We start from the raw sequence: 288,358 nt of genomic DNA, 5'->3' as shown, positions 1-288,358 counted from the left end.
AGCAGTCAGTACTTCTTGGGCAGTGCATCACCAAGCCATCATGGCTCAGATCTGCAAGGCCACAACTTGGTCTTCAGTCCATACATTCACCAAATTCTATCAGATGTTAGAAGGCATGAGGATATTGCCTTTGGGCGCAGGGCGCTGCAGGCTGCAGTATAGGTCCTCACGTCTGATGGCGCCCTTCTTTATTTGGTGTCTCCCTCCCCTCATTGGCCATTGCTTTGGAACATCTCATGTAGTTATTACTATGTTGTTCTGTGTCCCATGATGTACAAAAAATAAATTAGGATTTCTTGTTCATACATCACAGGACACAAAGACTTAATTACTTGTGGGTTAGATCAGCCCCCAAAATTTCCACTCTTTGCTCGCAAAATGCGAGTGGAATTTAGTCCTGGGCGAGTGAGGAGCGGGGGTGAACCAGGCTGACAGTGTCCTGGCTGAAGCGATCAGCCAGGAAACTGTCAGCCGAATGACACAGCGAGCGGCAGGGCTGGACAAATTAAATTGAGGCGTACTAAGTGGGGGGCAGAAGGTACAGGCCGCACCGGGGTTCCACACACTGGTGGGTGTCAGGTCGGCGCCACCCCCTATGTGACTGAAGCAGTGACAGCGCCGCCGCCACCACTCCATGACGTTAGGCAGTGGCATTGGCAACTAAGAGATGCAGGCAGATACCGCGATAGGGGGGGGTGACACAGCTGTACCATTCCCACCCTCCTCTCACGGCCGCAGCTGAGCGGTCCCGATTAGCGGTGTTCGGCACATGGCTCTTCTAACAGAACACCTGACAGCCACAGGCACAGCCGAGTGAAGCAGCCGCCTCCCCCTCCTCTCTGTTTATGTGTACAGAGGGGGAGGGGACCTTCTGTGCATGTGCCCGCTCGCTGATCTGAGGTACTGAAAGGGGGGGTTGCACTGGGCGGGGGACTGCACTGACAAGGGTTTGCACTGGGGGGGACTGCACTGATGAGGGTTTGCACTGGGGGGGGGACTGCATTGATGAGGGTTTGCACTGGGGGGGTGTTGCACTGTGGAGGGGTTTGCACTTAGGGGGGAAGGGTCTGCACTGGGGGGTTTGCACTGAGAGGGGTCTGAACTGAGGGGTGTTTGCACTGGGGGTCTGCACTGAGGGGGGTCTGCACTGGGGGGTTGCACTGAGGGGGTCCACACTGAAGGGGGTGTGAACTGAAGGGGGTTCAGAGCTGTGGGGAGCTGTGTAATGTAAAGGGGTGCAGAGCTGTGGGGGGCTGTGTAATGTAAAGGGGTCCAGAGGTCCAGGGTGCTGTGTAATGTAAAGGGGTCCAGAGGTGCAGGGGGCTATGTGATGTAAAGTGGTGCAGGGTGCTGTGTAATGTAAAGGGGTGCAGGGGGCTGTGTAATGTAAAGGGGTCCAGAGGTGCAGGGTGCTGTGTAATGTAAAGGGGTCCAGAGGTGTAGGGTGCTGTGTAATGTAAAGGGGTCCAGTGATGCAGGGTGCTGTGTAATGTAAAGGGGTCCAGTGATGCAGGGTGCTGTGTAATGTAAAGGGGGTTCAGAGGTGCAGGGTGCTGTGTAATGTAAAGGGGTCCAGAGTTGCAGGGGGCTGTGTAATGTAAAGCGGTCCAGAGGTGTAGGGTGCTGTGTAATGTAAAGGGGTGCAGGGTGCTGTGTAATGTAAAGGGGTCCAGAGGTGCAGGGTACTGTGTAATGTAAAGGGGTCCAGAGGTGCAGGGTGCTGTGTAATGTAAAGGGGTCCAGGGGTGTAGGGTGCTGTGTAATGTAAAGGGGTGCAAGGTGCTGTGTAATGTAAAGGGGTCCAGAGGTGCAGGGTGCTGTGTAATGTAAAGGGGGTCCAGAGGTGCAGGGGGCTGTGTAATGTAAAGGGGTCCAGAGGTGCAGTTGTGGAGAGGGGGTTACACAGTAGTAACAAAAATATATTGAAGGATGCAGTGGGGTGTTTTTACATTTTACCGTGGGGGGTGCCAGATATAGGATCCGCCCCGGGTGCCAAATGCTCTAGGTACGTCCCTGGCCTGGACTGCCCTGGCGCCGCTTTGAGCCGTGGCTGCAGCTCTCTCCTCCTCCTTTCGTATCACACACACACAGCGCTTCCGCTGTGTGTCATGGAGCTGGGTCTGTATTTGGCTGCAAGGTCTCGCTCCCCTAGATCGGCTAATGCGATAGTAGATTGAATCAGTGTTCTGCCTATCGCATTAACCGGTCTAGGGGGGCGGGACCTTGTCACAATGTACCGCCAAACACAGACTACGCTCCATGACACACAGCGGAAGATGCACGCTGTGTGTGTGATACAAGAGGAGGAGAAGGAGAGCGCTGCAGCCTCAGCTTAAAGCGGCGCCAGGAAGTGATGATGGGGGCACAGTAAGGCTGCAAGTGATGGGGACACAGTAATGCTGCACTGATGGGGGCACAGTAATGCTGCACTGATGGGGGCACAGTAATGCTGCACTGATGGGGCACATTAAGGCTGCATTGATGTGGCACAGTGAGGCTGCATTGATGGGGCACAGTGAGGCTGCATTGATGGGGCCTCTCTTCGGAGGTCTGGGCTCTGGGATCCAGTTTTTGGTGTACTAACCTAAGTGGCACGAAAAGCTCCTGGCAGAGTCTTCTAGAGGTCCAGGGAAGAGGTTCCTTTAACTATGACCCAGAACCATGAAGGTTGGCACAACATTGCCCGCCGTGATGGGTGAAGGCTGGATCTGTTGTTTTCAGCAGTTTTTCCTGCGGCAGGGGTTAATGTGAATGAAGATTTTTTTTTTATATTATCTTCTATGAGTAGTTGCATGTCTTACCTGGTTTCTGCCACCAGGTGTATACTTGCATGCCGTCCAGGAACACGCTCAGTGAAGTTGGTCTATTACGTTTAAACCACTCACCGCCTCCGCTGCAGGCTCTGCCACATCTCATGTAGAGAGACCCCACGCAGTCCACGGGTCCCACGAAGCCCTCCATCAGTCTTCTCTCCCCCCTCACTCCTGGCCGCCACCATGATGGTCGCGCGCGCACTCTTGTGCTTACAGGTGGCAGGGAAAGAAGGGGTGGCGTGGTTTGCGCGTGCGCCAAGCGGCAAGTTTTTTAAAAGCCCAGCATGCTAGAGCCTTCTGTAAAGCGGCAGAGACACAGAGCTGTGGGCTGTAAGCATCTCAGTGGATCGGATCCAGGCATACCAAAGACACCTACTCGGCATCAGGTTGTGCAGTGAGCTGATATATATGTATTGTAAGACAAGATCACAAGAGTTTTTGCACTTATACTAGTACCTTAAGGACTATGGGCTAGAGTCACGTAGATCGGCAGATCTTTAGAGTGGCGTAGCGCATCTCATATGCGCTACGCCGACGTAACATAGAGAGGCAAGAACAGTATTCACAAAGCACCTGCTCCCGTTGTTGCGCCGGCGTAACGTAAATTGGCCGGCGTAAGCCCGCCTAATTCTGAGTAGGGAGGTAGTGGGCGTGATCTATTAAAATGAAGCGTGACCCCATGCAAATGAAGGGCCGAACGAACGGCGCATGCGCGTGCATTTCTTAGAATCACGTCGCATATACTCCCTAAGATACGACGGCTCAATGCCTACGATGTGAACGTAACCTACGCCCAGCCCCATTCACGTACGACTTATGTAAACGACGTAAAATACGATGGCTGTTCCCTGGTCCATACCCTAACATGACTTACACCTGCTTTATGAGGCTTAACTTTACGCCGGACGTACGCCTTACGTAAACGCCGTAGATTACAGCGACGGGCGCAAGTACGTTCGTGAATCGGCGTATCTCGGTCATTTGCATATTCAACGCGTAAATCAATGGAAGCGCCCCTTGCGGCCAGCGTAAATATGCGCCCAGGCTCCGACGGCGTAGGAAACTTACGTCGGTCAGATGAAGCCACAATTCAGGCGTATCTAGCTTTAAGAATCAGACGCATAGATACGACGGCGCATCTGTGCACTTACGCGGCGTATATAAAGATACGTTGGCGTAAGTGCTTTGTGAATCCGGGCCTATGTCTCACAGTAAGAGGTGTTCAGGGGCAGGTAAAGGAAGCACTAACAGATCCTCACCTAGGGCTGGGAAATTCTTACCATAACCCCCTCACAGGCTGATGGCAGCCCCCCAGGATGAATCTGTACCCCTGTCAGGCTTTGCTACCTCTCCTAATCCTGCAGCTCCTGCATATGTCACTGAAGACGCTATGAAAGCTGCCCTGAATGGCTTAGAAGGAAGGATTGGTACATTAATCGCAACCTCCTTAAAAAATAGCAGAATATGGGGTAGATCCCCTTCCTCTGCTCTGGATTCCTTATCAGAGGAACATTCTGATGGTGAGATTTTCCTGTATGCAGATGGCATTTAGGAGCAGTCTGAGGTTTCAGAGGATGAGGAAAAGATCTCTTCTACCTCTCAAGTGTTTAAGATGCAGGTGCAACATTACACAGAGTTGGTGCATACCACATACATATTGCCATCTGCTGAAGCTGCCATATCCTGTTTCCTCCTTGGGATCCCGGAAATCCCCACAGGCTGCATACTCCTTCCCAATTTATCCTCTGTTGGAGAAGTTGATGTATGATGACTGGAGTCACCCAGATAAACTGTTTTCTCCTCCCAAGAGGTTTTCTCTTTTATACCCGGTGGAGGAAGGATTTACCAAGAAATGGGGGGCACCGGCTATAGACACTGCTATTTCTTGTGCAAATAAAAGCCTGACCTGTCCCGTGGACAATGCTCAGGGCTTCAAAGATCTGACTGATAAAAAGCTGGAATCTTTGCTTCTCCTTCTCTATCGCTGGTGCTGTGGTCCAGCCTGCTGTTGCAGCAGTTGGCATGTGCCAGTTCCTCAGGGAAAAAATTAAACAGGTAGTTAACCTCCTCCCTGCAGAGGAGGTTGAGGTTTATGCAGACCTTCCTAAAGCTCTGTGTTTTGTGGTTGATGCGATTATGGATTCTGTTCAACAAGCATCCCGCCTATATCTCCTGCTGGTACACATGCACAGGTCCCTTTGGTTAAAGCATTGGAAAGCCAAGCTTTCTTGCAAAAGATACTTGGCAGCGTTTCCATTTAATGGAGAACACCTATTTGGGGATGATTTGGACAAATATATCCAAAAGATTACCGGAGGAAAATCTACTTTGTTACCGGTTAAAAGGAAGAGTAAATGTCCCTCATTTAAACGTTCTCTTTCCCCAGCCCCTGGAACTTTGACTTCCAGGCAGTGGCGACGGCCTCCCCAGTCAAATACTAGGGGAAAGGCTCAGAGCCAAGCCCAAGGGCAGAAAATATCTTGGGGTTCGAGATCTGCTAAGCAGAACCCCAAAACTTCGCTATGAAGGGGCACCCCCGCTCGGCCGAGTGGGGGGAAGGCTGCTGCAGTTTGCAGACGCCTGACGGGAAGAAGTTCAGGACAAACGGGTCATCTCCACGGTATCTTTAGGCTACAAGCTAGAGTTTCGAGAGCTTCCGCCATCCCGTTTTCTGAGATCAAGAATCGCCAAAAATCCAGAAAAGAGGAGACCTTTAATTTAGGCCTTGGAGCACCTGTTGGCCCAAGGGGTGATCATAGAAGTTTCCCCAGAAGAGCAGGGCTCGGGTTTCTACTCAAACCTTTTTAGGGTTCCAAAACCGAACGGGGATGTCAGACCTATTCTGGATCTCAAAGACCTAAATCAGTTCCTGAAAATTCGCTCATTCGGTCTGGCTACCGCACCTTGAGTATTCACAAAGGTGCTAGCCCCGCCCCTGGCAAAGCTAAGAGCATGGGGCATAGCGATAACAGATTATCTGGACGATCTACTGCTCATAGATCAGTCCGTGGCACACCTAGACAGCAATGTGCACAGCACAGTGGAGTATTTAAAGTACATAGGCTGGGTCCTCAATTGGGAGAAATCCTCCTTAGGCCCCGTACACACGACCAAACATGTATGCTGAAACTGGTCCGCGGGCCAGTTTCAGCATACATGTTCGGTCGTGTGTAGGCGCGAGCGGGCCGAATTCCAGCAAACATTTGCTCGCCGGGCCTTTTCCCAGCGGGCAAATATTCCTGGACGTGTTTTAAAACCGTCCGCTGGAATCCTGCCCGCTCGGACATGTACGGTCGTCAGTACAGACCTACCGTACATGTCCAGGCGCCCGCCGTCCCTCGCATGCGTCGAATGACTTAGACGCATGCGTGGAAGCCTTTAAATGGCAGGCCCGCCCACGTCTCCGCGTCATCGCCGCGGCGACGACGCGGACACGCCCCGCGTATTGTTTACGCGCGGACTTCTGTACGATGGTGTGTACAACCATCGTACAGAAGCCCTCTGGCAGGCATGTACGGTGAAAACGGTCCGACGGACCGGTTTCACCGTACATGTTTGTTCGTGTGTACCCGGCCTTACAGCCCCAAAGAAGGCTGGAGTATTTGGGCATGGTCATAGACACAGTCCAAAACAGGGTATTTCTACCAGAGTCAAAGGCCAGGGCCTTAAAAGAGTTGGTCCAGGTGGTCAAGATAAAGAGGACTCCTTCCATTCGCCTTTGCATGAGATTATTGGGGAAGATGGTAGCCATATTTGAGGCTGTTCCTTACGCCCAGTTTAATTCAAGACCATTGCAGAGCAACATCCTGTCTGCCTGGAACAAAAGGATTCAAGCCTTGGACCTTCTAATGCACCTGTCACCACGGGTTCAACTGAGCCTCAATTGGTGGTTGCTCCCTCAGAATCTGTTAAAGGGAAAATCCTTTATTCCGGTTACTTGGAAGATCGTAACCACAGACGCCAGCCTTATAGGCTGGGGGCAGTTCTGAAGGCAGCTTCTACCCAAGGAAGGTGGTCCAGAGTCGAAAAGCTCCTGCCCATCAACGTTCTGGAGATACAGGCAATTTGTCTAGCCCTCAGAGCCTGGACTTACAGGTTGCAGGGTTGTCCTGTTCGGATACAGTCCGACAATGCCACGGCAGTGGCTTATATCAATCACCAAGGAGGCACCAGAAGTCTGGATGCCCAAAACGAGGTACATTTAATTTTTTCTTGGGCGGAAACGCATGTCCCCTGTCTCTCTGCAGTCTTCATTCCAGGGGTAGAAAATTGGCAGGCGTATTTTCTAAGCTGCCAGCAGCTGGGTCCAGGAGAATGGTCTCTACACCCCAGCATATTCCAGGCCATATGTTGGAAATGGGGTACCCCGGATGTAGACCTGTTGGCCTCCAGGTTCAACACAAAGCTAAACAACTTCGAGTCAAGGACAAGAGATCCGTTGGCACAAGGGTTGGATGCCCTAACAATTCCATGGGATCAGTATTCTCTGATTTATACGTTCCCTCCAGTTCCGCTTCTCCCACGATTCCTTCGGAGAGTCAAGAGAGAAGGAAAGTCGTGATTCTGGTAGCCCCGGCTTGGCCCAGGCAATCTTGGTATGCAGAGATTGTGAAGATAGCAGAGGGGACCCCTTTGGTTCTCCCGCTCCGCTCAGATCTGCTTTCGCAGGGTCCGATATTCCATCCTGCCTTACAAAGTCTAAATTTGACGGTTTGGCTGTTGAGACACACCTTCTGAAAACCGTGGGATCTCTGGTCCAGTCCTATCCATTCTGGTTAATGCTAGGAAGCCGGCCTCCAGGCTCATCTACTACAGAATCTGGAAGGCATATGTTTCCTGGTGTGAATCCGGGGGTGGCATCCTAGAAAGTATGCCATTAGCAGGATTCTTGCCTTTCTTCAATTAGGCATGGAAATGAAGTTGGCCTTGAGTTTTATCAAGGGACAGATCTCGGCCTGGTCGGTCTTTTTTAAGAGACCGCTTGCCACTCGATCTGGGCCTTTGTTCAGGGAGCGCTGCGCTTGAATCCCCCAGTTAAGCCTCCTGTGTGCCCGTGGGACTTGAATCTAGTTTTATCTGATTTACAGAAACAGCCTTTTGAACCATTGCACCATGCTTCTTTAGTTCTTTTGACAAAAAAATGTTTTTTATTGTAGCCATATCCTCAGCAAAGAGGGTATCGGAGTTGGCAGCTCTTTCCTGTAAAGAGACATATTTGATTATTGATGACAAAAGGGTGGTGTTGCGACCGCACCCTGCTTTTTTTTTTTTTTTTACCAATTCGGGATTCCATCTGAATGAAGATGTAGTCCTACCGTCCTTTTTTCCAGATCCGTGGTCCGCGGAAGAAGAGAAACTACACTCTTTAGATGTTGTAAGAGTGATAAAAATGTATCTGCAAGCTATGGCTCAGATACAAAAGACTGTTTGTCTATTTATTATGCCTGCCAGAGGGCCCAAGGAAGGGCCAGGCAGCGTCAAAGTCCACTATTTCAAGGTGGATCCGACAAGTTATTATTCAGGCCTATACTTCAGAAAATAAGTTTACTCCTTTTCAGGTTAAAGCGCACTCGACTAGAGCAGTTTAGCCCCTTTTCACATTGAGGTGTTTTTCATGCGGTACAGCGCTAAAAATAGCGCTGCTATACCGCATGAAAAAATCATGCCATGCAGGCTTCAATGTGAAAGCCTGAAGGCTTTCACACTGAAGTGGTGCGGCAGCAGGACCGCTCCAAAAGTCCTGCTAGCCACATCTTTGGAGCGGTATAGGAGCGGGGTGTTTACCGCTCCTATACCGCGCCTTCCCATTGAAATCAATGGCAAACCGTGGTAATACCGCCCACATTAACCCTTTTTCGACCGCTAGCGGGGGTTAAAACCTCACCGATAGCGCCTGAATATCGCGGTAAATACAACGGTATAGCGGCGCAAAAAATAGCGTGGCTATACCGTCACCGCGCCTCCGCTGCCCAATGTGAAAGCAGCCTCAGTGCTTCATGGGCAGTGCATCATCAGGCCTCCATGGCTGAGATCTGCAATGCTACTACTTGGTCTTTAGTCCATACATTCACTAAGTTTTACCAAGTGGATGTGAGAGTGCATGAGGATGCCGCCTTCGGGCGCAGTGTACTGCAAACAGCAGTTTAGGCCCTCTTGTCCGATGGCGTTCTGTGTATTCTGATCTGTGTCTCCCTCCCCTCAATTTGGGCATTGCTATGGGACATCCCACTAAGTAATTAAGTCTCTGTGTCCTGTGATGTATGAACAAGAAAATAGGATTTTTTAATACAGCTTATTTGTAAAATCCTTTTCTTGGGAAATACATCACAGGACACAGAGCTCCCGCCCCTCTTCGGGATTATACGTTGGGACACTTATTGCTTTGCTACAAAACTGAAGTACTCTCCATATGGGAGGGGTTATATAGGGGAGGAACTCGGATTGTAATTAGGGTTGCCAGTGTCCTATCTAACCCACTAAGTAATTAAGTCTCTGTGTCCTGTGATGTATTTCCCAAGAAAAGGTTGTCATCCCTATCCCTCATTACCGCTGCCTAATGTCATCCCAGTGTGTGTATGTGTATTCTGTGTGTATGTATACTGTGTTGCTCCATAATCTATTTCCTGGGGGCCCCATAATCTCCTATTGCCTGGGGGCCCCATGAGTTGTCAGTCCGCCCCTGCACATGCACACACACAGCGGGGAGAACAGGCGGGCAGGACCCCTCACAGTGGCAGAGCTTTAGGGCCTGGTCGCAAGTGCAACCTTTGCGACCCTGGTAGTTCCGCCACTGTATGTAGTATTTTTAATATTATCACAGAGTAGTGTTTTCTTTTATTTATTTTTTTTCTATTATCAGGTACAAGATGGCAGCAGCCAACGTGAGCAGAGCATGCAGAGGGGCCCAGCTCAGTGCCTAACATCTCTGGCACAGCCCTGCATGCTGCACTGACCGACTGACTGCCAGGAATGAGGGCCGAGGGTGAGGGGAGCTCTGAGAGAGACGGGGACTGGTATGTAAACACAAGAGCAGAGCTGAACCCTCTATTCCGGGAGGTAGGGGCTTCTACAGGCTAGGGGGGGTTTGGGGGGGGTGGAGACTACTACAGAGAGATCGGGTGATGGGGCTACTATAGAGAGGGTATGTAAGGCTAATACAGAGAGAGTATGGGGTGGCTACTACAGAGAGGAGATTGTAGGAGAAGAGACGCTTGAGAGGAGATATGTTTTCAATACAAATACCGTGCTGTTGCCCTGCAATAGGGATAAAAAAAATTCAGCAAAGGGGCATTAAAAAAGACTTCAGCTATTCACAAAGATTAGAGGAAAAGCGATTTAACCGGAAACTGCATAGAGGGTTGAATGTGGAATTCTCTTCCACAAGCAGCGGTTTTAGCAAGGAGCATAGATCATTTAAAAAACTATGAGCTAGGCACCTAAACGACCACAACATACAAGGATATACATAAAAGCGCACACATACAGGTTGGACTTGTGTCTTTTTTCAACCTTACCAACTATGTAACTATGTAGGGGCTACTACAGAGAGATTTGGGGATTGGGGCTACTACAGAAAGGGCAAGAGGGGGCTCCTACAGAGAAGAATTTGGGACTAGGGCTACTACAGGGAGGCTACTACAGGGAGGAGATAGGGGCTGCTATAGAGAGGACATGGGGAAGTCTACTACAGAGAGGAAATTTGGAGGGGGAGCTACTAGAGAGAGGAGATAGAAGAAATGAGGGGGCTACAACAGAGAGATTGGAGAGGGGGTTCTGTAGAGAGGAGATGGGGGCCACGTACAGAGAGTTGATTGGGGTTCTTCTATAGAGAGGAAATAGTGGTGGGGGCTTCTACAGAGATGGTGGAGAGGTTTATTTAGGATCTTTTACAGATTGGGGTCTACTACAGAGGAGATTGGGAAGGAGATCGTTTACAAAAAAAGAAGATGGGGGGGCTACAACAGAGAGGCGATTGAGGATGGGGTTCTACAGAGAGGCAATAGGGGACCAACTACAGAGAGGAGATCAGAGGGCACTTAGAGATAGGAGATCGGGGTGCTTCTATAGAGAGGAGATGGTGGGGGGGGTGCTTTTACAGAAAGGACATGGGGGAGGCTTCTATAGGGAGGATACTGGGAAGAGGGGGAGGTAGGTTTACAGAGAGGAGATGGGGGGGAACTTCTACAAAGAGGAAAGGACATATGGAGGGGGAGGCTATCATAGACTTTAATGGTAGCGTGGAATAACTGCAAAGAACAGTCACAGGTTAAAGTGGAGTTTTTGGACCTTCTTTTGTCCCTTTCACTGCCAGGTCTCCTCGTTTTTTCTTGGTGTTCCCAGACACAAATCGGGCAAAGGTTAAAGGTTCATACATTTTATGATTGTACCATTTTTTTTTTTCTCTTGGGATCTCTCTTGAGACAAGACAAAAGAGAACAATAGGGTGGCTAATATCAAATTCAACCATAGGATATGGTAGATAAAACGTTCTGCATAAAATCTTTGAACGTGCGTGGAATGAGGGACTCTATTAAGAAAACGACTATCCTAGATATGCTGGGGGCGAGAGGAGCAGGCCTGCTCTGTCTGCAGGAGACGCACTTAACCGCAAAAACAGCTGCACAGATGTGCGGTCCTAAATTCCAGTCCACTTACCACTCTTACCACACATCCTATTCTAGGGGTGTGAGTATACTGGTGGGAAGAGGATTGGTATTCTCCTGTAGAGAGAGCAGGATAGACGATCAGGGAAGGTTTATATTTTTATTCTGCTTAATCGAAAATAAACCATTTGTGATAGCCAGTGTTTATATCCCCCCCCCCATTTAAATTTGAAGTTCTACACAAATTGATTGAGTTCACATTGGATAAACCAGGGATTCCGATACTTATTATAGGAGATTTTAATGAAGCCTTAGATAGGACCCAGGACAGGTTCCCCCCGGGAAACAGACCTAAAATAAAAGGAGAGGATCGATTAGCTCTATTTCTGGATGAGTTGGATTATGCGATATTTGGCGCACGCGCTATCCGTTGGAACGCCAATATTCCTGTTTTTCGAAGACTCACCACACTTTATCCAGAATAGACATGGCGTTGGGTAACGACGAGGCAGCAACACTAGTAACTAACATAGAATATGGCCCAAGAGGAATCTCCGATCACTCACCGATTGAGTTGATAATAAAAGCTAGGGGCAAATGGTACCCCAATGAATGGAAAATTAGCCCTCATTGGCTCGAGCTAATGAGTGAACACAGTATGGTGATGTCTGCTCTCAAAGAATTTCTACAGATAAATGTGGGAACTGCATCAGTGGGGGTGGTATGGGACACCCTAAAAGCCCACCTCCGAGGTCTCCTGATTCAAAAGATAGCAGGGATTAAGAGGAAAAATAGGGAGGGTGAGAGCGAGATAAGGAAGCAGCTGCTACAGGCAGAGAAGAGATACATTGAAGCCCCAACCTCGCACAGTTTAAAAGAGTGGTTAGAAAAACAACAGATATATAAAATGACTACATAAAAAAAAACAGAGGGAAAACGAATATTCCAGAGACAGAACCAGTTTGGAGAGGGAGAGCGAGTGGGGCGCCTATTATCTCTGCTTATTAGAACTAATTCCCCCCCATCCACTGTTACAGCAGTCACGTCAGCAAGAGGGGAAACTTCCACCGATAAAACTGTGATATTAAATACTTTTAGAGAATTTTACGTGTCCCTTTATAGCTCCAAGAGGAGGGAGGGGACCGAAGGACCGGGAATTTTTTTCCTGGGAATGTCCGTCCCGTCACTGTCGGAGGAAGATAACATTGATATGGAGGCGCCAATCACTTTAGGTGAACTAAAACAGGCAGTGGCGGGGATGTCAACTCAAAAGTCACCTGGCCCAGACGGGTTGCCCTTAGAGATCTACAAAAGATACGGGGATATTCTGCTACCAGAACTCCTCAAGACATTAAATTGGGCACTGATTCATGGAACACTCCCCACCTCTATGTTAGAAGCCACCATTATTGTCTTACATAAGGAGGGGAAGGATCCAACTGAGGCCTCATCATATCGTCCCATCTCACTACTATGTACTGACGCCAAGATCTTGACTAAAGTATTAGCAACTCGTCTAAACCGGAATATCCAAGCGCTCATACATCCTGACCAATCTGACTTCATCCCAAATAGGTCAACCAGTATTAATATCAGGAGACTGTTCCTGAATATGCAAATTCCAACAGAGGGGGTAGGTTCCAGAGCTGTTTTAGCCCTGGATGCCGCCAAGGCTTTTGACAGTCTGGAATGGGACTACCTATGGAAGGTCTTAGAGAAATTCGGGTTTGGCCCCAGGTTTATTAGTTGGGTGAAGCTGTTATATAACCAGCCAAGAGCTAAAATTAAAATCAATAACAAATTTTCCGAAACCTTCCAGCTAGAGAGAGGAACTCGACAAGGCTGTCCCCTTTCCCCCCTTCTGTTCGCGCTGGCGATGGAACCATTGGCCATCAAAATCAGAAAATCAGAAGATATACAGGGGTTCCGCAGACTAACCATAGAGGATAAGATCGCACTGTTTGCGGACGATGTCCTGTTTTTTCTGGGAGATACCGGAACATCGTTAAAAAATGTAATCAAAACGGTGGGCGAGTTTGGGCTATGTTCTGGGCTGGTCATCAATTGGGAAAAGTCAGCACTACTGCCAATTGATTCCCTTGGTGTCCGGATACCCCACGGAATTCCTCAGTTAAAAGGAGTAGCAATGATGAAATACCTCGGGATATGGATCACGAGGGACATCAATAGCTTTGTCCCAAATAACTTAATTCCCCTCTTGGCCAAATGGGAACACAAAAGAGACATCTGGTGTAAACTACCACTATCCATAGCGGGGCGATGTAATTTAATAAAGATGCTATGGTTGCCCCAGCTACTCTATATCCTTCATAACTCCCCAGTCTGGATAGACCAAAAATGGTTTAAAAGGATAGAATCCATTTTCAGAGATTTAATTTGGAAGAAGGGACAAGCCCGGATTTGTCTCCAGACCATGCAGTTACCAGCTAAAGAGGGGGGAATGGCAGTTCCGCACCCGAAAACATACTTCCTAGCTTCGCAGTTACAACATATTGCGAATTGCGGATTGGAGGGAGACGGGAATCCCGGGATACTGATGCTAATAGGGGCACCACATAGGACAATATTGGAGGCACTCGAGGCTGGTTCGTTTATTCATAAATGTCCAACTATAAAACTTATCCTTAAAGTATGGCAAACAACAAAAACACTGTTGGGCTATAAGGGAATAACAACGTTTGCCCCTCTCTGGTGCAATCAAAACTTAAAGGAATTAAAAGACATTGAGAGATGCAAGGAATGGGAGAGACAAGGGATAAACCGCTTAAACCAATTATATGAGGGAGAGCATATGAAATCATTTGCAGACTTGCGACAGGAATTCAATATAGCAAACAAAACATTTTATAGATACCTCCAGATCCGGCACGGCATCCAAGCCCAGTTTGGGTCACAACCTATAGTATGGTCCTCGGCTCCTACCCTCCTGAAAATAACCTCTTCAAAAACAACTAAAGGCCTGATCTCCGAACTGTATTCCAGAATAGGAGCTAAAACAATAAGTAGGGCAGGCCCCATTAAGAGCAGGATAGGGTGGGAGAGAGACTTAGGGCAAATGTCCACGGAACAGTGGAGCGCGATCTTGAGGAGGGGGGGTACTGGTCTCGATCTCTCCATCTCAGAAAGTATCACACTTGTTCCTCTTGCATAGAGTATACTATACCCCCAAGAGAATGTTCAATCTTGGGTGGAGAAGTACTGATGAATGTCCAAGGTGCAGAGCGACAGGCAGTCTTATCCACATGATGTGGAAATGCCCTAAGCTATTCAGATACTGGGAGGAGGTGATAGACATAATAAATAAAACTTTTAAAACGAATTTGGAAGCTGAGTCCAAGGCATGCCTATTAGGCAGTATTGAGGAGGATAGAGTGCCTGTCGGCGCCCTTGAAGTAGTGCTGAGATGCCTCTTCCAGGCAAGGAAGTTAATTGCGTGGAGGTGGCAGGCCCAGACTCCACCCACTGTCAAAGCTTGGGTTGAAACCATTGACACAATGATCTGGAGCGAGAGAGTTACACTTACTAGACAGGGCAACTATAGAAAATTTGTGAGGATGTGGAAACCTTGGCTAGACACAAAGGGATGCTCTATATAAGAAGAGGAAGTCTTTCACATTTAATCAATACTTTAACCCGCTACTGGACATCCCTTTATGGGGAGGATTAATTTATTGAAGCAAATTAACCTAAAAAACCGGCCCAAGGTGTGATGGGAGGGCGGATGGGTGGGCGAGGGCTGGAGGGCGGTGGGGGGGATGGTGGACATAAGGGAAGACAATTTTGAATTCAAGAGGTCTTTTTTTTCACTTAAAATATAATGATACAGAGATAGGGGGGGGGGGAATGTATGCTTGTGTATGCACTATGTCAAGTCTATGTAACTTGGCGCACTATTTTTGTAATTTACACATGCAAACAACAATAAAAAAATCTTATAATGAAAGTGGAGTTCCACCCATTTTTTTATGTTTGTCTGTGCTGCATGCTCTAATCTCATAGTGTTCAGAATGGACAATTTTTATTTAATTTGTTGCTTGTAAATACCTTTATTTTGTAATCCTTCATTACTTACTCCTCCTTATTTGCCTAGGCTATTTGCAAGGGTTTCTGGGATAGGCATCATGTTTCCCAGTAGTCCTTGCAAACCTGACTGAAACCTAATACATTGCTTGTGCACTGAGCATGTGCGAGATATGCAAAGCTGAAATCCAGGAAGTCATACAGTCTGGCTTCATGATGCCCACACTTAAGATGGCCACGGTGTATTTCTAGATTATAAACTATCTAAATGCTTTAACAACCTAACAAAACGGACCTTAGTTTACAGACTAACTTTACTAGAATACATTAAGCTTGTGTATTACAGGGGTATTTATATTTAAAAAGTGAAATTGTGGGTGGAACTCCCCTTTAAATTTTAATACAAAAATACAAATATTGATACAATACAAAATGATTTTTAAAACAAACTAGGGTAATCTGACAAACATGTGTTTCATAGTCACAAAGTGTGGCATCTGGAACATTTTACCATCTGTGCATTTGCTTGCTCTACATGTTTTGTGGATGAAATTTTACCACTTCTTCAGGAGTTATATTGTACATATACACAAGGACTTTGAAAATGATTTACCATAACTATGAATAAAAAAAAAGCATACATTAGTCACAAATTATATATATAACAAGGTTAATAAATATACAGTAAACAGTTATAATGATGAGCAGCTGCTGCGAAAGAGGTGTGTGTGTGTGTATAAGAACACTGTCCCTCATAGTCACCTTCTCTGTGACACACGTTTCTGTATTACCACTCCATTTAGCAGTTTATTGGTTGGTACCCCTGGTTTAGACATTACTCACACTAGATTTTTATTAAACTTTAGCATGAAATGTTTGTAAAAAAAAAAGGTTACATAAAAGTATTAAAAACTGAAAATTGCCCTGGGCAGGAAGGGGGTGAAAGTGCCTGGTATTGAAGTAGTTAATGATCTTCCTCCCTGTCTCATGCCCTTGTTCTACATGAATTCAGTTTCTATCCTGAAATTAACTGGAACAAATCAGTCATCTTTATGCTACATCCTTCCTGCCCCAGGATCCACATGGGTACTCTTCTTCATTGTGTTGATGAACTTACCTACCTGGGGGTGAAGATTGGAGGGAAGCTCTCTATTCGGAACTCAAACTACTTATCACAAAAGTGCAACTTATAGAGATTCCTTACGCTCTCCCTGGTGGATAGTCAATCTACTTAAAATGATTTTTCCACCTAAATTTCAATATTTTTTTCAGGAATACCCCTTTGATAATCCACAATTAATTTTTTATTAAGACTGAGTCTTATCCTCTCTCTTTGGACGGGTAGAGTACCCCATCTGGCTAAATTGACACGCCAACTGCCGCTTTACCAAGGTGGACTTGCTCTGCCTAATTTTCATATTTATTAATGGGCAGCGGTGATGGCAACATTCAGATGGTGGTTCTCCAAGCCCAAAGATAATCCTGCTGTCACTCTTGATCACTTCATCAAGTCACGTGATGTGGTGTAACATGTAAGGACCGGAACCCGGAAGTCAAAATGGAGCTCGTTTGTTTTACATGGACCTGTAAGTTATTCTTTTATTTTTAATAAACAACCATTATATACTTCACCATGGGATCATTCTTCTTTCTCTGAGCAATACCTGAGCAGCAACAAGGGATACACAAGTCGCAACCCACAGTACCGGACATCAGCTGGGGAACACTCCAAAGGAAACAACAAGGAAAGAACCAGCCGGATATACACCTTCCTAAAAGGCAAAGATCTTTACACAGGAAGGTAAGCGCTCTGTGAGCTCAATATCCAGGAGAACAGTATAGAAGATTTCTGGAAGATTCACTTTTATTCATGAAGATCATCATTATTTTGCATTTATGTATTGATGTGCCATTTTTTTTGCACATTGTCACTTTAGGTTATTATAACCACATTTCCAGTGTCTTATTCACTAATGCGCTGATCATATCATATTCATTCACTTTTGGACATATTTACTTACCCAATTAGATTTAGCAGCATTACATTCTGTACATTATATTTATATATATTTTTTTTACACCTCTTTCATTTATTTGGTGGCGCGAGAGCACTTTCTAATATTTGAAGCCTTTTGGATACCCTTTTCATTGCAGGGACAAGTCCAAGCCGAGTACAGCAGTAAAATTAACGTTGCAGTGCCAGCCCCTGGAGAAGTTCACAGAAGAGAACAAGAATTTTACCAATTAAAAAAAATGTATGAGGAGGGGGGGGGGAGAAAGGGGGACCTGTGGAACCCCCCCCCTAAAAAAAAGCCAGCAAGGGAACACCTCTTAGGCCTCGTACACACGATGGGACCAGTCCGATGAAAACGGTCCGCCGGACCGTTTTCATCGGACATGTCCGCTGCCGGATTTTGGTCTGATGTGTGTACACACCATCAGACCAAAATCCCCGCAGACAGCGAACACGGTGACGTGGCCGCGACGATGACGCGGCGACCCTGGAAGGTCAATGCTTCCACGCATGCGTCGAATCACTTTGACGCATGCGAGGGCTTTCGGCTGAGCGGACATGTCCGGTGAGTCGTACAGGCGACCGTACAGACGACCGAACATGTTCGACGGACAAGCTTCCAGCGGACATGTTTCATAGCATGCTATGAAACATTTGTCCGCTGGAAACCTGTCCGCTAGGCCGGGAATCCGGTCCGGTCAGCCGCACAGACGACCGAACATGTCCGCGGACCAGTTTCAGCAGACATGTTCGGTCGTGTGTACGAGGCCTTATGTAAATGTATATACCCGACAAAGTATACTCTATCCTAGATGCAAACCTGGGACTTGTAGTTCTCCAAAGAACCTCCAAGTGTGTGTGTGTGGGGGGGGGGGGGGGACACCTGCTCATGGAATGCAGCAGAGTATTGTTGTAGGTCAGTGGATCAAAGTATTGAGAACAGAGGGATTCAGCATAGCAGTCAAGCAACCAGATTTTTTGCTTCTAGAAATATTTAATAGTCTGGAGTTTACATACAACTTTTAACCCTTGGGGCAATCAGCTAGGAGTGAAGTCTGATTTGCAACTCTTTTGTTGATATCCAACACACCAGAGAGACTTCTATTTTTTTGGGATGATTTGTGTATGGTCGCCCCACGCGCAGTTTCGTTACCTCAGCTCCCGGGACAGACAATTATCCGAGTGGCCCTTGTGCTGCACATTTATTAAACCGTAGCTCCAAATGAGTAATTAGGACTTTTTTCCTTTTGTTCATGTTATCCCCCCCCCCTTTTTTTTTTTTTAAATCTGAGTTTATTGGGGTGTTTGTATTTTTTGCAGACATGTGGATGCATCAGTTCCTGAAGAAGTGTCTTTACACTACCAAATGCGTCGAGCACTGTAGGATGAAAACCATGCTTTTTATACATTATTGTAGGCATACCATGATATTTTTTTCTGATATTGCAAAAGAATTCTCCAATACAGTTTTAACCATTGCACAGTGGATTATGTGAATGTGCTGCTACACCATTTGTGTGTGTGTGTGTGTGTGTATACATATATATATATATATATATATATATATATATATATATATATATATATATATATATATATATATAAAATGAAAAAGCTTTTATATGTATTTACTGTTTAATGCTATATGACCTTTTATAATACTGAGCTGTCTGTTCAATTGCCTCATTCAGTCCCAAAACCTCTTCTTTTAAATGACTTGATATAAGGATGGAGGCACATGTCCAAGTGTGTTTCAATTAAAGTCCCACCAACCCCCCCCCCCACCCCCTATATTATTTTATATATATATATCACACACACACACAAAATAGGGATGGAGGCAATTGACCAGTGTTTGTACAGCTTTGCACTGCCATTTAATCTTAGGTATCCGATAGACTTATGGGTCTGCACACAAAGGAGATATTTAGTTTCAACACCTAGTAACGTTCCTTACCTGTTAAATACTTACATTGTCTCTTGTTTGTTTTCTACTATGCGGCCTGTCCATATGGGGCTGCTTGGCCATCTGAAACCCAGGAGCTGCGACGCGCACCAGTTTTCATGATAGGATGTGGGGGACTGGGAGGTTGTCTCCCGTCACGTCAGGTGCTGCACTTACGATATCATGATGTGTGCGCCTTTTCCATTTATTGGCCGATTTCAATGGGGCATATTTGCAGCCAAATTTACAGATGAAGGACAATGCCCTTATGGGGATGCCTCTCCTATTCTTTCAAGCAAGCGTGATGATGGGAGGGACCTGCGGATGTGGTGTGCAGCAATAAAGCACCCCGTTGTCACACTTCTCCAGCTGCACATTGGGATATATTACATGTGGACTATGCAGACACGAGTTGACAACTTTTGGGTATATACTATTCTGCCACAGCATGAGGAATATGCTGGAAGATGAAAACACCTACAGTAAGTTACACGGCAATCCCATGCCAGGTGCAGAAATGCACTTGAACAAGTAGTACATCTAGGGTTAAATAAAAACATACTGAATAAGAAAGAAGCTAGATTTTTAATACCGGATTCTTGCCGTATACCTATCATATATTCCCTTCCGAAAATACACAAAGATAAGACTAAACCACCACCTAGACCAGGCATGTCCAAAGTCAGGCCCGGGGGCCAAATGCGGCCCCCCTGTTGATTTAATATGGCCCCCCTGGGGATTTGGATATATATATTGTTTGTGGCCACAAAAGATATATACTGTATTTATTGGCGCTGCCTTGGAAGTCTCGTCTCCTGGGATGCCATTGGATAACTGTTCTGTATATCATAAGAGGCAGGACTTTGTATTAAAGAGGCCACAGGGTAAACAAGACATTCTCCTGTTTGTAATCTGTCGGCACTCGTCCCGCCCCCCTCCCTCTGCCCTCCGAGGGTGCAAATGGGCATCGTTCAGGCTGCATTGATAGCAATGGTAAGGCTGCATTTAAGGCACATGTGAGGCTGCATTTATGGCACATGTGAGGCTGCACTGATGGCAATGGTAAGGCTACATTTATGGCACATGTGAGGCTACATTTATGGCACATGTGAGGCTGCATTGGTTGCAATGGTGAGGCTGCATTGGTTGCAATGGTAAGGCTGCATTCATGGCAATGGTAAGGCTGCATTCATGGCAATGGTGAGGCTGAATTCATGGCAATGGTAAGCCTGTGCGTGTTATACGCCGATAAATACTGTATATCCAAATAACACGCCCAAGCTCATCTCTTCACCACACACAGCCGCAAAGGCAAGAAAATTATTGTTGGGCCGTGTATTAGTTGCTTGGAGGAACACACTTAGACTGAATTTTAATGGTTCAAAGAATGTTGGGCAAAATAGTCGGCCCTCACGCATGTTCACTTAATCAAATCTGGCCCTCTTTGAAAAAAGTTTGGACACCCCTGACCTAGACCTATAGTGAATGGAATAGATTCACTTACTTCTAGAATAGGTCAATATATAGATCACTACCTGCAACCTGCTGTACAGAGCCCAAGGGCATATCTGAGGGACACAAAACAGATGTTGCAGATTATTGAGAATATCCCGAAAGAAGAAGGACCCTGGATTATGGCCACTGCAGATGTGGCATCCCTGCTAAATGGGGTCTGAGGACGCATACCAAGTTACCATGTGTACAGAGGAAGTTCTTAATAAAATGTCTTGATTTCTGTCTAAAAAAATAGGATTTTTGTACTCACCGTAAAATCAATTTCTCTGAGTTCATGGACGGACACAGCAGCCCTTGACCTTAGGGTTATATCCACTTCCTTCAGGAGAGTTAGGCAGAAAAAAAGCACTTTAAGTGTTAACAACACTTTCCTCAGTGCAGCTCCTCCCTGAGGGCGTGGTTCCCCGGGTATAACCCACACCCTGCTCTAGCAGCTCCAGTTCGTAACAAGCAGTACAAACAAAAGGAGAGGTGGGTGCTGTGTCCGTCCATGAACTCAGAGAAATGGATTTTACGGTGAGTACAAAAATCCTATTTTCTCTTCCGTTCATGGACGGACACAGCAGCCTTTGACCTTAGGGAAGTCCCCAAGCAGTGTCAAAAAATTCGAGGGGTGGGAAAACAACACAGCAAACCAGGTTACACCCCAAACAAAACTGGAGATACTCAACAGAGGAACTCCAACCTTAAACTGCTGCCTGTAACACCTTGCGGCCGAAGGAGGCATCCGAAGATGCACTCACATCCACCTTGTAAAACTTTTCAAAAGTATGGACCAACGACCAGGTCGCTGCCTTACACACCTGTAACATAGGAGCTTGATGCCGGGAAAGCCCAAGAGGCACCGATCGCCCTGGTCGAATGCGCCGTAACCCGAAAGGGAGGCGCCCGCCCCTCAGGGCATAGGCCTAAAGCACAACCTGTCGGATCCACCTAGAAATGGTGGCCGACAAGACCGCCAGGCTTTTTTTAGGACCAGCCACCGACACGAACAGTGAGTCCGACTTCCGGAACGGAGCCGTAGCAGATAAGTACACTCGTAGGGCCCGAACCACTTTGAGAGGAATGTAAAGTGACCTCCTTCTGGTTTTTCGGCTGAGGACATAAGGATGGAAGAACAATGTCCTCATTAATGTGAAAAGCCGAAATGACCTTTGGGAGAAAAGACAGCACCACCTTATCCTTATGGATGACCAAGTAGGGAGCCTTGCAAGACAAGGCCGCCAGCTCAGACACACGTCTGATCGAGGTAATTGCTACCAGAAAAACCACCTTTTGTGACAGAGTCAACAAAGGAATCTTCCGAATGTCCTCAAAAGGGGCATCCTGGAGCACGAGAGGACTAAATTCAAGTCCCATGGGGGAAGTGGATGGTGCCCCGGAGGGGCCACATGCCGGACCCCCTGTACAAACGTACGCACCAAGGAGTGCGACGCCAAGGGTCGCTGAAAGTAAACAGCCAGAGCCGAATTTTGACTCTTAACCGTACTTAAGGTGAGAGCCTGATCCACTCCCCTCTGTAAAAACAGCAGAATCCTGGACACCACGTATTCACGAGGGTGCCACTTCATCTCCTCACACATAGAGATGTAGGCCTTCCAAGTACGATGGTAAATCCTACGTGAGCTAGACTTCCGTGCACGCAGCATGGTAGAGACCACCGAGCCCGACAGGCCCCGGTCCATCAGTACCTGGCTCTCAACAGCCACGCCGTTAAAGCCAGCGACTGTAAAGCTGGGTGAAAGATCGGACCCTGCGACAGAAGACCTTCTCTCAGGGGTAGATGCCAGGGGGCGTCTGCCACCAGACACACCAGGTCCGCGTATCAGGAGCGGCGCGGCCAATCTGGGGCGATTAGGATTGTTGGAATCCCTTCGGCTTCCACTCTGCGCAGCAGGCGAGGAAGAAGCTTCAGAGGAGGGGAGGCGTAAATTAGGCGATAGCGACCCCAAGGTGCCACCAACGCGTCCGCCCACGGGTCTCTTGACCTGGCCACGAACCGTGGCACCTTCCGAATGAGACGGGACGTTAGAAGGTCCACGTCTGGAGTGCCCCACTTTTGGCACAGACTCTGAAACACCTCCGGGTGAAGTGACCACTTTCCTTGGTCTAGTGTTTGGCGACTTAGGAAGTCGGCTTGCCAATTCTGTAGTCCCGGAATGTACACGGCCGACAGAGCCGGAACAGACCTTTCGGCCCACCGAAGGATGCGCGCAACCTCCGTGTGCCCCCCTGATGATTGACGTACGCCACGGCCGTGGCATTGTCGGACTGGATCCTGACTGGTCGGCCCTGCAGATCCAGGGACCACCTGGCAAGGCACAGCTTGATTGCTCGGAGCTCCAGTATATTGATTGGTAGGCGGGACTCCTCCTGAGTCCAGCGCCCTGGGCTGACTGGGTGCCACAAACGCCCCCCCAACCGGAGAGGCTGGCATCCGTCGTGACTGACGGTCCAGTGGCATGGCAGAAACGACTTCCCGGTCCGAAGCACCGGAGATGCCAGCCACCACACCAGGGAAGACTTGACCAGTTGACTCAACTGAATCTGGTAATCCAGAGATGACGGGAGCTTGTCCCAACGTGACAGAATTTCCTTCTGTAGCACCCTGGTGTGGAATTGGGCATACGGAACCGCCTCGAAAGAGGCCACCATCAGACCCAGAACCCTCATGCAGAATCGAAGAGATGACCACTTCTGGGTCTACAACTGCTGCACTGCAGATTGGAGTGTCTGAAGTTTCTCCGTTGGGAGAAAAACTCTCGCCTTCGCGGAATCCAGGACTAGCCCCAGGAATTCCAGTCTCTGAGACGGAACCAACACTGACTTCTGGACATTCAGAAGCCAGCCGAACTCTTGGAGAGTCTGACACGTGATAGACACGTCCTCTTCTAATTCTGAGCCAGAAGAAGCTTGCAGGAGAAGGTTGTCCAGATATCCCACGATAGCGATCCCCCGCTGTCTCAGCAGGGCCAGAATCGGGGCAAGCACCTTGGTGAAAACCCGTGGTGCTGATGCCAAGCCGAACGGGAGAGCCACAAATTCAAAATGGTCCTCCCCAACCGCAAAGCGCAGAAACCTCTGGTACTTTGTGCATATGGGAACATGTAGGTACGCGTCCATGATGTCCAAGGACGCCAGAAAGTCCCCCTGAGGGAGCGCTGCTATTACTGAGCGAATCGACTCCATCCTGAATTTTTGCACCTTGACAAAACAATTGAGGGCCTTGAGGTCCAGGATTGGACGGACCCCTTCCTTCTTGGGGACCACAAACAGATTGGAGTAAAACCCCTGAAACCGTTCCAACGAGGGAACTGGTACAATCACTCCCCTGTCCAGTAGATCCTGGACAGCCCCTGACAGAGCCTGCCGGCGAGCCGGAGGAAGCTGGAGGTTGGAAGGAAAAAACTGTTCAGTGGACAAGAGAGAAACTCTGTCTTGTACCCCGAGGAAACTACTTTGCAAACCCAACGATCGAAAAGAAGAGACCTCCACCAAGGCCGCGAACTCGCGAAGCCGGCCCCCCACCCGAGACACGGGCGGGGGCAGACCGTCATGCGGAAGCAGGCTTGTCCGCAGGCTTGCGGAACCAGGGACACTCCTGCCCTGTAGCGGGGGCCTTAGCACCCTGCAAATTATTCCCCGCCGCACCGGGCGCACGAAAAAAACGCTTTGGGGTTCCCAGACTGTGGGAGCAGTGTGCTCCTACCACCTGTGGCATCCTTAATTATGTCATCCAGGGACGCCCCAAAAGTCGCTCACCCTTAAAGGCCTTCTTGGAGGATTGGTCCGCAGACCAGCATGTCAGCCACACAAGGCGGCGTAGCACCACCGCATAGGCGGAGGCTCTGGAAAGCAAGGGAAGCGTATCCAGGGCCGACTCACAGACAAATTCTAGACCCTGAACCAATTGTTCTGCCTGGCCCTTGCAGGTCTCGGAAGCATCCTGCTCCTCCAGCTTCTGCAGCAACAACTTTGCCCGTTTTTACCACTTTTTCAAAAAGTCCTCCTCAAAGGGATAACGGACCGCAAAGTTTTCTGTGCACCCTGATGTATGGGGGGACTCTATGTGCGCCCTGATGTATGGGGGGGACTCTCTGTGTGCCCTGATGTATGGGGGGGCTCTCTGTGCACCCTGATGTATGGGGGGGGCTCTCTGGGGACCCTGATGTATGGGGGGGCTCTCTGGGGACCCTGATGTATGGGGGAGCTCTCGGGGGACCCTGATGTATGGGTGGGGCTCTCTGGGCACCCTGATGTATGGGGGGCTCTCTAGGCACCCTGAAGTATGGGGGGCTCTCTGGGGACCGTGATGTAAGGGGGTGCTCTTTGGGGACCCTGATGTAAGGGGGCGCTCTCTGGGGACCCTGATGTATGAAGGGAGGCTCTCTGGGGACCCTGATGTATGGGAGGGCTCTCTGGGGACCCTGATGTATGGGAGGGCTCTCTGTGCACCCTGATGTATGGGAGGGCTCTCTGTGCACCCTGATGTATGGGGGGGCTCTCTGTGCACCCTGATGTATGGGGGGGGGCTTTCTGGGCACCCTGATGTATGGGGGGGCTCTCTGTGCACCCTGGTGTATGGGGGGGGGGCTTTCTGGGCACCCTGATGTATGGGGGGGCTCTCTGGGCACCCTGATGTATGGGGGGGGCTCTCTGGTCACCCTGATGTATGGGGGAGGCTCTCTGGGGACCCCAATGTATGGGGGAGGCTCTCTGGGGACCCTGATGTATGGGGGGAGGCTCTCTGGGGACCCCGATGTATGGGGGGAGGCACTCTCTGGGGACCCCAATGTAAGGGGGAGGCACTCTCTGGGGACCAAAAAGGAAGGGGGAGGCACTCTCTGGGGACCCTGATGTATGGGGGGAGGCTCTCTGGGGACCCTGATGTATGGGGAGAGGCTCTCTGGTGACCCTGATGTAAGGGGAGCTCTCTGGGGACCCTGATAAAGGGGGGTTCTCTGGGGACCCCGATGTATGGGGGGAGGCTCTCTGGGGACCCCGATGTATGGGGGGGGCTCTCTGGTGACCCTGATGTAAGGGGAGCTCTCTGGGGACCCTGATAAGGGGGGTTCTCTTGGGACCCCGATGTATGGGGGGAGGCTCTCTGGGGACCCCGATGTATGGGGGGAGGCTCTCTGGGGACCCCGATGTATGGGGGGCTCTCTGGGGACCCCGATGTAAGAGCTTTCTGGGGACCCTTATAAGGGGGGCTCTCTGGGGACCCTGATTTATGGGGGGAGGCTCTCTGGTGACCCTGATGTAAGAGGAGCTCTCTGGGGACCCTGATAAGGGGGGCTCTCTGGGGACCCTGATGTATGGGGGAGGCTCTCTGGGGACCCCAATGTATGGGGGGAGGCTCTCTGGGGACCCCAATGTATGGGGGGAGGCTCTCTGGGGACCCCAATGTATGGGGGGAGGCTCTCTGGGGACCCCGATGTATGGGGGGCTCTCTGAGGACCCCGATGTATGGGGGGCTCTCTGGGGACCCTGATGTAAGAGGAGCACTCTGGGGACCCTGATAAGGGGGGGCTCTCTGGGGATCCTGATGTATGGGGGGCTCTCTGGGGACCCTGATGTAAGGGGGAGGCTCTCTGGGGACCCTGATGTAAGGGAGGGCTCTCTGGGAGCATTCGTCTGTGTGTTGGGAACGATTGCGACAAAGGCAAGAGACTTCTTGTTGGGCAGTACATTTGTGCTCGAAAAAACACATTTAGACCAAATTTTAATGGTTCAAAGAATGTCAGGCAAAATGGTAGGCCCTCACGCATGTTCACTTCATCAAATCTGGCCCTCTTTGAAAAAAGTTTGGACACCCCTGATCTATAAAGTTAAAGACTTGCTGCAACACCGAAGGAGCCGTATATGCTCTGGAATGTAGTTGCAGTCTGCAATACATTGGGCGCACTAAAAGACCCTTAAAGCGGGGGTTCACCCAAAAAAAAAATGTTAACATTACATTCAGCCGAGTTGTCAGAATGACAATCGGCTGTTTTTTTTTTTTATTTTATCCCCGTACATACCGTATTTTCACCGCCGCTTCCGGGTATGTCTTCTGCGGGACTGGGCGTTCCTAATTGATTGACAGGCTTCCGACCGTCGCATACAGTGCGTCACGAGTTGCCGAAAGAAGCCGGACTGCGAGTCGGCTCTATACGGCGCCTGAGCACCGACGTTCGGCTTCTTTCGGCAACTCGTGACGCGCAATATGCGACGGTCAGAGGCCTGTCAATCAATTAGGAACGCCCAGTCCCGCAGAAGACATACCCGGAAGCGGCGGTGAAAATACGGTATGTACGGGGATAAAAAAAAAAAAAAACAGCCGATTGTCATTCTGACAACTCGGGTGAATGTAATGTTAAAAACATTTTTTTTTGGTTGAACCCCCGCTTTAAATGTGCACATTAAAGAGCACGTTCAAACATTTCTAAGCATAGTACGTCTAAACATTTCCTCATGTGCCACAATAAAGACCCCACGGACTTGAAATTCTGGGGGATAGAACCCTATACTAAACACTGGCGGGAGGGACATAGGGTGAGGAATCTAAGCCAGTTAGAACTCAAATGGATATTCACACCAGATACTTTTGCGCCCAGAGGCCTGAATATCTAATTTGCCCTCAACTGCTTCTAGCGATTTTTAGTTTACCCTCAGTTGCATTGCACTGCCCTTTTTAATAATGTTTTATATAATTTTTCTCAGTGTGCTACTATTTGCCATTATGCGTTTTTACATCTCCCATGTAAGGATATCACCCTCCCCCCATACTCCCTCTCCTCTTCCTTGTTAGGTCTTTTATACATATTTATATTCCATTTTATATTTCATAAATATCATTTATGCAGCCTTTCATCTACAAGATGTTCTTCTCTTACCAGATATTTTAGAGATAATCTTAAAGGGTCACTAAAGGAATTTTTTTTTTTTAGCTAAATAGCTTCCTTTACCTTACTGCAGTCCTGGTTTCATGTCCTCATTGTTCGTTTTTGCTTTGATGTTGCTGTAATTCCTTTCTGTTCTGGACACTTCCTGGTTGTCTGTTTCCTGATCACCACAGTACTGGGAGATTTCTCTCTGTGGTCACTAATCAAGGAGGTGTGATCACTGTGTGTCTAAAACCCCTCAGCACCAATCCAGTTTAGTTTTACAAACCATCACTGCCCTCTATTGGCTCTCTGGCTCTGTACATCAGAGAACCAGGAAACAACAGCAAAAATGAAACTAAACTGCAGGTACATTATATGGATTGATTTTTATCTATTTTTAATCATTTTTAAAAGGAATCAGTTAACTATTATGTCTCTATACCCTGTAAACAGTAATTTCAGCTAAAAAAAAAAAAAATTCCTTTAGTGACCCTTTAAGTTGTTTTATATATGTATTCTCAAGTCAATGCGGGTGTCCATCCAATCCTGACTCTATATGGATATATTAAATTTCCCCTTGTTTTCTTTTATCCTTTATGCCAGGGGTATGCAATTAATGGACCTCCAGCTGTTGCAAAACTACAAGTCCCATCATGCCTCTGGGTGTCGTCCTTGTGGCTGTCAGAGTCTTGCTTTGCCTCATGGGACTTGTAGTTCTGCAATAGTTGGAGGCCTGCTAATTGCAAATCCCTGCTTTATGCATTCACCGGCTAAGCCTGTATGATACAGTTACATCGCGGCCGTAGTCTGCCCCTTTACATTCATATTTTAATGGTGGCAGTGTCCCAGGTACTTGTTACATTACCCTAAATTAATATATATGCCCTCTATGGAGCTGTTTGCGAAGCTGGAAAGATCTGTTTGTAGTATACGGCTGCGCTATACATAGTATTCAGACCACCAAGAAAATGGCCGTGCGCTGCAGCAAACATTGTCTCTGGGAAAATGGCCGCTATGGAGTTTTCACATTGAACTTCAAGAAAACGGCTATTTAAAGACATTACTGTACCATCCCTGATGAAGTCACATGTGCGGTGACGTTACGCGTTGGGACGGAAAGGCACTCTTATTAATGACAGCTGATGAGCTCGCTGCTCGTAGGAGATAAGAATTTTACTTGTTTATGTTAGCGAGTACCTTGTTTTATGAACAAAAGTACCCACTATTTTTAAAACGTACTATACTATCTGAATTCCCCTTTCTTTTACAATCTTGCTGCTGAGGGACAGAGACTTAATACTGGATTTTAAGGGACGAACGGTTACCCCAGGCTTACATTATATGCGGTTGCCTCATTACCGCAAGGTAAGAGTCCACTTCCACTAGAGTGCATCTCTGCACAAAGAAGAGATTGACATCTCTCCAGCACTTTTTGTACACCTGCACATTGGAACATTTTACTGCACAGAGTAAAGAATGTTCATTCCACTGTTTGGTCACAATTTTATTGCATTTGCACTTGATTGGACTACATAAAATTAGTGGTCCAATTTTTGTCACGTGTTTGCACGAATATTTTGCACTGTGCACAGAAAGCATATGTAGTGTTATTTTGCACATACATTTATTTTTTGCAAGTTTTGTGTTCTTTTGCACCTTATTTTAAAGATTGCACCATTTGTACCCATTGTACATTTACGTATGCACTTTATTATTACATTGTTTTTTTTTTCGTTTCTAATATTTATCAGATCAGTATCAATGTTTGCACTTCTCTATTAGCTACGCTCTGCACTACATTGATATACTAGCTCTAGTGGCACGTTATGGATGTAGCGCCCCCTTATTTTCAGTATGGGCACTACGCTAAAGTTAGTGGGGAATGGGAGTTATTTTGCTCCCATTCATAATTTGCTAAATTCTGGGCTGCTGTCATTTCAGAACTGTTCTGTAGGTCAGTCTGCGCTCCAGCTGTGCAGATTCCACCCCTGGGCGACAGGTGGCGCTAGAGGGGTTCTGGCGGGGCATGCTGGGGGAGAGTATATCTGTGGCAGACGCCATTTTGTGTGGTTCTTCGCAGGTTCCAGGTGCTGCACCCACCTTCAGGGTGTGCGCATCCAACGGACCCCGGCGATGGCCTACCAGGCCGGGGTCACACGCTACGCGAAGCTCCATGATGATGAAAGGCGCCCCAGTGACTTACTGGGTTCCCAGCTCTACTGAGGAGATCCCAGGCTAGATGCCGTTCGATGGGAGGTCGGCTTGAGGAGAACCCGGAGGCAGGTTGTCAAACAGGGCTTGAACGAACCATCTGGGATCTGGTGACCGGGACATTGACAGGTACACTTCAACTGTCACCCAGTGACCCTTATTTAATCTACTGGGAGGATTCGCTCAATCCGTTCGGTTCATTTTAAGTACTAGGCCTGTGGCAGAAGCCTGTTCCTCCCAGCAACCTTAAGTGACACTTCGGCTGCCAGGCTTGTGGCAGGAGTCTGTGCGGGGGCACTCCACCCACTCTGGCTAGAGTGGCGACAAACTAACTACTACTACTGAGCTGTTGAGAGCAGGATTGCTCGGTTCTTATCCAGGCCTGAAACTGCAAAGCTCTCTTTTGCTTCATCAACCTTTTTGCTATACCTCATGTTGATGTTGGCCCTGGAAATAGAGCATTTGAAAACCTTTATTCATTGATTGGACATTTGCTCACTACTCTACTCATCAACTACACCCCTAGATGACACAGAGGTAACTAAATATGCCGATCCCAACAACCAGCGGCTTCTGAGGGGGTATCGCTACTCTGATAAGGAATAGCGCAGCACCAACCCCCACTTTAATTCTGCCACACCATTTCCCTTTCAGATGTTATTTAGCCCTTTGTAGATATATAAAACCACTTCACACCATAGTCTTACTTTGGTATATGGTTCATAGCTATACTTTTAGCTGATCTCTTGCTCTTCACACCTTTTTCAACTGTCTCACATTTCCAAAGAATATGGGCCTTTAACTATTTTTAGCACGCTATAATAGAGAAATGTTCATTTATTTTTCTTCACAGACTGCTTTAGCACCAACATGTCAACTTTTGTTGCCATCCAACACACCAGAGAGACTTCTATTTTCTGGGGATGATTTGTGTATGGCCACCCCACACGCAGTTTCATTACCTCAGCTACCAGGACAATTATCTGAGTGACCCATTGGTTAAACCGTAGCTCCAAGTACGTACATTTTTTCCCTTTTGTTCCCCCCATTTTTCCATTTAAAAAAAATTTACTGGGCATTTGTATTTTTTGCAGATGCTGAAGAAAAGATTTTTTACCACAAAACAGGTCATTATGGGCCAAGTTTGTTGTCTGGGGAGCACAAATTTTTCAAAGCCGGGCATCCCTTCCATAGACTCCCATGTTAAATGTCTAGGCATGGACACCCTAGGCTAATGCGAGTCAATAAGTTTTCCCTTTTTTTGTGGTAAAATTAGGTACCTCGGCTTATATTTGAGAAATGTGTGAGAAGTGTGTGTGAGAGAGAAATTAATGTGTGTGAGCGCGTTTTGAAAGACAAGCTTTTTTTTATAAATGTACTTGATCTACAAGCAAGGTCTTGATATAAGAGTAGTGTCTAGTCACAACTAAGTATTTAAAAAAAAAAAAAGTGCCTCCAACTGTAGCAATATGGTTACATTTAATGAAGGTGCAACATATTGCTACACTTAGAGGCACCTACCTCTCTCCTCTGTTGCTCCTGCTGGATTGTGATTCCAATCCCCTTGTGGAGGCTTCCATTTGTGGCTAGACATGTTAAGGTTATACAACCTATAACATTGTTATAATTGTTTATATATATATATATATATATATATATATATATATATATATAAACAACAAGACTATAAACTGAAGGACTTCTGAATAAATTGTTGCAGAAAAAAAAAAATCTGAATTCATAATTTCCTATGGAGAAATTCGCTTTGATATACAAGTGCTTTGGATTACAAGCATGTTTCTTGAACGAATCATGCTCGCAATCCAAGGCTTTAATAAAAAAAAAAAAATTGTTTTTATATATAAATATACAGATACTTGATCACTAACCTCTGTAGAATAGAGCGCATATAAAGGTCGAGAGACCCAAAACGGCCATTAGCTGGATAATTTTGAGCAGAGGGTCACATGTGTTCTTCAAAATACAGGAACAGCACCAGTCTGAAAACCAGGTTCCAAGACCAACAAATTTTTTTTTTTTTTAACACTGGGGCAAGAGTTGCCCAACTCCACCCTCTTCTGAAAGGGATAGCTGCCTACATTATGCGCAACACAAATCTTTAGAACCTTAAAAAGGCGCCGACTCAAAACGAGCATGTAGATAGAGACTTCTGACTTTTATACTATGCTTACTTATTCTGAAATCAGTGGGGGAGATTTATCAAAACCAGAGTGTGCAAAATCTGATGCAGCTGTGCATGGTAACCAATCAGCTTCCAGGTTGTCACCACCAAAACGTATGTAGGGAGATTGGGTATAGGAGAGTGTTTACATCCACAAAAAATAGAAAAAAAAAAAAAAAGTGCAATTTTTTTTTATGTAAAGCACTGCACCAGCAGAATACTGGTGCCATGCCAGTCTCCTTCAGAACTGTCTGGATTCTTCCTGTCAGATTGTGTGCCCATTCATTCTATAGGGGCAGGAAGATATAATTACAAAGTAGTGGTAGTTCAGATTGTTGAGAACTACAAGCCGACAGCCACAAAGGAGATTGTAGTTTATACATGCACAGCTGTGTGAAGGAATGCCAGGGCTGTGTGGGCGGAACCCTGTATGGCCACACCGATTTAAAAAAAAAGTGACAACTAGTAGAGGGAACTTCTCCCCATACTGCGGTCACAGGCAGTGCAGCCATCGGCTGCAGCATTGTGAACATGTTCCACCCTAAAAACAGGTGAACATGTAATTTTGCCAAAAGGTGAACTTAGCCTTTGAGTAAGCTGAAGTTAGAAGCGAATTGGCTACCATGCACAGCTGCACCAAATTGAGTGCTCCAGTTTTAGTAAATCTCACCCAGCAATTCCCAAGGGTCCGCAATAAAAAGGAAAATTGAACTTGGCAATAGTGGCATCCATTAGGAAAAAAGTTTACTTTAATAATAAAAAAAAAAAAAAAAAATACATGACTCCATTAATGCGAATCTTCCTTCACAAATTTTTACAAAAGTGAACAAAAATCCTCAAGAACCCAGATGGGATATAAGCAGATTTGCATATTCATGTAGTTAACTAAACAGGATTTAAAAAAAAAAAAAAAATCTAAACAAAACAAATTTATATAAATAAAAAAAACACAATAGGGCAGCTTAATATGCACATTTTTTAAAATCACACCCCATATCCTTTGTGGACCAGCCTTCAGGCATGAGCGGGGGGTGGGAGGGGGCGTTTCATCTTCCTGAGACCTTCGTTGTTGCTGAAAGAACTTGTCTGAAGCATTACAGGAGTGTATTCTGTATGTCTAAATACATGCACAAAAGATGTAATCATTGTTTACAGTACAAACATATTAAAGCATAGACACATCTTTGATTATAAAAAAAAAAATTTATTCAAAGTTAAATGTTTGCATTCAAACAAATGAAGATTCCTACAGTAACAATGTCCACTGTACTCTGCTCACTAAAATTGTTTTAAGATCAACTTTCTTGTACAAATTTTGTACAAGAGCTAAAACACAAAAACATAACTAAAAAAAGAACTTTCATCCACGAACGCCTCTAGACAAAATCTGTTCTAGTACATTCCACGCCATCCAGCTGTTCCCATGCTATCATGCTGCCCAAAGTAGCCCCCACTGTTTCCAGAATTTCCCCTCCCTGTAAAGAGAATATTGTTTTAATGACAATATAAAAAGGGTTCTAAAGACAAACATCTACATACAAGTGCAAACCAGCCTGCTGAAGAGAAATGTAATCTTACAACACAAGCCATAAGACCTAGAAATCACACTTCATGTCTGATAATCTCTCAAATTCCTCCCCCCCCCCCCCCCCCAACATCGAGCACCCAGGCTTCCACACTAGGGCTGCAGGGAGGCGTTTTTCAGCGCCTGAAAAACACCTTCAGTGCGAAAGGGAGCCAAGGATGCACGGCATGGTAAAAGGAGTTACCGTAAATTATAGTGGCCACAGTCCAAGATGTAGTAGGTTACTCCATTATTATTTTAATCAGAAGATTTACCCCCCCCCCTTCATGACCAGGTCACTTTGAGATACAGCACGACATGTATCCAAATAAAATTAATTTATTTTCTGTTTGCACGAAAAATATATATGTGGATTTAATCTGTAAAAAAGGTGCCAATATGTATTCTGCTACATGTTTTTGGTAGAAAAAAAAAACCCACACATATTGCGCAAAAGGTATATAGCATCTACAAACTATGGTAAATCTTCTGGAATTTTTTCTAGACTAGCAATGGCGGCGATCAGTGACTTATAGCGGGACAGATATAATGGTGGATAGTCGGACCCTTCATGGGAACCAGTGATCAGTGCTAAAGATATGCAGACACTGGCTGGGAAGGGGTTAAACATCTAGGGCAAGCAAAGAGTTTACTGTGCCTAGCCAGTGTTTGTGACATGTGCTGCTTTTTCTAAAGGAAGTGAAGCAATTGATTTTATTCCCTGCAGGGACACAATCCATTACTCCTACCTCCATTCGGTGTCTCTGCCAGAGGATCGGTGGCAGACATCCAGAGCGTGGCACCCACAGATCAGCTTCTGCTGTAAGTAATCACAGTAGAAGAGGGCTGGCGGCAGCACACACCCCTAGGCGGAAGTGCAGAATCATGTATATTCTGCACAGAAGAGCCACCCTGTAGCAGTAAATTTATGGGACAGTCCTTAAGCGGTTAATTAGAAGAAAATTCATGCAGGGGAGCAGTGGCAATTTTAAAGGACACCAGTGCAGAGTAGTAGCATCAGTGTCACATGACAGATGGCAAAAAGGGGAGGACATTTATACAGGTATGCTACAATTTAGAGGAATAAAATCTATGGGAGACAGGGGACATTTTTCAAGAAAATTTGCAACACAATTAGATGCAAACCAGGCTCTTATTAAGCAAAGTCTGTGCATTTAGAACCACTGGAATCCAGGGAAGTCAACTGACATTTGCACAGGTCTGACACATTAAGCAGGGAAGGAACTTCACTCCCAGTTAGGAAGTGGACAGAGGCAGTTTTTTCTTCTACTGTAGTACTTAAAAGCAATGTTTCTCAACTTCAGACCTCAAGCACACTCAACAGGTCATGTTTGCAGGATATTTTCGATTGCATTAAGCCAATGCTACAAGCCACCGCAGGTTAACTGCCCATGTTCTGGCAATGCCGTAGCCAGGAGGCCCCTGCCACCTAGCATAGAAGCCAGATAAAACTAAAATTCATAGGTTTCCCGTGTTAGGTGGGAGGAGCCTCTGTGAGCCATCCTGGAAGAGGACTTGGAAAACATTGCTTTAAAGGAGCAGAGGGAGGAAAGAATGAACCCGAACCCTTATAAAATAGTTTCAATATTTAGCACTGGCTGTTTAATGGAACTAATGCGTTCTTCACAAAATGATATTGTACACAGGTAATGAACTTAAAAAAGGGGTTGTAAAGGAGAAAAAAAAAAAAATCCCCCTAAATTGCTTTTTTTTTTACCTTTGTGCAGTCCTCCTTCACTTACCTCATCCTTCGATTTTGCCTTTAAATGTCGTTATTTATTCTGAGAAATCCTCACTTCCTGTTCTTCTGTCTAACTGCACACAGTAATGCAAGGCTTTCTCCCTGGTGTGGAGAAAGCCTCTTAAGGGGGAGGAAGCGAGCAGGAGTGTCGGGACACTCTACTTTGCAGATAGAGAAAAGAGCTGTGCGTTAGTGGGTGTCCTGACACTTCTGCTCGCCCCCTCAAGAGGCTTTCTCCACACCAGGAAGAAAGCCTTGCATTACTGTGTGTAGTTACAGACAGAAGAACAGGAAGTGAGGATTTCTCAGAAGAAATGAGGACATTTAAAAGCAAAAATCGAAGGATAAGGTAAGTGAAGGAGGACTGCATTAAGGTAAAGGAAGCTATGTAGGGGGATAGATATATTATACACACACACACACCCTTTACAACCCCTCTTTTTTTGGGAAGTGTGCTCGAAAGGTTCATGGTCCTTTAAATCAGACCTGGGCAAATTTGCAGCCACAGGGTGGAAATCCAGTCTTTTGGCTGCCACTTGGCCCTCAATGCCTATCTGGGCAGAATGTGGCAAGAACTGGGAGGGAGACTGAGGAGTAGAGCAGTACAACAGGGGGGCTTGGTTCTGGCGGTAGAAAGTTACCTAGGAGACATCCCAACGCTGTGCTACCCAAACAATTTCTTCCTCTGTTAAAAACCTACACACTAAACCCCAGGTCAGGATCTGCAGAAATCTCTGCTGCATCAATCTCAGACTCTTCCAACCACAGCGCATGTAACAGGTGGTGTCGAGTTACCCCCATAATGCCGCATGACAGCTCCACAATTTTGTGCATTGCACAGTTGCAGCACACCTCATTGGGCACTGTGGGCGAGATTGAAAAGCAGTGCCACGTCAAACTATTCCCAGAGTTAAAAAATGCAGCTGCGGCAAATGACACAATCTGGCTGTTATTTTACAGTCCAGGTAGCTTAGCCATCCGTTTACATACTTATGGACATCCCCAGGTCCAAAATTAATGCAAAGAATCAAGTTCATCCCTCCCAAACATTCCCAGTTTCCCACATTGCCCATTGGGAAAAGTGCCCCCCATATTATAATCTTGAAAAACTCAAGCCAAGCACGTACGTAAAGGCTGTATTTGTAGAAGCACTACATTTTCCTTAAAAGGCAACCTCTTCCTATGCACTTTTCACAGAAGCTTGAGTTGAATGTTCCATGTTTGTGATAAGACTAAGTAAACCTATGTCTAAAGAGCAAAAAAAACATTACTAAGATCTTTACTTACCATAACCACCTAGACCATCTGGATTTGGATAACATCCACTGTAGTTTCCCGTCATTCCCATTCTGCCAACGGCACCATAGCCCGTACCATCTGGATCACATGACACCAAAATTAGAAGTGGGGACAAACATTTCTCCTTCTATTCACATGTATAATATAATTTCAAACTTAAGTACCGTAATACTACATACCTAAAGCTTCTCTGCCATAACATCCCATTCCACTTCCCATTCCGGTGCCCATGCCACTTCCCATTCCGGTGCCCATGCCACTTCCCATTCCGGTGCCCATGCCACTTCCCATTCCGGCGCCACCACCAGCAGTGGAGTTCAAAAATAACTCAATGTACCGATGCTCTGGAAAAAATAAAAAATAAATTCAGGTCAACAAAAGCAGAATAAAGTTTACACATGGATGTCAAATTAAAAAGAATGCTAATCTGAACAGGCAACAATCTGAATAGCATAAAATAAGTTTACATACGCATGTTGTTTTTATCTTTGGACATGGCTGCTACTGCATCTTCATGTGTTGCAAATTCCACATCTGCTTCTCCAGTGGCTCTTCCATCTGCCCCAATATCAATATGTACTCTGATGGGCGTAAGTGGGGAAAAGAACTAAAAGTAGGAGAGAAAAAAAAAAAAAAAAAAAAAAAAACCCTTTGTAAATCTTTGTTTTAGATGCACCAGCCTTTCATATTTCAGTGAAATGTGGCAATTTCATAAAACACCCCGTCAGGGAGAGGGGTCAGCCAAAACGTTTGTGAAGCAAGGTACTTTTTACTTGGCCAGCCCAGCAAGCTGGTCATAGAATCTTATGCTGCAGAGCTAAACCCACCCTCACAAATCTCTTTACAACTTTTTATATTTTTTTCCCCAGCAAATATCAAAACATGCGTTATACAAAAAATAAAACAAAAATGAATATCAAATATTCAATTGCATACAATATATTGCAACAGTGCCTTCATTAATTTACCCTAGACCAGGGGTGTCCAAACTTTTTTCAAAGAGGGCCAGATTTGATTACGTGAACATGCGTGAGGGCCGACTATTTTACCTGACATTCTTTGAACCATTAAAATTCGGTCTAAGAGTGTTTGTCTGAGCACTAATACACTGCCCAACAATAATTCTCTTGCCTTTGTGGCTGTGTGTGGTGAAGAGATGAGCTTGGGCGTGTTATTTGGATATACTGTATATATTTTTTTTGTGGCCCCAACGAATCCCAGAGTGCTGCTTAGGACTAAGGATGAGCTTGGGCGTGTTATTTGGATATAGCGTATTTATCGGCATATACCACGCACAGGCTTACCATTGCCATGAATGCAGCCTCACCATTGCCATGAATGCAGCCCTACCATTGCAACCTCACCATTGCAACCAATGCAGCCTCACATGTGCCATAAATGCAGCCTCACATGTGCCATGAATGCAACCTTACCATTGCAACCAATGCAGCCTCACATGTGCCATGAATGCAGCCTGACATGTGCCATTAGTGCAGCCTGAACGATGCCCATCTGCAGCCTTGGAGGGCAGAGGGAGGGGGCGGGACGAGAGCTGACCGATTACAAACAGGAGAATCTCCCTGTGGCCTCCTTAATACAAAGTCCTGCCTCCTATGCTAGACAGAACAGTCGTCCAATAGCATCCCAGGAGACTCTCTTCATCTAATCTGATGGTGCTTGTCCTGCCCCCTCCAAGGCAGCGTCAATAAATACAGTATATATCTTTTGTGGCCCTGGGGGCCACAAACAATATATATATCCAAATCCCCAGGGGGGGCCATATTAAATCAACAGGGGGGCCGCAATTGGCCCCCGGGCCGGACTTTGGACATGCCTGCCCTAGACCAATCCCAAGCTAAACCACCCCCCTCCCACTCAATGTAATCATTTCCTGGCGTGATCCGGCTTTATTTACCCAAGGAGAAATGGGTATACATATCTTGTGAAAGTGTACATGCTCCAGTTAGGGTCAGGAGAGAAGAAGAAGGTTGGACAAAAAAAAAGATAAAAACCCTGAGGAAAAGAAAAAGGGGGGCCCCCCCAAACGCTGGTTAGTAGATTGTGCTGGCTATGGCGAGGCGTTCCTGTGAGGAGACCTAAGGCAAGAGAAGTATTAACCCCTTAAAGAGGGAATCTCATTGCCCCCAAATTCTCTCAAACTTTATAGTTGCCTTGTCTAATAAAGGCCACTCTCTCGCTCCAGATCATTACATTAATAGTCTCCACCCAATTTTCCACCGATGGGGGGGTGTCTGCCATTTCTGTGCAATTAACTTTCGTGCTTGGAATAGGCACCTTAACACCCCTTCCAAGGTACCTGGTGGGACTCTATGATCCTCCATACTCCCTAGGAGACGGGTTATGGCCACTGGCTACAATGAGGTCCTAAGGATTTTATTAACCCCATCTGATATCTCCACCCAATATCTAAATAGCTTGGGACATTTCCAGACCATACGTATAAAGTCGCCTGTCGCATTTGCATCTAGGGCAGTGGTTCTCAACCTGGGGGTCAAATGACGATTTGCCAGGGGTCACCGAATCCTGGGCTGTTCCTGAAGCCCGCGCTGCTCTCAACCTTTTCACGGCCACCCAGCAGGGCTGTTCCTGGAGGCCGCAACCGCCCACTCAGTCTCTTCGCAGCCGCCCATTCTGTTCACAGCATGGTTGGGGGGGCAGAGATTAGAGGTCAGCTGACTGGTGAGGAATGTGAAGTGGGAGGGGCTGGAGACCTCATCTCCTGATTTCGGCATAGGTGTCACTGCTACAAGACACAGTGAGTAACACTTATAGTTGCCATTAAAAGTCCCTACAACAGTTCTCAGATCAGCAGATGACCTTAATCAAGAGCACCTAAGTTGGCTGATCAGAACTCTCCCCAGCACTACCAATCATCCCAACTCCCCACCAAGGAGTAGGAGTAAAAATAGAGAATACATGGAAGGAAAAGAGGGGGGAGGAACAAAGAAAAGGGGAGAGAAAGAAGAGAAAGAAAGACGGCAAAAAAATAAATAAAAAATTAGGATAGAGAGAGAGATAAAATAACAAAGAAAGAGTGGTACATCCTAAAATGTACCATAAGGGGATTTAATACTGTATGAGTGGAAGGGAGCGCTAAATGTCTATGGGTTAGGGGTGCAAATTACTTGTCTTGCCTTGGGTGCCGACAACCCACGCTACAATTTTTTTTACTGTTGGGGTCCCCATAACTTGGGCAATTTTATTAAGGGGTCACGGCACTAGATGGTTGAGAACCACTGATCTAGGGCATTCATCACTCTGTCTCCACCCAAGTTTAAACATTTTTTTTTCTTGGGGAGTATTATAGACTGTAGTAGGAACAGGTGAGAATCTCTGTGTAGGAGCAATTGAAACCAGTGCTCCTCTTTCTAAGATCTTGTTCCAAAGTTACTGTCCCCAGATCTCTTTCCCATCCTTCGACTCTTAGAGATTCCTATTTTATTTATTGCTCTGGCCCCCAATTTACTGTACATCTGAGATTAGGCCTTTAGATGTATTAGTCTGAATTTTTAGAAGAGCGGGAATCTGAATACATTCAATCGTTTGTGATCTGGACCGTGCTTGGATGGCATGCCTAATCTGCAGATATTTATTGAACGTCTCATTTGATATATTAAATTTGTGTCTCAGATCTGAAAAACGTTTTCATGAGGTTGCTCTCATACGAATGGATTAACTTAAAGTTCCAGTGTGAGAAGTTTGCATCTCCCACCAAGCTGTGTCCTGTGACAACATAGTGGTCTGTGGGTAAAATCAATAACGTACACCTGAAGACAAAGGCATCAAAACACCCAATACAGCTTTAGAGTGAACATAGCTTTGCAGCAGGAAGAAAATATGAATCTGGGCTAGACCAGGTAAGTGCAAAGTCTTTTACAGGGGACATTCTGCCCTCAGCCAGACTGGGTGACTATGCAAATTACCCACCATTTATCAAACTATATGCATAATAGTCTTGCATGACTAACCCTCAACAAAATTTAAACACTTACACCGGCTATATCGCTTTCTGATGCACGGAAAGGTAAGCCCCGCATATGGACAAAATGCCCACTGTGAAAACCAGTGCCACCATCAGCTGCTCCAGGGTAACCTTGAGTCATACCTAGGAAAAAAATAAAAAATGGTTCCCATTTAAAATGTATACAAGTGTACAGGTCATAGGTGCTGTGCATTAACAAGGTCCTATAAATTGCATACCAAGACAGTTTAATCACTAAGAGTTTAATGCAAATCCAAACCAGCTAATTTACAAAGTTAAATATTAGCTTAAAGCCTGGAGAAGCCCATAGGTAGTGGGTCACAGACATTTCCATAGAGCACTGGAGGTAGCGATAAACAAAATGTGCTAAAAGTTTTAGTGCTCTATGGAGTAGTGCAACATATGTAAGCACACTGCATCCAAGTGACTACGCACCCATTTATGACATTTTATGTACCCGCAAGGATTTAGGATGCACTCTAATTTTTTAAGATGCCTTAGACAAATACCGTAGCTATGCTCTGATATATCTTACTCTGAGGACAACAGTTACAGGAGACAAACCTCTATTTTCTCTAAGTCGATCATCAAAGCCATCTCCAAAGCCATAGTTGTTATAACCACTGTACTCATCGAATCCACCATAGCCTAGAAACAAAGATCACAATGATAGCATGTTTAGTTTATAGGAGACTTGCATGCAAAATTTTGAAAATGTTATGGCAACTAGAGAAAAGTAAAAATGCTGGAACAAAGATTGTCTCTGGACAACCCCACACTGAACAAATTGTAGCCTTTTATTAAAAGGACAGCACTACAAGTCACATCAAAATAAAAAACCTGACTACCGACGCGTTTCGCACAGAACCTAGTGCTTGCTCAGTCTATGACCAAGCACTAGTTTCTGTGCGAAACGTGTCGGCAGTCGGGTTTTATTTTGCCGACTTGTAGTGCTGTTCTTTTAATAAAAGGCTACAATTTTTTCAGAGTGCGGCTGTCCAGAGACCATCTTTGTTCCTGCTTTGCCAAGTGCATTGCCTGCACCCGAGTTGTCTGCAACGGAGGATATTCATCTGGGTTCCCACCTGGAGCGGCTTTTTACAAAGTAAAAATGCCAGTGGTGCCTAGGGATACCCCTTTTTAAATTAGGTCTTGCATAATTAAAAGGGGGGAAGCCAAAGAAACCCCAATTAAAAACAAAAAGCATGTTACAAAACTCAACTGGGTGAAAAAAAAAAAATTTAAACAAAGCCCCAAAACAACCCCACACACACCTGGTGATATAGAAAAACTTTACTTACCACCTCCATAACCTCCACCACCACCTCCTCCTCCTCCTCCTCGCATACGATCATACATGTTGCCACGGCCAGCTCCGTAATAGGCACCTCCTCGTCCACCGCCGGCACCACCACCACCTCCACCCATTGGTCGATCATAAGGTCCTGGACGCTGTCCCCCCATCATTCTTCGAGGTGGATCATAGGATGATCGGATTTCACTTCTGCTACTTTTAAATATTTCAATGTATCTATGCAACCATTTAAAAGAAAAGTTAGTATGCTTGTAAAATAAAAGATATGAATAAAAATAGTGGCTTCACAGACTATACAAGAGACAAAAGCATTTCTACAATCAAGATTTAGAAGTTCAGAAAATGTGAAGCTGATTCTTAAAAGAAAGCATTTGAAGAGAAGAGATACCAATTTGCATTGTTATATTGACTGAACAAAAAATAATAAATGTATTTTTTTTCAAATCAGATTAGAACCCCCTCCCACCACCATAAAGTCCCCAATAAAACAAACAAACAAAAAACAAAAATCAAAACAAAGAACAGAAAGCCGTCCCCGTTCTGTCCATCCCCACCTGTGCCCTATTCTTTCCTTGTGTTTCCCCAGAGCTTTTTCTGCTATCTCCTTTGAAGCAAACTGTACGAAGGCCTCCCCTGTGCTTCTCCCCTGGTAGTCCACCGTCAATGTAATCCCATTTGGCACGATTCTCAACCCTTTAACCCAAGGACAAATAACCCCGTCAAGGGGAACAGTGTTAAAGGCAAACCCATCTTAACAATACTAACAACTTTAAATAAAAATCCCAAAAGCCTAACATCATTTCACATTACAACTATGGATTTATCCCACCACCCCACAATGTTATCTACATTAACAAGAACTTTAACAGTATACAACATTTATGAATCTATAGTCTACGATATCAAAAGCTCAAAACCAAAAAATACAAGTGGCATATGTAGAAAACAGCTATAAAAAAACATTTACAAAAATAAAAATACTACATGAAAATAAAAAAATAAATAAAAAAGACAAAAATCAGAAGTGAGGCATTTGAGACATGACAAGCTAAACACTACTGGCATTATAGCAAATTAAACTGAAGCCAACTACATTTAGCTGCAAGTTTAGAATTTATTTATTCATGCTCCATTGTGGCTTAGCAAATGTTAAATCTCAAATATCCCATTCAGTCAGGTTCTGTAAACAACTGCAATCATTTGTAAATGTTATCAATAGCCGATGTATGAGGCAACTTGTGTTTTAGGGTTAACGGCCTGAAGTTAAAGAATTATTTTTAATCAAAGAGATCCGACTTTAAGGCTATAGTTCTACTCCTGAATTCCCAGACCTAACATATTACAGATTTTATGAAACTACAAGTACCTGAGAAAAACTGCACAATCTCCTCTTTGCTGCAGCCGAAGGGTAGCCCACGGAGCCTCACAGTTCCATCTGTGGAGGATTCTGCATCGTCGCCAGCACTGCTGTGTTTTAAGACCCATTCCATTTCCGTGTTGTTAGACTTGAAAACTATAAAAAGTGATACTCAAGTCAAAATTTATTTTGCAAAACACATGCAGCAACAAGAATTTTCATTCTACAGCATAGCTGAAAGTGATTGTAAAGGCTCCACTCCCCCCTTTATAAAAATAAACATGTTATACTTGCCTGCTCTGTTGCAGTGAATTTGCACAGCCACCCAGCCCCTCTTCTGGGGTCCCTCCATCCTGTTCTGTGGCCCCCAAAGCAAGCAGTTTGCTATGGGGGCACCCAAGCTGAGTCACAGATCCTGTGTCCATTCAGACACGGAGCCCCAACCCTGCCCCCCCTTTCCTGATTGACTGAGATACAGCAGCTGCGCCATTGGCTCCAGCTGCTGCTGCCAGCCAATCAGGAAAGAGAATCTTTGACAGCTGAGACACTCATGGAAATCGCTGGAGAGGGACACCAGGTAAGTTTTAGGGGGCGTTGCTGCACACAGAAGGCTTATGTTAGTGCATTAAAGTGAAAGTCCACGCAAAAACTAAAATCCCTGCATCTTTAGAGACCAGGGATCTAACACCAACCTCTATCCCTGTAAAGAGAGAAAGAAAGACACAAAAAAAAGGGGGGGGGGGGGAATGAGTATACATACCCTTTTGGAAGCCAATCTGACCCGTTCCGACCAGATCCCACACTGAGCCGCCAACCACGGCTTCACTTTAGGAGGTGGGTGCAGAGGAGAAGGGCGACAACGGAACTCCCATAGTAACTATGGGCAACATCACTTCCCATTCATTTCACAGCCGTTGTCGGCCGTGTCCTCTGCGGAGCTTCCAAAAAGGCATATATACTCATTTATTCTTTACAGGAATAGAGGAGGTTGGTGTCGATAGATGCAGGGATTTTAGTTTTTGCATATACTTGCCTTTTAAAGTTAAAAAACCTTCTGCCTTTATGACCACTTGAAAGCGGAAAATTATACACGTGTTGACTGAGCCTTACCTTCAATATATCTGTGACCCATATATTTCCGGTCTTTTTCTAGTGACTTCTTAAGATCTTCTTCGGTTTCCAATACAATAAAGGCTTCTCCACTCGGACGGCCTTCCTTGGACATTGTGAAATGAATGCCACCAGCTCCATCGGCAATAGTGCAGTCAGCTGCATTGAAAAGCAATTTACATGTTACATGCCTTGTTCAAGCACAATTCCAAAAAAAAAAAATTATATATATATATATATATATATATATATATATATATATATATATATATATATATATATATATATATATATATATATATATATAAAATATACATATTCATTGGGGCTGCACCCACACTACAAAAAGGTCCAATGTCAATTTAGCTCTAGGGCAGGGCTCGACAAATCCCAGTCGCCAGGCCGCCATGACTAGAAATAGCCTCCTGGCGACTTGGAAGGTGGGCAAAAACATTTTTTTTTGTGTGAAGTCCCCAGCGTGAGCTGGCGCCATCTGGTGGTGGCCGTTGGCATTACAAACTAAGCATTACAAGTTAAACAGAAATTCTAATGTAATTTTTCACAATTTTCACTGCCATTTTCTTCCCTCTAATTTGAACCCCCAGACATATTTTTTTTCCCCCTAACACCCTAGAGAATAAAATGGCGATCGTTGCAATACTTTCTGTCACGCCGTATTTGGGCAGCGGTCTTACAAGCGCACTTTTTTGGGAAAAAATTACATCTTTTTTAATTAAAAAATAAAACAGTAAAGTTATCCCCATTTTTTTTATTATGAAAGATAATGTTACACCGAGTAAATTCATACCCAACATGTCATGCTTCAAGATTGCATCTGCTCGGAATGCCGACAAACTTTTACTACACTTTAAAATCTTCATAGGCAACGTTTTAAAAAAAATCTACAGGTTGTATGTTTTGAGTTAAAGAGAAGGTCTAGAATTATTGCTCTCTACCAATCGCGGCGATACCTCACATGTGTGGTTTGAACACCATGTACATATGCGGGCGCTGCTCACATATGTGTTCGCTTCTGTGCGCAAGCTCGTCGGGGCGGGGTGAGTTTTCTGGCTCCTAACTTTTTTAGCTGGCTCCTAGATTCCAAGCAAATTTGTCAAACCCTGCTCTAGGGGATAGGAAAAGCCGCTTTACTCCCATAGTATACCAATTTTTGGCATCCTCCATTGCAGAGCTAAGAGCGCAGCATTGGATTTGTTGACATGCAATTGCCATAAGGCAGAAAGGAGGCAGGAGGAGAAGTGGCTGAAGGGACTGGTTTTACAGAAGGGCTTGACAAATTTGCTTGGAATCCAGTCTTTTGGCTACATGCTCCTCTATCCCCCCCCCCCTGCTCAGGTCCCCATGCTCCTCTATCCCCCCGCAGCGATCACCTCTTCTCCCTGGCTGGGGTTAACTTCAGCGTGACTGAATGCAGACATGCTCCTCGAGAGTCGCTCATCATACGATCCGGAAGGACGGTGGCCACACACAGCTGTGACATAAGCTTCCTCTGCACTCGTTCTTGCCTTTCCTTCCCCGCTCTCCATCTATATTCTCTGCATACAGGATGGAGAGGGGGGGGGGGGGAGACCAGGAGAACGGGTGCCGAGGAAGCCCATGTCACAGATGTGTGGCCGGCTTTCCGAATCGCATGAGGAGCTTCTCGGTGCGATTCACGAGGAGCATGTCTGTATTCAGTCACACTGCAGTGCATAACTAGCCAGGGAGAGGAGGTGAACGTCACGGCGAGGTGGAAACAGGAGTGGAGGGTCCGCTGTCACTGAAGTCCTGATGTACGCTGTAAATGCCTGGATCTGCAAACATAATAGGGACATGCAGTCACTTTGACTTTTCCGTTCTTTACAATCCAAAAAGGAAGTGATCAGAACCGCCATCATTTAAATGTGACTCCTGCCGATTTAGGAGCTGACCCTTATGTGGTTAAGCAGACAATTTCAAGACCACAAAATCTATTCTTTACATGAAAAAGTCAACACAGGAAGCATAACTGGGCAGTCACACTGCAACACCCAAGTAAAGGTGGTCAACAAGTGACTCCATCAGGGTATACCACAGGAGTTGTAGTTCAAACTACAGCATTAAAAAAAAAAGGGGGGGGGGGGGGGGGGGAAGGTTAACCAGTTGCCGACCATGTCACGCAGATATACTGCGGCACAATGGCACAGCTGGGCAACATCCCCAACGGTTGGTTACGTCCTACCTGTTTTGGGCCACCAGATGGTGATCGCATGCACAAGCGCCAGCACGAGGATTGGTGTGTAAGCACACCAATCCCTGTGCTGTCAGAGGAGAGGAGCCATATTGTTTCTTCCTGCGAATCAGGGAAAAACTATATGGCTTCTCTCCTAGTCACTCACATCCCCACAGTTAGAACCATGCAGAGGGAACACCAATTTAACCCCTTGATCACCCCCTAGTGTTAACCCCCCTTCCCGTGACATTCACACAGTAATCAGTGCATTTTTATAGCACCGATCGTTGTATAATTGACAATGGTCCCAAAAAGAGTGTCAAGTCTCTGATCTGTCCGTCACATTAAAGCAAATTTAATTTGGGTACAGTGTCGAACGACCGCACAATTGTCAGTTATAGCGAAGCAGTGCCAGTCAAATTGTAAAAAAATTGTGGCCAGGAAGGGGGTAAAACCTTCCAGGGCTGAAGTGGTTAAAGGATGGAATCAGGCTGCAAGTTTAAGAGGAAATTACCAGTAAACTGTTTTTACTAACCTGAAAAAAATTCCAGTACTTCTTCCCGGGTGCAGGACCATGGCAAACCACGGACTCTTACAATGCATTCTTCGGCCATGTTTTCTGGAGGGAAAAAATAAATAATGTGTGTATTTAGAAAACTGTTTAGGATCAGTTTACACTACAGTTCAGATGTGTTTGGTGCATTTTCTCCCCTCCTTTAACCTTAAGGGCCAGTTCACACCATAGAAATGCAGTCCAGGGGCATGCCAGATGCTTTTCTGCAGTGCATTTCAGGACATGTTAGTGAGTTTTTGATTGCGTTTTACATCGTTCCAGCACAGTCCAAGAAAAATGCAGCATGTTCTACATTTTTTCTGGAACGCATTGGAACTGCAAGCACTGGTGTGAACTAATCCATTGAAAACCATATAACCAACTTTCCATATGTTTTTGATGAAGAAAGATGCACTGGACTGCATGTGGTACGAACTGTACCCAAATATATTCGTATTTTAATATTGTGTAAGTAGGGCTGCAACTAACGATTTTCATAATCGATTAGTTGGACCGTTTCAATTAATCGGTTAATAAGCTTAAAAAAAATGTTTTTGGCCAATTTGTTGTTGGGCAGATTATAAAACAAATTGCAGCAAGAACACATTACATGCTTTTCTGCAGCTTCTCCATTAAATAAATAAAACCAAAATAGCACCGTTTTGCATTAAAAAAAGCCCTTGCCCTTTCGAAATACGCAGCGGCTGAAAAAAATCATGGATGTGAATGTGTCCCATAGGAAAACATGTAAAGGTACTGTAGTGTTTCCACAAAAAGCACAAAAAAAAAAACCAACAGGTGTGGCCCAGGCCTGAGATGTTAACATAATGGGGTTAAAAAAAAAAAAATTGTACGAAAAGGATAAAAATAGTTACTGTAAGGGGTTCATTTTTACTGTGGGACAGTGAAAGTATTACTTACAGTAGCGATTTGCTCTTTTTGTACCATAAAAAGCATTTTTTTTTTTTAACCCCATTATGGCTGATCAATTATGAAAATAATAATCGATTAGGCAGTAAAAAAAAAAAAAAAAAAAAAAAAAAAAAGATGCCAATCAGTGCCCACAAATGGGCATTGACTGGCAACATGGATGCATCAGTGCCACCCCACAGTGCCCACCTGTGCCAACCATGAGTGCCCATCAGTGCCCGTAATTTAAAGAGAAAACTTATTTACAAAAAAATTAACAGGGAAAAAAAAACATATTTTTCAAAATTTACAGTGTTCTTTTTAGTCACGCAAAAAAAAAAAAAAAACAGGGCAGTGTAGCATGACTGCGCAATTGCAGTAAACAGTGCTGAAAATTGGCTTGGGCGGGAAGGTGCGCAAGTGCCTGGTATGGAAGTGGTTAAAGCAGAGTTCCACCCTAAAATGGAACACTTAGATCCCAGCAGTATTCATGAATATCTACGCCATCCAAGACACCAGGGACCAGTGCAGCTTGTGTAATATGGAACTCGGAACTGAGGCCGCAAAGGCTTCACTTCCTGGTTGCCTTATCGAAGATGGCGGCACCTCCACCTGAGAGGCTTCGGGTGAGTGCATTGCGGGCACCCTGGACAGGTAAGTAAGTGATCATATTTTAAAAGTCAGCAAGTGCTAAACTCAGATTTAAGTGGTTAAAAAAATAAAACTAGATGCAGCCACCGCGTGCAGGGATTGGCAATGTCGCATTCGCGCCAGTCACGCGTGACCTCCTTTAGAAACGACGAGATCATCATTTCTCAAGTGAACCGTAGACATCGGCGCCCATCATTATTGTAACGATCTCCCAAACTGTGGAGGTTTAGGAGATACTTCGAGCACCTACAGGTAAGCCTCAGTCTAGGCTTAGCTGTAGGTGAAGTGGTTGTAAAGGGTTTACAACAACTTTAAAAGTGAGTTTAAAAACAATGGCAGACAAACACCAGTGCCTGGAGAGGATGATCAGGACAAAGGCAAGACAGATAAGGCGAATGAGGCGTGGAGTGCCTCCTGTAATCAGTACATGCGGGTGGGAGTTCAGGTTAAACCAGATAAGATGAGCCCATTGTGGGGAGAACATTCTATGTACACAGGGGCCTCCTCTCACTGATCACACACAGTAATATATATATATATATATATATATATATATATATATATATATATATATACACATATATATACACACACACACACACACACACACACCTCACTGATCAGACACACTGTATACTATGGACCCCTGACTGATCACACACACGCTGTATATACTACAGACCCTCACAAATCTCACACGCTGTATACACTATGGGCCCCTCACGGATCACACACGCTGTATACACTATGGGCCCCTCACGGATCACACACGCTGTATACACTATGGGCCCCTCACGGATCACACACGCTGTATATATTACGGACCCCTCACTGATCACACACGCTGTATATACACACCACGGACCCCTCACACGCTGTATACTATGGGCCCCTCACGGATCACACACGCTGTATATATTACGGACCCCTCAGTGATCACACGATGTATACACTACGGACCTCTCTCTCGCGCTGTATACACTGCGGGTCTCACACACACACACACACACACACACACAATCCGGTGTATGATCTCACACGCTGTGTATTACTATGTCCTCCTCACACGAGGGGGGAGATCCAGACACATGTAGAAGCTCCTCTGATCTCCTGTACGGCGTCACGGACTCCCATAGCACACAATAGAAGATCCTCCCTCCAGCGTTGTGATTAGGAGGCGATGAGGAAACCCATGCCGCCATACATCCGCCGAGCACGCACGCACACACCCCACCACCACGAGGTCGCGGAAACCAGCGGCCTTCTAGGCCGCGCCGCCTCCACCTGCTATTGTGCACAACCACAAGATGGCGGCCGAAGCCTGTCCGCTCCGAGCAGCGAGGCAACTTCCCACACTCACCTCAGTCAGGAACTAACCGCGGCGCGAAGTAGGCCCGAGTCCTAACCACCTATGTCGGGCAGGATCTATAGACAGATGTCCCGAGCCACCAGCCGGTACACACCGGGGGAAGCAGACATACGGCCAGAGAAGCCTGGCTATAGGAGACGATCGCTTACCTGATGTTTGAAGGGAGAACGGGCGCGCGGTGTGAGAGAGTGGCGATGGCTGGACACTCCTTTCATACACACCACTCGTGGAACGGGACGTGCTGCGTGATTGCGTCACCACCGTTTAGCCTGGAGAGCGGGAAAGGGCGGGAGGAAGTGACGCCTCTTGGGAGGGCACATTGTGGGGGATGTACTTCCTGTACTCATATCAGGAGCCATCTTATTAGAAGTGTGCATTATTGCAGGCAGCCCTCAAAATAGTTTATCTTCAGTAAACTATACGTGTTCATTAAAATAAAACTACGTTTATGAACCATATCTCTATTTAATTCCATTGTAACTAACATATTCCAGCTGGAGATTTTAACCTACTGACTGAAAGTAGTAATAAAGGCAAAACTTTTTATTTTGGATAGAGTGAGGGAAGGGTTATAACTAGGGTTGTCCAGATACCGATACCGGTATCGGGACCGATACCGAGTATTTGCGGGAGTACTCGTACTTCGCGCAAATACCCCCGATACCTAAATAGAATACTCCCCCCCCCCTTTCCCCCCCCGCCGCTGCCGCCGCATCGCGGGACATGGCTAGAGGGACATTGCTGCATATGTGAGGGACATGGCTGCATATGTGAGGGACATGGCTAGAGGGACATGGCTGCATATGTGAGGGACATGGCTAGAGGGACATTGCTGCATATGTGAGGAACATGGCTAGAGGGACATGGCTGCATATGTGAGGGACATGGCTAGAGGGACATTGCTGCATATGTGAGGAACATGGCTAGAGGGACATTGCTGCATATGTGAGGAACATGGCTAGAGGGACATGGCTGCATATGGGGGGGGACATGGCTGCATTTGGGGACACATTTAAAAAAAGTATCGGTATTCGGTATCGGCGACTACTTGAAAAAAAGTATCGGTACTTGTACTCGGTCCTAAAAAAGTGGTATCGGGACAACCCTAGTTATAACCCATATAAAGTTTTGCCATCTGTGTGCCTTTGGGGAGATTTCTTTTTACTTCCTGTCCCATAGCCAAAACAGGACGTGAGAGGAAATCCCTCCAAAGTGACACCGATTCTCTTGTCACCATAGCTAGTGTCCGCCTTGGACGATATCTTTACTATTCCTGTACAGATGACAACCCAAAGTTGGGATTTTCTTTCACTTTCAATAACAGTAAACAGGACAAATGGGATGAATCTCCCTAACGGGGAACAGGCAGAAATAAAAACATAACCCCCCCCTCCACTCTGTCCAAAACTAAGAAAAAAGCTTTGCCTTTAGTTATACTTTTTAAGGATCCCTAACAACGTCTGAGAGAACCCTGGGGTAACACAGAATCCTGGCTGAGAAACAATGTAGTGGAAAGGCCTGCCATATTAGATACCAATTGACTGGAGAGTGTAGATCCTCTTATTACATAGCTTTGGTAAATCTACAGAAGATTGTATAGTCAGATTGTAACATATATGGTGGGCTTATGAGTAAACCAAGCCATAGAAAGTCTAATGCCTCGTACACACAACCAGTTTTCCCATCTGGAAAACTGCCACGATGACAGCTGAACACTGCCCGTGTGTATGCTCCATGGCAGCTTTCCTGACAGGAAAACTGGCGGGAAGAATGAGAACATGTTCTCTTTTTTTCTGCCGCGATTCCTTGCAGTCTTTTTCCCGGCAGTTTTCCTATGGGAAACATTGCAGTGAAGCATACACACGGCCGGGTTTCCCGGCCAAAGCTCTCATGGCAGTTTTCCTGCCAGGTAAACCGGCCGTGTGGAGGGGGAAAAAGCTGCCAAGCAGTTTCTCGGCTTTCCCGGTGGTAAAAAGTCAGCCGGGAAACCCGTACGTGTGGGGGTTTCGGAAACCCTGTTACTCCGCATCCAATTCGCATGTCAGTCGATTCTGACCCCCTCTCTATAGAGCTGCCGGTTCACACATCTCCAGAGCAGCTCAGGTGCGAGTCTTGTGCATCTTCTGGTCCGTTTCAGGTCCAAATTCAGCCAAAAATTCAGACTGAAATTGGACCTCAAAATCTCTTGTTAAAAAAAGAAATTGGACCTGAGACGGAGAAGAGGGAGGCACCGGACTAGGGTCATAAATGTAAACAATGGGACTCCCGCGCTGTCAATAAACTAATCTAGGGGGGACTGCTGCAGACACCTGGTAGTCTGTCCTGACCAGAAAAAAATAGTAATGATATCTGCGCTGTGTGACTCAAAGGGTGAAAGAGCAGTGTGACCAAAGCCACACTGAATGAGTGGAAAAAACACAAAAATATAAAATGTGACAATAATATAAAGTGTAACAATAATGAAAGCCAAACACACGTGTTGAGGGAAGAGATACCTCAGTGCAAAACACCTCTTGTGCTCCCTAGCAGCTCACCTCTCAACTGTAGCACAGACAGCCCAAAACAATCCTCACATGTGTACTGAATGGATGGTGGAATAAGCTACTGTGTAGCTGAGGGACTCATAGCCAGATGTTACATATGGAAAGACAATGAGACAAATAATAGCGTAACTGTGAGTAACAGTACTGTGATAAAAAGGATCACGCGTATCTCCAACGAACGCCGAGTTCGTAAAGGAACCTCCTGTGTACCTCTTCTTATTTCTCCCTGCCCTTCCAGTGGCCTCAGATGTATAGCTCAGATGTTAATAGTGGAAAGAAAGGGAAGACACATCGCATAACCCCACAAAATGGAACACAATTTATTGATAAAATACAATGTAAAAACTCACACAAATGTAAAATCTGCGGCTTATAGCATTCACGAGCGGCGAGCTCGTCTCCTACCGTCAGATAATGCTGAATCTAGTGCTCCAAGTAGAAGTATCTCTGTGTTTGGCTTTGGGATCACCTTACAGAGACTTTCTATGCAACAATATTTTTTCAGTGCGTTTTTTGCCATATCTTTGGCTCATATATTCAATCACACATGCTATTTGTGATTCATGTTTGATTTATCTATTTCACTTAAAGCGGTTTTATACCCGCAAATATTTTTATTTATTTTTTGTTCACCTGCAAGGCAAAAGCCATAATGAACTAGTATGCACCGCATACTAGCTCATTATGAAATACTTACCTTAAAACGAGGTGTAGGGAACTTACCTGGTCCACGCCGAGCGAGATATCATCTTGCCTGGCGTGTCTTCCGGGTATCGCCGCTCCAGCGCTGTGATTGGCTGGAACTAGGGTTGCCACCTCATCCCTTTAAAAAGGAACACATATGAATTACACAGGTTCTGTGGCTGATTAAGGTGGTAATTAAACTCACTTGGTGCCTTATCTGCATTAAATTAGCCTCAGAATCTGTGTAATTCAGATGTGTTCCTTTTTAAAGGGATGAGGTGGCAACCCTAGCTGGAACGGCGATGTCGTCACTCCCGCGCATGTGCGCGGGAGACTTTAAACCGGCAAGGGCCGGCGGCTGCCGGTGATCTGATGATCTGGTTCCGGCTAACGAGCTGGTTCCTTTAGGACTGCGCAGGCGCAATCCTTGCCGACGGAAATCTCTGAACCTCGGCCGGCATCCAGGGCGACGTGGAATTTGAGGAAAGTGGCCAGTCGGCCTCACGTCCTTGCTTCGCTCGGACGGCTCGCTCCGCCTCCTGGCTCTTTTTTAACATCCTCCAATCCACGGGGATGTTAAAGAATGAGCCTGGATGCCGGCCGAGGTTCGGAGATTTCCGTCGGCAAGGGCTGTGCGCCTGCGCAGTCCTTAAAGGAACCAGCTCGTTAGGGGAACCTTAACAACAAGTCACCGGCCCCTTAGCCGAGGATCCCCTGCTGCGCATGCGCCGCTGCAATCAGCGGCGCATTGCGGGGGGGAATATCTCCTAAACCGTACAGGTTTAGGAGATATTCTTTATACCTACAGGTAAGCCTTATTATAGGCTTACCTGTAGGTAAAAGTAAAAAAAGTATACAACCACTTTAAGCTGTTTTCATTTACACTGTATGAAGATTAGTTGATGTTTTTTGGATTCATTATTGTTACACTTTATATTATTGTCACATTTAATTATTTTGTGTTTTTTCCACTCATTGTGGCTTTGGTCACACTGCTCTTTCACCCTTTGAGTCACACAGTGCAGATATCATTACTTATTCATCACCGGACTAGGGTCGCCACATCATCCCTTTAAAACTGAACACATATTAATTACACAGGTTCTGTGGCTGATTAAGGTGGTAATTAAACTAACTTGGTGCCTTGTCTGCATTAAATGAGCCTCGGAACCTGTATAATTCATATGTGTTCGGGTTTAAAGGGATGAGGTGATAACCCTACACCGGACCCCTGCTGCGAGCCGCATCCAGCATCAGTGTGAACCCAGCATTTTCCAACCACGGTGCCTTCTGAGATGCCTTGGCAAAATGCCTAAAAATTGCCCCAAAACTGTCAACAAGTGGGTGGGTGGGTGGATGAAGCCTGCCTTTTTTACAGTAGTTACACAAAGCCACAGGTTTTTATTGTGCAGCATTACAACTCTGGGTATCGTGCAGGTCAGCTGCCAACATCCTAACAACCAATGATGTCATCAGTGGATAAGGAGGACACTGGGCAACTGCACAACATCCTTGTTTACCCCTCTCTAGCTCTGGGGTCACATTAGCGGAATGAGGGAGAGAAACATTGGAATAATAGTGCAGTACTTGTGTGTGAAAGGGGTGTTTGCTTTGGAAGAATAAATCACCTCTAATGTTGGGTGTCTAAAGCCAACCATAGATGGTTAGAATCTTGTTTGGTTCGGCAGGGACTGGTCGTGATCCGAACCATCTATGGGCAGGCTGATTGTACCCAAGTCAAACCATCGAGCGACTTTGGATTTTTACATGTGATTATTGCCAGAGACAGGGACTGATTACCCACGCCAACCCGTGGTAGAACACAATAGCTCAGTGGGAGGGATTCCCTCACCAGCACTGACTGTGCGGATAGGGAATTGAGCGTTTTGTCTTTAATGCAACTCGTGGTTGCAGGAAAGAAAATGGCATCATTTAAAGTGGAGGTTCACCCAGAAATGTTAATTTTAACATTAGATTGATGCTCATTTTGTCAAGGGGAATCGGGTAGTTTTTTTAAAAACGAAGCAGTACTTACCGTTTTAGAGAGCGATCTTCTCCGCCGCTTCCGGGTATGGGCTGCGGGACTGGGCGTTCCTATTTGATCGACAGTCTTCCGACAGGCTTCCGACGGTCGCATCTATCGCGTCACGATTTTCCGAAAGTAGCTGAACGTCGCTGCGCAGGCGCCGTATAGAGCTGCACCGACGTTCGGCTTCTTTCGGCTACTCGTGACGCGATGTATGCGACCGTCGTAAGCCTGTCGGAAGACTGTCAATCAAATAGGAACGCCCAGTCCCGAAGAGGCGAAGAAGATCGCTCTCTAAAACGGTAAGTACTGCTTCGTTTTTAAAAAAAACTACCCGATTCCCCTTGACAAAATGAGCATGAATCTAATGTTAAAAATTGTTTTTCGGGTGAACTCCCGCTTTAAGGCAGGGGTCTAAAAGTGGCGGCCCTCCAGCTGTTGCAAAACTACAAATCCCATCATGCCTCTGCCTGTGGGAGTCATGCTTGTAACTGTCAGCCTTGTTGCCTCATGGGACTTGTAGTTTGACAAAACAGCTGGAGGGCCGCCAGTTTGAGACACCTGATCTAAGGCCTGCCTTACGTGTGTAGATGCTGCTGAGCTATGTAAAGTTTAGCTATTACATTTTAGAATGGAGTGCCTCAAGATTGTGCAGAATTTTGAAGGGTGCCCGAAGAAAGGTTGAGAAACACAGGTTTAAGTTACCCATAGCAATGAGATATAAGTTTTTATTCTTAGTTCCACTCAGGTCCTGTGTTCTTTTCAGGAACATCTTAGGTAGTTGTCACTGCAAAATGTGTCCCCATTGGAAGATTTAACCACTTGTTTACCGGGGCAATTATTTCACTTTTTGCACACGTTAAAATATGCATTTTTTGCTAGAAATTACTGTAAACTCCCCCAAAATATATATTTTCTGAAAGCAGAGAGCCTGGAGAATAAAATGGTTTTACTTGATATTTTTTATGCTGCACAATAGTTGCACAATTATTTATCAAATACATATTTTCAGGAAAAAATACACAATACCCAGTTTTTGGGTAAAATATAAAAGATGGAATTGCATCAAGTAACTGGATGTGAAACATGTCAAGTCTTAAAACTGAGCACTCCTTTGGAATAAAAAAACAAAGACGACGGTACACAAAATTCTCCATAGGCAACACTTTAAAAAGCACAATGGCTCAAAAGTGATATGGTCTAGAAATATTTAGACAGAATAAAGGTGGATAAAGCACCTGGACCTGATGGCATACACCCACGGATCCTAAAAGAATTAAGCTCTGTAATTTCAAAGCCATTGTATCTAATTTTTAGGGACTCGTTAATGTCTGGAATGGTACCACTGGATTGGCATGGTGCCTGTATTTAAAAAGGGATCAAAGTCTTTATCAAGTAACTTCAGACCTGTTAGTTCACCCGATTGTGGTTTTCTCAATCACAGTGAAATCCCTTCTTTCTGAGATTGGTAGTGGCAACCAAGCGAGTCATCTTCCACCAGATGGTGGACGGAGCTATCACAGAGGACACAGGGGCACTTTTTACGCCTAGAGCAGTGGTCTCCAAACTGCGGCCCTGGGGCCAGATGCCTGCCTTTATCCGGCCCTTGGGGCACTATTCCTCTTACTGTAATGAAGCACTTTTCGTCCAACTGACACCAAACAGCGAGGCATCATTTCTCCCCCTGACACCAATACTAAGGTATTATTCCTCCCCATGATACCAACGATGGGGCACTATTTCTTCCCCTTATACCAAATATGGTGATGTTTATGCCCACTAATGGCAGGAAAATTTCCACTACTACTGGCCACTGAAGAACAATAAACTGGCCCTTTGTTTATAAACGGAAAGGTTTCTTCACAGTGAGAGCTGGGAAAATGTGGAATAGACTCTCTCCAGAGGTGGTTCTGGCCAGCTCAGTAGATTGCTTTAAGAAAGGCCTGGATACTTTCCTAAATGTACATAATATAACTGGGTACCAAGATTTATAGGTGAAGTTGATCCAGGGAAAATCTGAGGGAGGGAGGAATCCGGAAGGATTTTTTCCCCTGCTGTAGCAAATTGGATCATGCTTTGCTGGGGTTTTCACCTTTCTCTGGAGCAACTGTGGGTATAGGATTGTGTATGTGGGATTGTATGATATTTTTTTACCAATGTATTACATTTTTATGGTTGAACTAGATGGACTTGTGTCTTTTTTCAACCTAACTATGTAATTATGTTAAAAACCTTTACAGCTCATCATTTATAATTTTAGAGGTAACCGTGAACTATGGCCCAAGAACTCTCACTCTGTCTTTGTGACAATACTTTGCATGTGTGGGACAATTGATGTTTACATACTGTACGTGTGTTCGCCCATAAAAATATAGGGTGTGTACAAGGGTGACGGGGGTGCTTTAAAAAGAAAAGGTTTTTAATTATTTTTATTTGCTTTATACAATTTTTTTTGTGGTTATTTTTTTACTTTATTGCCATCACAAGGCTACGAACAAGCCCCCTATGTGATAGATTAGGCAGGTGACATGTACTCTTTATGGAGACGTTGCAAGTCTATTAGACCCCCAATGTTTCCCCTGCCTTCCAATGCAATTTTTGCAGCATAGATTGTGCTCTAATAGCTGCATCCTTGGGTACACTAAAGGAATAAGAGCTGTGACCCTGAAAGTGAAGTGAATTACTAGTTCATTAGTCGCAGGAGGAATTGGGGAGATCCTCCTGCGCTCACTAGGGAAGCAGTTTCCCACAGTCCTGGGCTCCCTGGTGGAAAAGGAGGGCCCAGGAACCATTGTGGGTGCCACTGGCAGGTGAGGCACCCCTATAAGAGCCCCATAAAAGTCATCACTTTTGTCAGAAAGCCCTTTGCTGGCTGCAGCTGTGAGCTTGATTTACCGCTGTCTACCATGACATTTATAAACCTACCTTTGTAAACAACTGGCTAAGGCTGGCCACACAATATACAATTTTCTTGTACAATTTCCCTTTAAATCTACCAAAAACGATATGGAGGTCAAACCTAAACATGTTGATTTGTATGCAGTCAGGCAGGCCTTTGCTCTACATAGTTGAAGATAAATCTAAAGGAAATTGAATAGGAAAATTATATAATGTATGGCCAAGCTTAAGCCTCAGTCACACAGGTGTACCAATCTGTACATCTGTAGAAAGCGCTGTCTTTACCTGTGCAGGATGAACCACGCAGCCGCCTGCAGGCAGCCCCTTCAAATCAATTCCAGGTGGCCAGCTGCATGGATCTATTGTGTACATCCGTGTGGGTTGTATGCACTGATTAGAACACAGACAGGCTGTGTCCTGATCCATACATTGCACCCACAGATTTGTACACTTCAAGATGCGCGTGAAGATCCATAGGGCTGGCCGCCTGACATAGATTTGAATAGGCTGCCTGCACGCAGCTGTGGGGGTGATGGAAACACAGATGTACGTGTCTTTACGCCTGTGTGAATGAGGCCGTACAATCACCTTGTGGTCTGGTAACAACTCTAAAATGTAGGTTTTTACCACTTTCTGTCTCAGTGGCAGTGGTTATCAGGACAAATAGAGGGCTGATCCTCAGCAGATACACAAACAGCAATATAAATGTGACACGGGAAGTGCAACCCTTCCCTACTCTATCTAAAAGTAAAAAAATGCCTTTACATAAACTGTATGCACGTTTTGCCTTTGTATACAGTATATCTGTTTTACATTTGTTTGTATTGCAACCCGAGTACTAGCATGCATGCTTGCTGGGTTGATCTCATTTACATCCCACCATTCATCAATGTCTAGCTACTCTGTTGCATAAATCCTTATTGTTGCTGCAATTACCTTTTGAATGGCTGAGCCTTCAAAAATGTACACCCGTGTGTGTTTGAGCACCACCCTGTCTGAGCCCATTGTTGCCTCATTTACAAGTACTGGAGCAATACAAAGTGGATACACAGCACAGGAGTGACACGAGGCTGCAGCCCTCACCCTTCCATTTCAAGCAGCATGGGAAGCCTCACAAATGTGGCTTTGGGGGTCCAATTGATACCCCAGCAAAAAGAAGATGATACTGCATCTTGAACATAAAGCATAAATATGGAACAGGCTCCAAGACTTGGGGAAAAAGATTTTACTTAGGTTGTATAACAGTACCATCTGTGCCACACAAAATAAATCACCAAATCCCTGACTTATGCTGGTGACGTGGCACTGCAGCAGGCACAATGTCACATACACTATATTATCAAAAAGTATTGGGTCGCCTGCCTTTATACGCACATGAACTTTATTGGCATCAAAGTGATAGTCAGCAGGGTTCAATATTGAGTTGGCTTTGCAGCTATAACAGCTTCAACTCTTCTAGGAAGGCTGTCCACAAGATTTAGGAGTGTGTCTATGTGGGAATGTTTGACCATTTTCCCAGAAGTGCATTTGTGAGGTCAGGCATTGATGTGGACGAGAAGGCCTGGCTCACTCTAATGGCGCGTACACATGATCATTTTTCGGCATTAAAAAAACGTTGTTTTTCAAAAACGTCATTTAAAATGATTGTGTGTGGGCTACACATCATTTTTCAGGTTCTGAAAAACGACAAAAAAAAATTCGAACATGCTGCATTTTTTAACGTCGTTTTAAACTATGTCATTTTTCGGGTTGTAAAAAATGATCGTATGTGGGCTAAAACGACGTAAAAAACCCGCGCATGCTCAGAAGCAAGTTATGAGACGGGAGCGCTCGTTCTGGTAAAACTATCGTATATAATGGAGTAAGCACATTCATCGCGCTGTAGCAGACAGAAAAGCGCAAATCGTCTTTTACTAACAAAGAATCAGCTAAAGCAGCCCAAAGGCGAATGGAACTTCCCCTTTATAGTGCCGTCGTACGTGTTGTACGTCACCGCGCTTTGCTAGATCATTTTTTAAAAACGATGGTGTGTAGGCAACGTCGTTTTAATGATGAAGTTGGGAAAACTTCGTTTTTTGGACATGCTGAAAACAATGTTTTTTTTTCATGCTGAAAAATGATCGTTTGTATGCGGCATAATTAATCCCAAAGGTGTTCCATCTGATTGAAATCAGGACTCTGTGCAGGCCACTCATGTTCCTCCACCCCAAACTCGCTCATCCATGTCTTTATGTACCTTGCTTATTGCACTGGTGTATCTTTTGGCATTATCCAAAACGTTAATCATTTTGGAGTTACATACCGTCTTTATCTTCGTATAGCGCGCACCCCCAACCTGGAAGGGAAATTGCAGGAAAAAAAGAAAATACTGACAGTTTGAATGCCCCTCGTCGGTGTCTTGCCCGGCGTCCATCGACGGCCTTGTCCGGCCAGGCGTCCGTCTGTGGCCCTGGTGGTGTCCTCCCTGCTTCTCCCGCGCTGCTTCCGAGTCGATCCCCGCTTCCCGCGTTGTGTTTGAGCGCCGCCGCCGACATATACCGAGCGCAGTACACTCGGCCAGGCTCGGCTCCCCTCGCGGTCACGCCCTGTGCGTGACCGCGAGGGGAGCCGAGCCTGGCCGAGTGTACCCGAGTGTACTGCGCTCGGTATATGTCGGCGGCGGCGTTCAAACACAGCGCGGGAAGCGGGGATCGGCGTATATCGTGCACCCACGATTTTCCCCTTATTTTAAGGGGGAAAAAGTGCACGGTATACGCCGATAAATACGGTAACTAACAGGAAACAAGTAACTTTGGTAGACCTTGAAATATAAAGCCTCCTTTACTATCCATTTGCTAAACATGACAAAGGCCTGTATACCCCGTCTGTGAAAACAGACAACCACCTACTAAATCCTCTCATACTCCAAAATAAATTACATTCTTCTCATGGAACGTCTTACTTCTACCCTACATAACACAGAAGAAGATTAATTCAGAACACGTAGACCTTGCCATTATTTCCTAACTACAGCCCCCTACTTATTATTAATGGTCCAGAAACCCAGCTTTTAATCCTGGTAGTCTCTTTTTACTTGATAAAAATCAACCCCCACTTCATTTCCCCCAAGGACTCAGGGAGTGACATCTCTGGTTTCCCCAACCTGTTCTCTTGCCTTCCATTCTCCCCCATTACTTCCACCCCAGTATACTCATATTTCAACACCGATCTGAAATGCATTTCTCCCAATGTCAATGGAGAAAGGATAAAACTCTACATTTTACTAGTCCAATATCAGGGTCAATGAAATTAGACAATAGGAAATCTTGCCTATTAATAAATCCTTCTACACCGCACGAGTAAGCAACCTCGGCACTCCAGCTGTGGTGAAACTACAAATCCCATCATGCCTCTGCCTCTAGGAGTCATGCCTTTGATTGTCAGGGTCTTGCAATGTCTCATGGAATTTGTAGTTTCAACACAACTGGAGGGCCAAGGTTGCCTGCCCTTTTTCTACAGGGTACCTGATCATAGGACATGCATTCTATAATGTTTTCCTTTTCTGAATGTCAATTGCTTGGCAATATGTTTTCGAATACTGTTTTTACCTCTGATGGAACTTATGTTACTGTACTATGTCTAGAATGTACTAGGGTTGTCCCGATACCACTTTTTTGAGCCCGAGTACAAGTACCGATACTTTTTTTCAAGTACTCGCTGATACCGAATACCGATACTTTTTTTTAATGTCACGTGACAGTGGCGTTTTTTTTATTTTTTTAGTGATTTTTATTTTTTGACTTTTTTTTTTACTCCACCCCCTGACAGTTCCAGGGGGTGGAGGAGGAGTACGGAGGGAGAGAGAAACACGGAGGAGAAGGAAACACCGAGGGGGACACGGAGGAGAAGGAAACACCGAGGGGGACACGGAGGAGAAGGAAACACCGAGGGGGACACGGAGGAGAAGGAAACACCGAGGGGGACACGGAGGGAGAAGGAAACACCGAGGGGTACACGGAGGGAGAAGGAAACACCGAGGGGGACACGGAGGGAGAAGGAACCACCGAGGGGGACACGGAGGGAGAAAACACTGAGGGGGACACGAAGGGAGAAGGAAACACCGAGGGGGACACGGAGGGAGAAGGAAACACCGAGGGGGACACGGAGGGAGAAGGAAACACCGAGGGGGACACGGAGGGAGAAGGAAACACCGAGGGGGACACGGAGGGAGAAGGAAACACCGAGGGGGACACGGAGGGAGAAGGAAACACCGAGGGGGACACGGAGGGAGAAGGAAACACCGAGGGGGACACGGAGGGAGAAGGAAACACCGAGGGGGACACAGAGGGAGAAGGAAACACCGAGGGGGACACGGAGGGAGAAGGAAACACCGAGGGGGACACGGAGGGAGAAGGAAACACCGAGGGGGACACGGAGGGAGAAGGAAACACCGAGGGGGACACGGAGGGAGAAGGAAACACCGAGGGGGACACGAAGGGAGAAGAAAACACTGAGGGGGACACAGAGGAAGAAGGAAACACCGAAGGGGACACGAAGGGAGAAGGAAACACCGAGGGGGACACGGAGGGAGAAGGAAACACAGAGGAGGACACGGAGGGAGAAGGAAACACCGAGGGGGACACGGAGGGAGAAGGAAACACAGAGGGGGACACGAAGGGAGAAGGAAACACAGAGGAGGACACGGAGGGAGAAGGAAACACAGAGGGGGACACGAAGGGAGAAGGAAACACCGAGGGGTACACAGAGGGAGAGAGACTGCAGCAAAACGGAGGGGGGCTGGAGGAGGACACGGGACAGTCAGCGGTGATCGTGTGTGGGGGAGTTACAAGCACCGATCACCGTTGATTTTAAAGCAGCTAAAAGCTGCGGGGGTGAGGAGAGAAGCGGAGAAATGGTGAAACATCGGAAGCATTTGCCCGAGTACAAGTACTCGGCTAATGCTTGGTATCGGTCCCGATACCGATACTACGGTAGTATCGGTATCGGGACAACCCTAGAATGTACCCATCAATTGTCTGTGATGTTAAAAAAAATGTGGTTGCAGATGATCATATAAAATGTATATTATTGGATTGCTTCTTGGAGTTGCATTTAAAACAATGAGAAAGATTTAAATGTAGCACTGCTTCCCTAACCACATGTTTTAAGCATTCATTTTCAATACATTTTTATTGAGTTTAAAAATTATTAAACCCCAAAACAAAAATGTATTATATGGCAGCTTACCAGTCATTAGATGTTGTGGCTACTTTAGTTTTCTTTTCTTCTCTCTTTTCACCTGGTGATCTGGCCAGTAACATACCTCCTGTCTTCGTGAGACACAACTCTGTAGGAGTGAGAACAGCAGACACATCAGACAACAGCATTGTCAGTTTGGAAGGTGGGTAGTGTTAAGTGTATTAGCAGATTTAGACATATAAACAAATTAAAGTCAAATGCACATAATATAACTGGATACTAAAATGTATAGGTGAAGTTGATCCAGAGAATATTCAAATGCCTCTTGGGGGATCAGGAAGGTTTTTGTTCCCCCGCTGGTGCAAATTGGATAATGCTTTCTTGTTTTCTTTTTGCCTTCCTCTGGATCAACTGTGGGTATTGGAAAGTGTGTTGGTTTTCTTTTTTTGTTATTATTTCTTGTTTCTTTGTTGGTTGAACCGGATTGGATTTGTGTCTTTTTTTCAACCAGATTAAAGGGGTTGTAAAGGAAACATTTTTTTTTTCAGAATAAGCATCCTTTACCTGCAGACATTCCTCTTTTCACTTCCTCATTGTTCGTCTTTGCTCAGAAGTTGCTCTATTTCTTCTCTGTTCTGTTCACTTCCTGCTTGTCTGATTGTTACTCACCACCGTGAAGGGAGGCTTTACTGCGGTGGTCAGTGACGTGCTCGCCCCCTCCTGGGAACTACATCTGTGTGGCAGGACGCTCTCTACGTGTAAGGGCTCTTTCACACGGAGCGGACCGTTTCTGGGTCCGCTCTGTGTGTCCGCCGAAGCTCAGCGGGTATCCCCGCTGAGCTGTCGGCAGATAGGGCGGTCCCCGCACACAGTGCAGGGACCGCCCTGTCTCTGCTCCGCTGTCCCCTATGGGGGACCGGATGCAGACGGTCCGTCTGTCCGTCTGCATCCGGTCCGTTCCGCCGAACGGAAGAAAAATAGGGTTTCTTCCGTTCGGAAAAGCGGATCCCGACTGACGCGGACGCTAGCGGATGCTCCATCCGCTAACGGACGCGTTCCCATAGGGATTCATTACAAGTCCGTTAACGGACTTGTAATGAACGGACGAACGGTCCGTCCGTGTGAAAGGACCCTTAGAGACTTCAAGGAGGTGTGAATTACTGGGCGTGCCGCAATGCATACTGGGAAATGTAGATCTTACATGAACGAGCGCCGCAAACAGGAAGTGAATGAGAGAACAGAAACTAGAACGCCGGAGGTGATATAGATGAAGGAATTTAATAGGTATTTACTCGTTTTTTAACAGAATCATTACACTATTCTGTCTGTCTACCTTGCAGACATTCATTTTAGGCAAAACAAATATTTCCTTTACAACTCATTTAAACTGTGTAACTCCAGCTCACACTTTATAATAGTTTCTCTTTTTGGGGATAAAGATTTCTCATGAATAAAGAAAAAAAACATCATCTTAATCATTCCTGACAGTGTTAGGTGGTTTGTCTCATCAATGAAAACTGATACATTTGGCTGTAGAGCTTGCACTTGTAAAAACAGCAAACTTGCTGGCAGATTCACCAGATGAAAAAAGAAGAAAGCCTAAAAAGGAAACTAATGCAGCCATTACATCCAAGACCTGGTAAGCTGCAATATGATACATTTTTGCTTTTGGGTTTAAGCCTAGGTTCACACTGCTGCGAATTCAAAATCGCGGTAAAATGCATGATTTTACCGCGATTTCGCGGCCGCGATTTTGCCGCGATTTAATGTAAATCGCAGCCCGAAATTGCAAAAAGTAGTACAGGAACTACTTTTTGAAATCCCAGATGCGGCGTCGCACTGATTAGGACAGTGCCATTGCCGACAATTGCCGCCGATTTGAGATGCGATTTGACATGTCAAATCGCATCTCAAATCGTTCCAAATCGTACCCAGTGTGAACCAGGGCTAATACTGCTTTAATAAGGGGTTTAAAAACACATCAGGTATGCAATTCATCTGTGAATGGCAAACAATATATAAAGTATCTCACAAAAGTGAGTACACCCCTCACATTTTTGTAAATATTTTATTATATAATTTCATGTGACAACACTGAAGAAATGACACTTTGCTGCAATGTAGTGAGTGTACAGCTTGTATAACAGTGTACATTTGCTGTCCCCTTAAAGTGGTTGTAAACCCTTTTTTTGTACTTTTACCTGCAGGTAAGCCTATAATAAGGCTTACCTGTAGGTAAGGAGAATATCTCCTAAACCTGCACGGTTTAGGAGATATTCCCCTCGCAATGCGCCGTGGCGCATGCGCAGGGGAGATCTACGGCGAAAGGACCGGCAGCCGCCGGACCTTGCCGAATTTAAATCTCCCGCGCGCACGCGCGGGAGTGACGTCATCGCCGCTCCAGCCAATCACAGCGCTGGAGCGGCGATACCCGGAAGACACGCCAGGCAAGAGGACATCTCGCTCGGCGTGGACCAGGTAAGTGCTACAAACCTCGTTCCGAGGTAAGTATTTCATAATGAGCTAATATGCGGTGCATATTAGCTCATTATAACTTTTGCCTTGCAGCAGAAAAAAAATAAAATAATTTTAGGCGGGTTTACAACCGCTTTAAAATAACTCCACACACAGTCATTAACGTCTAAACCGCTGGCATCAAAAGTGAGAACACCCCTAAGGCCCCTTTCACACTGAGGAGTTTTTCAGGCGGTACAGTGCTAAAAATAGCGCCTAAAAACTCCTGCCCCAGCCTTCTCAATGTGAAAGCCCAAGGGCTTTCACACTGAGGCGTTGCACTGGCAGGAGAAAAAAAAATCTCCTGCTAGCAGCATCGTTGGAGCGGTGAGAGGAGCGGTGTGTATACCGCTCCTTCCCATTTAAAACAATGGGAAACCGTGGTAATCTGCAGAGGCGCATTGCGGGCGGTATTAACCCTTTTTCGTCCGCTAGCGGGGGTTAACACCCCACCGCTAGCGCTCGATTCACGGTGCAATTCTGACGGTATAGCGCTGTTATACCGCCACCACACCTCCGCTGCCCCGTGTGAAAGGGGCCCAAGTGGAAATGTCCAAATTGGGCCCAATTAGCCATTTTCCCTCCTCGGTGTCATGTGACTCATTAGTGTCACAAGGTCTCAGGTTTGAATGGGGAGAAGGTGTGTTAAATTTGGTGTTATTGCTCTCACTCTCGCATACTGGTCACTGGAAGTTCTACATGGCACCTCATGGTAAAGAACTCTGAGGATCTGAAAAAAAGTATTGTTGCTCTACATAAAGATGGCCTAGGCTAAAAAAAGATTGCCAAGAACCTGAAACTGAGCTGCAGCACAGTGGCCAAGACCATACAGCGGTTTAACAGGACAGGTTCCACTCAGATCAGGCCTCACCATGGTTGACCAAAGAAGTTGGGTGCACGTGCTCACCGTCATATCCAGAGGATGTCTTTGGAAAATAGACATATGAGTGCTCAAATTGGTCTGCAAGGCTGTCATCCCAGAAGGAAGCTTCTTCTAAAGATGATGTACAAGAAAGCCTGCAAACAGTTTTCTGAAGACAAGCAGATTAAAGACATGAATTACTGGAACCATGACCTGTGGTCTGATGAGACCAAGATAAATGTATTTGGTTCAGACGGTGTCAGGCGTGTGTGGTAGCAACCAGGTGAGGAATACAAAGACAAGTGTCTTGCCTACAGTCAAGCATGGTGGTGGGAGTGTCATGGTCTGGGGCTGCATGAGTGCTACCGGCACTGGGGAGCTACAGTTCATTGAGGAAACCATGAATGCCAACCCGTACTGTGACATACTGAAGCAGAGCATGATCCCCTTCCTTCGGATACTGGGCCGCAGGGCAGTATTCCAACATGATAACGACCCCAAACACAACTCCAAGACGACCACTGCCTTACTAAAGCAGCTGAGGGTAAAGGTGATGGACTGGTCAAGCATGTCTCCAGACCTAAACCCTATTGAGCATCAGTGGGGCGTCCTCAAATGGAAGGTGTTAGAGTGCAAGGTCTCCAACATCCACCAGCTCCGTGATGTCATTAAGGCAGTGCTGGAAAATATCGGTGGCCACACAAAATATTGACACTTTGGGCCCAATTGGACATTTTCACTTAGGGGTGTACTCACGTTTGTTGCCAGTGGTTTAGACATTAATGGCTGCCTGTTGAGTTATTTTGAGGGGACAGCAAATGTACACTGTTATACAAGCTATACACTCACTACTTTACATTGTAGCAAAGTGTAATTTCTTCAGTGTTGTCACATGAAAAGATATAAAATATTTACAAAAATGTAAGGGGTGTACCAACTTTTGTGAGAAATATATATATATAAATAAAAAGGGATTGAAATCGTGTTAAAGCGGGGGTTCACCCCAAAAAAAAAATGTTTTAATTGCATCTGGCAGAGCCAGCATACTAAGGGCATTACATTTCGTCATTTTTTTTTTCAAGGCTTCCGGGTTCCGATGACTGTGTGACTGGGCATTCCTATCCTTCCGTTCGATGATTGACGTCTTGTGAAACAGGTGACCTGTCGCACAATGCGCATCACAAGATGTCAGGAAAGAGCCGAGCTGCGAGTCGGAACTATACGGCCCTTGCGCAGTCAGTTCTACACGGCGGGCGCAGGCGCCGTATAGTGCCGACTTTTAGCTCGGGTATTTCAGGAAATCTGGTGACGCGCTTGGGGCGACAGGTCACCTGTTTCACAAGCCGTCAATCATCCAACGAAAGGATAGGAACGCCCAGTCCCGCAAGCATCGGAAGCCTGAGGCAGGGATAGGAACGCCCAGTCCCGGAGTCGTCCGAACGCGGAAGCCCTAGACAAAATCCGGATATAAAAGGTAAGTACAGAGCAAAAAAAAAAACTGCCAAAATGTAATGTCCTAACTATTGCACTTTTTAATGTAAAAAAATCGTTTTTAGGGTGAACCTCCACTTTAAGCCCCAAACACACTATCGGTTTTCCTGCAGGTGTTTCTCTTCATGTTTACCAAAACCATGTAGTGCAAGGGCCTGCCTGATTGCATACAAATTGAAACTCTTATGCCGCGTACACACGATCGGTTAAACCGATGAGAATGGTCTGATGGACCATTTTCATCGGTCAAAACCGATCGTGTGTGGGCGCCATCGGTTATTTAACCACCGGTTAAAAAAAAGCCAACTTGTTTTAAATTTAACCGATGGATTCCTAACCGATGGGAAAAAAAACAATCGTTAGTAGGCACAACCATCGGTTAAAAATCCACGCATGCTCAGAATCAAGTCAACACATGCTTGGAAGCTTTGAACTTCGTTTTTTTCAGCACGTCGTTGTGTTTTATGTCACCGCGTTCTGACACGATAAGTTTTTTTAACCGATGGTGTGTAGGCGCGACGGACCATCAGTCAGCTTCATCGGTTAACCGATGAAAACGATCGATCGGTCCGTTCTCATCGAATGGACTGATCGTGTGTACGCGGCATTAAGGTTTGACCTCATATTAGATGGTTTTGGTAAACCTGAAGAGTCTGAACTTGTTAAAGGAAGGTTGTAATGCCTATAAAATGGAAATGAATGTAAGGGAGAGCTAACCTACAGACTAGATTGACAGTCTAGACTTCAGCAGATATTTGAAGTCATGAATACTTTTGTGTGTACAAGTAAGTGGTCTATAGTTTAGGGCAGTGGTTCTCAACCTGGGGTCGGGACCCCCTTGGGGGTCAAATGAGGATTGGCCAGGGGTCCCCAAAATCTGGGCTGTTCCTGAAGCCTGCGGCCGCCTACTCGGTCTCTTCACAGCTGCCCATTCAGTTCACGGCATAGCTGGGGGGCAGGGACTAGAGGTCAGCTGACTGGTGAGGAATGTGACTTGGGAGGGGCTGGAGGAGACCCTATCTGCTGATTTCAGCATAGGTGTCACTGCTACGAGAAACCACAAAGTCGGAGACACATTGAGTAATACTACCTGTGATTAGAGTTGCCTTTAAAAGTCCTCACTACAGTTCTCAGATCATCAGGTGACCTTGATCAAGAGTACCTAAGTTGGCTGATCCCCAACTCCCCACCAGCACTGCCACTGATCCCAACTCCCCGCCAGCACTGCCACTGATCCCATACTCCTCACCAGGGAGTAAGAGAAGGAATAAAAATAGAGAATACATGGAAGGAAGAGGAAAAGAGGGGGAGGAACAAAGAAAAAGGGAGAGAAAGAATAAGAGAAAGAACAAGAAAGACATCTAGAGAGGGATGGGGATAACAAACAATAAATTAGGATAGAGAGAGAGATAAAAGGGAAAGAAAGGAGAACAAAGAGAAAGAGCTGTACATCCTTAAATGTACTATATAAAGTTTTAATATTGTACGAGTGGAAGGGACTCAGGGAGTGCTAAATGTCCGTGGGTTAGGGGCGCAAATTACTTGTCTTGCCTTGGGTGCCAAAAACCCACGATAGGAAAATAATTTTACTGTTAGGGGTCCCCACAACTTGGGAAATTTTATCAAGGGGTCACGGCACTAGACAGGTTGAGAACCACTGGTTTAGGGTCCGATATGAACCAGTAGGTAGGAGTAGAGGAGAGAGGTGAACGTTATGAGAAAATAAAAGAGGAATGGGGTATGAATAAGGGTGGGAAGAGGAGGGGAGGGGGATAAAGGAAGTTTGGGGTTTCTCAAACGTTCCCTTCCAAATTAGGGTGCCATAGCCTAGTTAGACGTTCAGTTGGCAATGCAGCACGGGAATGTTAGAGCAAGGTATGCATTTGTTTTTAGCACAAAACTGTTGCAAATGGTCTGTAATACAGGTTAGTCAAGCTTTCCTGGTCAGCTATCCAGTATAATAGAGGTTGCAAATGCTCCAATATGTATCTGATGATGCCTGAGCTTGTTTTATAAATCTCGCTCCAGGTTTTTCTAGAAATAGTTCAAAATGTATCTGATGTATGTATATACTGCATTTGTCGTATCCGGCAATCAGCTAATCTATTGGTCAGCTACCTGGGCACAATATCTGGTACGCCTAAGAACTTTTTCCGAAGCATTTTCCTGACAGATTTTTTGAGATTGCTGGGTCTTTCCTCATTTCTCCCCAATTGCTTGGGTTTGAGACCGGCCTGCAGATTGCGATAACACATGTGCATATTGGGCAAGTTTTTTTTTTGTGTATATACCCTTGTATGTGCAATAAATTATATAAAGATGGTGCAACAAGCAGTGTTCCTTTTCGCTGCATATTAACACATAATTATTATAGTGGGTAAGACCTCAGGGCTTGGTCTTGTTTTTTGTAATGCATACTCAATTTGTACACACATACTAGGGCCAATGTAGACAGAAGCCAATGAACCTACAAGCGCGTCTTTGGAGTCTTGGAGGTAACAGCAGTACCCGGAAGAAAACAATGCAAGTAGCAGGAAATCTTACAAACACTATGGATATTAATAGTGTAAAGTAAATACAAATATAGCCTGGGTTAGCTCATTTAAGTACCTAGGGGTGCAGGTCTCTGCCGTGGCCACCGATTTTATCTCGCTTAATCTATCCCCAGTTCTACTAGAGGCTCAATTAAGGCTCAAGGCCTGGGACAATCTTCCATTATCTGTCTGGGGGCGGGTTAATCTTCTCAAGATGAAAATTGTCCCAAAATTGGTATACCTCTTTCGCCACTCCCCTCAGTGGGTGCCCAAGTCCTTCTTCTGTAAATTAAATCACATTTTCTCCTCTTTCATTTGGGGTACCTCTCCGCCACGGTACAAACTAACAACGCTAATGAGGCCGCGAACGCAGGGGTGAATGGCGTTCCCCGATTGCTATAAGTATTTTCTAGCAACCCAGCTGGTGACCGCGGCCTGGTGGCTACGGCCGGACGGGACTAACACCTCCACCGCCCTGGAGGCCTCGGTGGTCGGTTCGCTGGAGGCCCTCCGGCTCTTGCTGTTCCGGGGCCCCCCGCGCGCCGTACCCCCTGACCCCTTCCATGCTTACCACTCTACGGGCGTGGCGGACGGGACTAGCTATTGAAAAGTGTAAACCTTCTGAGGTTTCCCCCAATGCCCCCATTTGGCTGAACCCCACCCTGGACCACCTCTATAAGCTTCTAGATCCCGCTGCGTGGTCAAGACGCGGCATCAAATTGATGTCGCACATTGTCTCGCAAAATAAGTTGATACCATTTGCGGAGCTCGTGTCCACGTTTAATTTACCTCCACACTATATCTTCAGATATCACCAATTGTCACATGCATTTGCAGCACAGTTTCCGCGGTCCTCATGCATCGTGGCCCAGTCGGAGTTGGAGAGAACACTTAGGTTTAGCTGTGATGCGAAGCCCACCTCGCACTTGTACTCCTATTTGATCTTTGTGTCTCTCCCCCCCCTGGACGGGCTGCGATCCAGGTGGCAGGGGGACATTCCCACGTTGGACACTGATGACTGGGACGATGTATGGGATCTTCCCTTTAGCACCCTGGTTTCGGTTCGAGACAGACTGGTGCAATTTCACCCCACACAGACTTCATAAGATGAACCCTGCGCATTCCCCAGAGTGCTGGAGATGCAGCGCCTCTCCCGACGACTTCTCCCACATTTTTTGGAAATGCCCTGCAGTGAAACAGTATTGGGAAGAGGTGCTAGAATTGACTAACAAAGTGGCGGCAGCTCAACTGCCCTTGGCAATGGAGGTCTGTCTCTTGGGTATCATTGAAAACATTGTTTCATCCTCCGCCAAGCGTACACTGATCAGCCTGCTCCTTTTTTATGCACGTAAGAATATTGCTATGCACTGGAAGAAACCCACGCCCCCCTCCCTGGTGCAGTGGAGACGTCTGGTTAACGCCAGCCTCCCCCTGTACAAAGACACATATTTTAATCGAGGCTGCCGCAGAAGTATGACAAAGTTTGGCGAGCTTGGTTGGCGGAGTCCGAAACTGCTGGCTAAACATTTCATGTAAACCTTATTTCTCTCATTTAGCCTGGGTCCCACTGTTGGTGTATGTCAAACTATTGTGTCGGCACGCGGAGATTGTGTCATGTCAGTGACTGGGTGCGCCCCCTGCTCCCCAGCAGTCCTTACATTTGTTATTGAAGCACACTGTAGTAATGAACTGTAACACATATTCTATTCTACACTGTATGCATATTTGAGCTGTGTAACTCTCTGTCCTGTCTATTTTATTCTTCTTTCTGTACTATCTGGAAAACTTTAATAAAAACAATTTGAAAAAAAAAAAATACAAATATAGCCTATAGATACAAGTAAAAGATTTTCATAATTAACATGTGCAGAACATGACTAAATTATGGAAATTTGTCACAACTGCAACGACTGATGTGAACATACAAAATATATGTAGAGCACTGCTTACATCGATAGCGCTATATACTGTAAGTACCTGTAATAAACAGACTAGAAAATTATAAAACTGAAAAATATATGACCTATTGTGTGGTATGATTTTTTTAAAATAAATATATAAAAAATCCTTTCTAGTGCTATATTAGAATGGCCGCTATGTTCTACAGCAATTCACAGTATTACAACACATGATACTCGCCTTGTTGTGCTTGAACAAGTCAAGTCCTTCTTCAGCAGTACACCTGGTTGGCATCCAATATTCTTCCCCATTACTGTAAAGAGCCTGGAACCGAGGAGCTTACTTCCAGAAAAAAAAAAAAAACAGGCACCCCAAACGTGCCAAAGTCAAAAAGTATACCAAAATTTAATTTGGCTTAGGTATATTTTTGAAAGTACCCAATTTGTAGATGCATATGGGACAATGTCACAGCTAAAATGGACTAGTCTCGCATGAAGAAGATTCACATATCTTGCGTGATCACATGATCAAAGAAGTAGAGAATAACCAATAAGGAACATTTCCATTAAAACCAGTCAAACGAAAATTTGACCCGTGTTAAAATTGTGCCTACGGCACAGATATTTTCTTGTTTGTTCTTAAAAGGCTGCTTTTTAATTGAAGTACAGGTTTAACTACAATAACATACGTCAAACTACATATTTGCATTTAAAATCTGTTAAAATGTTTAGCTTTTATGTACCTTTGCATAGTTAAATGGCAGTCGTGAAATGTAAGATTTGCAGTTTTAGAATGAGTCAACAGATCTCTGAACTCATATGTCATAATGTACAGTATACTGTATATTTGTAAAATTCCTTTCTTAAAGCAGACACCACAAGTTATCTGTCCATACATTTATCATCCAGAAAATCCTGCGTGCCACTCTGAAACTATCTACACTTTTTTAATGGAGTCTGGCTTTCTGGGGATCATAAACTGCTAATTGGGATGAATAAGGCAGATATGAAAGATGGGAAAACGCAATTGAAAACATCTTTGATGGCTGCAAAATGTTGGGCCCTGGAGAGAAATAACTGCCACAGAGATTCCTCTCACATTTCTTAAAGGGGTTGTAAAGGAATTTTTATTTTTCCCCCTAAATAGCTTCTTTTACCTTAGTGCAGTCCTCCTTCACTTACCTCATCCTTATATTATGCTTTTAAATGTCCTCATTTCTTCTGAGAAATGCTCACTTCCTGTTCTTCTGTCTGTAACTCCACACAGTAATGCAAGGCTTTCTCCCTGGTGTGGAGAAAGCCTCTTGAGGGGGGAGGGGGCGAGCAGGCAAGTTAGGACACTCTCTACTTTGCAGATAGAGAAAGGAGCTGTGTGTTAGTGGGTGTTCTGACACTCCTGCTCGCCCCCTCCCCCCTCAAGAGGCTTTCTCCACACAAGGAAGAAAGCCTTGCATTACGGTGTGTAGTTACAGACAGAAGAACAGGAAGTGAGCATTTCTCAGAAGAAATAAGGACATTTAAAAGCAAAATCGACTGCAAAGACTGCACTAAGGTAAAGGAAGCTATTTCGGGAAAACATTTTTTTCACCCCTTTACAACCACTTTAAGGCTCGGTTTTTACTGATGCGATGCAAATTGATGCGATTTCACAGTGCGATTTGTGTTATGACAGGTGCAAATTTAATGCAATTTCTGAGGGGACTGGGCATAGCACCTGCACTAAACTCACAGAGGACCCTTTCCCTTTTAACCTGATCAAAATTGCACCGCAAAATGTAAATGACCTTCATAGAAAACATGGTGATATATGGGGCTCGTCCATCAGTTGTTATTTGTGTTTACATTGATGAGTGTACGCGCATTACATCTCAAAAGAGATAGATAATTTCATAGAGCAGAAGACAGTATTTACTAGTATAATTCTCTTTTTCTGTTCATCTAATTTTTATATGTGGCCAATAGATGGAAGGAGAGACAGATGTACCCCAATCTCTTTATACCAGTTGGTGTTGATCAGGGTTTCAGTGATACCGATACTCATTTTCATACCGATACCGAGCATTCGGCACAAGTACTTGTACTCATGCAAATGCTCCCATGCCCAATCCAAAACCTAGGCAGTCAGGGGATGATCGGTGCGGCGGTGAGGGTTGTTATAGTCACCGATCTCCCTGTATAGATTTCAATAAAGCAGCTGACAGCTGCTTCTCCTCCTCCTCCTCTCCCTCCCGTGGCTTTCAGCTGCTTTATTGAAATCTATACATGGCGATCGGTGCTTGTAACTCCCCCCCACGGATCATCCCCGACTGTCCCTTGTGTCCTCCTCCGTGCTCCTAAGGCCTCCGCTCCCCCTCAGTGTCCTTCACCGCTCCACCTCCGCTCTTTCTCCGCTACCCCTCCGCGTCCTCCTCTGGTCCCCCCTGCCCCAGATCTGTCAGAATGGAGAGCGGAGGAAGGAGCCGGTAAATATGTAATTTACCGGCTCCTTCCCTTTCTGAATGCACAGAGTCATTTATAACTTAGCATTGTTAAAAAAAAATTACTGAAGAAAAGTTAGCTAGCATTTTGAATGATACTGTTTTGAAATTTGAAACGATCTGAGAACCTTGGGCCAGATATATAGGTATTTCTCTTACTCAGGATGCCTCTTCGATTACCACAAATACTGTAAATTAGGTATATAGCTTGTCTCATCCCCTTTCCTCCCTCTCTTCTTTGTCCTTTTTTTTTCTCTGACTTTTTCCGGCTTTCTTTTTATTTTTCTGCTCTTCTTTAGGGGAGCCTAGTGATGTTTTGAAGGGGATTTATCCTTATTATTATATAGATAATTTTTAGGGTTAGAAATAATAACCTTTGATTTTAGATATTAAGGCCTTTGATTTTAGATATTAAGGCCTTTTTTTTTTTTAATCTAGCAACATAGGGTTTGGTTCAGAGTGTAATTCAGTCAGTCGAAAGGATTCCGCTCCTGGTGCAGTTTGAACCCGATAGGGGCACCAGGAGATAAGTATCCTTATTTATATTGAGTTAGCTTATATAAGGAGTCCTTTCTCTCTCTTTACATCAATATATATATATTTTAATTGTTTAACTTTTAATACTCACATATTTTATTACAATGTATGATCTTTTTTAATTTTACTTTTTGTCTCTCCTTCTCAAATCTGAAGGGGGAGATTTTCTATCACCCTCTCTCTGAAAGTCTTTTTTTGTTCCTGCTGACATTTACTAGGTTATGTCCATATTGATATGTTTAGTGACCACCATTCAAGCTCTCGCATGACTGTGGTTACTAATTGCGGGAAGGACCGAGACAGCCGCCGAGGGACCCCAGAAGATGTGGATCGGGCCCACTCTGTGCAAAACTAACTGCACAGTGGAGGTAAGTATGACATGTTTGTTATTTTAAAACAAAAACAGTAGGGCTGTTACTGATCAAAATTTTTCTGTTCGATTAATAATTTTTTTTTTTTAATCGATTAATCGACTAATTTCGATTAATTATAACGGTGTCCATGACGTTACTGGATCTCCGACAGAACTCCCTGAAGGCCCAGAAGCCGGCGGAGAGGTGAGTACCAATCAAAAGAATTTTAAAATCGATCAAAAAGATTTTGATCGATCAAAAAAATTAAAGATTAATCGATTAATTAAAAGTTAATTTGCACAGCCCTAAAAAACTGTTTTTCATGTACAAACGCTTTAAGACCAGTTGGTGTTGGTGAGTAGACCTTGAGTTTATATATCCTCTAAACAGCCTAGAGCCTTTATATTGAAAGTAAGAGGCGATAATAACCCTCATATTGTCTATATCAAGAGAAGTGTCACCAATTGGTAGATGTTAATATTACCACATGTTATTTCATATATAGTGGCATTGACCTCACCCTATAGGTATACCTGTTATGGTCATTTATATACCTTTTATTAATTAATATACAGGTTACATGTTAGTTAAGTGGCCTTTTGGTGTGTAGGAAAGCGCACCCTCGTCTAGTTCTAGTTCATTTTTGCCACAGTTATTACCATCACAGGCTTAAGCTCAACTCACAATCTGCACTCTGCAAAGTAATTGCCAATATATGTAGGCACCTACCGACCTACACACTATGAGAAAATTGGAAGGAAAATTACGTACGAGGCACGATCAATTTTTCATATAGTGTGTACACAACTTTCGACATAGGATTCCGAATTTGCAAACAAAGATTTCCGAAGGGACAAAATCCTAAATTATTCTCGTACGTGAACAAAACAACGATTTTTGTTTAATGTGTACAGTTTTCGTGCAAGAAATATCAGATACGAAAGGCTGAGCATGATTAGAAAAAAAAGCCTTGGTCTTACGAGAATTTTCTAACATTATTTCTCTCCTCATTTCCGACTTGTGGGGAAAGATCGTTCACCCGATTTTCTTATAGTATGTACCCACCTTTTGTCATATGTGGAATTTAGAGGGTTTAGTCTGACAAAAGGTTTACTTTAAAATGTACCAGTTTCCATAATAGAAAACAAGCGAAGGCTAAATTTACCCAGAATTAGAAGACATTCACTCTATTATTTTGTTAATATGCCTAAATTTAATAGTTTTCTAGTAAAAATCATTTTAAAGTACACGATAGATAATGAAACAAAATGTTACAATACGATATTATCCTTTGGCCTTAGGATTTTTGAAGTGACAAGCACTGCCTTCTGAATACATCTTCACCGTTTTTCCAGTTTTTTGAACTTTGCTTCTGCAGGAAAACAAAAGATACCAAGATGATCAAGTAATACACGCTTTGAATATATATATCTATATATTTATTTATATTATCTATCAGGAATATACTAGCCAAACATGTGAAAGACTAGCTAGGTACGTGCTAGACATTTAGAATGTGCTATGCTCTTTGTAACACTTACCAGATTAGTATCCGCTATAACCACATTCTCTGCTTTTTGCAGGGCTCATAAGACATTAAAGAAGGTGGGAGCTTCTACATTAGTGTTTGTCAAACCTAATGATACACTTCTCTTATGCCCTGTACACACGATCGGTTCGTCTGATGAAAACGAACCAATGGATTTTTTCTTCAAATATCGTATGAAGCCGACTTTCATCAGCCTTGCCTACACCATCAGTTAGGAATCCGATCGTGTCCAACGCAGGGACGTAAAACACAACGACGTGCAGAGAAAAATTAAGTTCAATGCTTCCGCGCATGCGTCGACTTGATTCTGAGCATGCGTGGATTTTTGACCGATGGATTTCCCCACAGACGATCGTTTTTTTCTATCGGTTTTGTAACCATACGAAAATTTTAAAACAGGTCCTATTTTTTTTCACCGATGGGGGAAAAAACTGATGGGGCCCACACACGATCGGTTCGTCCAATGAAAACGGTCCATTGGTGCGGCACGCGTGATCGGGTCGGTGGGCCTTAAGTTATAAAGGCGAGTATAGTATCCCCGGAAGGCGGAGGATATACCCGTGTATTGAATGATTTGGTGTGATCAGGATGTGAAATAAAGGGGATGGAGCATAAACTTAAAGGAAATATCTGCACTAGCTTAAAATGTTTGTTAAGGTAAAAAAAAAAAATATGCGGTATAATAGCTTACTTCAGAGTGCCGTTCGACGCTCAGCTGACTGCCCGCTGGTCTCCTCTCCCAATGCGATAGCTGCAGGGGGAGGTGCCGGGAAACCTCCACTGACGTCAGCCAAGCAGGGGAGGGGAGGAGACCGGCAGGCAGTCACATGAGCTACTAAAATAAGCCATTACACCACAAATGTTTATAAATGACATGCTCTGTGGAGCTTACTGTTATACATCAGAGGGAACTATAAAAAATAAAGACAAATTTTTTAGAGCAGGAGCGGAGGAGGGGGGTGGATTCAGAGTCAGCGCAGGGATGGGAGGGTAGAAACTGGCAGGATTAGCCAGGTATTTCAGGTGACATAAGAAGCCAAATGACACAGCACAAGCACTGTGCTGTATAAAATGTGTTAAAGTGGATGTAAACCCGGAATTTTTTATTTTATTTTTTTGATGTCACAATGTACAGTATAAGATTTCCTATCATCTGTGCCCAGTCTTGCCACACAGAGTTAATCCAGCTCTGAGCAATCCTCATTTATTGTTCAGTGAAATTAAACAGACTTACAGAGAAAAACCTTAGTCCGTTCCACCCCCTTGCTGTGAATGATGGGTTATTTACATATCTCATGCACTAGCCTGGAGACAGGCATTGATTTTTAAATTCCCACCCCCACTCCTTTTCTGAAGTCATGTGGTTACTTTTCTGGATTTTGACTGGATGTTAGTGATCATAGCAGAATTTAGTGTAAGGAATACACAGGAAAAAATGCATGTTGACAAGGGGAGTCTACTGACATCACGACTCCACCCACAGAGCTCCAGACAACAGATCCACCCACAGAATCTGCAGTTTTTCGGGTCTGATAACAGACAGAGGGGAAACATTTGACAGGTAAGGATACATGCAGAAGGCATCTATATCCTTATAGATCAGCACTATGGCAGTAGTTTAGAAAGGATGAGAGTGGCTTTACATCCACTTTAAGGGAACAGGATTTAATTTTTTTTTAGGTTAACGAACACTTTAGGGAAAAACTGTGAAGTGAAAAATATGCTGCCCTTACTGGCTTGTTGCCCTTAGGGTTGTGTCTTTTATCCTTATTCTGGTTTTGCATCTAGTGAGTCACTGACCGTGAAAATACTTGCAGGAAGAGAATTCACCTGCATGCTTTTTCCAGTCCAGCGATTCACTACATAGTGAAACCAGGATCACAATGACAGCCCTATAAGACAGCAATTTCAATCAAGCTACAACTGGATAGTTGTACACAAGATGTAAATGATTGGTGACACTATCTAGAAGATTTTTTGAACATTGGGACAGAGAATTATCAGCTTCGGCATTTATGTGGACTTATTTTGCACTTTTGTTCATTTGATATTTACACGTTATTTAATAGTTGCGCTGATCATCATTTACCTAAATTTCCTTGTTTTGTGCACATGTTTCACACTATAAGTTAGCACGAAATAAACACTTTATTGTATTCAATAAGGGGGGATGGGTTAAGCTGGCCATAGATTGCTTGAATCTTGATCGATCGACTTGGATACAATCAGCAAGTCAGATTTATAGCATTAGATTATTGCCAGTGGCTATAGATGCTAGCAATGATCATTGTGTTCTCTCAGCAGTGACAGCTTCTCACGTCCCGCCCGCTAGGAGGAAATTCTTCCTATGTAAACAAGGCAGAACTCTGTTCTGTCAGCAGGGATCTGATGGGGATTTTCTTTCGTTGCAATGCAGGGGAAAAAATCCATCAGATCCTATAGTAAAAACAGCACACATAGTACACAAAAACACTGGTTAGGCACACATTTAACCCTTTGATCTCCCAAGAGGCCCCTTCCCAGCCATTGGAACAGTGACAGTGCATATTTTTCGCACTGATCACTGTATTAGTGTCAATAGTTCCCACAAAGTATCAGTTAGTGTCAGACAGTCTGCTGCGATATTGCAGTCGCGCTATAATTGGCTGATTGCCGCCATTACTAGTATAAAAAAAAAATTACAGTAGATATCCCATACTTTGTAATGTAGACGCTATAACTTTTGTACAAACCAATCACTATACGCTTATTGGGATTGTTTTACTAAAAATATATATAGCATAATACATATTAGCCTAAATTTATGAAGAAATTCGATTTTTTTTAATTGGATAGGATTTGCAGCAGAAAGTAAAAAATATTGTGGTTTTCTCTCTCTAACACAGTGCCGTACCGCAAAAAAAATGGCCTGATCATGAAGGGGGTAAATCTTCCATAGTTCTAGTGGTTGTATGCAACACCTTCTGACTTTTAACCTAATGACCATTGTCAGTGAGAGAAAAAGTGATGGGTGGGGGTTATAGCAACATGACTCACAATAACTAGCCTGTGGAAATCCATTGACACACCCAATTTATCAACTGTCATAGCCAATATTAACATTAATATTCAATTAATATTCAAGCACAGTATGAATTGATGCTAGCCTGTAAAGACGACTTCACCATTACATAAGAAAATATCTCATCCTAGAGCATCCAATTATCTAAAGGAGTGTAATCTGTAACTTTATCCCTAAATTTGACGTATCCTGAATTCATATACGAGTTAATTTTTGATGTTGATTATTATCCTTGTGTCTTTTTTCAACCTAACTAACTATGTAACTATCCTGGACCCATTTTCCTTTTACTTTTTTTCCTTCTCAATTTAAGTTTTAAAGTTTACATGGACGCAACTATCTAACCAACTTGGAGCCAGATTCTCGTAGATCGGCGTATCTTTGTGCGGGCGTAACGTATCCTATTTACGTTACGCCTCCGCAACTTAGACGGGCAAGTGCTGTATTCTCAAAGCACTTGCTCCGTAAATTGCGGCGGCGTAGCGTAAATAGGCCGGCGTAAGCCTGCCTAATTCAAATGTGGAACAGGGGGGCGTGTTTTATGTAAATAACTTGTGACCCGACGTGATTGACTTTTTTCACGAACGGCGCATGCGCCGTCCGTGGAATATCCCAGTGTGCATTGCTCCAAAGTACGCCGCAAGGACGTATTGGTTTTCGACGTGACCGTAAATGACGTCCAGCCCCATTCACGGACGACTTACGCAAAGGATGTAAAATTTTCAAAATTTGACGCGGGAACGACGTCCATACTTAACATTGGTACGCCGCATGTACGCCTCATATAGCAGGGGTAACTTTACGCCGGGAAAAGCCTAACGTAAACGGCGTATCTGTACTGCGACGGCCGGGCGTACGGTCGTGAATTTGCGTATCTAGCTGATTTACATATTTCTAGGCGTAAATCAGCGTACACGCCCCTAGTGGCCAGCGTAAGTATGCAGTTAAGATCCGATGGCGTAAGAGACTTACGCTGGTCGGATCTAATAGGAATCTATGCGTAACTGATTCTAAGAATCAGGCGCATAGATACGACCGCTCAGACTCATAGATACGACGGCGTATCTCCTTTGAGAATCTGGGCCTTGATGTCCAATCTATGCCTACAATTTGAACCCATTAGGGGTAGGCTGGTCCAGGATATCAAAATTTATATAATTACACAACAACATTTCGTATTACTGCAACTCTTCCTATTATTATTGACTAAAGTTGATGACAATTTTTTTTACCTAATAATTGTCAATAAAAATTATTGAAAAAGATGAAAAAATAAAAAAAGGAAAAGTGATGGGTGCTCCATTAGAGAACATCAGAGGAGGCCAAATCTTCTAATAAATTATCTTCACTTTAAAAGAGATTTCCTCCTCACCACCTGTTAAGTATTGAGGACAAAAGGGTAAATTTCCTAAACGGGACAGAGGCAGCAAAAAATTAACCAACAGGGGTTTTAACCCTTCACTGCTCTATCCAAAAATAAATAAATAAAAGTTTTCGCTATACATACACTTTAACCACTTAAGGACCGCCTAACGCCGATATACGTCGGCAGAATGGCACGGCTGAGCAAAGGGACGTACAGGTACGTCCCCTTAAAGATGCCCAGGCGTGGGTCGTGGGACCTGCGCACCCGATCGCCACTAAAGAACGGGGAGAGGTAAGTGTAAACAAACCTTTCCCTGTTCTTCCTAGTGAGAGTGTCACTAATCGTCTGTTCCCTGTCAAAAGGAACGACAATCAGTGACATCACACGCCAAGCCACGCCCCCACACAGTAAGAATCACTTCCTAGGGAACACTTAACCCCTGCAGCGACCCCCTACAGGTTAACCCCTTCACTGCCAGTGTAATTTCCACAGTAATCAGTGCATTTTTATAGCACTGATTGCCGTAAAAATGACAATGGTCCCAAAATGGTGTCAAAAGTGTCCGCCATAATGTCGCTGATCACTGCCATTACTTGTAAAAAAAAAAATTATTAATAAAAATGCAATAAACCTACCCCCTATTTTTTAGACGCTATAACTTTTGTGCAAACCAATCAATAAATGCTTATTGCGATTTTTTTTAACCAAAAATATGTAGAAGAATACGTATCGGCCTAAACTGAGGAAAAAACTTTTTTTTTATATAATTTTTTGGGGATATTTATTATAGCAAAAAGTTAAAAATATTGCATTTTTTTTTTAAATTGTCGCTATATTTTTGTTTATAGCGCAAAAAATAAAAACCACAGAGGTGATCAAATACCGCCAAAAGAAAGCTCTATTTGTGGGAAAAAAAGGACGTCAATTTTGTTTGGGAGCCACGTCGCACGACCGCGCAATTGGCAGTTAAAGCGACGAAGTGCCTAATTGCAAAAAGTGGCCTGTTCCTTTAGCAACAAATTGGTTGGGAGTTTAAGTGGTTAAAAAGAGCACACAGGAGGCGATATTCTTTTCTCGTAGCATTACTTGTGTATTTGTATGTAATAGGATCTGTTTTTTGTATATCTGTGTGTTGACAGAATAGGCACGTTTTGTCTGAATAAGTTAGCCATTGCACTTTGCACATTGTACTATACTTCATTCTCAGCATAAGCCTTACTTTTCTTATCTTGCTCTCAAGATAATTCCTTTTCCAGTCAGTAGTAGCAACAACTTATTTTTAAGGGAACCAAATGGTGTAAATCTTCCACAGCAAGATTTAAATAAACTGGACTCATTATAAAGAATCCCCAAACATGCCCACTTCTAGGTGGGTTAGTTGTCTTTTACATTATACCTAATCGTTTTGAATATGCATCGAGCTTATAAGCTGCATTTTCCAATGATGCTACTTGTTCTTCTATCTGATTTATCTGTTCAAGGTATGGCTGAAGGCTTGCATCTGTAAAACAAGGTGAAAACTATAAATTAATGGCACAAGACAACAAATAAAAATGGCAACTGAACATGATTTGTCACTATAAAACAAAAGGCAATCTTGCTTTATAAAGCTGCGTAGTCACATGAATGGGAGGATATACACAGAGATTTCACCAAGTCAAATACAATAACAGAAGGACTATTTTGTGGTGCTTTTGCACAAAAGGTCATTGATGGTGCCTGGTGGGTGATGTAATGCACCCCTATTTAACAGATGAAGAGGTTGCCCATTGAGGACTGTTGCAGACTGGTCCACAGTCTACTCAAAGACTAAAACCTTATGGACTTTAAAGCCTAGTCCACACAGGCCAAATGTCGGGCGGCATCGGCCAGCTCAAAAGAAACCGGCTGACACGCGGTGTGTACGGCAGTCAGTTCGACAGAAGCTGGCCGTTTGGTCATCTGGTCGATGAGGCATGACCAAAAAAGGTCTGCCAATCGGCTCACAATCATCAAACTGACCGGAGTGTTCTGGCAGAGGGTCGCCCCCCTGTCAGCACACAATAGCACAGCAGGGGAGATTGCTGTACTAACAACAGTTAGTACGGCGGCTCCTTCTTAGCTGTCAGCTTGTTTTTTGTTCGGCCCTGCTGGGTTGAATGAAAAACAAACAAACAAAAAAAACACCAAATATACATATGGCAACGTGAGAGAAAATTAGCATTAACGTTTTTCGCCATACTTCTCTTGTGGGTCACAAGCGTACACTTACTTTTGCACTCTGGTCACCCAGAGTCGACTGGCACCGGGCTATTCCACACTATCAGCTAATGTAGCTAAGCTGCTCCAGGCTCTCGAAGGATCCCGACAATAGTGTCGGGATCCACGTAGCCACCTTATTGACCAGCTGTGAGGAAAAAAACTCTTAAACAATTGATGCATTTATTGACAAGCCACAGTAGACAAACGCAATAGGAAAGGTTGACGCGTTTCAGCCTATAAGGCCTTAGTCATGACCAGCTGTACCTGCCTCTCCCCAGCCCAGCGCTCCAGTGAGTCACTGCTCTCCACTCTGGGCAGACCGCGAATTGAGCAATCAGCAATTGTGTGATCGCTCAGTTCTCAGGCTTAGAGCCAACATGGGACAGCTGGAGCATCACACCGATTCTGCAGCATAGAGGGGCGTATGGGTGTTTGTTAATTTACAAATCCTAAACTTCGCCTTTAAATATGTAAAAAACATAAATATTTGAAACTGTGCATTTGTAGTCCTTCACGTTATAGGAACAAAACTAAATTAGCATTTCAGCACTGCTTTTGAAGACGTTTCTTGGGTGAACCATCCAGGGGTCAAGTCCTGGGGAAAAAAGTGTGGGAACTCCCACCCAAGATCCACTCCCCCACCAAAAAAATTTAAATGATACGCTCATATGCATAATTACTAAACCACATGTTTTTTTTTTTCCGATCCACTGTACCTTAGTAATCCTTTATGTTACTAGCCGCAAGTTCTTTCTAAATCCCGCGATAACTCACGGCAGACCTCCGCAATGTCTCCTGGGAACAATGACAAAAGCTCCCAGGAGACATTGCGGCATGGAGGAAGTGACGGAATACCCGCACACTACACGATGAATCCATATACAGGAAGCAGCCAGTAACAAAGGATTACTAAGGTTCGCCTGCCCCTGACAATGACTCGAGCTGGGCATCGCTGCTTAGTGAAGGATTGGCTCGGGCTGCTCTCAGCTGCTCTAGTCCTGCAAAGGGAACTGCGTTCCTACTGTGAAAAAAGTGCAGGAACTCAGTTCCCACGCGTTCCCGCAGGACTTGAGCCCTGGAACCATCGTACGCTTGCATTAGACCAGCCATACACGGTTCAAATATCGGCCGATTCACCATGAACAAAGTAAAGCAGCTATCTACAGTATATTTCAATGCAATTTAAGAATGCTTCCTGACTGCCAATACCACTGCAGGCAAATATCCACCAGTTTCTACATGCGGGTGGGTTGCAGCACTTTGTGCAATTACCTTTGTATTCATCACAACATAATTTACTTCTCTCAGTTAGGCATTTGGAAGTGTACTTACACTTTTTGTTCAGATCCTTGAGATTCCTGCTGATATTTGTAGAAATGTCTTTCATCTCCATATACTTCAGACATGTGAGCTTATTCATATTCTCAAGAAGTTTGTAGTCTTCACTGGTGGCTGAAAGATGATTTGTATGTAATAAATAAGTTGAGTAATGCCACTTTAAACATTTAATCAGATGTATCGTGGTGGAAATTAATTGAAAGTTAAAGCAACCTTAATTGTTGGACTGAAAAAGTTAAAATGACACAAAACAATATACTAATTTTGCAAACATAATCCATACACATCTATTACTTAAAGTGTTACTAAACCCAGGAAATTTCACTCTAGATTTTCAAAGCCGGTAGAGACATTCCCAAAAAGACTTGCAGCTGTAATTGCAGTGAAGAGGTGGTTCTACTCAGGGGGGCTGAATACAAATGCACATCACACTTTTCAAATATTTATTTGTAAAAAAAAATTAAAAATTAAAACCCATTTATTAATTTTCTTCCATGTAACAATTATGTGCCCCTTTGTGTTGGTCTATAACATAAAACCCCAATAAAATACATTTGTTTTGGTTGTAACATGATAAAATGTGGAACATTTCAAGGGGCATGAATACTTTTTCAAGGCACTGTACATACAGTGCCTTGCAAAAGTATACACCCCCCTTGGCTTTTAACCAATTTTGTTAAATTACAGCCTTTAGTTCGATGTTTTTTTGTAATCTGAATTATACATCAGACAGGAGGCTCATATCTTATGCATTATCTTTCTTTAATAATGCCCATAGCAGAAATACAGTAAACATTTATTGTAACTTAAAAAATTCAAAGAACTACCCTTCCCAGCAGTCCCTGGGCCAGTGTAGCCCCTCCCAGACCGTAGCCTATATAAGGGACTGTCTGAGGTAACCTATTCCTCTTTCTTTCTGCTCATAGCCAGAACTCAGATAAGTACATTACTCTATGTTTATAATTTTTATGTAGGCTTGCTTGTTATTTGGTTATCAGCAGCCTTTTTAATTTGTGTAGATCCTAATGTCACATCGTCTTTCCACAGGGTGCTGGGGATCCCCCCCCCCTCCCACCCCGGCTTTTATTACAGCTACGGAGGTTTTTCCCTCCTCCGCTATTCCCTTCAACTTCCACCTGTATATACCCTCTGATCCCCTCAGACCTTCATCTGTGTGTTGTTCTATCAACCTTCTGTCTTATGAAGCACAACTGATATTTCTAAAAATGATAAACGTTTAGTTTTTGCTGTATGTTTTTCCCACTTTGCTATCTGTGCCACCCGTTTTGTAGAGAACGCGGTTTCCTCTGATGTGTACATCTTACAGTCATTGGGCTTCTTTATTTGTTTATTTTACAATATACCGCTGCTTTGCTTCTTTTGTTTCCCCCTGGTGCGCTCTGCACACTGCTCGTTTTCTGACTGGAGGTAGGACGGCGCCATTTTAACATCTCGGCGCCTTTTTTCCTACCTCCCTTCTTCTCCTTCTCCTCAGAGCGTCTCATCTCTGAGGGGGGCGTGGCGGTGAGGATCTCCCTGCACCAATCGCGCTATTGTCGCGAATCGACGGCGACATTGCTGCGGACCTGTCCTGGGGACCCCATCCTCCGTGTGCTAGACCGTCTCTCCCCATCGCCGCCACGCCAGGGTGCGGGCGGCTGTATGGTTGGAACTCTGTGTAGATCTCACTGATCTATGCGAATCACGTTAGGCCGTAGTCTCGTGAGACTACGGCCCCGAGCCTCACGTCTAGCTCCCCTTGTGGTGGGGAATATCTCCCCTCATCTAACTTCTGTCACTCACACCTAGCTGGTGGGGAATTCCTCCCCTCCCCTGCTTCTGTCACTCCTTCACCTTCAGTTACATTAACATCAGTTCTTGTTCTGGGAATTTATTCCCCTGTAGTCTATTCTACATATAATGAATATATTAATACATGTAAATAAATAATAAATTTAAATAATTATACGAATGAATAAATTATTGACTTATTAAATAAATATAAATAAATCAATGAAAATAAATGTCTATAAATAAATAATTTATACAATCTATATGATTAAATAAATAAATAAATATATAAATATATATATAATAAACAAATTTTAAAATATAAACTACTATTAAACTATACTTTATATATAATTGAATAAATAAAAACATATATATATATAAATAAATAAACAAATTATAACAATAATTGAATGAATTATAGAAATTACTATACAAGTTATAGTACATAACTTCCGTATCTTCCTGTGCTGCACGGCCGTGCTGTCCGCAGACAGCTGACTCTTCTCCTGTGGCTGGCGACAGATCCTTTACTCCCTACTGGTGCCACTGAAGTGGTGGACGCAGCCCTGGAAGGCCCTACCTACCTCAGTGCTGCACCGGTTCCTGAGCCGGTCGGTAGGTCCGTCCAGATTACCAGGGCATCGGTTGTTCCAACCCACATGCACCCCTATGTCCGGATCTCCCGGCAAGGATATAACGCCCCTGAGTAGGGCATGGCGTCCCGTATGCGCCGTCACATTAATGTGGCCTCCGTCTCCCCGGCAGGGGAAGTAATTAACATGCCCCAGGCAGTACCCTCCCAGGACTGCCGACCCATTGACTCCCCGACAGGGGAAGTAAATAACATACCCCAGGCAGTACCCTCCCAGGACTGCCGACCCTCTGACTCCCCGGCAGGGGAAGTACATAACATGCCCCAGGCAGTACCTTCCCAGGACTGCCGACCCACGGACTCCCCGGCAGGGGAAGTAAATAACATGCCCCAGGCAGTACCCTCCCAGGACTGCCGACCAACGGACTCCCCGGCAGGGGAAGTAAATAACATGCCCCAGGCAGTACCCTCCCGTGCCTGCCGACCCACTGCCTTCCCAGACTCCAATCGACCCCCGAGCCTCGGGGAGATGCACATGCAGAGGCAGCGATCCGCTAGACGGACTGAGCCAGACTCCTCGTGGACTCTTCCAGAGTCGTCCGCGGAGTACGAGGCGGCTAACACCTTTGAGTCTGAGGATGAAAATGATGATGATGATTATGTGAGCAGTGGGCACATGGCGCTCCATGACGACGCCAACCCTAGGTCCCAGGGTAAAACCTTATTGGACTCTTGTGGAGTACCATTTTTCGATCAGGAGGTGATTGGCCACCCACACTCCGGTGACTGGGCACCTCTACCTGAGGTGATCCAATAGATCGAATGCTGGACCCAGAGATCGATCGGTACGCTAATCGGACAAGTTGAGGGTGGAATACTCACCCTTCCATTACCAAATACGGTGGTGCTCACTCCAGAGGTGGATCCCATAATCATTCAGTATTCCAGGAAGGGAATAGAGAGGGCCTTTGGGACCTCACAGTACTGGGTCTTAGATCTCTGGACCTATCACCTAACCCTACGCCTTAGTGAGCAGGCTACCGCCTCTGTAAGCCGGGTTGACCTAGCACAATGGGATCACGCTAATTGATGATATCTTTAAGACGGTAGGACAAATGGAGTTATATTACCAGGCGTATACCTGGTTCACCATCCCATTCGGTTTTTCAAACCTAAACACCGTCCTAATGGACAACAGGTTGCTAGACCTTGGACCAAACAGCCGATAGTAGAGATGGACACGCTCTCTTTGAACTTCCTCAACAACATCTTCCCGATCAGGAAGAAGAAAGGCGGTTTTTCGTCCGGTGGGAGCTTGAGAAATCTCACCAACTTACTGCCCTGTGGAACAAGGGTGAGGTTGAACATCTACTTGAACGACCTACTTCTAATGGCTGGTTCCCCTCGCCTAGCGAACGAACACGCTTCCTGGATGGTCGGATCGCTTCGCGATCTGGGACTCCTCATAGATCACGAACACCTATTATCTCCCCATTTCAGGAGATAGAGTTTTTGGGGTTCTTGGTGGACACCAACCGAGCGATCCTTCGGCTACCCATACCCAATTAGCCGCCATCCGCAAAGACATCAGTATCATGCTGGGCAGCAGCGGGTGTCCTTACGCGGACTGACTCGCTTAGTCGGCCTGTTCCCGGTGTCAATCCAGGCCACTCTCCAGCCCCTCTTCACTGTCGAACCCTCCAGAGACTCGAGACTCTACATCTTCGCTAGGGGCTTCGCTATACAAACTAAGTGAAGCCATGGTGGACCTACGGTAGTGGTTACGTCATGCCGTCAAACGGAACGGCGAGACATTTTCAACTCCTCACCGGATTTCGTCATAGGGTCGGATACCAGCCGCCTCGGCTGGGGTGCTCGGTGCAGTCCCTCGTCCTCCGGTAGGACGTGGTCCGCAGAGAACCCTCGGCTGCACATCAACACGTACACCCCCGACGGCCTTTTTTGCCATCGGAAGTCTGTTGCCACGCACGTCCATCTGCTGTGTGCTATTGCGTTCGGACAACGTACCCGCAGTCCGATACGTCGATCGCTTGGTGGGCCCCTGATCCAGAATCCTAGCGGATCTAGTAAGACTTCGGGCACTTCTGCCTGGAATGCAACATCGTCCCGATTGCGGGATATGCCACAGACTATCCCTATAGGGTGGCAGATTGGATTCTCGTTACCTGACCGATTCCAACGATTGGCGACCGCACCGGTCAGGGTCCCTGATCCTCGCTCACTTCGCGGATCCTTCTCTATGGACCTGTTCGTTCCCCGTATCAACCACCAGTTTCCGCGCTCTTACAACCGGAGGCCGGATCCGGAGGCGCACCATGTGGACGCCCTCCACCAAACGTGGTCACAGGGGACACATTACGCGTTCCCCTGTTCCCGGTGACCCTCAGGGTCCTCCTTCACTTAGCGAGCCGGAGGGCATCAGTCGTGCGGTTCACTCCGTGGTGGCCGACGCAGCCATGGTTTCCCCTCCTTCTGAGGATGACGGTGGAACTCCCCAGGTTGTTTCCTCATTCCCCCCACCTCCTCGCTGGTCCGAACGGGGATCTGCACCCTCTACTCACGAAGCACATCCTACCTCTCCTCACATGGTAAGTATCGGGGTTCCAGTCGCAGACTACGACCTTTCGGGAACAGCTAGGGATTCCCTGCCTTGGACTGGGCTCCGGGACTAGATCGGCATCTCGATCTACCTGGGGACTCTGGGTTACTTGGTGTGATCAACGACGGGTCGACCCCGTTCAAGCGCCAGGGTCTGTAATAGCCAATTATCGGGCGGACTCTTTGGATCCGTTGGTGTGTCAATTTTGAAGGCGTTAAGTTTAAATCGCCCAATGTACCAGCACACTTGGGATTTTTCCAAGGTCATGATCATGTTCTCGGGCTGGGGGACGTTGACACTCTGTTTTGAGGTTACTGTCTTTCAAGCTTACTGTCTTCTTGTGTCTGATTTCCATCATCGTGGGTCAGACGTCAAGGCTTTGGACATATCCAAGCGTCATTCCTCGCCTCAGAGACTCAAGTCTTTTTCCGTCGTGCGTTGGACCAGACGGTACTTCGATCGGTTTTCTACCCGTTCTTCCCCGCACATCCACAACTGTATGTGGTCCGCTGTCTACAGACTTATATGTCCTTGACAGCCTCGCTGCGATCTTCGCAAAGTCTTTCAACTCCTCGTTTCCTACGTTAATCCTCTCTTCCCGGTTTCCTCTGTGACTTACTATAGCGGCGGACTGTTGTCAGAGACCGCTTTTCCGCCAATCCCGCTTTGAACAGGAGGTACACATATCTATGTCAGTGTTGTGGATTATTTTGATTGTTATTGGTCATATGCATTGTTATAGCTTTGAACTTGCATAAGATATGAGCCTCCTGTCTGATGTATAATTCGAGATTTTCCTAGCTTGTGACGGAAAATATTAATTATATGAAGACAGGAGGCGAGTATCTTCCCTCCCAACCCAACCCTGTCACGAGGTTGTCTCTCTCTCGTTCTAGACTGATGAACCACGCACCCTGCAAGTCGGAGGCTGGTACGCCCCGGGAGTTCGTTTTCACTATCCCCGTTGGGATTGCTGTCCGTTTCGATCCATGGGTTTAGTTCAGCGCAGATGGAGGTTCCTACTGCGTTCCAGATCCGGAGTCGGGATGCCGTTGACTGAATCCGTTGGTCCATGTTCCTGAGGACAACTGACCGATCGGCTCCCAATGGTTTGGGTTTCCTATAGTCCCCGTTGGGATGAAGCTGGTCCGGATGAAGTTGGTCCGTGTTGGCCTTGTCCTTTCGTTTCCTCCAGATTCGGATGTTGTGTTCCGGTCGGAAGGTTCCCGGCAGCCGCGGAGATGTCTAATTGGACTTTCGGTTCCTGTTTACACTAATTCGCATGAAGAAAGAGGAATAGGTTACCTCAGACAGTCCCTTATATAGGCTACGGTCTGGGAGGGGCTACACTGGCCCAGGGACTGCTGGGAAGGGTAGTTCTTTGAATTTTTTAAGTTACAATAAATGTTTACTGTATTTCTGCTATGGGCATTATTAAAGAAAGATAATGCATAAGATACTCGCCTCCTGTCTTCATATAATTAATATTTTCCGTCACAAGCTAGGAAAATCTCGAATTATATGGGATGGATCAGAGCACAATAGTCTAAGTTGGTGAAGTAAAATATATACATAAAACTATTTTTCATAAACAGCTCTGTTGCAACCAATTACCTTCAAAAGCCACATAATTATCGGATTGAATTTTATGCTGAACTTTTATAATCATTTTACATAATTTATCTATTCACACATTCAGTGAGTTTTTATTAGCGCTGCCTACAAACTTAAAGATTGCTGTTCCAACTTGAAGGAGCTGGAGCAGTTTTGCAAGGAGGAATGGGAAAAAAAACAGTGATAAGATGTGGCAAGCTTATAGAGACTTATCCAAAGCGACTTGAAGGTGTGATAGCCGCAAAAGGTGGCTCTACAAAGTATTGACTTTAGGGGGGTGAATAGTTATGCACATTAACTTTTTCTGTTATTTTGTCCTATTTGTTGTTTGCGTCACAAAAAAATTAAAAAAAAAATGTCAAAGTAGTGGGCATGTTCTGTAATTTAAATGATGCAAATCCATGTTAATTCCAGGTTGTGAGGCAACAAAACACAAAAAATGCCAAGGAGGGTGAATATTTTTGCAAGGCACTGTATACACACACACACACACACACACACACAATCCCTAGGATATAACCATTTATGAATTGGTGTGTACAATATTCCAATATCTGTGTCCCATTCAACTCTTCGTTTAGGTACTTTATTATACTGCACTTACCTACCAATTCACCAGTGAGATAACATGACATTTTACTGAACATATCCTTGCAGAGCTCATTGATATCAGCTTCTGGTGGCTCAACTGCCTCTTCTGCAGTCTCAACTGTAGTATCATCTGCAGTGAGCAATACATAAACACGATTTAATAAAATATGAATTTAACTTCTTTAAGATTCAGTGACTTGTTACATCTTCATCAAAATAAATAAATCAACTTTGTAAAAAGTATGCCATTGAGAGGGGCCCGTTCCCACTTCTGGCTCAGTTTGCCACAGCGAAGTGCGCCGGACGTTCGGCTCCTCCTCCTTTCCCCCCCGCAGCTGTCCTATAGAGAAAGCACAGCGTGATTTGCACATGCGCAGTAGTAAACCATCTGGCGGCGGCACCCGAGAGCCGCTTCAAGATGAGGATGCTGAATGCCTGGACAGGTAATAGTCAGCAGTTACAGAATTTTTAGCTACTGACTTTAAGTATGTTATACTTACCCAATTTTGAGCAGTCAGCACAGAGAAAGCACTCCCAGGTAGTGATGTCAGTTTTTTCACACAATTACCTTGGGTACCTTAAAGCGGAGGTTCACCCAAATAACATCTATATAAGACCAACTTCTTTATACTAATAACATGTACAGTATGCGCGGGAGTAGGCGTTTCTATGCTGTGCCGCAATGTAATCTGGGAGTTCGCCCAGATGATTGATGTCCTTCAGAAAAAGTTCCCCCCGGCGCATAAGGCCCCGCCCCCTGTATTGCGTAGGCGCGTCCCAATAGTCACGGAGTTTCCGAAAGTAGCCGAACATGTGGAGCTGCGATTCAGCTCTATACGGCGCCTGCACAGTCAGCTCTACACGGCTCCTAGTCAGTGCACAGGCGCCGTATAGAGCTGAATCGCAGCTCTTTTTTTGAAAGACATCAATCATCTGGGCGAACTCCCAGATTACATTGCGGCACAGCATAGAAAGGCCTACTCCCGCGGGAGTGAGTAACCGGAAGCCGGATTCAAAAATAGCCATAATAAGGTATGTACAGCCTAAAAAAAAAAAAAAAAATACTGTACATGTTAGAAGTATAAAGAAGTTGGTCTTATATAGATGTTGTTTGGGTGAACCTCCGCTTTAAAGGGGTTGTGAAGGTACAATTTTTTTTTCCTCCTAAATAGCTTCCTTTACCTTAGTGCAGTCCTCCTCCACTTACCTCATTCATTGATTTTGCTTTTAAATGTCCTTATTTCTTCTGAGAAATCTTCACTTCCTGTTCTTCTGTCTGTAACTCCACACAGTAATGCAAGGCTTTCTCCCTGGTGTGGAGTGTCGTGCTCGCCCCCTCCCTTGGACTACTGGAGAGTCAGGACGCCCACTAACACACAGCTCCTTTCTCTATCTGCAACGTAGAGAGCGTCCTGACTCTCCTGTAGTCCAAGGGAGGGGGCGAGCGCGTCACTCCACACCATGGAGAAAGACTTGCATTATGGTGTGTAGTTACAGACAGAAGAACAGGAAGTGAGGATTTCGCAGAAGAAATAAGGACATTTAAAAGCAAAATGGAAGGATGAGGTAAGTGAAGGAGGATTGCACTAAGGTAAAGGAAGCTATTTTTTTAGGAAAAAAAAAATTGAACCTTTACAACCCCTTTAAGCAAAGCCTGGACCCTATAAAGGGACCCTTTAAAAGCTCAGTTAATATGAACTTGGGTCAGGAGCATCACCAGCTTGTTCAATTAGGTCCCTGTCACACCGTCCTACCGTCCGTTTATTTCATCCATCCGTTGACAGATAAAAAAAAAAAAACTACAGCAATGTATTTCTTTGGACCAATGGATGTGAATGGATGATCATTTGTTAACATCTGTGTCAGTTCAAATTTTTTTTTTTTAAATGGAGAAATCTCTGTCCAGATCTGTTGAGATGGAATGAAACAGATGTAAACAGATGATTGGATCCGCTCTGTGAAGATATGATTTTTTGTTTATCAATTTTTTTTTTTTTACTTTAGAACCAAAAGACAAGCTATGATCCAGGTAGTGGTCATACAGTAGGAAGTTACATCCCATATTCTCCACATGACTAGCATGGCATGAGACACGTTCCACAAAACCTGGTGCATGCCAGGCCTGGCTTGTGGGTCACTTCATGCCATAAATATAGTAACAGAGTGGCAATGCAGCAACTCTGTCAAATCTTTAAAGCTGTGAATTGGTCAACAGTGTATCATAAACAGCAGATGAAATGTGGCAAGTGTCATATAGGTTAGCCTTTTTATCTGCAGCAGGATCCCAATTGTGTGTTTGCATTTATAGCGTTTCATTGCTATAAAAGTTTTTTTTTCTGTCTAGAGAAGAATAGGACTGCATTATAAACAATAATCTCTAATATTGGAGTATCACATGCTTTATCACCAAAGCAGCACCTGCACCTTTTCAATGCACTCAAGTGATGTGCACAGGCATAATAGAGAATAATGTACTTTCCATTCTCTTACAGTGCAGCTTGACAGCAAATGCATGTCAAAACACACTCTTTTAATGTATCGTCTCTCTACGGTTAATGATAGGGACAACCCTTACCAAACCCCCAATGAAGCCTCTTAGATGGACAATTAGAAAGTGTTTAGTGGAGCCCCTTACCATATACAATATACAATTGTTTATCCAAGAGGCCTAGGGGTTATGTTTAGGTGTTCTGCCCTGAAAGCAACAAATGTCGATCTATCTACAGTCAGTTTGAGTTACCATGTGTAAAACATATATATTCAGTTTCTTTTTTTTAAATGAAAGATAAAAGCCGATTAGTTGCCATGCATAATTTCTCCAGATTCTGGTTGCCCCAGTTTTTTGATAACATCCCCTGATCACTGTGTCCCCCCAAAGGTAACAAAATGGGACAGTACTGTGATAAATTATAGAAATAAGAATTACGTAAAAGATGCTAATGTTACTTTATATTACTGTGCCTGAATCAAGAATGAAGAGAATTTGTCACTTTGCCCGTTCAAGTAAAATTCCTTCAACCCATTTATACTCAGCTTCCACGCACTCCCTGCCTCTCCGTTGGAGTGAAGATCAAGCCCTGTGTAGGCCTTGTGTACACAAGTCTCAACAAAAGCCTGGGGAATGCCCAGGAAAAAAACAAGCCTACTTATACAAGGTGTTCACAAGGTCGATGAGACCTTCCTCCTATAGTGACAGCATTTGTGTTTAGCCATTAGTCACTGAGATTACCAAGGGCTGCGAAGTAGCGATGGAGTGGTGCAAAGCAGAGGGAGAAATCAGTGGGTGGGCTAGCAGTAGGGCCGAAACAACTAATCGATTAATCGACAACTAATCGATTATGAAATTAATCGATTACAATTTTCATAATCGATTAATCGACCAGTAACAATGGGGTTAAAAAAACAAAAAATTATCCCTTTATAGTACAAAAAAGCGAATTGCTACTGTAAATATTACTTTCACTGTCCCACAGTAAAAAAAAAAATGAACCCCTTACAGTAGCGATTATTTGCTCTTTTTGTACTTATTTTTGTTTTTTTAACCCCATTATGTTACTAAACATCTCAGGCCTGGGTCACACCTCCGTTTTTTGGTGCTTTTTGCAGAAACACACACTACAGTTCATTTACATGTTTACCTTCACATCCATGATTTTTTTTTCAGCTGCTGCGTATTTGGAAAGGGCAAGGACTTTTTAATGCAAAACTGTGCTTTTTTTTTTTTTGACTCAATATACTTCAATGGAGAAGCTGCAGAAAAGCATGTAATGTGTTTTTGCGGCAATTTGTTTTTTTATTTTAAGGCTATTATTTGATTAATCGAATAATCGGCAAACTAATCGATTATGAAAATAATCGTTAGTTGCAGCCCTAGCTAGCAGGAGAATGTTTCGTTATGTTCTAAATTGGTAAAAGTGACAGATTCTCACATTAAATACCATAGTATAAAATAAAATAAAAAATCACCAATAAAATATTTACCCTGAGATGTAGGTGCCTGAGATGCTGTAGGCACTACTGTTGGCTCATCAGAAGGTAGTTTCTCTGCACCTTCCAGTTCTGCCATACCAAAAAGAACTCACAGCCTTCAAGTTGTTGTAGAATATTGCTAGATGAAAAAAAAAAATACCTGCTGCAAATAAAAAAATAAAAAAAGTAACAGTTTACAAAAGCATGCTCAAATACAACCAAGACATGCAATGAATTTTTCTGCAGTATCAATTTGCATTATGCGACAATTACAGCATTATATGGTAATGAAAAAATACATACCGAACATGTCATTATGGTAATACACACAATCCTAGACATATTGCAAGTTTATGAGGAATATCAGGCAACAAAAAGCAATCTGTTCAAAACTAATACAATCCAGCAAATGCTGCAGCTCTGTTAAAAAATCAGAAAAATCCACTTGATTTAACTTCTATTTATTCTACTGAAGCAAAATAACAGAAAGCATTGAGAGTGTGCTGTTTAACTTAACACAGGCAGGCTGCTCAGCTCACCATGTTACTGAAAGCACGGTGGACTGAGGTGTAACAGTAATGCTTAGAAGTTAAGCCCTGGTTCACATTGATGTCACTTTGAAATTGAAATTGTGCCACTTCACTTGCCATAGCGCGATTTCAAAGTAGCAGGTCAGCGAGATTTTAGGCGCTACTTGAAAAAAAACTGTGCCACTTCATGCACAGATGTCTATTGAAGTTGCACACAAAAAAAACGGCAAAAGTAGTGGAGGAACTACTTTTGCAAATTGGTGCAGTTGGCGTCACACCAACTGGAACTGTGCCCATGCCGACAATAGAATGTGACTTGCTGTGCGATTTGACCTGTCAAATTGAATGACAAATTGTTCCAATGTGAACGAGAGCTAAAAGTAATGCTGCATACACACGATCGGAAATTCCGACAAGAAAACCGTGGATTTATTTTTCTGATGGAATGTTGGCTCAAACTTGTGTTGCATACACACAGTCACACAAATCTTGTCGGAAATCCCGACCGTCAAGAACGCGGTGACGTACAAGACGTATGACAAGCTGAGATCAATGAAGTTCAATAGGCAGTTCGGCTCTTCTGCTTGATTCTGAGCATGCAGGTTTTTTTGCGAATTTTCCAATAGGAACTTTTGCCGTCGGAAAAATAGAGAACCTGCTCTCAATCTTTTGATGGTGGAAATTCCGACAGCAAAAGTCTGATGGAGCATACACAATTGCCAGTTAAAGTAGCACAGTGCCAAATAGCAGAAATGTCCTGATCATGAAGGGGGTTAAAACCTTCTGGAGCACAAGTGGTTAAAAAGGACAGTGTAGCTGTTTTCTTGGTGAGAGAGGCGATAATGATTTTCTCAATTCCCCCCCCCCATGAGCTTGCCACACCTGTCAGTGGCACAGAAGATTAGGAAAAGGTAGGAAGGGGCAGCGTGGTACATGTTTAACCACTTGCCGACCAGCTCAGGTACATTTACTGCTGCAGGTCAGCTCTCCTGCGCGAACCGACATACCTGTACGTCGGTCCGTGCATGCGAGATTGCAGAAGAGCGTCCGTGAGTCTGGTGGACTCGATGTATATGGAGGAAGAATGGGGATCTGCTATTGTAAACAAGGCAGATCCCTGTTATGACAGAGGAGATCTCAGAGATCTACTGTTCCCAGTGATAGGGAACAGCTATCTCTGTCATGTCCCTGGCAGCCCATCCCCCCTAGTTAGAACACATTTAACCCCTTGATCGCCCCCTAGTGGTAACCCCTTTCCTGCCAGTGTAATTTATACATTGATCAGCGCTAATCAATGTAATAATGTCATTGGCCCCATAAATTATCATTTAAGGCAGATTTTTCTATCACAATGTTGCGGTCCCAAAAAAATGGCCTGGTTATTAGGGGGCGAATCGTTCCGGGGCTGAAGTGGTTAAGGAATGCAGGTTTGGTGTTTTGCAGTATTTTAGGAGCAGAAGCCCTGAATGCAAACACTCCATAAAACACAAGACCCACCATCGGTCATCTTTTCCTGACCAGGACAAACTGCATTCCTCAGATTCTTACAACAGGGCGGCTTTCAATACTCCCCAAGCAACCCATGTGTCAATTGCTCCCCTGTGTTTATATCAGAACAATAGTAAATGCCTCGCCCAGCTCAGGGTGCATGTTGGCTTTGCATGCAGTCTGTAGTGGCAGGGAAATTCATTTACTTGGATTGCCTCAAGTGACAATGGATAAGGAAGTGGATGTGCAAGATTAAAAACCTATATTTCGGAGGCTGTAGTGGAAAGTATGCTGCATATATCCATGCCACAGACAAACACAAAAAAGGAGCATAAGAGCCAAAAGGTGGATGAAGGAAGGTCAGGTGTAGGGCTGAAACAACTAATCGATTAATCGACAACTAATCGATTATGAAATTAATCGATTACAATTTTCATAATTGATTAATCGGCCAGTAACATAATGGGGTTAAAAAAACTAAAATTAGCCCTTTATAGTACAAAAAAGCAAATCGCTACTGTAAATATTACTTTCACTGTCCCACAGTAAAAAAATGAACCCCTTACAGTAGCGATTATTTGCTCTTTTTGTACTTATTTTTGTTTATTTAACCCCATTATGTTACTAAACATCTCAGGCCGGGGGTCACACCTCTGTTTTTTGGTGCTTTTTGCAAAAACACACACTACAGTTCATTTACATGTTTTCCTATGGGACAAGTTCACATCCATGATTTTTTTTCAGCTGCTGCGTATTTGGAAAGGGCGAGGACTTTTTAATGCAAAACGGTGCTATTTTGTCTTTTTTGGTTCAATATACTTCAATGGAGAAGCTGCAGAAAAGCATGTAATGTGTTTTTGCGGAAATTTGTGTTTTGTAATCTGCCCAACAACAAATTGGCCCAAATTTTTTTTTTAATGCAAATTTTTTTTTTTTTAGGCCATTATCCGATTAATCGAAACAATAATCGGCCAACAATTCGATTATGAAAATAATCGATAGTTGCAGCCCTAGTCAGGTGTGCATCATTTTGATTTCAAACTCATTGCCCCCTTTAGTATAGGGGGTAAAAGGCCCTACTACTGCAAAAAGCACACAGATATTTCCAAATGTGAAGAAAGAAGGGCCTTCTTTTCCCATAATAAAATAAGAGAGTAAAATTCACATTGATAAAGAATGGGAGAGACTTGATAAGAGGGCTAATTTACAGTACAAGTTCTCTAAGCTTTATCTGATGAAGGCGGCTGATGCATATTAATGCGATGCACTTCCAGAGTGGATGCGACCCTCCAGCATCTGGCACATCAAGCGTCTTTCTTTTTTTAGAACTCTGTTGCCTTTAGGGATCCTATGGATAGAAAAGTGGACTTAGGGCTGGTTCACACCAGATGCAGTCCAGTGCATTTTTATTCTGCATCAAAAACATATGGACAAAGTGGCCTAGTTCCAATGGCCTAGTGCAGTGTGTTCCAGTGCAGTCAACAAAAGTAGAACATGTTGCATTTTTTTTGTATAGAACACATCTGCAACATGGCAAAATGTATCAAAAATGCACCAGAACGCACCAAAACCGCCCATGCAGAAGCACATCAGGAATGCAGAATGTGGGTGAACTGATCCTTAGACCTACTGTATACTATGGCAGGTTTTTCCTGTTGGCCAGCAACAGTGTTAACTTCTATGTCTAAAGCATTAAAAAAGAGGAGTATAGGGGCCAATCAAGGGATTTAATGTGTTCCCTCATGAGTGTTTCTAACTCTGGGGGGGGGGGGTGACTGGAGGAGGAGACATATTGCTGTTCCTAATTACTAGGAACAGCAGATCTGTCTCTCCTCCCCCGTCAAAACAGGGATTTGTGCGTTTACCCACTCACACACACCCCCCCTGTTCTGGCTCTCGTGCCCACGGCCGCCGGCCACGTGCATCAGGTGGGCGCGCCTGCTATGGCTCTTAAAGGAGCTGACATACAAGTATAGCGATTCGTGGGAACAAACCAACCTGCCGTAAATCTATGTGAGCTGGCCGGAAAGTGGTTAAGAAATGGCTTTGATCCAAAGTGGAAACTGCAAGATTTGGCACGGTTCTGGAAGAATTAAAACCGGCGGCTGAAATTTGGCAGAGGCTTTGACACACCTAGTACGAGTGCTGGCACATTTAGTCACAGCCGAGAAAGCTTTGTGGTTGTGCCACTGGAGGGAGGATAGAACTTCCAAATAAGCCTTCTGTAACATTCCCTATAACAGGAGGTTGTTATTGGGCAAAACACTGGACGACGCAATTATGTTAGTGGCAGAAGGATTGTCCAGACTGTGGCCACAGTCTAATAAGAGGAAGCAGCTGTCTTTTCGCTCAAGTCAAATCGAACTTCAGAAGGGTTTAGGGGGCCAAATATTATAGGCCAGGCTGAAAATATAACGGATCACAGTGGAGGAGGCTTGATGTTCCTTTTCACATGGTCTCAAATCCAGAGCAGACCGTTAAGATGGCTGGAAAATCTTTTGCAAAAAGGCCATAGTGCTGGTGCTGCCAGAAGAACAGAACCTGGGGGTTTTTCTCCCAAAAATGTTTTCTAGTACTAGGGTTGTCCCGATACCGATACTAGTATCGGTACCGATACCAAGCATTTGCCCGAGGAGACAGATGCAAGGCTGTTGGAGCCCAATGGAATTCAGACTATCCCACTGCCCAACTGTCTTGAATGGAAGGCAGATTTTCTAGCATTGCAACCCTTTCAGGATCCTCTCCAAGGAGTAAAGTAGATGATTGACAAGATAACAGTGGCCTACATTTCCTGCCAAGGAGGTACCAAAGTATATATTGCACTAGAATTAGGGATGCACCGATATATCGGTGGCCGATACATATCGGCCGAAAACAGCCGTTTTGGGGACATGCCGAAACAGCTTAAAAATTGCCGATAATGACTGCTCGCACAATCACCGCTGACTGTCCCGTGTCCTCCTCCAGGCCCCCTCCGTTTTGCTGCAGTCTCTCTCCCTCCGTGTCCCCCTCGGTTTTTCCTTCTCCTCCATGTCCCCCCCGGTTTTTCCTTCTCTGTGTCCCCCTCTGTGTTTCCTTCTCCCCGTGTCCCTCGCCGTGTTTCTCTCTCCCTCCGTGTATCCCTGCGTGTCCCCCCCGTGTTTCTCTCTCCCTCTGTGTATCCCTGCGTGTCCCCCCCGTGTTTTTCTCTCTCCCTCCGTGTATCCCTCCGTGTCCCCCCCGGTGTTTCTCTCTCCCTCCGTGTATCCCTCCGTGTCTCCCCGTGTTTCTCTCTCCCTCTGTGTATTCCTCCGTGTCTCCCCCCCTGTGTTTCTCTCACCCTCCGTGTAACCCTTCGTGTATCCCTCCGTGTCCCCCGCCGTGTTTTTCTCTCCTTCCGTACTCCTCCTCCACCCCCTGGAACTGTCAGGATGGAGATTGGGGTTATTGTTCCGAATGGACAGTCAGTGATGTCTGACTGTCCATTCACATAACTGAAACATCGTAAACTGTGTTTACAATGTTTCAGTTTATGAATGAAGAGAAGCCACTGTCTTCTCTGCATTCATTTTCAGCGCAGCTGAAGCTGCAGAGAAAGGGACTGGGGAATCTGTGTCCCTAGTCCCGTTCCCTGTCTCAGAGGGGAGATGTCAGAGGTCTGTTTAGACCCCTGATATCTCACCAAAGCCCCCCAAGAGGGCTTATTAAAAAAATATATAATATAAAAAATAAAATGTAAAAAAAAAAAAAAAAAAAAAAAAAAAAACACACTGACAATACACTACCCCCCCCCCCCCAAAAAAAAATTGTAAAAAATTAAATAAAAAATCACCATTAAAAAAATATAGTGTTCATTTAAAAAAAAAAAAAAGAAAAGTAATTTTCGGTTTCGGCCTGACATATTTATTTTTATTTTGGTTTTGTTTCGGTTCTGAAATTTCCATTTCGGTGCACCACTAATTAGAATCTTCACTAAGCGGAGAGCCGCTTATAGGCAGTTAGCGGCGGTCTACCTGCCAGGAAAGCAGAATCAACTAATGGATCAATTAGGCAGAATATTTTTGAACAAGTACTTTAAACCAATATTGTCCCTCTGGGGCATTCCAGCAGTAGTACTCATGGAGTCTCCACTGAACGTGCTGCTTCTGAGATTTGCAACAAGGTACAAATGCAAAGACTCAGGGATACAGGATGGGTTCAGTTCCATGGCATTTTACTTTGGTTCTCAATTATGAAGGTGCTTCTGAAAATTCAGGCAGAACACGTTCATGCCATATAAGTGCTTTCCACCTGCCAAGGAGGCCTTGTTTTTTTCTGCTCCTCCACATGTCATTAGCACCACCAATCCCTTTTTAGGTCAAATCAAATCTTTTTTGGCAAGATTAGTGGCAGCCAGCACCCCAATCCAGTAAGACTACTTTTAATAGTTTGGCTATTAATTCAGCCAGACTACAGGGGCAGGGATTCTCATCAGAGATGGTTCAGACTTTGGTGAAGGCCAGAAGATCATCCATGAACACTACATACGAGAGGATTTGAAGAAAGTTTGTTTTATTTGCTCAGTCCCCAGCTTTAGCCAATATCCTGGACTTTTCACAATCAGCGCTAGAGGTTGGTCTGGTTTACAACTCCATAAAAGGTAAATATCTCTGCCTTATCCTCTCTTTCTTGAGCAGCCATCTTTATACGACCCCCAAATCCTTGTTCCCTTCATGCACTTATGCCGCGTACACACGACCGTTTTTCATGATGAGAAAAATGCCATTTTTTTAATTGGTCGTGAAAAACGGTCGTGTGTATGCTCCAGAGCATTTTCTCAACAGGAAAAATTTAGAACCTGCTCTATTTTTTTTTGTCATTCTATTTCACGTTGTGAAAATCGGTTGTGTGTACGCTTTAACGAGGGGGAAAAAATGCGCATGCTCAGAAGCAAGTTATGAGACGGGAGCGCTCATTCCAGTAAAACTAGCGTTCGTAATGGAGATAGTACATTCGTCATGCTGTAACAGACTGAAAAGCATGAAGACTGAAAAGCGCGAATCGTCTCTAACCAAACTTTTACTAACGCGCGGTAACACGAAATCAGCAAAAGCAGCCCAAAGGGTGGCGCCATTCAAATGGAACCTCCCCTTTATAGTGCCGTCGTACGTGCTGTCCGTCACCGCGCTTTGCTCAAGCATTTTTTTTCACGATCGTGTGTATGCAAGGCAGGCTTGAGGTCTCGTACACACGACCGAACATGTCTGCTGAAACTGGTCCGCGGACCAGTTTCCGCGGACATGTTCGGTCGTCTGTACGGCCTATCGGACCGGATTCCTGGGCTAGCGGACAGGTTTCCAGCGGACAAATGTTTCTTAGCATGCTAAGAAACATGTCCGCTGGAACCATGTCCATCGGTCATGTCCGATGGTTAGTACGACTCATTGGACATGTCTGCTGGGCCGCAATCCCTTGCATGCGTCGAAGTGATTCGACGCATGCGTTGAAGTATTGAACTATTGAACTTCCTGGGTCGCGCACGTCGCCACGTCATCGTCGCCGCAGATTGTGTCCGCGGGGAATTTGGTCTGATGGTGTGTACACACATCAGACCAAAATCCGCCAGCAGACATGTCCGATAAAAACGGTCCGCGGACATGTCTGGTCGTGTGTACGAGGCCTGAGAGGAATCACGTCGAGAAAAACTTTGTTTTTTTTCCATGACATGAATAACGGTCGTGTGTACGAGGCCTGAGAGGAATCACGTCGAGAAAAACTTTGTTTTTTTTCCATGACATGAATAACGGTCGTGTGTACGCGGCATCAGGCTTGTTTCTGAAAGCACTGGTGTAGCTATCCTTTGCTCTAATAGTTTAAATTTCCATTAAAGTGGGAGTTCACCCGAAAAACAATTTTTAACATTAGATCACGGCTCATTTTGTCAAGGGGAATCGGGTGGTTTTTTTTAAATCGAAGCAGTACTTACCGTTTTAGAGATAGATCTTCTCCGCCGCTTCCGGGTATGGTCTTCGGGACTGGGCGTTCCTATTTGATTGACAGGCTTCCGACGGTCGCATACACCGCGTCACGAGTAGCCGAAAGAAGCCGAACTTCGGTGCGGCTCTATTCGGCGCCTGCGCACCGACGTTCGGCTACTTTCGGAAAATCGTGACGCGATGTATGCGACCGTCGGAAGCCTGTCAATCAAATAGGAACGCCCAGTCCCGCAGCCCATACCCGGAAGCGGCGGAGAAGATCGCTCTCTAAAACGGTAAGTACTGCTTCGATTTAAAAAAAAAAAAACACCCGATTCCCCTAGACAAAATGAGCCTCAATCTAATGTTAAAAATTAAGATTTTGGGTGAACCTCCACTTTAAGGTTCCCAACTAAGGATGAGCTCCAGCGTGTTCGCATTGTACACGTGCAGAGCCCGCCAGGAAGTCTGCACGGCACTGTGCTAATCACAGCCAGGGAGACATTTCCCACACTGGAGCTCATCCTTATTCCTAACGGTAAAACAAATCCTTCTGACAACAATTCATTCATTATTGGAGATTGTAGTACTTTCCTGCGAAGATCCATTTTGTGTCTATTTATCAGAAACAGTGATTTTATGGCCTTCTCCAAAGCTAAATTCTAAAGTGGTTTCCAGGAAAACTGGGAGGCAGTCACTCCGAGTTCTCGCACAAGAGTCACTGAATGCACAACAGGAAGACTTCAGTTCCTTATGCATGGTAAAGTTGCTAACAGTGTACTTACAAATGTCAAAAGATGTGAGGCAAGTGGATAATTCTCGAATTTGTGGCACCAGGCAAAGTCCCTCAAATCCTTACACTCATTTTTTTCTGCTTTCAAGTCATCAACTTCAGAGACAACATGTTCACTTGCTGCCAAATATAGCCCACCCATTTTCAGATGCCATTGTAATGAGATCATCAATGCTATTCACTTTACCTGTCAGAGGTCATAATGTTACGGCTGATCGGTGTATATAAAATAAATATACACATCCATATAACACCCCCCCGGGTTCCCTCCCTTCTAGATTGTAAGCTCTAAGGAGCAGGGCCCTCGGATTCCTCCTGTATTGTATTGTAATTGTACGGTCTTCCCTGAAGTTGTAAAGCGCTGCACAAACTGTTGGCACTATATAAATCCTGTATAGTAATAATAATACATTGTATTATTCCTCGCTATATACTCTCACCTCCCCCATGGTGAGCTCCTCGTCCTATGCAACCTATCACAGTCCCCCCACCACCACCACAAGGTACCTTTTCTCTACAAGCCCTTATGACTGCAGAACTCCTGACAGCTTCAATCCTCGGTGTTCACTGTCTCCTCACTTCCTGGTTGAGATGCTGCCGGTCACATGACACCACCGGACACCTTTCAATTATTATGGGGGCACATGTAAGAAACGACGCAATATGCCAACCAGGGCTACAACATATACACTACAATGTAATAATAATCTATTGTAACCTGTATTTACATCACCTGAACAAACCACGTGTTCCCGACACTATCACATGACCTGATGTGCCCCGCCCACGAGCCGTGTTTTAACCAATAGCTTTTCACAAGAAGGGAAACTTTGCCTGTAAGGGGGTGTTTCGGGACCCAATGAGCATACCAGCGTCTTCATTATGGGGACATTTTATGTGTGACTCTCCGGCAGAGAGTTAATTAGTCTTGGTCTTCGGGAAAATGGCGGCACCTATTGGCTGTATAGTCTTCTTAGAGGACAATATTTGATCAAGTTAGCGGCTCTCTTCTGTCTAAGCTAACTGAGGTCATCTGGGCTCCAGGTTGTTGGCTGGTGCATAGTGGAACGTAGCTGGATAGTGCTGGGTAACGGTCTGTGTCAGTGTGGATCGTGAGGGCTCTTGGCCAAAACTGCCGCCACCATGACAGCTCCGTGATCTCGTCAGTAACTGTCTTGTTGTTAAGGTAAGCTATGTCAGCGAGTTATATTTAGAGACAGTAAGGAGGAGTGTGCTCTACTGTATGTGTCCTTTCTGCCCTGCACAGCTCTATGACAGGTGCCAGCCGTGTGTCATTGCTCCCTAGCAGTCTATTGCTTGGATGTGTTTACTATCATGAAGCGGACACTATGCATGACAACGTTTCTTACATGTTAAAAGTAGAACTAAATGCAAAACTTTTTTCAATTGCTATCTGTGTCCCATTGGGGAGATTTCCCTTCACTTCCTGTCCCATAGCCAATACAGGAAGTGAGAAGAAATCCCTCCCAAAGTCAGGGAGTCCCTGGTTGTCACCAGAACGTGTCCCCCGCCCCCCCACACTGGAAGATTTCATGGCTCCATGCATACATTGTTTTTTAAGCTCCTGGAAGCTATTCCCCCTTTTCTTTCTTTTTTTTTTTCCTTCTCCTAGAAGCTAAATAGCGTTATTTTCTGTGTCCATTCACACTACTGAAGGGTTAATGATTTTTCTATGCCGTCTAGTTCAATATTCTTTCCTGTTATCTGAGTTTGACTTGGAATGTGTTTTTTATTGCTAGAAATGTTTAGGCTAATAGATTAACATGGCTTTTTACCGACAATATTATGAGACCACACGTCATATGGAGGTAAACAGCTTTTCTTTAGAATTATTATTATTATTTTTTCTCTGTAACGGCACCGTAAGAGCCCATTCACACAGGGGCAACACGACTTCCATCGCGACTTTGGGAGGCAACTTAGACACGACTTGAGTATGAATCACAGCGCGACATGAGACAACTTACAAGGCAACTGTAAGTCGCCTCCAGGACAGCAGGCTTTCCAGCAGCCAATCAAACAAGAATCAGCTCTGTGGGAGGGAGGGGTTTGCCTGAGAAATGTTTGTTATCTTCCTGTATTGTTGCTAAGACAGTGATCAGACTTCTGAGGCGACTTGCATTGAAATCAATGGGTACAAGTCGCCTAGAAGTCAGACTGAAGTAGTACAGGAACCTTTTCTGAAGTCGGAGCGACTGCAGCAGTGTACATTAAAGCGGTTCTCCACCCTAAAGTGGAGTCCCGCTGATCGGAACCCTCCCCCCTCCGGTGTCATATTTGACACCTTTCAGGGGGGAGGGGTGCAGATACCTGTCTAAAGACCGGTATTTGCACCCACTTCCGGCCACACGCTACGGGCAAAAGACGGGTTTTTCTGACTTCCCGTCTGTCGCCCGTTGTGTGCTGGGAACACTCGGCTCCCAGCACACAGCGTGTGAGCCAATCGGCGGGCGCAGCGCGACTCGCGCATGCGCCGTAGGGAACCGGGTAGTGAAGCCGGAGCGCTTCACTTCCTGGTTCCCTCACTGAGGATGGCGGGGGGAGCAGCAGAGAGACGAGTGATCGCTCGTCCTCTGCTGCGATCGGCGCTGGACTCCAGGACAGGTAAGTGTCCTAATATTAAAAGTCAGCAGCTGCAGTATTTGTAGCTGCTGGCTTTGAATATTTTTTTCCCATGGCACATCCGCTTTAAGACGGCTCCCATTCACTTACATTGATTTTCTCATGCAGGGCGACTTGAAGTCGGATCCAAAGTCGTCCCTGTGTGAATGGGCTCTAAATGTTTTGTAATTCATCCTTATTTACTTTGTATAAAACCAAGGGGCATTCCCTTAATAAAGCGAGTATATTTTGATCTCATCTTGTGTGCGGGTCAATCTGTGCTCCTAGGATCCCGGTGGAAGTGATCCAGCTGTCCGGTTCAAGTCCCCATCAACTACTTTAGGCTATTTAGCATTTTTTTTTGAGCTTCAGCATCTAAGAGCAGAAAGGTTTTTGTAGGTTTTTTTTTTTTTTTAGAGACTTTTTTTCCCAGCAGAAATGCTCCTAATACAGTAAAACCTTGGTTTGCAAGCATAATTCATTCCAGAAACATGCTTGTAATCCAAAGCACTTGTATATCAAAGCATTTTTTTTACAGGGTATAAAAGAGAAGGGGCACCTAAGTGTAGCAATAAGTTGCTAAATATTGTACCTTCATTAAATGTAACCATATTGCTACACTTAGAGCCGGTTCACACTGGGGCGACACGACAGGCGGCTCAGCCGCCTGACGAGTCGCGTCCCATTCAATGCAATGGAACCGTTCTTCTAAGTCGCTCCGACTTAGAAAAAGGTTCTTGCACAACTTCAGGGGCGGCTCGGGGCGACCTGCATTGACTTCTATACCAAAGTCGTTTTGCAGGTCGCCTCTGAAGTCGTGCCGCGGAAGTGTGAACCGGCTCTTAGAGGCTCCTCTCTTCTTTTTTTTTTTTATACTTAGTTGTGATATGACGCTACTCTTATATCAAGACATCGCTTGTATATCAAGGCAACATTTATTAAAACATTTTGCTTGTCTTGAAAAACGCTCTCAAACCAAGTTACTCTCAAACCAAGGTTTTAATGTACTGGTTTTTATTCATATAAAAAAACAAAATTCCCCCCTTTTTATTTATTTTTTTCTAAAAAGGAACCGCAAATGTGGGAATTAGGCTCGATTCAAACCTGTGCATGTTTCTTTTGAGCGTTTTTGCAGTGCTATTTGCGGCGTTTGCTGCATTTTTCGACACACGTTTTTACCACGATTTGCGTTTTTATAATTTTTTTTTTTACCCGGCAATTCCACTTCATGTACTACTTCTATTGTTAAAGCATATTTGATATATGCTATGTTTAACCAATGTGTTGTGAAGATTGTACAATGTTCTTTTTTTACATCTTTTAATGATAAACCAATTCCAATAAAATGATATACTTTTTAGTAACACGTTTTGGATTTCCTTTCAAAATCCCACCAAATGAGGATATGCGTTAAAAAATTAAATAAATAAAATAAAAAGTGTGTATGCAGCCTAAGGCTCCTAGATGCTATTAGCATTTTTTTCTGCTCCTAGAAGCCCAATAGTGTTATCCTATGTGTCCATGTACATTTCTTTAGGGACATACTAAAAAATAACAGAAAGGAATACCCATAGGCTTAAGGCTGGGCTCACACTAGTGCGGTGCGAATTTCAGCTCTCTTATCTCTGCAGAGAGATAAGAGAAGTGTTCAGCAGATCCATTGCGTTTTAGCTGCAGATCAGCTGCGAATTTGGAGACCTGGGGGAGGGGGAGGGGGGAAGTGTATTGAGCTGAATGAGACAAATACTGAAGAGAAATGAACACATCTGCGAATTCAGCTGCGTACCCATAGAAGATAATGGGACTGAATTCGCACCTGAGCCGCACCGCAAGACCTAAAAAAATGCACACGGTTTGACGGCAATGCGCAGTGCGAATGCATCGCACATATGTGAACCAGCCTCATTGAAAACAATGTATTTTGAAATGTTCTGCGAATTGGATGCGTTTTAAGCCGCACTCAATTCGCATAGGTGTGAACCTGGCCTTAAAGTGGTTGTAAACCCACTTTGACAACTTGCACATACAGGTAAACTTAGACTAAGGTATGCTATGCATACTAGCTCATTATGCCTTTCTCTTGCAGGTGTTTTTTTTTGGGGGGGGGGGATTATTTTAAGATTGTTTACTTCCTCTTTAACAGAGAGATGGAATGCCCATAGAGAATAATGGAACAAAATTTGTGTTTTTTGAGCTTCAGCATCTAGGAGCAGGGAAAAAAATTTGGGAGCATTTTCCTGCCAAAAAAAACCCCCCACTAAACTCTCCTAAAATGCGAACAGCCTTTTTTTTTTTTTTCTTTTTTCATGTACTGTAAAAATGCTGATAAAACGACAATGCCTCTAAACACTACTAAAACGCTATTAGAAGGCGGCACAAAGATGCTATTATCATTGGAGTTTTTTTTTCTCACACTTTTTTGAGCTTATAAAAACCACTAGCGTGAATGAAGCTTTACTGTTCTAGTGGTACCCAAAATTTGGAATTTTCTCTCACTATTTTTTATTTTTTTTTATGTTTTTTTACAAGAGAAACTTGTACAGATATAAGGAGCTGTGTCAAAATTGTAAAATGTGAGTTGTCAATAAACAGAAAGGTATACAAAGAATGGAACAAATTATGATTCTGGACATATATCTAGATAATTAACCATAGCGGGATTTTCTTTTCACTTTCGGTGATTAGTCACCAGGATAAATAAAGAGCTTCAGTGTTTCTAATAGGTTTAGGCTGCTTTGCAGTGTGAATGTGAGAAACACAGTAATACATTTTATTATTGATAACTTACAACAATCCCCCCTCAAGTGATTAAGCTGCATCCTCATCCTTTTAAAATCACAGGGTTACTTTAAATCTTTTTGTGTGTTTAAAGTGGAGTTAAACCCAAAAGCAAACCTTTTATTATATCATAGCTTACCAATTGTGATGGCTGTATTGGTTTTCTTTTTTAAGCTTCCTTTCTTATATTCTCCCCTGGTTATCTGTGCAGTAAATCGGTTGTTTTTCAACAGAACAAGCTATCCTACAAATGTATTAGTAAAGATAAAAAAAAAAAAAAAATCTATTGCGAAACAGCGGAGTTTACCCGGCTTAATCTCTGGTTTAAAGTGATTGTAAAGTATTTTTTTTTTCCTAAAAAGATAATAAACATGTTATACTTACCTGCTCTATTGCAGTGGATTTGCAGAGCAGCCCGGATCCTCCTCTTCTCAGGTCCCTCTTCTGTGATCCTGGGTTTTCCCTCCTGTTCAGTGCCCCACAGCAAGCAGCTTGCTATGGGGGCACCCGAGTTCAGTCACAGCTCCCTGTGTCCAATCAGACACGGAGCCCTGCCCCCTCTCTCCTGATTGGCTAGCTGACTTTGATTGCCAGCCAATGGTCAATCAGGAGGGAGAATCTCGGACAGCTGAGAAACTTGTGGAAATCGCTGGACAGAGAGGGACCTCAAGTAAGTATTAGGGGCACTGCTGCACACTGCTTTTTATATTAATGCATAGAATACAATAAGATAAAAAAAACTTCTACTTTTACAACTCCTTTAAAGTGGATGTTCACTCTCGCATATACACAGTTAAGTGAAAAGCCTCAGATGGGGAAAAGGGATGAAAAACATCTCTCTACATAAGTTTTACATGTATATCTGCTGTCTTCAACTTGCTATATTCTTTAGAATTCTAACATTGGGTTAGAATTTCCACTTCACTTTACAGCTGTAGGAGTGAAGTCTTGATTCACTGATTGGAGAAACCGCACACTCCCCCACTCCACATAGGTAGAAGAACAAAGATACTTCCAGAGCTGTGCTGTGACAAGACAAGCTCTCTGCTAATCTATTTATAGCAACGTCCCTGACACAAATTTAGGCTGTTTTTTTTTCTCGGTTGTCAGTAGAGCTGCACGATTAATCGTAAATTAATCGTGATCTCGATTCACCACCCCCCCCCCCCCCCCCCGACGATCTCCAGGCCGGATGACCCGCGATTTTCGGGTGCGGCCATAGGAAAGTCCCCGGCTTCAGCCTAGCTCCAGAGCACGGCCATCTTGGTACACCCGGCGGCGGCTGTCTCGTCAGGAAGTGACGTTTCGTCGCCGCCATCTTGCTCCACCCCACACTTCTGTACAGTAATGTAAGTTAGAAGGGGGGCAAGCGGACATCTTGTTACACCCAACAGTAATAACTTTCACAGTTATTTTTCAACACAAAACAGCTTATGTGCTTAAATAAAGTATATGAAAATCTGACAGACTGTTTACATGTTAAATTTTAAAAGCCGCAGCAAACCTCAAATGCTTGCTAATGTGACAGAATACCTCTGATTTTCACATTTAATTAAATGTGAAAATCAGAGTTGTTCTTTCACATTAGCAAGCATGTGAGGTCAGCAGGTTTGCTGCGGCTTTTAAAATGTAACATGGAAACAGCCTGTCAGATTTACATATACTTTATTTAAGCATATAAGCTTCGTTTTGTGTTGAAAATAACTTTAAAGTGGTAGTATACTCTGTACTACCACTTTTACCTACAGATAAGCCTATAATAAGGCTTACCTGTAGGTATAAAGAATATCTCCTAAACCTTTACGGTTTAGGAGATATTACCCTCGCAATGCGCTGCTGACTGCATCGGCGCATGCGCAGCGGGGATCCTCGGCTAAAGGCCCGGCAGCCGCCAGACCTTGCCGGCAAGAAGTCTCCCGCGCATGACGACATCGACACTCCAGCCGCTCAAAGCGATGGAGCGGCAATACCCGGAAGACACGCCGAGGCAAGATGACATCTCCCTCGGCGTGGACCAGGTAAGTTCCCTACGACTCGTTCCAAGGTAAGTATTTCATAATGAGCTAGTATGCGGTGCATACTTGCTCATTATGGCTTTCAGGTAGGTTTAAAAAAACAAACAAAAAAAAACAAGAACGGGGCTTACTACCACTTTAAATAAAAAAAAAAAAATGAGAATCGTGATTCTCATTTTTCCCAGAATCGTGCAGCCCTAGTTGTCAGAAGTTATCATGCTGATAACAGAGCAACAAAACAGCAGAAAGACATGGGACCCAGGGCTTTGGAGAGAGATAAGGAAACACTACAGATATATGTGCATAGGTCAAACTTTGTGAATCGGGTTTACATCCACCTTAATCTCATTTCCCTTTATTTTTTTTAAGAATTTACAACAAGTAGAGATCGTGCAGCACAACTTTAAAGATGCAGTGGTGACTTAGGCCAGCCATAGATGAGTCAAAATCTGAGCGTTCTGTCCATGGAAAAAAATGAAAAAAGGCGCATACGATTGTGCCATCATTTGTCTTGTTTTTCTAAACAAAATCCGGCATGTTGGATAGGTCACTTTCGATTGTGGCACGAGAATCGCATGTTCCAGGTGGTACACTAATGATGCAAAAAATGAACGACCACAAATTTTTATTCAGTTGTACCCTTACTACAAAAATGATTTGCAATAGTGTGAACCCAGCCGTAGGGCTCTTTCACATGGGCGACCTGTTCAGGTCCGCCTGCCAGTTTTTTTGACGGACCTGAACGGGCACTCCGTGCTCCTCTATGGAGTCGCAGATGTCAGCGGTGACATGCCCGCTGACATCCGACCTGCTCCGATCCGCCAAAGTGTGACGGAGGAAAAATCTACTTTTCCATTCGTCGATCGGGTGAACACGGACAAACGGTCCGTGTTCATCTAAACCCCCCCATAGGGGAGAGCGGAGAAAAGACAGGGCGGCTCAGCGGGGATCAACGGAGCGATCCCCGCTGAGCAAGCGGCGGTTCACAGGGTGGATCATTACTGATCCGCCTCGTGTGAAAGGGGCCTTGCTCTTTCTAGCAAAAACCCAGAAGTTCAGGGAAGCAGCATTGAAAAAACAGGAACCAGCAGCGTTGAATGTTGTAAACTGCCAGTACTAGAGTGAGAATTTTAACAAATAGATTATTTAATTGTGCTTAATGTATTAAACGCAGGTTTACACAGGGACGGCTTCAAAGTCGTCCGAGTCTGATGCCACCCCGTACAGCGCGACTTCAGCACGACTTGCAAAACTACTTCTGTATAGCGGTCAATGCAAGCCGCTCTGAAGTCGCCTCAAAGTAGTACAGGAACCTTTTTCTTGACTCGAGTCGCTCCTATTACGAAGTTGCCTGACAGGTCGCCCCTTTGTGAACCGGAACTAAGGTCAAGACTTTACATTTGCTATTCAAAAGTGTAGAATTTCCTGTGTAAGTGTTCTGGATCTTTTCTTCTGTTTACAACTCCTATTTCAGGGAAAAGCATCTTTAGTCCTCATTCACACTGGTGTGATTTGACAAATCGCATGACAAGTCGCACCCCACTGCCGGCAATGGAACTGTTGAAATCACTGTGACTCAAAAAAAAGGTTCCTGTACTATTTTTTTCCACTTTCATTGTGACTTGCATAGACTTGCGTTTAAATGAAGTCGCAAGCGGCAATGAAGTCTGAGGTGCAAATCTTGCGGAAATAGAGCAATTTGAAAGCTTATTCCAAATATTACTGTGACTATGGGCAGCGTGGACTCGCTGGACCAGATTGCTGGGTAGCTGCATTTTTAGGACATCTGAAGCAAACACCCAGAGATTACAGTCGCCTTCTGCTCCACCTCCATGGACAAACACACAGTACTTGTATACAAAGGCCTTTCTGTGGTTGTAGTCCATGAGCACAATCACATGAAATGGATTTCAGCTAAAAAAGATTGAGCTGTTCAATTAAAATCCACACTGTACTTAATTTTTATTTTTTCCTCCGATACCTGAATGTGTTTAATTTATTTCATATTAGGCAAAGATGTGTCAGAAGTGAGTTAGAGCTTTTTTCCAGTAGTTTCACCCTCTGAAGGGTGATTTGTGGTGGATTGCTTTTCACTGAGCACTTTGAAAAGCCACGAGGCGGTGCTATGGTTCCTCTTCACTGGCTATTTGAACCCCAAGTCCATGTGGTTAAGGCACAGCCCCTATTCACTTGGATATGTTGCGGATGGTGCTGCCTGCTGAATTCGACAGAGGGGATTATTTTTTGTTGTGTCGTAATGCTTTGCAGTGCTGCTGGGGCATGTGTATATCTTCCTATGGCTGCCTTTGTAGCTGTTGGGGCAAGAAAAACTAATCTCAGCCGCCTGCTTTTACCACTCCCGCTTAATCACAAGTGTAAACTAGGCCTTGGGCTGCTCATAGATGAGTACATTTTTTTTTTTTTTTTTCAACCTGACCCTCTATTCTCCTCTATGGAGTGGCGAGTGTAAACAGGCATGTGTCCAATCGGATGGCAGTCAGGCGTAAACAGAGAGGCGATTTGTATACATCTGACCGCCCATAAAGGAGAGCAAGCTGAGTCTGTGTCCACGTTGCATAATAAGCTGAATGGACACGGACAAGCCATCCGCCTGCTCTGCAGAGATCGGTATACAGATTACCCACTGAGCAGGAGCACTTCTAGCAGAGCCCGCCCTGTGTGGAAGAGGCCTTACTTTATGCTTTTTACTTTTTTATGTTTTATTTCTTTTTATCTGATCTTTTAGGCTCCATGTACACGGGATGTTTTTACAACTGCTCCTAAATGATTAAACTTTACAGATAGTAATCCACGTTTAAAACGCCCCCCGTTTTGCCGCGTTTACATGGCGCATTTTGTAGCGTTTGCGTTTTAGAAGTGTTTCTAAAAAAAATATATAGGCGTGTTTTAAGTTTTGGTAATTTAAAAAAAAAATATATATATATATTAGTGTGTGTGTTTTTTAAATGGCCAAAGACTAAAAACGGCTAAACGCCACCAGTACCGCGTTTGGCGTCTGAACTCCATTTTTTTTTGCTTTAAAAAAAAAAAAAAGCTGTTAAAAGCAACTGCCTAAAAACGACTAAACGAGACTGTGTACATGGTCACATAGGATAACATTGAGGCTCCATTCACACCTAGGCGTTTTTACGCCCGACGCTATTGCAGCCTGAAATACGCTGTGATTTAACATTGTCGGCTATGGAGATGTTTCACATCTCCACGACCGAACGCCTGAAGCTCAAAACAAGTCCCGGACCCTTTTTGTCAGGCGGCTTCGGCGTTCGGCATAGCCGACAATGTTTAATCACCCCTCCGGCGTATTTTAGGCTAAAAAACGTTGCGGCAAATCGCGGGACAAAACGCCGCGTTCAGGTGTGAATGCAGCCTGAATGTGTTCAGGGGCAGTTGAAAAAAGCGTCCAACTGCCTCTGGATGTCCGTTTACAGCAGCAGTGTACACAAGGCCTTATTGATAGTAAATACAAGGCTTCTCCTGAATGGCAGAGGAGCACTCCGACAGGCAGCAGATGGAGAGTTACTTGTACTGCTGCCAGAACACAGCGCCACCTACTGTATGTAGCTAATGCTACTACCATTCATTACAGCACACCCAGCATCCGCATAGTTATATAATGGAAATTGTTTTTTAGGGCCATCTTGGCCCAAATGAACTATATTTTAAAGTGCATTGAAACCTGGAAATTTAAACACGGCACTTTTGCAAACCTAAATGTCATCCAGTTTGCAACTGGTAGTCAGACCAAAGTCGCCCGATTACTAAATGTTATCTTCAGAATTGTGCCCACCACCTGTGTTTTAGTGCACAATGGGGGTTATTTACTAAAGGGAAATCCACTTTGCACTACAAGTGCACATGAAAGTGCAGTCGCTGTAAATCTGAGGGGAAGCTCTGTATAATAAAATCAGCAATCATGTGCAAGCTAAAATGCTGTTTTTTATTTTCCTTGCATGTCTCCCTCGGATCTACAGCGACCGCACATTCAGTGCAATTTCAAGTACTTTGCACTTGTAGGGCAAAGTGGATTTGCCTTTCATAAATAATAACCCCCAATGTAAGGTGATAAAGGTATTTCTTTAGGTCTCTTCTCAAAATGTATGTAAATGCCAAATTTATTTTTTCAGTTTGTTCGTCGTCATGTCTCACTGTAAAGACAAATGTTTGCAATTCTGTTTCAGATTTTTCTGCTTGGGGTCCTTACCTGTAATGTCGCTTCCTGTTGCAGGCTGACAATGCTAAACTAGCACTTTAAAATTGGCAGCAGTGTTGTCAGTCAGCCACGTGCACTTTTCATCTGGTCATTGGGCTGCCTGTCAGATCTGGAAGATTTTTCATTTTAATTTCCAGTTTTTGTTATTTCAGATCTCCTCTGTGAATTTCCTAGAAAGGAGGGCCGTACTCTACACTGAGATGACCTCTGAAGCTACGATTGCTCCACCAAGGAGCAAGCTGCCAAACTCAGGATATCGAGACTTCTACTGGCTCCGTTCCTTCGTGGCAGGAGGTGAAATGTTTGCACTTCTTCAAATTAAGAACTCTGTAAAGAACTGTATATTTGCCCAGGTAGAATGTCGCAGTGCAGTTTCGGAACTCTCTCTGTGAAAAAATGGGGTGGGTTGTGGCTTTAAAGTGATTGTAAAGGCAGAAGTTTTTTTATCCTAATGCATTAGGATAAAAAAACCATCGGTGTGCAGCAGCCTCCCCCCCCCCCTACTTACCTGAGCCCATCTCCATCCAGTGAGGTTGCATGAGAGCCACGGCTGGCCGGAAATCTCCCTCCTGTTTGGCTGAGACAGCAGCGGGCGCCATTGGCTTTCACTGCTGTCAATCAAAGTCAGTGATCCAATGAGTAGAGAGAGGGATGGGGCCGAGCCTTGGCTCTGTGTCTGAATGGACACACAGAGCAGCGGCTCGGGTGCCCCCATAGCAAGTTACTTGCTGTGGGGGCAGGAGGGAGGGGCCAGGAGCCCCGCAAAGAACCTAAGAAGAGGAGGATCTGGGCTGCTCTGTGTAAAGCCACTACACAGAGCAGGTAAGTATAACATGTTTGTTATATATTTAAGAAAAAAAAAAACAAGACTTTAGTTTTACTTTTTTTAAGGGGAATTCCGGTCTGTAGCTGCTGACTTTTAATATAAGGACACTTGCTTGTCCAGATATCCCGCAATGCATCCTTGCGGCTTCACAACCTGTTTCCTACTGCGCATGCGCTAATTGCGCTGCGTTTTCTAAATGGCCCCTCCTTTCTTCTGGAACCTGTGTCTCCCAGAAGGCGGAGGGGGGGGGGAAGGAGGAGGGGCTGTATATGACGTAGGTCGCCGCGGCGTTTCTGATAGGTATCTGCTCCCTCCCGTAAGGTACCAAGTGTACCGGAGGTGGTAGGAAGCGGATAAGCGGAGCTTCCACTGCTTTAACAGACAACTTTTGGAGAAATTTAAAAAGTGATCTGTATGTGACCACATCTCCTCAATACTTAGAGGCTCAAACTATTCAAAAGTAATATTTGTGGTATATATAGAACCTGGTAGGCTGAGTTGGCCCCTGACTTCTTGTATATATTAGATACTGAAACAGATCTTCTTACACTGTCCCTGTTTGCCTGGGAGCATTCCAGCTACTCCTGTTACATTCTCTATACTTCCCTTTTAAATAGCAGCTGTCTGGATATTTTAAAGGACATAGTGATATATCCATCCTAAAGAGGTTGTAAACTCCGAAGTTTCTATCAGTTTGCGGGCCATGGCACTGTGATTTGCCTGAGCTGCGATGACGTCACTCCTGCACAAATGTGCGCGGGAGCCGCTGTACAGGGCTTGGAAGGATTGGCGGCCGTTCCTTCAGAGCACAATCGCCAGTGATGTCACTGGCTGCATGTAATGTAAATATCTCCTAAACGGTACACGTTTAGGAGATATAGGTAGGTTTACTTCTTCTTTAAAGGACATGCTTTTTTTTTAACTAAACATCACCATGCCACTGAATGCAGCCTGCCTGGAAAATACTTAAAGTGATTGTAAAGGCAGAAGGTTCTTTATCTTGATGCATTAAGATAAAAAGCCTTCTGTGCAGCAGCTTTCCTAACCTGAGGTCCCTCTCTGTCCAGTGATGTCCACTACTGTCTCAACCGTCCGAGATTCTCCCTCCCGATTGGCTTGCACACAGCAGCGGCGCCATTGGCTCCTGTCAATCGAACTCAGCTAGCCAATCAGGGGAGAGAGGGGGCGGGGGGTGGGTCGAGGCTCTGTGTCTGAATGGACACAGGGAGCTGTGACTCGTCTAGGGTGCCACTATAGAAAGCTGCTTGCAGTGGGGGCACTGAACAGGAGGGAGGGGCCAGGAGAGCTAAATAGGGACCTAAGAAGAGGACGATCCGGGCTGCTCTGTGCAAATCCACTGCTATAGAGCAGGTAAGTATAAAATGTTTGTTTTTATAGGGGGGAAAAAAACAAGACTTTTGAATCACTTTAAGCCAGCTGGCACCCCCCAGTTCAAGGAAAGTTGATTAATTTTTATTTTTTTTTGTCCAAAAACATAGGTGGAAAGTTGTCACCCAAACAGTGGCTACATCCAATCACATGCAGTCACTGTCTGTGAATTCTGTGCTGTCTGTCAGAATATAGTAGCTAGCACAGAGATTCCTTCATCCACTCTGTTTAACATGTATGGAGGAATCTATATGTGTATGGCTAGCTCTACTTGACAAATGCATCAGACGCCCTGGTTTAGGAGTTCAGCCAGTTTTTATATAGTCTGCTTCAGAAGACCAGACAAAATTCTTCACCATTCAATTATAAGATTTAAAGTGGAGCTCCACCCAAAAGAGGAAGTTCTGCTTTTAAGGCCTCCTCTCTCACTCCTGGTGAAGAAATTGTACTTTTGGGGGGGCAGCGGGTACCTGATTTTGACAGGTACCTTCTCCCATTTCTGCTCAGATGGCCTAGGCGATTCTCCCTCCCCGCTGACTTCTTGGACATGTCATGACCATTCACGAGGTGCAGCGCCGTTCACGCATTCGCAGTGGGCACCTGGCTGTGAATACCGCAAGCTGCCACAGCCAGGTGCCCACAGTTAACGTGTCAGGGACAGACAACAGGAGGGGAGAATGGCTGGGGTGAGCCCATCACTGGATCGTAGGACAGGTGAGTGGCTGTTAATTAAAAGTCAGCAGCTACAGTTTTTGTAGCTGACTTCAAATTCTTACACAGGGGACTGGAATTCCGTTTTAAAGAGTTTAGAATAAATGTTGTTTACATTTTTAACATAGTTCAGGTTTCATTATGTTTAGTGGTATGATTACAGTAAGTAAACCTTCCTTTTTTTTTTTGTATTGTAGGGGTTGCCAGCTGCTGTGCTAAATCAACCATTGCACCCTTGGATAGGATTAAAATTCTCTTTCAAGCACAAAATATCCACTACAGGCACCTGGGTAAGAACAGTTAAATTTCAGGATGTGGCAGTAATACATTCCTTCTACAGGTGTTTTTTTTTTTTCTGCAATTTTTTGTAATTTGTTTTTATGACGTAAAAAAAATGAATATTTTAAATTGAAACCCTTCATCTTGTTAAAGTGTATGTAATCCCAAAATAAGTTTATTATAAGGGCCGATTCACACCAGAACGCAGTGCAGCGAAGGCACAGTACCATTCAAGTTCATGCCATGCAGTGCGATTTGCAGGCCATTTAAATGACGAAATAAGAAGAAATAAGGACATTTAAAAGCAAAATCAGGCAGGAAAGATTTCCATAAAAGAAGTCAACTATTTCATTTTTTTTATATCATTATGTATTCAGGTGTACTCGCCACCATAAAAGCTGTGAAACACAAAGAAGGCTTTCTAGGGTTTTATAAAGGAAATGGAGCCATGATGGTCAGGATCTTCCCATATGGAGCCATACAGTTTATGGCATTCGACAGATACAAAAAGGTATTTTTCCTCATTCCTGTATTAAATATTTAACTAAATATTGATGGAGAGTTTAATAGGTACTGTTCACATCAATGTAGACCAGGGATCCTCAAACTACGGCCCTCCAGCTGTTGAACTATACATCCCATGAGGCATTGTAACACACTGACATTCACAGACATGACTAGGCATGATGGGAATTGTAGTCCCTGAACAACTGGAGGGCCATAGTTTGTAGACCATGGATTTGCTAATCGCTTAGGAGGGAAAACTTATGGGAGCGAGTGACAAATGGCTTATCAGTGCTTGAAAAACAAATAAAACTTCTTATTCATATAGCTATATGGCAACTGTGTATAAAAGTCCTTGGGGTGCAAAGGTAGTTCTGATGTACTTGGATCCAAGAGCAAACACTTGGAGGGGGAAGCAGCTGGCTGTAAGAGTGAGAAGCAGCTTTGTAGGTAGCTATGGAGGAGAAAGAGCAGTTCCAATCTAAGGGTAGGATATGTACCAAGTTCAATAAATGTAATCAGACTCGCAAGATAAATGAAGTATTGGGCATGTACATGGGCAAGCCACACTGCAGTAGTCCCATCTGGATGGATGGCTGTGATGGAGGCAGTCCTCTGTTCCTGGCCGCGCTGGTGGAATCTGGAGCTCCGAGTTAGATGGACAGGCAAAGCAGCCAAGACGTCACTGGAAGAAAGGCAAGAGGCCTGACAGCGGTGCATGTTTGGCGCATGCATGCTCATTTGTCAGAAAGGAGACAAAAGGCGCTTCTAAGTGCAACTGTATTTAATGGTAAAAAATGGTTAAAAACACTTGCAAGATCCGGGATAAAACGGGCGTATCTGACAACATTGTGGATTCCTTGCTTTATCCTATGCCTCCACGGTGAAGAGCTGATCAGCAGCTGTAGATGGAGGGGAGGGGGGGGAGCAAGGAGGCAAGATGGCCACCTGGCTTCTGAAACCCCGCTGGAAAGCACGGACCAGAAGTGACATCAAGCGGGGCACGGTAACGCTTTTCAGAGCAATGCGCAGATCGCTCCTTCGTCTGACCCTGCTGCTATAAGTGCTATTCCAGTTTTCACTTGCCTCACCCTTGATACTGATGTGAAGTTTTCTGGTACAGCTTATTATAGGAATTTCTGACAGAAGCACCCTATTTATCCACTTTTCATGTTCTCTTTCATCAGGCCTAGCAAATGGCCATCTTGGATGTGGTTATGAAGGGCCGGCGGACAACAATACTCAGCGAGCCAGCTCTGCTAGTCCCATAACACATAAAAAGGCCAAACAAGTATTAAATAAAACCTATAATGAATCTGCTGGACATTCAATAGCACACTAAATACAATACGACATATGCTTTTGGGCACGTATATGTTTATACTCAGACGACGATTCACATGAAAATAGAAAGACCATAAGGATCCTGTTGGTTAAAATAAAAGTAAAATTGATGATTAAAAATGTATATGTACTAAAAATATATGGATAAAGTTTTTTTTAGCAAGTATATGTACACTAGTTAAAAAGGCCAAAAAATAACACTGTCGGAGTGTATTTTCAATGTAGAACCATTTTAGCTGCAGAGTATTCTCTGAATCACACCTGTGCCAAGCGGCTAACCCCCCTGTGTGCAGTAAGCAGGAGGGCAGCCGCTCAGCATGGGGCACGGAAGCAAGTTGAGATCACTGGGGTAGTGGTGTCTACTTCATTGAGTTCCAGCTTTCGGGGGGGAATCAGCCAGATACGGTACAAACTGTAGTTACATTGGTCTTTGCTGGACCAACGTAACTGTGTATAATATAACCATGCCTAAAATTCTTCTTTAAAAGCCAGAGGTGTTGCTTTAGGCAGCAGAGATGGTGCGCATACAGGCTCAAGTGATGCAAATTTGTCCCCGAGTACACACTGAATTGGTTGCAGTGTTGTGGTGTTGTACTGCAGGCTTTTAGCGATTAAAACAAGGAGGAGACATAACGCCACCTGTCAAAAAATCTCCTTTGAAAGGTGGCCCACCTCAGGTCGCTCTTCATAGGGCAATGCTTGTGTAAACAAGTCATTTGTTGCACACATTTGCTAACATATGATGAAACCCCAGTGTTATTTGGTCCATTAAGCTGGCCATAGATGGCTAGTTTTTTTCCTCCATCCACTCAAACAAGGCGGATGAAGAGATCTTCCCAACTGGAACATTTTATTCTGACAGTGGCTCCCACTGCTATCAACGTACATTGACCTCTGGTAAAATTTTAGAAATCTTTTAACAATCTGCAGCCGCCGATTGGAAAAGAGTTCCATCATTTCAACAAAAGTCAATCAAGCAAACGACTTCTGTCGAGCAGAGACGGCCACACACTGACTGAAATTCAGCCGGTCCCTGCTGAACTGACCAAGTTTCAATCTGTTTATGGCAAGCTTAACTCAAGTCTAAGAGCCTCCGTTTTGGAGCATACAGTATGTAGCCATGAATAAATTGAGGGTAGCCTGGAGGTAGCCCATTCATCCCCAGGGATGCCACTTATTTGTTCTGCAAAACACAGTTGTGGAAATGTCACACCAAGCATGTCTTATGATAATGTATTCATGTACAGTGCCTTAAAAAAGTTTTTAAGTCATGTTTGCAATCAAAAATGTACATGTGTTTTATTCGAATTTTATTTGATGGACCAACACAAAGTGGCACATAATTGTGAAGTGGAAGGAAAACGATAAATGTTTTTTAAATTATTATTTTTATTATTATTATTATTATTATTATTATTATTATTATTATTATTTATTTTTTTACAAATAAATATTTGAAAAGTGTGCTGTGCGTTTTGTACTCAGCCCTCCTAGAACTACCTTTTGCCGAAAGTCTTTTTGGGGATGTCTCTAACAGCTTTGCACATCTAGAGAGTGATATTTTTGCCCGTTCTTCTTTGCAAAATAGCTCAAGCTCTGTAAGATTGGATGGTGAGCCTCTGTGAACAGCAATTTTCAAGTTTGCCACCGATTATCAATTGGATTTAGGTCTGGACTTGTCTGGGCTATTCTAATGCCGCGTACAGACGGTCGTTTTTTGTGATGAAAAAAAACGTCGTTTTTGAAAACGTCATTTAAAATGACCGTGTGTGGGGAAAACGTTGTTTTATGTCTTCTGAAAAACGACAAAGAAAAAATTCGAACATGCTTGAATTTTTTGTGTCGTTTTTCAAAACGTCGTTTTTTGTGTCATTTTTAAACCCGCGCATGCTTAGAAGCAAGTTATGAAGCGAGCTTCAATGCAACAGAGTGCCGTCGTACGTGCTGAACGTAACCGCGCTTTGCTAGAGCATTTTGAAAAAACGATGGTGTGTAGGCAACGTCGTTTTTAAAAATGAAGTTTCAAAAATGTCGTTTTATTTCATGATTTAAAACGTCTATTGTAGCTCTGGTTGTATGTTTAGGGTTGTTGTCTCGCTGGAAGGTGAACCTCCGCCCCAGTCTCAATTATTTTGCAGACTTTACAGGTTTTCCCTAAGATTGCCCTGTATTTGGCACCATAAAGCTTCCCATCAACTCTGACTAGCTTCTCTGTCCCTGCTGACGAAAATCATCCACACAATATGATGCTGCCACCACCACCATGTTTCACGGTGGGGATGATATGTTCAGGGTGATGTGCAGTGTTAGTTTTCCGCCACACATAGCGTTTTGCTTTTAGGACAAAAAGTTCAATTTTGGTCTCATCTGACCAGAACACCTTCTTCCATATGTTTGCTGTGTCCCCCACATGGCTTCTTGCAAACAGAACTTCTTATGGCTTTCTTTTAACAATGGCTTTCTTCTTGCCACTCTTCCATAAAGGCCAGATTTGTGGAGAGCACAAATAATAGTTGTCCTGTAGACCGATTTCTTCCACCTGCGCTGTGGATTCTCTGCAGCTCCTCCAGAGTTATCATGGGCCTCTTGGCTGTTTCTCTGATTAATGCTCTCCTTTCCAGGCCTGTCAGTTTAGGTGGACGGTCATGTCTTGGTAGATTTGCAGTTGTGCCATACTCTTTCCATTTTCGAATGATGGTTTGAACAGTGGTCCATGAGATGTTCAAAACTTGGGATATTTTTTTTTATAACCAAACCCTGCTTTAAACTTCTCCACAACTTTATCCCTGACCTGTCTGGTGTAATCCGTGGCCTATATGATGCTGTTTGTTCACTAAGGTTCTCTAACAAACCTCTGAGGGCTTCACAGAATGGCGGTATTTATACTGAGATTAAATTACACACAGGTGGGCTCTATTTACTAATTGGGTGACTTCTGAAGGCAATTTATTCCACTAGATTTTAGTTAGGGTTATCATAGCAAAGGAGGCTGAATACAAATGCACGCCACGCTTTTCAGATATTTATTTGTAAAAAATAATTGTATCACTTTTCGTGCCACTGTGTTGGTCTATCAAATAAAATTCCAATAAAATATTGTTGCTGATGATGCGGCACCTAGACTGACAACGGGTCATGGGAGTGCAAAACAAACTGCACTCTTGTGATCTATAAAAGTACAGCCAAGCAAGCTTTGGCTGGACTTCTCCTTTAGCATCATGTTTGTCCAGACTGGTGATCAGAGTTGAATCTGGCAATATTTGTATGTGTATGCTTCCCCTAAACTTTCCAGGGGTGTCTCCATGTTCCCCCTACTTCCTCAGAACTTAAAGGGGTTGTAAAGATTTGTCTTTTATTTTCTTAATCGGTTCTTTTTAAGCTAGTGCATTGTTGGTTCACTTACCTTTTCCTTCGATTTCCCTTCTAAATGATTTTTTTCTTTGTCTGAATTTCTCACTTCCTGTTTCTCCTCAGTAAGCTTTCCCCCATCATCCGAGCGGTGGAAAGTCATTTAGAACAGCTTACTGAACACCTTACTGAGGAGGAACAGGAAGTGAGAAATTCAGACAAAGAAAACAAAGAAAAAAAAAACATTTTAGAAGGGAAATTGAAGAAAAAGGTAAGTGAACCAACAATGCACTAGCTTAAAGGAACCTATTTAGAAAATAAAAAACGAACCTTTACAACCCCTTTAAGCGGAACTTCACCAAAAAAGGAAAGTTCCACATGTGTTCCCCCTCCTCTCTTGCAATTGGCACTTTTATGGGGGTGGGGAGCAGCTACTTGGTTTTGACAGGAACAGGTTCCCACTTCCAGACGGATCGCTGCGGAAATCCCCCCCCCCCTCCCCCACAGCCTTTTGGGACGCATCACCAATCCCAGAGGACTGTGGGACTATTCACAAAGCACAGCGCGTCTTGCACATGCACAGTTGGGAGTCGGCTGTGAAGCCACAAGGAGTCGCAGCCAATTTCCAACCGTAAACATGCTGGCAATTTTTTTTTCGGGGGAGACTTTATTTATTACTATTTGTTTGTGAAGCGCGCATATACCACCGGTCGGTGGTGCCAAAGCGCTTTGTGACAGAATAGGCCGGATGTTCTGGCGAGGGGAGCATAAATAAAAGAGGAGGGAGAAAAATAAATCAGCGAGTAGATGAACGAAGAAAAATTGGCCTAGGATTGAAATGCTTGGCAGAATAGCCAGGTCTTCCGCTTCTTCCTGAACGTATATAGGCTTGGGGAGATGCGAATGTTAAGCGGGATTTGGTTCCAGAGTGTCGCCCCCTCTTTAATAATGTAACGTTTGAAAGGACTTTCAGACGTATGATCAAGGTCACATATCTGATTGGCATTTGGTTTGTAAAGCTAGACCAAGGTAAATACAGGTTAAAAAATCCTGGCTATGTAACACAAACACTCAAATCCAAGTAAGTAGATCAGGATAAAGGTTGGTTACAATGTTCTGCAACAGCATTCATTTCTTCACATCCTGTTTGGCCAATGTAGGCTTACTTGATGTCACAGCATCATAGTCTATACTTTCATCTTCACCCTGGTTACAATCCAATTGGCTAATGTAAACCTTCATAATTTTTTTTTACAGTTCGTACGCAGGACTATCAGCAAATCTGAGCATCTATCTAGATTATTGGCTGGATCAATGGCTGGTAAGTATCAATACACAAAATCGGCTATAGAAGCCCTCTACTCTGCTAATAATTAGTAATATATGAATAGCTACACGATCAAAGAATATAGCCAGCCGATGTCTGTCATGCTGAGAATCTTTGAGCCACGTGTAACTGGGTGCAACATTTGTCTTTCCTGACTTTGTAGTGACTCGTCTGTCCAAGTCCCATTACTGGTAAAGATCAGCACGTACACACTTGGCTTGTAAAGAGAGTACAGTGGAACCTCGGATTGCGAGTAACGTGGTTAACGAGCGTTTCACAATTTGTCTTGCAAAACGAGCAGGATTCAAGCCAAAGCGGTGTGCAATACCGCGTTTGGCCTGAGGTGGGACGGGCAACGGAGCAGAGCCCATCGGTGCCGTTCGGAAATGCTCAGAAAATCGCGGAAATACTCAGTTCCTGAGCCTTTCCGAGTTCAGCTAAGGTGTCCTCGGGCCTTTCCGAGTGTTTACGAGGCTCTCCGGCGCCCCCCCCCCCACCTCTGGTCGCATGCATTATTGCATGCTATTGAAGTCAATGCGGAACAAATTATTTTTGTTTCCATTGACTTCTATGGGGAAACTCGCTTTGATATGCAAGTACTTTGGATTACAAGCATTCTCCTGGAACGGATTATGCTCGTAATCCAAGGTTCCACTGTATATGTTTTTATTTTTATTCATTTAAGTAAAAAAGTTTACAGTACTCAAATGCAATAAAACGTTTCTCCTAAAGTGGTTGTAAAGGCTCAACTTTTTTTTTTCCCCTTAAAATTATTAAACCTGCTATACTTACCTGCTCTGAGCAATGGTATTAAAAGGAGCAGCCCCAAACCTTCTTTTCTGAGGTCCCCAGTTGTCTGCTCCTCCTTTTCTGTGTCTATCCCTATAGCAAGCTGTGTGCTATGAGGGCAGATGTGTGGGCGTGCTCCTGAGTCGGGCTGTGTGCGCCCATAGACACACACAGCACGGCTCGGCCCTGCTCCTGCTTCATAGGATTTGATTAACAGAAGGAGCCAATGGCTGCCTCTGTGTCCTATAAAGGAGAGGGAGAGAGAGAGTGAGCAATGATGTGACTCTCAGGCACAGTGTTCGATCAAAAGAAGAGTGAGGTAGATATTTTTTTGGGGGAGGTAGTCATGGAAGTTTTTTTTTTACCATAATGCAAAGAATTGAGGTAAAAATCCTTCTGCATTTACAACCACTTTAACATCATTTATTGGTCAGTTTTTTTTTTTTTGTTCCCTTCTGTTGCAGTAAGTGATAAGTGATGATCGCTCTAGGTCCAGGCAGCTGAGCATCTGTTGTTCGATTTGAAATGTCGTGAAAAATTGTTGTACCATCTACCAAAGCTGTGGAAATGTTTTGGCACGTGCACTTTTAACCCAATAATAATGCTTGCCCTATTATAAAACTTGACTAGACTTGTACATCCTTCTGTAGCTCATGAGCGGCATCCTGTGATGTAACATCACCTGCAATCACCGCAAATGGGTCAACAAGACAGGCAGTGGTGCCGACCTTATGCCCAGTTTGCTCTTCTAGTGCCTGCCTTGTGCCTATTTTTCACCTGGTTGGCGCCTCTTGTGCCCACCTTATGCACAGTTGGTGCCAATCTGTCACCCACCTAAGGCCTTGTTTGTGCCCTGTTGGCGTCTACATACAGTACAGACCAAAAGTTTGGACACACCTTCTCATTCAAAGAGTTTTCTTTATTTTCATGACTATGAAAATTGTAGATTCACACTGAAGGCATCAAAACTAAATATAAAAATAAATAAAATATATTTCATATTCTAGGTTCTTCAAAGTAGCCACCTTTTGCTTTGATTACTGCTTGGCACACTCTTGGCATTCTCTTGATGAGCTTCAAGAGGTAGTCACCTGGCGCAGCACCCCATCACTCTCCTTCTTGGTCAAATAGCCCTTACACAGCCTGGAGGTGTGTTTGGGGTCTTTGTCCTGTTGAAAAATAAATGATGGTCCAATTAAACGCAAACCGGATGGAATAGCATGCCGCTGCAAGATGCTGTGGTAGCCATGCTGGTTCAGTATGCCTTCAATTTTGAATAAATCCCCAACAGTGTCACCAGCAAAGCACCCCCACACCATTACACCTCCTCCTCCATGCTTCACGGTGGGAACCAGGCATGTAGAGTCCACCATCCGTTCACCTTTTCTGCATCGCACAAAGACACGGGGGTTGGAACCAAAGATCTCAAGTTTGGACTCATCAGACCAAAGCACAGATTTCCACTGGTCTAATGTCCATTCCTTGTGTTCTTTAGCCCAAACAAGTGTCTTCTGCTTGTTGCCTTTCTTTAGCAGTGGTTTCCTAGCAGATATTCTACCATGAAGGCCTGATTCACACAGTCTCCTTTTAACAGTTCTAGAGATGTGTCTGCTGCAAAAGGTGGCTACTTTGAAGAACCTAGAATATGAAATATATTTTCAGTTGTTTCACACTTTTTTGTTATGTATAATTCCACATGTGTTAATTCATAGTTTTGATGCCTTCAGTGTGAATCTACAATTTTTATAGTCATGAAAATAAAGAAAACGCTTTGAATGAGAAGGTGTGTCCAAACTTTTGGTCTGTACTGTATATCCATGTAGTAGATCCTGTGGTGCATTGACTGTGGTTGCCCATATTTTAAGATGCCATCAGCGGGACTCGAAGACCAGTGAAGAAACCGATTTGGGTGAGGACAGCGCTGGATCCCTGGACATCCATGTCTGTTTAATAAAAGTCAGCAGCTACAATTTTTGTAGCTGTTGACTATTAATTTTAAGAAATGTCTGAAGCTCCTCTTCTTCATTGCAGAAATATCAGTCCGGATATACATTGTATTAACAGTTGGGGCATTTCAGCCAAAACTATTTCGTTAATTTTTTTTTTGTTTTGGATGGAGAGTTGAAGCTTTTAATGCTGTCAATGCTCCTGTTAAATGAGATGTCCCTTCACTTTCTGATCCACATGACGCAAGCAGTAACAAACAAAACAACCTACTGAGCTCAAAGTGGATGTTCTTGCAATGGTGAACGTTCTATCTTTAACAGCTAGAAGCAAAGCAAGACCTTGCCCATTACCTTTTTATAATTCCTTTTATTGAAGAAATAAAATAGATGTGTACTTGCAAACATATGATATCAAGCTTATCAATATCCAATGTCCCACATCGCCTGGTCCACTGCACCAATCTCCGCATTGGAAGACACTTCAAATGGCTGTTTTTCCACAATATGGGAAGAGTTGGAACCTTTGGCAAATTCTTGGTTGTAATTGATGTAATTATCACTGCCTCTCACTTCCCTCCATGTTCCATTGACGTCTTGTATCATACTTCCTATCGCAGTGACTCCCTATGTCACATACCCTATCCAAGTGACACCCTTTATCACAGAGAAAAGAAGTGCGAGGAAGTCTGACAATAATAATAAAAGCATAACAAGGAAACAAAGCTTTCCTTCTGCTTCATCTATAAACGTGGGTCTGGTCTGGAGTTAAATTTTTGTCTTTATTTTTAGGTATCACTGCAGTTATGTGCACTTATCCACTGGATATGGTCAGAGCTCGTCTTGCATTTCAAGTGACAGGAGAACACAAGTACAATGGCATCATAGATGCTTTTAAGAGTATTTACACAAAGGTATGTCTCTTTTTTATAGAAATACAAAGTGCTATTAGGTGAGTTTTTAATAAGAATTATTAGATCCTCTGCAGATTTTGTATTTTCAAATGATAGAGACAGAATATCAACCAAAAATCCAGAAAAAACACTTAATGTAAATATGAATATTGGGGAAACTAATGCGCAAACCACACTAACCATAGAATAACAAAAAATGGGGGGTAAAATTCCTGAATACCATAAACTATGCAGCAGCTATAACTATTTAAAAATTATAGGGAGACTGGTGTATATAGAGAATGATCAATCACTAGCAGCAGCCACAACCAAAATGGTGCTCACACTAACAATATAAAGAACGGGGGGTGTTGGGACGCTTGCCAATATTAAATAAATACGTAAAAATCCAATAACTAATAATCTTAAATATATAAATATTGGTGCAGATAATGCAAATGGATATTAAAGGAGTTCTCTGACCTAAAACTTTTAACCCCCGCTGTGCCCGGGCTGTAAAAATATACAAAATAAACTTTCACTTACCTGCCTACGATCCCCCGTTGTTCCGATATCACCGTCCCGTTCTCCGGTCCCGGGCCCCTTCCGCTTCCTGTGTGTCGGTGACTCATAGTGCGCTCAGCCTATCAGCGGCCGCAGCAATGTCCCGTCGCGGCCGCTGATAGGCTGAGCGCACTATGAGTCACCGACACACAGGAAGCGGAAGAGACCGGGACCGGAGAACGGGACGGCGATATCGGAACAACGGGGGATCGTAGGCAGGTAAGTGAAAGTTTATTTTGTATATTTTTACAGCCCGGGCACAGCGGGGGTTAAAAGTTTTAGGTCAGGGAACTCCTTTAATAACTAATGTGAAAACACAAAAAAATGTGCATAGATAGTAACTAACAACTATCATGATAAAGTGCAAACTTGGTGCCAATTTTCTTAGATGTGCAAAAAAAACAATAATAATATTCATAAATCTTCATGCATTCATGTGTAATGAGTGAAAAAAATCAAGAAGTGCTCCTTGCAAAAAATCAACAGTTCAATCTCATGCAAAAGATAGGTAACCAATGTCCATAAATTTTCTGAAGTGTAAAGTGATAAAAAATCCACCGCAAACTGACAGGTGCTCCACTCCAAGTGACCCCGTTAACATAAGCCAGCTGAGGTGAGAGGCTGGTGTTAACGGGGTCACTTGGAGTGGAGCACCTGTCGGTTTGCGGTGGATTTTTTATCGCTTTACACTTCAGGAAATTTATGAACATTGGTTGCCTATCTTTTGCATGAGATTGAACTGTTGATTTTTTGCAAGGAGTGTAAGAGATTCATTTCCTTGTACTGCTTTACCGGCTCTGATGGTATGGGCAAGGAATGCACACAGACTACTTGCTTGGTTGCTACAGTAGAAAAGAGGCTGAGCTTCAGCCTGGTGGCCAGTTTTATTAGCCACATGAAATCACAAGGCATACAATTGATTGGTTCACATTATACAGCCACACCCAATAATCCTCCCATTCACCCTCCCCTCACCCACCTCTTTACACGCCCTCCTGTGAGCACATGTAAAATCCTTTGTTTGATACTAGAACACAGGGGTTTCTTGATCAACTTTGCAAGGGCTGCTTAGTCCAATCAGTCAACAGGTAAAATCTCTTTCACATTTTGCCATGTTTACTTCTCCGTATGAATACAAGAAGCAGACAGAAGGAGAAGTTCGTATTTAGCATAAACAGTTCTTGTTACAAGATTCCTTCAGTCATCCAAAAGTCAAGGATTTCCTTTCAAAAGTCACACAAGCTCCGAGTGAGGGGAAGGGGGATGGGAGAACATCTGCTCTTAATAACATGTCATTTTGTTTCTCCATTTCAAATGGTAACTTTTTACAATATAATATCTGCTTCTTCATATTTTCAATGCTAGGTTCATAACTTTAAAACAATATCTAATATAAAATCCTCAAGGAAAATAAACGGTATTGATCATTCCCATACATACATATGCATAATGCGTATAAAAACAAATAAACAGTATAAGGAATATAGGAAAGAGAAACATTTCAGTGATTCTAATAATAAAAAGAATTGGCCTAATTTGAAAATAGGGATTTTAGAATCATCCACCACAGGAGCACTTCTTGATTTTTTTTTTTTTTTTTTTTTTTTTCACTCATTACACATGAATGCATGAAGATTTTTTTATGAATATTATTGTTTTTTTTTTTTTTTGCACATCTAAGAAAATTGGCACCAAGTTTGCACTTTATTATGATAGTTGTTAATTATGCAAATTTTTTTAGTGTTTTCACATTAGTTATTATTATTAATTCTTAATATCCATTTGCATCATCTGCACCAATATTTATATATTTAATATTATTAGTTATTGGATTTTTACGTATTTATTTAAAATTGACAAGTGCCCCAACACCGCCCGTTCTTTACATAATGTAAATGTTATAAGTTGAGTTGCAGTTCAGTTTGTAAAATAAGTACAGTATTTGATCCCCAAGCAAAACATGACTTGGTACTTGGTGGAGAAACCCTTATTGGCAAGCACAGAGGTAAGATGTTTCTTGTAGTTGGTTACCAGGTTTGCACACATCTTGGGAGGGACTTTGGTCCACGCTTCTTTACAGATCTTCTCTAAATCCTTAAGGTTTCTTGGCTGTCGCTTGGGAACTTGACGTTTCAGCTCCCTTCATAAATGTTCTATAGGATTAAGGTCTGGAGACTGGCTAGGCCACTTCATGACCCTAATTTGCTTCATCTTAAGCCACTCCTTTGTTGCCTTGGCGGAATGTTTTGGGTCATTGTCATGCTGGAACACTCGTCCACGACCCATCTTCAGTGTTCTGCAAAGGGAAGAAGGTTCTTCTCCAAGATTTTACAATACATGGCCCCGTCCATTGGCCCCTCAATGTGGCAAAGTCAGTCTGTACCTTTTTAGCAGAGAAACAGCCCAAAAGCACAATGTTTCTCCCCCCTGTGCTTGACTGTATGGATGGTGTTCCTGGGGGTAATAGTCGGCATATTTCTTCCTCCAAACACAGTGAGTCGAGTTAATGCCAAAGAGCTCAATTTTGGTCTCATCTGACCACAGCACTTTCTCCCAATCCTTCTCTGAATCATTAAGACGTTCATTGGCAAACTTCAGATGGGCCTGTACATGTGCCTTCTTGAGGACTCTGTAGGATTTCAATCAGTGGCGGCGTATTGTGTTAACAATGGTTTGTTTGGTGACTGTGGTCCCAACTGCCTTGAGATCATTCACAATGTAGTTCTGGGCCGAACCCTCACTTTTCTCATGATCATTCTTACCCCTTGCACGGAGCTCCAGACCGAGGGCGATTTGATGGTTATTTTGTATTTTCTTTCCATTTGTGAATAATTTCTCCAACAGTTGTCTCCTTCTCTCCAAGCTTCTTGCTGATGGTCTTGTAGCCCACTTCAGCCTTGTCTAGGTCTACAATCTTGTCCCTGATGTCCTTTGTCAGCTCGTTGGTCTTGCCCATGAGTTGTCATTAGGAGTACATTCTTAATTTGACAGGACAAATTGTAGCCAGTTTGTGGGAGCCAGAATATTATTGGTTGGTAGGGGATCAAATACTTATTTTACTCACTGAACTGCAACTCAATTCATTACATTTGTATCATGTTTTTTTTTTTTCTGGATTCTCTGTTGATATTCTGTCTTTATCATTTACTATACACCTATGATAACAATTACAGACCCTTCATTTCTTTTGTAAGTGTGCAAACTTACAAAATCTGCAGGGGATTAAATATTCATTTTCCCCACTGTACATGTATGCACCTAGTTTTGACTATCCATCTTCCAGGGACCATGAGTGTTTGTGGAGTTTGTATCAGTTTCAGAGCATTAAAGTGCTTGTGGAAGAAAATAGGCATTCATAAACAATATTATTATGTAACTGTAAAAAAAAAAAAAACGCTGTGCGCGCATCCGAAGCACTAAAATGGTTTATCTTCTGTTTTTATTTAACTACTAGGAGGGAGGATTCCGTGGATATTACAGAGGCCTTGTTCCCACTGTTATAGGAATGGCACCTTATGCAGGTAAGTTACCTGGATCCTCCAATCCATTACTCAAGTGAGGCTAAACAAGACTATGTAGCATTAGGCCTCATGTACGCTGCTGCTGCTGGTAAACAGATGTTTAGGAGCAGTTGTGTTTTTTTTTTTTTTTTTTTTTTTTTAGATGCCCCTGAACTCTCTGTTATCAGTACATGTACACAGGGTCGTTTAGAGTTGTTTCTAGGCAGTTGAGTTTAGGCTTCAGTTGCTTGCAATGGCGGCGCCTGCACCAGAAACCAATGGACAAATCGGTTTGGGGTGCTTACATTGCGGGGTCCCTGGACAGGTAAGTGTGGTGGATGGTGTCTGTGTGTTTTTTTTTTTTTTTTTTCTTTCTAACCTTTTAAATATTTTATTATAATTCCTTTTTTTTTTTTATCAGCCCTGTTTGGCGGGCTTTTGTGACCAGACCCCTGACATCTCTCCTTTTCAGACCGGGAAAGAGACTGAGGACACAGATTGCCCAGTCCCTTTCTCAGCAACCTCCTGCTAAGTCTCCTGTTCATTCATAAACTGAAGCATCGTAAACAGTTTACAAAGATTTACCGGCTCCTTCCTCCGCTCTCCATCCCGACAGATCTAGGGCGGGGGTGACCAGAGGAGGAGCCGGAGAGAGCGAGGACTATACGTGGGAGCCGGAGAGAGCGAGGACTATACGTGGGAGCCGGAGAGAGCGAGGACTATACGTGGGAGCCGGAGAGAGCGAGGACTATACGTGGGAGCCGGAGAGAGCGAGGACTATACGTGGGAGCCGGAGAGAGCGAGGACTATACGTGGGAGCTGGAGTGTGACCCGGAGAGCCAGGAGATGAGGACACAGGGGAAGGTCAGTGCGGTGATCCACAGTGGAGTGGTGGGGGGGGAGGTACAAGCACTGATCTCCCTGTGTGGTTTTCAATAAAGCATTTGACAGCTGCTGAAGGGAGAGGAGGCGAAGCTGCTGTCAGATGCTTTATTGAAACCTACACAGGGAGATTGGTGCTTGTACCTCCCCCCACCACTCCACTGTGGATCACCTGTGAGGCTGCCTGCCCTCCCTGCTACGCTGAGCATGCCTGATCCGATGCAACAGGTATCGAATCAAGCATCGGAGCGTTTGCACGAGTACAATACTCGTGCAAATGCTTGGTATCCGCACCGATACTAGTATCGGTGCAACCCTATTTATAACCTTGCTGAGCGATAACTAGAAACAAAGTATCTTTTAGTTATTTTAGATCAAATGGATGAACTTCGGTCTGTAAATGAGGTCTGTTTAGCCACTTAAAGACTAGGGCTCAGTTCACACTGGTGCGATGCGGAAACCCTGCGAATCCAGTGCGGATTCCTGCATCGCACCTGAATCGCCAGTGGTTTACACTGCCCTATGCAAACCGCTGGGAGTGTCAATACAAAGTAGGACACCCCCATATTGGTTCGCAGATCGCAGTGCGTACTGTGAATTCGGACACTAATCTGATTTCATGGGTTTGGACACCCATGCATTCCGATTTCAGTGTGGACACAAATAATAGGGTCCTGCACAAGTTTAGTCTGAATGCGATGCAAATTCAGCCATACAGTTTGTATGGCTGAATTCACATTGCACAGACATTGCATGTGTTCTGCACAGCAGTGCGATCCCTTTTTCTGACACTTGTTGCTTACAAGTTAAAATCTGTATTTTATCAAGTTACTTGGAACCTCCAAAATTTTTTAAAAAATTATATATTTTTAGCAAAGACCCTAGAGAATAAAATGGCGGTTGTTGTAATATTATGTCGCACTGCATTTGCGCAGCAATCTTTCAAATGCACTTCAATGAATAAAAAAAAACGAAACGGTAAAGTTAGCCCAATTTTTTATTTTTTTTTGTATAATGTGAAAGATGTTACACCAGGAATCGTGATCTTTATTTTAAGCAAAAAATTGTGATTCTCATTTTAGCCAGAATCGTGCAGCTTTAGTATAATGTATGGCCAGCTTTAGAAGCGATCTTTATTTTTTGTATATTTCGGTTATTGCTTCTATCTTTGGAATATGTACTATTGTATGTCGGATTGTCTCGATACGATACCGAGCATTTGCCCGAGTACTTGTAATCAGTGCGGTGGGGGAGTTACAAGCATCGATCACCCTGTATAGATTGCAAATTCCTTCCCCTGCGGCTTTCAGCTGCTTTAGTGAAATCAGCGGTGAACGGTACTTGTAACTCTCTCACACACTATCACCGCTGACTGTCCCCTTATCCTTCACCAGCCCCCTTCGTTCTGCTGGCGTCTCCCTCCGTGCTGCTGTCTCCCTCCGTGACCCCCTCTGTGCTCTCCTCCTGCATCCCCTCGATCTGTCAGGATGGGGAGCGTAGCTCTTTACTTTTCCGAATGTACATTCATATAACTGAAACATCGTAAACTGTGTTTACAATGTTTCAGTTTATGAATGGAGAGGAGTCGCTGCCTTCTCTCCATTCATTTTCAGTGCAGCTGAGGCTGCTGAGAAAGGGACTGGGGAATCCCTAGTCCCTTTCCCTGTCTCAAAGGGGAGATGTCAGGGGTCTGTTAAGACCCCTGGTATCTCATCAAAGCCCCCCAACAGTGATGATAAAATAAAATAAAAGAATTGCAATAAATAATAAAAAAATAATAATTGTAAAAAATAAAATAATAAACACACCGACGCTGTCCACCCCCCACCTCCCCCTTAATTTTTTTTTTAAAAAAATAGTAAAAAAAAAAATATATTGACACATGTGCCACTGTCGCATGAGATTAAAAAAAAGTATTGGTAATCGGTATCGGCAAGTACTTGAAAAAAAGTATCGGTACTTGTACTCGGTCTTAACGTTGTATCGAGACAACCCTAATTGTATAATTAACTTCTAAATCTATTTGAGATGGGAAATCACAATTTGTGCTTTTGAATTTTATAATCTGCTCATCTCTAAACAGAAGTGTGTTTTTATAAATTGTCAATTTAACAATTGTTTCCTTCCTTTCACAGGTTTCTCATTTTTCACTTTTGAGACCTTAAAAACTGCCGGACTCAAACATGCCCCAGAACTGTTGGGGAAACCATCCTTCGACAATCCAGATGTCATGGTACTAAAGACACCTGTCAGCTTATGCTGTGGTGGGATTGCTGGAGCCATTTCACAGACTATCTCGTACGTAGACTCTTGCACATGATGAGTATAAAATCTGTAAATATAATTGATTCTTAAACCCGATCTTAAAACAGTTAAGCTAGAATGGAAAACAAAAAGACACCCCCCCCAGGGGAAAACAAAAGGAATGTATCCTCCCGGAGATAAAGATGCCAAATGTGGGCCGTGCCGCATAAAAAGGGGTTTATTGATACAAAAATGTAGCAATCGCATAAATTCAGACACTTGGACACCCATCACCAACACCCAATATTAAAATAGTTGGATAACGTTATCTAAATAGACACTGACTACATACGAGATGCCAACCTGCTTTCTGCTTATGACATGGCTCCACAGTGTCCCTGACCTTTATGAATGCTATACCATGATAGCCCTCTCATACTGGACTCATACTGTTTCATTGAGTTGTGATAATCAGGTCACGATATCATTCATTGGTCAGCCACAGCACACAGCTTATGTAACAATTATTGAATTTCTCTGATATATGTCCTGCTTGGATTTGATCAGCTCAGAGGCTGATCATCCAACCATATGCTGGGTAGTCGGCTGGACAAATTCCAGCTGATTTTTCCAGTCTGAGTAACTTTGCATGCATGCATCCTGTATGTAGTTGGCGTCTATTTAGATAACTTTATATAACTATGTTTTAATTTTTATATTGGGTGTTGGTGATGGGTGTCCAAGTGTCTGAATTTATGTGATTGCTAAATTGTTGTATCAATAAACCCCTTTTTATGCGGCACGGCCCACATTTGGCATCTTTATCTCCGGGAGGATACATTCCTTTTGTTTTCCCCCCGGGTGTCTTTTTGTATTGCATTGTAATCTGCCAATGGACACCGCACCTTAACTGGTGAGTCCGCAACTAACGGGTTGCTGTGACAGGAAGAACATCCTGCACAGTTAATTAAAATAGTGAGCATAGGACCTGCTCCTCTCTTTAAGCTAGAATGGAAAGCAGGGAAGACATGATTGCATCCCTGCAGGGAGACGCTGTGGCGTCTCCCCGCAGGGATGTAGTCCCAAGGGAGGGGGCAAGCACGCTGACTAACCCCCAGCCAGAACGTTACTGACGAGAAACAGGAAGTGAGAAATTCAGACAAAGGGAAAAAAAACATTTAGAAGGGAAATCAAAGGAAAAGGTAAGTGAACCAACAATGCACAAAAATTAACCTTTACAACCCCTTTAAGCATTTTTTAGTGAGTGGTGCTGGTAATACTACAGCACATAAAAGCATTTTTGATTATTGTGCACTTCTTCTATCCATCAAAAAAACAATTTTAGGGAAAGACTTTTTTTTATTTTTTATTTTTTTTATGGAAAGCAGCATATACGGTCCAGTAATATATTAGTGTTCAGACAGCCGTAAGAGCATGGCAGGAAATGGCATCTCTCTGGTTCCACGATTCCTTGTTTCAGCCACTAGATGGTGTTGTGCATATAGAAAATATACAGCCGTGGCCAAAAGTTTTGAGAATGACACAAATAATAATTTTCACAAAGTCTGCTGCCTCAGTGTTTTTATGATGGCAATTTGCATATACTGCAGAATGTTATGAAGAGTGATCAGATAAATTGCAAAGCCCTCTTTGCCAAGAAAATGAACTGTACCGTAAAACACATTTCCACTGCATTTGTGAAGAAGTCTTCAGGGCACCCACGAAAGTCCAGCAAGCACCAGAACCTTCTCCTACAGTTAATTCAGCTGCGGGATCGGGGCACCACCAGTGCAGAGCTTGCTCAGGAATGGCAGCAGGCAGGTGTCAGTGCATCTGCAATCACAGTGAGGCAAAGACTTTTAGAGGATGGCCTGGTGTCAAGAAGGGCAGCAAAGAAGCCACTTCTCGCCAGGAAAAACATTAGGGACTGACTGATATTAACCACTTCAGCCCCGGAAGGATCTATCCCCTTAATGGCCAGGCCATTTTTGCAATACGGCACTGCATTACTTTAACCGAAAATTGCGCGGACGTGCAACGCTGTCCCCAAATGAAATTGAATATGCTTTTTTTTTTTATTTTATTTTTTTTCAACAAAGAGGTTTCTTCTGGTGGTATTTGATCACCTCTGCGGTTTTTATTTTTTGTGCTATAAACAAAAAAGTGCAAAATTTTTGAAAAAAACAATATTTTTTATTTTGTTATAAAATAAATCCAATACATTTAACAAAAAAAAAAAATTTCATCAGTTGAGACCAATATGTATTGTTCTACATATTTTTGGTTAAAAAATCCCAATAAGCCTATATTGTTTGGTTCGCGCAAAAGTTATAGCGTTTACAAAATAGGGGAAAGATTTAGAGACTTTTTTTTTACAGGTACGTCGTTTTGTGCAATGGAGCCACCCTGCCACATTATAAATGCGGTGGGTTTATATGCGGTGGGCAGTCTTTTTAAGTGGTTAAAGTAATTTTCTGTTCTAAATTCCCATTACAATTGTTTGGGGCATCTGGGGAAAAAAAACTTGTCCCGAGAAAAAGATAAGGTGAGCGCTACCATCAGTCCCGTGTGGTGCCCACAATAAAGCATTCTGAGACCATTCATGTGTGGGGTTTCTTCTCAGCCAAGGGAGTAAGCTCACTCCCAATTTTGCCTTCGAACACAGCTATGAATAAAGAATGGTACAAAAACATCCTCCGTGAGCAACTTCTTCCAACCATCCAAAAACAGTTCAGTGAGGAACAATGCCTTTTCCAGCATGATGGAGCACATTGCCATAAGGCAAAAGTGATAACTAAGAGGCTTGGGGAACAAAACATTTTTGAGTCAATGGCCAGGAAACTCGCCAGACCTTAATACCATTGAGAACTTGTGGTCAGTCCTCAAAAAGCGGGTAAACAAAAAAAAAAAAGCCCCCCCACAAATTCTGACAAACTTCAAGCATTCATTTTGCAAGAATGGCTGCCATCAGTCAGGATGTGGCCCAGAAGTTGATTGACAGCATGCCAGTGAGAATTGCAGCGGTCTTGGAAAAAGAATGCTCAATCCTTCTTCAAATATTGACTCTTTGCATAAACGTAATGTAATTGTCAGGAAAAGCCTTTGACCCTAATGCAGTGTTTCTCAACTCCAGTCCTCAAGGCGCCCCAACAGGTCATGTTTTCAGGCTTTTTATTATTTTTCACAGGTGATTTGATCAGTTTCACTGCCTTAGTAATTACCACAGCCATTTAATCTGAGTGAAAACATGACCTGTTGGGGAACCTAGAGGACTGGAGTTGAGAAACCCTGCCCTAATGAAATGCTTGCACTTATACTTCAGTATACTATAGTAACATCTGACAAAAAGATCTAAATACACTGAAGCAGCAGACTTTGTAAAAATTAATATTTGTGTCATTCTCAAAACCTTTGGCCACGGCTGTATAATCTGAAGCAGCAATAGGAAAACATACATTATATGGCCAAAACTTTGTGGACACACAATCATTACACATATTTATGTGGCCAATACTATGTGAATACCCCCTTTTAAATTATTGAGTTTAAAGTGATTGTAAACTATCACCTTTGTAAAACAACCCATTCAGTTTACAATAGAAATGAAAGGCAAAACATTTGTGTATATATTTAAAAAAAAAATAATTACAAATGTATTTTTTTACATGCAAAGGAAGCAATACGAAGAGAACAAAGCACTTTTTCATACAAGTACATGGTACAGCCCACAAATATCAGGAATCTGAAATGTTGGGGTAACAAACACTTTAAGTATTGTCCAGTGAAGCTTATTGGTAATACTAAAGCACATAAAGGCATTTTAGACTATTATACAACTCTAAACATGGTAAAAATGATCAACAATTTTTTAGGGAAAGCCTTTTCTTTTCTAGGAATACTGTGCAGAAAATCGGGTCTATAATGATATGATTTGAAGAGTTTGGTGTAAAGGAACTTGAGTCGTCCGCTGGATGAAAAGACTCAAACTTAACCCTATTTACCTTTTTGAGATTGGATTGCTGGTTGGGAGCCAGGTCTTTCATTCAGCATCAGTACCTGACTTTACAAATGCTGTTTTGGCTAAATGGCCACAAATTCCAACAGACACGTTCCAAAATCTTGTGGAAAACCTGCCTAGAAGATTTGAGGCTGTAAGTCACAAAAGCCAAGGGGAGGCCACAAGCTTACATAGTTGTCACAGTAAGGTGTCTACAAACACACATTCACATAACGTCCTTTCTTCATCTTCCCTCAGGGAAGCTATGACTTACAATGTCAACAGCCAATTTCTTCTTTGACTGTCTGTACACTAGCTATGAATAAGCACTGAGATACAGTGCGCAACGCGTCAGCTTTTGTTCTGATTCTTTTGGCCGTGGCATGTAATTTTGTGACCAATTTTTATTAAAAAGGAACTTTTTTGGAGTGCGGCTGTCCCAGCCTTTTTTTCTTCGAGTTTGCATTTTGATTGCATCGCCTGCACCCTTGGTTTGGATCCTAGGAGATTGGCTCTCTGGTTTTCTTGAGCGGTTATCTTTTCTTTCAGCCAATTCTTCTGGTTGTCTAGTTTGCTGAGCTGATATGCAGTTTTTTTCCACCATAATGTGTTTGCGCATATTTACATAATGGTCATGCCCTTTTTTTGTTTTTCAGCTGATTTTAGAGTTCTGCTATAAGGATTTGCAGTGTAGTAACAAATCACATAATAGTAATTTTACCTTTTTTCCACCTTTAGTTACCCTCTGGATGTCACACGGCGGCGGATGCAGTTGTCTGCAATCTTGCCAGATTCTGAGAAGTGCCGGTATGTTAAACACTAAACACTTTTTATTTCAACATACAGTAGGTTAATGTTTAAAAAATGTGTTTCTGTTCATAGATTTAATAAGAGACTATAGAAGTGTGTCAAAGTCTGTTTCTTGTCAAAAATAGGTAAAAAATGCGCAACCAAAATAAACAAACAAAGTGTAAAAAATATATATGCAGATAAATAAATGTAAATAACATTTAGTGAATCCCACAGATAAAAGGTGCAGGTGGTATTAAACAAAAATAGTGTCCACTGCAGCTGATGTTGATTAGGTGTAATCACAAGGAAAAACTTCATCCAACAATATCATCCAAAAGATTTTCAGCCGTTGATAAACATTCAGACAGAGATGCCGCTTACCAGATCCGATGGACCTCTATTATGGAGGTCTTATGGGCTCATTAAACCAGGGGTCACTCACACAGGGATCCTCGTTGGCTAGGCACTGGTGTAGTAGCGTATCTGTCTTCCTTCAGGCTTCCCGGAGCTTTGATAGATCCTAATGCAGGTAGTCTTAGCTTCCAGTGGAATGGCGTGGTGTGCAGGTATGTTAGAGGAAGAGCAAAAAAAGCTTCATGGTGCAGTATGATTTGAGTAATCAAAAACCCCTTTATTGACAAAGCAGGTTTACTGACATCAGGTAAAAGCTTATTCAGCAGAACAGTTTAAAAAAAACAGATAAAAACTTCCAGCAGCGGCTCCGGCCGATCAGCTGGGGCGTGGTGACGTCCGGTATTATTTCTCCGCCCGACGCTGCGTTTCTCCTCACAGGGCATCAACAGGGATAGGAGGCAAAGTCTGTTTCCTAAATGGCAAATTCAGAATGGTGTTTTTATAGTAAGCTTTGCGAAACATGGAAAATTACTGTATAGCATTATAGCTGCTGTTTATTACGGTACCAAATGCCCCTCGCAAACATAGAGAGGTGCATTCTGGGCAGAAACATATAAGGTCAAGTGATCTGGCAGGTTAAAACACAGAATGAGCATGGCAGGAAAAGAGAGAGGAGAGACCAGACAAAAGTAGAATGTAACATTGCAAAGGAGGGGAGAGAGAGTAACACTGAGCAGAGGGGGTGGTAATGGATGCTGTCCCAGGATTCAATGCCTAAAGCTGATGTCCATGTTTTAATATCTTTGAATAGTTTGTTTGGACCAAGCTGGTGCAAGTGAACTATTTGCTTCACTGAGTACTGCAGTGTCTCAAAGCACTGTATGTACTGCATGTAACTTCAGCTATATACAGTAAACAGTACTGGGTACCGGCTGTGAGACTGAGACTTCCCCTTGCAAACACCAGACCAAAACAGTCTGGCGGAACTCCTCTTTAAGCCTGGTACACAGTAGCAGCTCAGGAGGAGCCGATGTACTAACTATCTGATGTTGGTACAGAGATCTCCCCGCTGAGCTATTGTGTTATGACAGGGAGACTTCCCCCCACACACTGATCAGCAGACCTTTTTTGGTTATGCTCCTTTGACAGAAGACGGACGTTCTCTTGTTCCTGATAGTGGGGGATTGGGTTATGGGACATTGTAGTACAAGCACAATATTCCCAATGCATGCATTCCTGGAACTGTAAATGTAAATGGGTACTGCAGCACTACCAGTTGATAAACAAGGACACTCAAAGCGAGAAATCTGTCACCAGTACACCAAGAATCTGCAGAACGGGTCCAGTGCTTTATTTGGCGAACACATCATAGTTACAAAAGAAATGCTTTGAAGCCTCACAGGACCCTTTCGTCAGACATGTGACATCACATGCCTAATGATGGTATCCCGCAAGGCTCCAAAAGCTTTTGTAACTATGATGTGGTTGAGGCCAAAGCTTTATTCAGCATTCTGGAGATCCTTGGTGTACTGGTGACATATTTCTAACATAGGACACTGTGCAGACACATTGGGGTTGAGTTATTTAAACTGGAGAGTGCAAGATCTGGTGCAGCTGTGCATGTTAGCCAATTGGCTTCTAAGTTCAGCTTGTTCAATTAAAGGGGTTGTACAGGTACAATTTTTTATTTTTTTTTTTTAGCTTCCTTTACCTTAGTGCAGTCCTCCTTCACTTACCTCATCCTGCGATTTTTTTTTTTGCTTTTTAAATGTTTTTATTTCTTCTGAGAAATCCTCACTTCCTGTTCTTCTGTCTGTAACTCCACACAGTAATGCAAGGCTTTCTCCCTGGTGTGGAGTGTAGTGCTCGCCCCCTCCATTGGACTACAGGAGAGTGAGGACGCTCTCTACATTGCAGATAGAGAAAGGAGCTGTGTGTTAGTGGGCATCCTGACTCTCCTGTAGTCCAAGGGAGGGAGCGAGCACGACACTCCACACCAGAGAGAAAGCCTTGCATTACTGTGTGTAGTTACAGACGGAAGAACAGGAAGTGAGGATTTCTCAGAAGAAATAAGGACATTTAAAAGCAAAATCGAAGGATGAGGTAAGTGAAGGAGGACTGCACTAAGGTAAAGGAAGCTATTTAGGGAAAAAAAATTGTATTTTTACAACCCCTTTTAAGCTTTAAGAAAGAAACCTGGAAGCTGATGGGTTTCTATGCACAACTGCACCAGATTTCGCACCCTCCTGTTTTACTAAATTAACCCCAATGTGTGCCTATATTCCATTATCTGTTCAGCCTGAGGCAAGATGCAGGGGGCGTGTTGAAGAGACAGGCTGTGATTGGTCAGGGGGTGTGGTGGCTGAACAAACTATCTCATACAGCAGGGATATGTAATTAGCGGACCTCCAGCTGTTGCAAAACTACAAGTCCCATCATGCCTCAGCCTCTGTGTGTCATGTTTGTGGCTGTCAGAGTCTTGCAATGCCTCATGGGACTTGTAGTTCTGCAACAGCTGGAGGTCCGCTAATTGCATATCACTGTCATACAGGAATGCTGTGTATCTGCACAGTGTCCTGTACCTCAGAATGGTCAGTCAAAGGATGAAAACTGACCAGGCTAACAATGCTGCTGTACTTTGTGTGGTCAGTGAAGAAAGGTGGCTGGCGGGATAAATCAAGTACTTCAGAAAGATGAATTGCATAAAAATGATAGAGACCATTTATAAATTACACATATCAAAAAAATATTCGGGTTGGCATACACTTTAATGTATTTTCTTTTCCCCCTAACAGAACCATGTATCAAACCCTGAAATATGTCTGCACAGAGCATGGCATAAGGAAAGGACTGTACCGAGGTCTCTCTCTGAACTACATCCGCTGCATTCCTTCTCAAGCTGTGGCATTTACAACATATGAGTTTATGAGGCAGATTCTGCACTTAAATGAATCTCCACCTCCAAAGTAGGAAGATTACAGCATCAGAAGCCTTGCACAACAAAATCATTTTATAATCGGATATTTGCAGAAGAGCGATCACCTGTTTAGAGTTCCTGAATCTCGTTCTTACAGTTTATGCTACAATAAAGAGTTAAATGAATACATTTTATTAGGTACATGGTGGCAGTATCAAGTAAATGCCTCTCTTTGTAATATATGAGTTTTTTTTAAAAAGAGTGATTTTTTTATAAAGACCTCTAATTTATATTTATGGATCATTGTAATTTAATAACACACTTCTAGCTCTGACTGAATAGAAAATTCCAGCTGGATGACTTTGTAAAATGTATATAAAATAATATAAATATACAAATGATTTAGAAATTGTGAACTGGCCTTTGTTTAGCAGTTATCCATGTTTTTGCTGGAGTAACTTAAAATTGTATTTTTTTTTTTTTTTTTTTTCTTGTGCAGTTTTGGATTTCTTTATTACAATTTTTAGATTTTTTTTTTTTTTTTTTTTTAATGGAGAAATAATATGTAATAAATTATGCTTTGTAATGCAAAAGCCAGAAGACAATTTATAAATAAAGCTGCAATATCTTATTTGTAAAAGACGTGTTTCACACAAGATCTTAAAGCTGAACTTTAAAGTGGAGGTTCACCCGAAAAGTTAATTTTTAACCTTTTGATGCTCATTTTGTCTAGGGGAATCGGGTAGTTTTTTTAAAATCGAAGCTGTACTTACCGTTTTAGAGAGCGATCTTCTCCGCCGCTTCCTGGTATGGGCGGAGGAACTGGGCGTTCCTATTTGATTGACAGGCATCCGACGGTCGCATCTATTGCGTCACGATTTTCCGAAAGTAGCCGAACGTCGGTGCGCAGGCGCCGTATAGAGCCGCACGGATGTTGGGCTTCTTTCGGCTACTCGTGACGCGATGTATGCGACCGTCGGAAGCCTGTCGGAAGACTGTCAATCAAATAGGAACGCCCAGTCCCGAAGACCATTCCCGGAAGCGGTGGAGAAGATCGCTCTCTAAAACGGTAAGTACGGCTTCGATTTAAAAAAAAAAACTACCCGATTCCCCTTCACAAAATGAGCATCAATCTAAGGTTAAACATTTTTTTTCGGGTGAACTCCCGCTTTAAGGCTAACAGATTAATACACAAATGAAATACAAATCCTTTGAAAGGTAAAACTGCTCTTATATGGATTTCTGTCCATCCAGTCTTCAGAATTACACAGCTGCTGCTACTCTATACAGTCCTGTCTACAGGGCCGCCATCAGAGTGGTACAGGCATTACACCTGTAAGGGGCCGGCTGGCCCCCCCCTCCCTTTTTTTTCTTTCTTTTGCATTGTAAGGGGCCCAATGGTCATCAGCAGCCCCCCCCCCCACCCCCCCATTAGTTATCTGCTCCAGGGGGGCCCTGCCTACAGCTGTGTAGGGGGCCCCAAAATTTGTGATGGCTGCCCTGCCTGTCTAGCAGGAAAGAAGATATAATTTTTTTTTTTCTGCTGCATGCTAATAAATGTTATAGGTCTTCTCTCTACCTCATGACTGGACAGTAATAGGAGAAGCAGCAGACTGATGAGCTCTATACTCTATATTGGGTGCTTCTCCCTTCCCCAGTCTAGGATCTGCTATATAAGGGATTGCAAAAATTGGGTGCTTTTAAAGAATATATCAATGAATACAGAGCTGCATTTATTCTGAACTTTAGGCAAATAAAAAAGACACAAATAATGCATCTTGGTAATCATAATGTAATATATCAATCTCTTGCTGCCCCTGACCGGCAGGGCTGGAGTGTGAGTGAAAGAAGCAGCACAAGGAGCCAGTCAGTTCATGTAATGACAAGACGCATGCTAGAAGGAAGAGAACATAAAGTGAGCGAGAAATGAGCTCATCACTGTTTTGCTTCTCTTTTTTTTACTGTCCAGTCACAGGATGGTCCAGGGTGACCTGGGCTCAGAAAAAGTGGTTTGCATGATGCTGGCCATCAGATTTAAGTAATACTCATTTCAGGCTAGTGGTCATCAACCCTGTCCTCAGGGCCCACTAACAGGCCAGGTTTGCAAGATAGCTGAAATACATCACAGGTGATATCATTTGCTGCTCAGTGATTGCAGTATTCTAGTCTGCATCTCCCCAAGGTAATACATAAAACCTGGTCTGTTAGTGGGCCCTGAGGACAGGGTTGACGACCACTGATTTAGGCTAAGCCTAACTAGGCTTAAATGTCCCCTCCCCCCTCATAATACCTATGCTGACCAACTTTTGTATGAAAGCTGTATATAGTTACCTGTTTTCAGCCCACTCCATTAAAACCACATGATCCAGCTCCCCTGTGTCAGCCAGTGGCAGCTGCAGGGGAAAGTAGGGACAGTCGACAATGGATGGGCATTCCTAGTCCGTCAAATGCTCCACTTCCCTGCAGCTGCCGCTGGCTGACACAGGGGATCATGTGGCAAGACACAATCGGGCAGAAAATAAGTAAATATCTACATCTTTTTTTACATGTGTTAGAATAGGTGTTGGGAGGGGGGAAGGAAGGAAGCATTTTTAAGACCAGTTAGGTTTACCCTCAAATTCTACGTTGCTCTAAGTGGCAGAAAACGCAACACAAGTTGATTCTTTTATTTATTTTTAATTCATTTTCAACTTCTATTTGGCTGGAGTTCTGCTTTTAATTATTTGTATATCTGCCTTGAGTTCAGCTTTAAAGGAAACCTATATTAAAGCGGGAGTTCACCCGAAAAAAAATTTTTAACATTAGATTGAGGCTCATTTTGGGAAGCAGAATCGGGTGTTTTTTTTTAAATCGAAGCAGTACTTACCGTTTTTTTACCGATCTTCTCCGCCGCTTCCGGGTATGATCTTCGGGACTGGGCGTTCCTATTTGATTGACAGGCTTCCGACGGTCCCATACATCGCGTCACGAGTAGCCGAAAAAAGCCGAACGTCGGTGCGGCTCTATACGGCTCCTGCGCACCGACGTTCGGCTACTTTCAGAAAATCGTGACGCGCTGTATGCGACCGTTGGAAGCCTGTCAATCAAATAGGAACGCCCAGTCCCGCAGCCCATACCCGGAAGCGGCGGAGAACATCGCTCTCTAAAACGGTAAGTACTGCTTTGATTTTAAAAAAAACACCCGATTCTGCTTCCCAAAATTAGCCTCAATCTAATGTTAAAAATTTAGTTTTTGGGTGAACCTCCACTTTAAGAGAAAGATGGATGGATGTCAAGGGCAAACCTCAAACTAGATTTAGATTCAATTACCAAATAGGGTTACCAGCATCCAGATAACAAGAAAGAAAGAAAGCTGTAGACAACCAATACCGACTTCTAAAAATGTTAGTTGCCTGACTGTCTCTGGCTTTAGTACCTTGAGTCACTGACCCAGAACAAGCATGCGGCAAGTGAAATCAGAACACCTGATCTGCATACTAGTTTTAAAGCCAGTGGATAAGCAGGGCAACTAGTATTTTTAAGGGAGGTGAGAAATCAGATCAGCTGATCATTACCAGAAAACACAAATATAATGGCCAAAGACCATCCGCATTTAGGTGTACGTTTATCAAACGGTGATAATTTATCTCATTTCAGTTCTCAGCAGTTCTCAGAGAAAAATCTTCTCCTCTGGCACCCTGTTTATGAAGCGGAGAACATTTGTTCTCAGAAGGAGAAGAGATGAGAAGTTTTTCCTCTGAGAACACCTGAGATCTGAGTAGAGGAGGAGGGGCTGCTTGTGATCTCCTGAGAAACTTGTGTGATTACAGAGCAGCTGAGTTTTAAAAAGTGAAACCAAAGTTAAAAAGGTTGTGTTATTACATGAAAATAATAAGCGCTTTTTTAACTCACATTTTGGCACCGTGTTTAAATGTGTGTTTTTAAATTGCTAATTTTGGCATTATTTATGCATATTTTGGCATTTTTTTTTTACATGGCATTTTTTTCAACACACATCTGGCCGTAGGTTATTTTATTTTATTTTTATTATTAGGCATTTTTTTAAACACACATTTTGGTCCTTTAGCACACATTTTGGCACAGGTTATTTTAAAGCGGATGTGCGGCAAAAAAAAAAATATTAAAAGCCAGCAGCTACAAATACTGCAGCTGCTGACTTTTAATATTAGGACACTTACCTGTCCAGCGCCGTCCGCAGCAGAGGACGAGCGATCGCTCGTCACTCTGCTGCTCCCCCCGCTATGCTCAGTGAGGGAACCAGGAAGTGAAGCGCTCCGGCTTATATATATATATATACACATAAACACACACATATATATATATATTATATTTTTTTATATATATATCTATAAAAAATATATTATATATGTGTGTGTGTGTGTGTGTGTGTGTGTGTGTGTGTGTGTGTATATATATATATATATATATATATATATATACACACACTATAAATTCCTAACCTGCTCATTTTGGGGTGTGTAATGGTGGGGAAGATGTGATCTGACTGTATGGCTGCTTGTGTGTGAAGCATGGAAGTAAAAAGACTTCCTTCTTCCTCCACAATACTCAGCCAGCTTCACGCTTCTCACTCTGATTCTCCACCTCAGAGATGGTGAATCAGAAAGTGAGAATTCTGTCACAGATCGCCAGTGAGGTGCCGAGATCGCACCTTCATAAACTGGCCGTTTCTGTGACAGTCAGTTACAGATTCTCACTGTGGTGAGATAATCAGTGAAGAACATGTTCTCAACTGATTACCTCCACTTCATAAACTGTGTATGACCTGAGATCAGCGGTGAGAATCGGGATCACCGCTGATCTCACTTTCATAAAAGGACACCTTAACAAACTAGTTTCACGTTGTAGCACAATGGCAGTCTGTGTGTAAGGGCTCTTTCACACGTCTGTTCCGTTCGTCTGTTTTTTTGGACGTCCGTTAACGGACCGCAATGCTTCCCTATGGGTTAACGTCCATTAGCGGATGAGCATCCGCTAACGTCCGTTAGCATCCGTCTGCGTTAAGTTCCGTTTTTTTGGACGGAAGAAAACCCTATTTTTCTTCCGTCAAAAAAACGTAACGGACGTTAGCGGATGATCCGTTTTACCATCCGATCCGCTAACATCCGTTTTTCATCAAAATATGTAAAAAAAAAAAAAAAAAAAACACGGATGGAAAAACGGATCGACTGATGAAAAAAAAACTGAGCTGACGTGTGAAAGAGCCCTTAACCTGCAACATATGGCTGTATTTACTGGGCACAATGTAGCACCTGTGTGCATAAAATTGTGAATTTCAGTTCCTTTGTTGGCGTGTAGTTTATAAAATATATAATTTTTGTAGATCTAGGGATAAACTGTTATCCGTTTTATTTATTTTTTTAATCGCACTGCAGCCAAATTAAACTTGCCTTAAAAAAAAAAAAAAAAGCACATTTCAGTCCTATTGTGTGGAAAGGTCACATCAAATTATCTATACTAGTTTTTTTTATTATTTAATTTTTGAACCTTGCTACAGCTAGTCATAAGCCTCATGCACACGATCGGATTTGTGTGATGACAGACTGTTGTTTGTATGCTCCATCAGGCAAATGTTGGATTTTCCACGCACAAATGTGTGAAAGCATGCTTTAAAATTGTCCGCCAACAATTGTGTGTTGTCGGACAAAACTCCAAAGTTACAAACAGGCATGCGCCGAAGCAATGCTCACCATAACGCAACATTGGCAGAAGTTGCCCAAAGGGTGGCGCTAAAGAGCTGAAAAACCACGTTGTTTTGTGTTTGTTGCCTGACAATTGTTTGCTGTTTGTATGCAAGACAAGTTCCTGGCCAACGCCCTTCGGACGAAAGTCCTACGCTTTGTCCGCAGAAAATCCAATCGTGCGTACGAGGCTTAACACATACACAGAAATGCACTTTCTAATCGTTGGAAGCCTCTCCCCTTGCGGCTATTGTATTGTGACAGCCGACACCCATAGCTATCAGAATACTTGAACGTTGACTGGATGCGGTCACTGCTTGGCCAACAATTTTCTATCGGCTGCTGCCGTCAGGGCCAACCATGGCTTGAATTTCAGATGATTTAGTAGGAATATTTTATCAGGAATGCAGTTTTATCAGTTTGGCATAAATATTAGTAACTCATACTATATTATGTCCCATTTGTCCAAAAAGGGTTTGTTTTTATGTCAATAACCAACACTTTTTAATATACAGCTGCAGATATAACCTTGACCTTTCAAATACATGATATTATATCTTGACTTGCATGTGGTTTTTGGCATTTTAAATGAAAATTTCTCAAGTCGGAAATATTTCTGTGCTCTGTGTTTTTGTTCAGTTGGCCTTTTAGCTGTTCCATTTCAGATATAGAAATAAAGGGCCAGATCCTCAAAAGAGATACGCAGGCGGATCTGCTGTTCCCCCTGCGTATCCCTGTTTCTATCTTTGGAACTGATCCACAGAATCAGTTTCCAAGAGGTAGACAGAAGATCCGGCAGGTGTAATAGTTTTACACTGCCGGATCTTAAGATGCAGTACCGCGACCGCCGCTGGGGGCATTCATCGTCGAAATTACGCGTCGGGTATGCTAATGAGGAGTTACGTCGATCCTCAAAGCTTTTTCCCGTTCGCTACGTCGCCGCTACGTTAGTTTCCCGTCGCTTAGTTACACTTTTGTAAAGCAGCCCTACTTTTACACAGCAGGCGTACTGCTGTGTAAAGTATGGCCGTCCTTCCCGCGTTAAATTTTACGTCGATTGCGTAAGCCGTACGGAAATACGCTACGCGCCGCGCCGATCAAAAAATGACGTCACGTCGCGCAAAGCACGTCGGGAAATTTGCGTCACCCGCGCAGTACGTCCGGCGCGGGAGCGCGCCTAATTTAAATGGGACTCGCCCCATTAGATTAGGAACGCTTTGCGCCGGACGGATTTGAGTTACACCGCCGCAAATTTCCAGGTAAGTGTGTTGTGGATCGATACCTAACTTAGGAAATTTGCGGCAGTGTAACTTAAATCTGTTAAGTTACGTTGCGCTGTGGGGCTGTGGATCTGGCCCAAAGGCACCAACATTTCATCCTTGGGTTCCAGTTGATTTCATTTTATGAGTTTTTTTTTCTCCCCATCGTTCTTTTTCTTTTAACTTTTCTTAAAAAATATCAAGTGCAACCTTTTGTCAACTGGACATTGTATGGTTGTATAAGAAAGTATTTTAAGGACAAAAAATTGATTGTCGAGTATTTCAAGTCCTGTTATTCCTGTATGTCAGACAAAGCACAAATCTTATCATGCTCTTATGTAATCATTTCATTATGTTAGACCCTGAAGTTTTTTTGTTTTTGTTTTTGTTTCACCCTAATAATTTGCACCTTTTTTATAGAATGTAAAATTTATTAGAGAATTCACTGATAACTTTCAGTATCACGCCTTCAGCAATTGATAGAAGCAGATCATAAAGTTATAAGGAGTTATAAAAAGTAAAGTAGGTAAGGCTTCTGCTCTTACCATGGAGATTAATTAAAGCCAATCTCCCAACACATAAAAACCTAAAAGTACATGTTTTATGAAATGATGGTGAAGTCGTTACCCCTCCTCTCCACCTTGACCAATCAGAAGTCTCCATGTATTCTCTGAAAAAAAAAAAAAATACAAGGGGCCAGATTCACGTAGGAGAGCGCATCTTTGTGCGGGTGTAACGTATCCTATTTACGTTACGCCTCCGCAACTTTGACAGGCAAGTGCAGTATTCACAAAGCAAAGTTGCGGAAGCGTAGCGTAAATAGGCCAGCGTAAGCCCGCCTAATTCAAATGTGGAAGATGTGGGCGTGTGTTATGTAAATTTATTGTGACCCCACGTAAATTACGCTTTTTATGGATGGCGCATGCGCCGTCCGTGAAAGTATCCCAGTGCGCATGCTCCAAATTAACCCGCAAAAAGTCAATGCTTTCGACGTGAACGTAAATGAAGCCCAGCCCTATACGCAAATGACGTAAAACGTGAAAATTTTTACACTGTTCCGACGTCCATACCTAACATTGGTACGCCTCATAGAGCAGGGGTAACTTTACGCCGGAAAAAGCCTTACGTAAACTGCGTATCTGTTCCCCCACGGCCGGGCGTACATTCATGAATAGGCGTATCTAGCTGATTTACATATTTCTAGGCGTAAATCAGCGTACACGCCCCTAGCGGCCAGCTTAAATATGCAGTTAAGATACAACGGCATAGGAGACTTACGCTGGTCGTATCTTATACAAATTCTGGCATATCTGATTCTTTGAATCAGGCGCCAAGATACGATGCCTTAGACTCAGAGATACGACGGCGTATCTGGAGATACGCCGTCGTATCTCCTACGTGAATCTGGGCCAAGGTGTTCTGTGAATGATGGCAGTGCTGAGAGAGTGACCACTTGTGAGCAAAGAAATTGCCGCTCCAGGCAGGTCAAAGTTGGCTGTTGTCTTTCACTCAGGAACCAAGGGTGCAGGCAATGCACGTAGCAATTAGAACAAAAAGATGTATTGAACAGCCGCACTCCAAACCAACGTAGCTTTATTAGTAAAAAATGGAAACAAGTACTATAAGCCACAGCAACGAGAACTAGGACAGCTGACGCGTTTCACACTACACTTAGTGTTTACTCATGAGTAAACACTAAGTGTAGTGTGAAACGCGTCAAATGTCCTAGTTCTCGTCACTGTGGCTTGTAGTGCTTGTTCCCATTTTTTACTAATAAAGCTATGTTGGTTTGGAGTGTGGCTGTCCAATACATATTTTTGTTCTAAGAGTGACCACTTGTGGTGCCACTTGGCAGAGGACCCAAAAGATCTCCGCGATCACAGTGGTAGTGCTGACTACAACCGTGATTGTCAGCTTCCCTAGTGGAACCTTGGGTATTGGATATGCATACCGACGTTCTGCCAAGCTGGACCAATATAAGAATGCAATTAAGATGTACTTGAAGTTCAACTCTAAACCAAATTTGCAGCATTTAAAAAAAAAAAAAAAAAACCTTGTAAGAGGAGAAAGAATGATATCTGGGTGTCCCACAGCTTGTAAGTCGGATATTCACTCTTTTCAAAAGCTACTCCAGGTTCAAGAATCTTTAGCATCCAACAGACTTTGAGTGTGGCAAGTGCCTGGTCCACCTGCCCTCTACGACATCACTACAGTACACAGTAGGGGCGTAGTGCCTTATTTTTCTACTTTTGCATCAGAGTCCGTTTAAAAAAAAAAGGGACAGGCCAGATTAAGCGGTTGAAATAGATGCCCTTTTGCCTCTAAGTCATTTTCATTCTAGTTTGTATACAGCAACCCAACTGCTCATGAGTAGAGCCATGTGCTATGCCTTCTGACTGTGCCACCCATTAAAGGGGTTGTAAAGGTTCATTTTTTTTTTCTAAATAGGTTCCTTTAAGCTAGTGCATTGTTGGTTCACATACTTTTTCCTTCGATTTCCCTTCTAAATGTTTATTGTCTTTGTTTTCTTTGTCTGAATTTCTCACTTCCTGTTCCTCTTCAGTAAGCTGTTCTGGCTGACTAACCCCCAGCCAGAACGACTCGGGTGATGGTGGCAAGCTTACTGAGGAGGAACAGGAAGTGAGAAATTCAGACAAAGAAAAAAAAAACATTTAGAAGGGAAATCGAAGGAAAAGGTAAGTGAACCAACAATGCACTAGCTTAAAGGAACCTAGTTAGAAAATAAAAAACAAACCTTTACAGCCCCTTTAAAAACTCTACCTTTTGACTGACACAAATAGATTGATTTAGTATAGGCAAATAGGATGTTTACTTTGCAAAGGAATTTTCCCTTACATTCGTAAATGTGGTGAAAACTCACTTTGCAAGGAATAACCAAAGAAAGAAATATTTTTGCTTGAACATGATTGGATGATGGAGTTGGCAAAGCTTTACCTAATTCACTAAGCTAAGAGATAATTCCCTTGCAGAGTAAATGGCCTGATTGCCTTTAGTAAATCAACCCCATAAAGTCTAGGTAGGTATGATACATGGAAAATGCTGCTGTTATTTATTCCAACCAAACCCCACCCCACCTTCATGATTAGTTTAGTTCCTTTTTTAGAAATAATACAGTCTATTAGAAGGTTGCTTTTTTTTGTCATCACCACAAACCTTTTGTAACCTTTTCTTATGCCTTAAATCAGGGATCCTCAAACTACGGCCCTCCAGCTGTTGCGGAGCTACACATCCCACATCCCATCCCACTCTGACATTCACAGACATGACCAGGCATGATGGGAATTGTAGTTCCTGAACAACTGGGGGCCGTAGTTTGAAGACCCCTGCCTTAAATAAAGGGTGGGCAACCTTAACCTCTTTACCACCGGGCTAATTTTTCAGATTCGGTGTTTACGAGACTAAAACAGTTTTTTTTGCTAGAAAATTACTTAAAACCCCCAAACATTATATATATTTTTTTTCTAACACCCTAGAGAATAAAATGGCAGTCATTGCAATACTTTTTGTCACACCGTATTTGCGCAGCGGTCTTACAAGCGCACTTTTTTTGGAAAAAAATCACTTTTTTGAATTAAAAAATAAGACAACAATAAATTTTGCCCAATTGTGTATATTGGGCAAAATTGTGAAATTGTGAAAGATAATGTTACGCCGAGTAAAATGATACCCAACATGTCACGCTTAAAAATTGCGCCCGCTCGTGGCATGGCGTCAAACTTTTACCCTTAAAAATCTCGATAGGCGACGTTTAAAAAATTCTACAGGTTGCATTTTTTGAGTTGCAGAGGAGGTCTAGGGCTAGAATTATTGCTCTCGCTCTAACGATCGCGGCGATACCTCACTTGTGTTGTTTGAACACCGTTTTCATATGCGGGCGCTACTTGCATATGCGTTCGCTTCTGTGCGCGAGCTCGTCGGGATGGGGCGCTTTAATTTTTTTTTTACACTGAAATAAAAAAAAAAAAAATTGATCACTTTTATTCCTATTACAAGGAATGTAAACATCCCTTGTAATAGAAAAAAGCACGACAGGTCCTCTTAAATATGAGATCTGGGGTCAAAAAGACCTCAGATCTCATATTTAGGCTTAAATGCAAAAAAAAAAAAAATTTAAACTGTCATTTTTTCAAATGACAAAAAAAAAAATGTTTCTTTAAGACGCTAGGCGGGACTGATGTTTTGACGTCACTTCCGCCCAGCAGAGCTATGGGGACGGGTGAAGGAGATTTTTCCTTCACTCGCAACCCCGCACAGCTGCCGAACGGTCCCGATCGCCTCCGCCGCTACCGACGGCTCCGGTAAGCGGCGGAGGGCGCGGGAGAGCGGCGGGAGGGGAGGGGGCCTCTCCCGCCACCGATAACGGCGATCTCGCGGTGAATACGCCGCGGAGACTGCCGTTATCGTGTACACCACCGCCCACTGAAGAGATGAATATCTCGGTTGTGGCAGCAGCTGCTGCCGTTACCGAGATATTCATCTTTAAAAACAGGACGTCTTTTAGACATGGGGCGGGGTCAAGAGGTTAAAGAGGCGGAGATCTACCTGAACAACATGAGAAGTCAAAGATCACAGAGCAGAGTGTTGACTCCTCATACCTGATTTAAACCTCTAATTGCCGTATGACCACGTCGCAATCTCGTGCATTGCACAGTAATCATGGGTTTAAACCAGGTGGTGAGGAGGCAACATATTGCCTCCTCACTACCTGTCAAACACACTTGGATCACTTTTCAGAGGAGCAACAGTGCCTGCTGCATTTGTGAATGAGTCCTTAGTTGCATTGGGCAGCGGCACCCCTAGGGCTCGTTCATACATAAATTTGAGGCAGGTGATAAAACCCTGCAGTTGAGTTGTGGCATTACCGTCCCCAATCAGCAGCCAAAGATTATGATTTTTGCATGTAGGAGAGAAGTGCCAAAATAGGCCCGGAATGGAAGTGGCTAGACACTGTAGTGTTCCGTTCCTCATTGAGGCCGTGCTGTCACTGCCGCCTCCCACGCTTCTAATTTTGATTATTTTATCATCCTGGAGCACAAACCTTCCTCACTGAACTATATGTATTCTGCTGCACCATTGGCATGGTTTAATCTTCTTAGTCCTCTCCATAAAATTATCAGAAATTTGTGCTTAAAGCGGTGGTTCCCCCTAAAACAAATTTCTAACAATACATTCGTAAGACTGCTTACACTGCGGGTAGGCTGACTTTTGTTTTGTTTTTTTAGTACATACCTCGATATCGCCGTTTCGTCCCTTGGCGGTGGGCGTTCCTAGTTAATTGACGTTCCTCCGACGGGCGCATATTGCGCGTCACGACTTTCCGACAGAAGCCGAACGTCATTGCGCAGGCGCCGTATAGAGTCGGCTCTATACGGCGCCTGCGCAGCGACGTTCGGCTTCTTCCGGAAAGTCGTGACGTCACGTATGTGCCCGTCGGAGGAACGTCAATCAACTAGGAACGCCCACCGCCAAGGGACGAAATGGCGATATCGAGGTATGTACTAAAAAAACAAAACAAAAGCCAGCCTACCCGCAGTGTAAGCAGTCTTACGAATGTATTGTTTTAGGGGGAACCACCCCTTTAAAGTAGAACTATAGGCAACACTTTTTTTTTCATTTTGGATGAATAAGGGAGTTATAGCCCCTGTCAGTTTATTATTTACTATCCCTGTCCCATTGCAGAGATTTCCCTTCATTTCCTGCCCCATAGCCAAATGGGAAGTGAGAGGAAATCTATGCAAATTAGGGGAATCCAATGCCCCCCCCCCCCCCCCCCAGGCCCTCAGAACTAGTGTCCCCACTCGAAAATTTCAGGGCAGGTCTTAAACAGAAAGGGGTGTGGCCTTGACAAGAAGGGTTAGGTCATATTTAACTTAGGGGGTGCACGGGTTTAGTCAGGCCTAGGGCAGCACAAAACCTAAATACACCACTGCACTGCGGGTGTCAATACAATGTTAATGACACTCCCAGATCGGTTCACAGATCCAAGTGCGAACTGTGGATTCCGGCAGAAATCAGATTGCATGGGGGAGAACCCCCATGCGATCCGATTACAGTGCAGGGATAAATAAGTTCCTGCACCTTTTCTTTCTGCAAATCCAATGCATCGCACAGACATCGCATGTGTTCAGCACCTGCGGTGCGGGTCCGAATCACATGCGATGTCTGAGATCGCTATAGTTTGAACCTGGGCTGAAGATTCCTTTCTTTTCAAAAGGCTGGTGCCATCTTTATTTAGGTATCAATCTATTTCATGGTCCAAGATGCTGGCCCTAAGATGACATATGTGTGTATCCTTTTGTCTGTAGTATAGTCCCAAAGTTACTTTGCCCCCCTCCCCAGAGTCACATATTTGCCCTTTTTTTTTCTCTTTTCCGTTGCTTCATTCAGTTGCTGAGAGCAAGGAAAGGAAATGCCTTGTTAGATCTGAGCCGTTATAGTTGGATCCTACACAGGCCTAAGGATTACCCACCAAGTGACAGTTCTGGATCAATCACCAGTGCTGTCAAATAAGAAAAGGAGGAAGTCACATGCTTCTCCATACCAAGATGTGATGGTATTTTCTATGCTCCTAGTAGTTGAGCAGAACAGCTTGAGTGCAAAGGGAAGGGGGGAGTATGATTATATTTGTCTCTTATGTGCAAAATAGCTGGGGCTAACAAAAGAAATTAAAAAATACTTAAAGTGTAAGTAAACCCCACTATTGTTTATAGCCAAGGAAGCTGCCATCTTTGCCTCTGTTTAATCTACAACTGCCATGATGCTATATTTGTGATCAGTTATGACACCACCAGCCATTGGATGGTTTGACAGTTTGGTTGAGAGCACAGCCAATGGTAGTGATACTAGTTCTGGTGACCTGGGGGTCCCCAAGAGATTCCCTTAATATGCAAGTATTTTCTCTCACTTTGACTATCTGACAGGAAGTGAAGAAAAATCTTCCCAATGGGACACAGATAGCAAATGAAAAAAAAGTTTTGCCTTCAGTTCTACTTTAACCACTTGCCGACCAGCCGCCATCATTATACTGCGGCAGGTCGGCACAATCCCGCCAGCTGTGGTAGCTGTACGTTGGCTCATTTAAGCAGGATAGCAGGCCTGCTGCACTGCGGGGGGGGGGTGCCGATGCTCATGGCTGGAACAGAGCCCCCCCTTTCCCAAAGCACCCACCCCCCCCCCATGTTGAGGGCATGTGGCCTGGTATGGTCCAGGAGTAGGGGGGCGCTCGCCCGCTCATTCCCCCCCTTTCCTTACCTGCTGGTCCGCATGCTCAGATAAGGGCTTGGTATGGATTTTTGGGTGGTCCTAGGCAGTTTTTTATTTTTGTTATTTGACGTAGGGTTCCCCCCCCCCTAGATTCATGCTAGACTCAAAGGGCCTGGTATAGTCTTGGAGGACCCAAGCCGTTTTTTTTATTTATTTGACGTGGGGTTCCCCCTCAAGATTCATGCCAGACACAAAGGGCCTGGTATGGTGGGATCAAATTCGGATCCCATTCATGGAAGTCGGACATGAAGTTGCAGAGCAAAGTCAGATCAGAAGTCGTCTTCCATGTTGGAGCAGTGTGAAGCCGGCCTACAAGTGAAGTGAAACAATTCCTCTAATACAGGGTCTTCAAAGCAATTCTGTGCTCCACCAATGTGCAGGGTGGCAACTCACCTGAAAAGTAGACCTATATTCACATACAGGTCATAATGCGCTTTTTGGTTGGTACACAGGGTCTTCATCCCAAATAAGCAATGCAGGGCTCCCAGATTCTCCTCTCCATATACCATCATATGGAATAAAAAAACGTTGAAATAGTAAGTCGTCATTTTGTATAAAAATTATTAAAACCAAGTAGTAACTTACATAAAAAAGAAGGCAGCGAGGTGCATGGCCTGCTTTTGTTATATATTTTTTTCGTATTTTTTGAATTTGTAGCACTGGTAATCGGGCGCGCTGCCTGGTAGAGTATTTGGACGCTTTCTTTGAGTAATATATATTTTTGCACTTTTTCTATTGGGTTAGGTAAATTATAATTATCTCTCGGATTGTTTTACTCAGCATATTGATATTTTTATGATACCAGTGTTATTGAATTGGGACATGGTTTATATGATTATTATTCACTGTATTGTTTAGTAATTTAATACCACATCATTCAAAATTGTATCTATCTGTGGCCAACTAAGATGTTCTGTGTTGTTTTGGATGGAATGGAATGGGGAGGAGTTCAGATTTCTGTCAGGTTTTGTTCCTTTCAGTGTCCTATGTGATAGGTTTGCCCTCTTCTAGCTTGTACTGTATGGTGGGCTTCACATAGTTTGCCCACTTCTGTAACACAGAGAGCAGGAACAACAACATTCAACCACTCTCCACATTGCAACCGAGGAGGAGGCGGCTGTGTGAGGAGTCAGACGTACCGGCCGGCCCCGCCCTCCTAAGCACGTTTTATCCCGCTCGACTCTCCGTCCTGTCAGCGCGGGATGAATGAACGGCAGCCGGGAGTGATAACGGGGTATTACCGAAGGGTGGCCGGGGGTGATAACGGGGAATGAGTGAAGTGTGATAACGGGGATTATCGAAGGGTGGCCGGTGGGTGACAGAGTAGTGACAGTACTGCTGAGTGACAGGAAGAGAACAACATCATCCATGGCCGTACAGAGCGCCGAGCAACCCGCTCCTAGCGAGGAGGACTGGCTGGAAATGATGATGGAGAGGAGCTTTACTGACCCGGAGGAGAAGCCTGAGGATAGGTATGATCTATAGGGGACGGGTATGATCCATGAGGACAGGTATGATCTATAGGGCATGGGTATGATCCATGAGGACAGGTATGATCTATAAGGGACGGGTATGATCTATAGGGCATGGGTATGATCCATGAGGACAGGTATGATCTATAGGGGACGGGTATGATTTATAGGGGACGGGTATGATCCATGAGGACAGGTATGATCTATAGGGCATGGGTATGATCCATGAGGACAGGTATGATCTATAGGGGATGGTTATGATCTATAGGGGATGGTTATGATCTATAGGGGACGGGTATGATCCATGAGGACAGGTATGATCTATAGGGGACGGGTATGATCCACGAGGACAGGTATGATCTATAGGGGACGGGTATGATCTATAGGGGATGGATATGATCTATAGGGGACTGGTATGATCCATGAGGACAGGTATGATCTATAGGGGATGGGTATGATCTATAGAGACAGGTATGATCTATGGGGGACAGGCATGATCTATGGGGGACGGGCATGATCTATGGGGGACGGGCATGATCTATGGGGGACGGGCATGATCTATGGGGGACGGGCATGATCTATGGGGGACGGGTATGATCTATGGGGGACGGGTATGATCTATGGGGGACGGGTATGATCTATGGGGACGGGTATGATCTATGGGGGACGGGTATGATCTATGGGGGACGGGTATGATCTATGGGGGACGGGTATGATCTACGGGAGACGGGCATGATCTACGGGGGACGGGCATGATCTATGGGGGAAGGGTGCCCACGTGTCCCGGATTGCCCGGGACTGTCCCTCAATTGACATGTCTGTCCTGGGTCCCGGGTTACCTTCATTCCAGGACAATACAATGTTTTGGAATGAAATAGAGGACACAGCCACCCCCTACTAACTAATAACTACATTTCCGGAACTGGTTGCTAGGGCCGGCTCTGCCTGGCATCTTGCAACCAGTGACAATTTACTCTCAGACAGTGAGACCGGGAGCCAGGCCTGCGCCTAGTGCAGCACTGCTGTCCACCTACCCACCTCGGCATCTCCTCCTTCTCTGGCACCCAGCGGCAAGCAGCAGGTACTGGTGTGATCGTCACTCTCCAAATAGTGACGCCACTCCTTTTCTTCTACGCACGTGGCTCATGCAGAGGGAGTGACAGAAGCTATGGGTGGCAAGCGGCACATTCACCTGACAAATAACCCGCCGCCAAATTACCCATCAACCCCCGAGACTACATTTCCCCCCGCCCCACTCATCTTTTTTTGGGGAAGGTGAGAGAGGGGGTGTGTCCCTAAATGGCAGTTTGGAAATGTGGTCACCCTTTATGGGGGAGGGTATGATCTATGAGGGCAGTACACAGCGCACAGCTGATTGCCATGTACTGTCTCTACCATCATTATACTTCTGTATGCCTACCATCAGAATAAGAATCAGCCATTCCACCCAGAACTGTAATGTCGGGATGGCGGAGGCGGACAGTCCTCCATGGATAAGGTCTATGTGACCACTGTGCTCGGTATAAGGGGCTTGTCTTCTGAAAAGCTATCTATGTTGGTGGTATTTGATTACCTGTGCGGTTTTTATTTTTTGCGCTATAAACAAAACAAAAGAGCAACAATTTTGAAAAAAACACAATATTTTTTACTTTTTGCTATAATAAACATCCCAATTTGTTTTAAAAAAAAACTATTTTTTTTCTCAGTTTAGGTCGATATGTATTCTTCTACATATTTTTAGTAAAAAAAAAAAAATCGCAATAAGCGACTGGTTTGCGCAAAAGTTATAGCGCCTACAAAATAGGTGACAGAATTATGTTTTTTTCTTTTTATTATTATTTTTTTTATTAGTAATGGCGGCGATCCGCGATTTTCTTTCTTTTTTTATTGGGACTGCGACATTATGGCAGACACTTTGGACACTTTTGACACATTTTTGGGAGCAATTTACATTTATACAGCGATCAGTGCTATAAATATGCACTGTTACTGTATAACTGGCTGGCAGGGAAGGGGTTAACACTAGGGGGTAAGGAAGGGGTTAAATGTGTGCCCTGCATAGTGTTTCTAACTGTGGGGGGAGGGGACTGACTGGGGGAGGTGACCGATAGCATCGGTCTCCTCTCTCCCTGACAGGACGTGGATCTGTGTGTTTACACACACAGATCCACGCCCTTGTCTGTGTAATCGCCGATTGCAGGCATCTGGCGGACATCGCGGCCGCCAGGCACGCGCACCGGCACTGCAGTAATGCGGCGGAGGAGACGAGGACGTCCTCCCGACAATTGAGAGCCACCTTGTGGCCGTCTTTTAACTATAGCCGGGATACCAAGTGGTTAAGAAAGTGTTTGAGCTTTTATATTTCTTAAAGGGGTTGTAAAAGTTTGTTTTTTATTTTCTAAATAGGTTCCTTTAAGCTAGTGCATTGTTGGTTCACTTACCTTTTCCTTTGATTTCCCTTCTATTTTTTTTTTCTTTGTCTGATTTTTCTCACTTCCTGTTCTTCCTCAGTAAGCTTGCCCCCATCATCCGAGCCGTTCTGGCTGGGGGTTAGTCGGCATGCTCGCCCCTTCCCTTGGGACTACATTCCTGCGGGGAGACGCTGTGAACGTTGTAAATTCAGACAAAGAAAAAAAACATTTAGAAGTGAAATCGAAGAAAAAAGGTAAGTGAACCAAACAATGCACTAGCTTAAAATTTTTTTTTTTTTTTTTTGCCCACCTTCCAAGCCAAGTCACCAGGATGCTATTTCTAGTCGCCATGGCGACCTGGCGACCGGGATTTGTCGAGCCTTGACCTGGAGGAAGCTCAGGTTGGTCTAGAGGTGGGAAATGGCTTAGCATGGGAATGACGTCCCCAGCTCTTCCTTGTGTGAGCTGGCGCCATCTGGTGGTGGTTGTTGGTATTACAAGTTAAGCATTACAAGTTAAACAGCAAGTCTAATGTCATTTTTCACTATTTTCACTGCCATCTTCCTCCCTCTAATTAGAACCCCCAAACATTATATATATTTTTTTATCCTAACACCCTAGAGAATAAAATGGCGATCGTTGCAATACTTTTTTGTCACGCCGTATTTGCGCAGCGGTCTTGCAAGCGCACTTTTTTGGGAAAAAATTACACTTTTTTTAATTAAAAAATAAGACAACAGTAAAGTTATCCCCATTTGTTTTTATATTATGAAAGATAATGTTACGCCGAGTAAATTCATACCCAACATGTCACGCTTCAAAATTGCGTCCGCTCGTGGAATGCCGACAAACTTTTACCCTTTAAAATCTTCATATGCAACGTTTAAAAAAATCTACAGGTTGCATGTTTTGAGTTACAGAGGAGGTCTAGGGCTAGAATTATTGCTCTCGCTCTACCAATCGCGGCGATACCTCACATGTGTGGTTTAAACACCGTTTACATATGCGGGCGCTGCTCACGTTTGTGTTCGCTTCTGCGGGCAAGCTCGTCGGGACGGGGTGCGTTTTCTGGCTCCTAATTTTTTTAGCTGGCTCCTAGATTCCAAGCAAATTTGTCAAACCCTGGTAAAGGTAACATTTTTTTTCCCCTAAATAGCTTCCTTTACCTTAGTGTAGTCCTCCTTCACTTACCTCATCCTTCGATTTTGCTTTTAAATGTCCTTATTTCTTCTGAGAAATCCTCACTTCCTGTTCTTCTGTCTGTAACTCCACACAGTAATGCAAGGCTTTCTCCCTGGTGTGAAGTGTCGTGCTCGCTCCCTCTACAGGAGAGCCAGGACGCCCACTAACACACGGCTCCTTTCTCTATCTGTAACGTAGAGAGCGTCCTGACTCTTCTGTAGTCCAAGGAAGGGGGGCGAGCACAAAACTCCACACCAGGGAGAAAGCCTTGCATTACTGTGTGGAGTTACAGACAGAAGAACAGGAAGTGAGGATTTCTCAGAAGAAATAAGGACATTTAAAAGCAAAATGGAAGGATAAGGTAAGTGAAGGAGGACTGCACTAGGGTAAAGGAAGCTATTTAGGATTTTTTTTTTTTTTTTTACCTCTACAACGGAATCCTATTTAGAAAATAAAAAACAAGCCTTTACAACCCCTTTAATGTGGAACTTAGGCTGTGCATAACTGGATTGTTTAAAGTGGCTCTCCACCTTTTTGGCATTCCTCCCTCCTCTCCCCTAGGACATTAGGCTACAGAGTGTTGTGTATTGCATTGATGACCTGTTAGCCTTAATGTCCTCCTTATAGTTCCAGGTCCTTGAAGAAAATAATTCCCAGGACCAAACTGTGCCGAGGCTTGTATAACAGATACTGTGTGCTGGATGTAAAGGATGTGCATGGAGTCCGAGAAGAGAAACATCTCATTATTACAGCCAGCCAGGAAGGGGAGGATACAGAGCTCTGCATCCTCAAAGATGACTGGTACGTCTGCCTAAATATATGCTATAGTTTTATACCAAACATTCTGTAAGCTTTTTGTGCCAAGTTCCTCTTAATGTTTATTTTTCTTACAGGTTTGAACTTCTTGTAAAGCCTGGTGACCTAATTCATCTTGAGGGTGACTGTATACAGAATACATGGACTATAAGCAGGGACTCTGGCTACCTCATTTTTAACCCCGATCTGCTCATATCGGGTACCAGCATAGCCAATGCCATACGATGTTTGAGAAGATCCGTGCTAAGTGAAAAATTCAAGGTTGGTCTCCTAAAAAAATATATTTTTCACTATTTATTGATTTTGACATATGTTTACATCTTTATTAATGGTTTGCAGGCTTCTGATAAAGGATCACGGCAAATGCTGATTGGTACAATGTTGCATGACATTTTCCAGAAAGCCACTACACGGGGATTTGGTGGTGACATTTTGCAAAAGCTTGCTCTTCAATCTGCACATGTACCCAAATATCTGAAAGAAATGTAAGTAACTATTTTGTCCTTTATTCTCTACACTGCACAGAGGGCTATGTATATTAGTGGTTTGCTCATGCAATTCCATTTATACTTTTTTTCCACTGGAAAAGGGATATTTTTGTCTTGTGAATGACATGGACTAGCAGGTATGCTGACAATTCCCGTTTTATTGTCTGCTGTTTTCCTCATGTGTTTTTTTTTTTTTTTTTTTTATATTTTCAGGTACCAACTGAATTTAAGCCAAGCAGATTTAATGCAAGAAGTGGAAGAATATCTTCCATCTTTTCAAAAGTGGGCAAGTGACTCTGTGATCACTACTCACCAACACGTGGGGACACTAAACTTGTAAGCTACTCTTCATGTAACTGGCATGTTCTTACTTTTGTTGCTGTATAGTTTAAACAGGTTCTACATTATGCAACCATAGCATCAATAATTAAGATGCTTGTCTTTCTTAAAGCGGAGCGTCACCCAAAAGGGGAAGTTCTGCTTAAAGCGGAGTTCCACCCATATAAAAGTCAGCAGCTCCAAAAAGTGTAGCTTCTTACTTTTAATGATCAGACACTCACCTGTCCCACGGTTCAGCGATGCGGACGAACAAAGTCCCCCTCCTCGTGGAATTTGTACTCATTAACTGTGTAGAGCAGGGGTCTCCAAACATTCTAAACAAAGGGCCGGTTTATTGTCCATCAGACTCTTGGAGGGCCAGACTTTGTAAATTTTCCTGGCATCAGTGGGAGTAAACATCAGGTATTATTAGGGGGGGGAATAGTGCCCCATTGCTGGTATCATAGGGAGGAACATTGCCCCATTAGTGGTGTCAGTTGGAGAAATGGTGCACCATTGTTGGTGTCAGATAGCAGATTAGGGTCCCTACAAATCAGTGGGAGGGATAGTGCCCCAAGGGCCGGATAAAGGCAAGCAAAGGGCCGTATCTGGCCCCCGGGCCACAGTTTGGAGACCACCGGTGTAGAGGGACCATTCATGAAAAAATATTTTTTATATTTATCAAGATATTTCTGTGACACTTGTTAACATAGTTAATGAGTACAAATTCCATGCTTGGGTGTATGAAAAGCTGCTACCTCCCTAAGTACAACCTCACCTAAGTGAAGCCAGAGGAATAAATACAAATAAAAAAGGGATGTTGGCGCTGCTCTATATAAATCCAGCTGACTGTTTGTGGCGGTGATAACAGTGGGTGTGGTTTATATAAAATATACGTGTAAAAAGCAGTGCGATAACTGTGACTAGTGAATATAACAGATTAATGCAAAAACAGTGAAACAATGATTAACATAACACAATCCAGTGAAATATCATATGACTCGTATGAGGAAAAATAGAGAAACTCGTATATATATAAAAAAAAAGGTGTAAAATCCAATAGTAGACAAAATATATATATCTCTAATAAAAACTGTCAACGTATTGACGTCTTGTGCAAAAAAGCAAGCAAAGGTGACTCTTCAGGAGCTCCCCCTCTTATGATTGCACCCACCAGATGATCATACCCCTGCGGGGGTAGAAAGTGTATAATAGATTATGTCCCTCCACGGTAGTTAATTCAGGCGAAGAACACCATCCCTGCAGTCAAACATGGAGGTGGAAACATTATGCTTTGGGGGTGTTTTTCTGCTAAGGGGACAGGTCAACGTCACCGCCTCAAAGGGACAATGGACGGGCCATGTACCAGACCAGACCTTAATCCCATAGAAAATATGTGGAGGGAGCTAAAGGTTCGAGTTACCAAATGTCAGCCTCGAAACCTTAATGACTTGGAGAGGATCTGCAAAGACGAGTGGGACAAAATCCCCCTTGAGATGTGTGCGAACCTGTTGGCCAACTACAAGAAACGTCTGACCTCTGTGATTGCCAACAAGGGTTTTGCCCCCAAGTTCTAAGTCATGTTTTGCTAAGGGGTCACATGCTTATTTCACTCATTAAATTGCAAATCAATTTATAACTTTTTTGAAATGCATTTTTCTGGATTTTTTTTTTTAATTATTTTTCTCAGTGTTGAAATAAACCTCCCATTAAAATCATAGACTGATAATTTTTGTCAGTGGGCAAACATCCAAAATCAGCAGGGGACCAAATACTTTTTTTCCTCACTGTACTGTGTGTTTATATATTTCCTCGACTTATCACAATGTGACCCTTCTCTCTTTGCTTATTGCCACCTCCCTCTGAGGTGGAGAAGCAGGGAGGGGAATAATTTACGTAATTTTTTATTGCACCTTATTAAACTGGTCCTTTGTGTAGACTTTGCTGGCAGTTTTTCAGTGTGCATAGCTTTTCCACTCATTGCAGCTTAGTAAACTGCTGCACAGTGGAGATAAGCTACGATAGTTTAATAAACATACACCTTAGATGGGATGTACCACACAATTGGTCACAATATATCTATACCATCAATATTTCTTTACATTGGATCCTATTACAACAAAGCCTTTACCCTTTGTAATAGTTTTTTGCTAATGTATTTGCAGTTGTAACTGTTTTTAAAATATTGATAAGCCTTGTGTATGAGGGGTTTATGTACATTATGTATCAGTGTAATATGTTTGTTAAATTCTAGATCAGCTGGTGGAACTGCAGCTCAAGTGTCTGAGTTTCTGGACATTGAAGAAAACATTTGGTCACCAAGATTTGGCTTGAAAGGTAAAATTGATGTAACAGCCAAAGTAAAAATACACCAGAAAACAAAAAGTCATTTGAAAATCATGCCTCTGGAGCTGAAAACCGGCAAGGAGTCAAATTCCATTGAGCACAGGAGTCAGGTGGGTTGTTTGTAATGGGGTGTGTGTGTTGTGTGTGTTTTTTTTTTCCTCCCATCTCCAGCATATATAGTGTGGAACTTTATGGACAAAACCAAAATGGGTGAACAGGCAGGGTTTCTAATGCAAAAGAGACATACTTTGGCTCTTCTGCATTAAAATGACTTACCTGCCTGTTTGCCCCTGTACATTGTGCTGCACAGCTCAAATTCAGCAATACCAAATCGGACTGCATTGCCTGCGCATGTGTGGGAGTGACATCTGATCAGTCTGGCCAATGAAAAAAAAACAGCACTCGGTACCTGGAAGTCGCGCATGTGCGGGAGTGACGTCAGATCGGCTCGGCCAATAAAAGCGGCCGTCGCTCAATACCCAGAAGATGGCCGCTAGAAGATGTTAGTTGCCAGAGGGGAGCTACTGGAAGCTGCATCACTGGAGCTCAGGTGAGTATAGTTCCACTTTAAACATTTTATCATGTTTTTTTTGTTTTATTGTCACATTTTTTTTCAATTACATACTGCCATGCACTTGGCCAATGAGTTTCTGTGTCCATTAAGATCACTCATCAGACTCATTGGCTCATCGTTTTGAGAGCTCACTCCTGTGATTGTTGAGGTGAGCCAAAACAAATAGGCCTCCTTTAGCAAAGTCCTAGCAACACCCCTGGGAGTATTTCAGTCAGGCTTCAGGAGGTATGTAAATGGCCTACACCCAAGCAAGGGCCTTATTCAACCTTAGTCCGAGTTGTACAGTTTGTTTTTTATCTACAAATGCCTCTTATTTGCATGGGCAGTTTTTTGGTAAAGGTGAACTAACCCTTTAAAGCAGACCAGAGATGATCCCTGGCCCGCTGTCATGATGGGGGAGAGCGGCTGCAGGGGCGGGGTCATGTTGCATGTTCCCAAAGGGAAACTCCAAAAATAAATACATCCATATTAATTTAAACCATCTGCATTCATAATTTTATTTGCGTTTGAGCCTGCATTGCAGTCATGATCAGTGGATTGCAGGAACAATGCTCTGGCACCTGCACACTATTCCTCCAGCCACAGGTTTGCACCAAGGTAATGACTTTTGGGATGGGACTATAGGAAGTATTAATGGAGTACACATACAGTGACATTGTTGTGGCAAATTGGACTTGGAGCCACACACTGGAGCCACACACTGAATTCTATAATGACAAGAGACAGCAGGGGCTGCGGACTCTGATCATATTTTATGTTACACCCTAAACTAGATATAACATCAAACATGGTCTGAACTATGTACAAGCCTACAGTTTTTCCTATAGGTACATCTTTAATCTTTAAAATGGTTGACAGATCAAGTGCTTGATTTGATTACATCAAATGTCAACCTTTTTGTATCTGAGCAACAGACTGAATAAAATTAAATAACTTTTTAAAGTGGGTGTAACCCTAAATAAAAAAATAAAATAAAAAAAAAACTCCTGTTCCTTTAAAAATGATCTAAAGCATAGTGCTTGTGCTGTGTAATTTGTCCCATTGTATGATGTAAAATACCTGGTTGATCCTGCCTCTTTCCTGTGTGTACTTACCATGGTAATCATGGCTTCTAATCCATGATACCTTGGTCTGTTTATGTGCCTCCGTCATCCCGCTCTCTGCTGCGAGTCTCTCCCTCTCTGCCTATTTATCTCGGTAGTCTGTGTGAGAGCTGATCTCCTCCCTTCCCTACTGAAGCTATTTCTGTAATGTATTAAAATGGCTGGCATTGCCTGTTTTAGGCAGATATAAAGTGTCAGTTAATAATTATATTCCTAAATACCTTCTTGCACATCCCCGCTGTGCGGTCATGTGGTCTCCCTCTGCTCACCGGCTGATGTCAGAGGGGAATCTATGTACCTCCTGCTACTCTCCTTAGGTCGAGGAAGGAGAGTGGTGGGGGATCCATGTGGTCACACAGTGGAGCTGTGGAATAAAGTATTTAGGAATATAATATTTTAAAAATTGACACGCAGTGCTTTTTATATTTGCCTTAAACAGATGGGAATGCCAGCGATTTCAACTAGTGACTTAAACTTAGAGGTTATCTGCTTGTTGTATTGCAATGAGCCAGGGGAACTAAAAAGTATAACTGAGGTTATGAGCGGAACAGACGCTAGCATTAACTTAGAAAGCCTTGTGACGTATTAAACCTTAGGGTCAAAGATGTTCAAATATTTGTTCAAGCACTCTATCTTATTACACACAGCAGTGTGTGATTATTAATTAGACAGTGTTGATATTGTCATTCATTTAGTCTTTCTCAATTTTTTTTGTCAGGTTATTCTGTATACTCTGCTAAGTCAGGAAAGAAGAGAGGATCCCGAGTCTGGTCTACTCTTATATCTGAAGACTGGAAACATGTACACAGTACCTGCAAATCATCTAGACAAAAGAGGTGTGTGACATAACACTCGGATAAATGTATTGTGAATGGGAGACTCCCCAGTATTTGTATGTATACCTTTTTTAGATTATAATCTTTTTAGTCACGTTTTAGTATCATCTTACAGGTGACTTGAATAGGCAAAAGATGCAGCAAGTATAAATATATAAAACAAAAGGGGGGGTGATGCAAGCCCAATTGCCGTTGGGATCAGTTAATTACTACAAACAAGTGCCCAATCATGGTAATTTGTGGACTACAACCTAAATGCATCAGATATAAGCGTTTTACTTTACACTGACAGACAATTGTAAAAGGGGATGTTGGAACTCTCTGATAATCTAACGGCTAAAAAATTAATTCTGCTCAAATATTCGGATAAAGAATTCGTAAGAGAAAAAAGAAATGAGCTAAAAAAAAGTGTAGAAAAAAAACGAGGAAATTTACCAGAACTGGTAGAGAGAGTGTACTCTACATGGTATAACGTTTTAAAGTGCATTTATAAACATTCCTTGAGATAATGTGGATTCTAGTTGTGATCTAATTGAGATGCTGAACCGGCTGAGATTCGAACAGCCGTACATTTTACATAAAACCCCCAAACATTATATATTTCCTGAAAGCAGACACCCTAGAGAATAAAATAGTTGTAGTTCTAATTTTTTATCTTCCACAATATGTCAATGGCCAGCTTAACTGTTATTTTGTGGTTAATTTCTACAAAAATTATTCAGGTGGCTGCAAGTACTAATTGATGACTGGTTTACTTTAAAGCCTAAAGCTGCCCATTCACTGAGCTTTTTTTTTTTCTCGGTTCCTCTATCCACGCGTCACAGTGCAAATGGACTAATCTCCTGCTGTGGCTATTTGTATTTTGGCAGGATTCTCATCTAATTGTATGTAGACACTTTTTGGCCAACCATTTTCTGCCCTCCTCCTTTGTTTTTTTTAATGGAGGGATCCACGTTTGGATCGCGCTTCAGAGGCTACTGAGAGGTGGTGTGGAGGCCCCATTTTTACCAACAAACACACAGCAATTGTGGTCATTGCATGTGGGCATTTGCAGCACTTTCCCATTTTGCTTGAATATGTAGCATTTGGCAGGCTTGCCGCCCACTGATTGCTACATGCCGGGTGACCTTTGCCAGGAGCGCAAAGCATTACTACCATGGCATCTAAACACCCCATCCACTGCCTATTGCAATTTTATATTATGTGAACTATTGCTTAACATTCATTTTTAAAAGTTTAATTATTACATATTCTAATCTATATATATAAAACTCAGTGTGTGTATGTATGTATGTTCCAGCATCACGTCCAAACGGCTAAAGATATTAACATGAAACTTGGCACACATGTTACTTATATGTCAGCAACAAACATAGGATAGGTGGTTTAACCCTTACCCACCCCCATTTGCCATGGTCGGGGTTTTCCTTTAAAGTCCCATTCAACTCTATGGGAAATACATGTTACTTCATAACTTCCAAACGGCTGTAGATATTTCGATAACACTTGGTCACATGTTACTTATATGTCCACTTAAACTATAGGATAGTTAATTTATCCCTTAACTACCCCCATTTGTGAGGGTCTGGGTTTTTGTTTAAAGTCCCATGCAAATCAATGGGAAATGTATGTTCCCACATAACTTCTGTACGCCTGGAGATATTTCAATAATACCTGGTACACATATTACTTATATGCCAAATAAAAATATATGACAGTTAAATTAACCCTTACCTACACCCTTATATAAAAGATGGGTATATTTATATTACTATGATTTTCCTCCCCAAAAGGTTAAGATAGGAAGACCGGGCGACGCCGGGTATTCAGCTAGTAATCATATAAAGGTTATTATGAAAATGTCACTACTTCTCTCTAATGGGCAGTGACAGCAGATTTATATATATATATATATATATATATATATATATATATATATATATATATATACACACACAGGGAGTGCAGAATTATTAGGCAAATGAGTATTTTGACCACAGCATCCTCTTTATGCATGTTGTCTTACTCCAAGCTGTATAGGCTCGAAAGCCTACTACCAATTAAGCATATTAGGTGATGTGCATCTCTGTAATGAGAAGGGGTGTGGTCTAATGACATCAACACCCTATATCAGGTGTGCATAATTATTAGGCAACTTCCTTTCCTTTGGCAAAATGGGTCAAAAGAAGGACTTGACAGGCTCAGAAAAGTCAAAAATAGTGAGATATCTTGCAGAGGGATGCAGCACTCTTAAAATTGCAAAGCTTCTGAAGCGTGATCATCGAACAATCAAGCGTTTCATTCAAAATAGTCAACAGGGTCGCAAGAAGCGCGTGGAAAAACCAAGGCGCAAAATAACTGCCCATGAACTGAGAAAAGTCAAGCGTGCAGCTGCCAAGATGCCACTTGCCACCAGTTTGGCCATATTTCAGAGCTGCAACATCACTGGAGTGCCCAAAAGCACAAGGTGTGCAATACTCAGAGACATGGCCAAGGTAAGAAAGGCTGAAAGACGACCACCACTGAACAAGACACACAAGCTGAAACGTCAAGACTGTGCCAAGAAATCTCTCAAGACTGATTTTTCTAAGGTTTTATGGACTGATGAAATGAGAGTGAGTCTTGATGGGCCAGATGGATGGGCCCGTGGCTGGATTGGTAAAGGGCAGAGAGCTCCAGTCCGACTCAGACGCCACAAGGTGGAGGTGGAGTACTGGTTTGGGCTGGTATCATCAAAGATGAGCTTGTGGGGCCTTTTCGGGTTGAGGATGGAGTCAAGCTCAACTCCCAGTCCTACTGCCAGTTTCTGGAAGACACCTTCTTCAAGCAGTGGTACAGGAAGAAGTCTGCATCCTTCAAGAAAAACATGATTTTCATGCAGGACAATGCTCCATCACACGCGTCCAAGTACTCCACAGCCTGGCTGGCAAGAAAGGGTATAAAAGAAGAAAAACTAATGACATGGCCTCCTTGTTCACCTGATCTGAACCCCATTGAGAACCTGTGGTCCATCATCAAATGTGAGATTTACAAGGAGGGAAACCAGTACACCTCTCTGAACAGTGTCTGGGAGGCTGTGGTTGCTGCTGTTGATGGTGAACAGATCAAAACACTGACAGAATCCATGGATGGCAGGCTTTTGAGTGTCCTTGCAAAGAAAGGTGGCTATATTGGTCACTGATTTGTTTTTGTTTTTTTTTTGAATGTCAGAAATGTATATTTGTGAATGTTGAGATGTTATATTGGTTTCACTGGTAAAAATAAATAATTGAAATGGATATATATTTGTTTTTTGTTAAGTTGCCTAATAATTATGCACAGTAATAGTCACCTGCACACACAGATATCCCCCTAAAATAGCTAAAACTAAAAACAAACTAAAAACTACTTCCAAAAATATTCAGCTTTGATATTAATGAGTTTTTGGGGTTCATTGAGAACATGGTTGTTGTTCAATAATAAAATTAATCCTCAAAAATACAACTTGCCTAATAATTCTGCACTCCCTGTGTGTGTATATATATATATATATATATATATATATCTCTCAACACATCTCTATTGGAGTACCTTTCCCATGTGTGTGTTGACAGGATTGGAGGAATAAAGCAAAATCTTTCTAACAGAGACATGAATGGCAATTTAAACAGTAATTTTTTAGAAGATGGTAAATAGTTTAGAACCTTTTTTGTTTTCATTTTTTTTATTGGCATTTAAGGTTTAAAGCTTTTAAACTGACCTTTTTGCTATAGTAAAGCTGACTAAGAAACTTGTATGTGTAAAAGAGTGCAAGCCTCTCCCGCCATCCATGCATCACCATGAGAATCATTCCCACTGGGAAACTGATAATTCTAGGAGTTTCATTCTCCAAAATCCCCCCTTCGGTTTATCTTGTTCCTCCTACTGATCTCCACATCACTACCACAGGAGGCGGGTAGTGCCTTTTAAAGTTGAATAGGGGAAACCAGTAAGAGCTGCAGGGGGGATCCAGAGGGCTTAAACTCCCAGAAGTGTTGGGTTCCCAGCAGAATTTGGGGGATGGTTTCTCATGAATAAAGTGGCGTCCTGCAGCCTGGTGGCAAAAGAGCTAAAACCCTCTCTGAGACAGTGTCTATGGGGAAGCAACATTGTCACCCAAGGTCAGGAAGTGTTCTAGAACTACATAATACCTCTCCTTATCACCATAACATGGTTCTGCAGTTCAGAGAGAACCTATAAGGGTCTGATAACATCTGAGATTTCAGTGTAGCATTGGCTGCTCACTACAAGAAGGTACATGTTCACTGGATTTCTGGCAGGATATCTTAGAAATAACATTTTGTGTGCATTCTGTTCTAATTTAAAAAGTATTTCTTTTTTTCCAGAATTACTTAAAATACGGAATGGGTTGGCATTTTATTTGTCAAACGTAGTGCATAAATCCAATAATGGAAGTAAAGAAATGACACTGTCTGCACTACCAACAATGATTGCTGACAAGCAAGCCTGCAAATTTTGCTCACAATCCCGAAATTGTGCCCTTTACAGCAGGTGACTCTTTTTTATGTTTATATGACAAATTGGGAATTCCTATAAACATGGTTATGGAACTGAATGTGCCACCAAAACCTAGTTTAGATACTGTTTCAGTCCAAGGAATATTGCAGTGGTGGTCTGGTCTGAATTAATTTCTACTCCTCTATTTCTTTCCATTAGCCTTTGGAAAACATCAATGGTTTTAAAGTTGAATGGGTGTTTATGAGAAACCAATTCAAAGCTTCTATTTATAAACTTACTGATATCTGCAATTTCTGACATTTTGTTGATTTTCTTTAAGGGAATTTAAAGAAACTGCACAACAAAGACAAAAAAAGACGAGTGCACCACCCTTGTGCATTATCTTAGATACCTTTTTATTGCATAAAACACAACTGAATAGTGGATTTACTCACAAATGGCAGTCAGGTGGCATTGACAGAGGGTACAACCCTAAAAATGCATTGGCTTCTGCTATGATGTCACCTACGCCTGTCTTTGAGTACTGTTGGCGGTGGTTCTTGAATTTGGTTTCTGCCTTCATGTTTAATTTCTTTTCATTCAGCTTGGTTTCTGACTATATCCACTTCTGTTTTATACAATAAATGGTGCGCCCCCTTTTTTTTTTTTGTCTTTGCCACACAGCTACTAGGACCCCCATGTCTGGAGCAAGCAGCAAGGCCTAGAGTAAACCTGGTTACCTGAGGTGGCCGAAGGCTAAAAAGAGACTGCTGTAAAATGATGGTTATATTTATCTGCCATTGACCGCACAGACTTTAGGGCTGAAGATTATTGGAATCTAAAGAAACCCTGTTGTCAGACCATTCCTTTAAACACTTCCCATAAAAGTTTATGTGAATTTAGGGTATTTAAGACCTGTTATTAACTTGCAAAATATCAAATTGTGTAGACATCACAAAGCCCTGAGACTGCTGCTGGGTACTACCATCCTGAATGTGACACTTTTTGCGATTTGGCACTGCGTCGCTTTCACTGACAATTGCGTGGTCTTGCGACGTTGCTCCCAAACAAAATTGATGTACTTATTTTCTCACAAATAAACCTTTCTTTTGGTGGTATTTGATCACCTCTGCCTTTTTTTTATTTTTTTTGCGCTATAAACAAAAATAGAGCGACAATTTTGCTATAATAAATATCCCCATTTTTTATTTTTAAGAAAAGCTATTTTTTTTCTCAGTTTAGGCCACTTTTGGTGCTATTTTGGGACCATTCACATTTATACAGCGATCAGTGCTATAAAAATGCACTGATTACTATGTAAATGTGACTGGCAGTGAAGGGGTTAACCAGTAGGGGGCGCTGAAAGGGTTAAGTGTATCCTAGGGAGTGATTCTAACTGTTAAAGGGCTTGGCTTACTGTGACAGGTCACTGATCGTCTTTTTCGATTAGAGGGAGCAGACGATCTGTGCTATGTCACTAGGCAGAATAGGGAGATGTCTTGTTTACAAAGATATCCCCCTGTTCTGCCGTTCTGTGACCCGATCGCGACACGCCGGCGGACATCGAGTCCGCGGGTCCCACGGCACGGTCACGGAGCCCGCGCGTCTGGGGGGGGGGGTTTATCAGGTTTAAAGCAACGCCTGCCTGTGCCATTTGGCCAACGTATATCTGTTTTTTTTACACCTCCACAAGACTTTTTGACAGTTATAGTTTTTTTTCCCCCCCCAAAGCCTTCTGAAAATGTAATGCTTTACATATTTTATGCTGCTGTTATATTAGGTCTGTAGAACAGCCAAGTGGATCCTTCTACATACCCAGTGAAATGCTCCCCATTATTGAGAATCAAACTGAACATCTGAAAGAATCCCACTTGCAGTACTTCAATCTCTGGTACCTCATGTGCTGTCTGGAAACCCAGTCAAAGGAATCAAAAAATGGTCGCAAAAATATCTGGATGCAGTCAGCAGCTGAGAGGTAACAAGGTTTCTAATTTTGTATCTTTTTGATAGGTCATTGGTGTAGATTTGTCATAGCTAGTTACTTGATTCAAGTTATAGTTAAACAAGCATTTTATATCATTGCATGGATTATTTCTCTTGTTCTTCCTACCACAGTGATCACATTAAAATAGGATCAGTAGCCTTTTTTAATGTTTTAGACATGTAGTAAAAAAATCCTAGGCAGGAGAGGCCAGTGTCCTTGAATAGGAAGTCACATTCTGAATTTTGTTAGGCATAACATTTTTTTCTTTACTGCAACAGTAACTATAATATCTTGTTTTTTTACATAGTGTTTTTTTACATAGTGTATTATTGCAGGTATAGTTATTAAGTATTATGCATGTCTGTTTGCTTTACCTATTCTCCGTTTTGTATGGATATTATTTCTTTTGTATTTAGAGAAGACAATGGTCAGTGTGTCGGGGACCTCATTAGGACAGAAAGTGTGGAGCCCTTGGCTGAAGGGCAGTACCTTCATACTTTCCATCGTCGGTCCGGTAACATTCCAGCTATCAATCTGGCAACAGGGGATAGAGTTGTAGTAAGTGGAGAAGATACAAAATTCCTTGCACTCTCTAGTGGATTTATCCGAGATGTTAATGAGAATAATATCACCTGCATTGTGGACAGGTTTGTGTGATTTTTTTTTTTCATTCGTAACTTTCTGAAGGCACATGAATAAGAAAAGTAGCTCAACTAAAATGTTGCAAATCTTCTCCTATAGGAGCCTAGCTAAGATTCCTCAAGGTACGATATTTAGACTCGATCATGAGGAAGGAGGGGGTGGTCTGGATTCCCATCTAGGAAACTTATCCAAGCTTATGGAAAATTCTCCTGGAAGGTTTGTGGCTTTTTAGTCTTCATTAAATAACAATGCTGGGGATGGATTTTACAGGAATGACATGGCTTAGAAGTCTGGGGTTTTTGCTTGTAAACATGTCTACGAGGAGGCGGTGGATCATTTAACCACTTCCCACCCAAGGACGTCATATGACGTCCTGGACTTTCAGTGGGGATATCTGAATGATGCCTGCAGCTACAGGCATCGTTCAGATATTACTATTTTCAGCCGGCGATTCTGTGCACCATAAGAATGATCATATCGGCAGTTCCGTCGCTTAATAATTCTTATAGGTGACGGGAGAGGACGTCCCCCTTCCGCCGCCATCCGGTGCTTCTCTGGTCTCTCCCGTGCCATCGGGGACCCAGAGAAACGATCGGCCAGATAAGAAGAATAGAGATTTCTGGTGACCAGATGGTCACCAGTCATCTCTATGATCGTCGGAGGCCTAGGCGCAACGTTATGACGTCACGCCCGGGTACCCAGAAGTAAACAAAGCCACTATCGCGGCTGTCGGCATGAGATCGCTGTTTTTTTTTTCACTATCTCATGCTTTCCAGCCTGGAGGAGAGATGTGGGGTCTTATTGACCCTGCATATCTCCATAAAGAGGACCTGTCACGATATATTCCTATTACAAAGGATCTTTACATTCCTTGTAATAGGAATAAAAGTGATCAGAAAAATGAAAATGTTAAAAAAAAAATGTTTTCTAACATTACATCCAGCATACGAACGACATTTACAGTATGCGGGTCTTTTTTTTTTTTTTTGCCGTACATACCGATATAGTGTGATTTTTCTCCCCGGCTTCCGGGTTCTGATTCCCGCAGGACTGGGCGTTCCTATCCCTGGGTTAGATGATTGACGTGTTGTGAAAAAGTTCCCATGTCGCACAAGGCGTGTCACCAGTTTTCCGTAAATAGCCGAGCTGCGAGTCAGCGCTATACGGCGCCTGCGCAGTCGGCTCTACACGGCGTATAGCACAAGATTCCAGCCACACACCTATTTACCTATTTAAAATCGAAAATGGCATTCAGGTTCTAAGTGAAATCCTGTGAATTGTCTTTTTTCCCCCTCTGTATCTATACAGGGCAATGCAATACAGCTTTGAATACATGTAGAATGTGTCAGTGATATGCTGCTTCTGAAATCTTCTCTTAAAGCTGTAAATTAAAATAAAAATCATTTGTTTTCCTGTCCTGCAGTGAGAAACTCAGAGATTTGATCATTGACTTTAGAAAGCCTCACTTTGTTCAGTTTCTAAGCTCAGTTCTGCCTCATGATGCCAAAGACATTGTAGCCAACATTTTAAAGGGTAAGGATTTATGTTGTGGACTATATTATAAATTATATGTTTGGCAGCTTTCAAATAAAATTAAGACCAAATTTCATCACTTTTGTATTCAAATATAAGCCAAAGTTATTTCCCTAAAGAGTCATTCCATTCATAAGTGTCGTTGGGTTATAGGTGGATTCTGGTAGTCTGACTCCACCCACCGGCTCCTTGGAGACTCGGGTTTAGATCTCGTAAATCTAGCTGTGCCCACTCTTTTTGAATCGTTCAATATTCTTACCCAATTAGGGTCCTGCCACAGCTCTTGTTGTGCACACCTTTTTCCCCACGGAAGACACTCAGACATGAGAAATCATTGGATGGTTAAACTCTCCAGCTTTTAAATTCTAAAATATTCTTTGTGGTTCAACCTGCTGCAAGCTGTGCATTAAGAACTGTTTGTAAAAATTGTATAGTATTTGTGTTTCATGTATGCATGTACTGTATGAAAACCATATATTCTTGCCCAAAGAAAAAGTAGCAATCTTTCATTAACATTGTCAATTTTATCCATTCTAGGGCTTAACAAGCCGCAAAAGCAAGCAATGAAACGTGTCCTGCTGTCTAAAGACTACACGCTTATTGTTGGCATGCCCGGTACAGGGAAAACCACAACCATCTGTACTTTGGTAAGATGCAAAATAATGGAGGTCTACCTTAAGGCTCGGTTCACACTGATGCAATATGATTTTAATGCATTTTGTGGTGCGACTTCATCCGCGTTCATCTGCAATTCTGATGCATTTGCAATGCAATTTGAATGCTGATGCTATTTAAATTTATGACCTGGTCTCTCTCTCGCTCTCTCTCTCTCTGTGTTTCTGTCTCTGTCCTACAAAAGGCACTGGAATCGCATTCCATTTGAACACCTAATGCGTTTTCCATGCTCTTTCTATTCAACTTTATCGGGCACAAAATCACACCAAACATGCACGGTACCCTTTTTTAAATTGCATCGCATTTGGACTGCACATATGTGAACAGCCTCCATTGAAACGCATGTTATTTCACTTCTCATGCGAATCGATGGGTTCTGAAATGCATCTGAAATTGTATCAGTGTGAATCGGGGGTAAGGATGGACTGTATAAAATGTTTAGCTCTAAACCAATAATAAACCATAGAGAAAAAAGTACAAAACCACTGTGCATTCCTGTTAAGCAGAGGCGAAGGGGTTCTTTTGAGCCACAGAGAGCTTCTCCTTTGTGGCTGATATAATTAATAAAGCAACAAAATTATTCTATAGCTCCAAAAAAAGTTGGGATGCTCTGTAAAATTTACATAAATATGGAATTCAATGTTTTACAAAACTCCTAAACCCATATTTTATTCACAATCGAAAACTGAGAAACTTTCAGTTTTCCTAAAATGGTACCGTATTTTCCGGCGTATAAGACGACTTTCTGGATGCAAAAACATGCATCCAAAGTCGGGGGTCGTCTTATACGCCGGGTACAGTCTCAGTACTCACTTTTTTCCCCCAGCGCTGACAGTCTAACATGCTACGATCGCGAGCCTGAATGATTTCAAAGCCGCGCCTTCACTGCAGAGTGTTCTGTGATAGGAGGAACAAAAATCTTCCCAGCAGCGCCTCTGTTCTTTGTTCCTCCTATCACAGATGCCTTCTCATCCTCGGACGAGATGAGAAGACGTCCGTGATAGGCGGAAAACATAACAGAGGCGCTGCTGGGAAGATTTTTGTTCCTCCTATCACAGAACACTCTGCAGTGAAGGCGCGGCTTTGAAATCATTCAGGCTCGCGATCGTAGCATGTTAGACTGTCAGCGCTGGGGAAAAAAAGTGAGTGTTATTGCACTGGGGGGGGGGGGCAACAAGTTCAGGCACAGTGGGGGCAAGTGATGGCAATGTGGGGGCATGTAATGGCACAATGGCAATGTGAGGGGCAAGTGATGGCAATGTGGGGGCATGTAATGGCACAATGGCAATGTGGGGGCATGTAATGGCACAATGGCAATGTGGGGGCATGTAATGGCACAGTGGCAATGTGGGGGCATGTAATGGCACAATGGCAATGTGGGGGCATGTAATGGCACAGTCTGGGCATGTAATGTAATGGCACAGTGAGTAATGTAATGGCACAGTGAGTAATGTAATGGCACAGTGAGTAATGTAATGACACAGTGAGTAATGTAATGGCACAGTGAGATTTGAAAAAGCCTGTTTCTGTCAGCGGTTCTGGCTACCCCTCAGCTTCCAGAAAGACAGTAAGAAGGGGGTAGTCTTATACAGCGAGTATATCCCAAAATCAAAATTTTAGCTGGAAAATGAGGGGGTCGTCTTATACGCCGGGTCGTCTTATACGCCGGAAAATACGGTATAGATGACACCGCACAAACACTGTATTGTCTATCATGCTTTAAAGAAACAGGATTTTTTTTTAAAGCAACAACCACCCAGACAGACCGTAAATAACACTCACTTTTTTTCCCCAGCGCTGACAGTCTAACATGCTACGATCGCGAGCCTGAATGATTTCAAAGCCGCGCCTTCACTGCAGAGTGTTCAGTGATAGGAGGAACAAAAATCTTCCCAGCAGCGCCTCTGTTATGTTTTCCGCCTATCACGGACGTCTTCTCATCTCGTCCGAGGATGAGAAGGCATCTGTGATAGGAGGAACAAAGAACAGAGGCGCTGCTGGGAAGATTTGTGTTCCTCCTATCACAGAACACTCTGCAGTGAAGGCGCGGCTTTGAAATCATTCAGGCTCGCGATCGTAGCATGTTAGACTGTCAGCGCTGGGGAAAAAAAGTGAGTGTTATTGCACTGGGGGGGGGGGGGGGGCAACAAGTTCAGGCACAGTGGGGGCAAGTGATGGCAATGTGGGGGCATGTAATGGCACAATGGCAATGTGAGGGGCAAGTGATGGCAATGTGGGGGCATGTAATGGCACAATGGCAATGTGGGGGCATGTAATGGCACAATGGCAATGTGGGGGCATGTAATGGCACAATGGCAATGTGGGGGCATGTAATGGCACAGTGGCAATGTGGGGGCATGTAATGGCACAATGGCAATGTGGGGGCATGTAATGGCACAATGGCAATGTGGGGGCATGTAATGGCACAATGGCAATGTGGGGGCATGTAATGGCACAATGGCACAGTCTGGGCATGTAATGTAATGGCACAGTGAGTAATGTAATGGCACAGTGAGTAATGTAATGACACAGTGAGTAATGTAATGACACAGTGAGTAATGTAATGGCACAGTGAGATTTGAAAAAGCCTGTTTCTGTCAGCGGTTCTGGCTCCCCCTCAGCTTCCAGAAAGACAGTAAGAAGGGGGTAGTCTTATACAGCGAGTATATCCCAAAATCAAAATTTTAGCTGGAAAATTAGGGGGTCGTCTTATACGCCGGGTCGTCTTATACGCCGGAAAATACGGTACATTAATTTTGAAATTTATGGCAGCAATATGTCCCACAAAAGTTGGAACAGGACAACAAAAACCTTGCAAAGTACAACCCCAATTCCTGAAAAGTTGGGACAGGACCATGTTTACTGTGGTGTATCATCACCACCTCCTTCTCTTTTTTTTTTAACATCTGGGAACTGAGGAGATCAGTTGCTGGAGTTTTGGGAGTGAAATGTTGTCCCATTTTTGCCTGAACGTATGCTGCTCTAAAACCTGGATATATCTTTCAGCATTGGTTCCTTTCCAGATGTGCAAGCTGCACAATGCATCCCCATGCAATCAGAGATGCAGGCTTTTGAACTGAACGCTGATGACAAACTTGAAGGTCCCTCTCCTCTTTTAAAGTCTGGAGAATGCGATGCCCAAGGTTGCCAAAAAGAATGTCAAATTTTAATTTGTCTGACCACAGAACAGTTTTTCACTTTGCAACAGACCATTTTAAATGAGCTTTGACCTAGAGAAGACAGCAGGGTTTCTGGATCATGTTCAGACATGGCTCCTTTTGCATGATAAAGCCTAAACTTTCATTTTTGGATGGCACAGTGAACTGTGTTCACAGACAGTGATTTTAGGAAGTATGCCTAAACCCATGCAGTGATGTCCATCACAGAATCATACCTGTTTTTAATGCAGTGCTGTCTGAGAGTATGAAGATTACAGGCATCCCATATTGTGTTTCAGCCTTGTCCCTTGCGCACCGATTTTCTCCAGATTCTCTAAATACTGTATATCGTCTACGGTACATAATATCAAAAGATTTAAAGTCTTTGCCATTTTACATTTAGAAACATTATTCTGAAATAGTTTGACATTTTTTTAGGCACAACTTTTTTTTTACAGATTTATGAACCTCTGCCCATCTTTACTTGTGAGACATTGATGCTCTAGGATGCCATTTTTTATACCCAGTCTTGTTACTGACCTGTTGCAAAATGTTCTTCTCCCTGTCACTGGGCAAGAGCGCATCATGTGATGTGGGTCTTATACAGTGAGGAAAATAAGTATTTGAACACCCTGCTATTTTGCAAGTTCTCCCACTTGGAAATCATGGAGGGGTCTGAAATTGTCATCGTAGGTGCATGTTCACTGAGAGACATAATAAAAAAAAAAAAATCCAGAAATCACAATTTATGATTTTTTAACTATTTATTTGTATGATACAGCTGCAAATAAGTATTTGAACACCTGTCTATCAGCTAGAATTCTGACCCTCAAAGACCTGTTAGTCTGCCTTTAAAATGTCCACCTCCACTCCATTTATTATCCTAAATTAGATGCACCTGTTTGAGGTCATTAGCTGCATAAAGACACCTGTCCACCCCATACAATCAGTAAGAATCCAACTACTAACATGGCCAAGACCAAAGAGCTGTCCAAAGACACTAGAGACAAAATTGTACACCTCCACAAGGCTGGAAAGGGCTACGGGGAAATTGCCAAGCAGCTTGGTGAAAAAAGGTCCACTGTTGGAGCAATCATTAGAAAATGGAAGAAGCTAAACATGACTGTCAATCTCCCTCGGACTGGGGCTCCATGCAAAATCTCACCTCGTGGGGTCTCAATGATCCTAAGAAAGGTGAGAAATCAGCCCAGGACTACACGGGAGGAGCTGGTCAATGACCTGAAAAGAGCTGGGACCACCGTTTCCAAGGTTACTGTTGGTAATACACTAAGACGTCATGGTTTGAAATCATGCATGGCACGGAAGGTTCCCCTGCTTAAACCAGCACATGTCAAGGCCCGTCTTAAGTTTGCCAATGACCATTTGGATGATCCAGAGGAGTCATGGGAGAAAGTCATGTGGTCAGATGAGACCAAAATAGAACTTTTTGGTCATAATTCCACTAACCGTGTTTGGAGGAAGAAGAATGATGAGTACCATCCCAAGAACACCATCCCTACTGTGAAGCATGGGGGTGGTAGCATCATGCTTTGGGGGTGTTTTTCTGCACATGGGACAGGGCGACTGCACTGTATTAAGGAGAGGATGACCGGAGCCATGTATTGCGAGATTTTGGGCAACAACCTCCTTCCCTCAGTTAGAGCTTTGAAGATGGGTCGAGGCTGGGTCTTCCAACATGACAATGACCAGAAGCACACAGCCAGGATAACCAAGGAGTGGCTCTGTAAGAAGCATATCAAGGTTCTGGCGTGGCCTAGCCAGTCTCCAGACCTAAACCCAATAGAGAATCTTTGGAGGGAGCTCAAACTCCGTGTTTCTCAGCGAGAGCCCAGAAACCTGACTGATCTAGAGAAGATCTGTGTGGAGGAGTGGGCCAAAATCCCTCCTCCAGTGTGTGCAAACCTGGTGAAAAACTACAAGAAACGTTTGACCTCTGTAATTGCAAACAAAGGCTACTGTACCAAATATTAACATTGATTTTCTCAGGTGTTCAAATACTTATTTGCAGCTGTATCATACAAATAAATAGTTAAAAAAATCATACATTGTGATTTCTGGATTTTTTTTTTTGATTATGTCTCTCACAGTGGACATGCACCTACGATAACAATTTCAGACCCCTCCATGATTTCCAAGTGGGAGAACTTGCAAAATAGCAGGGTGTTCAAATACTTATTTTCCTCACTGTATATGATAGGGGCAGAGCGACCCCCATATTCATCTCCCAGCACAGGTGTGTGGTCACACTCAGCTGGTTCATCCTGTGGGGACAAACCTTGCATGTACCATGAACTGGGGGATGGTTCTCAATTTAACCTGTAGCGCTCGCCCCCGAAGGAGCCGCTGAATAGTTTGGGATTGGCGTATTAAGTTACCAAGTTCTCTTGTCTAGGGGTATAACTTGTGAGTGTGGATAAGGAGCAAATGTCCAGACAACAGCGTGGATTTTCCAATGCTTTATTCCAAGGCTAACATAGCCAACATCAACATAACACACAGTAGAGAAAGGGTTGATGAGCAAGAGGAAACTGTGGTATCAAGCCTTGGATATCAAAGCATGGAGAGCAAGCCTCCTCTCAGTACAGATAGCTCAAACGTCACCACTCCCGCCGGAGTGGGTAAAGTGCCCCCGGACAGGTAGTTAACTTTAGCCTGGCAGCCGGTGGGTCACTTGCAAATAAAGTCACTGGGAGGAAACAGGGCCTCTGGACAGGCCTGATAGGTATTTGGAAATGGTTAAAGATTAGGACTGACGAATCCTCCCAGTAAGCACAATTTAGGGTCACCCATGGACAGTTGCAATGTACCTGTCGTGTGGCGTGGTGACCGGATCCCTGATGGTACGTCCCAACCTCGCAGACAACCTCTGTATCTAGGTTCTCCCGAGCAGACTCCTCATCGTACAGCTCCCAGCTTAGGATCTGGAACCCAGCAAGCCGCTGGGGTCCCTCTCAGCATCAAGGTGAGACTCTGCCTGGTGTGCAGCTCCGGTCAGGCGAGTCTCGAAGGTGGATGCCGCACCTGGACTCGGGCCCCGCATAGCACATCTACTCATGGCGGCTGCCACAGATATACCCCCGCCAGCATGCCCAAAAGAGTGAAAAACCCTTCTGATTGGCTGCTGGGAAAGATAGGTCCATCAGAACCCCTCTAGCGCCAACTGTCGTCCAGGGGTGACAACACACCCCTGGCACGCAGACCGACCTAGGAGGCAGTTCCAAACTGGCAACAGCACAAACTAAACATCTGTGAGTGGGAGCACCTTAAATCTCCCATTGCACTAACTTTAGCGTCCCACTAACTAAGAAAAAGGGGGGGGGGGCGCTACAAATCATTTAATATGTTTTCTATTGTGAATAAAATATGGGTAGGAGATTTTCAAATTGTCGCATTCTGTTATTCTGTAGATATTACAGAGCATTCCAATTTTTTGGGGATTGTAAAAGCAAAAATGTGCAATTCACAATAAACATTTAAGGTGAACATTTGCTGAATGTGTGTGCTCATAAAAAGTATGCTTTCCATTTAGTATAGGAAGAAAGCATACTGCTTTAAGTTACATTACATGTTAATGAGTTCTGGGTGCTGCATTTTATTTTCTCTGCGATGCATTTTTTTATTGTAAACATGGTCTCATACAGTAAAAGCCTAAACTTTTGGTTATTGGGACCTTCAGTTTCAAGTTCCTTGGTGCAATGTAATATTCTATTCTATTTCAGGTAAGAATCCTCTATGCCTGTGGATTCAGTGTGTTGCTGACCAGTTACACACACTCTGCAGTAGACAATATTCTGTTAAAGCTGAAAAAATTCCAGGTAGGATTTCTGCGCTTGGGACGAACGCAGAAGATCCATCCAGAGATTCAGAAGTATGGCGAAGAAGAAATCCTCAAAGCCAAATCAATAAAGACATTAAGTGGGTTAGAAGAACTCTATAACAGTCAGGTATGTTGGGTATTGTAAATGTGTGGTTTAACAATAAGCCTGTGGTACATAAGATGACATTTGTAAAACTGCTGTCTATTTGAACATTTGCTACTTTTAGACATGGCACGTGTTGAAGCGCTCATGAGGTTTTAAAAGCATTATTATTGTTATTTAGCCTGTTGTTGGGACAACGTGTATGGGAGTCAACCATCCAATCTTCACTCGGCGGAGGTTTGATTTCTGCATTGTGGATGAAGCTTCTCAGATCAGCCAACCAATCTGCCTCGGCCCCTTGTTCTTCGTTGACAGATTTGTTTTAGTAGGGGATCATCAGCAACTTCCTCCTCTTGTTCAAAGTGCAGAAGCCAGGTAATATTATATATCATGTATATTCCATTACATGAGCAATGATCATTGACTGCCTTCTAGTCTCTATTTTGTTGTTGTTTGAGTCAGGGTTAATGTGTTTTCAGTCTCCAGCGATGAAAAACTTCCATATTCTTCCTCTCTAATGTCAGTATTGCATAACAGGCCTAAATCTGTTTTGGCAGAGAGCTAGGAATGAGTGAAAGCTTGTTTAAAAGATTGGAAAGGAACCAAGACGCAATTGTCCACCTGAATGTGCAGTATCGCATGAATAGGTAAGGATTATGATATTATTTTGGCCATACAATTTAGCATGTACTTGCTTGTTTCATTAAAGTGATGATGACTTGTGCTCTTTTCAGCAAAATAATGTCCCTGAGCAATAAGTTGGTATATGGAGGACGTCTAGAGTGTGCCTCTGAACGGGTGTCTACAGCCACAGTCCAGTTACCTCAGCTGAAGTCTTTAAAGCTGGAGCTGGAATTCAGGGGGACTCCTGAAAGTGCCTGGATCAAAGATGTCCTGGAGCCTAGTAACCCTGTCTTCTTCCTCAATACAGAGAAGGTATGCTTTACTAAGGCTTGGATACACACAGGCTGAAACGGTTAATTTGGCAAAAATCGGACGACTTTCAGAGTATGTGTACAGCTCCCTGTCTGACAGAAGCCGGTCTTATGACTGGGGAACATGTTGGAAAACCAGAATCTGATCAGCGCTTGCAGCACTGGTTGTCCCCCTGTCAGCATTACAATAGCTCAGTGTGGAAGTAAGGCAATCCCTCTGTTTTTTTTTTGTTTGTTTTCGTCCAGCCTGCTGTGTTGAATAAAAAAAACGTATGCGTTTACCCAGCTTAAGGGCCCTTTCACATGGATGTGTCCATGTACGGGCTCCGCTTTGCTCAACGGGGATCGCTCTGTCAATCCCCGTTGAGCAGGCAAATGACAGGTCTGTCTCTGCACACTGTGCAGGGACCGACCTGTCAGAGCACCTCTCTCCCTTATGGGGGATCGGATGAAGATGGACCGCAGACTCCATTTACATCCAATCCGCAGACGGATGGAAAATTGGGGTTTAGGGTTTCCATCCGTCACACTTTAGCTGACATCCGTAGCTCCATAGAGGAGCACGGAGTGTCCGCTCAGTTCCCCCTAAAAACTGACAGGCGGACCTTAACGGTCCGGCAGTGTGAAAGGGGCCTTACTCTGCTCAACAGCTTTGTAAAAGCGAAGAGTAAATTCATAATCTAGAAGAACAGAGCGCAGCTCCTGTTGTACCAACAGTTTTGTTTAAAAAAAGGCCCATTTTTAGTCATATTTTATTTTTAGACATTATTTAAGCTGAAGTTAATTTAAAGTTTGATACAGCATGTGTCAAGCAAACAGGTTACAGTACAAGTGGAGTGTCAGTATCACCAATAAACACCAATAAACAGGCTGAAAAGGTAGTTCTATGGATCCACAATGGTATTCACCTTGCATGCCCTGGAAATGTAAGGTACCACTTAGAGCAGTTAATGGACAATTGTCTGTAATACAATTTAAGAGTTTGAGCGTTATAGTTGCAAAGGTTTTCGAAGAAAGGCTAAAGGAAAACGAAGGGGTATGTGGTTAATGGTGGAGTAGTAGGTAACCCTCCAAGTGGATGTAGTAGAAAAGGAACATTGAGGAAAAGGGGCCTTGGGGGGGGGGGGGGGAGAGGTGAGATTGTCTCTAGGCAAGAGAGTGGTGGGTAGACCAGAACTCGCATCCACAACTAAGTGGGGGTATGGATGGGAGTGAGGAGTGTGTGAGAAAAAGAAAGAAGAGAAAATGGGGTGGGGGATGGAGGAGAGGGTAAGTCACATGATCGTAAAGGTAGACCAAAACAATTACAGTAAAACCTTGGTTTGAGAGTAACTTGGTTTGAGAGCGTTTTGCAAGACAAGCAAAATGTTTTCATAAATTTTGCCTTGATATACAAGCGATGTCTTGATATAAGAGTAGCGTCATGTCACAACTGAATATAAAAGAGAAGAGAGGAGCCTCTAAGTGTAGCAATATGGTTACATTTTATGAAGGTACAACATTTAGCAATGTATTGCTGCACTTAGAGGTGCCTCTCTTATACCCTGTAAAAAAATGCTTTGATATACAAGTGCTTTGGATTACAAGCATGTTTCTGGAACAAATTATGCTCGCAAACCAAGGTTTTACTGTATTGTAATAGCTAGGTTCTATATCCAGCAGGGGGAGACAAACCAATAAAGACTAGATTTTATTACCACCTGCAGTACTGAACAGCCATTAAATTTTTCTGGATTTTGGTTTCTAATCTCATTAGAGTGGTTGCATGTTGATGGATACCTGCCACAAGGAAAGGGGTTTCTAAGGGAAAAAAATTCTAGCTTCCTGCCTGTCATGCTGATTTGACAATGTATGAGTATTTGAGCCAGAACTAGTATGCATCAAGTTAAAACAGAATTTATACCGGCTCGTTTAAAGTTATTAAAAGGATGTAAGCCAAAGATTCAGTTTGACAGTCAGGCAACTAGCATTTTCAGAATGGTCAAAGGAGGCCATTTCTTTCCTTCCAAACTTGTTTCCTTTAAATGGGGCTTTTGCATTTATTAAGGTGGATTTACACTGACGTTGTATTTCTATTCTGTTGCTTCCATTGGTTCTGTCACATTAATTAGGGTTGGAGTTCTGGTGACAAATATTCACAGTTCAGGCAGAAATGCTGGTTAGCTGGCTTGACAAAGGTGTTCCCTAAAGTAGCTTCAGCAGAGGTCAGGTGACCAGGAGTCTGTAGATTCTATTTATACAAGATAACATTTATCAGAAGCTTTTTCACAAGTTTCTACAGAGGATAGTATATTATAGGGCTGCAACTAACAATTATTTTCATAATTGATTAGTTGACCGATTTATTGTTTCGATTAATTTTTTAATTACCTTAAAGTGCGGTGTATAATTTAGTGCGCAGTAGGGTTCCCAGCGTGAAGCCGAAAGGCTGCACTGCCGGGTTCCCTTACCCGCAATGGCGACGGCAGCACCCGACAGCTGATGGAAAACATCAGCTGCGGTGCCGACATTGAGGGACTGCAGGACAGGTAAGTCTCCATTTATTAAAAGCTAGCAGCTGCAGCATGTGTAGCTGCTGGTTTTTAATACTTTTTTTTTTTTTCCGGAACACCCCTTTAATGTTCTTGTCTGAAAATTGATCCGTGTGGCCAGCATAAGGCTCAGTACACACCTATGCAGTTTGCTTTTGATCTGTTGGTGCAGTGTGTTTTGCTGTTGTGTTTTGATTTTTGCGCATGTGATTTTTGCTGTGATTTGCGCGTTTGCATTTTTTATGCTTTTTTTTTTTTGGGCCAATTTGTTGGGCAGATTAAAAAAGACAAATTGCTGCAAAAACGCTTTACATGCTTCTCCATTGAAGTATATTAAACCCAAAAAAGCACCATTTTGCATTGAAAAAATTCCTTGACCCTTTCCAAATATGCAGCAGTTGAAAAAGGCATAGATGTGAACGTGTCCCATAGGAAACCATGTTAAATTAACTGTGGTGCGTTTCTGCAAAAAATGCATAAGTGTGAACCAAGCCTAAGAAGTTTAGTAAAATTATGGGGTTAACAAAAAATAAAATGAGCCCTTTATAGTACAAAAAGACAGTAGCGATTATTAGTTTTTTTTTTTTTTTAACAAAATTATGTTACTGGCCGATTAATCGATTATGAAAATAGTAATCGATTTATTTCATAATCGATTGGTTGTCAATTTAATCGATTAGTTGTTTCGACCCTAGTATATTACATTATTGGTTTGTTTAAAATAAAAATTGGTACATTATTTAATGTACTTTGAAATTGTTCCTGCCTTTCTCACACAATAGGGATAGCATTTTATTTGCTAGAACAAATACTCTCCTGTAGATCAAGGTTACTTATGGCATTTTGTATCCACTTTCATTGATAGTCTTGATTCATAAGTCAGTCATCCCTGTGTATGTGTGGAATAGGAGAAAAGTAAAAAAACAAAACAAAGGCAATGTGGTATTCTGTTTTTCTAGATCCCCGCTCCAGAGACAGAAGAGAAATGTGGTGTCAGTAACTTAATTGAAGCTAAGCTGGTGGCGTACCTGGCATTTCTTTTTGGAAAGGTATGTAATCCTGGTAACTATGTTGATGCTGATTTAATGGTTAACAAAAGGTTGTTCTTGTTATGCATATTCAAGGTCACAATGATGGAAGCAGCTTTTGCCTTGGTAGTTGCATTCTTTGTTTATCAGTTCAAGTTATGAACACTGTATCTTATACAGAGCTCTGTGAACTGGACAAACCTTAATAGATGATCACTGTCAGGTTGGACACTGTAATGTATTGTATATCCTGGTGGTGTGATAATTTTAGACCCCAGAATTGGAACTACACGTTAGAGGTATTTCAATAAAAATGGTGGTCTCGGGTGAACAGCTTTTTTTTATTTTATAGTGTGACAGCCTCACCTCGCTATTGGGGTATTGGGTGTTAACTACTTGCCGACCAGCCGCCGTCATTCTACGGAGGCAGGTCGGCTCTCCTGGTCTCTAAGCGGCCACTAGGGGCGCATGCGCGCCGTCCGCTCGTCCGTGACTCCCGTGCGGGTGCCGGGCACCCGCGATTGCTCGTTACAGAGCGGGGACCGGGAGCTGTGTGTGTAAACACACAGCTCCCGGTCATGTCAGGGGGGGAAATGCTGATCCTCTGTTCATACAACGTATGAACAGAAGATAAGTGATTTCCCCTAGTGAGGCCACCCCCCCCACAGTAAGAACACACCCAGGGAACATACTTAACCCCTTCCCCGCCCCCTAGTGTTAATCCCTTCCCTGCCAGTGGCATTTTTATAGTAATCCAATGCATTTTTATAGCACTGATCGCTATAAAAAATGCCAATTGTCCCAAAAATGTGTCAAAAGTGTCTGCCATAATGTCGCAGTACCGAAAAAATATGTTTTTTTTTATATATTTTTGGGGGATATTTATTACAGCAAAAAGTAAAAAATAAAATTTTTTTTCAAAATTGTCGCTCTATTTTTGTTTATAGCGCAAAAAATAAAAACCGCAGAGGTGATCAAATACCACCAAAAGAAAGCTCTATTTGTGGGGAAAAAAGGACGCCAATTTTGTTTGGGAGCCACGTCGCACGACCGCGCAATTGTCAGTTAAAGCGACGCAGTCCCGAATCGCAAAAAGTGCTCTGGTCTTTGGGCAGAAATATGGTCCGGGGGTTAAGTGGTTAATTAGAACACTAATGTTGGCTGGGGAAATTATTTTATTTTTTTTGGGCAATTTGCATATTTCCCTTAACTTCGTTTTTTGGATATGTTTTTATCCTTTTTTTTTTGTAACTTGTGATTTTGTGGTTATTTTATTCTGTTATGCACTGTATATATCTAGTGGTAATTTACATATAAAGTTATTCTTAAACCTCCATAAACAAAATTAAGTAGAAGCATACCTTGACTTAAAAGAACATTTATGCGCTCCTAGGTGGATGCAGCATTAATTTGATGCTGCATCTGTTCCCTGCCAGCTGTGCATTGAGAACTGAGCGATCTAACACTGGTAATCGCTCAGCTCTACCCTCCACTGTGAGCAGAGACCAGGGACTGGCAGTCTATGTGTTCTGCCCCTCCAACTCTCACTGGAGAGCTGAGCTGTGGAGGCGGTGGGAAAGACTGGATCCGTCTCCCTGCGGCTCACTGAGAGGCTGAGCCAGCTTCCAGTCCAGGCATCTGGGTGAATCCCGACTGTAAAGCTGACCACATCTCGCTGTCGGCTGAAAACCAGTCACAGGAGTGCAGAACGAAGTGCACCCCTGTGATCCATAGAAGCAGTACAGCCAAAATGGCCATACTTCTCCTTTAAGTTCCCCGTATGTATGCAGCATAATGAGCTTTTGCAGGTTTAGTGTAATTCATATCTGCCTTTAGGGTAACTCTGTTGCCTTGTAGGGTCTCCCTGGAGACTGATTGTAGCCACCCTGATGTGCGCTTTCCCGGCCTGCTTTTTTTTTCTCGTTGAACAAAGTTTTTATTGAGTAAAAGATGCATATATATATATTTTGCATACATATGGCACATAAAGTTTCCATAAATCAAATGGTACATTCAGAACAAGTACAACAATTGATGTATATTAATAAAGTGCAAGCAGACAATAGTGTTTTCAACATTTGTAACAAGGCCCAGAGGAGATGAAAAAAAACGTGCCTGTCTCCTGGCCACACAATAAACACAGGGTAGACTGGTTACGTTTGTATCTAGCCACACATATAGGGGTAAGGTATGCCCTGTGAGTTATGAAGATCTGGGAAAGCCTGTCTGAGAGCCTAGGGGATACTGCCTTGCAGGACTCCAATGCCTCCTCCCACTCCTCATCCTCCAGTGGTCCCACCTCCCTTTCCCAACGAGGTTTCAAATCAAACGCTAGTTTAGTGAAAATGGGAGTAGAGAGCATATTGTAGAATGCGGATCTGTGCTCTTAACTATGGCCATGATAGGGTGTGGGGTAGGTTCCAGAAAGTTATGTGAAAATTGCGCTTGGGCAACATGTCTGTAAAAACCTGAAGAACCTATGATTATGCAGTGAGAATTCCTCTTCAAGCATTTGGTAGGTTTTGAGATTTCCGTCTGAGAATAGGTGATGTAGGTAATAGACACCCTGTGAGGCCCATAGCTCTGAGCATGGAGAAATTCATGTAAGCTTTTGTTATGCCATAATGGCGTATAATCATTGTGTTGGGGTATCCCCAAACTAGTAGAGGCAAGATCCCAGATACGCTTATAATGATACAGCAGGGATTTCACATCTCACATCGGTTCAGTCTCCAGTGCGCTGGGCTCCGTGGGCAAAGTAGAAGTCGAAATTTGGTACTGCCTTGTCATTGTGAAACAATTGGAACAGTTGTGATGCAATATAGTAAAGGTTAAAATCTGGTAAGGCCGGACCTCCCATGTATGTTGGATTTTTAAGTGCTTGCCAGGCAAGTTTATGTCTGCCCAAGACAAAGGGCTTAAGGAGGGCTTCGAGTGACTTAAAGTCTTTTTGGGGTAAATATATTGGGGTGTGCCATAGGACATGTAAGATTTTGGGAAGGAGGACCATTTTTATCAGTTTTATGCAGCCCCATACCCCTAGAGGTAAATGGGCCCACACGCGTATCTTGGTTCTAACCAAAGAAATATATTGAGAGCAATATAGTCAGAGATGAGTATTCCCAGGTACTTAATGGTATTTACCCGTTGGAGTGGCATTCCTGCCTGGGACTCGGGCGGTGGGAAGCTATCAATTGGCAGAATCTGTGATTTCCCCCAGTTGATCTTGAGCCTGGAGAAAGTTCCAAACTGTTTGATCGTCTGGAGTGCGGCTTGAAGGGAGGGACCCGAATCGGCGAGATAAAGCAGTGTATCGTCTGCGTACATATTAATTTTTTCTGTTAAGGGTCCCACCTGCAATCCTTTTATCTCTGGGTTTGTGCGAATGGACACGGCCAAATGTTTTGCAGCGAGAGCATAGAGAAACGCGGAGAGCGGGCAGCCTTGTGTCGTACCCTTGCTGAGGGCAAACTTCCCGGCCTGCTTTTTATCTTTGTGTGCTACTTTATTGTGCTCGGGTATCATCCTTGGGGTGCTGGTGTGCAATGAATTTTAGGACATTTAGTCCCAACACGTCTCTGTTTTCAGGTGCTATGCTTAGTGCATGAATGTGCATTGTGACAGGTGTGCAAGGAATTGTGTGACATGTAGTTCCAGTGCACAAGCTCTAAGCCCTTTGCACAGCGCACACTCCTTGATCAAAGTTTGGGTGGAGAGCAGCAGTGAGGGACATGGCTTGGAACTCTTTAAGAAGGGATAAACATTTGTTTTACATCTAGTTACATTCTGTTAGAGCCAAAACAGAAATTTGCACTGAGGGTTTAATACCACGTTAACCACTTGCCTACAGGGCACTTTCACCCCCTTCCTGCCCAAGCCATTTGTCTGCTTTCAGCACTGTTACACTTTGAATAACAATTGCGTGGTCATGCAATGCTGTACCCAAATGAAGTGTTTATCATTTTTTTTCCCCACAAATAGAGCTTTCTTTTGGTGGTATTTGAACACCACTGTGGTTTTTATTTATTGCGCTATAAACAAAAGGACAAGTTTGAAAAAACAATATTTTTTACTTTTTGCTATAATGTAAAAAAAAATTGCAATAAGCGTATATTGATTGGTTTGCGCAAAAGTTATAGCGGCTACAAAATGGGGGATAGATTTATAGCATTTTTATTTATTTATTTTTTACTAGTAACGGCTCCGATTTTTTATCGTGACTGCGATATTGCGGCGGACACATCGGACACTTTTTTGACACATTTTTGGGACCAATCACATTTATATAGCGATCTGAGCTATAAAAATGCATTGATTACTGTATAAATATGACTGGCAGGGAAGGGGTTAACACTAGGGGGTGATCAAGGGGTTAATGTGTTCCCTAGGGAGTAATTCTAACTGTGGGGGGAGGGGACTGACTGGGGGAGGTGACTGATCCGTGTCCCTATGTACAAGGGACACACCATCAGTTTTCTCTCCCTGAAAGGACGTGGATCTGTGTGTTTACACACACGCACAGATCCACGGTCCTGCCCCGTTAGTGGGCAGTTGCAGCCGCCGGGCACGCGCATCGGGTTCCCAGTGACGTGGTGGTCGCGCATGCCCCCTAGTGGCTCAGGAAGGCGCGACATCATATGACGCCCGCCCAGAACGAGAGGGTCTTCGCCCAGCCGTCATATGACGGCGGGCAGTAGACAAGTGGTTAATGCTTAACACCAGCAAAATTATGTGTTTTTACATATTATATGACAGAAGACAGGATTTTGGACGGGTTTCTATTTCTGTCTGTGACCCATTAGGGAGATTTCTCCTCGTTCCTGTCCCTGTAAAGCCTAGAAGACACAAATAACAGTGAAACTGTTATCAAAAGTTCTGACCCTTTCAGTCGAATTTACTAAAACTGGAGCACTTGGAATCCAGTGTAGCTGTGCGTGGTAGCCAATCAGCTTCTAACTTCAGCTTGTTCAATTAAGCTTTGACAATAAAACCTGGGAGCTGCACCAGATTTTAGCACTGTCCAGTTTTAGTAAGTCCCCCTCTCTGTCTACTAAAAATGTATGTTTGTTTTTGTCCCCAATTGAGAGATTTCTCATGAATTCCCGTACTCACGGAGTAATCTCAAAAAGGACCTGGCAATAAAAAACTATTTTGTGTTCGACCTTAATACTAAGTAGTTATATGTTTTTTGTTTCCATTTGTTTTTCTTATTTTAGGCTGGCTGTAAACCATCAGACATCGGGATTATCGCCCCCTATCGCCATCAGTTAAAAGTTATCTCCACTTCTTTTGCAAAGCTGTCCTCCAGCACTGTGGAAGTTAACACTGTAGACAAGTACCAAGGGAGAGATAAAAGTGTGATCATCGTTTCATTTGTGAGAAGCAATATTGATGGAAAGGCAAGTTTAATTCCTATTCTCCCTGATTTGACGGTCGTAGGCAGATGGTTAATCAAGGCTTGTATTGTTTTACTCTACCTGTCAGAAATCACATGATACTTTCTTATACAGTGGCCCCCAGAGATTAAAAACATTTTTTTTTCTCGGAGTGCCACCCCCCTGGTGTTTTTAAAAGAGCCAACAAGCATTACTTGCTCCGTGGGCAAAGCTGGTATCTTAAAAATATCATGTTTATCAGTTCATAACAGTGTGATAATGAATCTTAGGTCTGGCCTGGTGTCTTGGAGACAGCAACACAAGTTTTATTTTCCACAAAGAAAAATACACTACTAGAGCAATATAAAAGTGTGATTTCTGTAACCACCAGTCCTGTAGCTAAAGGAGGTTAACACAAGTACCAGGTTGTGTGATTGTCATATCAGGCTAAGCTCTGATACTTCAGTCCATACTGTACGTGAGGCTTTTAGTTCTGTCCAAGTTGAGATTAATCCAGGCCCTTGTCTTTCTGCTGTCAAATGCCAGAGCTTCATTGGACAGCAGAGGTTCTGACATATGAATGAATAGCGCCAGGGGAGAATAGAAAGTTGAGGTACCACTTAACAGTCTGGGTCCCGGATCCGAGGTGATCTACATGGATGCATTTAAAACTTGGTCACCTGTAATTTATTTATAGTCTGTCCACTCAAAAGTAACCTTACAACAGCTACTGGTAACAAACCCCAGTTTTTGTTGGACTGACCCTTTTTAAATTTAGATTTTTGTCCCTTTTTTAATGGAGATACATTGTACTGTTTACTGTGTGTAGGGTGTAAGTTGTGTGCATTGGAAGAAACTAAAAGGGGGCAGTATATAGATTTCTGTTCTTACAAGAAAAATAAACCTTGAAAATGTAATGGGAATCAGATTTTGTTTTCTGTCTGAACAGCTTGGTGATCTTCTGAAGGATTGGAGGAGGCTGAATGTGGCCCTCACACGAGCAAAGCACAAACTGATCTTGGTGGGCTGTGTTCCAACTCTTTCCCGCTTCGACTCAATGCAGCAACTAATCAGCTATCTGGGGAATGAGAATTTAATATCCTTTTGATGTGAATACATTTTCAGTAATATATTTTAGATCTCCATTGCTCTATTATACACAATTTACAGTCTCATGACTACTTAATCCACGTATAGAGCAATGATCTTCTATCGCTTTATTAAATTGTCCAAAAGAAAAACTGTTCTACTTTGCTAGTTTCAACCAGATCATACCTTTTATTCCAGGGCTTGACAAATTTGCTTGGAATCTAGAAGCCAGCTAAAAAAGTTAGGAGCCAGAAACGTGCTCTGTCCCGCTGAGCTTGCGTGCAGAAACGAACGCATACGTGAGTAGCACCACCTATGAAAGCGGTTTTCAAACCACACATGTGAAATATCGCAGCGATTGGTAGAGCGAGAGCAATAATTCTAGCCCTAGACCTTCTCTGTAACTCAAAACATGCAACCTGTAGAATTTTTTTAAACATCGCCTATGGAGATTTTAAAGGGTAAAAGTTTGTCGCTATCCCACGAGCGGACGCAATTTTGAAGCGTGACATGTTGGGTATCAATTTACTAGTGTCTTTTTTTTTTTTTTTTTTTTTTATCCAAAAAAGTGCTCTTGTAACACCGCTGTTTAAAAAGTATTGCAACGACCGCCATTTTATTCTCCAGGGTGTTTCAATAAAAAATATATATAATGTTTGGGGTTCTAATTAGAGGGAAGTAGATGGCAGTGAAAACAGACAGGGGAAGCTCCATTAGCATTGCTGGTTGTCTTGTTATACTAACGGCCACCACAAGATGGCTCCAGATCACAGAAGGAAGCATAGGCCTGTAGAAGGCCGCAAAGCCACGGCCCCAAATACCGGCCCGACACGATCGCGAGGTGGGGGCGCACAGGATGCCCCAGGCTCCAGGTCGCTAATTCTTGTCGCAATGGCGACCTGGCGCCTGGGGTTTGTCCAAGCCTGCTTTATTCCAAGCAACAGCAGGTGTTTCTTTAACCACTTTTTGTTAAAGTAAATATAAAGTAGGAGTTAGCCTAACCAGGCTGCAAAAGTGGAAGTACATTTTCAGTTTATATTTGTTACATGACAATATTCAAATACATATCTTAAATAAAAATTCTGCTTAAAGGGGCTATGGAGTTAATGTTTACCATAACTACCCTATCTGTACTGTGCTGGCAGATCTTATTCTCATTTGTGAACTAAACTTCAAGACTGTCTGCCCTAGGTGTTGGGGCTCTCGAGGCTTGGATTCTGCATTGAATGTTGAGAGGAAGCTCAGCATATCCGCACCTTGTCCATCTGTCATTGTTCAGAATAGCTTGCAGTACTGTGCATAATCCTGCTCCAAAGAAACCACTAGCAAGATGAGAAATCATTTTTAAATTAGTCACCAAAATAGGGTAAATCTCCCTATGATAGATAGGGCTATATAAAAATTTAAATATTTTGTTAGAGAATGCGCCTTTTTAACATTTTCAGCATCTTAAAGCGGATCTCCACTCTAAAGTGAAGTCGCGCTGATCGGCACCCTCCGGTGTCACATTTGACACCTTTCAGGGGGGAGGGGGGTGCAGATACCTGTCTACAGACAGGTATCTGCACCCACTTCCGGCCCTACGATGCGGGCAAAAGACGGGTTTTTTCCTTGCTTCCCGTCCGTCCCCCGTTGTATGCTGGGAACACTCGGCTCCCAGCACACAGCGGGAGCCAATCGGCGGGCGCAGCGCGACTCGCGCATGCGCCGTAGGGAACCGGGCAGTGAAGCCGGAGCGCTTCACTTCCTGGTTCCCTCACCGTGGATGGAGGGGGGAACAGCAGGGTGACGAGCGATCGGCTCGTCATCTGCTGCGATCGGCGCTGGACTCCAGGACAGGTAAGTGTCCTTATATTAAAAGTCAGCAGCTGCAGTATTTGTAGCTGCTGGCTTTTAATATATTTTTTTAGTGGCACATCCGCTTTAAGAACCCCTAATTAGTATTCAGTTCATATTGTAATGTACCCCTGAAAGGTCTCCACTTGTACAGAAAATAACCTTGAATATATGGCTCCTGAATCCATATAGGTAGGTATTCTCGCATACGTGATCTACAGTATAAGCGTCTTCCAGACAACCATTACACATCATCTTTACTAATTGTAATTTTTGACTATTTACAGAATTTAGTTTTGTCTTCCTTAACACCAGAACATTCTTAATCTCCCTCCAGCAGCTCATGAGCATCTCCATGGCTGAGAAAATTGTGAAATGGTCTTCATCGATTCAGTTGTTACGTGTACTTTGAACATAATGTGAAATCTGGATTGGGAGTTTTATTTTATAGACTACTATTGTTTATACAAACTGAGCTGCTGATTGAATCATTCCAGTGACGCTAATAATTGTGCCATTGTTAATCTAAACTTGCATATTTTTTTTTTTTATGGACACATGGAAAGATTTTTCTCTGCCACACCTATAAGCATTTCAAAAATACCTCATTTGTTTTAAGCTAATAAGTTAAATGTGCAAACATTTTTAATACCATGCAAAAAATCCATATGATCTGAAATATGGAAAGTATTTTCGTAATACTTGCTATAAATAAGCCAATTTAAGCTGCTATGGTATTTGTTTTTTGATACGGATTCTTGTTTGTTTTGAACTATTTATAAAAATTCTTAAGTATTTTGTATATTTATATAATAATAAAATGTAATTTTGTAGATTTATGATAATAAAAGGTGATGTTTTGCACATCGTTTTTTCTTTCATTTGGTAAAACAAAGTAATTACAGAGTGATTATTGCAGTAGGGTTAATCCCTCCAATCATGGCACAGGTCTGGTGCACATGGCAACTACGGTACTTTTTACTTGTACTTGCTGTGAAATAGAATTTGCATGTTTAAAGTGGTTTTAAAGTGTAAATATTTTTTACCTTAATGCCCCCTCCATCCACCTTATACTTGTACAAGTCCTTACTTGATCTAGTGCTGTGTCCACCTCATGCAGTCAAATCCTGTAATGGGGAGGACAGGGATGAGCTGCACTGTCTGTGTCTATGGACGCAGCAGCGTGGCTCAGAAGCCAGCATGCAGGTGTGCCCCCATACTAAGCTGCTTGCTTACTAGAGGAGAAGCCAGGAGTGTCGGCAGCGGACCCAAGAAGAGGTTTGGGTTCTTCGCTCTGTGCAGTTTCATTGCACATAGCAGGTAAGTATAAAACCATTATTAAAAAAAAAAAAATAGTGTTCATAATTGCTTTAACCACCTCGGCTCCGGAAGATTTTACCCCCTTCGTGACCAGGCCATTTTTATTTATTTATTTTTTGCTGCTATTTGGCACTGCACTACTATAACTACCAATTGCATGGGCATGCAAATAGAGCTTTCTTTTGGTGGTATTTTGCTCACCACTGGGTTTTTTATTTTGTGTCCTATAGGCATAAAAATGTATTCTGCTACATGTCTTTGATAAAAAAAATCCATATAAGTGTATATTCGTTAGTTTGCGTAATGATTATAGCGCATGGTGGCCATCAACCACTTATAATGGGACTGTGATATTGCGGCTGACACTGACGCATGGGGGGAACTGATTAAATGGCACTGACATTAACACTGCCATTTTTACAGTGATCAGCGCTAAAAATATAGTCATTGTACTAATGACAATGGCTGGGAAGGGGTTAACATCTAGGGAGATTAAGGGGTTGAATATTTGCCTAACTATGTGTAATGTACACGGACGTAGGCATCGTCACACCAGTACATCGCTTTGCCTACAGCGTCCACAGTACATTGCGGGCGGCCATTGTTTAATATTTGTTGGGTTATTGCTGGTTTGTAATGGCAATTGTAAGCAGTAAAGCTGTATTTAGACAGGTAATTGTTTTTTTTTTTTTTTTTTTATTCTACAGAAGTAATATAGTGAACTTCAACATCACATGTACATTTATCAATCAGAGGAGCACAGGTCAGATCAGTCACAAGATGGCGGTGCTTCAGTAGCATGCATGTATCCCATGACCCAAAGTACATTGCAAATAGAGATCGCTCAACTCATCCCACAACCCAGTCACCAGCATTCCTCGCTATTGGGTGAAATCAGAAGCTCAGGGCAGCTGCCTGTAGCTACTGTATACCAAACTGTCCCAGAACCCACATTGGCTACAGGAAACACATTTTTGTCATACTAGCTTCATGTACAGCGGATAAAGTAAGTATTGAACATGTCACCATTTTTCTAGGTAAATTTCTAAATGTGCTAATGACATGTCAATTTCACCACGTCGGTAATAACCCATGCAATCCACACATACAAAGAAATAAGTTCAGAAATTAAGTTATGTGTAATAAAATGGAATGACACAGGGAAAAGGTATTGAATGCACGAAGAAAGCCAAGACACCAGCTGAAATCTATTAGTAATTATATAGCAATCCTGCCCCTTGTTAGTGCAAATTTAATATCAGCTGGTTCAGTCTTCAACTGATAGCCTATAAAAAAGGTGTCTCATTACCAAGGTGTCACACAAGAAACATCTCATGATGGATAAAAGCAAAGAGCTCTCTCAAGACCTTTGCAGCCTTATTGTTGCAAAACATACTGATGGCATACAGAGTGATTTCTAAACTCCTGTATGTACCAGTGAGCACTGTTGGGGCCATAATCCAGAAGTGGAAAGAACATAATTTCACCATAAACCAGCCATGACCAGGTGTTCCACGCAAGGTTTCTGACAGAATTGCTGAAGAAAAAACATGTTGAAGCTCGTTTAAAGTTTGCTGCACAATATTTAGACAAGCCTGTGCAATACTGGAAGAATATAGTCTGGTCAGATGAGACCAAAATTGAAAACTTGGGATGCCATCATACACACCATGTTTGGAGGTCAAATGGCACTGCACATAGCCTTAAAAACACCCTACCAAAACAGAAGTTTGGAGGTGGGAACATCATGGTGTGGGGCTGTTTTTCAGCATACGGTACTGGCGATTGTCATGTCATTGAAGTAAGAATGAATGGAAAAATGTACCAAGACATTCTTGATAAAAATCTGCTGCTATCTACCAGGATGATGATGAAATGAGAGTGGACATTTCAGCAAGACTTCAAATGCAAAGCCAAGGAAACGCTCAATTGGTTTCAAAGAAAATAAAGCTGATAGAATCGCCCAGCCAATCACCTGACTTGAATCCAATAGAAAATCCCATGAAAGAACTAAAGTTCATAAAAGAGGCCCACGGAAACCTTCAAGATTTGAAGATTGTGTGGAAGAATGGGTCAAAATCACACCTGAGCAAGGCATGCGACTAGTTTCTCCATACAGGAGGTGTTTTGAAGCTGTAATTTCCAACAAAGGATTTTGTACGAAGTATTAAATACAACTTAGCATGTTAAATACTTTTTCCCTGTGTGTTTCCATTTTATTACACATAACTTAATTTCTGAAATTATGGATTGGATTTATTATATCAATATTGTGACCAATTAAATGAACTAATTTCTTCACTTTTGCTAAAGAGCCTACATGTGTCATTGTGTCTCATGAGCGCTAGTTCTAGTGTTTGATTGGTGTATATTTGGTACTTCCGGGTGCAATTCTATCCTGCTGCTCTGAACTCATATACTCTTTGTGATTATTACAACTCCTGATAATTTTAAGAATTCATTATTGTCCACCAATTTTAGCGCTGGTGTTTCTTGCTGTTTTTTTTTTTAAATACTCGGTGACCGTTCGTACGCAGTCGGAAACACTCCGGAGCAGAGGCAGTACTGCACACCTCAGAGGCTTGAATCCTGCTTGTTTTGCAAGGCAACACGCGCCAACCGAGTCAGGATTTTGAAGGGAAAAAAAAGTTTGTATTGCGAAACGCTCGTTAACTGCGTTACTCGCAATCCGAGGTTCCACTGTATCTGCCTTTAACATTGCCAAACCTTAGCCTGGGTTCACGCTAGTACTGCTACATAATCATTGATTCTTTTCAGTGCGTTTCTGTATCCTGTTTTACATGCATTTTTTTTTCTTGTAGGAGTAGACTGGATATTTATTTATTTTACACAAAACTCAAAATAATTCACTAAAAGGGGATTGTACGTGTGTTTTACTTGTATTTTTTATGCATTTCCATTAAAGTCTATAAGGCTAAAAGTGCACTGTGCAACACCAAAAAAAGACTTCCTGTGTATACAAAAAAATAAATTAATCTGACCACCTACTTGAAACTCTTGCTCATTATCAGTGGTATAATGAATACCATTGGATTTTCCCTTGACCTAACATCACTATATGCCTGAATCCCCAAAGATTGATGGCCATACAATACTTTTTGTCTGAAGAGGACCGTCTCCATCCTTTACAAGCAAGTGTTCTCGTCCGAGCGATTGAGTTCATACTCCATCATAACTACTTTCAGTTTGATGATGAATACTTTCTTCAATCACGTGGGACAGCCATGAATCTATTCATGGCATACTGGGAAGACATGCAGATATGGGTTCAAAATCAATACTCGCGTCATCTAGTTTATTACGGCATGTACATTGAGTATATAAGGAGACAACATCACCATACAATATTTTTTTAGGTACTGCAATAACAATCCTCTTGGGATCCAGTTCACTCTGGTATCGAATCCCCACACGCTCATTTTCTTGGACCTAGAACTTTCCCATGATCAGGAGCGTAATATTTGCTCCAGGACACATTTCACACCCACTGCTGGCAACTCATGTACACAAGTCCAGCTGCCACCACAAGAAATGCATTCAGAATATCCCCTATAGTTAGTTCCGCAGTTTGAAATGTAAATGCAGTACCATGGAGGACAGCAAGTCCCAAAGTTAGATCCTCAAAGTTATTTGTAAAAGGTCATCATGAGGGGGATCAGACGATTCAAAAATATCTTGATCAATACACAATGACTGCTTCGTCTGACACCTATAACAGACAACTTCCTAGAAAAGACCCATTTTTCATTTCTCAATAGAACACCAAACATAGGGCCATCAAAAGATCTTTAAACAAATATTTGGGCATCATACTTACCAATCCTTAACTACGTGACCACATCCCTTCCAAACCAAATGTGGTGATCAAGAGGACAAGAAGTATCCGAAAATTACATTGCTCCAAGTAAAATCAAGACTAATAATAATAATGATGTGCAGATCACCATTCCCAAGATGTTATCCCTCATTGGCATGTACTGATGTTACAAAAAGCCCTGCATTACATGTGTTCATGTCACACATGGTCAAAAGACATTCAACGATCGAAGAGGAAATTAGTATACCATCCAGGAATTTCTTACTTGTTCCCCTAGTTATGTAATTTAACTCATTACTTGCCCTTGCAAGAAGTGTTATGTAGTATATAGTATCAGGACTCTTCAAGGTAGATTTGGAGAACATAGGAGGCTTAAGGATGACCCTCCGTGATTCAATATAGCACGCCACTTCGAAACTCGCCACAATAAAGATTCCTCATTACTCAAGGCTACAGCTATCCAATCAATCCCAGGTACCTTACTGGAAGGCGAAAGGCTTAGAAAACTTTGCGCACACGAGACATATTGGATATATAAATTAAATAGCTTAATACCGGAAGGCCTGAATAAAGAATTGGAGGTGAACACGATCATATAGTCACATCAGGCCTACCCCTTGGGATTCTTTCACTTGCTCTCCATTCTATTTCAAATTTTTATCATTTTTTTTATTCTTATCCAATTATTTATAATTTCATACTTTATCTTCATTTTCACCACTTACACTCCGTTTTTTTTATTATTATTTTCATTGTACTTATTTTCATATTGATTTTTATTCTCATTTTTATTTTTCATTATTATATATACATTTATACAATTTTGACATCCCCACAACATTTTCCATTGAACAACTTTTTTGCTTTTCTCTATTTCCATCCCTTTGGATCATTACATCTCATTATTCAATACATTCCATGCACACAATATGTTTCTATTTTTATATTGTCTTCTTTAGCCGTATATACAGAGTTGTCCCTGTCATTTCCACCTCCAATGATTTTACATCAACTTGATATATAATCTCACTATGTTATATTCCATGGGATCATTTTAACCATTCCCGGAGGTACTTTAAAGCTATTATGCTGATGGAGACCTGGCTAGCATCTGAAAACGTGTTCCTATTGGCCCTCACAGCAGACACACCACTACGGCTATACGGGGCAGCCCAATGCCAGTCTCCCTGCACGGATTCCAGGCTCATCTCACTCCCTGCAATGGCCTGCTTTTCTTCTGACCACGGACAATCGCACAGCTCCCAGCTTACACTTGGATAACATATCCATTGCGACCTGTCATGCTTCCCCCCCACCCGCCTGTGAGTGCCATCTGTTTTAATATTGATTATTATGCTAATAAATTGTGCTACACTATGCCGGTTTGGCAGTTTCTTCCCCTCCCTTTTACACCAAAAAAAACATCTCCACCGTTTCAAAAATGCTCTGCACTGTGCTTGCTGCGTTTATGTGAGCAGGCACCACAGAGAATAATGTGATTTCCATTGTGCATGCCAGTACGTCTGCAAACAGAGAAAATGCAGTAGTGTAAATGAGGGTTAAGGGTGTTTTAAAACATTCAACAAAGTTATATGACGTTTCTTGAAAGCTTTAAAGTGGATGTAAACCCACCACTCACCCAGTGTAAACTAATGGCACGGTATTAATGTATATATACATGCAAGCCTCTTGCATGTATCCCTACCTTGCAAATGTCACCCCCTTGAGCAATAGGAGCCTGCAATACTCCGGAATCAGTGGGTGGGTCTCTTTGCCGGAGCTCGTGGGCAGAGTCGTGGTGTCACAAGACTCCCAGCCCACCACTACACTCTCCTACTGTCCTATTCCTGAGTTTTGAGTAACAGCCAGTCAATACTCAGGAAAGGCCCCACATGACTTCAGCATGCCCAATCATGCTGAGGTGTGGAGCAGCCAATCCTGGGAGAGCTGGAGCAGAAAGGAGGAGGTATGTGAAGCTGGAATCATAACACAGACTCTGCTCTCTTGCTCCTTTGTGGGATAGAGAAATCAGATGTCGGTCACAGCAGTGGCAGATGGGGTTTACATCCACTTTAAAGTGTATCTAAACTCAAAAAACAAAAATGTAATATACAGTATTACAGCTTACCAATTCTTACATGTGACAACTGCATTTTGATTTCTCTTTTTAGGCTTTTTTATTTTCATTTTAAGCTTGCGATCCCATTTTCTGTGTTATGCCGCATACACACGATCGGACATTCGAACAACAAATCCGTGGATTTTTTTTCCGATGGAATGTTGGCTCAAACTTGTCTTGCATACACACGGTCACACAAATGTCAAAAATCCAGACCACCAAGAACGCGGTCACGTACAAGACTACGACGAGCCGAAAAAAATTAAGTTCAATGATTCCGAGCATGCGTAGGATTTTTGTGCATCGGAATTGCATACAGACGATCGGAATTTCCGTCAATAACTTTTGTTGTCGGAAAAATAGAGAACCAGCTCTTAAACATTTGTTGTCGGAAATTCCGACAGCAAATGTCTGATGGAAGCCTACACACGGTCGGAATATCCGACCAAAAGCTCACATCGAACATTTGTTGTCGGAAATTCCTACCGTGTGTACGCGGCATTAGGCCCCTTTCACGTGGAGGTCCACCTATCGGTTGTCAAACCAGATGTAAACAGATGGGCAGAGGGTGTTTGTGTGGGTTGTGTCTGAGTGTGCTTTAAAAAGGCAAACGCTAGCAACGAATTGCCTCTTCTCTTTTCTTCTCTCTCTCATTGAGCCAAGCTAAACACAGAAAATGGATGATGGGTTTACGTAAAGCAGGCATGTCCAAAGTCCGGCTTGTGGGCCAATTGCGGCCCCCGTTCCTGTTTAAATGTGGCCCCCCTGGTAATTTGGATATATATATCTTTTGTGGCCCCCAGGGCCACAAAAGATATATACTGTATTTATCGACGCTGCCTCAGAGGGGACAGGGAGGGGGGAATGAGTGCCGTCAAATTACATACAAGAGAATCTCCTGTGTACTCGGCGACATCTGTAATAGGAAGTCCCGTCTCCTGGGCTGCCATTGGACGACTCCTCTGTCTATCATAGGGGGAGGGACATTGTATTAAAGAGGCTAGTATGTAGATAGGAGATTCTCCTGTATGTAATCTGTTGGCGCTCGTCCCGCCACCCCTGTCCCCTCCGAGGCTGCCAATGGGCATGGATCAGGCTGCACTGATGGCAATGGTGAGGCTGCATTCATGGCAATGGAGAGGCTGCATCCATGGCAATAGTGGGGCTGCATTCATGGCAATGGAGAGGCTGCATCCATGGCAATCGTGGGGCTGCATTCATGGCAATGGAGAGGCTGCATCCATGGCAATCGTGGGGCTGCATTAATGTCAATGATGAGGCTGCAGATGGGCACTGATTAGGCTGCATTGATGGGCACTGACCCTTATTTTGCTTCACAGTTCTTTATTTAAAAAACAAAATCCCCTAAAACTTCCCTCCTAAAGTGAAGGTGCACATAAATACTGTATATCCAAATAACACGCCAAAGCTCATCCTTAGTGGCGCGTTGGGGCCACAAAAGATATATATATATATGTATATATATATATATAAAAATATATATATCCAAATAACACGCCCGACCTCATCTATTTATATCCAAATAGACCGACTTTTAATGGTTCAAAGAATGTCGGCCCTCATGCATTTTCACTTCATCAAATCTGGCCCTCTTTAAAAAAAAGTTTGGACACCCCTGATAAAGTATCATCTACATTCTTCTATTTCGATATGCTCTGTAATATTCTAAGATTTATATGTTTGTGTACTATTTTCTCTGTTAATAAATCAGATATTTGCTTTTTTGAGCAGTGTGTTAATTTTTATAGCTAAATATTGTTATTATATCGGCACCATCAATGTTATCAGAGCTTTGATACACTATCTAATTTTAGAAACGGACAAGATAATAACTATTTATACAACCAGTTTTAATTGTTTCACAGGTTCAGTGGACTGTCCATCTGTCCAGTTGTTTTGGTGATTCAAAGCTGGTTGCAAATTGAATGATAGAACTGTTACAATCAAATCCATCTGCTCTGCTGGGTAAATCTGTGTGTTCTCTGATTATAGCAGTGTTCTGTTGTATTGTGTTTACTGGAATGGTAAAAAATCAATACGCCCTTTAAACTGTATCTTTAATTAAACTTTAGTTTTTATTGATTGACTATGCAAAATGTTCTTTAAAAATAATCCTTTGAAATGTTTTATTCCCCATTAATACTCTGTATTGTAATAGACTTAAATTTCTGGTTATTATTCATCATATACTCTTTATTTACATACAGCAAGTTTTCATATAAGATTTCAATGTGTTTGTTACAATTTTTTCAGTTATAAGCACATATATAGATACCATAGATCTAAGATTTTTACATTTTTAAAAAGCCTACACTAGTTATCGACAGAGAGTGAAGGTGCTGGGCGCACATTATGTGAGCGGCAGTCACAAGACATAATACACCACAAGTTATCACATTGCTTTACATCAGATATTGATATTACTGCACATTTGATACTAAGATGTATAGATAGCCAAAATATAACGTAACTTGTAGAGAGAAATTTTTATTTATAGCCTTTTAATTTTATAGTCACTAAATTTAAACCTGTGCAAATAAATATACTGTCTACCTTTGCTGATTTCCTAAAATATTAGTTGCCTGACATTAATCATGTCCATATTTTGAGTCTCTAACCTGGATCAAGTCTGAAAATTTGATGTCATACTTACATCGGAACTTCACTCTCATTGACTATTTTTAAACCTTTTGCTGCTAACACTACACTTGATGGACTTGTGTCTTTTTTCAGCCTCACCTATTATGTAACTAGTAAAATATCATGTTAACTTGTTTTAAACTTTTTTTTATATTTCCTCAGATACTTTCTGGTATCCAGGTTTAGTAAAATTATGTCATACAGCCCAATGGTCTTCAGGAAGGTGTTCTCAGTTAACTACACCCTCCTGCCTTCGTGCCTGAGCTAGGGGCAGATGGATTCCAAGAAGTCAATGCTACATAATACATCTGCTCTTGCTCAAGATGGCCAAGGCTAGAAATTCTAGGGGTGATTTTCAAAGTGATTTCTCTGCAAAATAAAGTATGGAAACATGGATGGATGGGGGGGGGGGGAGTTTCTTTGAATATTGAAAATTATTTAAATCTAGTTTTTAGCTTGTGGTACTCAGATACAGTGAAGTTCCACTTTAATAGGCTAAATGCTTACTCAAAAAATACTGCAACCAAAACGGCAACTAGCATTGGAAAAGGGTGAGCAGTTGGCAGTCCACATGTCTCACTACTAGTTGTCGCTAAAATAAATGAGTCAAGAGAAATATGGCAGCTTCCATCGCTGACCTCTTTCACTAACGATGTTAATTGCCTGACTGTCATGCTGATCCTCCTGGTTCACTAGTCAGGAGCCACTGACCCAGAGGAAGTTTGCAGAAAAGAGCCTCTTACTTTCCTGAATTACATACTTGGTTTAAGTCCCTGACCTTTTGAAGCTAAAAGACCAACATTTTTCACAAGGTCAGCAATAGTATCCCTTTAAACTTTAAATAATGGTTTGCATTAAAGAACACAACTCGCCATGCAAGCTTTAGTGCCGAATGTATGTAGGCAGATGGGCTTGTAGTTCTCAAAGGAATATGAGAATGCTGATCAGCACGCTCTAAGGGTCCTTTCACACCAGCGGACCGTTCGTCCGTTCATTACAAGTCCGGACTTGTAATGAATCCCTATGGGAACGCGTCCGTTAGCAGATGGAGCATCCGCGTCAGTCGGGATCCACTTTTCCGAACGGAAGAAACCCTATTTTTCTTCCGTTCGGCGGAATGGACCGGATGCAGACGGACAGACGGACTGTCTGCATCCGGTTCCCCATAGGGGACAGCGGAGCAGAGACAGGGCGGTCCCTGCACTGTGTGCGGGGACCGCCCTATCCGCCGACAGCTCAGCGGGGATCCCTGCTGAGCTTTGGCGGACACACGGAGCGGACCCAGAAACGGTCCGCTCCGTGTGAAAGAGCCCTTAGTCTATTCACTCTTCCTCTAGGTTTATAACAGAAATACTGTTCAGAGACACCGGCATTAAGCTGGAGGGAGAGTGTGCAGGGGCCTGACAATCCACCGATCCTGGGTGCAATGCTTTGCATGATCCAGTAGATTTTTTTCTGCAAAAATATGTGCATTAAATATTTTTCCTAAAAGGTGAACTTAGCCTTTAATAGGGCCTTTTGCCAATGACGTTCAATATAAAAATGGCCGCCTTCTCCCACTGGCTGCCAATATAATGGGGCCCTTTTCAACTGATCACCAATGTAAAGGAGAATTTTTTCTAACAATTAATGTAATGTAATATTACACAGTTGGCATTTATGTTCAGGGCTTTATGGTTTAATTTCATTATTATTGAAATTAATTGTCGTAAAGAATGGGTGTAAAATTCTCAAAGTATTCCACATTCTTTATTCAACTTGCTGTATAAGCTAATGTCATCCAAGCGATAAATAAATTATTAGCAGGGGCTCGCCGAGACCTGAAAGTTTTTTTTTTTTTTTCAGAGGTTCCTTCATGTTAAACAACTTCCAAATAATCACCCATGTAGCTCTAGTCTAAAGTTCACCTTTACTGGGGTAATATGTGGGCTTTTATTGCTGAGTGCTCCTTTTAAAAATTCTTGTTGTCCAACTATTATGCTGATCCAATACCTTCATTATTTTAAGAGTAACTGACCTGGAACAAGTGTGCAGTTCTAAATTCACTTGTTGCATGCTTGTTCAGTAAGTACCTCCAAGGTATTAAACCAGAGACACCCAGGCCACTACTATATTCAGAAATTCAGCACCATCTGCTTCCATATTGCTTTCAGTAGAGGTTTGCTTAGGTCAGCACTTTTCTTGCAGTGTTCTACGGATGATGTTGTTAACACCTCCATTCTGCTTCCAAGCAGTGGGGAACATGGGCACTCAGATCCTCCTCCTGATTTCACCACTGGAATGAATGTGGTAGTGACTCCTAGGCAGCACTCAAAACATGGGCAACATAGAGACCTACAGCAGAGAACACTGCATGGGGAGCTACCAATCATGCCAAAGTACCTTTACTCTCCAAATGCCAACTGCACACAATATTTTAATGTCACGTGAAATCTTTAAATAGACGTATCACACATTCTTCTTTAGACTGGACCAGTCCTATGATTAGTTCATAATTAATACAGCCTGCATAAAAGCTTAAAGGGGTTGTAAAAGAAAACATTTTTTGCCTAAAATTAATGTCTGCAAGGTAGACAGACAGAATAGTGTAATGATTCTGTTAAAAAACGAGTACATACCTATTAAATTCCTTCATCTATATCACCTCCGGCATTCTAGTTTCTGTTCTCTCATTCACTTCCTGGTTCGGGGCGCTGGTTCATTTAAGAACTACATTTCCCAGTATGAATTGCGGCACGCCCAGTAATTCACACCTCCTTGAAGTCTCTAACATGTTGAGAGCGTCCTGCCACACACATGTAGTTCCCAGGAGGGGGTGAGCATATTACTGACCACCGCAATAAAGCCTCCCATCACGGTGGTCAGTAAAATCAGACAAGCAGGAAGTGAACAGAACAGAGAAGAAATAGAGCAACTTCTGGGAAAAAACGAACAATGAGGAAGTGAAAAGAGAAATGTCTGCAGGTAAAGGATGCTTATTATGAAAAAAAAAAAATGTTTCCCTTACAACCCCTTTAACACTACCAGTGTTGAATAGCATGTCCCCGCTTAGTAGTGAAGGAATCCCTTTAATTATTTTATAACTGCTTTGGCAAAAATTATGTATTTTTTAAACCTAATTAAGTTTTATTTTTTCTAAGCCAAAGCTTTCAGAGATATACAGACAGTCCCAGAGTTACAAACAACTCATACTCAGCCACAGTTCACACTGGTGTGACTTGTCTTGCGATTTGACAGTTCCAAATCGCATGACAAGCAGCACCCTATTGCTGGCAATGGAATAATTTATATAGCCACGACCCATGTTGCTGCGTTTATGAAAAAGGTCCTTGCACTACTTTTTACCGATTTTCTCACAACTTGCATATACTTCTGTTCAATGAAGCCGCAATGAAATCGGCAGTGCAAATCACACTTATGTGTGGCTTTGAAATCATGCTGAAGTAGTGTGCTTTCAAAGACGCAACGGGGTGAACCAGGGCTTACAAATGGAGGGAGACAACAGGAAGAGGAAATCTACCCCTAGGAAGGGAAATTCACTCCTGTTATGCCTCGTACACACGATCGGAATTTCCGATGGAAAAAGTCAGATGGAATTTTTTCATCAGATATTCCGACCGTGTGTTTGCCCCATCTGACTTTTTCCGATCGTCTGTATGGAACTCAGACTGAGAAAAAAAACATGCATGCTCCGCAACAATTCGACGCATGCTCGGAAGCATTGAACTTCATTTTCTAGGCTTGTCGTAGTGTTGTACGTCACCGTGTTTTTGACAGTCGGAATTTAGTGTGTATGCAAGACAGCTTGAATGGAATTCCTTCGGAAAAACAAACCTGTCTGAGTTTATTCCGACAGCAACTCCGATCGTATGTACAGGGCATAAGAGTTATCATGGGGAAAAAGGTGTCTTCACTGAGGCTTTATCACCAATCCTTGTTTCCACAACAACCCTTCTTTATGCTATCCCAAAAAATGTAATTATTTTCTTGGCTGGAGTTGCACTTAAAAAATTTACCTGTTCCAACTTGCATACAAATTCAACTTAAGAACAAACCTACAGGACCTATCTTGTTTGTAACCTGGCACTGCCTGTAGTGGGCATTACCTGCACCAGTAAAAGGGCATGATTCCTCACTTTCAGGACTGCTCCAAAATGCTTGTCTTCATCTATGATAAATTGAGGCAGTATGTAACAAGGTACAACTAACTGTATTGTGTAGTCAGTGTACCAAATATTGGATGGAATGATAAGAACAAGTGCAGTTAATTTTTAAGTGGTTCTTGTGATATGTTTAGCATAACCAGACAGTTACTGTACATTTAATCAGTCTACATTTGTGCGTTGTTAATTTAGAGGTACCAGAACTGTAATTCATACATTCAGAATGCACACTACCTCAATTTAAGGGTAGTTCAAGGAGTTCTGTGAGCCGTTAATATTTGGATACATTGCATTACTGTTTCTGTTTGATGGTTCCATGATGTTCCTGGGTTTGTATTCAGACTCCCAGCCTTCCTTGTGTGGTAAAACTTCTTCCTGGCTAAGATGTTTCTCCTTTTTAAGAAAAAGTAAATGATTAAATATACTTATATAGATTACAGTAATGGACTGAAATCAAGGAATCTGGCTAGATTTATTAATGGTATTTGTCAGGAAATTCAGAAGGGGACTAGATTTACTAAAGGTGTTTGTCAGGACTTATACTGTTACATTTGTAGGTTGCATTTTATTTTCTTTGATAACAGCAGAGCAGTTACACAGGTCAGAGGAAACATTTTCTAATACCTGTAGATTTTTCTTGGTGAGTCCTGTATTCATCTTTTGTTGCTGAATACTGCCACTGGCCATAATCGCATGCATAAATATCTAACAGACTGGTTGTTACCTAAGTCGATTGATGAATTGGCTTAAATGCAACTACTTTGTTTTTTCTCCCTGCTCCAGTGATACATGTTAACATCAATACAAATAAGTTAAATGCATTGTCACCTTCCACAATTTCAGGGAAGGAATGTTAAATTCCCTTCATAGATCCCAGCTTGAGTTAACTGGGGTGGCTGCCCATCATGAGTTTTTAATATTTCCAACTGTATCGGAGTGAGTAAAATCCCTCCCTTGCTGCGGTTGAACATAATTTTATAAAGTGCTTGAAGGAACCTTACAATACCTTGTTACAAGTATCTAAACTTGTCTCACATAGGACTACTGTCTGTTTGCATGCATAGGGCACTCTGGCTTTGTGCCTGGGATGTTGATGACACAGCTTAGGAGCATCTGACTCTGTTACCCTTTGAGGGATGTTGTCTCTTCAGGCGTGCTCTTGACACTGTCAGTAGCAACACCACAGCTGGCCAAGGCACACTTGTGTGTCAACCAGAAGTGGAAGAACCCATCACATCCTGCATCTACTTCAACTATAGTAGCACACAGGTATTCAGAGCCTACATCTCATTCAGGTGGTAGGGTTCAAAGCCAGAGTTCATCTAACCCTTCTGGTTTGCATAAAGGTGCACTCCCCACTTCCACAAGTAGGGACATTTTTGTTTTTCCAGCTGGGTCTCCTGTAAAATTTGCCTTCCCATCATTTGAGTGCCCAAGTAACCCTTTGTAGCCTTCAAGCTTGACCTTTGAGTGGGGAATCTCCTTTACTCGTACCTCCTCTTTTCCTCATATTGCTAAAAATCCTTGTGTATTCTCCCAGGCTTCTTTTGGGCTCACACCACCATGGGACCTTAAGTACCGCAGTACTTAATACTCCTTATTCTCATTCTCTTTTGAGAGACCTCTTGACCTACAATTGGTGACAGCCAAAGCCCCTCTTTTAACTTCAGCTGCTCATTCCACTCCCTGCCTCATGGCAGAGTTTTTTTCTCTTACTAGGCAAGGATTTATGTTTCTGTTGCTCGTCGTAGCTGTTCCTGTTCACAGGGACTTAAAGCATCTGCCACCACCTTCCCCAATGGGCTCAAACATAGAGATGCCTATTAGGCAGCAGCACAGTGGCTAAGTGGTTAGCACTTGTCCCTGGCAGCACTAGGGTTGTCAATTGGAATCCCAACCACGACACTACCTACCTGCCTGGAGTCTGCATGTTCTCCCTGTGCCTGCGCGGGTTTCCTCCGGGTACTCCTTTCCTCCCACACTCCAAAAACACACTGGTAGGTTCATTGGCTCCTGTCTAAATTGTCCCTAGTATGTGTATGTATGAATGTGAGTTAGGGACCTTAGACTGTAAGCTCCTTGAGGGCAGGGACTGATGTGAATGTACAATATATTGTAAATGTAAAGCACATAAATTGACAGCGCTATACAAGTACCTGTAATAAATGATCATTTATGATTCTTTTAGGGACCCTCCCCCCAAAGATTCATTGTCAAACAAGTACGTTCAGCTAGTTCCAGTCGACAGATGCGTTTTCCTAACTAGAGTAAACCTGTGTTCTTTCCACATGTGGTTGGTGTTCCTATATAAAATCTACTACTTTGTCTACATCAAAGGAATAAGGAGGGAATTTCCGATAACTCTCACAGCTCCAGATTTGTCCCAGAGAGTGTGAAACAGTAGGTCGCCCTTATTCTGCTGTTAACTGATGCTCTGTGGCCTCTGGCATATTGTCCAGATCTGTTCACTGAAGGTCTGATCCTCCACACTGCTTCTTATTTTTCTGGCTTTGATGACCTGGCTGTTAAAACAACGCTCTAAGAGACAGCGGCATTCCAGATTTAGTAATTCTGACACAGGTTAGAGCTCCTAAATCTACTTCCCGCAATTTTTATCATCAAACGTGATTTTTTTTTTCCATTGCTAGTTTCTGGGGCTTTCCCTGGGTGCTTTTCAGGTGGGCTGTGCTCCTTTCTTTCTCCAATTAGGTTTATAAAAACATTTTGGCCCCCTAGCACCATTAAAGTTCAGGTGTCTTTTTTTCCAACGCCTTCTTGCTAATCATTTGCTGGTTCATACATTTATACTAGGCATTATACGTGTATACAAAGACCTCCTTTCAAACCTATTCCAGATGTATGCTTTACGTTACTATCCTGTTAGGTAGCTTTTTTGTTGTTGACATCACTTCGGACAGAACGGTTGTAGCATTGTTCTGTAGAAGGTTGTTTTAAAAGGACAGACTTTTTACTCAAAGTGGTTTCTGCCTTTCACCTTAATAATTCTATTGTGTTTCCATCACTGGTTCACTCCAAGATCTTTTTTCTCATTGCCTGGATGTGGTCAGGGCCATCAGGGTTTAACATTTAACCACTTCTTCTTTTAAGCACATGGATTCCTGGTTTGTTATTCCAATTGTTCTAATGGAGTTTCTAAGTGGACAGGTTGTTGTGTAGGCCTTGATGATAGGACAGTGGGTGCTTTCTGGGCATTTTGCTATCAGGTTTTTGTTTCTTAGGTCTGTAAGGCTGTGACGTGGAATGTTTTTTAAGCTCTATAAGGTCAATGTGTCTGCCTCAGCAGGTGGTAGCTTCGGCTGTAAGGTCCTACAAGTGGCTTTTTTTATGCCCATGGTTGCCTTTTGTGTTTTTCCTGTTTTGCTGGTTCCCCTGTGTTTGTTTTGGTGTGCCTGTCCATCTGCTTGGACTGCTTTTGGATGGCCCAAGGTTGGTTGGTAGTTGTATCCCACAATGGATGATATTAGGATGTTTTTATTCCCTGTAGATTTCTTTTCTCAGTCCATTGAGGGACACAACTCTATCTCGTCATATGCTATTGTTCTCTTTTGGACTGTTTGCTACAATTGAGCAGTTGTAAGGTCGGAGGGCTTATGGTCTCAGGGGGACTGGCTTTTAGTTTTCTATGTGTTTAGAGTCCTTTACTACTGTAGGTAACAGTATATCCTGGGTTATTTTTATATTTTTTTGATAGTGGGGAGAGATTAGAATCGGTCAGGTTTTCAAATACTGTCTGTATCCCCAATGAGATTCCCCCCTCACATACTGTCATCTGCCAATGAAGTATTTAAACTGTCTGCATCCACCCTAAACCCTAAGCCGCTGGATAAATAAATGTTTGTCCTTTTTTATAGAACAAAGTAAAACTGAAATTCTCAACATTAAAGTGGTTCTAAAGGTTTTTTTTACCTAATGCATTCTCAATTAAGGAACTGGTCTGTAGTAAAGCACAGTTTCAGGTTGTATGGTGATGTCTATCTAGCCCAAAGCTCTGGTTACACAATTCTCTGAGCAGCTGTGTTTGTAGAAGCTCAGCATTCATAAACTCACCTTCACAATATTGTTCTGTAGATTATCTACCAGGTTTGTCTGTTTCATCTTGTTTGTTTCCATCGTCTCCAGTTTCATCTCTACCGTTTCAACTTTTCGCATTATTCCACCGATGGACATTTCAAGTTGCTGAAGCCGTCTCATAATTCTGGAATACAGGTTATATACAGGCTATTATATTGCTTAGCTGCATGAGGGTTGTACTTTGATCAGTTATGAAGTGCGAGTGCCTGTCTGATTTTATACAAATTGAATTGATTGTTCAGGTGGGACCTCCACTTCCATAATTTTGGTAAATCTAAAAAAAATGTATGGCCATCTTTATATAAGTACATAGGAGGGAGTGGATGGAGACACTGTCAGGCCCTTTTCACATCTCCGCATAGCGGGAACTTAAATTCCTGCACGCATTGTTTTTTTTGGTAGGTGTTTTAGAGTGTTTCCGCTCATCACATATAGAGCAGCCCACTTCACTTTTTTGGGGCAGAGCGTGGCACATTTTTTACCACGCTTTTTTGTTACCGAATAGAATTTAATGGCAAGGCAAGTACAATACACATTTGAAACATGTTTCCAGAGTTTTCTTTGCTGTTTGCCATGCATTCGAAAATTTGCAAATGTGAATGGAGCCCCATTGTTCTTTTCTAATCACACCAACTTCAGTTTTTAGGCCACATTCACACCTAGTGTAGTGGGAGCACATTTTTTTTTGCTAGTTTTTCCTGTGACATGCATAGGGCAGCCCATTGATTTCAATTGACTGCACTACATGTGGCAAAGTAGCTCATAAGACATTTTAGCGTGTTACGGTTTGCACATTTTTTATTCCATGTTTTGCTGCTTTTGTTGCTCATTGTGTTGCTATTTTAGGGGGCTCAGGGCAGTAATGGCTCTTTACATTTGTGGTTTAGGGGTGGTAAAACCCCATGGTTGAGCCTTGTTTTTAACACCCCTCCCAACCGCACCCCCTTTAGCTGCAGTGACCAGGGGTGTACACATGCCTGCAGCAGGAATTATATGCCTTGTCACACTTATTGAGTGTAGTGCCTGCCAACCATTACCCATTCAAGTGAATGAGTCTGCTCTGCAATCTTGTGCAGTACAGTGATCAAGGGGTTAAAGCAGGAAGTGAAAGAGGCGCTGTATCGTCTCCTTACCAACTGCAATAACCCCTTAGACCTCACACAGGTACGCAGTTGCAGGTCACTTGCAGAGTGTCCCTATTTACTTGAATGGGTCATGATTGGTGGGTTGTAGTGCCCACTGAAGGCAACAGGGATATAATTCCTGCTGAGGCATGTTTACACCCCTAGCTGCTGCCCTACCAACTCCATCCACTGCCGTACCGAGACAGTCCACTGCCCTACTGATCGACTGACACCTTCCAATGTCCTACTGACTCCACTGACACTGTCTACACACTGTCCACTGCTCTACGGATGCCATCCACTGCTTTACTGACATTAACCTGTGCCCTACTGACACGGCCCACTGCTCTACTGACAGGGCCCACTGCCCTACTGACTCTGTCCACACACCGTCTACTGCCCGACTGACTGACACTGTCCACTTTGAAGGTAGGGTAAATTTATATTTTTACAGTGGCATTTGTTTGTTTATATGTTTCTTAGATTTTACTTCTATTTAGTTTGGCCTTGCTAGTTAATTTCTTAAAAAAAAGAAAAGACTGCCGAACCATGTGATATATGAGCTCTTTCATGTAGTTCAAGTAAATCTCTACTTCTGAATGTTGGCCTAACCCGGGGAGAAGCCCACTGATAATGTATGCTTTGGAAAAGCATGTTACTGTAGAGGTGGGTGGGAGCAATCACCTGGAGGGGGAGGGAAAGTGCAGGGTGTGTGTGTGTAAGATGAGGTCAGCTTGTGACGTAATTTCTTGTAATGTTTTTTCGGTCCCAAATACCAAATTTCAGGCTATGTAATGGAGGAGTTTTCTATAGGAGGCTAAGGTAAGACCTGTCCTAACAGACAGAGAAAGCCTTTTCTGTTTCTGCTACAGAGGTACATTAATGGTATACTGGTACATAGGGAAGCTGGAATTTATAGGGGAAAAAACAGGTGAACGCAGCCTTTAAATTTGAACTCCATCCAGTTTGGTTATGTGAATCATGATTGTAGCAAAGAATCTGCACAAGAACAACCCTGTGTCCCAGTGGAGCGATCTCCTGTTTTCTATTCAGTTTCTGGATCCTTCAGTTTTAGAAAAAACATTGTTGGCAGGTAAGACATACAACGTCTCTTTTTTTTTCCCACAAACATTTATTCTGCTTTAATACCTCATCTCTTTCCTTGGGTCAGTTGCTCAGAAAGCATTTCAAGAAGGAAGTCATAATCGGCAACTTACTTCTTGCTCAGAAAGCATTTCAAGAAGGAAGTCATAATCGGCAACTTACTTCATTTATAACGACTAATCTAATTGGTACAATATAATCAGATTTATACATTCAAATTCTGAAGTCAATAAAAATGCATATGCAAACCTTTGCATCAACCTGCACATACACTTCCATTGCTAACCAAAATGAAAGAAAGTGGCATACATGTTGACTTCTTCCTGTGACACCCAGTTGGTTTTGGTAGAAAGGTTGTTCTTTATGTCCGCTAAGTTGAGCCCTTCAGCCAGAGCTTTGTTGCTATAAGATCTTCCCAAATTTTCAATTTCAGCATTCAGAGCCAGCTAAAACAATACAATAATAAAAAAGTAAAGCTCCCCATACCCAGCAAGATGGCCTTAAAACTAGCATACCCTGTTTATATGGACATTGAGATACATTTGGACAGTGTGTACTGTACCATCTATCTTTTGTTTGCTTACCCTCTTTTCCTCCAGAATGCTTCTCATTTGTTTCTGTTCTTCTTCATCAAGGACCCGGTTACCATCCTGGTCAAATCTGGAGAAGGCTATTGTAATTTCATGATCATCATGACCCATCCTGCAAATGTATATGTGATTGTTAGGTCACAAAATCCTCCATACTGTACCCAAATTGAACTTTCTTAAAGTGGATCTTCATCTTTTTTTTTATAAGGTTCTCCCTCCTGCCCCCTCCCCCTCCCTCCTCTCTCTTACACATGGCAAAAAATATGATATTTTTTAAGAAAGTAGGCACCTTTGCGCGAGAGCCAACAAACTGTCTTCTAGGATGTCTGTCACACAGACAGACCCTGCAGCATTTGATGCATGCAGCAGGGTCTCTGCCAGTTAGGTAGCAGAGTCCATGGCGTTGTTCCACATGCGCAGGGGGATGCGGCACATATACAGACATGCTGCAGGGCTCTGTCAGACCTGGAAGACTGCTACAGTGTAAACATGCACCAGATCTTGATTCCCCTTAGAAGAGCAGGGTAGGAAGAAAAATGCTGGACTCCGTAAATTAGTAAGTATGCTATACAGTGCAAAAGTATTCACCCCCTTGCCATTTTTCGTGTTTTGTTGCCTCACAACCTGGAATTAACATGGATTGTTTGAGGATTTGCATCATTTAATTTACAGAACATGCCCACAACTTTTAAATATGTTTTTTTTGTTTTATTGTGAAGCAAACAACAAATAGGACAAAATAAGCATTCTTTATTTATAGCATTTTTTTCCACCTGTCTAAAGCCCTTGCACAGTACTATGTGTGTGTGTATATACAGTGGGGCAAAAAAGTATTTAGTCGGCCACCAATTGTGCAAGTTCTCCCACTTAAAAAGATGAGAGAGGCCTGTAATTGTCATCATAGGTGACAACATGTGGAAACAAATCCAGATAATCACATTGTCTGATTTGGAAAGAATTTATTTGCAAATGATGGTGGAAAATAAGAATTTGGTCTCCTCTACAAACAAGATTTCTGGCTCTCACAGACCTGTATCTTCTTCTTTGAGGCTCATCTGTCCTCCACTCATTACCTGTATTAATGGCACCTGTTTGAACTTGTTATCAGTATAAAAGACACCTGTCCACAACCTCAAACAGTCACACTCTAAATTCCACTTTGGTGAAGACCAAAGAGCTGTCGAAGGACACCAGAAACAAAATTGTAGACCTGCACCAGGCTGGGAAGACTGAATCTGCAATAGGCAAGCAGCTTGGTGTGAAGAAATCAACTGTGGGAGCAATAAGTAGACAATGGAAGACAAACAAGACCACTGATAGTCTCCCTTGATCTGGCGCTCCACGCAGGATCTTACCCCGTGGGGTCAAAATGATCACAAGAACAGTGAGCAAAAATCCCAGAACCACACGGGGGGACCTAGTGAATGACCTGCAGAGAGCTGGGACCAACGTGAGAAAGGCTACCATCAGTAACACACTAAGCCGCCAGGGACTCAGATCCTGCAGTGCCAGACATGTCCCCCTGCTTAAGCCAGTACATGTCCGTCTGAGGTTTGCTAAAGAGCATTTGGATGATCCAGAAGAGGATTAGGAGAATGTCATATGGTCAGATGAAACCAAAGTAGAACTGTTTGGTAGAAACACAACTCGTCGTGTTTGGAGGAGAGAGAATGCTGAGTTTCAACCAAAGAACACCATACCTACTGTGAAGCATGGGGGTGGCAACATCATGCTTTGGGGCTGTTTGGCTGCAAAAGGAACAGGACGACTGATCCGTGTACATGAAAGAATGAATGGGGCCATGTATCGTGAGATTTTGAGTGCAAACCTCCTCCCATCAACAAGGGCATTGAAGATGAAACGTAGCTGGGTCTTTAAGCAAATGATCCCATACACACCGCCCGGGCAACAAAGGAGTGGCTTTGTAAGAAGCATTTCAAGGTCCTGGAGTGGCTAGCCAGTCTCCAGATCTCAACCCCATAGAAAACCTTTGGAGGGAGTTGAAAGTCTGTGTTGTCCAGCGACAGCCCCAAAACATCACTGCTCTAGAGGAGATCTGCATGGAGTAATGGGCCAACATACCAGCAACAATGTGTGCGACAACCTTGTGAAGACTGAGGCCTTGTACTCACGACCGGATCTGTGCGCTGGAAACTGTCTGCCCGACAGTTTCCGGCGTACAAGGCTGATTTGTGTTTTGTTCCGCTGGCGTGTACACACCAGCGGACCAAATTCCCGTCGTACCGGAACGCGTGCACGTAAACTACGTACGACGTCACTATAAAGGGGAAGACCAAAGTTAATGGCGCCGCCCTCTGTTCCTCTTTTGCTAGTTACGTGTTTGCTCGTGTTAGTGAAGGTTTGGTTAGAGCTGATTCGCGCTTCTCGGTCTCCAGGCTTTGACAGCGTGTATTCACGGGTTCAGTGCGTGTGCTTGCGGTAACGTAGTTGTCATTCGGCTATAGGCAAGCAGGTTGTTTCTGCTTTAGCAGTTGCATCCTGTGCGCTCGTATCTGTTTGTCGCGCGTTTGTCGCAGGTAGTGCTGGATTTGCGAGTGCTTTCTGTTTCAGTGTGTTCTTGACTGACCAGCCGGCCGGTTTGAAGCCATGATGGAGCAGCAGCGTCAATTTTCGCGAGTTGGTGCTGTTTATGGGATGGCTGCTGGATATGTTCATTTGTCCAGTACTTTGGCCAGAAACAGGGGGCGGAGGCGTTTCTGGACCAAGAATTGGTTGCGCCAGCGTGACCAGTTCTCACATATGCCTCTGCTTAGGGAACTCCAGGAGAATAATCCTAATGACTTTAGGAATTTTCTCCGCATGACGGACCCCGTATTCAACCGTCTGCTGGATCTTCTGTCCCCCTATATCACGAGGCAGGACACTGTGATGCGCCAAGCCATCACGGCCGAGCAGAGGCTTATTGCCACGTTGCGGTACCTGGCGACTGGGAGGAGCCTGCAGGACCTCAAGTTCTCGACAGGCATCTCTCCGCAGGCGCTTGGGGTCATCATACCGGACACGTGTGCTGCCATCATCAAAGTTATGCATGAGGAGTATATTAAGGTAAGTTTCCTGGCTCTAATAATGTGGCCAACTAACTTTATTTTTATTTTCCCAGATATGCTGTGTGTTTAACTAACGTTAGCTTTTCTCCCTATGCATGTTGATATCAGCTTTACATGTTTTATTCTTGGCCTACCTGCATATTTGTCCCTTACCCAATATTAACCTGTCCAGCATGCTATCCTAGGGACAAACCCACCTTGCCATTTTTTCAAACAGGACTTTTTGGGGTTTTTCCCCCCCCCCCCCCCCCTTCAAACTTTTATTGTCCCCATCAGAGGGCTGTGGAGTCTCTTAATGAAGTGGCCCTATATATTTCATTTTCCAAATTCTCCATGCACATTTTTCTAATGCAATTTTAATACTGTGAACTGTCACAAGGATGCTTGTAGGATGTATTTGTTACAAAGTACTAAATCTCTAATTTTGTTTGTCCCCACAGCTACCCTCCACACCACAGGAATGGCAGTCTGTGGCTTCCCAATTTGCCCAGCGGTGTGATTTTCCAAACTGCGGTGGAGCAATAGATGGGAAACACGTCCGCATTGTGCCCCCACCCCGCTCGGGGTCCTACTATTATAATTACAAGGGTTATCATAGTATTGTGTTGATGGCGGTGGTGTCGGCACAGTATGAGTTTCTATATGTGGACGTGGGGAAGAATGGCCGGATGTCTGATGGGGGAGTGTTCGCACGGACTGATTTCTATGATCGTCTCCAAGCTGGTGGTCTGGCATTGCCACCAGATGAAGATAATGTGGAAGGACTTCCGTTTGTGTTCCTAGCGGACGAGGCTTTCGGGCTTGGTCCTCACCTCATGCGGCCTTTTCCCCAGAGGACCCTCACCTCAGAGAGGAGTGTGTTTAATTTTCGGTTGGCCAGGGCTCGGAGGGTAGTCGAGAATGCCTTTGGGATACTCACCAACCGGTTCCGCCTGTTCAGGACATCGATACATCTGGCGGAATATAAATTGGACACCGTTGTATTTGCCTGCTGCATTTTGCACAACTTTTTACGCAGGCACTCCCAGACGTACCTACCCGACATCGGTTCTGAGGCAAGACTACCCTCAGATCCCCTTCCCGGGCTGGACACTGGTCGCGCTGGCTTGGCCCCCCAATCAGCTCGTGAGGTACGCGACAAATATGTTGAGTACTTCATGGGTCGGGGGGCCATTGCTATGCCAGATCATATTTCTTTCTAATTCGGCCCCCAAAGAAAGGAATATTCTAAAAAATAATAAATAATTAGACCATTGGACTTTATACAGTTGTTTGTCATTAATGCTTTTTCTCTTTTTCTGTCTTCCTGGTTCTCTAACTAACTTCTTCAATTGTAATGCATAATTGATTTCTCCACTTTTAGTAACTAACCACATTTTGCACAGTATTCACTCATCTACAAACAGGGTATTGAGTCTAGAAATAAGAAGCAACTCCATTTGTAAATGTTGAGGTCAATTTTTTTTTATTTTTGCTTGTTCATGACCCCAAAAAAATTTTTTGATTTTTTTCATTACTCCCTGCTTTTGTACTTAGGAGTCTTCAAAATTTTTTTAAAAATTTTTTTTTTTTTCAGGTAATTCAACCAAAAATATTATGCAGATTATACATTTATTAACAAGTTCACTTTTTTTTTCCTCAAATATAGTTAGATTTATTGTTTACATATATATATATATATATAGATTATATTTGGTGGGGTGTTTACCGCCTTAAATTTATTTTTGGCCATATTTTTTAGGCACAAAAAACAATAATTTTGTAACCATTTTTCTTGTTTTTGGTGTGTTTTTCTAAAACAAAATTTTTGGGTGAGAATTTGGAGTCAAATCTCTACTTCACTAAATTCAGTGATTAGAGAGATTTATAATTCTATATATATATTGAAAATAATTTTTGGCGTTGTTTATTCTTTATGGTCTAAACTTTATAGTATCCCAAAATGTTCAACATGGTCAAAAAGTAACAAAATCAAATTCAAAAAATATAAAAACTCACAACAGCAGTCAGTCATGGTGTGCTTTCACACTGGAACACGCCAAAATTGGAAGATACACACATTCAGTGCAAACTCGCCAAATGTCATTGGTTCAACAGACAAATGGCCACATGTGCTATCTGACATCATGGGTGATCAATGTCTGTGTTTTGTGGGAGCAAACCCTTCCTCTCAACTACTTGAGGATGGAGGAGGGGGTTGGACCCACAAAGCACAGACATTAGATATTCTGTGATGGCAGATAGCACATGTTGGCACACTGTGTGTGTATCTTCAAATTTTGGCGTATTCATTATTCAAACTGTTAAAATGTTTGTGGGGGCGGGGGATGGGCGGGGGGTGTTTCAGTCTTTGACACGGCCCATCATGTCAATAATGTTCTTAAAATTTGCTTCGATTACCATCATTCTTTGCCGCATATTGTCCATTTCCGTGCTGCATTCCAAAAGGACATTTGTTACATTCTGTTCCATGAGAAACATCCTTTCACGCATATTGTGCATTTCAGTGCTGCACTCCATTACCTGCTGAATAATTATAGCAGCACTTGCACGTGAAAATCTTGGCACACCATCCTCCTCCCCTAAACCAACAAAAAAAAAATGGCATTTACAATATTATTTTTCAATGAGGCCTATCTACATATGTTTTTTGGAATCAAGCTAGGGTGACACTGACCTGATGGGCTTCTCCTTTCCACCTCTTCGACATCTTCTATCACTCCTCCTTCTTCCACCACCTCCCCATCATCTTCAATCACTCCTCCTTCTTCCACCACTTCCCCATCATCTTGGACTCCTCCTTCATCCATCAATCCACCTTCTTTCAATTCGCCAAATTGTTCTTCCGCCACTTGCCCTTCATCTGCTATGACTTCTAAGTCCAAAATTACTTCTTCCTCCTCTCTTCCTTCCTCCTTTCTTCCTTCCTCCTCTCCTTCCACATCCTCCTCTCCTTCCACATCCTCCTCTCCTTCCACATCCTCCTCTCCTTCCACATCCTCTTCTCCTTCCACATCCTCCTCCTCCTCCACATGTTGAGATGGCAGATTTTGGCCTTGTCTGGCCCTCTCTGCCTCCTCCAAATGCTGGCGACTTCTTTCCCCTGAAATAAACCAAAAAAAATGTAGACTCATCAGCACACAGATATTGGAGAGCATAAATCGCACACATTGCTTAGAAGATGCTTTCATTTAGTTACTTTTATCTTTCACCAAACCTACATTTTGCAATTACTTCTATATGGCAAGCTCTGATCCTGCCCCTTTTTAGCAAAGTGACACACATGGATGTCCCCCCTAAACTGTATTTCTGGGATACCCTACCAAAACCCATTTTTGATTTGGGGAGACACAGGTGCTCTGCATTGCAGATGTGAAAACATCTGCTTTATTACCACTGTTTTTAGAATGAATCCTGTTTGCCTTTCCCATTCTCCTTCTTTTTTTTTATAGAACTAGCTTTTACACAATGTTTACAAACAAAGTTTTTGGCCAGTGAGCCATGTCCAGGTGTGTTGTTCCTGGAATAACCGAGCCTTTCTGATAAACTATGTGATGTTACGTTGTTTACTAAGAACACTGTTTGTAAATATGTAGTTATTTATGTTCTAAAAAATAAATAACAACATGTCTTTAAAATTACAAGCAGGCCAAGGAGGCAGATGGTGAAATATACATGGCAACACATTATTGCAGACAATCACCACCCCCCCCCCCCCAAACCCAATATATATTTACTTACTTTTACGCAGAATTTTAAGTATTTTCTTCATCTGATGTGGCTCCCTCAATTTTAAGTCTGACCATCGTTTCCTCAGCTGTTCCTTGGACCTGGTGATCCCAAACATCCTCTGCATTCTCCTCGCCACCTTGTCCATAATATGTGCCTTTCGGCGGTTAGGGGTCTTGTATGGCCCTAATTCACCATCATAGTCCTTTTTTCGCATGATGTAAACTAACTCCACCATTTCCTGGAACCGCATATTAGTGGCTTTATATCTTCTTTTCCTTGATCGGGACGTCCCTGCCTCTGTCCCTTCACTTGTGGCATGAGAGCATCGTGCCCGCTCGTGTGACATCGCCATCTTTCCTTTCCCACAGAGATTATGGGCGTGGAAAAGATGAATTCTTACGCCATGGGCGGAGAAGAGGGCGGCGTTTAATACATACGCGGAGTGTAGAGAATGCAAACAACGTGTTTACGTCCGTTACGCGGAGAATCTTCGAGCGCATCCAGAACATACACAGTTAACGCCATATTTCCTAAAATCATTGATTAGGGGCCTCGCAAAGGTGACGAGGGCGGGGTTTCATAAATACGCGGAGTGTTAAAAAGGTTTACGCCGTGATTACGCATCTTACGCGGTAATTAGGCGAGCGTGAGAAACGAGGAGCGAGAGACAGGAAGGTAAGGAATTTAAAAATGTGATCAGCAGAGGCCTTGAAAATGTAGACACATGGGATGGGGGTTTGGGCTGTTGGTTGCACCCTTTTTAAGCTATTCTGTCTATGGGGTACCACAATGTTATTTTGGTATCCAAATGCTTTTGGACACCTCACAAAATAGAGATGTGAACAATGCTGTACCTCATTGACAAGTTTTTGAATGGTGTATTCAGATCAGGCAAAGTATTGTTCAAGTGTTGGTTGTACAGAGGTCATTAGGAAGTGTCTTTTATGTCATCCATTGTCAGGGGTATGAGATTTACACATGAAAGAGTGCCTAGATGAAAACTGTCATTTGTAAGCATTGTTTAATTTAATATATTTAAAATATTTACTGCAATGTGAACAATGGCTCTGCATCTAGCAAATCAATGTTTGGTACAAGCAATGCGGCCGAGCTGCCAATCATTGTTTAAACAAGAGAGACTGTGTTTGGAATTAGATATAGGTAATACATTTGAAGACACATATTAGATCAAGGTCAACGCTGATCCTTTTGAATATTTATTTTTCTGTGGTTTATGTTTTTGTAATCTAGACTCAAAAAGAAATATAATTTTTCAAAAATTGCAATGGACCTCCTACAAAGCAAGGAATCTATAGAGGCCTTACTTCAAAAATACCAGGACACGCCCATCCTGTGGAATTCAAAACACTCGTTATATTGCAATAAAGAGGTACGAGCGGCAGCACTAGAAGAGCTAGCAAATTATATGCAAACTTGGGTGCCAGGATGCACTGCCAACATGGTGAAGGATAAACTTGCCAACCTCAGAAGCACATACAGGAGAGCATACAAAGCTAATAAAATCAAAAAATCGGGAGCAGCAGCAAGACAAGCAAAGGAACCCAAACTGTGGTATTATAAACAGATGGCTTTTTTGCGGGACGAAATGGAAGGCAGGAAAACGATGTCCAGTCTTTCTTCCAACCTTTCCTCCATGCTACCTTCCAGCGGACATTCCCCAGATGACCACAGCCCTGCAGAGTCGGAGGAAGAGGGCCTGGCTGACAGAGATGCAGATCTGCCACCCTTCGATGAGGAGGTATAGTAGTTTCCTCTATATTTATGGCCTAAATAATTCTTGGTGGATTAATGATTAGATATTGAAAAAAAAAAACCAAGCTGGAAAAAAACAAACAAAAAGGTGTACAGACAAATAGGTGTCAGGGATGACAACTGCAGGGGTCAGAAGTAGAGTGTATTCAAGTAATAATGAACAGAAAATACTGAACGAAAAACATGAAAATGAGTGTGGTTTTATTTAGCGAAATTGTAAAAAAATTCCTTTTTTTTACACACAGGAAGAAGAGATCAGCCAGGAGGTGGCAGATCCTCAGGTGTCTGTCAGCCAGGAGGAGGCCGGGGTCAGTGGCAGCCAGGAGGAGGCCGGGGTCAGTGGCAGCCAGGAGGAGGCCGGGGTCAGTGGCAGCCAGGAGGAGGCCGGGGTCAGTGGCAGCCAGGAGGAGGCTGGGCCCAGTGGCCTGCAGCAGGTCCACCCGGCCAGGAGAACCACCACCAGCCAGTCTTCTCCCCCCCAGGTGAGGCCATCAGGCCGAAGGAGGCAGTTGAGGCCTGTGGAGGAGGCAAGCCTCCGCATGATCCAGGAGGCAAGCGCCATCATGAGGGCCCCCCTCAACCCCACAGAGGCCTTCAGTGCCTCATTGGCCCATGATTTAAATGAAGGGGAGGAGGACCAGAGAAGACTGGCAAAGGCCCTGATGAACCAGGTACTTTGGTGGATGCAGAGGGGCCTGCTGACCCCAGACACTGGGCTATGTGACCCGGCCCGGCTTGCGGAACACCATCCTCCTGCTGCCACATCAACCCCACCTGCAAGACCCCGTGTTCGATCCGCTGGAAGGCTGCCTGGAGGGAAGGCTGGAAAGAGGAGGAAACGTTGATTTTCTGCCTTCCATTTCCTTCCACATAAAGGACATCTTGTTTGTACTACCACAGTTTGGGTTCCTTTGTTTGTGTGCTGCTGCTTAATATTTTTGTGTTTGGCTCCTGAGGCTTGGAAGTTTATCCTTCACCATGTTGGAAATGCAAGTTTGCATATAGTTTGCTATCTATTCTAGTGCTGCCGTTCTTTTTATTTTTTTGTGATGACATTTGCCAGAATAAAAGGCCTTTTGCTTTCATTTGAAAACATGTCTATTGTTTGATATACTGTGGGGATTATTAGGCAGCAAACCTTTAATAAATATACAATGGGTAATTTACAAAGGACACACTCCTTGGGGGGGGGGGGGGACATTTGGTGTGCCAACATGGTTTAATATTCTCTAATGAAACACCAAAAAAAAAAAAAAAAAATTAAAAATACATGTAAAAAAAAAATAGTTTAAATGGTGACATAACTAGAAACAAAAAAAGAAATTAAAAAAATGCACATTCCTTTACAAAAATGAATACTCTAAATTATGGAGGACCACCAACCAAAACACACGTCTGGCATAGAAAACATTATTAAAGGATTACATCACAAGCAAGAAATGTGACATTTCAGTATGGGACAACTCTATTGAAATTGCATCAGCAAGAGAACGGGGTTATTCTAGCAAGAGAAGAATTAATCAAACGAGGCTTTAAAATGTGGTTTAGTGCGCCTTTTTAAGACATTGTTCTCTTGCTAGAATAAAAGGTTTCTAATGACGAATGTGCCATATCCCAAAGAAACGCGAGTTTTACCTGAACGAGCGCTCCCGTCTCCTCATTTGGACTGAGCATGCGCGGGGTTTTTGTACGCTGCTTTTGTGTACAGACGACCGAACATGTCTGACGGACACGATTCCAGCAGACTGTTTTAAAGCAAGACCAGGAAACAGTTGTTCGTTGGAAAACGGTCTGGCCGACGATTGTTTGCTGGAATTCTGTACGTTACTGCCTACACACGAACGAACATGTCCGCTGAAACTGGTCCGCGGACCAGTTTCAGCAGACATGTTTGGTCGTGAGTACGAGGCCTTACAGATAACGTTTGACCTCTGTCATTACCAACAAAGGATATATAATAAGGATATAGGATATATATATATATTTCCACCATAATTTGCAAATAAATTATTTCTAAATCAGACAATGTGATTGTCTGGATTTGTTTCCACATTTTGTCTCTCATAGTTGAGGTATACCTATGATGACAATTACAGGCCTCTCTCATCTTTTTAAGTGGGAGAACTTGCACAATTTGTGGCTGAATAAATACTTTTTTTTGCCCTACTGTGTGTGTGTATATATATATATATATATAGCACCTGTGACAAACTTTGGTTCTCTAAATTTTCCATAGGCGGCATTCTAAAAGCCTGTGAATGTCATCAGTGTAGAGTTAATCGTGAATAATGGGCCCAGAATTATTGCTCTCACTCTGGCACGCATGGCGACATGCAACATGTAATGCACTCAATGCTTTTGTGCATAGGCACCCCACGACGCATGTGTTTATGTTTGTGTGTATGGGGGGAGGTTGTGGTTTAGGTGCCTGGGTGTAACTTTTTTTTGCACATCACATAGGGAACAGTTAGGTTGCTCTCCTATATTATTTGAGATTTGTATAGCTTTGCTTATGTAACCAGCCTTGTAATGAACACCGTTTTATTTGTTTACAGACAGTGGTACACTATGACACCTGTTGATGTATGTGTCGTGACAAAGGTCATTATCTCAGTAATTTTTTTTACCACTCACTCTTTTAGACTGTTCTTGAATTCTTCGAAAGTCACTTCTTTAGAAGCATTCTGTAATGCTTTCTGCACATCTGAAATTCGTTCTTTCTTTAGCTTAAGCTTCATCAGTGTCTTCTTGTAACCCTATTTATAGGAAGTAAGATGCACATATTGTTTTTAGTGATAATGCTATTGATAAAACTATAAATATTTATAAATATTGAAAAACATAAAAAAAATTAATTTACTTATTACTATATTATTACTAAATTGTATTTACTAGCAATTAGCAATTAGTAAAGGGTGCTGTTTAGAAATGTTGGAAATCATAAATTACACATACACATGCCTTGTGATTTATGTAGAAGGAAAAAATGCTTTTGAGTGTATTCAAAGCAATAGGGGATGCCTCAGCGTTTCTTCTGAGCTGACTCTGGCCTTTCTAAATTCTCCTTTCCTTTTGACAATTCTGACACTAATGGACATGTGCACAATCCCTTAGACATTCATGAATTTCCATTGTAAAATTTGCTGTTGATTTAAGGTTTAGTAATTACAGTCACCTGCTTTAAAATGTCAGAAAACTGTAGCTCATTCTTCTGCTTTGAAAGTTCCTCTTTGACCTCTGAGTAGGTGTCGTTGATGATGGCCAAAAACATGTTCTACGGAAAAAACACACAATACAGTAATTTTGCAAAATTAATGTCAAGCACTTGTTTTGGCTTTACTATCAATACATACCGAATCCCAGGGTTGTAAGAAATATTACACCCCTTATTATTTTTATTGTTATACAGGATTTATATAGCGCTAACAGTTTACGCAGCACTTTACAACATAAGGGCAGACAGCGCAATTACAATACATTTTAATACGGTAGGAATCAGAGGGCCCTGCTTGTTAGAGCTTACAGTCTAGTATTGGACTAAATCGGTAATTAATCTGTAATTTCCAGTGCAGCAATCTATTCTTATGACTTTGACCACATAAAGTAGCCATGCCAAAGTTAGCAAAGTTTTAAATAGTAGAAGCCTAATTTATTAGAAAACTTAAGCCCTTTACACACGATCGGTATGTCCGATTGACTGTTTTCATCGGACAAACCGATCGTGTGTGGGCCCCATCGGTGAGAAAAAATAGAACGTTTTAAATTTTTCCTATGGATAAAAAAAACGATAGAAAAAAACAATCGTCTGTGTGGAAGTCCATTGGTCAAAAATCCACACATGCTCAGAATCAAGTCGACACATGCTCGGAAGCATTGAACTTCATTTTTTTTCAGCACGTCATAGTGTTTTACGTCGCCGCGTTTTGGCATGGTCGGATTTTTGACTGATGGTGTGTAGGCAAGACTGATGAAAGTCAGCTTCATCGCATATCTGATGAAAGATTCCATCCGATTAGATTGCATCAGATATCCGATCATGTGTACGAGGCTTTAGTGTTTCTAAACCCAGGACCCTGCATTCACTATAGCTGGTCTCCCACAGTACACTCAACATGGAAATGCAATTATTTTAGTAAATATAAACTGCTAAATACCTTTTCTCATCAGCAGTATATAGCAGTCTTGTGACTTCTATCATTGTTTGGTTAAAGCTTGTAGGTGGAGTTTTCATTCTACTCTGACTGTCCTATAAGGCTGCATGACCCCCTGACCCTCTGTCGGAACAGTGCTGATTGACCCTGTGCTATTCACGTGCACCCTCCCAAGAAAAAAAAACTCTCTTGCAATACACACCAAACTGAGCATAATTACTGAGTGACTCCAATTATTCCATATGTAAAATGTAAACTTTTGATCAGGGTCATTTGAGTAGTTTATGTTGCCATTATGATTTAAAAAGAGTAAACACAGTTGATTGATAATAAATGGCTTCAGTCAAACACTAACCACGAGTGAAAGAATTTTTTTGTGTTATCATTCATATTCTCTGAAAAATGGCCAAGAAATCATAAATTCTGCCAGGGTATGTAAACTTATGAGCACAACTGTATACAGACTGATTTTACTGTTGTGGGCTTAGTAGCACTTTAAGTGTACTAGGACCTTCATATCTATTTACAGCATATTCAAAAAAATACCAGTCATGACAAATGTAAAACAACTGGCTGAATGTAATTTAACCCATGGTTTAATGTAACTGATGTGAGGAACATCAGTTTACACATAACCCAGAAATAGATTAAATGGACATTGCTAAATCAACCAGCACAGAATGCAGCATTCAGACATTTGTTTTGGCAACACACACCATGTTCTTTCCCCACACATGCTGTTCTTACTCTCAGGCCGCGTACACACGGTCGATCCATCCGATGAGAATAGTCCGACGGACCGTTTTCATCGGTTCACCGCTTAAGCAGACCGATGGTCTGATGTGCGTACACACCATCAGTTCAAAAACCGATTGTGTCAGAACGCGGTGACGTTAAACACACAGCGTTCTGAAAAAAACGAAGTTCAATGCTTCCAAGCATGTGTCGACTTGATTCTGAGCATGCGCGGGTTTTGAACCGATGCTTTTGTGTACTAACCATCGGTTTTGATCGATGGTCAGCCGTCCATCGGTTCGATTTTAAAGCAAGTTCTCTCATTTTTGTCCGAAGGACAACAGACCGATGGGCCGTACACACGGTCGGTTTGGACCGATGAAACTGGACTTCAGGTCGCTTTCATCGGTTTGGACCGACCGTGTGTACGCGGCCTCAGTGTACAATGATCAGGTGCTGCTTCTGTTTCCATCTACCTCTTAGTATGAATTGCCCCTGCATTTCCTCTATTCTCCTCTGTCCACAATCAGATCCTAATCTGGCTTCCTCTCCCTCAAACCACAATCTTCTTGCTTGCTATGCTGCTTAGCTAGAGCAATGGAATAGTTATTCAATTATAAGTTAGCAAAATCTTACCAACAGCACAAAGAAGACAAAGAATACGTAGGTTACAAAATAAATTGGTCCCAAAATTCTGTTAGCATTGTCAATAGCGTCATAGTCAAAATCTCCTAAAATGATTCGGAACTGGGTAAATCTGGAACATAGAAATTTTGCAAACTGTTTATTCCTGAGCAGACTGTATCCAAAGATGACACTTGAAACATAAATAAAGCTTAAACTTACATGCATTTAACAAACGTGCTAAAAGTTTCCACTTGTGTGCCAAAGAGAAGATATCCAAGCTGAGCATAGGCAAAAAACACTATGAAGAACATAATCGCAAATCCAAGAATATCCTTAGCACAGCGGGCAAGAGTAGACGAAAGTTGTGTCATTGTCTTATTGAAGCTAATGTATTTAAAGATCTGAAAGAAAACAATGTAAATTCTGATAAGAATGTATGTGGCTCACTTGTAAAAGCTGACTGAAAGTGCATAAAGCCTTATAGCATTCATTAACTCTTTGTAACCCAGGGCTGGGACATAGGGTGGGCGGAAGAGACGGCTGCCCTGGGTGCAATGTGTATTTTTGGGATGTGGGAGCCACAGGTTCCTTTTACTATAAGGCTGACGGGAGTAGTGACAGTGGCATTACTACTTTTGTCAGCTCAGTGCTGGAAGTGGCAAGGAGGAGAGTAGGAGAGAGCCGGAAAGAGGTATGGGCTGTGTTCTCTATTTCCCCCTGTTCCTTTTCATAAACTCACACATAATGAATGGGGGATGCAATTTGGCATCTTTGCCCTGGGCGCTGGATGATCTTGTCCCAGCACTGTTGGAACCACAAGATAAATGGTATTAACAACTTTCAGCATACATAGAGCATTATTGAATAGGAATTTGTAAATTCGTTTTTTTTTTTATTAAGAAATACATGTGAATAAAATCATCTTAATACTAATAATCATGCTGAAGTTTGGGAGTAGGCAGGCATGGAGCACCACATCCCCATCCCCCTTTTCACTTCCTCTTTCCTCCCCCCTTTTTTTTCTCTACCATCTTTCTTTCTTTTTTCCCTTTCCTTCCTCCACTTCCGAGTATCTTGGTTGCCCACATTTCTCCAACTCATGGTACAGAGTAACCCCACATAAAGGTCCTCCTTACTACCAGCCTTATGATCAGAGCCCTCCCTCATAGGCTAATTTACAAAGAGGCTTCAGTTAGACTAGGTGTCCAAAATGTGTGGCTCCTGTGCTATCTACTAGCCTATTTTGGTACGAGTTTTGATGGACTTAATCAATGTACTCGCTGCATCTGAACTTGCCCATTCTACATACATGACGTGAAAATGCTCTCTTATTTCTCATGTCTATATTACACATATTGTCCTTTTGGACATTACTAAAGCTGTAAACAAGTCCTATTTTCTTGTATCTTATTAAATCTTAATAACATCTTTATGGATTTATTTTATTATATGAAAAGGCCCAATTTCCAAAATAATAATTGCCCAAGTAATTTACTTAAAAAAAAAAAAAGATTAATTTTCGCTACAATACTACTCTCCATCCTGAAGCTTGGTCCCTCTTCTGGGTTTGACGGGCCAGCATAAGTCAACCTGCTTCCTGTGAGCCCAAGGCATCAAAGACATGCCCCTGGGAGTGTATTATCTCATCCAGCCTCAGCTACCAGGAGAATGCTGAAGAGAATGGCACTGGCGTAATAGAATGAGGAGCATTATCTGCAGCATTCGGTATTATTCACCTCTGAAGACAAGAGTCTTCAATGTCAAGGAGCAGAGAGGAATCTTGGAGTTGGCATTTAATATTTACAATCTCATGTTTAATTTTTAATATATATATATTTGTATATATGTACATGGGTCAGACATATTCGGCCACTATGTATCATATATTGATATATTGTATATATTTGGTAAACAATGAGGCTTGGTGAATGCAGTGACATTCAGATTTAGGTCTAGCAGCTAATCTACAAATCTCCATATTTAATACAATGGCATGTAAAAGTCAAGTAAATAATGTAATAGGTTATTAGTTATATGCAGGGGTCAAGTCCTGGGCAAAAAAGTGTGGGAACTCCCACCCAAGATCCACTCCCCCTACCAAAAAAATAAATGATACGCTCATATGCATAATTACTAAACCGCATGTTTTTTTGTTTTTCTTTTATCCACTGTATCCTTTATGTTACTGGCCGCTTCCTGTATATGGATTTATCGGGTAGTGTGCGGGTATTCCGTCACTTCCTCGATGTCACAATGTCTTCTAGGAGCTTTTGTCATTGTTCCCAGGAGACATTGCGGAGGTCTGCCGCGGGATTTAGAAAGAAGCAAGTAACATAAAGGATTACTAAGGTTCGCCTGCCCCTGACAGTGACTCGAGCTGGGCATCGCCGCTTAGTGAAAGATTGGCTCGGGCGGCTTGGCTGCTCTAGTCCTGCAAAGGGAACTGAGTTCCTGCTGTGAAAAAAGTGCAGGAACTCCGTTCCCACGCGTTCCCGCAGGACTTGAGCCCTGGTTATATGCCATACCACCACTTCTGTCTGCATTATTTAGAAATCTTTTGCTATGTATTGAGTTTCTGACATTTTTACTCTTATCAATGCAGAATTGAGCTTTCATAACACAACTAAATTTGAAGTGCAGTCGATCACCTGTCTGCCACCATAAAGATTGGATACTCACTTTAATCCATGCAAAGAACAGATTAACTGCATTCATGTTGTTATACTGTGTCTGCCAAAAGGCCAGGAATTCAAAGTCTGCATACATGGTGGGTTGTTCCAAAAGGGACCCCATAAGCCGATTGACCTCCAGAGTTCGGAAGATGTGGAATGCAATGGCTACAAGAGAAAGCTTGACAAAACTGTGACAATTACTTATACTTCCACAGTTCATGTATTAAGTCATGATATCAACAATAAAAAAGGACAACAGAACTTATTCTGTAATGTTGAATGTACCATTAACACAGGCTGCATAAGCGAACAGTTTGTTCTGTTGAATCCTTAATTCCATTTTAATAAAATTTCCTTTTAAACGTCCACCAGAGTTCAGTATCTCTATGTCCTGATAAAAGAATCTTCTGGGCTTGGTAAATTCTGGAAATACTGGTAATGATTGTAGCCTGCAGCAACCAGTCAGATTTTTCATAATCAACTCACTAAAGTACTGTGCCTGTTTGGATGATAACTTTGCCTACTGGGCACTTTCTCCCCTTCCTGCCCAGGCCAATTTTCAGTGCTCTAACACTTTGAATGATAATTGCATGGTCATGCAATACTGTACCCAAATAAAAGTTTTTATTTTTTTTGAGACAGATAGAGCTTTATTTTGGTGTTATTTAATCACCACTGTGTTTTTATTTTTTTGCTAAACAAACGAAAAAAAGACTGAAAATTTAGATATTTTTTTTTCTTAGTTTCTATTAAATAAGTAATTTTTCTCCTTCACTGATGTGTGCTGATGGGGCACTGATAGACTACACTAATGGGCATTGAGGTGGCACTGATATGTACCGATGAGGAGGCACTGATAGGCGACACTGATGGGTGGCAATGATTTGTGACTGCTATCAGTGTCCGGCCAAGCACTGGTTAAAGCTTGTTGGAGGAGTTTTGATCCTCCGATTGTCCTATGAGGCTGCACGAATCCTGACCCTCTGTATGCACAGTGCTAATTAGCCCTGTGCTAATCACATGCACCCTCCCAAAAAAAAAAAAAAAACCTCAGATCAGCTAGTCCTAGGCAATCCAAGTGGAAGTGGGAGTCGGGTACCCCCTCAAAAAAAATGCCAAATGTGGAAAAGGAGGAGTACATAAAGTGGAACTTCCCCTTTTGGGTGGAGCTCAGCTTTAAAGAGGGGGTTCACCCTATAATTTTTTTTCTAGCATTAAATTAAGCATAGTAGCGCGAGCTACAGTATACCTGTATTTATTTTTTTGCCCCATACTCACTGTGCAATCCTATAGTGAAGATTCCGACTCCCCGCGGGGAATGGGCGTTCCTATCCAGAGGGAAGATGATTGACGGCCGGCTCTGGCGCGTCACGCTTCTCCGGAAATAGCCAAAATAGGACTTGGCTCTTCACGGCGCCTGCGCATAGTCTGTGCGCAGGCGCCGTATAGCGCCGTGAAGAGCCGAGACCTACTCCGGCTATCTTCGGGGAGCGTGACGTGCCATAGCCGGCCGTCAATCATCTTCCCTCTGGATAGGAACGCCCATTCCCCGCGGGGAGTCGGAATCTTCACTATAGGATTGCACAGTGAGTACGGGGCAAAAAAAAAAAAAATACAGACATACTGTAGCTCGCGCTACTATGCTTAATTTAATGCTAAAATGTTGTTATTGTGGGTGAACCACCGCTTTAAGGTCTGTTCACACAGCAAAGAACAGCTAATCACTCCATTTCCAGGGGAGCAGCTTTTATTCACTTACCTAGTGCAGGTATTTACCCACAATTTTTTTGGCACGAAAATTATCTTTTTACCAAAGAACAGCTTCTGCACACTAAACAGCAATGGTCTCCAAAACAAAAACATGTTTGTCTTTGTCTCTCCCTATTTTTCTTCCTCTCTCTGTCACTCCTTTCCAGCCACAAACAAGAAAAGGATGTGACACCAGAGGAAATAACCTGTAAAATGCATAACAATTTAACACAAGTGCTTAAAATACTAGTCAAAGCGCATTAAAAATGCACGTCAATGAAAGGCAATGGACATCCATTTTTCAAGAATTTCGATACATTTTAATGCATGTTTATGTTCGAACAGTACCTAAAGCCAGGTACACACGGAGTGAATGTCGGGAGACAACGGCCAGTTCAAATGAAAAAGGGCGGCATTCGGTTCATGTGCATGTCGATCTGTCTGATAGAAGCTGACAATTTGGCCTGTCTTCTGCCGCAAGTGCATGATGGAAAACCAGCAGCTGACTGACTCCCAATCAGTGCTCTCAGTCAATGGCAGAGAACGCTGATTGGATTGTTCTGGCGGGGAGGCCGTCCCAATGTCCGAACACCACAACAGTTCAGCAGGGGAGATCACTGAACTAACTTCACATGGTTAGTACAGCTGCTCCAACCAGGGCTGACATTTATTTTTTTTGTTCAACCCGTGGAGTTGAATGAAAAAAAAAAAAAACGAATAGTGTGTACCCGGCTTAAGTGTGAGATCCTCCATTGCTAATCCTGATGCACATTGCCTAAGCACTACCCACAGTGTGTGTCATAGAAGATGCTTCATCAGAGCCAATTTGCATACACGCCTATCTTCCTTTAAAAGCCCCCCTTTTACCTTACTTGTTAGGCTGAACACCAACAGCTAGTATAAATAATTAAAATATAAATATACACAATCCTGTACTATGAAACAGAGTGGGAGGATAAAGCTGTGAAAGAACCAATACTCAGTTAAAAACCATATAGATAATGACTAATACGTACGTTAAATTGATAATATGTTTGATTACATTTAATAAAGTTTTTTATTGAAGGCATATCATAATGCCAGTGCGCTTTCTATTTGTAATAAATGCTGTCATTGCTGGCCTCTCATTCTGAAAACATTAGTTGACTAGTTAATGTTAGGGGTAAGGAAATCAGACTTTTTGGTTGCTTTATTGGAATATGACCAAACATGGCCGTAGACTGTTCGGATCTTCGGAGATTTGAACCGTGTATGGCTAGGCTGAATGTACTCAAGTTGGGGCTGTGGGTGCATCGGCGGTAAAGCGACGCTTTACCGTCAATTTCACAACGCTATTTGACTAGCGGCCGAAAAAGGGTTAAAACCACACGCAAAGCACCGCTGCAGAGGCGCTTTACTGGCGGTATAGCTGCGGTGCCCATTCATTTCAATGGGGAGAAGAGGTATACACACCGCTCCTTCACTGCTCCAAAGATGCTGCTAGCAGCACTTTTTTTAGCGTCCTGTCAGTGCCCCGCTTCAGTGTGAAAGCCCTCTGGCGTGAGGAGTGACTCTTTCAGGGTGCTTTGCAGGCGCTATTTTTAGCGTTATAGCGCCTGCAAAGTGCTTCAGTGTAAAAGGGGTCTAACTGAGCTCCGCAGAGTGTAACTTCAGTACCCCGCCTCCTGCTTTGTGAAAGCTCAGACAAGCTGCATAAATGTTGGACTTTGATTTGATGTAGATAAACAAGTACAGCTTACGTAGGAGGATTTGTAGGAGTATCTTCGTGTATCACCTGGGGCTAGTCACTTCACTGGGTACAGGCAAGGGTTTACAACCACTTTTAAGTCATCTTCCCTTATAGGACAAAAAAAATCTTACAACAGCAACCACATATTTCTTTGGAAAGTGGACTCACCATTATAACGACAACATCTAAAATGTTCCAGATGCTAGTGAAGTATTTGAACCTGTGGATCCTTAGCTCCAGACACTCTTCCACCACATAGTAAAAAATGAACACACAAAATATAATTTCACAGGCAATAATAAAAAAGTCCCACTTGTTGACATAGCGAATGAGCTTGACGGTACGGATCTGCCATGACGATATTGCACCACCAGTTGCTGGAAATTCCACAACAAGCCTACAAAATACATGTTTGTTCTGTTAGTGTATTTATCCAGTGAGCAGTTTTAGAGTAGTGTAACTACAATCATTGTAAAAGTGACCATATACTATACAATCTGATTCCACAATATCCTCTAGTTCTACCAACAACTGTTTAATGTAGGGGTCTGTGCGCATGAATACAGATTGAATGAACTGTTTAGGTGTGTCCTGTTCTAATTTATCATTCATGTAAGTGTAAGTCCGATGCACTCACCTTAATACACAGAATAGATTGATGTTGGCATTGTATACTGAAAAATCAATAAAGACGGCCCGAGTTCCTCTATCCAGCCACAGATTATTTTTTAGTATTTGCAGGCTCCTTATAGTGTCCTGTTTGGTCGTGTTAAAATCTTGATAATAACCTCCACCACTATAGGTTGCTAATATACCCCAATGGGATGAGCCTTTCAAAGTATCTTCTGTAAAATATGTCCACCTGGAGATTTCATAGGAAAAGAAAATAGAAGTAAAAATTCACAGTGATGTCGCTATACATTTATTTTACACAATATTTTAAAAGGGAAATCCATGGAGTAAGCTTGTGGCTGAGTTCCCCAAAAACGAATAAAACCCAGGATGCTTTACCCACTTGACCGCCGGAAGGTTTACCCTCCTTCATGACCAGGTAATTTTTTATGATACGGCACTGCATTCTCTCTTTTTCTTTTGATCCCCTCTGCAGTTTTTAATTTTTGTGCTATAAACAAAAAAAGACTGACAATTTTGGAAAAAAATAACAATATTTTTTGGTTTTGCACAGAGCAGCCCCAATCCTCCTTTTCTGGAGTCCCCCCGCTGGTTCTCCTGGACCTTCCCTCCTGCCCAGTGCTCCCAGAGCATGCAGCTTGCAATGGGGACCCCCAGGCAGGCTCAGCCCTGTCCCCTCTCTCCTCATTAGCTCACTGGCTGTGATTGACAGCAGCAGGAGCCATTGGCAATGAACCAATGAGGAGGGCGAGTCCTCAGAGAGCCCAGGGTCTTGTGCACTTTGTTGGATCGTGATGGGGCTCAGGCAAGTATTAGGGGGGGCTGCTGCACAGAGAAGGCTTTTTACCTTCATGTATAGAATGCACGAAGGTAAAAACCTCAAGCCTTTAGAACCACTTTAATTGTACAGTAAGTGGAGTAGGGAGAACAACAGTATTTTTGCACTTACTGTAAAATTTGCTTGAATTTCGTGAAGGAACACAGGCTCCATTTATTCCTATATAAATTAGTTAAATGCAGCTGCCCACAGGAGAATGTGGACAATGGCAAACAAAAAAGAAATTGGTCAGCCAGATATAATCCCTCATACTCCCAGTGATACTTAGATGTAGATCACAAACACAGAGGAAACTGTGTCCCTAAGACCCCTTTCACACTGGAGCGTATTGCCCGAGAGGCTTTCACACTGGAGCGGTGCGCTAGCAGGATGGTAAAAAAAAGTCCTTCTAGCCGCATCTTTGGAGCAGAGATGGAACGGTGTGTTTACGGTTTTAACCCTTCCTCGGCCGTTAGCGGGGGTAAATGCACCCCGCTAGTGGCCGAAATGAGCCGCAAATCCACCCATAGCGTCGGCGGTAAAAATAGCGCGCTTTACCGCCGAAGCAATGGGTGGCACAGTGTGAAAGAGCTCTAAGTGCCAGTTCACACTACAGCGACATGAAAGTCGGCACGAGTTTGCGAGGCAACTTCAAGGCAACTTCAAGTCGCCTCCAAGACAGGCAACTTTGCCAGTGGCCAATCAAACAATAATCAACTCTGTGGGAGGGAGGGGTTTGCTTGAGAAGTCACCTTGAAGTAGTACAGGAACCTTTTCTGAAGTTGGAGCGACTTCAGTAGTGTGCATTAAGACGGCTCTCATTCACTTTAATGTAATTTCTCATGTGGGGCGACACAAGTCGGATCCCAAGTCGTGGTAGTGTGAACGGGCACTTAATCAACTTCTTACACCAAAGCTGGCATCAGCTGGAGCCTGAACATTCACCTTCTAAAGCTTGAAAAAAGGTGTGAACAGAGGACCAGGTGGCAGTCTTGGGAAACAGTTGTCTGATGCCTAAAAGCTCAAAGGGCACTCACAGATTTAATAGACTCGCAGGGAAACTACGGCCCTCCAGCTGTTGCGGGACTACAAGTCCCATGAAGCATTGTAAAACTCTGACATTCACAGGCATGACTAGGCATGATGGGAAAAGTAGTTCCTGAACAACTGGAGGGCCATAGTTTGGGGACCCCTGTAAATAGAGTGTACCTTGACAGAAAAAGGGAGGAACTTTATCCCTAAAGTGGTTGTAAAGTCAGAAGGTTTGTTATCTGAATGCATTCTATTTGCTTGGCCTAAAAAGATCTAAAGAAAAACATTTACTTACGCTGTTCCATTCATCAATCCAAATGGATTCCTGTCTTCTTCAGTCTCTGAATACACATCATAGCACCCATAAATGTCATCTCTAAAGTCTTTATGTACTATGCAAGAGTTATTTTCCACCTTCAGCTGACGCATCCTCGGTACTCCAAGAAGCAAATTTTCATAATAAATGAATGAATGTTGGCTGTTATCTATCGTTTCATTATTGTACCATTTGGTCCAGTAAAGGCCATCTAATAATGGCCCTTGTGTATACTAGAGGGAAATAAATAGTATATTGTGGTTAGCATTATATATCACCATTTACTTAGTCCAATTACAACATGTATTACAGGGTGTGGGAACTTATCGGCTTGTTTTATCTTAGGAGCTTCTGTAGTGAGAGCTAGATTTCATAGCTCAAGGCTCAAAGCTCTATGCCTTCATTAGCCATCTATGAAGGCATACACATTCCACATAGATGGCATCCACATTAGCCATCTATGAAGGCATCCATCCGGTGACTAGGGACACTGTTGACCACATATCAGGGACACTGGTGACCACATTTGGTCACTAGCGTCTCCACAAATGTGGTCACCAGTGTCCTTGATATGTGAGCAACAGTGTCCCTAGTTACCAGGTCACAAGTGCTCCAAAGATGTGGTCACCAGCATTTATGTTTACCAACCATAGATCTCTTAACCAACATCCGTAAGGGTTATAGGAAGCCAGAATGTGATTTGGATGTCCCAGCAACTACTCAGAACTGAAATATGAGTTGGGTGGGCTTACCATTTAGTTAAACTATAGATGTTATTTCTGAGTACTTATTTATTTCTAAACCTAGAACAGTTTAATACTGATTGATAATTGCAACTCACCGACCAAAAATCATTCATGTCGTTAATACTCTGGAATGTGACTCCACTATCAGAAGAAGTTTGCAAGAAAAGGTTGGACATCACGTTGGTGTAATAATAAGTGCTAGAGCTTGTCATCCCATAAGTCACTAGAAAAAGATCATGTATTTAAAATTACAATCAACATATTTAAAATAAGAAACAGAAGAAAAAGGGGTGTTAGCCCCCTTTCACACATGCGGACTGTATGTCCGCTTTTTCATCCATCCGTTTACGGATGAAAAAGGGACATACATTAATCCCTATGGGATAGTGAGTTTCAGCGGATAAACAGCGCTTTTTAGTCATTTTATTAATAACCTGGAGGAATAGAAAGTAGTGTGACTTTGTGCCGATTACCCAAATTTATGTAAAATTATTATAACTCAGAAGGATGGTAATATGTTACAAAACAATATTGTCAACACGGTAACATAGGCAGTTAATTTTCAGTTGAAATTTATACAGTACATACATCCACAATAATAATAACCCCCTTCCTGACACTGCCTCCTGGCCCTTTAAGAGCTTCTAAATGCTGGGAGGCGGCCATTTGAGTCATGTGACCACACATGATCACATGATTGGACAGCTCACAATTGCAAGTATGCATCGGGAGCTTTCCTGGTCTCCCGCCGGTAACTGTGCTGGGAGTGCACAGGGTGTGCGCTCATGCACAGAAAAGGGTTTACATAGGGCCTCATATATGCAGCCTCTCTGCATTAAAGCCCAACCACTGAGAGGCCGCATCTATGTGCCATGTTGACGGGAAGATGTTAAAGTGATAATAAACCCAAAAACAAAAATGTTATCTATTGCAGCTTACCAATCCTTAAATGTGATGGCTGTATTAGTTTTCAGTTTATTTTTTTCCTTTAATCTTGTGATGCAGCCAGTAACGCACTTGAATAAAAGCTGACCGTTGTAAGTACTACTGCCAACGATAAATAGTTTGGGCCAGATCCACATACATGTAGAACGGCGCAGCGTATCAGAGATACACTACGCCGCCGTACCTTACCTGGCGCATTTTCGAATCCTCAGTGATTTTGCGCCGTAAGTTCCTGCGGCGTAGTGTATTTTTTGGCGGCGGATTTGAAATTGGGCGGGTTGGGGGCGGGTTTCATTTAAATTAAGCGCGTACCCGCGCCGAATGAACTGCGCATGCGTCGTCCCGAAATTTCCAGCCGTGCATTGCGCTAAATGACGTCGCTAGGACGTCATTTTTTTAACTTAGACGTGAGTTACGTCCATCCCTATTCACGGACGACTTACGCAAAAAAATAAAAAATTTCAAATTTAGACGCGGGAACGACGGCCATACTTAACATGGCAAGTCTATGTATACGCCGAAAAATACTAGCTTTAACTATACGCCGGAAAAAGCCGACTACAGACGACGTTAGAAAATGCGACGGCCGCGCGTACGTTCGTGGATCTTCGTAAATCGCTAATTTGCATACCCGACACGGAAAACGCCACCCAGCGGACGCCGAACTATTGCATCTTAGATCCGAAGGCGTAGGAAGACGTACACCTGTCGGATCTAACCCAGAAGCCGTCGTATCTTGTTTTGAGGATTCAAAACAACGATACGACGTGGGAAATTTGAAAGTACACTGGCGTATCAGTAGATACGCCGGCGTACTTCGTCTGTGAATCTGGCCCTTTGTCTCAACCCTCTACATGCCACTTTTGCTGGGAAACTTGGTCATTTGTGTAGCTCTCACTCCTGTAGCAGCCACTGGATTTCCAGGTTTTTCCCAAACGCAGCGAGGCAACGCTTTATTCACAGGCTCAATAAACAGTCTAGGGGTTTTGTTTGCTTTTTGTTTATTTAGGATACATTGAAGAGGGACCAATGTAATGTCCAGAATTGAAGAACTGGATAAATTCTTGACAAATTACTAATGTCTCAAACCACTGAGAACTGACTTCAAAAGTGCTGTCACCCGTGGGATTGATGGTGCAGCAAATTAGCAACAAGTAAAAGTTCCAAAACTGAAGATGGAGGTGCTGCTCCCTGCAGAAATGCAAAGCACCTGGCTACTGCTTTCCCTAGCTAGAGAAATGGGGTTGCTTCTGGCTGCTTTGCACTGGCACTAAGCTGTCCCCTAGACCTAGAGTCGTACAGTGTTGCAGCCTTACAGTCCTCTCTATACAGGCTTGGGGTAGATATAAGTGGAAGTTACTCCCTATAAGTGTATCTTGGGTTCCAAGGGGCTGATGTAGAGGCACACGGCTGTACAGGCCTGTACTTGATTTCAGGGTATCTTGCAAAACACTCTCAAACCAAGGTTTTACTGTATATAGATATACACAGTATATATTCAAGTACAGTATTTTGCACACACCCAGAAGTTTGTTTATCAGCCTAAATATCCTTGTGAATGGTATATATCTCAGTTAAGTAATAAAACACATGCCTAGAAGCCTCCTATAGAAGCAGCCCTCTCTAATTTGCAGGTGTTTAGTCTGAATAACCTTAGCCTTGATGCTTGTTTGCAGCCACAAAATCTTAAAATAACAAATGTGTTTTCAGCTAGATCAGTGGTTCTCAACCTTACTAGTGCCGTGACCCCTTGATAAAATTTCCCAAGTTGTGGGGACCCCTAACAGTAAAAATTTTCGTAGCTTGGGTTGTCAGCACCCAAAACCCTTAAATTTGTGAAGTATTAAAACCCCTTATGGTACATTTTAGGATGTACCACTCTTTGTTCTCCTTTCTTTCCCTTTTATATCTCTATCCTAATTTCTCCCCCCCCCCCACCATCCCTCTCTCTAGCCGTCTTTCTTGCTCTTAATCTTTCTCTTCCTTTTTTTTATTTGTTATTCCCCCTCTTTTTTTCTTTTCTTTTCCTTTTCATGTATTCTCTATTTTTATTCCTTCCCTTACTCCTTGGGGGTGGGAGGGTTGGGATGAGTGGCAGTGCTGGTGGGAGAGTTCTGATTGGCCAACATAGGTGCTCTTGATCAAGGTCATTTGCTGATCTGGGAACTGTAGGGGGGACTTTTAATGGGAACTCTAATCACAGGTAGTGTTACTCACTGTGTCTCCGACTTTGTGGTGTCTCATAGCAGTGACACCTCTACCGAAATAAGGAGATAGGGTCTCCTCCAGCCCCTCCCACTTCACATTCCTCACCAGTCAGCTAACCTCTAGACTCTGCCCCCCCCCAGCAATGTTGTGAACTGCAAAGTGGGCGGCTGCAAAGAGGCTGAGTGAGCGGCCGTGGGCTCCAGGGACAGCCCTGCTGGGTGGCTGCAAAAGAGGTGCGGTCTTCAGGAACAGCCCAAGATTTGGTGACCCCTGGCAAATCATCATTTGACCCCCGAGGGGGTCCCGACCCCCAGGTTGAGAACCACTGAGCTAGATAGTAGCAGTGCATTTACCGTTTAGAGATTATGCATAATTATGATTTCATGATAATTTATTATATATTTTCTGGTTATTTTTTTTTTACCAGAATATTAAATATAAAATCTATATTAAAACCTAACAAAAGGATTTAGTAAATAATAGAATTGAATTGAATACGCCCAACCGTGGTTGGGGTTGTATGCATAGTATGCACCTAAGGACCCTTTTTTTCCCTTACATTTTTTATTTTAATTTTTCAAACGAACCCACAGGTGGTACAATCAATAAGTGAATGCGATCCAATCTACACAGAAAACTCATTCTTATATACCAGCACAGAACATCCTGGCCAGGCGACTTCTCCAAAGCCATCGTAAAGCAGTACTTAGTAATATTTATTCAATAACATTTGCCACGGGCTGTGTGGAATATAAGACATACGTACTAAGTGCCTGATTGAGACAACTTCTGCATGCATAAACATGGAACAGTAGAGAAACAGCACTCACATTGCCACATCTGTAAATAGTGATATTGTAAAGAAAAAGGGGGAAAGGGAACCCAGAAGTGAACCAAATTCGGACTTTAATAGCACAGTAAACAATGGGAATATATAGAAATAATTTTAATAGAAAAAAGACACATACATGAAATACTTAAGGATGTAACAATAGTTAAAAATCATACATATGGAATGCATATTATATGATAAGAGCCAGAGTGCATCAAAGCGTTTCGCCATAAGGCTTCTTCAGGACACAGTTCAGGATACAATGATTGCAAGAGCAAAAAAGGGTCTCACTATCTAAAAGCAAAAAACATAGTTACATAGTTACATAGTTAGTCAGGTTGAAAAAAGACACAAGTCCATCCAGTCCAACCACAAAAAAAATAAAATAAACAAACAAAAGAAAAAAAAACAGTACAATCCCATACACCCAACTCCATACCCACAGTTGATCCAGAGGAAGGCAAAAAACCCCAGCAGAGCATGATCCAATTTGCTTAAGCAGGGGAAAAAATTCCTTCCTGATCCCCCGAGAGGCAATCGGATTTTCCCTGGATCAACTTTACCTACAAATCTTAGTACTCAGTTATATTCTGTACATTTAGGAAATAATCCAGACCTTTCTTAAAGCAATCTACTGAGCTGGCCAGAACCACCTCTGGAGGGGAGTCTGTTCCACATTTTCACAGCTCTTACTGTGAAGAAACCTTTCCGTATTTGGAGATGAAATCTCTTTTCCTCTAGACGTAAAGAGTGCCCCCACTGTCCTCAGTGTTGACCGTAAAGTGAATAACTCAAACACCAAGTTCACTATATGGACCCATTTTATATTTGTACATGTGGATCATATCCCCCCTAATTCTCCTCTTCTCAAGAGTGAATACATGTAGTTCTTCTAATCTTTCCTCATAGCTGAGCTCCTCCATGCCTCTTATCAGTTTGGTTGCCCTTCTCTGCACTTTCTCCAGTTCCCCGATATCCTTTTTGAGAACTGGTGCCCAAAATTGGACTGCATATTCTAGATGAGGTCTTACTAATGATTTGTACAGGGGCAAAATGATATCTCTGTCTCTGGAGTCCATACCTCTCTTAATACAAGAAAGGACTTTGCTCGCTTTGGAAACCGCAGCTTGGCATTGCATGTTATTATTGAGCTTATGATCAACTAAAGCCCCCAGATCCTTCTTCACTATGGATCCCCCAGTTGTACACCTCCTAGTATGTATGATGCATGCATATTCTGAGCCCCCAAGTGCATAACTTTACATTTATCAACATTAAACCTCATCTGCCACTTAGTCGCCCAATTAGACAGAGCATTGAGGTCGGCTTGTAAATTGGCGACATCCTGTAAAGACGTTATTCCACTGCATAGCTTGGTGTCATCTGCAAAGACAGACATTTTACTTTTGATCTCAGACCCAATATCATTTATAAATATATTGAAAAGTAAGGGTCCCAGCACTGAACCTTGGGGTACACCACTGATAACCCTTAGACCATTCAGAGTAAGAATCATTAACCACGACTCTCTGAATTCTGTCTTTCAGCCAGTTTTCTATCCATTTACAAACTGATATATCCAATCCTGTAGACCTTACCTTACACATGAGCCATGTGTGGGGAACTGTATCGAACGCTTTTGCAAAATCCAAGTATATCACGTCCACAGCCACCCCTCTGTCCAGGGTTTTACTTACCTCTTCATAAAAGGAAATCAGGTTTGTCTGACAACTTTCATGAATCCATGCTGTCTGTTGCTTAGTTTTTTTTCCAGCAAGAACTCATCCATGTGGTCTTTTATTATACATTCCAGTATCTTCCCAACTATAGAGGTTAAACTAACAGGTCTATAGTTACTTGGTAAAGACTTTGTTCCCTTTTTAAATATAGGCACCACATTGGCTCTACGCCAATCCAGTGGTACTATTCCTGTCATTAATGAGTCCCTAAAAATTAGATACAGTGGCTTTGAAATTACAGAGCTCAATTCTTTTAGGATCCATGGGTGGAGGCCATCTGGTCCAGGTGCTTTATCCACCTTTATTCTGTCTAAATATTTCTGGATCATATCACTTTTGAGCCATTGTGGATTTGGGGCTGTGTCACTACTACCCCCATTTTGGACATGAGCTCCCCCATGCTCCATTGTATACACAGAGCTGAAGAAAGCATTTAATAAATTAGCCTTCTCTTTGTCCCCAGTCACCCACTCTAGATTATTTTGTAAAGGGCCTACATGCTCAGACTTGACCTTTTTACAATTAATATATTTGAAGAATTTTTTGGGGTTTGTCCTACTATCTTTTGCAATCTGTCGCTCGTTTTGAATTTTTGCATCCTTGATTTCCTTTTTACATATCCTGTTATATTCTTTGTAACATTTAAACGACACTAGGGTTCCTTCATTTTTTATATTTTTTTAAAAGCTATTTTCTTATTGTTTATAGCTTTTTTTAACTTTGACCGTGAGCCACATTGGTTTTATCTTTAGCCTTTTAAACTTATTGCCCATGGGAACATACTTTGTAGCGAGTTCATAAACGGTCTTTTTGAAGAATTCCCATTTCTGTTCTGTGTTCATCTGTGCCAATATTCCCTCCTAGTCCAAGTCCTGAAGAGCAGCCCTCATCCTTGGAAAATTTGCTCTCTTGAAATTAAGTGTTTTTATATTTCCTGTATGCATTTCTTGCTTACAGCTAACATCAAATTAAATCATGTTATGATCACTGCTACCCAGGTGTTCCTTTATCTGAACATTAGAACATTAGTAATAAGCTCTGCATGGTTTGAGATTACCAGGTCCAACAGAGCATCATTCCTAGTTGGGGCCTCAATAAACTGGACCATAAAATTGTCCTTCAATAGGTTTTAAAATTTTTGCCCTTTAGCTGTCCCAGAAGTGCAATTACTCCAGTCAATTTCTGGGTCAATATATAATTAAAGGGTCACTAAAGGATTTTTTTTTTTAGCTAAATAGCTTCCTTTACCTTACTGCAGTCTTGGTTTCATGTCCTCATTGTTCGTTTTTGCTTTGATGTTGCTGTAATTCCTCTCTGTTCTGGACACTTCCTGGTTGTCTGTTTCCTGATCACCACAGTACTGGGAGATTTCTCACTGTGGTGACTAATCAAGGAGGTGTGTCTAAAACCCCTCAGCACCAATCCAGTTTCGTTTTGCAAAACCTTCACTGCCCTCTATTGGCTCTCTGGCTCTGTACATCAGAGAACCAGGAAACAACAGCAAAAACCAAACTAAACTGTAGGTACATTATATGATTGTTTTTTTTTATCTATTTTTAATAATTTTTAACAGGAATCAGTTAACTATTATGTCTCTATATCCTGTAAACAGTAATTTCAGCAAAAACATTTTTTTCCTTTAGTGACCCTTTAAGATCGTAACACATCCATTCATTTGAAAGCATTTTTCTATCCAGCCAAACACCCAGGGACATGCATAAGTGTGGTTAGCAAAACAAAATAAAGAATATCTTGCAGATAATTCAAGTCTTGGAACCTAATAAGTCCAAAACCAGGGCAAGGATCGTGAGGGTGGGAAGAGAAAAGAAGAAAGAAGGAAAAATAAAACATATGCAGAATCCAGGTGGCCACATGAATATGAGTCTAGCTCGTATATTCCAAGAGGCTTAGGTCTGGTCAGTCCTAAAATATGTATTATGCCTGAGAGCCCATGATATCACGATGTTCGGATAAGCATGTGAAATCCATCCAGTAGAACCAAGTTTTAGTACAGCGTTCTTCCCACATGTTGGCAGGGGCCTTCAAATTCTCCATCTGGTGAGTCTTGTTTACCCTGACGAACCATATGCGAACCATAATGGAAAATCTCATTAGTGGAACACAGATGTCAGAAGTCTCTGACAGGGGTTTTAACTGGTCCCCACTTTATTTAAACTGAAAAAAGTTTTTGACATAAATATACTTTAACAGTAGTTGACTGTGGAATGGCCTATTACCACACATGATCCACTAGCCTTGTGTCTGTGAATTTTATTTTCTTAATGTCTTTCACCAATTTAAAATTAATAGTTTGTTTTATGGTAATGATAACAACAATTCTATCACTGTCCTCAGTAGAGGCGCTGCCCAATTTTTGCTTTTGTTTTTTGTCTCCCACGTATTTCACCTAATTGCACTATTTTCCATAATTGCTTTCAGATAACAATTAAAACAGACTTCCAAAATCATTTAAAACAGCAACAAAGAATTTCAAAATTTAAAGGTTAAATTTACGATTTTGCAATTAAGAAATAATTGCACATTTTTTTGTACAGGTAAAACATTTGCATTTATTATTTTTTTCTCATGAGCCTGCAAAGCATTGCACCTGTGATCAGGAGATTGTGGGTGCAACATCAGTCTCCTGCAGACACTCAATACCACTGTCTGCCCATACCTCGAGTACAGGCAGACAGTTACTGAAGCACAGGAAGTGTAATGAACTACAAGAGATCAGCACCTTCATAGTCCATTGAGAACTAAAGATTCCGCCACAGTGGCAGACGAGATTTGTAATTCATTAATTCACAGATCTTTTTGAATGAATGACACGGCTGTATGGATGGAGCCCCATACAGCCAAGCTGTTCTTAAATTGTAACAGTGGGTTCAGGGAGAAGAACCCCTGCCCATTGTCATGAGGGGAGGGTGGAGAGGTACACAGTAACACGTTACATGTTACACCCTACATATGAACATGTTACTAAAGGTGAACTTAGCCTTTAAAGCAATTAATGTTCATAAAGTTCTTATAAATAGGACCCAAAAAGCTTAGTCACTCACAAATACTTCTTTAACTGATGATGGGAGGGATGATGGTGGTCAGGCACTGAGCGGGGTTGTGATATTGGCAGGGGGGAGGGACAGGCATAGTGTTTGAGGGGTGTGTACAGACATGATGGTGAGAGCATGTGTAGAGTAGGGTTTGTTAAAGCAGGAGGGGAAGTACTGTGGGGGGTAGGATGCTAGAATTTAGTGAGAGAGGCTACAGGTATGGTGCTGAAACTCGAGATGTGGATGTGTTGGAGGTTAGGATGGTGTTGTGAGGCACTGTGGGAAGAGATTAGTAGGGTGCCAGTATTTGGAAAATGTGTAGTGGTGAGAGCAAGGGTGGGGGTAGTACCATATATTAATTATTTTATTTACTAAATCCCTTTGTTAGGTTTTAATATAGATGTATCCATTCTGGTAAAAAATAATTAAAATAACCAGAAAATAAATAATAATTTATCATAAAATCATAATTATGCATAATCTCTAAACAGTAAATGCACTGCTACTATTTGTGCCATCATTTTAACCATCTATCTGTCATGAATCAAAACACATTTGTGAGAAGTTTTTGATTGAAGTAGTTATTTTAAAATTTCGGAACTGCAAACAAGCGCCAATGCTAAGGTTATTCAGACTAAATACCTGTGAATTAGAGAGGGCTGCTTCTATAGGAGGCTTCTAGGCATTTGTTTTGTTTTGAGATATGTACAACTCTCAAGGATTTTTATGCTGATAAATGAACTTCTGGGTTTGTGCAAGATACTGTACTTTAATATATACTGTGTATACTGCGTATATTAGTGCTGTCAAACGCATTAATGTCATAGTTAACACGATTAATCTATCTAATTTATGACGAATTTCCCCACAAATATCGCACAATTCTGCAAGTGATTATAATTTATGATCGCTGTTTTCTAGCTGATCTAAAACCATTGTTGACATAAAGGGACACTTTTGGACAATCTACAGTTTTCAGGCAGAAAGAATAGTTTTTATTTTATAAAAGTACATGTAGGACACTGGGCAGACCACTAGGGACAAGGGGGGTGTGTATTTTTTACATACAGTACTGTAATCTATAAGATTACAGTATACTGTGTGTATTGTGTTTGTTTACTTTTTTGAATTTGGCGCCGTTCTCCGTTCCTTGTGCGTCGTAACGTCGCAGGGAACGGAGATCGGCGGCACACAGACACTGTGAATCGAGCGAGGAGGACCCGCCGAGCGAGGAGGACCCGCCAAGCGAGGAGGACCCGCCAAGCGAGGAGGACCCGCCAAGCAAGGAGGACCCGCCAAGCAAGGAGGACCCGCCAAGCAAGGAGGACCCGCTCGATCACACAGCGGGGTGGCATCGCTGGATCCAGGGACAAGGTGAGTAACTTGCCTGTGAATCCAGCGAGACGGTAAGCCGCGCCGCGCCGCTGCACACTCTGCACGTCAACCCCGAGCCCCCCCGCGTTAATCGCGCGACAAAAATATTGACGGCGTTGACATGGGTTTGCGTTAACGCCGTTAATATCGCGTTTAACGCACAACCCTAATATATATATATATATATATATATATATATATATATATATAAATATATATTGTAAGGGGTTAGCTCGGTAGCGGGGTGTGTGACCCCTTGGATGGGTTCACCATACACTGAATTTATACAGGCAGTCGAAGACGGTTGAAAACAAAGATTTTGGTTTATTCTTCGATCTTGCTGGAAACAAGTGCAAGCATCCAAACAGCATAAACAAAATCAAACATAAAATAAACCCTAGCCACTTTGGGCGTCTACCTTCCACACAGGAACCTATCTACGGAGTCTAGCACAGCCTACTGCTGGGTAGACAGTGCTGGTCATACAGCAGAAAAACAATAGTCTTTTGATTTTTATCACACAGAAAAATCAATCCTCTCCTCACCTCACCTCCTCAGAAGACTTTCAGTACTGCTCTCTTTCACTCAGAAAGCCTCAGCATGCAGCAAATTAGTGGTAATCCTCTGGACTACTTATAGAGGCCTTATTTGCCTCATTCTGAACAGCTGAAGTCTTCCAACGGCCTTTAGTCTTTTCTGGCTACGTTTGCAGCCGACGCCTAATAACAATTGATGTATTGTCTAAACAAGGCAGAAATGTATGTCCCGTCTGTGACAACACCCACAGATTTACCTGACTTCCTGTCACAATATATATATATATATATATATATATATATATATATATATACACATACATACACACAGTTATCATGATTATTAATTAAATAATACTCTTAAATGAGTTGTAAAGGAAAAAAATGCTTTGGCTAAAATAATGTCTGCAAGGTAGACAGACAGAATAGTGTAATGATTCTGTTAAAAAAACAAGTAAATACCTATTAAATTCCTTCATCTATATCACCTCTGGAGTTCTAGTTTCTGTTCTCTCATTCACTTCCTGGTTTGCGGCGCTCGTTCATGTAAGAACTACATTTCCCAGTATGCATTGCGGCACGCCCAGTAATTCACACCTCCTTGAAGTCTTTAACACGTAGAGAGCGTCCTGCCACACAGATGTAGTTCCCAGGAGGGGGCGAGCATGTCACTGACCACCGCAGTAAAGCCTCCCTTCACGGTGGTGAGTAACAATCAAACAAGCAGGAAGTGAACAGAACAGAGAAGAAATAGAGCAACTTCTGAGCAAAGACGAACAATGAGGAAGTGAAAAGAGGAATGTCTGCAAGTAAAGGATGCTTATTATGAAAAAAATGTTTTCCTTTACAACCCCTTTAATTTGAGATAAAACTCAGCAATAAGAGATAATAAAAAAAAAAAAAAAAACAGAAAACTAAGGACAGCTGGAAGCTTTTCCATTACATACATATAAGGCACATTTACCCCTTGCTGCCCACCTTGTGTCTCTTTTTAAAATATCTGATTGCCAGGGGGTGAGAAGCATGATCACGTGACCACTGTGATTTGCTATTACAGTGGTCACATGATCAGTAGCCGGTCCCACCAGCTACAGATCATTAGCAGGGACCAAGAGTTGTCTTTGAAAGCTCAGTCACTGCACTGGAAGCATGCACTGTGCTCGCCTTTATCACAGAAACATTGGGTGCCCAGCGATGCATATGTGTGACTTGTGAGCATTAAAGGCTAAGTTCACCTTTAAATAAAAAATAATAAATGCACTTGCAGAAAGAAAATATTTGAAGTTATAATTTTTTTATGCAGTAGCATTGCAAGCATTGCACCCACTATCAGTAGATCATGGGCACAATGTGGGCTCCTGCAGACACTTTCAGCCTTGACCTCTGTATGGGCTTTCTGTTTCAAAGGACTATGAGAGCACTCGTCATTGCCCCCGCAGCCCATTGAAACTACAAGTCCCTCTGCTGCTGAGGAGGATGGTACTTGTAGTTCATTCATTCACAAGAATCTGTAAATGAAGAATGCAGCTGTGTGGACGGGGGGGGGGGGGAGGAATCGAGGGGTGAACTTATCCTTTAAAGACCACCCTTTTTCCGCTGCACATGTGTTAGGCGGTCATAAAGGGGTTTACTTTCTAAACTAAATTGTGTTATTCATTACAATAAAACAATTATACCTTCTTAACATTAAAGATTAAAGATTCTGTTTACTTTTACTAGCTTAGATGCCACAAGCACTGAAAAAGATGTTCATGCCAAACAATAGATTTTACAATGAAACTACATAAGTACCATCATTTGTTGTTCAGTGTTTGTACGCTGTATTGTGATTTTAGAGAGTGCAGTTAGAGATATGTAATTGAATCTCCAGTTGTCACAACACTTTCATTTAAACAGAAGGTTATATTACTTACTGTATATAGCAGCCACTGGACCCTTGTGGGTGGTATATGGTGTGTTCGCAGGGCCGATCCTGTGTCCAGAGGTGGAGCGCATGTAGATGGTGCTGTGGTTCCCCATCCCGCTTGCTCTCTCCGCTGGCAACTGACAAGAGCGCATACCCGCCGGATCCCGGCTGGGTACCACAGCAGAGCCTAGTATTGGAACACGTTCCAGTACTAGGCTCCACTAATTAATTCTGTCCAGTGCGCATGGAGCAGTCTCCTGTCTGCCCCACCCCATCTGTGTGTGTCGGCTCTTCTCCCATAGGCGGTGTGATGAGAGGCTTCTGGGTTGGCCGGAGCTGCTACCAATCATCCCGTACACTCCCAGAAATGCTCTCCGAGTGTCACCCTCCAAGTAACCAAAGATGCCACGTATGCCCCGCCCCCCTGTAATGTGCTTCTGCTCTCAGCGCGCCCGAGCTACAGGGTGGGGGGCTCTGATGGGGGACACTAATGAAGACTTCTTAGGGGAGCATTTCTGTGTTTGAGTCATAGCCATAGAAACATTTGTAAAGGGGAAGAGTTAGTAAGATGACCACGCCCATGTGGGGGGCGCCAGAAATATTTCTGCACCCAGGCGCCTGTGACCCCAGGATCGGCCCTGTATGCTCGTGTATACAAAAGATCCTCTGCAGCTTTAAGTTTGGTACACATGGACCAAATATTGGCCAGTTCAATAGAAACTGATGACATTCGGCCCGTGTGTATGGCAGCCTGTCCGACAGAAGTCGGCCAAATGTCCGGCTTCTGTAGAACGGGCATGCTAGAAAAGCATCTGCCTATCGGCACCCTATCAGAGCTCACAGCCAAGGGCTGCGAGTGCTGACCGGTGTGTTCTGATGGGCCGCAGTCTCCCTGTCAGAACACAATAGCTTAGTGGGGAGATTACTGTTCTAAGATCGTGTAGTTAGTGCAGAGACCTCTCTGAGAACTCCTCGCTAGTGTGCACCAGGCATTAGAGCACATACAGTAGCCATCTTTTTGTTTTCTCTGCATACTTCTGAAGAGTGGGCAATGCAAACAGTAACTCTACACACCAGGCCCGGACTGGGACAAAAAATAGGCCCGGGCATTTTAGACTAAGCAGCCCGGGAGAGGGGGGGGGGGGGAGCAGCTGCGCGTGGCGGCGGTTACTGATGAGATGTGGTGCTCCAAATTTTTGGAGGGGCGCAAACAAACTGAAAAATACTGAAAAAAAAATCATCAATTGCAGCCTCACTGTGCTATCAAATGCAGCCACTGTGCCCATCAAATGCAGCCACTGTGCCCGGTCAAATGCAGCCACTGTGCCCGGTCAAATGCAGCCACTTGTGCACCATCTAATACAGCCACTTGTGACCCATCTAATACAGCCACTTGTGACCCATCTAATACAGCCATTTGTGCCTAATCAAATGCTGTTATTTGTGCCTAATCAAATGCAGCCACTCCTGCCCATCAAATGCCGCCACTTGTACCCCGTCAAATGCAGCCACTCATGCCCATCAAATGCTGCCAGCTGTGCCCATCAACACTTGCACTGGAACTAGTGCACTTAGGGAGGGGCATGTGGTAAACCTCTATTTATACCTATTCAGCTAACGCATTCATTTAATTAAAGTTGCATTTTGGAAAGAGGCCACTAGATGTCAGTCTCCTAAGATAATATCACGTTAAAAATCATTCACTAATCACAGACATCTCTGTATATCACATCACCGTTGTTTATGAATATAAGGCAGCAAAAACGAATAGTAGCCGCCCAAAGGCAACTATCATTGCAGAAGGAATCCGAGATAATTAGGTAGGAGTTAAATGGTTAAATCAATAAATGATTACCTGAGCAGCCATCAGACCCCGGATGAGGAGCTGCACAAAAAGAACACATACACATGGAGTGAAATATAAAAAATAAAATATATATTCTCTATCAGAAAAATCCAAGTAGTTATTGATTAATGTAAAAAATAAAAACAAAGGTCTCTTGGACCTAACATGAAAAAATGTCTACGCATGTTTCTGGTCAAAAATCTATATATATAAAACTCAACGTGTGTGTGTGTGTATGTATGTATGTATGTATGTTCCAGCATCACGTCCAAACGGCTAAAGATATTAACATGAAACTTGGCACACATGTTACTTATATGTCAGCAACAAACATAGGATAGGTGGTTTAACCCTTACCCACCCCCATTTGCCATGGTCGGGGTTTTTCTTTAAAGTCCCATTCAACTCTATGGGAAATACATGTTACTTCATGTTCCAGCATCACGTCCAAACGGCTAAAGATATTAACATGAAACTTGGCACACATGTTACTTATATGTCAGCAACAAACATAGGATAGGTGGTTTAACCCTTACCCACCCCCATTTGCCATGGTCAGGGTTTTCCTTTAAAGTCCCATTCAACTCTATGGGAAATACATGTTACTTCATAACTTCCAAACGGCTGTAGATATTTCGATAACACTTGGTCACATGTTACTTATATGTCCACTTAAACTATAGGATAGTTAATTTATCCCTTAACTACCCCCATTTGTGAGGGTCGGGGTTTTTGTTTAAAGTCCCATGCAAATCAATGGGAAATGTATGTTCCCACATAACTTCTGTACGCCTGGAGATATTTCAATAATACCTGGTACACATATTACTTATATGCCAAATAAAAATATATGACAGTTAAATTAACCCTTACCTACACCCTTATATAAAAGATGGGTATATTTATATTACTATGATTTTCCTCCCCAAAAGGTTAAGATAGGAAGACCGGGCAACACCGGGTATTCAGCTAGTAGAGAATAAAGATTATGCACATAAAATGGGCCAAACATTGTTAAGTAATGTACAGCTGAGGACACCACAGAAAACAAGACAATAAACTACCGTACTATAGTAGTGCAGTTCACCATCTAGGTCCAGAAGATCTGCTCAGTTAAAGCAATAGGGGTAAAAAATTATCTTTCTAAGAAGGGTTGAAAACTGCACTCTACGTTCAAGCCTGAAGATGCAAGAGTACCAAGTCTAAATATCCAAATTTTCTCACCTTGTAATAATACTGTGTCAAAATCCCCCCTTCTTGCTGACAAGTTAAGAGTATATATTTCCTTAACCTTTAAGCCGGACGCACTGCTTTAATGAAATTCAGCAAAATGCAGCGCTATGGGTGGCATTTCCTCTCTGTTTTTTCCCTTTTGTGTTTGTGTTTGGCTTACATCTTTTTTTTGTGAAGTTTTTAATACTATGCGGAAACGGAGCCGTCTTTTTGTCTTGCCAATGTAATATTTATTGCAGGGGCATTCTAACATATAGCTCACCCTCGTAGTGGCACAGTTGATAAATGTATTGATAGAGAAGTTAACGCTTCCATCCGCATTAGTGAATTCTGCAGTTTTGTCTACATGATCACACATCTGGCAGTGACCACATGCATACATTCCTTTAAGGGGTGGTAGGTCAGTTAACCAACTTGTAGTTTTCTCCCTAGTGTGTTCTGAATGAACTAGGGTGTCTCTGAGGTTACGGACCCTTCTGGCAACCATTTGTGGGGAAGGCCCCACAATGTTGTTAAGCAGAGGAGACCTAGTGATCACACCCCAGTGTTTTTGCAGAACAGATTTGACCTTATTCCACTGTGCCCCATAGGTAGTAATCAAACGTGGGGAGTTATTTTTAATGGCTGTCTTTGGCTGGTTATTAAAGAGATCCTTCTTATTTGTTTTCCAGGCCCTTTTCCATGTCTTTTTCGAAACTTTCTGGGAATATCCACGTTCCTTAAACCTGCCGTACATTTCTCCCGCTTCACGTTGAAAATCAACATCACTTGAACAGTTCCTGCGAAGTCGCAGGAACTGGCTCACTGGGATCCCCCTAATCAAGTGGTCAGGGTGATGACTGGAGGCCTGAAAAAGGGTGTTAGCAGCACAAGATTACCAGATACTGTGGACATACTGCATTAGATTACCAGATACTGCGGACATACTGCATTAGATTACCAGATACTGCAGACATACTGCATTAGATTACCAGATACTGTGGACATACTGCATTAGATTACCAGATACTGAGCACATACTGCATTAGATTACCAAAGACTGCGGACATACTGCACAATATTACCAGATACTGCAGACAGACTGCACAAGATTACCAGAGACTGCGGACATACTGCATTAGATTACCAGAGACTGCTGACATACTGCATTAGTTACCAGATACTGTGGACATACTGCATTAGATTACCAGATACTGCAGACATACTGCATTAGATTACCAGAGACTTCGGACATACATCATTAGATTACCAGAGACTGCTGACATACTGCATTAGATTACCAGATACTGCTGACATACTGCATTAGATGACCAGATACTGTGGACATACTGCATTAGATTACCAGATACTGCGGACATACTGCACAAGATTACCAGATACTACGGACATAATGCACAAAATTACCAGATACTGTGGACATACTGCATTACTTGTCCTGCGACTTGGGACTTCAACGTTGCATGACAAGTCGTACCCCATGACTTCCAATGAGAACCGTTCATATCTGTGCGACTTCAAGTCACAGTGACTTCAAAGTAGTCCCTGCACTACTTTGGTCCCACTTTGATGCAACTTGAGGTCCATAGACCTCCAGAATACACAGGCATTGCTTTAAGTCGCATCAAAATTGCGGCAGAATTGTGCAACTTTCAGGCTGCGTTAGCCTGAAAAGCCTGAAAGTCGCAAGATTCTGCCAAAAAATGTTGCCGCCATTTTGCAGCGACTTGAAGCAATGCCTATGTATTCTGGAGGTCTATGGACTCAGGGTATGGGGGGCGGCGAGGAAACGGTTTTCCTGCTCTAATAGGTGGTCACCCGTTACTCCGCTTTGGGGTAACCCAAATCTTCTGCATCTCCGTACTGTCCCAGACCCCCGGGTGTGGGCCAGGTACGGGATTAAGATCTTGGGGGACGTCCTTGCGGCTGGCAGACTTCTTTCCCTGACGGAACTTAGGGCCCATTTTCATTTACCTGGATGGATGACGTTTCGTTATTTTCAGTTGCGCCATGCCGCGCTGGCCCAGTTTTCATACTGCCCCGACGTTGGAGATGGACCCAATTGAGAGTAGACTGGCCCTTGAGCAGCTGGCCAAGCCCTTGTCTACCCTGTACTTTGACTTGCAATCCTGCCATTCCCCTCGGATGGAGCGCCTCTGGGAGAAATGGAGGGAGGACGTGCCTGACTTGGACAGGGAGGACTGGGACAACTGTCTTGAAGATAGCGCACAGGCGCTGATATCTTCTAAGGATAGGCTGATTCAGGTCAAGTACCTGCACAGAATCTGTTTTACACTGCAGAGGCTACATGCTATTTACCCTGATAGGTTGCCGCTTTGCGCCAGGTGCGGTGGGACGGTGGGCACATACCTGCACATGTTCTAGAGTTGCCCTAAGGTGGCTCAGTTCTGGACTAGAGTGGTTGAGCTCATTAACTATCGACTCTATTTAGACTTGCCGGTCTCCCCTACTCTTTTGCTTCTCAGTATCCATGATGATGACCAAAGACCCAGGTACACCAAAATACTCTTATGTTTCCTATTCTTTTATGCTAGGAGGGAAATTGTTTTGAAATGGAATTCCCGGTCCCCCCCCCCCCCCTCTGTGGGTTCGTGGGAAAAATCTATTAGCTCGGCTCTATCCTTGTATAAAATTACCTATATGAATCGGAATTGTCCTGAGAAATATGATAGGGTCTGGCAGCCTGAGAAACTTGATTGTGCCTTTCTTGCTGCAATTCTGTAATAATGTGTTTGACTTTGGTGCTGTTGCTGGACTTCCTACATGTGCATGTCATAACTTGTATGTTTTGATCGCTATTTTGTACTGTCTTTATTTGTTTCTGTTTTGTATATTTTTTTTAAATAAAATAACATTCTGTTCACATAAAAAAAAAAAAAAGAGTGATATTGTCCTCACTTTCTAGAGATTTTCTTTCACTTCCTGTTGCGTCCTTGGGACAGGAAGTGATGGGAAATCTTCCCAATGGGACACAAATAGCAAAATAAAAAATAAAATAAAATACATTGACAGATGATTTATTCCTTTCCTTACTTAAAAATAAAAACAAGTTTGGGCTCTGAATACACTTTGAGATAGATGTTAATCGAAAAATAGGGCTGAGTCGTGTAAGCAATCTGGTCGCTATTAACCACCTGCCAGCAACAGAAATGCTAGAGAGAGCACTGAAGTGATTATTTGGTGTCACCCTCTCACTCAAAATGTTGCAGAATCTCACTTACGAATGAGGAAGCAGCAAAGGAGCGACACAATGCATCTTCAGTCAGCGACAGCGAGTGACATAAGCGACTTGAGAGAACAACCTCCAAAACAATACAAATAACAAAAAAGTAAAGAGACTTACAGAGACAAATGTCCACCAAGAAGATAATATAGACAAGCAGTTCCCTTAGTGTGGTTTTCACGAACAGCTCCCGGTTTTCTGCAGTATCTTCGGTCAAAGTTGTTCCCCAAAGTCCTATGAAAACAAAGCAACAAATTAACTATTTCTTATTAAGGGCCTTATTGTGAGAAAAAAAAAAAACAGCCAACTAAATAATCCTTAGAATAATCATTATTCTCTAAAAATAATTCATACACATTCACTACTTAATGGTTCTGTAACCTTTTTTTATGAAATCATTAATATTTTTTTAAAGAATAAAGTATATTATCTTTTGTGGCTCAGTAGTACAACAATACAATTTACCAATTGTCCGTTACAAAGAACAGGTGCGTAACGAACATGTTTATAATATTATAGAGGAACTATAATCCTCAGAAGGCACACTTGTGACTAGTGCCATAGCTCTCAACGGTCCCCTGATTACCAGGGACTGTCCCTGGTTTGGAACAATGTCCTTCTGTCCCTCTTTCCTCCTCATTTGTCCCTCATTTTGGTCTGATCTATATAGTTGTATAAAATGCACTATTTATCTTTCAAAAAGTGTTTCCCAGTGCTAAACCTTTCATCCAATTTCTAAATTGCTGCATTTGTAAATTTAAAAAGCCAATATAAAGGAATAGTAGTGGTAGATAAAAAAAGCACTTGTGGTTTAACTAATCTTCTTTTCCGTATAATTCTCCTTTAAGGGGGTGTGACAGGGGGTGTGCCCTATGCCTACATACTTGGTGTAGGCATAGGGTCCCTCATTCCCATCTCAAAAAGTTGGGTGGTATGCTAGTGCAGGTGTCAAGCCCAGGTTTCCACCTGACAATCTCTATTACGAAGTAAAATATGAGTGGGTTATAAGTAAATAGTGCCAAACACTGAGCTGACCACCAGGGCAGGTCCTGAACACAGCCCATGCTCTCTCTTGCACATGGTTGAAGAGTATAAAATAAGGGTGGGAAGCCATTTATGAAAAGAAGAAGACCAGGAAATAAGAGGGGTAGAAAAGAAAAGAAAGGAAAAGAAAAAAAGTAAGAAGTGGGGAAATGTGTTTAAAGTGGTTAAATAGAAGACCTTCTAATTGTTAGAGAAAGGGTAGGAGTTTTGCTGAGTCTGAAAAGTCAATCCAGGTATACCACAGTTCCAGGAACGTCGGGTAGCTCTCATTAAGGCATGCAATTTTTCTCCTTCATCCTAATACTCTTAAGCCTAGTACACATGTGCCATATGTCAGGCAGCATTGGCCGGTCCAATAGAAACCGGTAGACATTTGGCCCACGTGTACTGCAACTAGAATGACCGACTTCTGTCGAAGGGGCATGACCGAAATCGATCAGAGCTAAATTAGTGTTCTGACGTGGGGGGATGCCACCCTGTCAGAACACAATAGAACAGAAGGGGAGATCACTGTACTAACATAACATCACTTTGACCTAAACTGTTGTTTTTTTTTCATTCAGCCCACTAGGTTGAATGAAAAAAGACTGGTAGTGTGTACGAGGCCTTAGGTTCTGCCACCAATTCCCTAATTGTAGGGATGGTGGTTGTTTTACAGTGTCTGGGGATCAGGGCACGACCTGCTACTATTAGAAAATAAATAAACTCCTCTTTATTTTCTTAATTGACCTTAATTGAACTGACAAAGAGTTATTTCCAGGGTTTCTGGTCAGGTTCTCCCAATGATTAGATGACAAAAGCTGAAATACAGGTTTCCAAAAAGGTCTGATCTGGGAGCAAGAACACCACAAAAGCAGGTGTGTGCCCCCTGGCTCCCCACATCGCCAGGAATTGACAGTATGATTTTGTGTAAAATGGCTGGACTTCTATACCACCTGGTTAAGTTGGAAGTTTCTCTCTTGGGCTTATGAGGCTATGGTTATTACAGGTAAACAGGAAGGATTTGGGGGAGATTTACTAAAACTGGTGCACATAGAATCTGGTGCATAGTAGCCAATTAGCTTCTAGATTTTATTGTCAAAGCTCTAAATCTCCTCCTTTGTCTCAATCCCTTCAGAAAGTGGATGCCCCAGTCCTTGCTCCCAGTCTCGGACACAATGCGATTAGGAAAAGCTCTTGATAGAAGGATGCTTTATAGTTTAGAGATAGCATGTGTACAGTCTGCTTCATTAAGCATAAGGCTTTCAATGAGGTCAAGTCCGTATGTGGCTGTCCAGCTCCTGGCAAGCTTGGCATGGATATGTCGAAGCCGGAAATAGCCACTGTTCCTGCATGAAAATTTTTCTTACAGTTTTTTTTCCTCCTTGTAATGTCCTCCGTGAGTTTCTGAACCTCTCCATTTTCCCCCATTTCCATTTGTTTAGAATTTTTAGAAGGTCAGCAATGGCAGCCCCCTTTCAAACCAATATTTCTCAGTACAAGTTTGCTTGAAAACCTTCTTTTAGGTCCGGAGTATCACTTGTGCTGGTGTCAGCTGTCACAGTTGAAATCCTCTGTCCTCTGCCCCCTTACCATACTAGAAGTAATCTTCCATGCCGATATCCGAGATCGCAACTGTAGTACATATAGAAATATGCTCATTGGACAATATTTCTTACACCCTCAATCTGGCAAACACATTTTTATTAAACATGTTATTAAACATAGACTTACAAGCACCCCAGAATATGTGAGCTATCTACTGTTGCCTGTGCAGATTGTATCATGTGGTGAAAAATATCATTTTATTCAGCGATCACTTCAATGATCAGCGATCAGCTATATGGCATGCCTGCTCCTCCACACTGCCAGTTTCACACCATTTTCTTCAATGAAATCACCCACTGCCCACCTTCAAATTCATGGTGATTGGCTGCTTTCACCCACTGACCAGGGGTGCAGTCGTCACTGCCTATTACTACATCTTGAAAGTTGCTGGATCTATGCTTTACAAACTACAGCACAGCAAGACGTTAATAAATAATTGAGCCTCAACTGCTTCCTGTGACCCTATCTCTTTCCATCAAAATTACAGGACAATTCTGGCCCATATACAACTGACTCTTCATTTTGTAGCTTTTCAGGGATAGGTTTGGCGGTCTTAATGAGTGTCGTTCTCTTGGTCCTAGTGTCCTACACACTTTGTGATCAGGCTGACCTTGATCCTGGCTTAGATGGCTCCTCCATTTTACCAGTGGATCACTTTTCCCTTGATGGCATTTTTTTAGTCCTCCTTATAGTTCCACTTATGGATTTTGACAAACTTCACCATTATTCATGGTTTACAGATTTTGAAAGACTTCACCATCACACTTGTTTTTCTGATATCAGTTCCTTGTGGAGATGATTGGCAACAGCATTCATGCTGTGTGTGGTCCTTCTTTCAGATGCCAATTGCTCCATTGCCCCATACACAGTGCAATCTGCCTGACTTTGATCCTGTGTATTTATTTTTATTACAGAGCTTTTTCTCCTGAGGTCTCGTTCACAGGGGTATATTTAAGTGTACATCCATGCAAGGGCTGTGTCTGCCCGCTAGGGGATGCATCGGATGGTGCTTGTGCAATCCCAAATGTAGATAGTTTGCGTTCAGAGACCCACATCCATACATACAGTATATCATATTGGACTGCATCCAAACTGACATGAACCTACGGGGTAAAAATGACTGCACCAGCCAAGCAGATACTGGCTGGAAAAAGCGCCCAGAGGCGATTCAGTTCGCATGCGTTGCGCTATACAAGTCATTCATTCATTCATTCAACGAGACTGCCTGCACAGGGATGCATTGAACACGACCCTCATACGCTGTATACTTAAGCACTCCCATGTGAAAGAGGCCTTATCATTTCCATATATATTTCTGCTGCCTGTGGGACTACTCTGCTACGGCTGTTGGCACTCTCTGTGCTCTCCCTGTTCTGAGTTCAAACTTACTGCTGGTTTTAAAGTATTACAGTCCTGTTTATTTTCACGTTCAGCAGATTTATTTAGTGATTTTACTCTGGGTTCATGTCTGTTTTGGGGGCTTGTATCTTGATCTACATCTCTGGTGCTGCTGCTTGCTCTGAAGTGCCTTCCTCAGGGCGGGGGTGGGCAGCTGCCCTGGGTGCAATGGTTTACTGTAGGGATGGGGGCAGTAATTTTCACAGGCGAGTGACTGCTGGGCGTAGGATCCCCTAAGCTTGCCCATCATACATGAGTGAGGGGGGGGGGGGTGGGCAGTGTTGCCAACCTACAGTATTGCCGACCTACCAAAATGAAATTTACTGACACAACACCCCAAGTTTACTGGCGCAGCCACGTTTTTACTGGCATTTCACAAAAGTTACTAAATTACATTTTTCAGTATTTAGGCTACAAACAAGTACGCTAGGCAAATAGCAATTCGATTTAAGGTAGATATTAAGGTAAAAAAACATATTTTTTTTATTTTCGATATAATAAGGGCAAATTATTTAGTCACATCACCCCCTGCCTCCATCCCCCTCTGCCACCAACACCCCCTACCTTCACCCCCCTCTACGGTGCCACAATCTCCCTCTGCCTCCAATCTCCCCTGCCTCCAATATCCCCCAGGCCCCCTGCCTCCATCGTCCCTGCCTCCACCCCCCTCTGCGGTGCCACCAACAACCCCTGTCTCCATCTCCCACCCTCTGCGGTGCCACCACCCACCTCTGCAGTGCCACAATCACCCCCTGCCTCCAATCACCCCCTCCCACTAACACCCCCTCCCACTAACACCCCCTGCCTCCAACCTCCATGTGCAGTTTCAAGCCAAACCGATTTCGGCTATTTTTTACTGGCACATTGCCGCGACCACGCCCGTTTTTACGAACTGTCTGTAAAAATACGGACGGTTGGCAACACTGGGGGGGGCCCAGTTCGGCATCTTTACCCTGGGCGCTGGATGACCTTATCCCGGCACTGGCCTTAATGTACATTGAACTATGCACCATTTTCTCCTATCCCAGTTCTTATTGAGCTGTGGTGACCATCTTGCCTAGGCTGCATTATGCCTTTTTCTTGTCTCTGGCACTATCCATTAATGCCTAAGTTTGGCTCTATCATTCATCTATGCCCATTTTATAGGTATTACCTTATTGTTCATTTGTACTTTATACTTGTCAGACATTTTTTTAAGCAGGAATTTTGAACTTTGAACTTCATGATGTCATCACATGTGGGTGATAATGATAGGATATCTTTTTAAGGTATATAAGTTGTTCTGTTTCACTTTATAGTTTCCTAACCACAGTGATAAGTAAACCGTATAACTGTGTGTCGACCTTTAAAGCCCCATAGGTGCTGCCTTATCTTTTTGTATTATTTAATCTCTGAGTTTGTATGGCCACATTAACAATATTGTGAGTGAGAAGAACAGAGGAAAAGTAGTTTAGATAGTGAAACATACAGCTGATGGATACTATGCAGGTGTGCTGAACTGGGCTGTCTTAATAAAAGGATGCAATGGAACTATTATTGGTATAATTATTATAATACAGGATTTATATAAATTAAAGACAAATACACCATTTACTCTGCAAGGGAACTATCCCCAGAGCTTGGTGAATGTGGTAAAGCATTAGTGATTTCCATCATCCAATCATGTGGGAGCAAAAATGCATTTTTTTTTCCTTGCATGTAAATGGGTATTCTTTGCAAAATGAAAATTCACCACATTCACTAAGCTATGAGGAAAATTCTAATTGCCTTTAGTAAATCAACCCCAATGACTGCATATAGACAACATGTACCTGAAAGAATGGTATGAAGATAATAATATTTATTTTCCCAAGAAAGTGCCTAACTCTTTGCAGTGTTCAGAGCTTTATATATGACATTGGATCACTGCATGTTCCATCTAATTAGCTTTTGCTCAAAATTGGGACCCAATTTGCAACAGCCCTTTGTCATTGCCAGATCTTTTTTCAAGTATTTAATCCACTTTTTGATATTTCCAGTACTCATTAATCTGATTGACCCTAAACAACTATCCAACAGTATTGCTTCATGTACCTCATCCATAGTTTGGGCAACTTAGAGTCAACTACAACACTCATTCTCCCACATTGCTGTACTTTTACAGTACTTTTGGAAAGGGGCCTAGTGTTGGCCAGATATCTACATGAAGGTATTTTAGCTCCAACCCTCTCATTGTATCCCAGATATGAGCTATTGCTTTTTTACCTTTCTGTAGATCACCCAGTCACCGTCTAGAACTCAAAAATACCAAGTGGATAAAGCATGAATAAAAAGGTGGTAATTGGTCTGTAGACACACTGTATTACATTATAAAAAACAAATCTCAAATCTATGGCTACTCCTTCATAGGTGGGCTGAGAACCTATGGGACAATCCTCATACGCTAGGAAAATTAGAGTCTAATAGGAAGCCACCAGGTCATTTTTTCCTCTATATATTTTTTTTGTTATTCAGTACATTTAAAAGACAGGTCTATTAGATGTTATTTGCATAAGGCACACAGGAGTAAAAAAGGGCACGTTTTTTATAGATTTGAAATGAAATGCATTGTTGTCTATGAAGCTGTGTACACAGCTCAGAAAGGATCAGTAATACAGAGATGAGTACAGAGCCGTAAAACAAAAATAGAACATATTTTACATTTGCGTGCAGTAACTTATGAGCACGTGTGTGTTTACACCTCTATAAGCATGTTTATGTAAGTATTAATGAGTATATTCAAATATTGGCAAAAATGTTACACCTTTATGCTCCTATATGTAGCTTTATCGAACATTTTACTCAGGACTTTTCTGTCAACCAGATCCTGATTATGAACATCAGTAAATTATTATGCCCGTGTGCAACTGTCCCAAAAGACTTGTGTGGTTGTGACAATTTGTTACATACTCCAGTCACAGCCCAAAAAAGGTAAACTAAATGGTAATTACACATATTCTGGACTTTGTGAATGGGGTTAGCAATGGGACCAAACTTTAAGCAATTTCTACTTAGTCCCTAAAAATATGTGAGCTGTGGCAGTAAATTACAGTTACATTTTAGACTACGTGACATATATAGGCAAAACTCCCATGCCAGGCAATAGGACCTGAAAAATGTACACATACTTCGCTGATTTTACAGCTTCTTTTCTGACTCAAGTATCATAAAGCAGCAATGTACATGTAAGGCTATGAAATCTCTTCTTTCTAAGGTAAACGGAGAACAATCCTGATTTGGTCACATTGATTAGCCAGTATTATTTGCAACTGATAATGTAAAGTGCAACCAACAGCATATGTTTGTTGTCACCTCATCATTAACCACTACAATGCCCAATTATCACAAACAAACTTCAGATTGGCTGCATCAGTCAAGCATATGGTTCTCCATTAGCTATAAATTCTATATATGTGGAACTGTAGTCCTTAAAGCGGAGGTTCACCCAAAAACACAACTATGTACTATACAAACGAGCATACTAGCGTCAGCTACAGTATGCCTTTTTTTTTTTTTTGCGCTGTACTTACAGTTTAATCTGTAACTTTCGTTTCAGACTCCCGCGGGGAAAGGCGTTCCTATGAAGAGGGGAACATGATTGACGGCCGGCTATGGCGCGTCACACGTTCCGAAAATAGCCGGAGTAACGTGTGACGCACCATAGCCGTCCGTCAATCATGTTCCCCTCTTCATAGGAACGCCCATTTCCCTGCCAGAGTCTGAAACGAAAGTTACGGATTAAACCGTAAGTACAGTGAACCCCCGCTTTAAGTGGTTTGATCATTTTGGTCTGTGTAACAGTAAATTACAATTTTACAAGTGTAGCACCCTCTAGTGTGCTAGGAGTTAAGTGCAGGTAAATGTATTGACTTGTGGTAAGTGTGAGTCTGGAATCTGGGTCAGGGTTTATTGCAGGTCAGGCTGGATGACTCCCAGAGGCAGGTCTCTGGTGCCTCCCCCTGGTTCTGGAAGTTTGGTGAACCTTCTAGAAGTTAGAGGGTGGAGGCCAGGAGGGTTAATCTGCATACTTAGGGGAGCTTGTCCAATCCCCAGGCAGTGGATATGGCAGGGTGGCTAAGTAGTGCCAGCAGGGGAGTCAGATGGAAGATGGAGTGCTGAGGAAACTGTTGGTGGCCTAGGAGGGGTCTCCTGGGTCTAGGAGGTGGTTTGACATGGAATCTCGCCTGAAAAGCAGTATGAGCAATGAGGACAGTGTGAGTACATCAGCACACCCAGGGACATTCAAGGGACGTGACTGCCACATGTAGGACAGCGCTGTGCATAACCATTTTATTACTTTGCCCTGGGAGATCTTCAGAGCAGCAAGGAGGGCTAGTAGTGCATGCAAGCAGTGCAGCTGGGAGCAGATCTTCACTAGGAAAAGACAGGGTAAAACAGAGGGGTGGTGGTGTCTCTCTATGTGAGAAGTGATCTTAAAGCGAGTGTGAAAGAGGACCTAGTTGATGGAGAGTGTGATGAGGCTGAAGCATTATGTGTGGAACTGTATATGGGTGTGTGTACTACAAACATAATCATTGGAGTTTGTTAGACCTCCCAGTGTAAATGAGGAGGTGGAGACTCAGCTCCTTGCACAGATAAAAAGGGCTGCAAGGGCTGGGACAGTGATAATAATGGGGGATTTTAACTACTCGGAAATTTACTGGAGTAATGGCACTGTTGGGACAGTTAAAGAGCAAAAATGTATAAACCTATTACAAGACAATTTTATGCTACAGTTTTATAGAGGTCCCAACTAGGAATGCTGAATGCTGTAAGCAACAAGCTCATACTGGACACATAAAAACTCTTAAAGAGGTTGCAAAGTCAGAAGTTTTTTTTATCTAAATGCATTCTATGCATTAAAGGGTCACTAAAGGAAAACATTTTTTTTGCTGAAATTAATGTTTACAGGGTATAGAGACATAAAAGTTAACTGATTCCTTTTAAAAATGATTAAAAATCAATCATATAATGTGCCTCTAGTTTCACTTTCGGTTTTAAACTGGTTTCATGTTTCTGTGAGGTAAAGAAACCCACAGAACAAAAACAAACAAATCCAGGGCAGTGTTTTGTTTTTAAAATGAATCTGATTGGTTCTGAGGAGTTTTAGACACACAGTAATGACAGCTTAGACCACCGTGAAAAGCTCCCAGCACTGTGGTTATAAGGAGCCAGACAAGCAGGAAGTGTGGAGATCACAGCAGAATTACAGCTACTTCAAAGCAAAATAACACAATGAGGACATGAAACCAGTACTGCAGTAAGGTAAAGGAAGCTATTTAGCTGAAAAAAAAAATTCCTTTAGTGATCCTTTAAGATAAAAAGCCTTCTGTGTGCAACAGCCCTCTCGTCCCCCCTAATGCCGCGTACACACCATCACTTTATGTGATGAAAAAAAACGACATTTTTTGTGAAGTACAAAACTACGTTTTTGAAACTTCAATTTCGTTTTTTTCACAATGCTCTAGCAAAGCGCGGTTACGTTCACCACTTTTTTCCATTGAAGCTCGCTTCATAACTAGCTTCTGAGCATGCGCACGTTTAAAAACGTTGTTTTAAACGTAGTTTTTGCTACACACGGTGATTTTTTGTGAAACAAAAAATGACGTTTTGAAAAACGACACACAAAATTGAAGCATGCTTCAATTTTTTTTGTCGTTTTTCACAAGACATAAAACAACGTTTTCCCCCACACACGGTCATTTAAATTGACGTTTTTAAAAACGTCGTTTTTTTTTCATCACATAAAGTGATGGTGTGTACGTGGCATAATACTTACCGGAGCCCCATCTCTGTCGAGCGATGTCCACGAGTGTCTCAGCCATCCAGGACTCTCTTTACTGATTGGCTGAGACACAGCAGCGGAGCCATTGGCTCCCGCTGCTGTCAATTAAAGTCAGTTAGCCAATCAGGAGAGAGAGGAGGCAGGGCCGAACCACAGCTCTGTGTCTGAATGGGTAGCTTGGGTGCCCCCATAGCAAGCTGCTTGCTGTGGGGGCACTCAACAGGAGGGAGGGGCCAGGAGCCCAGAAGAGGGACCCGAGAAGAGGAGAAAATGGGCTGCTATGTGCAAATCCACTGCAACAAAAGAGGGTTATTTTTATAGGAAAAAAAAACAAGACTTTACCATCACTTTAAGAGAGCAAATTTTCCAAGGATGAGGGCTGCTCTTCAAGACTGAAACTGGGAGGGAATATTGGCATCGATGAACACAGAACAAAAATGGGAATGCTTCAAAAAGACTGTTTAAAAGGCTAAAAATAAAACCTGGCTTACGGTCAAAGTTAAAAAACTATAAATAATAAGAAAAGAGCTTTTAAAAAATATCAAAATAAAGGAACAAATCATTGTTTAAATGTTACAAAGAATATAACAGAATATGTAAAAAGGAATTCAAGGACGCAAACATTTGAAACAAACGAAAGATAGTAGGACAAACCCCCAAAAATTCTTAAATATATTAATACCAAAAAGGTCATGGCCGGGCCATGTAGGCCCTTTATAAAATAATTTTGAGTGGGTGACTGGGGACAAAGAGAAGGCAAATGTATAAAATACCTTCTTTAGCTCTGTTTATACAAAGGAGCATGGGGGAGCTCATGTCCATAATGGGGATGGTATTGACACAGCCCCAAATGCTCTACAATGGCTCAAAGTAAAATGGCCCAGAAAGATTTAGACAGAAAAAAGGTGGATAAAGCACCTGGACCAGATGGCATCCACCCGAGGATCCTAAAATAAATTTAGCTTTGTCATTTCAAAGCCATTGTTTTTAATTTTTAGGGACCCTTTAATGACTGGCATAGCACCACTGAATTGGCGCATGGCCAATGTGGTGCCTATATTTAAAAGGGACCAAAGTCTTTAATAAACCTGCCCCCCCACAGGAGACAGACGGTGGCGATCGTTGCCCTCCGTGGGAGATGGACGTGGTGATCCCCCTCTGCGTGGGAGACGGACGGCAACAATCGTTGCCCCCCCATGGGAGACGGATGGTGGCGATTAGGGGCCTTTCCTTAAGAGGCCGATGCTCCAACTTACAGGTTGCAGGCTCCAGGGAAGTGGAGGGCCGTTGCTTCTGCTACAGGCCAAACAGGAAGTGGGTCAGATTTGCCAGGATTCCTAAGACTCTCTGGCCAATCGGGTGTCAGGATGTCACAAATGTCATGTCTACCCCAACGCAGGTGATCAGACACTATAGTTGACTACTGTGCGCTTTACCTATAGCAACCCCCTTTCCCTTAAGACAAGCAGGCCCTGGTACTTGGTTGCCCCAGGACTTTATACACAATGCTATAGCGCCTGGCCACCACGCCTAGGCAGACGTGAACTGAGCAAAGCAAACGGGTGCTTGCAGTTTGGCAAATAGCGTGGTTCAAAGACAGTTCAGGTAAAGGCAGGCTGAGTTCAGGGGATAATCCAGTCCAATCCGGGTCATACACAGGGTATCCAACTGCAAGCAAGGCAAACTAACAGGAGGCTTGGTCTAGAACAATGCAGGTAAGTGTGTCTCTATCACAAGCAAGGGATAGAGTGTTCGGTTTGCTTATATCTGGTGAGCAAGCAGATCAATCACCTAACAAATGAACACAGACAGGGAGGAAAAGCCACAGCCAACACCAGGGGGCTGGAATGAGGAACAAGGGCACTAAGTGATCATGACACAGGACCAGCTTCCTGATTGGCCAGGAGGGATCAGGAAGATAATAGCGAATATTAATTTGCTATTATTACACAAATGGGTGGACTCAGGGTGCAGTGTTCTGCGCCCCAAACCCACACTTTTTTGAAGCTTATTAAAACCTCTGGCTCTAATCACGTGCTTAACCACTTCCTTACTGGGCACATATACCCCTTCCTGACCAGGTGAAATTTCAGCTTGTGGCACTGCGTCACTTTAACTGACAATTGCGTGGTCATGCGACGTGGCTCCCAAACAAAATTGACGTCCTTTTTTCCCCACAAATAGAGCTTTCTTTTGGTGGTATTTGATCTCCTCTGCGGTTTTTGTTTTTTGCGCTATAAACAAAAATAAAGCGACAATTTTGAAAAAAAAACAATATTTTTTACTTGTTGCTGTAATAAATAGCCCAATTTTTTTAAAAAACATTTTTTTTCTCAGTCTAGGCGATACGTATTCTTCTAAATATTTTTGGGAAAAAAAATAAAATAAAAAAATCGCAAGAAGCGTCTGGTTTGCGCAAAAGTTATTGCGCTTACAAAATAGGGGACAGAATTATTATTATTTTTTATTATTATTTTTTACTACTAATGGCGGCGATCAGCATTTTTTTCGTGACTGCGACATTATGGCGGACACATCGGACACTTTTGACACATTTTTGGCGCCATTCACATTTATACAGCGATCAGTGCTATAAATATGCACTAATTTACTGTATAAATGTGACTGGCATTGAAGGAGTTAACACTAGGGGGTGAGGAAGGGGTTAAATGTGTACCCTAAATTGTGTTCTAACTGTAGGTGGAGGGGGGGGTGACTGGGGGAGGTGACCGATCTATGTTCCTATGTACAAGGGACACAGATCGGTCTCCTCTCTCCCCTGACAGGACATGGATATCTGTGTTTACACACAGAGCTCCACTTCTTGTCCCTGTACCTGCCGATCCCGAGTCCCTGGCGGACATCACGGCCGCCAGGCACTCGCATCGGCATCTCAGCGATGCGGCGAGCACGCACGCGCCACCGCCGGACGCGCGCACCCCGCGCCGCTGGATGCGCACGCAGGCCGTAAAAACACGGCCTGTTAGAGATTCAGAACCACCCCGCGGCCGTATAAAGTCGTACGGCCGTCGGGTAGTGGTTAAAAAAAACATTGGAAGCCATGCGTCCGGCACCCTGCATGTAGATTAGGGGGCCGGATGCATGGATTAGCGGGGTGGCACCCCTGAACCCCAATGGATGGGCCGCCACTGGTCTACAGGCTTGGAAAGCTCAGTTTGTAAATGATAGAAAACTGGCTAAAAGGTTGAATTTAGAGAGTAGTGGTTAATGATTCTTACTCTAAAAGGTCTAAGCTTATCAATGGTGTACCCCAAGGTTCAGTGTTGGGACACTTACTTTTTAATATATTTATAAATGGTATAGGGTCTGGGATTAAAAGTACCATTTCAGTGTTTGCAGATGACACCAAGCTTTGCAGTGGAATAATGTCCTTATAGGATGTCTCCAACTTACAAGCTGACCTCAATGCATTGTTTAACCACTTGCCGACCGGCCGATACACGGTGGCAAAGTGGTTTGTTCTTGTGAATCGCCATATGGGTACGTCTGTTCTAAGGAATGTGTACAGAAAGGAGAGAAAACAGTTCAGGATCTTTTTGTACTGAGGTAGAAGGTTGTCCCCTGTTGCTGTTCTTGATTCAAGTTGATCAAACCGCGGCAATACCGCCCGCAAAGCGCCTCTGCAGAGGCGCATTGCGGGCGGTATTAACCCTTTATCGGCCGCTAGCGGGGGGTTACTACCGCACCACTAGCGGCCGAATCCCGTGGCAAATCCGACAGTATAGCGCCGCTATTTTTACTCCTGTGTGAAAGGGGCCTGAGAGAAGATATGGGTTCAGTTATACAATGTATCTATTTATCTATTATAAAATGCTTTAAAACACAGAGGCCCTTGTGTATCGTGGGTGAATATATGAGAGGGGTTTCCTATAGCAAATAATTAAAATCTAGCCATTATTTTCAAGCATAGATTAGCAAAAAAACATTAATGTCAAATCAGCTAATAGATAAGCAACCCCAATGGTGACCTAGCAGCAGCTAAAACAATCCAGGAAGGTGGGGTTGTTAAGAGAATGAAAGAAAAGGAGGGGGTGTAGGTTGGTACTGTTCTGATGAGAGAGGAAATAACCGAAAAGTAGCCTCTAACTAGGTGATTACCTGGAAATTGATGAGATGTGGACGTGAAAAAAAATACCACACAATAAATAATATAACAACTTTGACAAAAAGGAGAATTTTGGAAAAAACCCTTTGATTTTTTTTTTAATGAATAAGTGTTGAACCCTCGGCCGGGAGCGTCCAATGACGTCTGAATGACGAAAAGCGTAGGGCGGAGTCAGAGGCACGTTAGCGCAACACTTCCGGTTTTCGGCTGCAAACTTTGTTTGTTCAGCGCCATTGATTTATCTTTTCGCCTATTTTGTTCACATACCATGTGAGTACCGTATTTATCGCAGTATAACGCGCTCCCGCAAATACCGCGCACCCCTAAAGTGACCCCCAATCCTGTGGAAAAAAAGTTATTTTTGTACTTACAGTTTTGGTGTCTTGCGCGGCATCCATCGGCGGCCTCGTCGGGTCCGGCGTCCTTCTGCGGCTTCGGGTGTCCTCTTCGGCGGGTCCGGCGTCCTTCTGCAGCTTCGGGTGTCCTTCTGCGGCGGCTTTGGGTGTCCTTCTGCGGCGGGTCCGGTGTCCTCTTCGGCGGGTCCGGTGTCCTCTTCGGCGGGTCCGGCGTACTCGCGTCCTCCCCGCTCGTTTCCTGCGCCGAGTTTGAATACTGCGCCGACATATACAGAGCGCAGTACACTCGTGTATTGTCGGCAATGCTCGGCTACCCGCGCTGACGTCCTGTACGTCCAGGACGTGAGCGCGGAAAGAGCCGAGACTGCCCGACTATACCCGAGTGTACTGCGCTCGGTATATGTCGGCGCAGTATTCAAAACTCGGCGCGGGAAAGCGGGTATCGGCGTATACCGCGCACCCACGATTCTGCCTTGATTTTCAGGGCAAAAAAGTGCACAGTATACGCCGATAAATATGGTATTTTAAACACATTTGAACAATAAAACTTGTTATCCTATACGGAGTTACGCTATGGGCATCCTTTCTTCTCCCACATAAACCTAACTGGAGGATTGAAGGAGACGCCTGGAGCCAGACCTTTGGAATCCCTACACTGCTACACAGTGGCACATACTGTGACTGCATCACTACCCCTAGCGGGGGAGAAGCATCTGGTGAGTGCAATCTTATTAAGAGCACAGTGTGTCACGCATAGAGCAGGATTGGAAGGGCTTCCCGAGCAATGTGGAATTCTTCTAAACACAAAATTCACTTTTCTTTTTTAACTATATATTTTTTTACAATTTTTGTTGCAAATCATTCAACTAGAATCACTGGATTGGACTGTCATTGTGTGTTTTTTTGTTTTTTGTTTTTTGGACACTATCATTTCATATAGTATTCATTTTACTTATATTGGTTTACATTGTGTATATTTTTTTTATTTTTTATTTTCACCCGGCCGAGGGTCTAACACTCGGCAGCACATTGTTTTCATATATCTAATCTTGCTTTTGGTTTTCTATTTTTGAACTTTTTGTTCTACACCTAGACAGAGGGTGTTTTTCATATTCTCCATTTTTATATAACACTTATGTTTCACTAAAACACCCGGCCGAGGGCCAAACACCTAAAAGGACGTACACATATTTATTTATTTATTTTCTTTTTACTATTTTCATTTTTTCTCTTCTGTGGCAAAGGTTGCTTGTATGGTACTTCTACTTATAAACATGTGAACGCACTGGAATATCAGTAAACACCCGGCCGAGGGTTCAACACTTATTTATTAAAAAAAATGAAAAATAATTTTTCCCAAAATTCTCCTTTTTGTCAAAGTTTTTATATTATTTATTGTGTGGTATTTTTTTTCACATCCACATCTCATCAATTTCCAGGTAATCACCTAGTTAGAGGCTACTTTGCGGTTATTTCCTCTCTCATCAGAACAGCGCCAACCTCCACCCCCCTCCTTTTCTTTCATCTTCTTACTCCACTCAGGTGGCAGTAAATTAGTAGGGGCAGCAGTTCGTTTTTATTTTTCTGTGTACTTTTGCTCTCCATAGCGCGGACCCAACCCATCCACCTTTACTTGTTAAGAGAATATTCTTGACTTTTCAATGAAAACGGTGGTCTATTTATTATACATGGTGCATTCCTTTGGCCCTGCCTGCCCTTGGTCTATTCATATTTCAAGAATGGGTAGAGTTTGTGAATGTTTCAGTAATAGTTCAATGGAATGCATCCAAGCACAGTACTATACAGAAGAACCTACCTTTGCAATGACTGCAGCTAGCTAGAAGTGGTAGTTTTAGCATTTTAAAACTGCTAACCTCTTGGCATTTTCCAAAACAACTTTTTTTACAATTTCAAGAGGATGTGGTAATAAAGCATCCAGTGAGTGTTAGGCCTCGTACACACGATAGGATCGCCAGAGGACAATGGTCTGAAGGACCGTTTTCATCAGTCCAAACCGATCGTGTGTAGGCCCCATAGGTTATTTAACCTTCGGTCAAAAAAATGAGAACTTGCTTTAAAATTGAACCGATGGACGCCTAACCGATAGGTCAAAACCGATCGTTAGTATGCAAAAGCATAGGTTAAAAACCTGCGCATGCTCAGAATCAAGTCGACGCATGCTTGGAAGCATTGAACTTCATTTTTTTCAGCACGCCGTTGTGTTTTACGTCACCGCGTTCTGACACGATCGGTTTTTGAACTGATGGTGTGTACGCACGACGGACCATCAGTCATCTTCATCGGTTAACTTAAGACAACTGTCCTTCAGACCGTTTTCATCGGATGGACTGATCGTGTGTACTAGGGTTTAGTTCTGTTGTCAAATACTGTACATCTTGTGAGGGGTTCAAATAACCTCTTTTTGGAACAATGCTGTGCACAGGATATACTGTACTTTCTACATCTCAAACCTTATTTGCTACAGAAGAAGACCATGATGCCATCTTTTTGGAGACAGGATCACAATGTGGGACATTTGTTTGTCACACTGGGCCTTTTTGAAAGCACCTTTGGAACAAGGATGTGTATAATAAGAGGCAAGGGGATGAAACAAGAAGGTTCTGGACATTCATTTCCAACCAAACATATTATGCCACCGCCCACCCCCTGCAACCAGCATGCATTGCGAATCTAAGATATTTAATCCACAATGTTCAAAATTTCTCTAAGGCCTAGTACACACGAGAGGATTTATCCGTGGAAACGGTCCGGGGGACCGTTTCCGCGGATAAATCCTCTGGCGGATTTTGATCTCATGGTTGTACTAACCATGAGATCAAAATCCCTGTGGAATTCCGACCGCGGTGACGTGTCGCGCCGTTGCCGCGATGATGACGCAGCGACGTGCGCGACACTGTGATATAAGGACTTCCACGCATGCGTCGAATCATTACGACGCATGCGGGGGATGGATTCGGACGGATTGATCCGGTGAGTCTGTACAGACTAGCGGATCAATCCGTTGGACTGGATTCCAGCGGATCGATTTCTTAGCATGTCAAGAAATTTTGATCCGCTGGAAATCCATCCCCGGGGACAAAAATCCGCGGAAAAAGATCCGCTGGATCGTACACACCAGGGGATCTATCTGCTGAAACCGGTCCGCGGATCAATTCCAGCAGATCGATCCTCTCGTGTGTACGGGGCCTAACAGTTTTCGTTAGTCCATGAGAATGCTAGAAGATATCACATTTACAATAATCCATGAAAATGTATTCTTAACTAGTTCCAAAAGTACTGTTGAGGAGTTCTTAGACTTGCATTTTGATTTGATCACAATCTTAGAGTACCTGCAACAATACTTTCTGGTCTGATACCTCCATTGTTTTCAATACAGAAGTGGTCACTATTATACAGGGACCACTTACCAAACAATAGCCCAGATCATACCACCATAAGGCTTTATTGACCAGCAAGGACCAAGGCAAACCATGCACACTATCAGAACTCTTTAGCACAATGTCCATCCAAAAAAACTCAAAAATGTGGCCCGACAAAATCGTAATATAGGACATAATAAACAATTGCAGAGAAAATGTTGGAGAAAGTAAAAATGAAAAAAACTAATACCACCAGGAAACTAAGTACTTATTGGTAACACAGAGAGACAGCAAACTGGCCCCATAACTGAAGACAGACAGAATCTAAACCTGTACAGATTGAGTGCCCACAGCCTGGAAATCGAATCTGGGTGACACCGACCTACAAGCTGAGAGTAGACTATGGCAGTGGTGTAATCGGTGGGCCCTGGATGAGGCCAATTACCTGCTCCGGTGCCCCAAGTACGCAGCATTGAGAACCAGTCACTTTCATAGACTTTCAGTTCTCCTCCAGAACTTCACTTCTATAAAAGAGGAGTAGAAATTCCACATTCTACTGGGAGAAGAGGCACCAGTGTTGCAAATAAGCTGCACAAAATGTTGCAGCATATCACAGACTGGTACAAGGTACATCAAGAGTGCGACATGCTAAAAATCGAGGAATTATAGATCCCCTACATCAGTGGTCATCAACCCTGTCCTCAGGGCCCACTAACAGGCCAGGTTTGCAAGATAACTGAAATACATCACATGTGATATTCTATCCCTCTTTATGTTATCCTTTAACCTGTTAACATACCTGGACTCACCTCCTGTTCCCTTTATATTATCCTTTTCCCCTAATAATGTCTTAAAACATATTCTTTCCACAACCCTCCACCCCCAAATCTAACCCGTAACCATTCTTCAATTGCTGTGACAATGCCTAAAATTAATTTGATCCTGCCAAAAAAGTTAATTTGAATTTGAGATAAAAAGAATGAGAGAACAGAGAGAGAAGAGAGAGAGAGAAGAATTCAATCATGTTTACCCCTTGTCAAGATACATCTGTACTTTAAGACTAAATATCTCTACGGTACCTGTACAGAACATATAGACTAAAAATGCTTAAAAACAACCAAAAACAAATATACTCATAGCAGTACGGAAACCGATGACTAATACAAATTACACTTGGAAAGAACAAACCTAAAAAGCCCAAATATGTCATTTTGTGGAACACTAAGGAGAGCTATGATTAATCATATAAATGTGTCTAGTTGGCCTGGTCTGGTCCACTGGGCATGAAGACGAAATATTTTCCTCTGTCCCAAGTGAGTCTCTAAGTACCTGAACACAGTCATTAATAAAGTGTATCAAGCAAAAATGTCTCAGTTATGGCTGTGTCAGGGAATAGACACCTAAAGCTGTAGGCATAATTTAAGCTACCGGTATTTAATTTTATGAATAATAGTCTTTTACACAGCTTAGATCTCTGTCTGCATATACCATCTATCCACCCATATATTTCCTTAAGATCTATGTAAACCTACCATAAAAAAATATGTATAGTTTTATGAACATTTTGTCACGTTGTTTGCCATTGTTGACCTTCTGATAATGCTAGCTACCTGGCTGTGTCTGGCATTAATACTCTCTGGGGCACTGACCTGGAAGGCCAAAGGTCATGATCTCCATCTCTAAGCCAGTGAAGTTCATTTACTAAAGACACACAGACTGTTCACTTTGCAAGGGAAGTTGCACTTTGCATTGAAATTTTACCCAGAGCCTACGGAATGAGGTGAAGCACTGCTGAATTTCAAAAATCCATTTTTTTTAAACATTTTCCTTGTACGTGATTGCTATTCTTTGCAAAAGTAAAATCTAACCACAATCACTAAGTTTCTGGGGAAATTCACATGCCAAGTGTAACTTCCCTTGCAAAGTGAAGAGCCTAAACTCCAGTAATTCAAAGTAGTAAAGCACTGCATTAGAACAAGAGCCAGAGAACAAGTATTTTCAGAAGAGAAATCCTGCAGCTGCAGCTTCTATTCTTTCCCATACGGGTTTCATTTGACAAAAATGGACACATTTCAAATGCATTCATTTTGGTGGTCCTTTAAATAGTGTATCAGATTGACACAATTTGCAAAGTGGTAATGCTTCTCTTTTGTCATTATATAAACATCCTTATAAAACATCTACCTGAACCAACAAATACTCTCTAAATGTCCCAGCATTACTAGCAGCAGACAAAGCCTCCTTGAACTTGCAGTTTCCTATAATTGTGGTGCTCCAGCTTGCACAAGTTTTATCCAGAGAATATGGGTACCGTAGATAAACTGGGCTGAAGATCAGTGAATTTACCTCTAATTCCTCGGCCAATGTTGCAACAGAATTGTGAACATAGGTTGCCCCTTTTAGTTCTCCTTTCTTCCTGATAAGGTGGAGGGTCCCCCAGGTGGTCCATACTGTCATATGGATTTTCCAGAATAGTTTTGGGATTGTATATGGCTTTGATCTTCAGAGAGGGGGAACCATCATAGGCTGGATTATCCCAAGCTCTTTTTCCCAAATTGTCCATTTCTTGCTCTTCTTTGAACTGATTTTCTGTCCGGCTCCTGAGCTTGGCAGGGTTCATACTGTCTGATGTATTGGCTCTTGTACACCGGTCAGCTCTGATATAGATTACACTCTGCTCTGCCACTAGACACTAATAGATCCGGCAGTGCACAGGTCTTTATATAGTGTCATTCAAGCTGTCTATTGTCTATGGGACATAACAATACATTACCACAGAAGGTTGTCCCAGGCTGTTGTAATAAAAGTGATTTCAGTTCATCCTCTTTCACACTTACAGGGCAGCAAGCAGATGGAGAATAATGATCTATTATGCTTTTGTAGATTATTTTACATAATTGACACCTAATTTATAAATTGTACCAATTCAGGCATGCGTCACTATACAAAAAATGGTGCATTATTTTGATAATTTATGGATATCAATCTGAAACCACAACTGGAAGCATTGAAGACAAAATTAAAGTATGTATGAAGAAAATAAAAAAAATTCTGCATACATACTTTAAAACTATTTTTGCTAAACCCTGAAAGGAAAAGTGTAAGTTTTACACACATAGTAAAAGCATTCAGCATTTCTGCATTTATGTTCTAACCTGCCGGCTGCCGTAGGCTACATTCACACATTTGTGGTCTGTTGCTATGCAATAACATGCCCCATATTATGGCAGCCCATTGACACGGCGGCACAAAGCGAAGCGTGTTACAGTAACACACGGTGCAATGCTCCTTTTTCAGTTCATAAGCCTGAATAAACCCTACAGAAAATGAAGAGGTTTTCATCAAATTCAACCTCTCACAATTTCTGCAGTTTTAGGCTAGAGAAAGTATCACAAACTCCCCTGGGCAACCACTGCCAAATCTGTGTATGGTGGAGGTCATAAAAATATTCTTCATCTGCAAAAAGTTAAACCACATTAAACTGGTATACACAGCATTGACAAGAACAACATCAACCATGAAATGCATGAAAGGCAAAATAAAGATTTCACTGTGACTACACACTGCCCATGTATCACCAACAGTGGATGAGTGTACATGTTCCTAAAAAGAGAACCCTTGGGGAAGGCTGAAAAGTTCCCGGCGCCCTAATTAGCAAATTTAAGCTAATATTGGGGCCCGTCTGTATGGTGGTGCACGTGTTATTGTCTATTTAAACCGTATGTAGTGGAGGACCTAAGTAAGGGACAGTCTCTAGTGTTATTAACTGTGGTCAGTAATGGAGTAGTCAGAGTTGGTTCTGCAACGGATTTGGTCCTGAACACTTGGCGGTCTGTTGTCCCTTGTTGCTCAGTCCTTACGATCAGGTCCCCACAAGACTCTATTTCATAAGTGTAGGCATTCCCATGGCAACAGGTCTCCTCAGCTCTGGTACCAGCACAGTGAAAGACCTTTCAGTGGCTCAGTCCTCAGACTCTCTCAGGTTCAGTCTCTCTGAATTTGGGCACAGAGATGTAGGAGCCCCAGGTCTGTACTCCACGGTTCGCACCACAAGAGGCTCTCAGTGGCTCAGTCCTTAGCACTCCAGCCCTCACCAGATTTGAAAAACCCCAAATCCACAATCTCAGAAAATTTGAATATTACATGAATATTAAGGGCCAAGTGAAATTATCCCTTTCTCTTAGTGGGGGGATGTTCTGTAAAAAGGGGATCTCTATCCAGGTCTCTCACCTGTTGGGGGTGTGACCTGGGTGGCATCTAGGCTGAGGCCGCTTCCACTCTTTACATGAGGGTTTTGTGTGATGTGTGGCTCCTGGGACTTATTCTGTTTTCATTGACTTCCTATTTGGTCTATCAGACAGGCAACACAACAGCCAACTTAAAGGGGTCTACTTATAAAAAAAAGTGCACATTTTACGAAATGCCTTACAGCCATTACAAACAGTCACTGAATTGTGTCTAATATGTTTATTTTCTATTATTGTCAGTTGCATCTAGTGGCCGTAATGCAACATTTGACTGAGTTGATCTGCACGCACATATCAGGTTAATACCTCAAAGCATTAAAATCTTTGGATCAGCATAAAACCCACGAGGGAAGTTTCCGCCATGAGTCTGCTTGCTCAGTGGAGGATCTGTCTGCTGATCCCTGCTGATCAGGCAGATGTCTGGTCCATGTCCGGTCCGCTTAGGCAGAGCAGACACAGACACAGCTCGCTCTCCTCTATGGGATGTAAACAAACTGCTATCAAATCCGCTAGACCAGGGGTCTCCAAACTTTTCAAATAAAGGGCCAGTTTATTGTCATTCAGATTTTAGTGTGGCTGTACTGTAACCAGCAGGAACATAAATTTTCCTGGAATCAATGGGAGAAAACACCACCACATTTGGTATTATGGGAAACAATTGCGCCCCATCGTTGGTATCATTGGGAGGAATAGTGCCCCATTGTTGATGTCAGCGGGCAGAATAGTGAGAGGATTAGTGCCCCAAGGTCTGGATAAAGGCAAGCAAAGGGCCACATCCAGCTCCCGGGCTGTAGTCTGTTTTTAGCAGATTGGATTAAATTGGATGTAGGCAAGTGTAAATGGCCACATGCAGCAAACTTACAGGTGGACCCAATTGAACCGCTAGTGTGAAAGGGGCCTAACAGTCACTCAAATAGCAATAATAAAAATGAAAGTTTATGTAGTAATTAATCAGGTTCTATCTGCTATATTTCTAGAGCAGGGTAGACACACTAATGTGTATATTTTGTATCCTTTTAGACATGTCCTGTAGGTTATTAGAAGGTCAGCATTGTGAACAGAGGCAGAGGTTATAAGTAAACAAAATGTAATAATCAGGATTCACTACATAAGCCAACCACTAATTGAATGCTCATTGGTTTAGAAATACAAGCCTACAATATGTCAACATTAGTCTGCTGTGCTGTGTTTTCAATACTGCTAAATGTAATTTTAAAAATAACGCTGGAATCATTGAGGCTTCTTCTGGGTGACCTTGAATTTGTCTCTCCATTATTTCCGATACTTAGGCAAGTAAACGACCTCATCTCTTCCCTGAATTCAGTAGCTCTTGTGGCAGCCTGGCTACATATATTTCATCTGAGGTTTTCCTGTTATTGCTTTGGTGCTCTAATGTTTGTACAAGTTCCCTTCGCCTCCTGCAATTAATTTTTATATCTTTGTCTGTTGTGAGCTTTGGAGTTATGAAAGCTTTTTTTATTCCATTCTATACGCAGGCTGCCTGTAAAAATATCTATTTGTTAGTAGTATAAATTTAGTGTAATAAAAATATGCATAGAGAAACGTGAGTTCCGTATTGGCTTCAATTTCAAACTTCAGCCAAAACTGGGAAGAGAGGGGAAGGGTGTTAGAACCTCTGTGGAATTCTTACTGACAGCAGTGTATCTAGCATACTTTACACCCCAGCCCAGGCAGATTATTT

At 43.0% G+C, this 288,358-nt stretch overlaps 5 protein-coding genes across 8 annotated transcripts; 2 read left to right on the top strand and 3 right to left on the bottom strand.

Moving 5' to 3' along the window:
• Positions 1-32,984: 32,984 nt before the first annotated feature.
• Positions 32,985-50,577, bottom strand: HNRNPH3 (heterogeneous nuclear ribonucleoprotein H3). 2 transcript variants are annotated; one of them, XM_040362181.1, is made up of 12 exons: positions 50,447-50,577; positions 47,351-47,434; positions 44,604-44,762; positions 43,503-43,649; positions 42,691-42,829; positions 42,123-42,352; positions 41,386-41,469; positions 40,832-40,944; positions 37,290-37,425; positions 36,998-37,162; positions 36,807-36,896; positions 32,985-33,310 (listed from the first exon to the last, which is right to left on the bottom strand). In XM_040362181.1, the coding sequence occupies exons 2-12, from the start codon at positions 47,427-47,429 to the stop codon at positions 33,288-33,290; spliced, it is 1,365 nt and encodes a 454-aa protein (XP_040218115.1). In that variant the 5' UTR covers positions 47,430-47,434; positions 50,447-50,577; the 3' UTR covers positions 32,985-33,287. The 2 variants fall into 2 exon arrangements, with proteins under 2 accessions (XP_040218115.1, XP_040218114.1); XM_040362180.1 differs by lacking the exon at positions 32,985-33,310 and adding an exon at positions 33,377-33,668 and having other exon boundaries at positions 50,447-50,576.
• Positions 50,578-77,482: 26,905 nt separating this feature from the next.
• BLOC1S2 (biogenesis of lysosomal organelles complex 1 subunit 2) lies at positions 77,483-106,591 on the bottom strand. Of its 3 annotated transcripts, none has more exons than XM_040362179.1 (6): positions 106,505-106,591; positions 97,040-97,187; positions 93,072-93,188; positions 85,842-85,961; positions 83,665-83,769; positions 77,483-77,664 (listed from the first exon to the last, which is right to left on the bottom strand). In XM_040362179.1, the coding sequence occupies exons 2-6, from the start codon at positions 97,122-97,124 to the stop codon at positions 77,633-77,635; spliced, it is 459 nt and encodes a 152-aa protein (XP_040218113.1). In that variant the 5' UTR covers positions 97,125-97,187; positions 106,505-106,591; the 3' UTR covers positions 77,483-77,632. The 3 variants fall into 3 exon arrangements, with proteins under 3 accessions (XP_040218113.1, XP_040218112.1, XP_040218111.1); XM_040362178.1 differs by lacking the exon at positions 106,505-106,591 and adding an exon at positions 106,279-106,482 and having other exon boundaries at positions 97,040-97,190; XM_040362177.1 differs by lacking the exon at positions 106,505-106,591 and adding an exon at positions 106,279-106,481.
• Positions 106,592-106,653: 62 nt separating this feature from the next.
• SLC25A16 (solute carrier family 25 member 16) lies at positions 106,654-146,427 on the top strand. Its single transcript, XM_040362176.1, has 10 exons — positions 106,654-106,957; positions 117,570-117,711; positions 120,541-120,633; positions 121,000-121,133; positions 127,076-127,139; positions 130,670-130,791; positions 134,789-134,855; positions 137,852-138,014; positions 142,696-142,764; positions 145,899-146,427. The coding sequence occupies exons 2-10, from the start codon at positions 117,618-117,620 to the stop codon at positions 146,071-146,073; spliced, it is 981 nt and encodes a 326-aa protein (XP_040218110.1). The 5' UTR covers positions 106,654-106,957; positions 117,570-117,617; the 3' UTR covers positions 146,074-146,427.
• A 14,941-nt stretch (positions 146,428-161,368) lies between these two features.
• Positions 161,369-201,875, top strand: DNA2 (DNA replication helicase/nuclease 2). The gene is made up of 21 exons (XM_040362174.1): positions 161,369-161,734; positions 165,955-166,128; positions 166,221-166,404; positions 166,483-166,628; positions 166,845-166,967; positions 169,204-169,405; positions 171,691-171,808; positions 176,173-176,338; positions 178,065-178,259; positions 178,685-178,915; positions 179,010-179,126; positions 180,334-180,443; positions 180,981-181,090; positions 188,017-188,241; positions 188,399-188,592; positions 188,775-188,864; positions 188,952-189,153; positions 192,643-192,732; positions 197,928-198,110; positions 199,036-199,182; positions 201,330-201,875. The coding sequence occupies exons 1-21, from the start codon at positions 161,631-161,633 to the stop codon at positions 201,372-201,374; spliced, it is 3,156 nt and encodes a 1,051-aa protein (XP_040218108.1). The 5' UTR covers positions 161,369-161,630; the 3' UTR covers positions 201,375-201,875.
• An 8,382-nt stretch (positions 201,876-210,257) lies between these two features.
• Positions 210,258-285,198, bottom strand: PKD2L1 (polycystin 2 like 1, transient receptor potential cation channel). Its single transcript, XM_040362173.1, has 16 exons — positions 284,756-285,198; positions 264,836-264,949; positions 245,898-246,025; positions 245,036-245,289; positions 242,896-243,120; positions 242,427-242,655; positions 238,788-238,958; positions 236,328-236,509; positions 236,118-236,238; positions 233,771-233,869; positions 233,230-233,351; positions 222,017-222,134; positions 221,742-221,878; positions 219,181-219,328; positions 215,347-215,505; positions 210,258-210,325 (listed from the first exon to the last, which is right to left on the bottom strand). The coding sequence occupies exons 1-15, from the start codon at positions 285,027-285,029 to the stop codon at positions 215,353-215,355; spliced, it is 2,475 nt and encodes an 824-aa protein (XP_040218107.1). The 5' UTR covers positions 285,030-285,198; the 3' UTR covers positions 210,258-210,325; positions 215,347-215,352.
• Between the last annotated feature and the right edge of the window lie 3,160 nt (positions 285,199-288,358).

This window comes from Rana temporaria, chromosome 8 (genome assembly GCF_905171775.1).
Source record: "Rana temporaria chromosome 8, aRanTem1.1, whole genome shotgun sequence".
Classification (NCBI taxonomy): domain Eukaryota; kingdom Metazoa; phylum Chordata; class Amphibia; order Anura; family Ranidae; genus Rana; species Rana temporaria.
This window is presented reverse-complemented; position numbering and strand designations above follow the sequence as displayed.

Bases quoted from the DNA above. Each gene is read 5' to 3' on its own strand.
- HNRNPH3 (XM_040362180.1), bottom strand. From the start codon at position 47,429: ATGGCCGAAGAATGCATTGTAAGAGTCCGTGGTTTGCCATGGTCCTGC. The intron at 42,353-42,690 runs GTGGGGATGGAC...ATGGTTGCATAG, and splicing joins AAGGAAAGAATAGGGCACAG to ATACATTGAAATATTTAAAA. The intron at 37,426-40,831 runs GTAAGTGTTTAA...TCCTACTTTTAG, and splicing joins CAGAAAGCGATATAGCCGGT to TTCTTTTCCCCACTTACGCC.
- DNA2 (XM_040362174.1), top strand. From the start codon at position 161,631: ATGGCCGTACAGAGCGCCGAGCAACCCGCTCCTAGCGAGGAGGACTGG. The intron at 166,629-166,844 runs GTAAGTAACTAT...TTATATTTTCAG, and splicing joins CCCAAATATCTGAAAGAAAT to GTACCAACTGAATTTAAGCC. The intron at 176,339-178,064 runs GTGACTCTTTTT...CTGTTATATTAG, and splicing joins AATTGTGCCCTTTACAGCAG to GTCTGTAGAACAGCCAAGTG.
- SLC25A16 (XM_040362176.1), top strand. From the start codon at position 117,618: ATGACCTCTGAAGCTACGATTGCTCCACCAAGGAGCAAGCTGCCAAAC. The intron at 117,712-120,540 runs GTGAAATGTTTG...TTTGTATTGTAG, and splicing joins CCGTTCCTTCGTGGCAGGAG to GGGTTGCCAGCTGCTGTGCT. The intron at 121,134-127,075 runs GTATTTTTCCTC...TTTTTTTTACAG, and splicing joins CATTCGACAGATACAAAAAG to TTCGTACGCAGGACTATCAG.
- PKD2L1 (XM_040362173.1), bottom strand. From the start codon at position 285,029: ATGAACCCTGCCAAGCTCAGGAGCCGGACAGAAAATCAGTTCAAAGAA. The intron at 264,950-284,755 runs GTAAATTCACTG...TTGTTTTCATAG, and splicing joins CATTGGCCGAGGAATTAGAG to GACTTTGGGGAACAACTTTG. The intron at 236,510-238,787 runs GTGAGTATCCAA...GTTTTCTTTCAG, and splicing joins TGTTCTTTGCATGGATTAAA to ATCTTTAAATACATTAGCTT.
- BLOC1S2 (XM_040362179.1), bottom strand. From the start codon at position 97,124: ATGGCAGAACTGGAAGGTGCAGAGAAACTACCTTCTGATGAGCCAACA. The intron at 93,189-97,039 runs GTAAATATTTTA...TGCTCACTGCAG, and splicing joins TCAGGCACCTACATCTCAGG to ATGATACTACAGTTGAGACT. The intron at 83,770-85,841 runs GTAAGTACACTT...CTTGTTTTACAG, and splicing joins CAAGGATCTGAACAAAAAGT to ATGCAAGCCTTCAGCCATAC.